Raw genomic sequence first — 245,082 nt, forward strand, 5'->3', positions numbered from 1 at the left:
TTCAGGTCTGAGCGTCCAGAGAGAGGGCAGCAGGTTAGGGACTGGACAACCAGGAGCTGAAAACCTGAGATTTGCTGCAGCCAGCCAGGATCTCTCATAGGCAGATGAGCCCAAACCCCACCTGAGGGATTACAGGTTCTGCAGGTCAGAGAGGCCTGGCTCAGGGACTCCCTGCTGGATGCATATCTGCAGGGGAAGAAAAAAAAGCTCTGAAAGGACCCTTTACCAGACACTATCAGCTATGCTGTTCCCTGGGCCCAGATCCACTAAAACCAACAGAGAAGAGAGATTAAAGACAGGTGCAAATAGCGGGGTTTAGGGTCCTACCCAGCCTCAGTGCCTAGACAGAGCTTCTGTCTGGGCCGAGTAGGAAAGATCTGCCCCTTTTACACAGATTGGCCTCTCACAGGAAACAGAGAGGTAATTCACCAGAAACCACACATTGCTGGGTTTTTTTCCTTGTTCAGATACATTTGTCTCCATTTTCCCCACACCACTTTATCCTACCCCACACACCCCCACCTCCCACCATCAGTCTTTCCCCATTTTGGCTTACCCTCTCATTTTTCCCCCCATACCCCTGTCCCACCTCCCCTCTTGTTACTGTCAGTTTGTTTTTTTATTTCAATGTGGCTGGTTATCTTTTCCTTGTTTCTTTGTTTTGTTGGTTAGGTTCCACTTATAGGTGAGATCATATGGTATTTGTCTTTTGCCCCCTAGCTTATTTTGCTTAGCGTAATGCTCTCCACTTCCATCCATGCTGTTGCGAAGGGTACTAGCTCTTTCTTTCTTTCTGCTGCATAGTATTCCATTGTGTAAATCTATCATAGTTTTTTGATCCACTTATTTATTGATGGTCACTTAGATTACTCCCAGCACCTGGCTATTGTAAATTTTGCTGCTATGAACATTGGGGTGTACTGGTTCTTTTGAATTGGTGTTTAGGGGTTCTAAGGGCATAATCCCAGCAGTGGAATTGTTGGGTCAAAAGGCAGTTCCATTTTTAGCTTTTTGAGGAAATTCTACAATGTTTTCCACAGTGGCTGCACCAGTCTTCATTCCCACCAACAGTGTACTGGGGTTCCTGTTTCTCCACAACCTTGCCAACACTTGTTGTTTATTGATTAGTTTATGATGGCCATTTTGACTGGTGTGAGTAGTATCTCATTGTGGTTTTAATTTGCATTTCTCTGATGTCTGGTGATGCTGAGCATCCTTTCATATGTGTCTGGGCCCTGAAGTATCTGTTCAGGTCCTTTGTCCATTTTTAATTGGGTTGTTTGTCTTCCTGGAGTGGAGTCATGCGAGTTCTTTATATATTTTGGAGATCAAACCCTTGTCTGAGGTTTCATTGGCAAAGATATTTGAAAATGGAATCTATACAGTTGGTTCCATTTTCATTTTGCTGCTGTTTTCTTTAGCCATGCAGAAGCTGCTTATTTTGATGAACATGACACCAGCACAGAAACAATCAAGAAGATCAATGAAATAAAATGAGCATTCTAGAAACAAATGTATATACCTGTCAAACAATATAATATATAATTAAATTGATATTTCAAATCAATGGGGAAAATAAGGTTTATTCAACAAAGTGCATGGATCACTATTATTTTAAATAAAATGAATATAGAGCCCTATTTCACACATTATACAAAAAATATTCAGGTGAGTTAAAAATAAATTGTAAAATTTAAGGAATTTCAGCAGAAAATACAAAATAATATTTTCCTTACCCTGAAGTAAAATATTCAAACCCAGAAGCTATAAAGTAAAATGTTGTCAATATGACTATATCAAACATTTAAGACTATACAGTAATATCCATATAAAAAAAGTTAAAACAAGTCATAAAATAGGAAAGTATTTGCAACACATCTAAAAAAGGGTTAATATATTTTTTTAGGGAAAAAAATTCTACAAACATTTAATCAAAAAATGGATAAACACCCCCAAAAAGTCATTCAAAGCTTTTAAAAAAAATTAATAGAAACAAGAAATATACAAAAACAAGTTTAGTTTCAACAAATAATAAAGTAACAAATAAAAGAGCACATCATTGTCACAATCAGATTAATAACTATTAAAAATATTGCTAATATCAATTATTGGTGACTGTGAAAGGAATTTGGTATTCATAGGCTCTTTTCCTTCATCTTCTTAAAGCAGTCCCTTTAGCATATTTTGCAGTGCTGGTTTGGTGGAGGTGTATTCTTTTAGCCTTCTTTGGCCTGCGAAACCCCTTATTTTGCCTTCCATTTTAATTGAGAGCCTTGCTGAGTAGAGCAGTCTTGGTTGCAGGCCTTTGCTTTTCATGACTTGGAATATTTCTTGCCATTCCCTTCTGGCTTGCAGTGTTTCTGTTGAGAAGTCAGATGCTAGCCTTATCGGGGCTCCCTTGTGTGTTACTACCTGTTTCCCCCTTGCTACCTTTAGGATTCTCTCTTTGTATTTGACATTTTAATTATGATGTGTCTTAGAGTGGGCCTCTTTGAGTTCCTCTTGACTGGGACCCTCTGTGCTATTTGGACTTGGGTGATTTTCTCTCCCCTCCAATTAGGGAAGTTTTCCATCATTACTTTTTCAAACAGGTTCTCTATCCCTTCCTCCTCTTCTTTTGCTTCTCGTAGCTCTATTAAATGGACATGATTACATTTCAGGTTGTCCTGCATGTCCTTAAACACCTCTTCATTCTTTTTGAGTCTTTTTTCATTTTCTTGCTCTTTCTGGGAGTTTTTTCCTACCTTGTCCTCCAGCTTGCTAATTTGATCCTCTGCTTCATCTAGCCTGCTTTTGATTCCTTCTACTGTGTTCGCTTCATTTCCTCTTGTCTCTCATTGATAGTTTCCATGTCCTTTTGCATGCTGATATAGTTTGAAGTAAGTTTCTTGTAGTTTCCCTTTAGTTTTTGGTCATTCTCTCTGAGCTCAGTGAGTTCATTGAGCTTCCTTAGAACCGTTGTTTGGACTCAGTATCTCATAGTTCACTTGCCTTTATTTCATTTAGTTCTATCACTGAGTATCCTTCCTTTCTCTTTGATTTGGGGGTGTTTCTTTTTCTTCCCATTATTTGTGAAACTCTTCTTTTTAGTTTCTGCTTCTTAAATTCATCTGTCTTGACTTCCTCACTCTGTGCTGTGAACTTCTGTGGTAAGAGACTGCTGCTTTTTCTTTCTGGATGTGCCTCTGATGATGTCAGATGTTGACCCTGTCTCATGCAAGGCAGTCTGTTCGAGACTTGAAGGAATCTACTGTCTGTGTCTCTCTCCTTCAACTAATTTAGTCATTCTGCACTCAGCAGTCAGGCTTTGGCACCACTTGGTAAGGCAGAGTCCCTCCTAGGGAGTGGTTATTGTGTTCTCTCATGCTGGTGCCACTCAGGGGAGTAATCTGCCTGAGCCAAATGGTTGCTGCCATATGGAGGATGAGTCAGTACTGGGATCCTTATGGCTACTCTCTCAGTTCTCTCCCCAAAGTCTCCTTCCCCAGGCATCTCCTCAGGTATCTCTAGCCCACTCTGCCTCTGTCTTTGCCAGAGACCAGTGTAAGCGACCACAAATAAAAATTTAAAGGGCCAATTAAATTTGGCCCTTTAAAAGACTTTGTGTCTCCAGCCACCTGTCTCTGGCAGAGAGCAACCCTGCCGCTTTTTGCAGCTGGTTGTTATCTGTGTACTTTTGGGGCTCTTGTTCTGTTGGCTGGAGATCCCTCCTTATGGTATATAACCAGCTCATCTCAGGGGTAGCCAACTGACCACTTAAATATCCTTCTAGTGCTGCCACCTGTTGGCCCCCTGCCCTACTTCTTGATTTTCTACCAAAGTCTTCATCAGTTAGGTTGTGCCAAAGCTGATTACTGTCTTTCTGAGGTTATAAGGCCCCTCTCTTGTTATTGTTTAGTTGTTTGTTCCAGGTGATTTCTCCACAATTTAGTTGTAATTCCAGATTGGTCCTGGGAGGAGGTCAGTGGGAGTTCCACGCACTCCTCCATCATCCTGAATCTCCCCAAAACTGTACATTGTTGGAAAAAATATGGGACAGACCAAGACATATGGCAAGGGTAGGGGGAAATACTCCCACCATTTCCCCTGAAGACTGAATAGTGCCCTTCAAGGGTAACCCAGAGTTCCCACCCTCCTGATCACACCACAGGCCTCCTCTGGAGGCAGGTGAAGATATTGGGAGCCTTCTTGGAACATTAAATGAACCACCCTTGGCCCTGGGCTGTTGGAAAACCAGCCAACTCTGGAGGATACAGCCACAGACTATGAAATGCTTGTAGTCTTGAACACACTGTGTAGGACCAGACTAGGACACCATCTGACATTATTAGGGGTAGATACTGAAAGAGAAGACAGTGATAAATGCTGGATTCTACAGAGACAAATTCTACTACAGTCTTCATAATTTACGTTATTTTTTCTTTTGTATAACTTTTTAGCATTCATTTCTTTTCCTTTAAGTTTGTGCCTATTATTTCACTAGTTTTTATATTTTAGTTTATTTAAAATTTCATATTTTGCTCCTCCCTTCTCTTATTCCATTTTTGCTTTAAATTTTATTTTTTTCCCTTGCTACAGCTTGTTTTTATTCCTCACTCTTACTTTTTCTCCCCCCTCAAGCCTCTCAAAACCAATTTTCTTGTCATTAGTCATTCCACATTCTTTTTCCCATTCTTAAGATGCCCTTATTCTCTCTCCACCTTTATCAATCTTTGCTCGTTGGTTATTGATATGGTGGTTATTGTTGCATTTCTTCAATTTTATTTCTAGATCTTCACTATTTTTGTATTTCAAATCTTAACTTCAGTGTTCCCCTGTCCTACTCCATTTTGCCTTCCTAATGTCCTTTCCTTTTTGCCTTTTAAATTTTTTACTTTTTCCTGTCTTAGACAGCTTTCATTCCTTATACTTAGCATTTCTTCTCCCTCTATCCTCTCAAAATCAATTTTCTTTCCCCTAGACATCCCATAAGCTTTTTTCCTTTCTTTTTTTCCTTCATATTCTCATTTCACCAATACTCATCTTTGCTCATTTGTTGTTGATACTGCTATGGTGGATCTTTTTCTCTAATTTGGTTCCTATTTTTTTCATTATTTAAAAAAATATTTTTGTTTAAACCTAATACTATATGCTACCCTTCTATTCCTCCATTCCACCTTCTTCTCTCCCTTTTTATTTATGATATAAATTTTATTCTCTTTATTTCTTCTCATTATTTCTGTTCCCTGCTCTTATTATATCTTCTCCCTCTATCCTCTTAAAATCATTTTTCTTTCAGTTAGTCATCTCATATTCATTTTTATTTCTTATAATAGTCTTCATTTCTTTACACCCTTATTAATATTTGCTCACTTGTTATTGGTAGTGTGGTTGTGGGTGGGGATTATTTTTTTCATGTGTGGCTTTGTTTCCTGGGTTGTTTAGTTTGTTCAGTAAGAACCTGTACAATACTATACAAGATGTGGTGGGCAGTGTGACTCTCGGTCAGCCAGCCAGAGGAAAGGATGAATAAAAGAACGACCCAACAACAGGCAAAACCCAGTTACAACTGGAGAGCTCACATAAATGGCATAAAGGGCATCCAAAGAGCATCATGCTCAGTAATCAAGGAGACTTCACCACTGAATCCCACTGGGCCCCTACCACAGAAAGCCATACCACAAAGACAGGGAATCAAAGCAGATCAATCTAATATGCAGAAACAAGCAAGAAGAATTACCTAAAATGGGGAGACAAAGATAATACACCAAACCAGAAGAATGGAGGAATTCCCAGAAAGAGTGTTAAATGAAATTGAGGCAAACAAACTAACAGACATTGAGTTAAAAATAATGGTTATAAGGATGCCCAAGGAACTCAGTGAGAACCCCAAGGAACTCCGTGGAAGCTACAAGGAACTTACTGTGAAATACAGCAGTATAAAAAAGGACATAGAACACACCAATAAGAGCCAGGAGGACATTAAGAATACAATATCTGAAATGAAGAATACATTAGAAAGAATTAAAAGCAGGTTAGATGCAGCAGAGGATTGAAACAGTGAGCTGGTAGATAAGATAGGAAAAAACCTCCCAGACAGAGCAACAAAACAAAAAATCCTCAAAATAAACAAAGAGGGTTTAAGAGAGCTTCAGGGCAACATGTAACATAGTAATTTTCATGTCATAGAAATACAAGAAGGAGAAAAAGAAGAGCAAGAGAGAAGATCTGTTTGAAAAAGTAATGACAGAAAACTTCCTGAACTTGGTGAGGGAAAATGTCATGCATTCCAGGAAGCACAGAGGGTCCCAATCAATATGAACCCACAGAGGCCCACACTAAGACACATCATAATTAAAATGACAAACTTTAAAGACAGAGAGAATCTCAAAGGCAGCAAGGGAGGAAAAGCTAGTAATATAGAAGTGCACTCCAATAAGTCTATCAGATGATTTCTCAACAAAAACCCTACAAACTGGAAGGGAATGGCAAAATGTATTCCAGGTAATTAAAAGTAAATGCCTGCAAACAAGACTATTCTACCCAGCAAAGCCCTCAATTAATAATGGAAGGCAAAATTAGGAGATTCCCAGACAGAAAAAAAAAAGGCTGAAAGAATGCATCATCCTCAAATCAGCATTAAAATAGATGCTAAAGGAATTGCTTTAAGAAGATGAAGAAAGAGAGAAGGGATGGGGAACACAGGTACAAAGGAGAAAATAAGCAATTAATAAGTACTTATTAATAATAATCTCAAATGTTAATGGATAAAATCCTCCAATCAAAAGACATAGGGTAGCTGAATAGGTAAGAAAACATGACCTGGTATATGCTGTCTATAAGTGACTCACCTCAGAACAAAAGATCTACGCAGACTGAACATGAAGGGATGGAAAAAAATATTCCAAGCAAATGGACCAGATAAAAAAGACCTTGGTAGAAATACATATATCAAACAAAATAAAATTCAAAACGAAGGCCATAAAAAGAGACACAAAGAAGGACACTACATAATACTTAGAGAGTAATCCATCAAGAAGAGATAATCCTTGTAAACATATATGGACCCAACACAGGACCACCTAAATATATAAGGAAAATCTTGGCAGATTTCAAGACAGATAGCAATAGCAACACACTCATTGTAGGGGATTTTAACACCTCATTGTCAATAAAGGATAGATCTTCCAAGCAAATAATCAACAAGAATATTGTGTTTTGAACAAAACTCTTGATTAACTGGACTTAATTGATATATACAGAAACATTCATCCTAAAGAAGCAAAAGATATTCTTTTCATACACACTTGGGACACTTTCAAAGATAGACCACATGGTAGGACACAAAACAAGCTTCAGCAAATTCAAGAAAATTAAAATCATATGTATTGTCTCAGAACACAGTGGCTTGACTAGAAACCAACCTCAAGGAAAAAAATTCAAAAACATTCAAATACATGAGGACTGAATAACATATTATTAAATAATGAATGGGTTAACAATGAGATCAAGGAAGAAATCAAACAGTATCTTGAAACTAATGAAAATGAACACACAACAGCCCAAAATCTATAGGATATTGTGAAGGTGATCATGAGGGGGAAGTTCATAGCAACACAGGCCTACATTAAAAAGATAGAAATATCTGAAATAAACAACCTAACACTACATCTCCATGAACTAGAGGGATAACAAAAAACAAAGCCCAGAGTGAGTATAAATAATGAAATAATCAAGATCAGGGCAGAATTGAATGTCACATAGACTAAAAAAGAAAAAAAAATGAAGCATTAATGAATCCAGGAGCTGCTTCTTTGAAAAATGATCAAAATTGACAAATTGTTTAACCAGAATCATCAAGAGAAAAAGAGAAAAGACCAAAATAAATAAAATTAGAAACAAAAGAGGAAAAGTTACAGCCAATACCACAGAAATACAAAGGATTGAAAGATATTACTATGAACAGCTATATGCCAGGACATTGGACAACCTGGGCAAAATGAACAATTTTCTAGAAACATATAATGTTCCAAAACTGAGTCAAGAAGAAACAGAAAGCCTGAATACACTGATAGTAACTATTGAAATTGAAGCAACAATAAAAAAACTCCTGGCACACCAAAGTCCTGGACCAGACAGCTTTGCAGGTGAATGTTACCAAACATTTATGAAGGAATTAACTCCTATCCTTCTCAAACTATTCCAATAGATCCAAGAAGAAGGAAGACTCCCAAATGCTTTTTATGAAGCCAGTATCATCCTATTACAAAACCAGGTAAAAACACAACAAGGAAAGAAAACTACAGATTAATATCCTGGATGAATATAGATGCTAATATCCTCAACAAATTACTGGCAATTGAGTGTCAGAACTACATTAAAAAGATCATACAACATGATCAAGTGGTATTCATTCCAGGGATTAAAGGATGGTACAATGTATGCAAATTAATAAATGTAATACACTGCATAAGCGATACAAAAGACAAAAAACACATGATAATATTAGTAGATGCTGAATAACATTTGATAAAGTACAGCACTCATTTATGTTAAAAACACTCAGCAAAGTGGAAATAGAGGGAGCATATATCAACATAATAAAGGCCATAGGTGAAAAACCTACCACCAACATCATACTCAGTGGGGAAAAACAAACACTTTCCCCTAAGATCAGGCAAAACACCAAGGTGTCCACTTTCAAAATTTCTAAACATCACAGTATTGGAAGTCCTAGGCACAGCAATCAGAAAAAATATGTTAAAGATATTCAAATGGGAAAGGAGGATATAAAACTGTCATTGTTTGCAGATGACATGATAGTGTACACAGAAAACCTTATAGACTCCACCAAAAAAACTACTCAACCTAATAAATGAATTTGGCAAAGCGGCAGAATACAAAGTCAACATTCAGAAATAGAAGGCTTTTTTTGTACATCAACAATGAAGTATCAGAAACAGAAAGGAGGAAAAAATCCCATTTACTATAGCAACAAGAAAAATAAAATACTTAGGAATAAACTTAACCAAGGTGGTGAAAGACCTGTACTCAGAAAACTACAAAACACTGAAGAAAGAAATTAATAAAGACACAAATAAATGGAACCATATAATGTGTTCATGGAAGGGAAGGGGAAAGTTAAGGAACATAAAACAAGGATTCATGAACAAAACCAAAGGGGAAGAGCTGAGGGAGGGAAGAAGGGAGGGGGCAAGGGAAAGTGGTGAGGGGTAGGCAGAGACAAATGTATTGGAAAAAATAAATTTAAAAAAAATTTTTAAAAAGTGTCCAGACTACCCAAAAGAATCAATAGATTCAACAAAATCCTTATCAAAATACCAATGACATATTTCACAGATATAGAACAAATATTTCAAAACTTTATATGGAATTACAAATGACCCCAAATAGCCTCAGCAATTATTAGAAAGAAGAACAAATAGGAGGGATCACAATACTTGATACCAAACTGCATTACAAAGCTTTTGTAATTAAAACAGCAAGGTGTTGGCATAAGAACAGACACATAGATCAATGGAACAGAATAGAGAGCCCAGAAATAAATCCATGGCGATATCATCAGTTAATATTTGAAAAAGGGGACAGAAACATAAAATGGACTAAAAATAGCCTCTTCAGTAAATGGTGTTGGAGATCTGGAGAAGTACATGCATAAAAATGAAACTTGACCACAAAATTACACCATACACAAAAATAACTCAAGATGGATAAAAGACTTAAATATAAGTCAGGACAAAATAAAGTCCTAGAGGAGAACATAGGTAGGAAAATTTCAGATATCCCATGCAGCTGTATTTTCACTGATACATACCCTAGGGCAAGGGAGATAAAGTATAGAATAAACAAATGGGACTACATCAAATTAAAAAGCTTCAGCATGGCTAAAGAAAGCATCAACAAAATGAAAAAAACAAACCATATGGGAAAACATACTTGCCAATGATATCTCACACAAGAGTTTGATCTCCAAAATATGTAAAGAACTCACACAACTGCACACCAGGAAGACAAACAACCCAATTTAAAAAATGGACGAAGGACTTGCCAGAACAGACACTTCTCCAAGGAGGACATACAGAAGGCCCAGAGACACATGAAAAACTGCACTAGCCATTAGACACATGCACACTAAAACCACAATGAGATACCACTTCACACTGATCAGAAATGGCCATCATAAACAAATCAACAAACAAGTTCTGGCAAGGTTATGGAGAAAAGGGAATCCCAGTACACTGTTGGTGGGAATGCAGACCAGTGCAGTCACTTTGGAAAAGAGTAAGGAATTTCCTCAAAAAACTAAAATGGAACTGCCTTTTTGACCAGGCACTTCCACTGCTGGGATTATATCATGAGAATCCTGAAACAGCTATTGAAAAGAACCTATACACCCCAATGTTCATAGCAGTGCAATTTACACTAGCCTAGTAGTGGAAACAGTCTAAGTGCTCACCATTAAATGAGTGGATCAAAAAACTGTGGTACTTTTACATAATGGATTCTACGCAGCAGAAAGAAAAGAGGAACTCCTACAGTTGGTGACAGCATGGATGGAACTGGAGAGCACTATGCTAAGTGAAATAAGTGAGGCAGTGAAAGGCAAATATCACATGATCTTACCAAAAATGGAAGCTAATCAACAAAACAAACAAGCAAGCAAAACAGAACGGGAGACACTGAAATAAAGAACAAGCTAACAGTAACCATGGGGGATGGCGGAGGGTGATAAAGGGGGAAAGAAAAGGAAGGGCCATCAAGGAATATGTATAAAGGACCTATGGATAAAGATGACATGGCGGGGCAGGGGGTCAGGAGGATTGAATGTGGGAGTGGGGATAAATAGTACAGGGGAAAGTAATGGGGGAAAATGAGAACAGTTGTAATTGAACAATAAAAAAGTAAAATAAAATAAAGAGATATTTAAATTAAGGGAGAAAAGCCTTGGCTGATGTGACTCAGTGGATTGAGTTCCAGCCTGCAAAGCAAAGGGCCACTGGTTCACTTCCCAGTCAGGGCACGTGTCTAGCTTTCAGGCCATGTTCCCCATAGGGAGCACACAAGAGGCAACCAGACATTGATGTTTCTCTCCCTCTCTCCTTTTCTTTCTTTCTCTCTCTCTAAAAATAAGTAAATAAAATCTTATAATAATATAAAAAATAAATTAATAAAAAAAGAGAACAAACTGACAGTGACAAGGGGGGAGGTGGGAGGGGAATAGTGTGGGTAAAAAAGGGGAAGGGGTCAGCTAAGGAACATGAATGGAAGACTCGTGGGCACGGACAATAGGAGAGGACTGACTGTGTAAGTATGGGGGCATGGGGCAGGGGAGAGCAATGGGGGAAAATGCAGGACAACTGTTCTTTTGCTGCTCTGCGTGTTTTTTCTACCTTGTCTTCCAAATTGCTGACTGATCCTCTGCATCATGCAACCCACTTTTTATTCCTTCCAATGTGTTCTTCATATCAGATGTTGTGTTCTTCATTTCTGACTGGTCCTTTTTAATGCTGTTGTAGTTCTCACTAAGTTCCCTGACCATCCTTATAACAGTTACTTTGAATTCTATTGCTGAAAAATTGCTTGCCTCCATTTTAGTTAGCTCTTTTTCTGAATAGTTCTCTTGTTCTTTCTTTGGCACCTGTTTCTTTGTCTCTTCATTTGGCTGCCTCTTTGTGTTTGTTTCTATGTATTCAAGAGATCTTCTATGACTCCCAGTCTTCATGGGGTGGATTTATGTACTAGATGTCCTGTGGGACCTATTGGTACATTTTCCTTGATCATCTGGGCTGTGTGCTCTAGGAATGTCCTTTGTGTTTGTTATGTGTACTTTCCAGTTGTAATTGAATCTTGGTTGCTATTGGCTCATTTGTGCATAGGATCAACCCTCAGGATCTCTGGCTGTGATGCTCAGCCTCAACCATGATGTGCAAGTTTCTGTGCAGGTGCTGATTATGTTAGGTGGAATTCATCTGAGCAGAGTTTAGTGCCTGCCAAGATTTACCTTTGGATATGCTTTCTGTGAAGTGTATTGGGTCTTGCTCTAATGTTGTCTGAAGCTGGCCACTGGGTGTATTAGTTCTGGGTCTTTTGGGAGAAACTCTGGTGCAGTCCAATATCAGATATTGTTTGTGCCTGGCCCTTAGCTACCTGTTTGGAGCTACAAGAAATCCAGTTTGTGGCTGCTTCTGTTGGGCTTAGGTACATGTGCAAAAGACCAAGCCATGCATCAAGGCTGGCTTTTTCCACACTGGGCCTGGGGGCAGGTCAGCCAAAGTCCCAAGGCACCCCAAAATCTATCTTAGCTTGCCTCTTTCTGCCAGCTTTTTGTTAGGCTCAGTCATTGAAAGTCCTGGTGGAGTCAGGAGGATGGGGCTAGTCCATATCCTGTGAGGGGGAGGTGCTGGTCAGGCTTCAGGAAAGTGGTAGGTATGGTCCCTGCTCCAAAACCACATGATTCAGTCTGTCCTGGATTTTCCCTGACCTCAGCAAGGCAGAGTCACTAGGAGTTGGGCAGGTGGGGCCTACAGAGTCCAGAGGTTGGGTCTGCTGGAAGCAGGTGCTGGGTTCATGAAAAAGTGGTAAAAAGGCCCCCAACCCAAAGCCAGCCAACTCAGTACTGACATCTCCCTGAATCTTCCCAGACCTCTACACCCTGACCAAAGCTGCTGACTCCTTAGCAAGGCCTAAGCTCTGTAGGGTAAAGTTAGAGGGAATCCAGAGTGTGGGGAATTCCCATAGGCTGATGCCTCACAGAGGGGAGTGCTTCACCCAAAAATGATAGTGTTTGCATATGGAAAAGTAACTTAGCCCAGGGATCCTGGTGGCTGCCCCCTATCTGCCTCCCCAGAGCCACAAACTCCAGATTCTCTTGAGCTGACTCTTGCTCTCTATGCCCTCCCTCTGCTGTAGTCCAAGGTGAGTGGCTGCAAAGAATATTTTGTGCATTGACCCTTTAAGAGGATGCCTGCATCTCCAGAGGACTCTTATCTCTCCCTGGTGAACAGAAACCCCACTGCTTTTCACAGTTGAATATAATGTGAACGCCTCTTCCCAGTTCTGGTGCTCTGGGTTTGGGAGCCTGGTTGAGGAATTAGGCTCCCCCACTTCTCCGGGGGAACTCCTCAACAGCTGAGATATCCTTTTGGAACCTCAGCCATTGCCTGTGGTAGTGGAACCAGCTCTTTTTACATATCCCCTCTTTTTGCCCATGTCAGTATGGCTTCTTTTGTAAATTGTTGGTTATAAGACTCTTCTTCATCTAGTCTTCAGTTGGTTTTTCAGGATGATTTTCTTTAATTTAGTTGTAATTCCAGTTTGGTCCTGGGAGGTGGTGAGTGTAGCTTTCATCTACTCCACTGCCATCTTGAAATAGCCCGCAAAGAAGGTCTTGTGGTCATGGAACAGTTCTTTATCTTGACTACAGTTGTTTTTACACAGATCTACTCATATGATAGAATTAGACACACATACCGTGCCAATATCAGTGTTCTGGCTTGATTTTGTACTAGAGTTATGTATGATACCACCAATGGGAGAAAATGGGTGAAGGGTACATGGTACCTCTCTACACTACATTTGCAACTTCCTGTGAATTTATAGTCATTTCAAAAGTTTTTAAAAATCAAGGGAATGATAACCACAAAATTTAGAGTTTACTTCTAGAAGTGAAGAAGGAAATAATCATATGGCAGATCCAAGAGAATAAAAAACACTCATTCTAATGCTGGTAATAGGTTAATGGGTGTTCATAGTATTATTATGTTTTCTTATGCTATATATTCTGTGTAGGTCTCAAAAGTTACATATTACAAATATAAACACCATTAAGTTTGAAAATTTTTAGTAAATTTGCTTTTACTGGAAGAAATTATATTGTTAGAGATGTTTGTGGTTTTGGGGGATTGTCCTAACTCCCAAACACAACCCTCATGAACTGTCATACATGATACAATGATGAGACTGGTTCTTCTTTAAAAGGATGTGCCTAAGGATACTTGAGGTTTTGAAGGATGTTCCATTCTAAAATCTCAGAATGAGATCTCAAAATTAACTCTACTACCTATGTGAAAAGCTGTCTCTGATCCCAGATTCCACCTGCATCAATTTGGGGATGGGGTGCTTTGTTTCAGAGTGATTCATATTCAAGTGAGACATCAAAATTTGTACTGCTCTGAACCAAAGTCTCCTGCAATCCCATGGTTTTTTCAGTCATTTTTAATATGTAAATTCAGAATCTGATCTTTATTTCAATTGAATTTTATATTCTATTTGACCAGTCTACTAACCTCCTGAGGTCTTTCTTAGATTTTGTTTGACTTAAATATTAATTATTTTTTCATAGTTCAATGTCATGTGGACATTTGGTCATGGTATCAGTTGTTTTATCCATATGTTTCATTAATGTAATGAGACATATTAGATATTGTCATGAGTGACATAACTGAGAGTCAAGTTCAGAATTTTGAGTATTCCCATTGTAGTTTGTAATTAGCCTATTAAAACCTTCCTCTGAGTTCAACCAAGAATTGTCACATCCTGTGTTTCTGTAATTTGTTCACAAATATATTATGAGTAATCAATGACATTAAATTATGATTTATGAATGTGAAGTATATTCTTTAAATAGCCTTAATGATAATCTCACCCAAATATGTGCAAAAAGGAACAAGAAAGATCCACCTAGATATCATAAAGGAGCCTACCTCCCCTCTAATCAACACTCACTGTTGTCACCATGATCATAGCAGGCCTGATACTCTCAAACTTGAACTTTCAGAAGAAGTATTTCTTCCATTTATTCAGAAACATTTATTTACTTACTCATTATTATAGAAAAATATTGAAGTGTGAATAAACCTGAAGAGTATAGAGTAAAGGCTCCTTGAATTCCCTACCCTATTTCCATAGCCAAAGGATAGCCACTAACACGTAATATTTTATTTTGCATCCATCCAAACCTTTCCTACAGAGTGAGCTGTATCAATACGATTCTTTCTGCTACAGGATGTTCAGATGAGCTCAAATATGAACAAAAAAACCCCCACTGTGTTGACTGAGGTAGACGAGAAGCCCAGAGGCAAGGCTTCTTTTGTGTGAAGCTATAGCTGAGAACTTACCACTTTCACAAAGACCTGCTTTCTTTCTCTCTTTCTGCTTGGCTTCCTATGGGGTTGTCTTCAACTGAAGGCTCATCTCACCTTGTTTAGCTGCTCCTGAAACAACATGGCTCTTTATTTATGTCCAGCAGGAAAAAGAGAGCATTTTTTTTTTTTTTTTTTGCCCAGCATTCCCAGGAGAAAACTGAGCTTCTCTTGGATCAGACTGGCTAAGGTCACACACTGCCACCCTCCAAAACCATTTTTATAAGTTTACTTGTACTTTGCAAATATTCACCCACTTGTTTTCTTATTTAATGTAGCTACAGTGTCTTCAGCCCATATAGCTCCAAAACAGTGAGCTTGGGAATATGAAGCCACAAAGAGAAAATGTCTGAGATAACAGTGTTAAGTTAAACAACATGGGCCAGTGGGTGTTTGCTAGACTGAGAGCTCCAGATTCTCATCTTGAGTTTGCTTATGAACAAGGAAACCTTGCTGTGTTTTGGTTTCCCAGGTGAAAAATGAAGGGGTTGCAGGACCTCATGATTCCAGCTCAAAGATACCATGAACAAGCTTATATCTTCAAGAAGACATTTGTCTCTTAGAAAAGATCATTTATTTGGGGCATAAGCTAAAGGGTGAATAATAAATAAGTTGACCCTGGGCTTCCAGCTTCCTGTGTTGATTTCAATCAGCATCGAAAGGAAGGAGGAATGTCTCTTTCAGAACATCTTTCCCCATAAGTCCACAACACATCTCCCCTTGTGCCTATAGATCTGGCTGTATCAGAGTGAGGGGAAAAGAAGAAGTTCACTGCACCACAACAGGGAAATGGCAGAAGAGGAGGGGACTGATCAGTTACATGGCCCTTTCTAACCTATTATGGCCAGGGAATGCCATACACTTATGGCTCAGGCAAAGGGGACAGCTGATGTCACCTCTAGGAGTCAGCCTCTCCTGTGGTTCATAGGCCAAATGTGGAGAGAAGGTTTCCAAACAAAAATCAGGTGCTGCAAGGCAAGGATGAGGAAGGTGTGCACTGAGCACACAGACTACTGCATCCTTCCCAACAGAGAATTCCACTGGAAATGAGATGTCTACAGAGAGAGGGCCTAGAATGCTCTCTATTTCAAGCCACTTAGTAAACAGGCAATATGTCTTTTTTGTCAATTGTAAAAATAAAAAATAAAAAAAACAAATCTTGAGAAGGTTTTAGAACTTATTTTCAATTAAATTCAATCATTATATGATAAAATCATTCATTATATCAAGTGTGGTTGTATTGGCCACAGCAAGGTGGTACCTGCTCTCCAGGAGCAAACAAACAAGTCATCAGGACCCTTGCTTCTATGGGACACTTGAAGAACAGTAACACTGTTTCTTGCATGGGCAGTCCTTCACTCTATCCCCTCTGTTTGTGGCAGGCTCTGAGCTACAGTGGCCACTACTCAGTTAGGATCAAGTTGCCTGGATAATAAGTTGCCTACCACTTACCAGCTCTGGGACTCTAGGTAATATGCACACACATGACAAGGGGCTCAAAAAAATCAAATTATCTTCTGGAAGGTGGGTCCCACGTAGTCCAGACTTCCCTGCTAAGTGAATATTCTAGGAAACCATCTGGATCAGTGTACCAGGTGGTAGTGTTATGAGAGGCTGCATTTGGCTTCAGTGAAATTTTTTTGAAGATTCCTTCAATGCATTTGCCCATTTCATGATGGGTGATTTACAGCACACCTGCCTACACCATGCTGAGTGTTCAGCAGTTTTTGACCCAAAGCATATGTTCTCCATGCCCCACCCTCCCTGTTCATCTGGTCTCATACCAAGCGACTTTTTTTGTTGCCCCGGATAAAAAAATTTCTCAAAAGTTTGCTGATATGGAAGAGGTGAAACAAAAGACAGAAGTACTAAAAAGCATCAAAATCAACTATTTCAAAAATTGTTTTGAGCAGTGGAAAAACATCTTGATAGGTGTATTACATCAAAAGGAGAGTACTTTGAAAGTGCTTGAACTTTAGAAATGTAAGAATAAATACACATTTTTTAAAAATCAGGATGGCAGAGGAGTGAGTGGAAGTCACACTGACTTCCTCCCAGGACCAACCTGGAATTACAACTAAATTGTGGAGAAATCACCTGAAATGAACAACTGAACAATAGCGAGACAGGAGCCTTTTAATCTTGGACAGACAGAAGAATCAGCCTTAGCACAACCTAACTGGTAAGGAGTGCGGTAGAGACTTGAGAAGGCAGGTGAGGCACCCATGGACGGCAGCACCAGAAAGATATTGAAACAGCCAATCGGATCCCCCTGAGAAGAGTGGGCCTAAACCATAAGCAGGTATCTCCAGCCTACAGTGCCAGAGCCCAAAAAGTACACAGAAAACAGCCAGCTGCGAAAAGTGGCATGGTTGCTCTCTGAGTGAGATGGGCAGCTGGAGACACAAAAGAGCTGTTTAAAGGGTCAACACATACATTTTTGTTTGCAGCCACATACCCTTGTCTCGAGCAAAGGCAGGGGCAGAGAGGGCTAGAGGTGCCTGAGGAGAGACTGGAGAAGGAGGCTTTAGGGAGAGAACTGAAAGAGTAGCTGGCAGGATCCCAGTGCTGACTTATCCCCCAGATGGCAGCAGTCATCTTGCTCAGGCAGACCACTCCTGAGTGGCAACATTGTGAGAGGACCCAATAACCCCACCCCCGGAGGTTTGGCCTAGTCCTGGTAGGGCTAAAACCTGATGGCTGAGAAGGGAGTGGCAGCCACAGATAGTAGATACCTGGCTAAAGGGAGCTAGTAGGAGTCTAGAGACACTGGAGGAAAGACTGGAGGTGGAGGCTTTGGGGAGAGAACAGAGAGTAGCAGGCGGGATCTTGGTGCTGACTCTGCCCCCATACAGCAGCAGCCATCTGGCTCAGGCAGGCAACTTCCTTGAGCGACAGCAGCATGAGAGGACCCAATAACCCCGCCACTAGGAGAGCCTTGGCCTTGCCCTGTAGTGTCTATAAGCTGGCCTTCTGAGTGCAGAGTGACTAGATTAACAGCTGAAGGAGACAGCCACAGACAGTAGAATTTACTAGAAGTCTCAAACAGACTGCCTAAGGTCAGACAGGGTCAACATCTGACATCATCAGAGGCACATCCAGAAAGTAAAAACAGTGGTCTCCAACCATAGAAGTTCACACCACAAAGTCAGGAAATCAAGACAGATCAATTTAAGAAGCAGAAGCAAAAAGAAGAGTCTCATAAATAACAGAAGACAAAGAAACACTCCCCCAGTTGAAGGGAAAGGTGGAATCCCCACGAAAGGAACTAAATGATAGAAGCAAGTAAACTATTCAGATACTGAGTTCCAAACAATGATTCTAAGGAAGCTCAATTAGCTCAGGAACTCGGAGAAAATTACCAAAAACTACAGGGACTTACTGCAAACTATATTACCATGAAAAGGGACATAAAAACTATTGATAAAAGACAAGGGGAAATGAAGAATACAATTTCTGAATTGAAAAACACAGTACAAGGAATCAAAAGCAGGCTAGATGAAGCTGAGGACCAAATAAGCAGGCTGGAGGAAAAGGTAAGAAAAAACTCCCAGAAAGTGCAAGAAAATGAAGAGTCAAAAAGAATGAAAGCTTGTTTATGGAAATGCAGGACAACCTGAAAAGTAATAATATCTGTATAATAGGGATACAGAAGGAGAAAGGAATGAGGAAGGGATAGGGAACCTGTTTGAAAAAGTAATGATGGAAGACTTCCCTAATTGGAGGAGAGAAAATGTCACACAAGTCCAGGAATCACAGAGGGTCCCATTCAAGAGGACACAATGAGGCCCACTCCAAGACATATCATGAAAATGGAAAATATCAGATACAAACAGAGAATCCTAAAGGAAGAAAGGGAGAAAGAGGCAGTAACATATAAGGGAGCCCTGATACAGCTAGCAGCTGATTTCGCAACAGAAACACTACAGGCCAGAAGGGAATGGCAAGAAACATTCCAAGTAATGAAAAGCAAAGGTCTGCAACCAAGACTGTGCGAACCCAGCAAGGCTCTCAATTAAAATGGAAGGTGAAATAAGGAGTTTCCCAGACAAAAGAAGACTAAAAGAATGCACCTTCACCAAACAAGCACTGTAAAATATGTTAAAGGGACTGCTTTGAGAAAATGAAGAAAAAGTCTATTTCCTTTTCTCCAGTTCCTTTCACAGTTGCCAATACTTGATATGACTAATATTTTTAATACTCCTTAATCTGATTGTGACAATGATGTGTTATTTTCATTGTTCCTTTATTATTTGATGAAACTAAACCTGTTTTGAATATTTCTTGCCTATTTCTATAGTTTTTAAAAAAATTTAAATGACTTTTTGGTATTTTTTATCCATTTATTGATTAAATGTTTATAGAATTCTTTCCCTAAAAAAAAAAACAAACCCAAAAACCATTAACCCTTTTTTTAGATGTGTTGCAAATACTTTCCTATTTTTTCAAATAAATTTGTCTCTGTCTCCCCCCCACCACTTTCCCTTGCCCCCTCCTTCCTTCCCTCCCTCAGCTCTTCCCCTTTAGTTTTGTCCATGAGTTCTTGTATATGTTCCTTGACTTTCCCCTTCCCTTCCTTTTCCCCGCCCCACCCCTTCCTCCTTCCCTCTTGTCTCTGTTGGTTTCTTTCCCTTTCAGTGTTGCTGGTCTTATTTTCCTTGCATCTCTGTATTGTTGGTTAGGTTCCGCTTATAGGTGAGATCATATAGTATTTGTCTTTCACCCCCTGGCTTATTTCACTTAGCATAATGCTGTCCAGTTCCATCCATGCTGTCGTGAAGTTCAGTAGTTCTCTTTTTCTTTCTGCTGCGTAGTATTCCATTGTGTAAATGTACCATAGTTTCTTGATCCAGTCATCTACTGATGCACATTTAGGTTGCTTCCAACACTTGGCTATTGTAAATTGAGCTGCTATGAATATTGGGGTGCGTAGGTTATTTTCAATTAGAATTTTGGTGTACTTAGGGTATAGTCCCAGCAGGGGAATCACTGGACCAAAAGGCAGTTCCATTTTCAGCTTTTTGAGGAAATTCCACCGTGCTTACCATAATGGCTGCATCAGTCTGCATTCTGACCAACAGTGTACTAGAGTTCCCTTTTCTCCACAGCCTCGCCAGCACCTATTGTTTGTTGATCTGTTTATGATGGACATTCTGACCAGTGTGAGGTGGTACCACATGGTGGTTTTGATCTTCATTTCTCTGATGGCTAGTGATGCTGAGCATCCTTTCAAATGCCTCTGGGCCCTCTGTATCTCCTCCTTGGAAAAGCATCTGCCCAGGTCCTTTACCCATTTCTCCATTGGATCGTTTGTCTTCTTGGAGTAGAGTCCAGTGAGTTCTTCATATATCTTGGAGTTCAAACCTCTATCTGATGTATCATTAGCGAATATATTTTCCCATACGGTGGGCTCCCTTTTCATTTTGCTGATGTTTTCTTTCTCCATGCAGAAGCTTCTTATTTTGATGAGGTCCCACTTGTTTATTCTTTCCTTTATGTCCCTTGCTTTAGGAGACATATCAGTGAAAAAATTGCTGCGTGGGATATCTGAGAGTTTCCTGCCAATGTTCTCCTCGAGGACTTTGATGGTGTTGCGACTTATATTTAAGTCTTTTATCCATCTTGAGTTTATATTTGTGTATGGTGTCAGCTGATGATCCAATTTCAATTTTTTGCATGTAGCGGTCCAACTCTCCCAACACCATTTGTACAAGAGGCTATTATTGCTCCATTTTATGCTTCTGCCCCCTTTGTCAAATATTAGATGCCCATAGAGACCTGGGCTTATTTCTGGGCTTTCTATTCTGCTCCACTGGTCTATGGGTCTGTTCTTGTGCCATTACCAGATTGTTTGAGTATAGTAGCTTTGTAGTAGAGTTTGATGCCCGGTATTGTGATCCCTCCCACTTTGTTTTTCTTTCTCAAAATTGCTGAGGCTATTCTGGGTCGTTTATGGTTCCATATAAATTTTTGAAATGACTGTACGATTTCTGTGAAATATCTCATTGGTATCTTAATAGGGATTGTGTTGAATCTATAAATTGCTTTGGGTAGTATGGACATTTTGATGATATTAATTCTTCCAATCCAGAGCACGGTATATGCTTCCATTTATTTGTGTCTTCCTTAATTTCTTTTTTCAATGTTGTATAGTTTTCTGCGTACAGGTCTTTTACATCTTTGGTTAAATTTATGGCTAGGTACTTTGTTTTTCTTCTTGCTATATAGAATGGTATTTTTTTCTGATTTCTCCTTCTTCTATTTCATTGCTGGTGTACAAAAATGCCTTTGATTTCTGAATGTTGACTTTGTATCCTGCTGCTTTGCCAAATTCACTTATTAGGTTGAGGAGTTTTTTGGTAGATACCTCAGGGTTCTAATGTACACTATCATGTCATCTGCAAACAATGATAGCTTTACTTCCTCCTTTCCTATTTGGATGTCTTTTATCTCTTTCTCTTGTCTGACCGCTGTGGCTAGGACTTCCAATATGATGTTGAAAAGAAGCAGTGAGAGCGGACATCCTTGTCGTGTTCCTGATCTTAGTGGGAAAGCTTTCAGTTTTTGCCCGTTGAGTATGATGTTGGCTGTAGGTTTTTCATATATGGCCTTTATTACGTTGAGGAATGCCCCATTTATTCCCATTTTGCTGAGTGTTTTGATCATAAATAGGTGCTGTACCTTATTGAATGCTTTTTCTGCATCTATCGAGATGATCCTGTGGTTTTTGTCTTGGCTTTTATTGATGTAATGTATTACAATGATTGACTTGCGTATATTCAACCATCCCTGCATGCCTGGGATGAATCCCACTTGATCGTGGTGGATAATCTTTTTAATGTATTGCTGGATGCGGTTTGCCAATATTTTGTTGAGGCTTTTAACATCTATGTTCATCAGCGAAATTGGCCTGTAGTTTTCTTTCTTTGTAGGGTCTTTATCTGGTTTTGGGATCAGGGTGATGCTGGCCTCATAGAAGGAGTCTGGGAGTCTTCCCTCCTCTTGGATTTTTTGGAATAGTCTGAGGACAGGGGTTAGCTCTTCCTTAAATGTTTTGTAAAATTCTCCTGGGAAACCGTCCGGCCCTGGGCTCTTTTGTGCTGGGACTTTCTTGATTACTGCTTCAATATCCCCAGCTGTTAACAGTCTGTTCAAGCTTTCTGTTTCTTCCTCCTGCAGTGTTGGAAGATTATACTTTTCTAAAAATCTGTCCATTCCATCAAGATTTTTAAATTTCTTGGCATATAATTGTTCATAGTAGTTTCTGACAATCCTTTGTATTTCTGTGGTATCAGTTGTTATTTCTCCTCTTTCATTTCTGATATTATTAATTTGGGTCCTCTCCCTTTTATTCTTGATGAGTCGGCTTAAAGGCTTGTCAATTTTATTTATCTTTTCAAAGAACCTGCTTCTGGATTGGTTGATCCTCTGAATTGTTCTTTTTGTCTCTATGTCATTCAGTTCTGCTCTACTCTTGACTATTTCCTTCCTTCTCCTTGCTCTGGGATTTATTTGTTGTTCTTTCTCCAATTCTTGAAGTTGTAGTGTTAGGTCTTTTATTTGAAATGTTTCTATCTTTTTTAGGTAAGCCTGTATTGCTATGAACTTCCCTCTCAGGACTGCCTTTGCTGTGTCCCACAGGTTTTGGACTGTTTGTTCATTTTCATTTGTTTCCAGAAATTTTTTGATTTCTTCTCTTATCTCATTATTGACCCATTCATTGTTTAATACTGTACTGTTCAGTCTGCATGAGTTTGCAAGTTTTTGAATTTTCTCTTTGAGGTTGATTTCCAGTTTCAAGCCCTTGTGGTCTGAGAACAAGTTTGGTATTATTTCAATTTTCCTGAATTTGCTCTGGCTTGCTTTGTGTCCTATCATGTGGTCTATCTTTGAAAACCTGCCATGAGCATTTGAAAAGAATGTGTATTTTTCTTCTTTGGGATGGAAGGTTCTATATATGTCAGTTAAGTCTCTTTGATTCAGTGAGTCATTCAGCGCCACAATATGTTTATTAATGTTTTGTTTGGAAGATCTGTCCTTTTTTGACAGTGGGGTGTTGAAATCCCCTACAATCAGTGTGTTGCTGTCTATATCTTTTTTGCAGTCATCTAACAATATCCTTAGAAACTTGGGGGCTCCTATATTGGGAGCATATAAGTTTACAATGTTGATGTCTTCTTGATAGATTCTTCCTTTAAGTATGACAAAGTGCCCCTCTGGGTCTCTCTTTATGGCCTTTGTTTTGAAATCTACTTTGTCTGATACAGGTATGGCAACCGTGGCCTTTTTCTCATGCCCATTTGCTGGAATATTTTTTTCCATCCCTTTATTTTCAATCTGTGTAGGTCTCTTGCTCTGAGGTGGGTCTCTTGTAGGCTGCATAGTAATTCTTTATTTAATGAAACTAAGGTCTCTGGTTTTAACACTGGTAGGAGAACTATCATGTAGAGAGGGGTGACTAAGCCAAGTGGTCTTGCTATGTCCCTGCTAGGGTTCATATTCTTGTTGTGTGAGGAGGTATATCTGTCTCTCCTTTTTTTTTGTGGTAAAGTATACATAACATAGCATTTTACCCTTTTAACCATTCCGAAGTGGACAGTTCAAGGGCTTAAGTACATAGATAGTGTTGTGCAACAATCACCATCATCCTTTCCAGAACTTTTCCAGTTTCCCAAAATGAAACTTTATCTCCACCAAATGCAAACTCCCCACTCCTTCTCCCCCAGCCCCTGGCAACCACTATTCTGCTTTCTGTCTCTATTAACTTACTTAGTCTTGGTACCCTGTATTAGCACAATCATGCAATACTTGTCATTTTGCTCTGGCTTATTTCATTTGGTGTGTTTTCAAGGTTCATCCATACTGTAGCATGTGTCAGAGTTTCATTCTGTTTTAAGGCTTAGAGAAGATAAACATATGTGTATGCATATACCTTTTAGTTACTGTGAATAATGCTGCTATGAACATTGTTATATGTTATCTGTTTGCATACATGATTTTCATTTTTTTAAAATTTTATTTTAATTTATTTTTTCAAATACATTTGTCTCTGCCTACCCCCCCCCCCACTTTTCATTATTTTGAGTGTATACCAACAAGTGGAATTGTTAGGTCATATGCTTAACTTTTAGAGAAACTTCCAAACTGTTTTACACAGTAGTTACACTATTTTCCCTTCCTTCCAGCAATGCACAAGTGTTTCAATATCTCCATGTTCCCTCCAACACTTGTTATTTTCTGTTTTTTTAAAAAAATAATATCCTTCCTAACCTTCCTAATGGGTATGAAGTAGTGTTTCTCTTTTTTTATTATGCTGCTACCACACTCCAGGCCTCAGACAATTATTGCTCATCTTTTTTTCAATATTACACTTTTCATTAAATATTAAAATTTTTTACATATGCTAATATTTTTGAAAGTTTATTTTACCTCATAAAAATGTAAAGTAGTTTAGAAAGTAATTCTTTTTCCCAGCTTTGAGATATAATTGACATACAACATTGTGTAAGTTTAAGGTGCACAATACGTTGATTTTTTTAGATTTATTTTTTCTTTTTTTCTTTCTTTCTTTCTTTATTTTTAAATACATTTGTCTTTGCCTCCCCCCCCACCACTTTCCCTTGCCCCCTCCCTCCTTCCCTCCCTCAGCTCTTCCCCTTTGGTTTTGTCCATGAGTTCTTGCTATATGTTCCTTGACTTTCCCCTTCCCTTCCCTTTCCATGCCTGGCCCTCCCTCCTTCCCTCTTGTCTCTGTTGATTTCTTTTCCTTTCAGTGTTGCTGGTCATATTTTCCTTGCATCTTTGCATTGTTGGTTAGGTTCCGCTTATAGGTGAGATCATATGGTATTTGTCTGTCACCCCCTGGCTTATTTCGCTTAGCATGATGCTCTCCAGTTCCATCCATGCTGTCGTGAAGTTTAGTAGTTCTTTTTTTCTTTCTGCTGCGTAGTATTCCATTGTGTATATGTACCATAATTTTTTGATCCAATCATCTACTGATGGGCGTTTAGGTTGCTTCCAACACTTGGCTATTGTAAATTGTGCTTCTATGAACATTGGGGTGCATAGGTTCTTTTGTATTGGCGTTTTGGTGTTCTTAGGGTATTTTTTTAAATTTATTTTTTATTGTTCAATATGTGTTGATTTGATACACTTATATTTTGCAAAGTAATTACCACCATAGCAGTTAGCAACACCTCCATCCCTTCATATAATTTCCATTTCTTTTTTTGTGGTAGAGCATTTATGATCTATTATCATAATAATAATTCAAGTATATAATACAGCATTTTTTAAAATTTTATTTAAATTTATTTTTTCAAATACATTTGTCTCTGTCTACTCCCCACCACTTTCCCTTGCCCCCTCCCTCCTTCCCTCCCTCAGCTCTTCCCCTTTGGTTTTATCCATGAGTCCTTGCTATATGTTCCTTGACTTTCCCCTTCCCTTCCTTGTCCCTGCCCCCCTCCCTCCTTCCCTCTTGTCTCTGTTGATATCTTTTCCTTTCAGTGTTGCTGGTCTTATTTTCCTTGCATCTTTGTATATAATACAGTATTGTTAACTATAGTCACCATGCTGTATATTAGATCTGCAGGACTTTTTAATGTTATAGCTGGAAGTATATACCCTTGACCAACATCTACCCATTTTCCTCATCTCCAGGCCCTCATAACCATCATTCTATTCTCTGGGTCTTTGAGTTCTGGGATTTTAGACTCCACATATAAGTGAGATTATACAACATTTGCCTTTCTTTATCTGACTTATTTTATATAGCATAATGCCTTCTAGTTTCATCCAAGTTGTTACAAATTCTGTCTCATGGCTGAATTACATTTCATTGTGTGTGTTTCTCTAGTATCTATCTATCTGTCATCTATCTATCTAATCACATCTTCTTTATCCATTCATTTGTTGATGGGCACTTAATGTTGTTTTCACATCTTGGCTATTGTGAATAATGCTGCAATGAACATGGGGTACAGATATGTCTTTAAGATTTATTACTTCTCTTTAAAAGCTATGGCCCAAGTGTGATTTCCCATAACAGTCAAAGAAGGATAAAGTTTTCTAAAGATCTTATTAAATATCAAGGAGAACAGGAGAGAAAACCATGAATATACAAGAATAAAAGAGTTCATCTTACAAAAGATCTTAGTTTAGTAATCTTACTTGAGATACAGGCCTTGTGCCAGTCTCTCTTTTCCTCCTGAGTTTCCAGGGGCTAGTACAACCAGATAGACTCTTGATATGAGTAATTATTCCCATGATCCTGGCCTATGTCCATGTGGGGGTTCATTAGCAGCCTCAGCCACACAAGCATGGTGAGCCACTTGTTGCCTGGCCAAGAGAAGGATCCCACTTTATCTGCCTCTGAGGCCTTCTCACCTGGCTCTTGTTTCTGGATTGATAGGCTCTTCTCAGTCCTCAGAGGACAGGCAAAACTTTAATAACTGACACATGAATTGTTTCCATTGTGAAGTAAGACAGTCTACAAGATATAAGTCCAACATAAAACAATGCTTACCCACAGGCTACCGACAGCATCCACACAACAGATATTATATGTATAAGACAATGGGGGAGTCCTACAAATATCTGATTAAATCATGAACCTGCTAGATTTATACTTCCTAGATGTTCTCTGTTATTCTATATGGTGCTTCAGTTACCTAAGTCTGAATAACAAACCACTCCAAAACAGTGGTCTAAGTGGAAACCATTTTTTGTTTATGAGTCTGGAGCTTGACTGGGTCAGCTGGGTAGTTCTTGCTTAGAGTCTTTTAGGAGGTTGTAAGCAGTTGATTCCTGGAGCTGGGTTTTCTTGAAAGCCTCGTAGGTTACATTTCTGGCACCTGGGCGGGGAAGATTGAACAGATGGGATCCCCAGGAATCTCTCTGTCTCTGTCTCTGATCTTTCCACAAGTGGGCCTCCTAGCATGACAGTCTCAGTATAGCCAGACTTCTTATATGGTCACTGAAGCTCTATTCACTGCCACCTTATGAATCTCTGCATTTCCTATTCAATATCACCACTTGGGGATGAAAATAAACTGTTAACATTTGGATAAAAAGTGTGTAACCAGGACCAGGGCAGTTTAAAATCTATATAATTAGGAAGAGTAATTTCAACAAGGACTCCAGTGTATAAGATGCAAACAGTCTTTGATTGTCCACCAGGTTTTTAATATTGATACTGTCCTTCCCAAGGAAAGAGCTGAGAACTCCCCTGGCAGGGTAAAAAGGATAAAAATCTGGGCCCCCTGAGTATTTGGGAGCTGGTGATGACTTCCATGGGAGGCTGGAGGGCAATGTGATGTGATTTGGAATCTGGATGCCTCAATTTAACTCTGGTTCAACTACATTTGCTGTGGGCACTCAAGCAAGTTTCTCAAATCCCTTCCAGCCTCCTTTTCCTCCTCTGAAAAATGAAAATGATGGTAGTACCTACCTCATGACTTTTGTGAGAAATAAATGAGATATCTTACCAAAAACATTTAAAATAATGTCTGTTATAGAGTAATGCTAAAAAACTAGTCTCTACTATTCACATTAATACCAGAGCTTAGAATTTTTGCCATGAGGCATAGGAGTTTTATTGACAGCATTCTGGCCTGATGTTCACAACTCTCAGAAAACAGTGATGCAAGTATACATGAGTAAGCATAAATAGAAAGAAGGATTAAAATGTTCAAATGGAAACAAAGACGATTCTCCTTTAGTAATTACAAAGCTATAAAAACAATGAGAGCAGCATTATTCTTCTCAATATATTTCCAAAACAACTTGTCTCCAGGATAAATTACAGTACAGACAAGTACTAAGTACCCTGGAAGCTCCTTTGCACAATCCGATGAAAGTTTTGAGGATGAATGTTTTTTTTTGTTTGTTTACTTGTTTGTCTTTTTTTGCAGCAAGAAAATTTGTCAAGCAGGAGTGTGAAAATTGGGATTGCCAAGACTGAAACAAAGAACAAGCACATTTCACCATTTTGAGGAGGCATCAAGGTTGAGCTTTGCAGCTGTTATCCTGTGTGAAATAAAATATAGGCTCCTAGCTGGAAAAAATGGAACATAATTATGTTATGATGAGCTGGGAGAAAATGGCAAAGAAAAATTGTCATGCAAAGCATGATGGATGATGTTTTTCAATTAAATCTGCTGAAATGCAACAGTAGAGCAAAATGGCATAATAACTTTTTTCCTTCCCTTCCAAATTGGCAAGCAGAAATGCAGCAGTATACCATATCTTTTTGTTTTATATTCTTTTCTTGACATAATTATGTCAGGTTTGTGGAATGGAATGTAGAGTCAGCAACAATGAAAATAAAGTGGATATACCACTTTCAGGCAGAAACCTATAATTCCATTGGATAGAAATTTTCGGTTGTTTTACTTATATTTTGAAAATTACACAGGGTCTTCTCATGGTCATTTACATGATGGCAAACTATCCATCTCTAAATATGTGACTTCCAGGCAGTGTGGATTTTATTTGCATTGAATCATTACTAATCACATTTTAAGTTATGATCTATGTCACAGTCAGGAAGACTCAACTCAGATCATTAATCAAGGAGACTCATTTGTGGTTTGTTCATCTGCAAAGGGTGCTGTCTAGCAGTTTGGTTTGGTGATAAGTTATGTTCTTTACAGGGACAGAATGTGTACTCTCTTGTTTTTTTAACACTTTGTTTATTTTTAGAGAGAGGGGAAGGGAGGAAGAAAGAGGGGAGAAAACATTGATGAGTTAGAGAAACATTAATTCGTTGCTTATCACATGCCCCCAACCACAGAACTGGCCCACAACCAAGGCATGTGTCCTGACCAGGAATCTAATCAGCCATCTTCGGTTTGCAGGACAATGACCAACCCTCTGAACCATACTGGTTAGTGTTGTGTATTCTGTTTTAATTCAGTATTTTAATTTTATGTTCTCAGATTAATAATTTTATAACTAAATAAGAATTATGAGTGATGATTCAAGTATTTTAACTTAACCAAATTATTCAAAGCATAGTTTTAATTTATTTAGTAGGAAATTGATAATTTCTAAGTTAACAATATAGTCAAGGATATATGGCCATGGATAAGAGGAGTATACTTGTTATGTGTTATTAAAGAAAAACAACTAATATATCTGAACCATTTTGTATAGCAGAAATAACAAACACATTAAATGTTTTTGGGGTCCAGCATATGGAAGTGAATTGGCAGCTGAAATTCTAGAAGCACAGAGATAAGTTAGGACATTATTTTAATGGCCCAGAATGGATGCAGCCATCCCTGACCCCAAGCAGTGGTGGTCAATTAGAAGCAAGGAAAGAGCCTTGGTGGACAAACAGGAGAGACTTCTGAGTGAAACAGATAGAAAGCATTGGAAAAAGTCATGGGAAGTAAAGTTACATAGGATGTTTTAGTCAAGACTGCAGTCAGACTAAAGTCTTGTCTCCAATATCAGTTTTCTTCATTAAGAGTTGTTAATGCACTTAAAAATGAAATAATTATTATTATAGTACTTAAAGATTCTGAGCATCTAGTACTTTTTATCAATATAGTGTTTACTGAGTGCTTTCCTTCCGCTGTGCTAGGTCATATATCAGTTTATTTAGAACTCCAGAATTTTTTAAAAATTTCATATTCATAATTTTGTGACTATTTGCATATATATCACACACATTTTATATGCATATAAATGTATTTTAATATGAAGCATTACTGGGAGAAATTATATATCTAAATAAATGGAGAAATATACCCTACTTACAAACTGGAAGAACTTGATTTAGTTAAAATGTAAAATCTCAAATTTGCCTATAGGTTTACTCTAATCCCAATAGAAAAAGCACAGCAGACTCTTGGCAAAAATTAATGAGTGAATTCTAAAACTCATATGAAGGGCAAGGAACATAGAGTAGCCAAAACAATCTTTAAGAAGTGCAGCAAAGCTTAAGCTCTCATTGTAATCTGATTTCAAGACTTACTCTAAAGTTAAAGTAGTCAAGAGACATCATGGTATTTGTGTCATAGTGGACAAATGGATCACTGGAATAAGGCCGAGACTACAGAAACAGACTCACACATAGTCACAATTGATTTTTCAGCAAATAGCACTAGAATCCACTTTTTAAAAATGGGCAAAATACTTAAACAGACACTTCATAGAGAAGAAATACAAATAGCCATAAACACATGTGAGGAGGTACTCACATCTTAGTCATCAGAGAAATGCAACTTGAAACCAAAACTAGGGCCAATTATATTCCCAACAGAATGGCTAGTACTAAATCAATTGACAATATCAAGTGTTAACAAGGATGTGGAGCAGATAGAACCCTCATAACTTACTTATGGGAGTATAATATGTTACAACTACTTTGGAAAATAGATATTTCCCAATAAAGTATACACCTGCACAAAAATTCCATTTCTAGGTTTTACATGAATGAAACAAAATATACATGTTCACAAGAAGACATACAGAAACAACATAAGAAATTGGAAACAATACAAACACAGCACCAGGAGAATAAACAATTTGCAGCATTTCTGTACAATGAAATGAATACTAAGCATTAATAAAAGAGAAACAGGAGAGAGGAGCCTTAAAAACCTCCGACAGACAGAGGAATTGGCTTTACACAACCGAACTGGTAAGGAGTATGGTAGAGGCTTGAGAAGGTGGAATAAGCATCCACGAGTGGCAGTGCCAGAGGGATATTGAAATGGCCAGTTGGATCTCCCTGAGAAGACCAGGGTCTAAACCATAAGTGGGGATCTCCAGCCTATGGCACCAGAGCCCAAAAAGCACAAAAACAACAGCCAGCTCTAAAAAAGTGTAGGGGTGCTGCCAGAGATGAGCAGCTGGAACACAAAGAGCCGTTTAAAGGGACAATGCATAAATTTGAAGAAGCAGTCACTTGGGGCTCCGGCAAAGGTGGGACAGAGTGGGCTTGAGCTGCCTGAGGAAAGACTGGGCTTTCGGGAAAGAACTGAGAAAGAACGGCAGGGTCCCAGTGCTGACTCACTTCCCATTCCACAGCCACCATCTTGCTCAGGCGTACCACTCCCCTGAGCAGCAGCAGTGTGAAAGGACACAATAGCTCTGCCACTGGGAGGGTCTACCCAGACCAGGCATTGCATAGGCCTGGGTGCAGAATACAGAGCAGCAGTAACAGATAGTAGATCCCTGGCTAAAGGGTGCACAGAGTGGTCTAGAGATGCTTGAGAAGAGACTGGAGACAGAGGAGCTTAGGAGAGAACCGAAGGAGTAGCTGGGGAGGTCCCAGTGCTGACTCTTCTACCATAGTACAGCAGCCATGATGCTCAGGCAAACCACTCCGCTGAGCAGCAGCAGTGTGAAAGGATACAATAACTCAGTCAAAGGAGGAACTCTGCCCACTCTATGCTGCCTAAGTCTGACTGCTGAGGGCAGAGTGACTAGATTACAAACTGGAGAAGATAAACACAGAGAGCAGATTCCTGTAAGCCTATTAAAGACAGGTTAAGGTCAGATGGGGTCAACAGCTGATATCATCATGGGCAGATCCAGAAAGAAAGAAAAAAAGGTCTCCTACCCTAGAAGTTCACACCACAAAGTCAGGAAGTCAAAACAGATCAATTTAAGAAGCAAAAACAAAAAAAGGAAAGTCTTACAAATAATGGGAAGAAAAAGAAAGAGTTGAAGAGAAAGGAGGAATCCCCACCAAGACAACTAAGTGAAATAGAGGCAAGTAAATGATCAGATATTGAATTCAAAACAACAGTTCTAAGGAAGCTCAATGAGCTCAGTGAGCTCAAAGAGAATTACCAAAAACTACAGAGACACTATGGGGAACTTATTGCACACTATATCAGCATGAAAAAGGACATAGAAACTATCAATAAGGCAAGAGGAAATGAAGAACACAATTTCTGAATTGAAGAACACAGTAGAAGGAATCAAAAGCAGACTAGATGAAGCAGAGGATCAAATGAGTGAGCTGGATGACAGGACATATAAAGGCTCCCGAAAAGAGCAAGAAAAAGAAAAATGTCTTCAAAAGAATGAAGAGATGTTTAGGGAAATGCAGGACAACCTGAAATGTATAAATATCCATATAATAGGGATACTAGAAGGAGAATAGGATCAGGGGATAAAGAACCTGTTTGAAAAAGTAATGATGGAACACCTCCCTAATTGGAGTAGAGAAAAAGTCACACAGGTAACAAGAAGTACCAAGGGTCCCATTAAGAGAAACCCAATGAGGCCAACTCCAAGACACATCATGATTAAAATGGCAAATATCAAAGACAAAGAGAAAATCCTAAAGGAAGCAAGGGAGAAACAGGTAAAACATCCAAGGGAGCCCTGATAGGGCTTGCAGCTGACTTCTCAACAGAAACACTACAAGCCAGAAGGAAATGGCAAGAAATATTCCAAGGAATGAAAAGCAAAGGCCTGCAACCAAGACTGCTCTATCCAGCAAGGGTCTCAATTAAAATGGAAGGTGAAATAAGGAGTTTCCCAGACAAAAGAAGGCTAAAAGAATACACCTCCACCAAACCAGTATTACAAGATACGCTGAAGGGACTGCTTTAAGAAGATGAAGAAAAAGAGTAAGACAGAGAGGATCACAGGTACAAAGGGAAAAAATGAATAAGTACCTATCAATAATAACTCAAAATTTAAATGGAGCCATAAAAAGGTACCCAGAAGGACACTTTATAATACTCAAAGGAAGAATCCATCAAGAAGACATAAACGTTGTAAACCTATATGCATCCAACATAGAAACCCCCAAATATATATGGAAACTCTTGGAGGACTTCAAAAAAAGATATAGACAGTAACACACAGATAATAGGGGACTTTAAAATCCCACTGTCGAAAGTGGATGGATCTTCCAAACAAAATTTCAACAAGGATATTTCATCAAAATTTCATCAAGATATTTTGGAACTGAATGATGCATTAGATCAAATGGCCTTAACTGATATATATATAGACCATTCATCTGAAAAGCAAAATACACATTATTTTCAAATGCACATGGAACATTTTCAAAGATAGGCAACATGATAGGACACAAAACAAACCTCAACAAATTCAGGAATATCGAAATCATAACAAGCATTTTCTCAGACTACAAGGGCTTGAAACTAGAAACGAACCTCAAGAAAAAAAACTCAAAAACATTCAAACTCATGGAGGATGAAGAGCATGCTATTAAACAATGAATGGGTCAATAATGAGATCAAAGAAGAAATCAAAATTTTCTGGAAACAAATGAAAATGAAGAGACAACTGTTCAAAACCTAAGGGATAGAATGAAGGCAGTCCTGAGAGGAAAGTTCATAGCAATACAGGCCTATCTAAAAAAGATAGAAATATTTGAAATAAACGACCAAACCCTCTAGTTTCAAGAACTGGAGAAACAACAACAAACAAAGCCCAGAAGGAGTAGAATAAAGGAAATCATCAAGATCAGAGCAGAAGTGAATGACATAGAAGCTAAAAGAATAATTCAAAGAATCAACCAATCCAGAAGCAGTTTCTTTGTTGATCATCTTAAAAGATGAACAAAATCAACAGGCGTTTAAGCAGACTCATCAAGAAAAAAAGGGAGAGGACACAAGTAAATAATATCAGAAATGAAAGAGGAGAAATAACAACTGATAAAGAAATACAAAGGATTTTAAAAAACTACTATGAACAATTATATTTCAAGATATTTAAAAACCTTGATGAAATGGACAAATTCCTAGAAAAGTATAACCTTCCAACACTGAATGAAGAAGGAGAAAACCTGAACAGACAAATAACAGTTGGTGAAATTGAAGGAGTAATCAAGAAACTCCAAATACAGATAAACCCTGGACCAAGAGTTTCACAGGATAATTTTACCAAACATTTAAGGAAGAGCTAATCCCTGTCCTTCTCAGACCATTCCAAAAAACCCAAGAAGAGGGAAGACTCCCAAACTTTATGAGGCCAGCATCATCCTAATCCCAAAACCAGATAAAGACACAACCAAGAAAAAAAACTACAGCCAAGATCACTGATAAACATAGATGCTAAAATCCTCCACAAAATATTGGCAAACTGCATCCAGCAATACATTAAAAAGATCATCCACCATGATCAAGTGGGATTCATCCTAGGGATGCAAGGATGGTTCAAGCTTCGCAAATCAATAAACGTGATACATCACATAAGCAAAAGGAAAGACAAAAACCACACGATCATATCAATAGGTATGGAAAAAGCATTTAATAAGGTACAGCACCCATTTATGATAAAAAAAAACACTCAGCAAAGTCGGAATAAAGGGGGCATACCTCAAAATAATAAGAGCCATATATGAAAAACCTACAGCCAACCTCATGCTCAATGGGCAAAAACTAAAAGCTTTCCCACTAAGATCTTGAACAAGACAAGGTTCTCTAGTTCCATCCATGCTGTTGCAAAATGCAGTAGTGCTTTTTTTCTTTCTGCTGCGTAGTATTCCATTGTGTAATTGTACCATAGTTTTCTGATCCACTCGTCTACTGATGGGCATTTAGGTTGCTTCCAACACTTGGCTATTGTAAATTGTGCTGCTATGAACACTGGGGTGCATAGGTTCTTAACCAACAAAACAAATAAGCAAGAAAAATATGACACAGCAACATTAAAAGAAAAAAGAAACCAACAGAGTCAAAAGGGAAGGAGGGAGGGGTGGGCAGGGAAAAGGAAAGGAAGGGTCAAGTCAAGGAACATATATCAAGGACTCATGGACAAAGCCAAAGTGGGGAAGGATTGAGGGAGGGAAGTAGGGGAGGGGGTCAGGGGGAAGTGGTGGTGGGAAGGCAGAGACAAATGTATTTGAACAAAAAAAAATATAATGAATGAATACAGTCTATAAAAAATAAAAAAAGACAAGGTTCTCTGTTTTCACTATTTCTATTCAAAATAGGTTTGGACATACCAGCCACAGAGATCAGACAAGAAAAAGAAATAAAAGGCATCTGAATTGGAAAGAAGGAAGTAAAACTATCATTATTTGCAGATGACATGATAGTGTACATGGAAAACCCCATAGCCTCCACCAAAAAACTACTTGACCTAAGTCAAGTGAATTTGGCAAAACAGCAAGATACAAAGTCAGTATTCACAATTCAAAGGCATTTTTCTATACCAAAAACGAAATATCAGAAGCTGAAACCAAGGGAAAAATCCCTTTGCTATAGCAACAAGAAAAACAAAGTTACTAGGAATAAACTAAACCAAATGTAAAAGACCTGTATGCAAAAACTATACAACACTGAAGAAATAAATTAAGGAAGACACAAATAAATGGAAGCACATACCGTGTTCATGGATTAGAAGAATTAACTTCATCAAAATGTTTATACTACCAAAAGCAATTTATAGATTCAATGTAATCCCTATTAAAATGCCAATGACATATTTCACAGACATAGAACAAACATTAAAAAATTTATATGGAACCATAAATGACCCCAAAGAGATGCAGCATTTTGAGAAAGAAGAACAAAGTAGGACGGTAGAATACCTGACAGTAAACTATACTACCAGGCCACTGTAATGAAAACAGTCTGGTACTGGAATAAGAACAGACACACATACCAGTGTAACAGAATAGAGCCCAGAAATAAACCCATATCTCTATGGTCAATTACTATTCAACAAAGGGTCAGAAACATAAAGTGGAGTAAAAAATAGCCTCTTCAACAAATGGTATTGGGAGATCTGGACATCTGCATTCAAAAAAAAAATGGTACTTAAACACCAACTTACTATACATAAAAATAAACTCAAGGAGAATAAAAGACTTAAATATAAGTCATGACATCATAATAGTCCTAGAAGTGAACATAGGCAGGAAACTATCAGATATTCCATGCAGCAATATTTTCACCATCTTATCCCCAAGAGGAAGAGACATAAAGGAAAGAATAAACAAATGGGACTTCATCAAAGTAAGAAGCTTATACACAGCTTAAAAAAAATCAGCAAGTTGAAAAGGAAACCAACCATATGGGAAAACATATATGCCAATGATACCTCAGACAAGGATTTGATCTCCAAAATATATAAAGAACTCACATGACTCCACTCCAGGAAGACAAACAACCCAATTAAAACATGGGCAAAGGACCTTAACAGACCCTTCTCCAAGGAGGATATATGGAGGGGCTAAAGATATATGAAAGGATGCTGAGCATCACTAACCATCAGAGAGATGCAATTTAAAACCACAGTGAGATACCACTTCAACCAGTCAGAATGGCCATCATAAACAAATCAACAAAGAACAAGTGCTGGTGAGGTTGTAGAGAATAGGGAACCCTAGTACACTGCTGGTGGGAATGCAGACTGGTGCAGCCACTGTGGAAAACAGTTTGGAATTTCCTCAGAAAAGTAAAAATGGAACTGCTTATTGACCTGACAATTCCACTACTAGGATCATACCCTAAGAATCCTAAAACACCAATTCAAAAGAACCTATGCACCCCAATGTTCGTAGCAACACAATTTACAGTAGCCAAGTGCTGAAAGCAACCTAAGTGCCTATCAGTAAATGAGTGGCTCAAAAAACTGGTACATTTACACAATGGAATATTATGCCACAGAAAGAAAGAAAGAGCTAGTACCTTCCGCAACAGCATGTATGGAAGTGGAGAGCATTATCCTAAGCAAAATAAGCTGGGCAGTGAAAGACATATACCATATGATCTCACCTAAGTGGAACCTAATCAGCAATGCAAGCAGGCCAGGAAAATTTAATCAGCAACATTGAAAGACATAAGAAACCAATGGGGACAGAAGAGAGGGAACAAGGATGGTAGTGAAGAGGGGAAGTGGCAGAAGGGTCAGATGAAGGAACAGGTGTGAAGGACACATGGATAAAGCCAAAGTGGGGAAGGATGAGGGGGGAGATGGAGGTGGGTGGGTCAGGGGAAAGTGATGGTGGGTAAATGGAGACAAATGTATGTGAAAATTTTTTTAAAAGAAGTAAATAAATTTGAAAAGATAGACTATGATACCCTTACAGAATGGAATACTATGCAGCTGGAAAGAAGGAGCACCTACCCTTTGTGAAAGCATGGATGGACTGGAGAGTATTATGTTAAGTGAAATAAGCCAGGTGGTTTAAGACAAATATGATATTGTCTCACCTATAAGTGGAGCCCAAACACCAAAACAAACAAGCAAGCAAAATAAAACAGAAACACTGAAATAAAGAACAAACTGATAGTAATGAGAGGGGAGTGCAGAGAGGAATAATTGGGGGAAAAGATGGGAAACATCGTCAAGGAACATGTATGAAAGGCACATGGACAAAGCCAAAAGGGGTAGGTTCGAAAGTGTGAGGCCAGGATAGGTGCGACTAGGGGTCGTCATGGTTGGCAGAATGGAGTCAATTATACTTGAACAACAATAAAAAAAGAAAACTATAAAAGAAACATCAGAGTTCTCATCTTAATAATTAACAAAAGACTTAAAAATAAGATTGTTGACATTAAAGTTTATAGAGAAGATTATAATTAGATTTTTTGGTTGATATAGCTATGGTACGAGAATGCAGTAAGATGTGAACTCAAGCATTATGCTAAGCGAAATAAGCCGGGGGGCGAAAGACAAATACCATATGATCTCACCTATAAGCGGAACCTAACCAACAATACAAAGATGCAAGGAAAATAAGACCAGCAACACTGAAAGGAAAAGAAATCCACAGAGACAAGAGGGAAGGAGGGATGGGGGGTGGGGAAAAGGAAGGGAAGGGGAAAGTCAAGGAACATATAGCAAGGAGTCATGGACAAAACCAAAGGGGAAGAGCTGAGGGAGGGGGCAAGGGAAAGTGGTGGGGGGTAGGCAGAGACAAATGTATTTGAAAAAATAAGTTAAAATAAAATAAAAAAAAAACACAAATCAACAAAAGGGAACTTTTGTAGGTGAGGTGGAAATGTTCTACATCTTGAATGTGGTGGTGGTTATGTGAATGTATAAATTTGTCAAAACTCATCAAAGTATACACCTAAAAAGGTGAATTTTAATGGATATACATTACATAATAAATCTGACTTTAAGGAAAATCATTTTTCTCTCAGGTAAAAGGTATCTGAAGGTAATATACCAGAGCTAGTATGATGGTTTTATGTTGTCACATGAATCCTGGTAGGTATCATTCTGTTTTATAATCTTTAGAATTGCGAGGGAATTCTAAAAGAGATGTAATCTTTAAGTTAGAACATAACCATACTGAATACATTTGGGGTTCTATTACTAAAAAGAGTATGATGAAATTTGGGACAGGCAAATAACAGTGGCTGTTGCAAACTCACAAAAATTGTAAATCTAAACTAACAGAATACTATGCAGCAGAAAGAAAGAGCTACTACCCTTTGCGACAGCATGGATGGAACTAGAGAGCATTATGCTAAGTGAAATAAGCCAGGGAGTGAAAGACAAATACCATATGATCTCATCTATAAGTGGAACCTAATCAACAAAACAAACAAGCAAGCAAAATAGAACCAGCCACATTGAAAGAAAGAAGAAACCGACAGGGATGGGAGGGAGGGAGGGAGTGGGGAGGGGAAAGGGAAGCATCATATCAAGGAACAGGTGTGAAGGACACATGGACAAAGCCAAGGTGGGGAAGGATTGAGGCGGGGAGGGGGGTGTGTGGGGCAGGGGAAAGTGGTGGCGGATAAATGGAGACAAATGTATTTGAAAAATTTTTAAAACATATTTTTTAAAAAGTTTTAAAAAAGTCAGTAACATGAAAAGGAAAACAACCATATGGGAAAATATATTTTCAATGAAACCTTGGACAAAAGGTATAATTTCCAAAATATATAAAAAACACACACAACTCCACACCAGGAAGACAAAGAATCCGATTGAAAAATGGACAAATGACCTGAACAGACACTTCTCCAAGGAGGGCATACACAGGGCCCAGAGACATATGAAGGCATCATTAGTAATCAGAGAGATGCAAATTAAAACCACAATGAGGTACCACTTCACACCAGTCAGAATGGCCATCATAAACAATTGAGCAAACAACAAGTGCTGGCAAAGTTGTTGAGAAAAGGGAACCCTAGTGCACTGTTGGTGGGAATGCAGACTGTGTAGCCACTGTGGGAAACAGTTAGGAATTTCCTCAAAAAGGTAAAAATGGAACTGTTTTTTGAATCAAGAATTCCACTGCTAGGATTATACCCTGAGTATCAAGAAACACCAATTCAAATGAACCTATGTACCCCAATTTTCATAGCAGCACAGTTTACAGTAGCCAAGCATTGGAATAACCTAAGTGCCCAATGGCAAATGAGTAGATAAAAAAGATATGGTATCTTTACACAATGGAATACTACACAGCAGAAAGAAAGAGCTACTACCCTTTGCAACAGCGTGAGTGGAACTGGAGAGTATTATGCTAAGTGAAATAAGCCGGGTGGTGAAAGATAAATACCATATGATCTCACCTATAAGTGGAATCTAATCAAAAAAACAAACAAGCAAGGACAATATAACCAGCAACATTGAAAGAAAAAACAAACCGACAATAACAAGAAAGGAGGAGGGAAGGGGTTAATGGGAAAAAGAAGGGTAAGGGCCACATCAAGGAACATGTATAAAGGATCCATGGATAAAGCCAAAGTGGGGAAGGATTGAGGGTGAGGGTTGTGGGGCAGGGGGAAAGTGGTGGTGAGAAAATGGAGACAACTGTTCTTGAACAACAATTAAAAAAAATTCAACATAAAATTATCTGTAAAAAAATATTGCACCTATTTAGGGTGTAAAATACAAAGCTAAATAGTAAAATTGTAGCAGATGCAAAGAATGAAGTCAGTCTGATAAAGGTAAGAAGAGCTAAACATTACTCATTATTTTGGCTACAAAACTCAATGTTCTTGTATTCCAGACACAACCCCTGCTGAATATAAATGAATAGATAATAATTTTTGTTATACTTGCAGATTCCTAGAATGCAAATGTTTCTATATGTAAACACATTTGGGTTTTTTTTCTCTAGTTGATAACACAACTGGATAAGGATTACAAACGTGTTAGTGACCACTTTAAAAAACAATCAAGAATAAAATCACAATACTGTAAATATAGACAGAAAAAATGACAGATTGAAACAGATGATTCAAAGGAATAATTCTAGGGCATTTTCCAGTCCTGGAGTGTGGCTATTTACTCTTGGTAATGAATGGTACATTAAAAATCTCTCTGATATCACTGAATTTAAAAAAAAAAAAATATATATATATGTATGCATGTACGTATGTATAAGCAATAAGCTTTGAGTTCTCATATTTTTATATTTCTTTCCTTATCTTCACATTTATTAAAGTGTACGTGGGTCTAGGATTCTGAGGTCCAAATTTTTCACCCCAGAACTTTGAAAAATAGCTTATCTGCCTAGTGTTGCCCATGAAAAAGTTTGGTGAAAAATTATAATCCCCTCATCTTCTAGAAACCTGCTCTTTCTCTTGAATTTTTTAGGATCTTTTATTTATCTTTTTTGTACAGAATTTCTACCAGGGTCTGTGTGTGAATTTCCATAAAAAAGTTGTGCTTGGCCCTCAGCATTTTTAGTGTGAAGATGCTTCTATTTAGAGTGCTGGCGAAAGGCAAGGTTGCGATGCTGCTACACCCTCTTGGCCAAAGATTAGTAAAGTTTTTCTAAGAAAGCGAGTATTTTTGGTAGTGAGTATTTTAGGCTTTGACAGACACATTGCTGGCCAGATGATCTCTGTTATAACTGCTCAACTCCACCCTTCTAGCACAAAAGCAGCCAGAGCAAAATTAAATGCAGGGCCATGGCTGTAGCCCAATAAATCTTCACTTGTGGGCACTAAAATATGAATTTCATATATTTTTCACATGTCACAATATATTATTTTGTGTTGTTTACAGTGATTGAAAAGCCATTCATACCTTGAAGGCTATACAGACACAGGCAGAGTTGGATTTGACCTGAAGACCTTTATCTGCACACCCTTGCTCTAAGCCAACAGAAAAATCACAATATGGCATTTTCCCCAATTGGAGAGGCTCTCTTCAGTGTTTTTATTTTGTTGATTTTGCACACCTTTTTCAGTCATTAACATTCTTTTTCCCAATCAAGAGACTTTCAATTTCCAGAAAACAAATTGTCTTTCATAAAATAAGCAAGCTTGAGATTACATATGGTTTATTTTCATAACTCCAAGAAAGGAACTTTATATAATGTGGACCCAACTGAGGTAGGCCCAGCTACTCTCATTTTACAGAGTTATGTGAACAATTATAACAAACAAAAAAATAAGATCTAACTGTATGCTGATACTAGTAATAAATTAATATATCAGAAACACATCTACACAGAATCTATATTGTAATGATGACACTGATTCAATTAGATCTCTCATTTCCAAACAGGTAACCAGGGGCTGAACCACATGCACAGTTATTATTTTGAAAATTATTTTCCCAATCATGGTTTCTTTCCCTGCTTTCTGGAATTCTCAATAGTTGACTATTGGACCTTGAATCTATCTTTTATGTCTCTTAATTTTTTCTCTCATATTTTTCATCTCAGTTTTTGTTTTTGTTCTACATCATAGGAGATTTATTTGATTTTATTTTCCAGATTATTAACTTGGGGATTCCCCCATGCCCATTAGGTTCTCTGTACCCACTGAATGTCTTATTTCAAAAACATATTCTAAGTTCTAAGAAATTTGGGTTTGTATTATTCTTTTTACACAGTAGTCAATAATGTTGAACACACTAATTAGCATAAATTAGGTCATAAGTGTGTCTGTATTGTGGTCTCCAAATACTATTTTCCACAAAAAGGAAACAAGTCTTATAGGAGGAAAGGCTGATTTGAGGTCCAGAGCAGGAAATATGCAAGATGAACCTGTAATATCTCTTCAACCAAACAATAAGGAAAGTCTCAGTGATGACTGAGTGTTGGTAACTGTCCCGCCGGGTTGCAGGGACTGTAGCCTCACAGACAGGCTAGAGGGCCCCAAGGCTGGAGCTGAGCAAGGAGGCTTTGTAAAAATAGGCCACTGAGGAGACGAAACCTGTGCCTCCCTCACATCACCCTGCTTGTCCCCGGAGGATGGCTGGTTAGTCAATGATGGGTAAGATTCCTCAAGGCCAGGGGCAATTTAAGACAGACACAGTCACTGAAGGGCCATCAGGGAAGGACTTGGGGGACACGGAGAAGGGGCAAAAGACCCTCACCCCTCAGCTTTGTCATGGCCAGAGTCCTCATTCTGTCTGAAACAAGTCTCCTCATCTCTTGGCTGCTCTGCTTCCCCAGCCTGACTCAGGCTTGAAACAATGCTAGAGGGAGGTACAGCCCTAAACTGGATCAGGCGGTTCTCGGGGACCATGAGGCCTAGAAAAGGAATGTATTAAATCCTATGAAACCTGCTTTGCTAAGAATGTCCTCAAGTTAATGAGTACTGGTGTTTGGGGTCCAAGCATAGGATGAGTTTATTTTCCCAGGTTTTAGGGCCAAATGGGTGTCACTCTGTCTACCAGACCCTGACACAGAAAGACTCTTATAATCCCTTTACTGTTATCCTTAAACCATATCTCCTTCCTTTAATCATTACTGTTTAACATTGATTGATGAGCTGTTGTACCTGCTATGTATCCCTATATGAGCTAAACTCAATAAAAGCCCAAGGAGAAAGGTGCTCAGGGCTCTTCTCCTCTGAGAGATTAGACAGCCTTTCCTCCCCAAACAGATCTTGCATTGGGCATTTCCATTTCATCTGTGATGCTGGGGGACACTGTGGGATGGAACTCCCTCTTCAACTGAGGATGTGTCAAAAGGCTCAGGAACCAACCTGGAGGGTCCCTGTTGGCCAAAGAAAGGTCAAGAAAGATAATAACTGCAATGAATGGAAACACAAAATACGATAAAAGAATTGAGTCCATAATGGTAAGAATGCAACACCCCCCTTTTGGAGTCCCTTAGGGAAACAATCATTATTTTTAAAAGTGACAGTAGAAGAAAAGAATCAAACAGTTCTCTTGCTTTTGTTTATATGAGAAGCAATCTCATATTTTAAAAAAAGAACTTCCTTTTCTTATTTGATGGAACTTGATTTTATAGAAGGATATTTCAATACTCCTAAATGAAATAAATAGCTCATGTTTTCAAAAATTCATAAACACCTGAGAACTTTCTCTCTGAACAGAGCTACACGATGTGATATGTGTATGACTGAATTATACCATAGACCTTTAGCTTTAACTATTTTGAATAATCATTTTTCCTCAAACATTTTTCTTACAAAAAGTTTTAAAATAATAGAAATGTTAACGTTTCTTATTAGTTTTTACTTATACCCTTCTCTCAAGAAATGCAAAATACTGTGGATTAAGAAATGAAATGTCAAGTGGGCTGCTGCACCACCTTAGGCAAGCTTCCACATCAGAACAGGGATTCTTCAGCTCCATTTTAACTATGGGCTTACTCTCCTATGACCAAAAAGCCATTAAACCAGTATATAATCCCATGATTATATATTTTACAATAATTTACTCAAGCAATTCAATGGGAGAACAGATATCTTTTAATTAAATAGTAGTAGATAAAGCAGTTACTGTGTATGGGTGGAGGAGAAAATTTGACTCCTACTTTATACCACACATAAAACGAATTTGAACTAGATTATCAACTTAAATGTGAAAGGTAAAACAATAAAGCTTCTACAAGAAAACAGAATATTTTTATGACCTCAAGTCAAGCAAATGTTTCTTAACAGTATACATAAAGCTCTATTCTAATACAATAAGTTGATAGTTTGTAGTTTATTAACATTAAAACTTACATTAATCAAGCCTTGAAGACATTACTACTGCCTTGGATCTTCTCACATGCAGCCATGGTCAACACCACAATGTTTTTCTACATCACTGCCAACGGCCAGTCCTTGGGCCGTGTCTCCTTCAAGATAATTGCAGACAAAGTTTCAAAGACAGCAGAAAAAATTGGCTCTGAGAACTGGAGAGAAAGGATTTGGTTATAAAGTTTCCTGCTTTCACAGAATTATTCCACTATCTTTGTGCCAGGGTAGTGACTTCACATGTCACAATGGCACAGGCAGCAAGTCCATCTATGGGAAGAACTTTGATGATGAGAATTTCATCCTGAAGCACACAGGTCCTGGCATCTTATCCATGGAAAATGCTGGACCCAACACAAACAGTTCCCAGTTTTTCATCTGCACTGCCAAGACTGAGTGGCTGGATGGCAAGCATGCAGTCTTTGGCCACATGAAAGATGGCATGGATGTTGTGACAGCCGTGGAGCACTGTGGGTCCAGGAATGGCAAGACCAGCAAGAAGATCACAATTACTGACTGTGGACAACTCTAATACATTTGACTTGCGTTTTATCTTAACCATAAAACTATTTCTTCTGTAGCTCAGGAGAGCACCCCTTCATCCTCATCTGCTTGGAATGTTCTATAATCTTCATGCTCTCACCACAATTCATTGAGTTCCATGCTTTCCTTACCCCTTCCAAGTCTAGCTGGATTGCAGAGTTAAGTTTATGATTATGAAATAAAAACTAAATAACAAAAAACTAAATCCTTATGTTAATCAAAGGCAGTATTTTTTAAAATTTTTTTATTTTTTTATTTATAAATCATGTTTATTCTATTACAGTTGTCTCTATTTTTCCCCCTTTAACCCCCTCCACCCACCCCACCCCCAACCCTCACTCCCACAGTCAATTCCCACTCTGTTGTCCATGTTCATGGGTCATTCATACATGTTCTTTGTCTAGTCCCTTCTCCTTTCCACCATTGCCCTCTTTCCCCATCCCCTCTGGTCACTTTCAGTCTGCTCCATGTTTCCATGCCTGTGGTTTATTTTGTTCGTTACACTATTTTGTTGAATAGAGTCAGCTTATAGGTGAGATCATATGGTATTTGTCTTTCATCAACTGCCTTATTTCACTTGGCTTAATATTCTCCAGTTTCATCCATGTTGTCACAAAAGGTGTCAGTTCCAACTCTCTCTCTTTCTTTCTTTCTTAAATGCAGATTGATTTTGTTTATTTTTTTAAAGGTCAAAGTTAATTATATTAAAAAAAGTTAAAAACCTTATAAAGTCTCAGCAATTAAATCAACATGACACCAGCATAGAAATAATCAAGTAGTTCAATGAAATATAATGAACATTCTAGAGACAAACGTATATATCTGTCTAACAATATATGATTAAGTTGATATTTCAAGTCAATGGGTAAAATAAGGCTTATTCAACAAATAAGGTGCATGGACCACTAGTACTTGAAATAAAACAAATATAGAGCCCTATTTTACACATTATACAGGAAATATTCAGGTGAGTTAAAAATCAATAGGTAGAATCTAAGGAGTTTTAGAAGAAAATAGAGCTAATATTTTTCATGACTTGAAGTAAAATATTCAAACCCAGAAGCTATAAAGTAAATATGGACAATATGACTATATTAAACATTTAACTATATAGTAATATACATATAAAAAAGTTAAAAGACAAGGAATAGAATAGAAAAATATTTGCAAGACATCTAAAACATGGTTAATAGGGTTTTTTTTTTTTCTTGTTCTCTTTTTTTTCTTTTTTCCGGAAAAAAGATCAACAAACCTTTAATCAATAAATGTGTAAAGAATACCAAAAAGTCATTTAAAGCTTCTTCTTACAAATAATAGAAATAGGCAAGAAATATACAAAAACAGGTTTAGTTTCAACAAATAATAAAGGAACAATTAAAATAACATCACTGTCACATTCAGATTAAGGAGTATTAAAAATATTGGTCATATCAAGTATTGGCAACTGTGAAAGGAACTGGGCATTCATTGAAACTTTTTCTTCATCTTAAAGAGTTCCTTTAGCATATTTTGCAGTGCTGGTTTGGTGGAGGTGTATTCCTTTAGTATTCTTTTGTCTAGGAAACTCCTTATTTCACCTTCCATTTTAATTGAGAGCCTTGCTGGGTAGAGCAGTCTTTGTTGCACGCCTTTGCTGTTCATTACTTGGAATATTTCTTGCCAGTCCCTTCGGGCTTGCAGTGTTTCTGTTGAGAAGTCAGCTGCTAACCGTACCAGGGCTCCCTTACATGTTACTACCTCTTTCTCCCTTGCTTGCTTTAGGATTCTCTGTTTGTCTTTGATATTTGCCATTTTAATTGTGATGTGTCTTGGAGTGGGCCTCATTGGGTTCCTCTTGAATGGGACCCTCTGTGCTTCCTAGACTTGTGTGACTTTTTCTCTCCTCCAATTGGGGAAGTTTTCCATCATTACTTTTTCAAACAGATTCTCTATCCCTTCCTCATCCTCTTCTCCTTCTGGTATCCCTATTATACGGATATTAGTATGTTTCAGGTTGTCCTGCATTTCCCTCAATGCCTCTTCATTCTTTCTGAGTCTTTTTTAATTTTCTTGCTCTTTCTGGGAGCTTTTTTTCTACCTTGCCCTCCAGCTCGCTGATTCGATCCTCAGCTTCATCTAGACTGCTTTTGATTCCTTGTACTGTGTTCTTCAATTCAGAAATTGTATTCTTCATTTCCTCTTGTCTCTTATTGAGAGTTTCTCTGTCCTTTTTCATGCAGATATAGTTTGCAGGAAGTTCCTCGGAGTTTCCCTGTAGTTTTTTGTAATTCTCTCTGAGCTCACTGAGCTCATTGAGCTTCCTTAGAACTGTTGTTTGGAACTCAATATCTGATAGTTTACTTGCCTCTATTTCATTTAGTTCTCTTTGTGGGGATTCCTCCTTTCCCTTTGAGTAGGGCGTATTTCTTTGTCTTCCCATTATTTGTGAGATTCTTCTCTTTTGCTTCTGTTTCTTAATTTGATCTGTCTTGATTTCCTGACTTTGTGGTGTGAACTTCTATGGTTGGAGACCACTGTTGTTACTTTCTGGATCTGCCTCTGATGATGTCAGATGTTGACCCTGTCTGACCTTAGGCAGTCTGTTGGAGACTTCCAGTAATCTACTGTTTGTGGCTGTCTCCTTCAGCTGTTACTCTATTCATTCTGCACTCAGCAGGCTGCCTTAGACAGCTCAGGCAGGGCGGAGTCCCTCCTGGGAGTGGGGTAATTGAGTCTTCTCCCGCAGCTGCCCTATGGGGGAAGAGTCGCACTGGGATCCACTGGCTACTCTCCCCGTCTCTCCCCAAAGCCTCCGTCCCCAGTCTCTCCTCTAGTGTCACCTGACCTCTCTATGCCCTCTTTAGCCAGCAATCTACTGTCTGTGGCTGCCACTCTGCACTCTGCAGGCAGCTTAGACAGCACAGGGTGGGGTGGAATCTCCCCTGGGGGTGGGGCTATTGGGTCCTTTGACTCCGGTGCTGCTCAGGGGGAGTGGCCTCTTCCTGAGCAAGATGGCTGCTGCCGCATGGGGGATGAGTCAGTACCGAGATCCCGCCGGCTATTGTCCCAGTTCTCTCCCCAAAGCCTTCTTCTCCAGTCTCTCCTCAGGCATCTCTAGCCCACTCTGTCCCTGCCTTTGCCAGAGACCAGGGTAAGTGGCTGCAAATAAAAATGTATGCGTTAGTCCTTTAAACAGTTCTTTGCGTCTCCAGCCGCCTGTCTCTGGCAGACAGCAACCCTGCTGCTTTTCGCAGCTGGCTGTTTTCTGTGTACTTTTTGGGCTCTGGTGCTGTGGGCTAGAGATCCCTGCTTTTGGTTTAGACCCTGCTCTTCTCAGGGGGCTCCAACAGGCCGTTTCAGTATCCTTCTGGTGCTGCAGCCTGTGGGCACCCTGCCTGCCTTCTCGAGTCTCTATTACTTTCCTTATGGGTTAGATTGCATTGAAGCCAATTCTTCTTTCTCTGAGGTTACAAGGCTCCTCTCTCGCTATTGTTCAGGTGTTTGTTCCAGGTGATTTCTCCACAATTTAGTTGTAATTCCAGGTTGGTCCTGAGAGGAGGTCAGTGTGACTTCCACTCACTCATTCGCTGGTTTAATTCTAACTCTTTTGGTATTCTTTATCCATTTATTGAGTGAGGATGTGTAGAACGTTTTTCCCTAAAATAAACAAAAACAAAAATACTACAAACACCTATTAATCATATTTTACATGTGTTGCAAACACTTTCCTATTCCATTCCTTGTCCTTTAACCTTTTAAAATATGTATATTAGTATATAGTCTTAAATGTTTATATAGTCATAGTGTCAGTATTTACTATATAACTTCTGGGGTTGAATATTTTACTTCAGGTCATGAAAAATATTAGTTCTATTTTCTTCTAAAACTCCTTAGATTCTACATATTGATTTTTAACTCACTGTAATATTTTTCTTATAATGTGTGAAATAGGGCTCTTTATTTGTTTTATTTCAAGTAATAGTGGTCCATGCAACTTATTTGTTGAATAAGTCTAATTTTCCCCATTGATTTTATATATCAATTTAATCATATTATATTGACATAGATATATACATTTGTCTCTAGCATGCTCATTATATTTCATTGATCTACTTGATTATTTCTGTGCTGTGTCATGTTGGTTTAATTGCTGAGACTTTATAAGGGTTTCAAATTTTTAAAATATTTTATAATTAACTTTGATATTTAAAAATAAATAAAATCAATCTGAATTTAAGAAAGAAAGAGAGATGGAACTGCTACCTTTTGAGTCAACCTGGATGAAACTGGAGAATATTAAGCCAAGTGAAATAAGGCAGTTGATGAAAGACAAATACCATATGATCTCACCTATAAGCTGACTCTATTCAACAAAATAGTGTAACGAACAAAATAAACCACAGGCATGGAAACATGGAGCAGACTGAAAGTGACCAGAGGGGATGGAGAAAGAGGACACTGGTGGAAAGAAGGGGAAGGGACTAGACAAAGAACATGTATGAATGACCCATGAACATGGACAACAGAGTGGGAATTGACTGTGGCAGCGGGGGGTGGGAATGGGATGTGTGGAGGGAGGTAAAGGGGTAAAAAATGAGACAACTGTAATAGATAAAAAATGATTTATAGATTTAAAAAAGTAAAAATAAAAATGTAAGAAAACCCAAAAAACTTTGGGGTTACCTGTCATTTTGGCAGAAGCACAAGAAGCCTGTGATACCTGTGTTGTCTGCTCATGGGAGCATCCATGAAAGCCGGTGGGAACTGCTGGGTAAGTAGTGCAAGGATGGGTACCATTGACCTGGTGGCAAGTGGATGTCATCGGGCCCCTGCCCAGTTTGAAGGATATACATATGATATTACAGGTGTGGACACAGCCATGGGACTCTTAGTTATCCCGCATGGCACCCAAATCAGAGAGCAGTAATAGCTGCCCTTGAGTGCTTATGTGCTACTTATGGGCACCTCTTTATCATTGAAAGTGATCAGAGGACACATTTTACTGCAGCCTTGGCACAACAATGGGCTCAAGACCTGAAGATTGACTGGAAGTTCCATGTGACCTATCATCCCCAAGCTCCTGGGATGATGAATGGTATAATGGTCTCTTAAAGCAGGGCCTGTGAGCTGCAGCTGCCACACAACGCTGAGGGACTGGACAAAGTGCTTATGGACTGTCCTCCATGCTCTAATGGAGAGGAGGTGGAGGGGGAGCCCTATTTTGGTGGAAGCAGTTTTCCACTGGACTGCAGCTCCTACCCAGCTACAGGTGCAGACTAAGGATGCCTTGCTGAAACCAGGCATGAGAAAACAGGGGAATATTCTCATGCCCACTCTGGAGGATCTAGAGTGAGGGCAAACAGCTACTTGGACCTGGCCTTGGGATATAAAAGCCCCCTACATGCATTGGGTGGCTCTTGTTGCCCCTTGGGGACAAGGGGTGGAGAAGGACTTGCAAATAGTACCCTGGGTAGTGGGAACCTGTCCCCCAACCATAAAAGTGACATGTCCAGGGCCAGCAGACTATGAAATGTTGCTCCGTGGCACCTTTATAGTTTCTCTCTGGCCTATCATGAGTTCTCCCCTATTGCTGCAAGTAGATGCTTAGCCCCTAGGTGAGGAACAGAAGGCATGGTATGCACGCCCAGGAAGACCTCCTCTGCCAGCCACCATTCTGTCGGCTGACCAGAAGCTTGCTTGTATATTACCTGAGGGTCATTACTTGCCCTTGCTGGTGCCTATAACTGCTCTGTCTTTCCACCCCTAGAGTGCAAAGTAATACATTCGTGGATTGGGTTCATACTTGTGCCTCAGTGGCAAATAATCGGCATGCTGGGTTTGCACAGGAATTCCACTGAGCACCTTGTCTGGGTTTCCATGGCGCATTGCTCCTGCTTCCATCACGAATTGGACATGGCTCTGGAACCAGTGGAACAGCAGACATCTGATGTTGGATGCCACTTGGCCTGACATCTATACTGGGGCAAAGCAGAAGCAGGACTGACCCTGGCCATTGGTTGGCTACTCTGTATGGGATGGCTCAGGGTGGCTCACAGCAGAAGCCACGGAACTAACCGGACCAGCTCCCCTTTGTTTTGAGAACCCCAAAGGACAAGCCCACGTGGGCTGGACTCCAACAAGTCTATGTCAGACTCTGGTCCTGAAGCATTTCTGGAAGGCATGGGGGGATTCATGGGCTGCAGTTCCTACTGAAGCCCTTTGGGTGTGTGGCTCACATGGGTGGCTTTAACTGCTCGGAAACTGGACTGGTCATTGTAATTGGCTGTGGCCCTATTTGCCTGCTCGAGTTAAGAAAACTCTTGCAAGCCAACTAACAAATTGGGAAGCATTTAAAGCATGACACCAGGTGAAGTGTACTCCCTGGTGTTATTCTCCAATAGCTGTTTTTTTCTCCTCAAGCCACCTCTATAGTTACTGAAACTGAGATAACTGCTTTGGCTTTGCACACTGCCTGTGCACTGAATGCAACATGTGATTCCTTAAGCCTGTTAAACGAGGAAGTATACTAGTAAATAAAAGTAACCTTGAAGAGTCATATGCCTTTAGATATGCTCACTGCATCCTAAGGTGATATGTGTGCCTACTAGGAGCAGAGTGCTCTATGTTCCTGATATTCACCACAATGTAAGCCAAGCTTTGCAGGCATTAACATCTGAAACCCGTGCCACTGAACACCTTACAGGCGATCCTCTGTAGGAATGGTGGATATTCCTAACCACTGAATGCGCTGGTCCTTGCTTTCTTGGGTAGCAGTGCTTGTGTGTTGCTTGCCTGTTGCTGTAGTTTATATTGCTGTTGTGGTTTATGGGTGTAGGGCTCTGCCCTCCTTGCCAAGGGAACTTGGCGGAAGATTTCTTCTTGTAGATTGTATGGTGAGGAACTTCGGTGGGGTGGATTGTATGGTGAGGAATCCCAATGGGGTAAGTGGAAGCAGTCTGGCTTCCTCACCCAGATGCTTGGGTAACTAGGGGGAGCAGCTTCTCACAACCTTGAAGGAGTCTGGTAAAGCAGTGTTCCCACAGTCTTGAGCCTGAGTCTCATGGCCTTGAGCCCGGGTGCAATAAATTACTGCTTAGCCTTGAGTAGGCTTGCATGTGCAGCTCATGCTAGGTTACCTCACTTTTTGGCTTGAAGCCAGCTTTTATTTTTAAAATTTTTTCTTTTGTTCAAAAACGTTTGTCTCTGCCTTCCCACCACCACTTTCCCCTTCCCCTTTCCCCCATCTCCCTGCCTCAGTCCTTCCCCACTTTGGCTTTGTCCATGAGCCCTTGATATATGTTCCTTGACTTGACCCTTCCCTTCCCTTTCCCTGCCCACCCCTCCCTCCTACCCTCTTGACTCTGTTGATTTCTTTTTTTCTTTCAATGTTGATGGTCATAATTTCCTTGCATCTTTGTTTTGTTGCTTAGGTTCCGCTTATAGGTGAAATCATATGGTATTTGTCTTTTACCCCCTGGATTATTTCGCTTAGCATAATGCTCTCTGTTTGTGCTAGTACTTAAGGGGTAGGAGCTTCAAACAAGGGAGGAAGTTGGACACCAACATAGACATGGGCTTGTGGCCTGGGTGACTCCCCTGATGAGGACCTGTGTGACTCTCCCAAATAAAAGCATATCAAGCATCCCTATGGCTCCATGCATCTTCTTCTATCTACCTGAGTCTGAAGTGGACCTGCTTAGCCTAGGGATGCTGCAACACAGGTACTGTGTGGGAGGAGGTGTTGGAGAGGGGACAACATCCACTGCCTGGCCTCTGGAGGCTTGCACAGTACTCACCCCATTTCCAGTCACTTCACCTACTTCGTCTCTGCTACTGGTGCCCTTCTAGATGCTGCCCTGGTGATGATTCCCAGACTGGGTGGGTTTGTGTATATTCTAGGACCATGCAGGCCCTTTAAAGAGACTCTCCTAGGAAACCAGCAGTTTCTTCTGCTGCCCCAACACCCACTAGTTTTTATAGCCAGTAGTTGTGAGACTTTATCTTCCCAGAGCTGGAACTCTGGACTGTGTGGTCTGGCCTGGCTAGGATTGCTTGCTCCCAAGGTGTCCCCCTGCCCCCCGGTTTTTATCCACCACACGTGAATGTGGGACTGCTTATCTGCCGCTGCCGCTGCCTTTCTACACCTCACTCTGTCCTCTCTGCCCTGGCTCCCTGGCTCTGCCCCTCCTACCCATCTGGGTGAATGAGGCTTCTTTAAATCTTTGGTTGTCAGATATCCATACAGTTTGATTTTCTGGAAGATCTGGGTGTTTTTGTTTTGAGGTTAGTTGTGATTCTTCTTGTGGTTGTGGAAGGAGGCAAAGCATGTCTTCCTCTGCCTCCATCTTGACCACAAGTCTCTCCATTTGGGGTTTCTAACCTCCAGAATTGTAAGATAGTAAACTTTTATAATCCACTAAATTTGTGGCTATTTTTATAGCAGGATGGGAAACTAATGCAAATGCCATTCTGTCAGTCTGATTGTTTTCTTTTTAATTTTTAAAATACGTTTATTGATTTTGGAGAGAGAAGAAGGAGGGAGAGAGGGAAACAGCAATGTGAGAGAGAAACATTGACCACTTGCCTCCCATTAGCACCCAGACCAGGTATCAAACCTGCAACTTAGGAATGTGTCCTGACCAAAAATCAAACCCCCCACATTTTGGTGGGTTTGGTGGGTATGGGACAACACTCCAACAAGCTGACCCACCAAGCTAGGAATGATACTAATCTTCTCAGTCTTTCTGTCTCTAGAAGCTTGTTGGATCTTTTCTGTCTCCAGCATCCTAAGGTTTCAGGATGGTTTGCCTCAGTGGACACCTGATGGGTCCTTATATTGTAGACACTCAACTTATGGGGAATTTCTTAGACCTTCCCCCTATTTGTCGCCACCCATCCTCTCTTTTTCCTATTCTCTTTTTTCGGAATGTCTATTATTTGAAATCTTAGTCTCTTGGACCAGTCCTTTGACTTTCTTAACTTTTCTCCTTTGTTTTTGAACTATGTCTTTTTTACTACTCTCTTTTCTTACTTTTATCTTCTAAACCTATTGAGCTTATTTCAGCTATCATGACTTTAATTTCCAAGAATTCTCTTTTGTTTTCTGAATGTTATTTTTATTACATCTTGCCTGTTTCATGGTTTCAGTATATTTTTTGTCTTTCTGAGAATATTAATGATTTTTTAAAGTATTCTTGAAGAAAATCTCTTTGCTGGAAACCAGGTTTTTAAATCCTTTCTTGGAGTGTAGTTTCTATCCACATGTTGTGCATATCATAGCTGACAGTCTATTTCCTGAATTATGAAGAAAGCAAACATTTGTTGAACTCCCTCTATGGCTCATGTACAGTATCTCAATAAATTCTGCTAACAAGAATCATCATTATCTGCACATTACAGATAAGGTAGTAGTTGAAGTCAAGAAATAGAAGTGATTTGTCAAGTAACACCCTAAGCAACATACTGGGATTCAGAAACAACACAGTGTAAAGTTGACATCTGCCTCATTTCTCAGCCCTTCCCTGCCTAGGAGTCTGTGCCTGTCTCCTTAGTCTGGGGCAGTAAAAATGTGCTTATGACTTGCCTCTCCAAATGTGGGCAATTGATGTAGGGCAGCTCTTAAAACTTCTGAAGGCCAGAAATGGTAGAAAGTGTCCTTTATGACAATGTCAGAATTTGTGCTTACAAAGCACATGTGATTAGGTCAGCACTCATTTGTTACTTTCTGGCAATTAACAAATCTCACATCCTGACAATTCTAGTTTTGAGAAATCAAAAAATCATTCTCAAGCCAGCAGGCCAGAACAAGAACTACATTTCTCAGGCTTCCTTGCATTTAGGTTCTCCAGTCAGTATACCATTTTAGTGATATACAAAATTACGAGTTGTACTCATAGAGGGAAGAGGCTTGTTCTCCCCTTCCCTCTTCCAGCCATAATACAGAATATGAATGCATAAAAGTAGTAGTAGAATATGAATGCGAAAATAGACAGTGCATTGTGACTAGCCATGGTGAGGGCAGAGAAATGGTAAAAGTAGAATTAGATGTGCAGGAGTGAGCCTTGTTTGACCATGTGGATAGGGGCCAAACTCCAGCATAGTGAGGCACCAAAATTGAAGGAGACTAGGTCTCTAACACTGAGAAGACTTCCTGCCAGCCTTCGATTGCTCATGTCCATACTGTTGTGTGAGGAAGAAATGAACATCTTTATTTTTAAAGTCACTTTTATTTGGGACTTCTGGTTTTGTTTTGTTTTGTTTTGTTTTTTTGAGCAGCTGAACCCATGTCTAAACTAACACCTGAGGCTGCAGAACTCAGGTGTTATCTTATCTTACCCCTACTTTATCTTACCCCTACTTTCCTTCCACCTTTCACACTGCAGTTCTCTAAGGAGACTCTGAACTTCCATACACGTGTGTTTGCTTATATGTTTTGTATATGCAGCTTCCTCTGCCTTAATATTTTCCTCCTACACACTTCTGCCTGGTGAACTCCTACTTGAGCTACAAAACTCTACTCAAATACCCTCTCCTTTAGATGCCTTCCCTGACTCTCCTCTCTCCCCAGTCAGGATTCACTATTTTTTCTTCACTGACTCCATAATAAAGTATCCAAACCTCTATTAGCACTGACCATGTGGTACAATAATTATTTGCTCACACATTGATCTCTCAAACTAAATTGTAGTTTTCTTAAAGTCAGGGGCCACATTTTATTCATTTTTGTATCTCCAATACTGAGTTTGTAAATGTTACAAGTAGATCTCTGGTGAATGGATAAACACAGATTATATCTTTACATGTATACCCATACAAATCCTCATTCTTAAAAAAGTGTTTCCTTTTTTACTAAGACACCACTTGTGAATAGTATACCCACTTCTCCTGCAGAAATTCAATGAGCATCAATTTACTAGTATATAATTTATAAACCAGGAGACTGATTACACATGGCCTGAAAACTTGCATTACAGATTTGTCAGTCTCCCAAGTGAAACAATCCTGTAAACAGGCCTCCCACCCTGGGACTGAGGGACCGCAGAATTCTAAATCAATACCTTGGCTCAGTTTGTTTCAGTCTCCTTTCATCTTAGAGCAGATGATCTAGGTTGCAGTATTAGCAGTTTCCAGAAAATGCTCAGGCATGCTAACAATGAAATGGGTGCATTGTCTTACCCTGAAACATTTTAGAGTTTAAGGGTTTTAAGGCTGGCACGTTCTGTTTCAGTGGGTGTCATGTTTTGCTTCTTTCACTCTGTGCCAATATCATACCAGCTCTAGCAACACCGCAGGTGTATGTTGTACTACCTTTGTACTTATGCTAATACCTCCATTAAAATTTTTTCCTATCTAGAAATATAATTTAAGCAGTTCCTAGGTTTTGACATGCAATGTGTGTGACAAGTCTTGAGGCTGTCCAATGGGATTAAATCTACACCCATTCTGAATACACCTTTAGATGGTGGACTCTGTGTTCTCATATCTAGCCTGGGTTTTATTTTTGTAAAAATTCATCTTAAATAGCCTTAATTTGTAAACTCCTAAAATTATTCTCCTAAAAAATTTCTACTGCCCAACTTCATCCACCAAGCTGTGGATTTTAAAAAATAATTGAGAGCCGGGATTCCCTTCTCTGAGCATGCAATATAAAGTACATAAAATACATAGGAGATATTTATGTGCTTTTGCACTCATATTTTGTCCGTTCCAGAAAGAACAAAAGCTCCAATAAGAGAGGCATTGTTTGTTTCATTCTCGCTGTTATCCCCAGCACCTGGCACATAAGAGGTGCTCAGTAAATCTGTGGAATGACTGAATGGTTGTGTCTCTTCTTTTATATTTGCTGCATAAGCCAGTTCTCTGATTAGAGCATGCCTGGAAAAATTAAAGAAGCAGAGATCTGTTCTCAATGCTCCCTGCCCCCACCTTTTCACTCCTTATCCTTTTTTTTGTCAAGCATGTATCACCCTCCTGACTGCAGGCCTTTGCTCTCTTTCAGCTGCCTTGCCATGATGTCTTCCCCATATAACGCATGTTTGTTTGTTTTTTTCTTTTGCATTCTTCATCCAGGTGTTCTCTCAGGTTAATTGGAATAGTTGTTTTGTCCATAAAATGGGTTATGCAAAATGCAATAATTATTTTGGAAAAAAATTAAGGTTATTTTAATTTAATTAAGGTTATTTCTATTTAAATTTATTATTTCAGAAAATAGTGTCTTAAGAACATGTTTTAAACTCTAACCTAGAAGGAGCTAAACCAGGACAGAATCTTCAGTAAACAAACAAGGAAGGCTGTCCATTTCTTATGTAACGATGATATCAGGGGCAAAGAATTGACAGAGGGAGAGGGAAAGAGGAAGAAGGACAAAGACACTGAGGGCAGAGGGAGAGGCTGCATAGAGCTAAGTTTTCAATGAACACAGAGTCCCATTCAACCAATGTTTACGAAGCCTGTGCTCTTCGAGATGCTGGGACAAGACAAAAATCTCTATTCTCATGGCATGTTCATCCTAGATCACCACTGTCCAATGGAAAAATTGCAAGCCACATATCGAATATAATATATTGGGTTAATCCATACTAGTATTGTTTCAATGTGTAAGCAATATAAAAATTATTTATTTATTCTTTTCTTCCTTTTTTATGTTGATTCTTCAAAATTCTGTGCATATTTATTTTACACTTACAGCACAGCTCAATTCAACTAGCCATATTCCAAGCACTCAATAGCAATTGTGGCTAGTGGCTACCATATTGGATGGTGTCATTCTAGACAATAAACAAATAAACAAAGATGTAATATATAAATAATATAATTTTAGTAGTGAGTATTATGACATATTATGAAGTACTAATAATAGGGTATTATGAAGAAAAATGAAATAGGACAAGTGATAATGGGTAAGGAGCTATTTGGCCTGGGTGGTCAGAGCAGGCCTCTGTGGAGTTAAAACTTGAGCAGAGACTGGAGGGAGTGAGGGAAAGAGCCACTCTATGGTTGGAGAAAGAGCTTTGTAAGTGGAGCACACACGAAAAACAAAGACCCTGAGTCAGGACCCAGAGTGGTGTCTCAAAAAGGTGAGAATGGGGGAGACTAATTCAGAGGCATCGGGGCTATGGCCATACCCAATGGAATCTTGCAGGCCAGGCATGGAGTTTGGCTAACCATGCCCATAAACTGTCTTTATGAGTCTATGCTCATGTTTCTTAAATGGTCTATTTTCTTCCATGCTGAAGAGTAAAAATCCTAAAAGTTTTTCCCTGATGTTGTCTTAGGACATTAACACTTTAAATGTAGTTGTTAGCATCTCCTCACTTTTGATGTTCCTAACAGTGTTTATATTATAGTGATTGCCATGAATCTATCATGCTCTGGACACATGGACAGTGCCTGGGGTTTGAAGGGCATCACATGCCAACACACCCACTTAAAGGCATTTTTCTCCCTGCAAGATGTCACATGTCACTAGCATGTCCTTTGAATATATTTGGCACATAACATAGTCCTGCTTAAAAAGAGTGTTTAGAAATGCATTATCAGCCTTTTTCCAAGATCAGACATTTGGGGAGATTTGTACTTTCCCTTAACCAGCTCTTCTTCATTCTGCCAATCAACTTAGGCCCCCATACTCTTTGAACACTCCCTGGGATTTGTAGTACTCCCCAAAGCAGCTATCAATAGAAGCTGCCCCCAAGCAGCTTCTAAGGCCGTGCATCAAGTGAGCATCATTGGGTACTTGTGGGCTGGAGCATGCATTCCTAAGAGGCTGATTTTCAGCAGACACTTCTTCCATTGTTTTCTATAGACCTCCCCAGTATGTTATTAATGCATTTCACTCACCCGTTCTCCCCTCTTCCCACTCCTTTCCCAACACCCTCTCAAAGTGCCCTTTGCTGTCAGCCTCATAAACACTGAGCTTGCTCCCTGGCCTTCTGAGGTGGGAGATCAGTGTGTATGGCCATCTCCCACCTCCTGATGCTGAGCAAGTTCTGATCTGTCCTCAAGTCATCAGCCAAGTCATGCTCATCACTCTCAAGAAAGAGAGAGTGTTTGGTGCTTAGAGATGATAGAAGCTTGATAAATGTTGATTAAATATGTATTTTATTTTGGTGGTTTAAGATGTTACTGGAGCATGTGCTCCCCTGATCTGAGGGGGTAGGGAACCAAATTACAAGTGTAGGGTCACTGGCTATGTGAAAACAACCCCTCTTAACCCCCCAAAAGAAATTCTAAATGTTGCTACCACCTATAATAGCTCTGCCTGATAGTGGCTCACTTTCTGCTATGGCTGCTACTTGTTTGTGATCTGATGTATCTATGCTACTACATTAAAGTACCATTTTTGGCACTACAATAATGCTCCTCCCACTGTTCTTGTTTAATTTCTAAATAAACAGAGGGCATTTTTAACTTAGAGATAAAACCACACATTATTTCCAACATTTCTAAACTTAGTCTTCATGATCTGCTTCAGGTGCCAGAATTGAAAGAGTTTTGTGTCTTCCAGCAGTTTGTTCTCCCTTATCACATGCCCTTCCTCTCATTTTATGTCTCCTAAGCACAGAGGGGCAATAAACCCTCTACTTCATATTTGTATATTCTTTTGTTGACATATCACATATATACAGAGGCAGGGAAAAAATAAAGATTTTAAAGTTCCCTGCTGGGATAGCAACAGTTCAAACACCGTATTAGAGCAAGTAACTCTACCTGCTGTTAGAGATATTTGCTTCACAGCCTGTTGCAGTTGTTGGGGTTTCTCTGCTCCATGCAGTGATGCAGAAACCTGGATGGCAATATTTTAGGAATTCTCCACTCTTCACCTGGCTGACAGATTGCAGGGTGGGGAGGAGACTGAGACAAAGAGAGAGGTTTCCTCCATATTCCATTGGCCAGAACTCTGCAGAATGAGACCTCTAAGCTACAAAGACGTCTGGGAAATATAGATTAGCAGTATGACCCTGAAGAGGAGAGCCAGCAATCCACACCCCCCCCCACCCTGCCACAAATATGGCATTACTCCATCATTTAAATCACAGTTTTGCCCTGTAGGTGAGCCAGGGATGTATTTGTTCTTAGGGGGACAATTTGCCTTAAGTTTCTTTACCAGAGAGTTTTTCTTTTTGAGACTGCCTTAGTTTTTATCATTTATTTATTTATTTATTGTTCTAGTCTATTACAGCTGTCCCAATTTTCCCCCATTGCTCACCTCTACCCCGCCCACCCCATCCCCCATCCCCACTCCCACAGTCAATCCTCACGCTGTTGTCCATATCCATGTGTCATTTATACCTGTTCCTTGACTAGACCCTTCCTCTTTGTTCCCTCCTTACCCCACTGCCCTCCCGCTCTCGTCACTGTCAGTCTGTTCCTTGTTTCCATGTCTCTGGTTCTATTTTGCTCATTTGTTTGGTTCATTAGGTTCCTGTTATAGGTGAGATCATATGGTGTTTGTTTTTTTAGTGCCCAGACCTGAGAGATGGGAAGGATAAGAGAGGTCCTTGTTATTGGTTTTCTAGTAGTTGCGTGGTTTCTTTTTTACATCTAGATCCCTGATCCGTTTTGAAATTGTTCTTGGGTAAGCTGTGAGGTGTGGATCTAGTGTTATCTTTTTAAACATTTAACCAGTTTTCCAGGGCTGTATGTTAAGAAGTTGAACTTTGCCCCAGTGATTTGAGGTGTCACCTTTATCAAATGGCATGCTCCTGTATGTGTCCTGGTCTATTTTTAGACTTTCTGTTCTTTTCCACTATCCATTGGTCTATTTATGTGCCAGTTACCACACTGTCTCAAAAGGTATGTTTTAATGTCTGGCAAGGCATTCTTACCTTGCAGACAACAAATGCTGTTCTTGCGTTGTAAAAATTATGAATTTTAACATCAATTGTCTACATCCACAAAGAAGCTTGTTGTTGCTTTTATTGGGATTGTTTAAACTTTATAAATTAATTTAAAGAAAGCTGATATCTTTATCACATTGTTATCCTATCCAAGAACAAGGAATATTTTTCCACTTGTTCACATCTTTTTATTTTTCTGTCTCTCAGAGCTGTTTAATAAGGGTTTAACATAATTCTTGTTAAGTTTATATTTTTATCTTGTTATTGTAAAAAAGATTTTCTTTACCTTTATATTTATACATATATAAGTAATTTATATATGTATATTTTAAAGGCTATTGATTCTATATGCTAATTTTAAATCCTGCTATCTCACAGATTTTTTTGGACATCAGTATGTCTCAGCCTGTGAAGCGTTTAAGAGCCAGCTAAGACATATCTTCAAATAAACATGCTGAGACTTACCCTGACCCGTGTGGCTCAGTTCGTTGGGCATTGTTCCACAAATCAAAAGGTCAAAGGTTCGATTCCTGGTCAGAGCACGTGCCCAGGTTTCAGGTTCAGTTCCCATTTGGGGCTCATACAATAGGCAACCAATCAATGTTCCTCTCCCTCTTTTTCTCCCTCCCTTCTCCTCTCTTTAAAATCAATGAGTATGTCCTTGGATGAGGATAAAAAAAATTAAGAAAAGATGCTGAGACCCCCGTCTTCCATCCAAGGTCATTAGAAAATGTCAGGGAAGGAAAAGAGATTTGGTGGCCCTCTGCTTCTGTCATCAAAATCAAAACTAAGAACTGGAATGTGAACAGCTCACATCCATGAGTTAGAAAGAGTAAGCCTGGGTGGAGCAATGGGCTGACCATCTGTGTGTAATTAAATTTTCCCATGGGACCCAGGGAAGCGCCACCTTTCAACATTGGAGGCAGGGAATGCATGTGCAAACTGCAGAAAGACAGAATTGAAAAGGATTGCCAGCCTTGGCCAACAGACCTGGAGACTGAGCAGAGCTGAGCACTAGGGCCAGATAGCTGGGCTCCTAAGCACTGGGAACATGAGAATTTATGGTGTGCCCCAAAAGGAACTGGGACAGTGACTGTAGACACCTGTAGTTACTTATTTCTCTATTTACATGTTTATTTTGTATTTCTGGTGCAGAAAGCTGAGCCTCCTCATTTCACATCACTTTATCATGGTTGGTTCTTCTATTTATTTTTCTTTCTTATTTATTTTTAATGCCTGCTACTTATTTATTACTTTATATTATTATTTCTCATTTACCATTTCTTATGTCTCCACTTCCTTCTCCCACTTCTCCTTCCAAGAAAAAACAACTCATACTCTTTAGAGTTCATGTTTTAAAATATGTTTTGTTTGGGGTGCCTATGTTTTAAAATACATATAAATGGAAGTGTGTTAGTTTTCATTCTGTTTTTTATTTACTAAGTGCTCTGCAAGATCATCCTATTACTTGTGTGCATCTGGTCATTTCTTTGAATTCAGCATGACTTTCCATGGCAGTCCATGGTATCACTGCCGCAGTGATGGGTTGCTCAGAATGAAAGAACACCCCTCCACAAAGGATTGTGTTGTCCCTCTGGACTTGAGTGAGAGTGGCATTGTGAGAAACTGGCCATGGGAGTGCACACAATTACACAAGAGGGGCTGTCACCTTCGACCAGTTAAGTAGGAACTTTCCTACAACCCTGTCCTTGCCATTGCTTCCAACTACTCAACTGTCCCTTGTGGCCAAGCTAATAATGTCAGTACAAAGTGAGGTATTGATGTTATTTAATTGTTCACTGCTTACATTACTAATCATTTTGGGTATCTCTTCAATGTGCTTAGTAGCTTTTTGAATTTCTGTTTCAATAAATTCCCTGGTTATAAGCTTTGAGCATTTTTTTTCATATTAGTACAGTTATCTTTTTCCTGTTGATTTCAAGAGTTCCTTTTTATAAATTAATCACTAATTTGTCTTTGGCAAATATATTCACCCTTTCTCTGTCTTCTCCTATTTGTCTTTGGTGTCTTTTGTTGAAACGAAATCTTTAATTTTAATGTAATCAAATCCTTTATTTTCTTTCCTTAGAGTTTGTGTTTTTAAAATTTAAGATGTTTTTCTCTTTACTTGAGTAACAAAAATATTCTTCTGCATTTTCTTCTATAAACTTTTTAATTTTCTCTTTCACTTTTGAGTCTATTGTCCATGTGGTGTTGGGTAGAGATTCAGCCTTGCTTTTCCAGTACCATTTACTAAAACCTCTGCCACCTCTGGCTCTTTTGTGGGGAGAAATTGGTAATTCAACTATATTCATATCTGGGTTGAAAATATTACAATTAATTGTATACATGTCCTTAAATTTAAGTCATCTCTTCTGTTTTGGGTTCTTCTTAATAAATCCATTTGTTTTAATAGTTTCAAGCTCTTTTAGATGTTGTGAAGTAGGACCAGCAGGCTGGGCTCTTGAATCTTAGTAGACTAGAGTTGCCAGATTTCAAAAATAAAAATACAGGGTGCCCAGTTTAGTTCAAATTTCAGGTAAACAATGAATTGATTTTTAGTATAAGCATGTCCCATGCAATATTTGGAACATAATTACGCTAAAAAGTTATTCATTGTTTTTCTGAAATTTAAAGGTAACTGGTAACCCTGAATCTTCTTGGGCATCTCTATGGTACATCCAGCCCATAGTAACTTGTCCTGAGCCTTCCTGCCATACCCCATCCCTCCGCCATTGTCCTCATAGTAACACAGACATTGGTTAGATACTATTCTTGACCGACATGGCTCAGTTCTTTACCTGAGTCCTTCCAAATAACTTATCCTTAAATGAATAGCTCAGAACTTCACCTGAGGGTTTAACTAGACTATTGTTTCTCAAGTGTTAATGTGCTTACAAATCACCTGGTCACCTGGGAGGCTTCTTAAAATGCACAATATGTTTCAGTGGGTCTGGAATGGGGTCTGTAATTGTGAATTTATAGTACAACAAGCTCCTAGAAGAGGTTGATGCTGCTGGTCCATGGACCAACTTCAGTAGTAAGGAAATAGGGGGTCATATGCATGTCCCTAGGAAAGCAGTGTGTCAAGCCATCAGGACTTTGGGAACCAGAGTGAAGCCCAGCTTGGCATATCCATGCTCCTTTCCTCCATGCTAAAGCCTGAAAGGGACAACTGAGTTAAAGGAAAGATAAGCTACAGATGACACACTAGGGACTCTCCTGGAGTCTGTGCATATCATCCTCTGACTATTGAAGATGGATGTTGCTGTCACATGATTTCTTGTAAGAACCACTACTTGATCTTTTGTAGCCTCGCCTACTCCCCACTTTCCTGGCTGTGATTATCTGCTTTCTTGCCCCTCTTTCTCACTGGACTGGAAATCATGTGAGGGGAAGAATGGTGGTGTTTAGCTCCATAGCCAGCATCCAGCACACTGGCTGGCATATAGCAACTGCTTAATAAATACAAGTTGAATGAATGAAAGAAACAACAAATGGAGACTGACTTGTAATTGTCAAAACTGTCCTTAAAACAATTTTTTGTTGCATTTTTAAGGGCTTCCTGTACAACACTTTTGCTGTAGCAGTTGGTGGACTTTACTGAGAGAGAAAATAGTCTCTGGAAGTTTTCCTCTCTCAGTTTCTTGTTTTTCTGTTTCCAAGTTTCTCTCTCTCTCTCTCTCTCTCTCTCTCTCTCTCTCTCTCTTTCACACACACACACACACTCACTTGAAGATTTAAATATGCCAACTTCTTGCTTTGACATAATTCATATTTCTCAGTCTTCCCAGTGAGCTTTCTCCAGGCTGATCTAAAGAGACTCCTTATTGTTACTCTACTCACAGCTCTTTCTTTCTCTTCCTCCAGACGTCTCTACTGCATGCCCCTCAATTCCCATTCCCCATGTTTCTAACCATCTTTCAATCTGCTAGGAATTTTCCCAATAGCTCTGGTAGGTTAGGTTAATAGAGTAAACTGTATCTGTCAAGATTCTTTGATTGCAAGCAATGAAAATCAAATCTAGCTGACTTAAGTCAAAGAGGACCTCATCTGAGGTCTGCTGGATTACTCACAGAATGCACTATACTATAGACCAGGTTTGGAAACAACAGCATAGGACTCAGGACATGCACCGGCCTCCCACAGCTCTAATATGTAGCCACCTTGCCAGGAGAGCAGGACTCTGAGTAAGAGTCTTCTGTGCCTTCCATCCTATGCGCTCTGCTCAAGAGTCAGCCAGGGAGAATCTAGTGTCCTTCCTTAGGCCCTGGGCCACCCCCTTAGCCCATTGTTAGAAAACAGAAGGTGTTGCCTGGTGGTCGAAAAAGAAACAAATCAGAGAAAAGAAATGTTCACAGAGACCTCTCAAGGATTTGAAAGAAGGAAATCTCACACAGGCCTGTAGCAGAGTATGGGTAAGAGATCCCAAACATTCCAATTCCTGGTTTTCAATTGGTTTTTATAACCTAAACACTCAGAATCCACTGGGAATGAAAGGAAATGATGAAGATAGTACTGGAGATACAAAGATAGAGGCTCAGACTCTTGTTCTAACTCAGAATTAATCACCCACAGCAAAGTTACTGTGTATCTGGTCTCAGTTGCTTCATCTACAAAATAATGGCTTTAGACAAGATGAAGTCTAGGATACCTTCCAATTGTGGAATTCCCCCCAAGGCTTGACAATTTTGCTTCATGTACAAAGAAATGTACATGGAAATGTACATTTAACATTGTATAAAGTAACATGATCTCATGAGACACAGGTTATCAGATGTGTGATATCGACAAAGACAATTTGGAGGGGAGAGTTTATGGCTGTTTTAAAGATAATCATAATAATATAACTTGCACATAAAGCTTTTGCTGTATGCCAAGGACTGTTCTAAGCACTTTAATGTGTTAATTCATATAGTTATCACCACAATACTATAACATAAATACTATCATTGCTTCCATTTTACTGATGAGGAAACTGAGGCACAGAGAGCCTAAATAATTTGCTCAAGGTCACAGAGCTTATAAGTCCAAGAGCTGATTCAGACCTCTGGGTCAGTGCCCTTATCAGGCACAACACATAATCTCTCTGACCCAAACCAGCCAAATAAAAGCAAACTAGAAAAAACACACTATTCATTAGAAAAACTGTGCTCTGTACTCTCAAACTTGCCTAGGTTATCCAGAATTGTCTATTCATATACAGCAGTTTCTGCATTGTTACTCAACCTTCATTGGACTTTCCCTAGCTAAACATAGCCACTTTTATTTGACTTCAAAAGTCAAACTTAGGTCAGTGCATCTATTTTAAGAGAAGTCAAAAAAATGTTTTTCAAAAAGTAAAATAGAAGAATACACATGTGTGACCCACCACTGTTACTTGCTAGCAGAGTCCATTTTATTTGTGCTTACATTTACCCCGATGGAATATTTTTTAGCATATATAACCTTTAACTGGTCCATTAACCAGGTTAGTGGAAGAATTTTTCCTTTACCAGTAAGTGATTGGGCCTAGTTACTAATGCTGACCTTCTGGATTTGCCAAAAGCATTTAAAGAAGGTGGTATGTGGGTGGGAACCTGTGTTTTCATCTTAGTAGATTTGATTGTACTTAATGGCCTTTCCCAATAGCCCTGGTCCTGGTGTGTGACTACATAGCAAAAATAGCCACCCACAGAGTAACTGTTTCTGAGAACTAGAAGGAACCTAGAGGACTATCTGGGCTAGTCCTTTTCCTGACCCACAGAAAGCTGAAACCTGGAAGGGAAGTATCAGCTAGGGTGGAAGGAGCCTGACCCAGGAAGTCTGGCCTCAGGGTGGGAGGGAGGGAAGGCATGCCCATGCTCACTTCTCCCACCAGCCAATACCATCTGCATGTCCCCAACCATGGTTATGGCCACCCCACTGACACTACGGCTTTGCCAGATCAATATCCCACATAATCTATTATTAATTTAATTTATTCCTTTAATTCAACCCATGTTTTAAACTTCATTTATTTTAAAAGGTTTCTTTATATAGAAAGTGAGCCCTGGCCAGGTGATTCAGTTGGTTGGAGCATCATCCAATACACCAAAAGGTTCAGGTTCGATTCAGGGTCAGGGCACATACCTAAGCTGCAGTTTCAATCCCAGGTCAGGGCAAGTACAGGAGGCAGCCAACTAATGTATCTCTTTCACATTGATGTTTCCCACTTTCTCTCTCTCCCCTCCTCCTTTCCTTCTCTCTCTAAAATCAATAGAAACATATTCTAAGGTGAGAATTTTTTTAAATGTCTTTTTTATTTCTATTTTTTTCATTATATTTTATTGAATTGGGAAAATTGTCCCAATTTTTCCCCCTTTGCCCCCTCCACCTAGCACTCTCCACTGCCTTGGGTTATTTCCCCACCATTGTTCATGTCCACAAGTCACACATATAAGTTCTTTAGCTACTCTATTTCCTATGCTGAACTTTACATCCCAATGGCTATTCTGTAACTACTTATTTGTACTTCTTAATACCCTCACTTCTTTGCCCCCACATCTAAAATCCTCTCAATATCCATGATTCTGTTTCTGTTCTTGTTTGCTTAGTTTGTTCTTTATTTCAATTGTTAATAGATATGTATTTATTGCCATTTCATTGTTCATAGTTTTGATCTTCTTTTTCTTAAATAAATCCCTTTAACATTTCACATAATAATGGTTTGGTGATGATGAACTCCTTTAATTTTTTCCTGTCTGAGAAGCTCTTTATCTGCCCTTCAATTCTAAATGATAGCTTTGTTGGGTAGAGTGATCTTGGCTGTAGGTTCCTGCTATTCACCACTTTGAAAATTTCTTGCCAATTTCTTCTAGCCAGCAAAGTTTCTTTTGAGAAATCAACTGACAGTCTTATGGGAACTCCCCTGTAAGCAACTAACTGCTTTTCTCTCGCTGCTTTTAAGATTCTCTTTACCTTTAAACTTTGGCATTTTAATTATGATGTGTCTTGAAGTGGGCCTCTTTGCATCCATCTTGTTTGGGACTCTGGGTGCTTCCTGGACTTGTATGCCTATTTCCTTCACCAAATTAAGGGTTTCCTTTAATTATTTTTTCAAATAGATTTCCAATGTCTTGCTCTTTCTCTTCTCCTTCTGGCACCCCTATGATGTGAATATTGGAACACTTGAAGTTGTCTCAGAAGTTGCTTACAATATCCTTGTTTTGTTTGGATTCTTTTTTTTTCTTGTTGTTCTGATTGCTTGTTTTTTACTTCCTTATGTTCCAAATAATTGATTTGATTATCAGCTTCATCCACTCTACTGTTATTTCCCTGTAAATTGTTCTTTATTTTAATTAGTGAAAACTTCATTTCTGACTAGATATTTTTTAATGCTCTTGAGGTCCTTACTAAGTTCCTTGAGCTTCCTTATAACCAGTGTTTTAAACTCTGCATCTGATAGATTGTTTATCTCCATTTTGTTTAGTTCTTTTTCTGGGGTTTTGATCTTTTTTTTTCATTTGGGCCATGTTTCTTTGTCTTCACATTTTGGCAGCCTTCCTGTGTTTGTTTATATGTAGTAGGTAGAGCTGCTATACCCCTCTGTCTTGGAGTGTGGCCTAATGCATTAGGTGTCCTATAAGGTCCAATGTCATAGCCTCCCCTGTCACCCAAGCTAGGTACTTGAGGTACACCCTTCATGTGGGTTGAGTACACCCTCTTCTTGTAGCTGAGCTTTGATTGCTGTTGGAAGGTCAATGGAAGGGATTTACACAGGTCAGTTGGCTGCAAGCACTGGCAGTGACCACTGACCACCAACCTCTTCCCTCCATGGAGGATTGGCTTGGCAGGGGCAGGGCAGTGGTGCTCCAATGAGGTCTGTAGCTCTCTAATGGATGTGCAGGCTCTGAGGTTTCCAGGTGGTGCAGGTCAAGGTCAGCTCCTACCTGTGTTCTTCCCAGGGCCACCCTGCATGAGCTATAAAGCAATCTGAGAAGGCTGCTACTATGCTGGGTTTGGAGATTCCCAGGAAAAGCCACACTGTGAATCCAGGCTGGCTGCTGCTAGTGCTGGGCCTGGGGCCACTTAAAAAGAGTTATAGGGGCTGGGAGCTTACTGAGGTCAGCTGTGGTTTGTTCTATAGGATTTAAGAAGTTATGAAGCATGAGCCAATACGAGACACTCATATGAAAAAGTCTCTGTTAACAGCTTGGTTTGGCCCAAAAGTTGGGTGGAATGGAGTCTCAGGAAATCTCCAAGAAAGGGCAAACAGTGTTAGCCAGGTTGATGGAATCTCAGATATGTCACCTGCCTGCCAGCTCTTGGCTCTGTGGCTCTGTTGGGGGAGGGTTCAGGAAATGGACAATGACCTCTGCTTGCCTTTCTGTCTGGGAGAAAGCTGTTCCTCAGCTTCTGACTTGATACCAGATACTTCAGCTCCCCTCTGCATGCCACTGGAGCCTCTTGAGCTGCTACCCTGGTGCTGGAGCTCACAAGGAGTGAGATTAAGTCCATGTGTGGGTCCTTTAAGAGGAACTGCTTGGAACTCCAGAAGTTTCTTCTACCAACTCAGTCCCTGCTGGTTTTTGCAGCCAGAAGTTATGGGGACTTATCCTCCTGGCACTGGAACCCTAGGCTGCAGGCTGGGGCCTGGTGTTGACTTGGAGTTTGTGCTCCTGAGATATCCCTTCAAAATTTTTATTCACCACACATGGATGTGGGAGCAGCCCATTCCACATCTGTGCCTCTCCTTCCAGTCTGGATGGATGTGATTTCTTTAATTTCATAGTTGTCAGGCTTCCATTCAATTTAATTTCTGATGGTTCTGAGTCATGGTTGTTCTATATTTTAGTTGTAATTTTGATGTGGTTGTGCAAAGTGGTGAGCTGTGTTTATCTAAGCTGCTATCTTGCCTGGAAGTACCCAATATTAGTTCTAAAAAAAAATGTCTTTTAAATAGAAAATGGACACTTGCCACAAATTTAATGTAACTCTACAAATAAATGAATGAGAACAAAGCTATTTGGTTTACATGTAGTGGCATATGGTCACATTTATTAAACAGGGAGATGAGCAAGTGGAGCATATTACAGATCCATAAACCTTAATGAAAGCTTTGCCTTTTACTCATCAGAAAGGTGAAAGAGAAGACTTCCTCACAGTGAAGCTGAGTGTGATTTAATTCCCTGGATGCTGGACACCTGCGTTATCTTCCCCAGCAACCTCAATCCACACATCAGTCTACAGAAAAGGAGAGAACATAGCAGGTAGACAGATGGGGCTCAATGGTGGGTTTTGCCACTTCCCCACATCTGGACTTGGGCAAGAAAGTGGACAGGTACTGTTTACTCAGCTGTAAAATTCCATGTTAGAGCCCACCCACAAAGTCCATTTATTATGATATCAGCACTTTCATCAGCACATATTAATTTACTTCCCTGTTTTGATTCTAATCGGTGTAACTTCTATGGGAACCACACTAACAGGATTCAAAATTCACTGCTTGTCTTTCCTACATGACTCTTAGAGGTCAAGGAAAGGCAGGAAGTTGCCCTTGACACCTGCTCACTTGGCACAATTGTTTCCAATGACTTTTACAACTGTGTCTTTATGGAAAAGTCAAGTGGAGAAATGAGTTAACGCTTGGTAACTTTTCTGCACCCATGGACATTTTAGAGCTTACACTTGAATTTAATACCCAGCCATTCTTTCTCAGCCATGAACATTAGTTGCTGGTCCCAAATCTTCTATGCAGGAAGAATCTACAAAGAAGAAACTCAAGACTCTATGGGAAAAATAAGGAAAAGGGACCAATGCAGAAATGATTTGGGGAGTTGGAATTATAAGAGTATTTCAATAAGACAAAACAACATACCCTATCATTAAGAATATTTGTGACCTTTTTAGTCACAACATTGAGTGCATTCTATTAATTTGTTTGTTCCCTTTGTCATTTGTAAGTTCCTTTTTGTAGATACTATATAGTACAAAGGCTTCCTTTTTCCTTTCTCTTCCTATCTAAATTATCAGTAATTTTTTTAAATGTTTAGATTTTGAACTTTGAATCCTTTCTGCCAGGTCCCACAATGATTATGGAGAAAGTATAACTTGAAGTTGTAAGATGGCAAATGTAATGGTGACAAGCTGCATCAGTTAAATATTGCTGCATAACAAGCTATCCCAAAACTGAATGGCTTAAAACAACAACCAGTTATTTAGCTCATGATGCTGTGGGTCAGCAGATCAGAGCTGGGCTTAACTGGGTGGTTCTTTCAGTCCCAGCTGGATACCTTCAGGCATCTACCAGCAACTTCAGGTCAGCTGAGTAGATGGAGGTTGGCTTCTTGTCTGCTGGGGAGCATCAGCTTCTTCCATCTGTCTCAACATCCACATGCCTCAGTCATTGCTCAATTGAGCTGGTCAGGCTGGTTCACATAGTAGAGAAAAGTGGGAGTAAGAGGAAGCATGTCAGGCCTTAGACGCCTGGGCATGGACTGGGCTTAGTGTCACTTCCACCACATTCTATTGGCCAGGGTAAGTTACCAGGCCAACCCAGATTCAAGAGAGGGGAAAGGAGACTCCACCTCTTTATGGAAATAGCTGCAAAAGCACAGTGCAAATGACACAGGGACAGAGAGACTGTTCACAAAGGCCATTGATAGAACAAACCTCAGAGAAACTCTGGAAGGCCACACAAGAACCTGCAGGGTTGGTTGCTTCTGTGGACAGGAACCATGGCACAGAATGGGAAGAAGGCTCACAATTCATTGTTAACTTTTTAGTTCTCATTGGAATATTGAACATATGTATATATTACTTTAATCTAATAATGGGGAGATTTTATTGCATCCTATCTACCAGGTGCCAGGCATTGTGCTAGGTAATTAACCTGCTCGGTAGAGTCATAAAGAGGGTATATCAACTGCTCAAGACTGTGGAGCTGCAGTTAACAGAGCCAGGATTGAAAGAAGGCTGTCTGGCTCTGAAATCCATAAACTTTGCGAACATTCTCTACTGCTTCCTGTTCATAGAAAACATCTTGAAGGGGTGTCAAATTGAGGTTGCCACTTATTTTCCACTCACTTTATAACTCACAGCAGGCTGTCTTCTGCCCTGATTAATCCATGAACTAGGTTCTCCCCAAGGTCACAAATAACTTCCTTGTTATTAAATCTATGGGATATATCTTAGACCTCTTTGACTTCTGGGCAGCATTAGCCTTTGTTAGTCCTTTTTCTTCCAAAATGCTGTGCCTTTGGATTACTGAAATCACACCTTCCAGGTCTCCTCCTTTGTCTCTATTACCTTTGACAACTCATCTCCTCCTTCTTTTCCTCCTTCCCCTTATCCTCACAAGGATCTCTTCTAGGCCCATTTCTTCCTCCAGTTTACATGTCATGGGCAATCTAACTCATTCTCATGATACCAATCACCTATTACTTCCCAATTTTCATCTCTATCCTTAGTCTCACACTGCACCTGTAATGACCACAATGCCTCTACCTGGATGTCCCAGAGAACTCAAAATGTCAGGATTTACATGTCATACCCTGCCCACCACCATCAAAACATATTCCTCCTCCTTCCTGTTCCAACCCAGTAAAGCAAACCAAAAACTCAAGGATTAGCATTTTGGAGGTGAGCACAGTAGAAAGGTAGGCAGATGAGCAGATGCAGATACCACCTGAAGAGGGCAGCCTCCACCCAGCCATTGTACAGACCAACGCCTGGCACAAAAGTGGCCCCTTGTTGCCAGGCCTTTGTCCTTTCAGAGGAAATCCAGAAACCAGGACTGTTACATGAAACATCCTGATTTTTAAATGTTGGCTATTGACTCAAATATTTTGAAAGCACTGTGTAGGCCAAGCTAAACCTCCTGCTGGCCGGATGCAGTATACAGATTGTCAAGCCACATCTACCTGCCTACTCTCCTGGGGTGAGGGCACCCTCTCCCACAGATGCAGAGACCATTTATGGGCCAACTACTATGCCTCCAGCCTGATTTTTTTCTTTGCTTACAGACCCACAAATCCATTCCCTTGTATAGACACCTCATGCTCAACATGGCTGACACCATGGCACTAAGTGACCATACCCCTCTGCAATTCAAGAAGTCTAGGAACCTGGATTTACATACAAAAGCACTAATTTTTAAAATTAACATTAAAAATTTATCAGGCAAAAAGTACTTTTCTCTTGGATCAGATTTGACATCACGGCCACCAAGCTGTTGACCTGGGGGGTTGTGCTGAGTGCCCCATAGATATGATCTTAACTGATCTTGGCCAAGGGCTGGAGGAGTAGCCATATTCTCTTGTGTTAGGCAAGGAGGGAGGTCAGCCAGGTAACTCTCTGAAAAATTATGCAGTTAGTCAGTGGAGCACTGAAATAGCTAGCCAAACTTCTGTATCTGCATAGGCAGAGGAGACGTGCTTGTCCCTATCACTCTAGCAAAGTACAACTAAAAGCCTTGGACATTGTATTAAAACAAACATAAGGAGGCTCTAAAAGGTAGAAAAAAAAAGGCAGATCAGTCTCGGAAGCTGAAACCCAACAAACAACATGGTGGTGAGGTCCCTGAATTTTACTTTGCCTCATATATTCCAGACTTGGAGCTGAACCCATAAATGCCATGGGGACATACCAGAGAGTACCCAACAAAAGCTTGCTCTTTCCAGCCAAAAGACCAGAAGAGGGAAAACTGGGCAAGACAGAAAACTTTCAGATATTAACCTTTCTACATCAGTCAAGTATCAGAGGGCCCATACCACATAGGTTGAATGGGAGATCTACGCTTTTATCTCTACCTGGAAAGAATGAGGCAGATCCCCACCCCCACCCAGTCCCCAAACTCCAGGCCTGGAGCAGAGGAGGCCAGATGAAACATGAGGTTTAAATGAGATCCAGAGTCTTATAACATTACCAAAAAAAGGTCCAGGTTTCAAAAGAAAAATCACACATCTTAATAAGAATCGGAGAGATCTAAAATTGAATTTTAAAAAAGTGAATAGACGCCAACAGAAAGAAGAGATTTTTAAAGCAGCTATGATAAAAATGCGTTAATGAGCAATTGTGAATGTGCCTGAAACTAAGAAAAAATGGGAAGTTCTCAGCAGAGGAAGAGAAAAGCTAAAGATGACCCAAATGGATATTTTGGTACTGAAAAACATAATAACTGAATTAAAAGTTCATTGGAGGGGTTCAAAAGCAGAATGGTGGGGACAGAGGAAAGAATCAGTAACCTGGAAGATAGAACAATAGAAATTATCTGTTGGGCAACAGAGAGAAAATAGATTGGGAAAAAAATGAATAGAGCCTCAGGGACCTATGGAGCTACAATGAAAGTTCTAACATACATATTATTAAAGTTCAAAAGGAGAAGAGACAAGATGGTAGGGCTGAAAAAGTACTTGAAGAAATAATGGCTGAAAATGTTCTAAGCTGCTTCTCAAAGGCTATTGTTTTATTTCTTAAATTAGATCTCAGACTCTAAGCCTGGGCCTCCCCACACAGTATGATATTGAGCCAGCAGTTTCTGGAGGACAACAGTTCTTTCCAACACTGTTATGGTGTAAAGTTTTTTGTGAAAGAAGGAAGGAAACAAAGGCCTGCTGAGGTCAGTGTGAGAAGAGGACGTGTGTCACGCACACTCCATGGGGACATAAGTAGTGTCATTCCTGAGTTGCAGGAAATGAGATTGAGGGTCACAGGGCAAATGTGAACCCAGGTAGTCTGGACTCTAAGTCCAATGCTCCATCTTGTACCCCTTCAAGCTACATCGCTTGTTGTCTTGGACAGCTTTCAGACTTTTTCCTGGCCAATGTAGATGCAGCAGAGATTTTGTTTGGGGACCTGACTCCTGGGGCATGGGAGGGTTGCTGGGGATGCGGAGGGAGGAAGAAGGCTTACACCAGCCTGCCTCTTTCCTGCTTCCTAGGGGTTTTTTGCACCCCCACACATACCAACTTTTTATTTGTATATCAGACTGTGTGTGACTGTGTGGATGTGAGTGTGCCTGTATGTGTGTGTGTGATACGAGTGTCTGCCCATATGTGTATGATGTATGTATGCCTGGGTATGTATATGTGTGTATCTGTGTGGGGTGTCTCTGAGTGTGTGTCTCTCTGCATACATGTTCCTCTCTGTGTATCTATGTGGGTCTGTGTGTCTCTGTGGATGGCATGTGTCTGTCTTTGTGTATGTGCTGTCTCTGTGTGTGGTGTGTGTGTCCCTATGTGTGTGGGTTTGCGTGCCTGCGTTGTGTGCGTGCATCCGTGAGGATGGGTGTGGTGTGCCCTCCAGCGCTGAGGCTCCAGAGAGTCTAGATCCATTCAGGGACCTGTGACAGTCCCCCAGTGGCTACCCTGGGGCGTGGAAGCCCACGAGGCAGGCGCGAGGAGAGTGTGACGGAGTTCACGGTCTGAGCTCCTGCTCCTCCCCGTGGGCCAGGCACACGTGGGCCCTGAGCGCCGCCTCCCCGCGCCGCCCGCCAGTCTCCCGTTTCCCCACCCACCGCGGGCCGCCCCCACCGCCAGCCTGGCCAGGGATAAAGTGGCGGCTCAGTCACCGCGCCCTGTGGCCACGGAGCCGGCGACACGCAGCTCAGCCCGACCCTGGCCCGCTGCAGACTGGAACCTGCGGCACTCCGGAACGCAACAGCGGCGCTCGTGGCTCCGGTAACTGCCTCCCGGTCCCCGCCCCAGCCTACAAGTGCCGTCACCAGAGGTGGGGAGCAGCTTCGGGGTCGCTGGCCCGCTGGGCGTGGGCTCCTACACCTCTTGTGCGCGCGCGTGTGTGCACGACTGCGCGCATGTGTGTCTGGGTGTGCGAGCGCGCCCTCCTCGCTCTCTTGCACCAGCCCCCAGACCAACTTGTCCACATCAACTCCACTGCCCAGTCCCCGGAGACCAGGGCGAAGTCGCCAGGTTTTTGCCGTGGCATTTCCAGTGACAACTGCTGGACTCCATTCCCTGCACTGTCGGATACAGGCAGGAAACAAAGTTTGTCAGGAGCCACGGGGGTGACTTTAGCTCGGGGACCCTCATTTGTGCGTGTGCGAGCTGCCCCAGGGTGCGCACTGCCTCGGTGTGCGCTGAGCGTTTCCCAGTTTCTCTGGCAGTGGATGCTGGGCTCCCGGCCCCTCCCTTTTCCGAGCCCCTTCGGCGATTTGCTTAGGCAAACTGATGACAGGAACTAGAGCTTGTCAGTGAGAGCTGGAAGCAGGCTGCAGGGCTCTGCAACCCTAAAGCCCAAAAAGCAGGATCTGAGGGCAGGACGCGGGGTAGGGGACTGGCTCTCCCACTGCTTGATGCCGCGCTGTGACCGCGGTGATGAGGGACCAGCCCTTAAGTGTTCGACTCTGATTCTCCAGGCTATCGTAGTTGTGGAATGCAAAAACCAGGACAAGATGGAAACAGGTTCGTTCACCCGGCATCTTTGGAATTTCAGGCAGGAGGAATTAATGGGAGCACCATCACCTCAATATCGTGCCCCTTGAAACTTCCTGGGAAATGTGAAGATGGCTGGGTTTTCTTGCAGCTGGGTCTTTATACCCACAGAGCTAACTATAATTTCCACTTGATTACAGCTAAAATAGCCTTTAAGATGAAGTTTCCTGAAATGATTTAAAATAAACACAGATGGGAAGGGGGGGGGGGAAGCTGTAATGAGGCATTTAAAAAAAATAAAGTGAGCATTTTCTTAAGAACAAATGAGACTTTTCAGTATTGGAGAGAGTTCAAGAAATATATATGTTTGTTTAATCTTTGAAATGGAGTTTTTAAAAACCTGCTTAAAAAAAAAAATGTTACTGACAAGGCTTTCCTCTGTTTTTGCCATGTTTCTGATTTGGAATATTTCCTCCTTTCTTCCAAGGACTTGGAGATCCTTTCAGAATGCCAGAGGAAAGTTCCCCCAGGCGAACTCCACAGAATGTTCTGTACCAGGACCTGCCTCATTTGGTCAATGCTGATGGACAGTACCTCTTCTGCAGGTACTGGAAACCCACCGGCACTCCCAAGTAAGTCTCTCCCAGTTGCTGGGGACCTTCACACCTGCCTCTGCTCTCTCTTCATGCAGCCCCTCCTGTGGGGCCGCTGTCTCCATGATCTGCTTCATACGCCACTTTGACATCAGGCTCAGCTATGCTAACAAAGTTGAGATTTATACTATATCTTCTTTTTAAGTTAAGAAACAGGAATTCTATTTTCATTATAATTAGGATAGGAATTCTACTGTGTGGCAGTTTTCAAAAATTCCACATGACTTTATTTTTTGTACTGGAGTTGATTTCCTGTTTTACAGGCATTTCTTTAAAATTAAACCCAACAATTACAGAAAACCACCTAATCAGATAAGAAAATCAAAATTATATTTATATATAGTATCCTTTGTTCTCTTTTCCTGTTTGATTATTAGCTTCAGAAGGTGTCATACATTAACTGGGAAGCAAGGGTCTGGGTATTTCCTTCTAATTTCTTGCCAGCTGAATTACTTTGTATATTTTCCATCCAGGGTTGTCTTGCTATTAGAAACAGATATTGGGACTATACACAATAAAACAGCTGGTCTCTGTCTGCTCTTCTCCTCTTGAGTGAAACAGGGACAACCCTGCTGGTCTGTGTTGTACAGGGAAAGAAATTATTTGTGGTAACCAATCGACCTAGTGATGAATGAACAGTTTCTGTTCCATGGACATTTTACTTGCTTCTTCCTAAGCCTCTTGTCTCCTAGGGGACACAGTGTGCTGAAATTATGCCTCCTTTTGTGTTTCAGTAATCACCTAACCTTAGCACAACTATAAAATGTCTCCCATATCTCCAACAAGGTGTAAAATTCAGGTAGCTGCACATTAAAAAAAACAGAGCTATGGACTTTTTAAAGATCTGGCTTAAACTCATAGCTGCAAGGCAGTTATACAAACTGGCTGTCATAACAGGCTGTTAATAGTTCCTAACAGTTTTAGAAATATTTTTCTTAAAGATTGCCTCTAGAGGAGAATGAGTATGCCCATATATGCATATGTGTCAGATGGAGGGAGGCTTGTCAAGCATTATCTTTATGCTCCATTCTGACTTATTCTCCACTCTGACCTAACTGGCTGTAGAACTATATGGTTTTGGTTTAATTTCTAAAAACTTAGTGGTAAGTGGTGAGTTATTTTTCAGTATAAAAGAGGACAAAGAATTGAAAGTAGTTTTTAATGTCCAAGTCTCAGACTTTGGGGGCATTCTTGGTTGAAGTGGGAGGTTTGTCCTAGTTCGAGATCAGTGAAAGAAAGAAGGCCCAGAGTCCTCAAATGGAGACGGAGTAGTGGGTGAGTGGATTGGGAAAGGCTGGCCAGCCGTGAGTGGTTTTCATAATCTCCAAGCTGATGCTGCATGTGGTGAGCGATCTGCTGCTTCACTTTTGTTCTTGTGAGAGACAGTAGTAACCCAATAGTATAAACAGAGCTGTCCCTTGGAAATCAGTGTTTGCATCGGGACAGATATTAATGGAAATATAGAATTGGGTGGACAGTTGAGGAAACTGGGCCTTGGGCTTTGGAAGAGAAATGTGGCTGGGGGATCAGATGACAGCCAAGGTCACAGAGGCTACATCTCTCACCCAGGTGGCCTGGCCTCAGCTCAAGAGCCCACCTGGACCCCTCCCCAATCCTGTAGGTACTCCACCTCTGTCTCCTGGAGACAATGAAGATCAATAAACCCCCTTTTGGGGTTGGGCGTTTCCCTCTGTCAGGGATCTTTAGACATTTCATAACTAGCCCAGACCAAAGAAAAAGTTCTGGAGGCCTCCTGCAGTGACATATGTTAACTCTGTACTTCCTGCATATTAGGGATGGCTAGGGGCTACTGGAGGAGAGATCATGGCAGCTAGAGTGACGGATAGGCAGTGGGGGCCTCAGGGCAGAGATTTATGACAACTGATACAAAACATTTCCTTATCTTAATAACAGACCAGCTGCTCTATTCCAGTTGCTGGGTAGGTTGCCCTCTTGCATGGTCCAGGATATCTCTGCTCTTGCATTTCAACATTTCTGCCTGCTGCTTTTAGGAATGGGGAGAAGACTGCAGGTCACCACTGGCTACAGCCTATCTCCTCCAGGGACTCTCTTCCAGAACCCCCCTACCCAGTTTGGTTCGGGGTCTCCCCTGCTCTACCATGCATGGGAGGAAAGCAGGCAAACATCACCTTGTCTCCACTTGTTCACTCTGTTCCTCATTGTTGTTTTTTTAATCTTTCTCACAAGGTCATTGGAACTTCAGAAGTCGTCCAGGGGCTGTCTTGCACAGAGAGGTCTGTGCCTTCCTCCATTAATTGGCACTGGTTTGGGTTAGTTTTCTGGTCAACAAGTTGCCTCCCCAGAATACCTACCTGCCAAAACATCATGCTCTCAGGGAACTTGCTGGGCTCCAAGATCAGGTGACTCAGAGCAACCCTTTGTCACAGGTATCAGCCATAGCTAGTAAACTGGCTTAACTTGCTTATGGAAACAAATTATGTCTTAGTGTCAGTCTCCTCATACCAGATCCTGAAAAAGAGGTGAATATTTCTTGAAATAGTCATTACAATGTATGCCTAAGCACAATGATGTTTTAAATACAGCAGGCTAGGATTTAGTCATTATGAATGAGAGACTTTAAACCTCTACCTGACAATACCAAGAACAAGTTATGCTCATCTAGTAGTATTTATTTATAAGCATAACAAATGTTAGACTTAAGGTATAGCAGAATTATTTCATATTAATTATCAAGTATTCTCTGAGGTCTGGACTAGACTGTATAGACGTGATCTTATTTTACTTTTACATCAACTGTGAGACAAATATCATTATTATTCCCATTTTGAAGATGAAACACAGAGGTCCAAGATTACCCAGCCAGCAGCTGTACAGATTTGTTTGGCTCCAAGTCAGTTGCTCTTCTTAATTGTTTCATAAGTAGTGCCTTCTTGATAAATTCTTACTTTTTTTGTGATTAAAGAGTAATAGAACAATTAATTCTCCCTAATCATTTGTTCATAATCTATTAAAAATGGGAAATAGACTGAATTTATGTATCCATTCTGAAACAAAAAATCTTAGGATGCCCTGGAGAACTGGCTGCCTTATAGAAATTCTTCAGTACTTTGGAATTTTGAAATACTGGTTCTTCAGGAAATTCCACTGATGGTATCAGAAGAGTAATGGAGACTGCTCCAGGTGGAGGTTGAATTGCTTTTGTGGGCTCTTGTGCCCTTGAGTAATATTTAGCACATTTGAATTCAATCTACCAAGTGACCCTCAGTCCACTTAAAGGGCAACTTTAAATTAATGTCTGAATATTACTTAGCTATTTTGGGGACAGTGATGGTGCTTCTTCCCCAAATGGCGAATGACTGACTGCATAACATTGTTGGGAGTATGCTAGGGGTGGTCTGAAATAATACACAAGTTGATGATTCGATTCCCCAAAACCCTTCTTTGATTCTGCCTGACCAGGAAGGCTGGAGATCACACTGTACATACAGCTGCAACTCCTAGCACAGTTAGTTCATCAGCGAGGCCTGACATTAAGTAAATACATGTTAAATAAATATTTTGGTGCTCTCCATTTTTGTAAAGCTGATACCTCTCTCATGCCATGTGCACTTTGAATCTTGGTAGCTCTTCAACTCTGAAGAGTTTATAAGCTTTCCTTTCTGTAGCTTCTTTTTGTGAAAACAACTTGTGTGCTGAGGGAGCTGTTTCAACATGCAGTTGTCCTGCCACTTGCAAGTGTCCTGATGCAAACCCCTAGGGAGGTAAGCCCTCCCACCCTTTCTGGAGAATCACAAATGACTCATCTTTGAAAGTTCTATTTAGCATTTTGTTCCAAGTTTCCCTACATTTTTGGAGATTTTCCAGAACGTAAGCCCCAGACTTTGCTGTCTCTGCCTTCATTTGTTTTCTTGCCTATGACTTCAGTAACCTAACTTTTCCCTCCAGTAACTTCATAGCTACACCCTCACTCTGGATGCCTCTTCTTATTTCCACAGCTTCACCAGTCTTACTTGCCCCCAACATAGTCTGCTGCTGGTGTTCTTTCCCAGATTTTCTTCTTGGGATATGGAGCTGGGGCTGGGAGTGGGGCACATGGCAGGAGGTAGACTATACAAGAGTAATGTGACATTGGTTCTGGTGACCATTGTTAGTGGATCAAGAATCAGTAAGCCCAGGATCCCTGCTCCACTGCTTCTCTCCTTATTCCTTATTTCCCCTGAGTGGGGCTCAGCTGACATCCCCTGCCACTGTGCTGCTCTTTCATAGGTCACATTGATCTCTTTCTCCATGAAGCCTTCCCAAGCTGTATTTGGAGTTTTGGACAGTGCCCTCTTAGGAAACTTCCTCCCACCTAGAGAAGTAATTCCCTGAAGCTGGAATATATTTAAATGCTAAAAAATATTGCCACCCTCATAATGTACTCCTCATATCAGCCGCCAGCCACTCTGGTGTACCACCTGTGGCTTCAGAAGATAAGGGCCCCTCCCAGCCAACTGGATCCAGAATGTATAGATACAGAGTCCTCACCATTTAGCTGGACATAATTTCTGTTCCCCCGCCTTCAGGAAATTTTTTTCTCATAGATGAGATGGGTGTTTCCCTATCCTCCCCTCCCTCTTAAGCTTTCTAATCAGGTTGTAAGTCTCTTATGTGGTGCCTTTCTTTCCCCCAGCCCAGGGTGTTGGCTCGGTGTTCTGAGCCAATGTGCCATGGGTTCTGCTTACATCCCTGAGTGTTTCTCCCTCCTGCACAGCCCCTGATAACTCCTCTGTGACTAGGCATTACTGCATCATTTACTTTTGGTTATTATATCCCAAGAGTCCACCAAATCATATCCCTATTTGTCCCTAAAAAGAGCCACTTTGAACTCCATTGTGTTGATCTCCATGGGTGTGAGGACAGCTGAGATTCCCCCAAACTCACCCCCTTGGCCCTCCTCCCTGACTGAGAAGAGCTAGATTAGCATTCGGGCTCCCCAGAGCACCTTAATAAGAAAAGCTTTCAGAGTTTATCTCTGCCAGTGTCCCTGCTCTTCCAACTCAGCTATAGTCACCCTCCCATTCAACAAGTCTACATACTCCAGGCATTGTGTTGGGCACCAGGGATAGAGTGTCGAAGACCATTTTATTTGACAAGGGCTGGGAGGGGGGATGAACACATGGACAATCAGCATATGATGCGACAAGTACCCAAAAACAGGACCACCACTTAGCCAGGCAGAGCTTTTGTGCAAATTAGAAAAGGGAGCCAGTCTGGGGAGACACAGCCCCTCAGGCGTGTGGTTTGGTGATCAGAGTGTTGGCTGGATTTCACGTTCTACTCATCCTTTCAGCCAGTGCCCTTGATTGGTATTTCACCTGTGTGGAGAGCATGGTAGAGCAAGAAGTTGGGGTGGAAAAGCAGGAGCCACAGTGCATGGCATTACTGGGCATACAGCACTGGCAGAAACTGAATGAATCTAGAGAAGTAGAAGGGGGCCAGGTCTGGGGGTTGCTGCAAGCCAAGCTGTAAGCTTGGGCTTGAACCTTCAGGGACTGGGAAGCGTATTAACAGATTTTAAGCCAGGAAGTGCTACTTGGACCTGTTACTTGGACAATCAGTTGATGGGAGATGTCTGCAGTAATCCAGAGGACAGGTAAAGAGGGCTGAGTCACAGTATAGTGGTCACACCTCATGGCAATAGTGGATGGGGAGATGAAAGATATAGTGATGGACAGTGGAGAGAGGGAAGGAAAGGTCTCAAGTGTCTTCCTGAGTAAAGGGCACACATGGGACATGGGCTTCTCCTTCCCAGAACACACCTTTAGATTATCCTCTGCGCCAAAGATGGCAGGGCTGCTCTCTGACAGTGGGTTCAGGTGGGGCCACGCAGAGGTGGGACACTTCATTGCAACAGGCCTGGACTACACCAGTAGGAGAAATGGAGGTGAGGGAGCATGACTAAGCCATTAAATTCCACTTCAAATGTCACTAGTATAATATAACTGACAAGGACAAGTTCATGTTAGTGAGGGGGAGAAAGGAATCATGTCTTACATTGTCACCCCACAATAAAGAATCAAAAATTAAGTGCCTTTGACTTATAAGCATTATTTCATGGAATTTACACTTAAACTCTGAGGAAATGGACCTTACTGTGCATCTTATAGCAATGTCACATTATTTTTAATAATATTACTGCCTTTTAATAGTGCCTCAATTTTCTTTTGCCTATCTTTTTTCTTTTGCCTATTTTAAGACTTTCTGAAAGTTTCTTTGTCTTGTATGAAGCTGTTATTTCTCCCTCTGATGCCTCTGCCTTTGTGGTAGCATAACAAACTGCCTTATTTTTAGATAGGGCATCTCTTCTGGGCTTCTTTTTAAAGATTCTTTGAATAGCAAAGATCTTTTAATCGCAATAGGAAAGGCCAGTTTCTATTCTTGCAGTTGATTTTTCCAGCAGCTTCATTAAGGGATAATTTCTTCCAGTTGCTATAAGAATGTTCTGAAAATACAAATCTGGCTTTGTTTTGCAGTGGAGTCTAAGAAAAAAAATAGCAAAATAAGCTGCTTCCTGAATAGCAACCATTGTCCACCAGTGTCTATTTATCAGCACCTTTTAAGTTTGGATCTTAATCCCAGATGCACTTTGTCTATAGATGCAAACCAAACTATTGATTATTGTATAAATGGAGGGAACGGCCTTTGGCAGTGTGAATTTTTACAGCTGAGATTACAAGATGACCCTTGTCCCATATTTTAGGGTCATCCAAGGTTCTTGTTGGCAGGAGATTCTTTTCATTTCACACAGTCTTGTTCATTAGGGGGGTGTGTGAGAATGCTGATGGCGTTCATTGAGTGGCACCAGGCACTCCTCTACGTTGTTCTCTATGTATTTGAAGGCCTGATTAGCTACAACAGGAGGTTGTGTATAGCTGGCAGGGCTGCAGGAGAAGCTGTGCACTGGGTTTCCCTCCATTTGCAGCTGCCCAAGTTTACAGTCATTGCCTTCTCTCCCAGGCTCTTCTGGCCATTTATTTCTTCTGGTGCACAAAAATTCCTCCTATGTGCAGTGACAAAAAGGGCTGCCTCACCTTTTACAAAAAGGTTCAAACACACTGATTCTCCTGGGGTCACAGCTCTATCAATGTTCTAGTGGAAAGGAAAGGAAGAAGGAGGGGAGGAAAGGAAGAAGGAGGGGAGGAAAGGATAGAGGTGCAGAAGAGGGAGAAGGAGGAAAAAGGAAGAGAAGGGAGAACAGAAGGAAATAAAGAGGATTTAGAAAATATATCCTCAGTTAATGTTAGAGATAGGGGAATTTGACCTTCCTTTCCTTGAACAAGTTTTCAAAAACATAAATATTTACAAGGTTCCACAGGGCAGAATTAATAGGTTCTCTTTGTGAAATAATCACACCTGTGCTACTTTTAAAGTACTTGTGCCTCTGTAATCTTATATTGCTACCTCCCGAAAGCAGGTGTTGGGGATGAATGACCCAGAGAAAGCCTTAGATTACAGAGATTGTGATGTGCTCCTCCCACCAAAATGCAGGTTCTCCAGTGTTTTGTTTCTCTGTGCACATGTTGTGCCCTTGGTCCAGAGCAGTGGCCAGCCTTCATAAATAAAGGAGCTTAATAAATGTGTTGAATGAATGGATCTGTTCCAGCAAGAAGAAAGGAGCATATGAGCATGTTATTAACAGAGCAAGATTTTTTTATTTCTGGTGGAGAAACTCAGACTTGGGCACTAACGTATCGTTAGAATTAACCAGCAACCCCTAACCCTGAAGTTGGTGGTGGAGAATTTTAGAGTTTGTGGACATTTTGGCATGGGTTTGCGGGTATATGCACTTTTCTGGAAAGGAAAATGGATCACAGACTCCATGAGCCTCTCAAAATAGGTGTGCTCCATGACCCCAGTGCTCTGTGCCAAACATTATTTTACAGATGAAAAGACTGAGGTTCAGAGGGTAAGCATGAGGTCAGCTAGGGCGCTGGCATAGGATTAAGGGTGATCTCCTGACAATGTGTTTCTTCTGCTCCATTATGTTTCTTAGGTGTTGTACCCACATCTTCTTCTTATGGGTTCAAACCACAATTTATCCCTTTCCAGCAGGGATTTGAAGAAATGCATTTCGGGGCAGGCATTGGAGAGGTCTTAATATGCCAGCTTCCTCTCCCTGCCAGTCATCTGACACAGTTTTTGGGAGTGGCTCTGTTTTCAGTGGTTAGAAGTATGTGGGCACCAGGTGGTGCATAAGGAGGCTGGGTGATAGGGGTGCATGGACCTCAGAAACACAGCAGAAGTTTACTTAGATGACCAAGAGGTAGGGTGGAAAGCCCACAAGGCCTCTAGGAAAATAAGAGAAGAGTGTAGTAGAGGAGATAAGATGTCCCCAAATAAAAAGGGGGCAAGGGGTGAAAAGAAAGTAAAGAGAAAACTGCAGATTTGGCCATAAATAGGCTCTATTTAACTTTTTGTCAAAGCAGGTTTGTTACTCCAGGATATTTACAGCTGCCCAGATTAGAGCTGAAAGGCCTTGGTTAAGAAATTGCTGCCTTTAGACATTTTAGAAGTTTTGCTCTGCTCATCCTGTTCAGTCAATATTGAAAAGGCATGTTTTAGATAAAACTATTCTCTTTGGGAAGCAAAGCAGAACGGTGCAGTGGAGAACAGCTTATGCTCAGGAGCCAGACCTCTGGGACCAGAGCAGGTCCACATGGATGAGGTATGAGGCTGTGAATACATTCCCTGACCAGTCTGGGCTTTGGTTTTATCATTTCAAAAATGGGGACTAATGGCACATTGCACATTTTTCCCCAGGGTGGTTGTGCAGTTTAGAGGTGTCAGGGTCAATGCCTGACACACAGTAAATGACATGTGTGTGTTGGCTCATTGTTTAGTTTGGCCTCTTTGGCTATTTCCATGGTCGACCTGGTGGACTCTGAAGATTCTGTGTTGGGCTTGTTTGTTACCTTCCATTATTTCTTACTTCCTGCTGCCTTCATTAGTCACAAAGACCTAGAGAAAAACAATAATGGTCTTCATAAACTCCCCTTTACCACTTTCCCTGTTGACAGCAGGCTGCATACTTTCTCCCAGTATTTAAGTTATTTCCTTTTTTCCCCCTTAACAGATAAAACTCAGTTCCATTTTAGTGAGATTTCAAATTCCCTGATAAACTTCTATAGATGTTGGGTGCTTTGCTGACAAGGTAAATGAAACAAGAAAGCCATGAGAAAGCCATTGGTGGTGAAATTATTTTTGAGATAACACAATTAGCATAATTGGATGCTTTACCTCACATTAAACCTCCATGACAATATTTGAGGTGTGACTCCTGACATTTAGGGGAACCAAACCGGCCTTAGCAAGCACAACTGGGAATCAATGCAAACAAACCTCTGTGAAAGCATCTGCTAGGTTTTCAGTGGTCTGTGTCTCTAGTCACTCCAGTGTTTGGCATGTCTTTCTCCTTCAGTCCTGGTTGTGTATCGGGGTGGTATGGAAATGTTTGTGTTGCAGGAATGAAATTGTTGCTGCAGATGCTGTCCTGCCATTTACCCCGTCAGAGTGAACAGAGCAGTCTGGGTTAATAATTTAGGTCACAATTCTGTGGGTTGACAATGTGGATTGGGCTCAGCTGGCAGGTTCTCCTGCTGGTCTTGGCTGAGCTCCCTCATGTGTCTGCAAGTCAGCTGCTGCCTCTGCAGGCACTGTCAGATAGGAAAGGAGCATACTGATCTCTGATGGATTTACTCATGTGTTTGGCAGGCTGTTGGTGGGAGCACTTCAGTTCTTCTTGCATGGTACCTCATTCTTTATCAGGCTAGTTCAAATTTTTCTTAGGGTAGCAATGTTTTCAGAGCAAGAAGAAAACAAACCCCAATGTGCCAGTGCTTTTCGAGTCTCTGTTTGTGTTAACTTTTACGAATGTTCCACTGTCAAAGCAAGTCAGCCATAGATGGTGTGTGAGGGCACAGACAAGGGGCAAGGATGGAGAGAGAGAATAGTTTATGGCCATTTTTGAAATCTACCACATGAGGAAGACATCTTTGTGTTGAGAGTTGAGAAACTAGGGTTGAAATTTTATTTCTGCTTCTACCTCTGAGTTACTTTAGACAGAACACCATCTCTTAGACCTTCCAGGAAGCTCCCAGAGGGCTTTGCATTTTATATAATTCTAGGATAGTTTGCATCTCATGGTGGTAGTACAATCTATGAGCTTCTCCAGGGCAGATTGCATGTTTTGTTTTACTCTGTCTTCTCTGGTGCTTGTCCCTTGTAGGGTTTCATGACTGGCACAAAATAAGGGATCTAAACATGTTTGCCCTGGCTAGTGTGGCTCAGTGGATGGAGTGTTGGCCTGTGAATGAAAGGGTCACCAGTTCGATTCCCAGTCAGGCACATTCCTGGGTTACAGGCCAGGTCCTCAGTAGGGGAGACATGAGAGGCAACCACGCATTGATGTTTTTCTTCCTCTTTCCCTCCTTTCCCACCTCTCTAAAAATAAATAAATAAAATCTAAAAAAAAAAAATAAACATGTTTGTCAAATGACTGGATTAACTTCCCATATATAGAGTGAGATAATTGGGCTAGATTCTGAAATGCCCTTTTGTCATAGTTCTATAGGAGAAGAGCAGAAGCATCTCCACTGAGTGTAGATCAGAAGGCCTAACATTTTGTGCAGGAAATGGAGCACCTAAACCCAGAAGTGTCGTTGAAGGAGTTAGTAACTTAGAAGGAGAATGGTCCCTGAAGGTAATCCCCTGAGATACTGAGTGTTTAAGCCAATTTAACTTTGAAGTAAAATTCTATATGTGAAAATGTATCTATGAATGGGAACTGCATGATAACAAAAAGTGTTTTCCATTTAATACAGAAGTCAAAATGGATGCCAGAACCTGGAAATGAGGTCTGCATCTTTTTTTGATGTAGGGGGATAATTCAGTCAGTATTAATTGAGCTTCAAAATGTAAACCCAACACTGTGAAAGACATCAATGAAGGATGCACAAACCAAATGGAGACTTGGGGCCCGTTTGAGAGCAGAACTTCAGGTACATGAGTTCTTTTTGAACACCTTATCGACACCATACCTAATCTAGTTTTGGAGATACAGAGTCAGGCAGCTCTGTCTCTGCCTTTGAAGACATCTCTGCACATTTAGTGGGAAGACAATTCCAAGCATTGTGGGAGTTTGCTTATGAAGGTAATGCATTCTTTGTTGGGGTTTTAGAGAAGAGTTTAGGTAACTTTAAGTTGGTTCCTAAAGGTGGCTCCATTTTAGGCTGGAGAATCCACGTTCACACAGGCATAGAGATATGTTCTGAAAATGACGGGAATTCTTTGGAAACTATGGTCTAAAGTACCTGGAAGAAAATGAGTTTGAAATGGCTGGTTCAGGAGACTGAATTTGAATGGCCATTGTATTAGTTTGCTCAGGCTGCCATAACAAAATACCATAGATTTGGTGTCCTAAACAGCAGAAATTTATTTTCTCAGTCCTGAATGCTGGAAACCCAAGATTGAGGTGCCGGCACAACTGGTTTCTGGTGAGAGTTCTCTTCCTGGTTTGTAGACACCACCTTCTTGGTTTTCCACTATGTGTACACATTTCTGGTATCTGTTCCTCTTCTTATAAGGACACCAGTCTTATTGGGTTGGGACTCCATTCTTATGCCCTCATTTAATCTTAATTACCTCCTTAAAGGCTGTGTCTCTAAATACAGACATTTTGTAGGTTAAAGCTTCAACATATAATTTGGGGGGGGCACAATTCTAATTGTAGCAGCTGTATTTGACATGCTAAAAATTTGAGCCTTATTGTGTAGGCTGTGTGGGATTATAGAGTCAGCAGTAAGGATGGGGTAGTTATTGTTTACAGTCCAGTACATTCAAAGCAACTGGGAAGTTTTCCATGTTGACCTTGTATGAGGGTCCTGCCTTTTCACATTTGTGCTTCTCTAGTTTCATGGTGGATACCCCAAGCAGTCTGAAGTTGCTGTGTCCTTTGCCTTGATATTTTAGTTCTAAGACCATTAGTCTCAGCAAACCCCAAGGGCCAGCTGACCAAAGGATAGCACCAGACACAAGAGTGGGAATGTGTCAGGGACAAACTCTGCCTTTTCAGGGACAGGACACTGTGCAACCTTGGTAGTTGCTTCTTTATAGTCATTTCCCCTTCTTTAATACTGATCTTTGTCCTCAGGGATATGACTCATGATTAGTTTTGATCAGATGTGGCTGTTTCATTCTCATTTCCCAGTGTCTTTTGCTGCCAGGGCTGGCTATTGGACCAGTCTCCACCTAAAGACACTAGAAAAAGAGTATCAAATTAAACCCAGAGAAAACAGAAAGAAGGAAATAATTCAGATTAGAGGCAAAACTAATGAAATAAGGATTATAAAAATAAATAAATCTAAAAGTTGGTTCTTTGAAAAGATCAACACAATTGACAAATCTTAAACTTTTGACTTCTGGTCAAGATGACAGAGCAGGTAAATGCTGTGCTCACCACTTCCCACAATCACATTGAAATTACCACTAAATTATAGAACATCCACTCTTGTATCTGAAAAGAACTCCTATAACTAAGGAAATAAAGAGGAAGCCAGGTCAAGGCTGGTAGGGTGGGTGGTGATTCACAATGGGTGGAGACTCACAATGGGCTGGTCCCATACCTACATGTAACAGTGAAAAGTGGGGAGGGATATTTTGGTTGCAGAGATCCCCCCAAGAAGCAAGGGGTCCTAGCCCCATGCTGAGCTCACCAGCTTGGATCGCCAGTGCTGGGAAGAGGAGTCCCCACAGCATCTGGTTGTGAAAATCAGTGGGTATTCTGTCCAGGTCGGATAAAAGGCTTCTGGAGGCCCAAGCATTTCTCTTAAAGGGGCCATGCAGGGACTTACTCACTGATGGACTCACTCAATCTGAGCTCCAGCTCTAGGGTGCCAGTTTGAATATCTCCAGGGGGATATGGGAAGGAACTGAATCATCCGACTTCAGGGTGAGGGTTGGAGGGTCAGCTCTCCCTGAGATTAAATTGCTGACAAGCACCAATGTTTCTTTGCTGATCCCTCCCCCAACCCAGCCTGTTGGGTCTCCATGAAAGTACAAATCTGGGTCTCTGTGAAATTTGCTGATTCCCTGAGAACCCACCCCACCCAACTCACTCACAGGCTAGAACCTCTTTCAGCAACTGTTATTCACAAGAGACTGGCCTTGGCCCAGACTATGGACTTCCCTAAAATCTCTTAAAGGTCCACAAACACCAAATAAGTAGTGCTGGCCTTAGAGAGCCCTGTAGCTATTGCTAAGCTGCTTCCAGCCCAGCACCAGTGGCAGATGGTCTCAGTTTGGAGCATACCTCTCCCAGGCACCTCCAATGCTAGAACAGGCAGCTACCAACCACAGATCACTTTGTGGCTCCTATGAGATGGCCCCAGGCAAGGCATAAGCAGGAGGTGATCTTGGCCTGCACCAGAATCCCTCCCAAGAGGCCTCAGAAACAACACTTCTGGTGACCAGCTTCAGAACCAAACCAAACAACTACTCAACAATACCCACAAACAACAAAACCAAAGGGTAGATAGCAGGCACCAGAGCTCTGTTACTGTGAATCCCACTCTCTGGAGTCAGCCTCCATGCACCAGCTCCTCCACTGTAGTCATGGCCAGTTTTTACAAACAGTTAGCCTGGGGGTCTGTCATACCCACCGATGTACCAAACACAGTCAAGGGTCAACTATAATAGGAGGATACACTAACCCACACAAAAGGTGACCAGGGAGACTGTGCCAAAGGGCCACACAAGACACCTACTATATAAGGCTACCCTGCCAAGACTGAAAAACATAGCAGATCTACCTAATATGTAGAAACAAACACAAGGCACAGCCACAGTAAGGAGAAAAAGAAACATGTTTCAAATGAAATAACAGGACAAAACTCCAGGAAAAAACCTAAATTAAATGGAGACAAGCAATCTACCTGAAGATTTCAAAATACTGATTATAAGGATGCTCAATGGACTTAGGGAAAGAGTGGATGAACTTAGTTAGAACTTCAACAAAGAAATAGGAAACATAGAAATAAATATATAAAACAAAAAGATAGAAATTAAAAAAAAACACATTTACTGAAATAAAGACTATGTTAGAGAAAATCGACAGTAGATTAAATGAAACAAAGTATTGAATCAGTGATTTGGAAGACAAGATAGTGGAAAACACATAATCAGTAAAGCAAAAAAAAAAAAATTAACAAACTAGTTAGAGAGGCCTCTGGGACAACATGAAGCATGCCAACATTCACATCACAGGGTACTAGAAAGAGGAGAGATAGAACAAGGGATTGAAAATCTACCCAAAGAAATAATGACTGAAACTCTCCCTAACCTGGTGAAGAAATAGACATACAAGTTCAGGAAATGCAGAGTCCCAAAAAAGAGGAACCCAAGGAGGCCCACACCAAGACAGGTTATGTAATAATTAAAGTACCAAAGGTTAAGAAAAGGAGAGAATCTTAAAAGCTGCAAGAGAGAAGCAGTTAGTTACCTACAAGGGAGCTCCCATAAGACTGTCAGCTGATTTCTCAACAGAAACTTTGCAGGCCAGAAGAGATTGGCATGAAATATTCAAAGTGATGAAAAGTAAGGACCCACAACCAAGACTACTCAGCAAATCTAACATTTAGAATTCAAGAGACATAAACAGCTTCACAGAAAAGAAAAAGTGAAAGGAGTTCATTACCACTAAAACCAGTATTATAATAAATCTTAAGTGGGCTTATTTAAAAAGATGATAAAACTTTGAATAATAAAATGGGAATAACTACATATCTATTAACAATCAAAAGACATAGGGTGACTGAACAGATAAGAAAATAGGACCTACATGTGATGCCTGAAAGAGAGCCACTTCAAACTGAAATACATGCACAAAGTAGGGAAGGAAAAAATATTTCATGCAAATGGAAACCAAAAAGACTGGAGTGACAATGCTGATATCAGACAAAATAGACTTTAAAACAAAAGCTATAACAAACACAGAAAGATATTACATAATTATAAAAGGATCAGTCCAGCAAGAGGATATAATCCTTAATTAAAACCCAACAGAGGAACACCTAAATATACAAACCAGATATTGATGGTCATAAAGGAAGAAACTGACAGAAATATAGAGTAGGGAACTTTAACAGTCCGTTGACATTAATGGATAGTTCAACCAGACAGAAAATTAACAAGGAATCAGCAGCCTCAGATAACATTTCAGAATAGGTGAATTTAAATGATATTTTTAGAACATTTTACCTCAAAACAGCAGAACATAGATAGTTTCAAGCACACATGGTACGTTTTACAGGGTAGAGCACATGTTAGGCCACTGACAAGTCTCAATAAATTTAAGAAGGTTAAAATCATACTAAACATCTTCTCCCATCACAATGGTATGAAATGACAAATCAGCTATAAGAAGAAAACTGAAAACCCCACAAACCCATGAGGCTAAATAACATGCTACTAAACAATGCATGGGCTAACAAGGTAATCAATGAAGAAATAAAAATACATTTTGAGACAAACAAAAATGAAACCACAATGACCCCAACCAGTTATAAGAGGGAAATTCATAGCCTACCCCAAGAAACAAGGGAAATTGCAACTAATCTAACCTCATATCTAAAGGAACTAGAAAAGGAAGATAAAAGTCCAAAATGAATAGAAGGAAGGAAATAATAAAGATCAGAGCAGTCTAAACAAAATAGAATCTAAAAAATACAAAAGATCAATGAAACTAAGAGCTGGTTTGTTGAAAAGATAGACAAAATTGATAAGCCCTTAATCAGATTCACCAAGAAAAAAAGAAACAGGACCCAAGTAAATAAAATTAGAAATGAAAGAGGAGAAATGACAACTGGCAAAACAGAAATACAAATGACTATAAGAAAATACTATGAAGAAACATATGCCAACAAATTGGACAACCTGAAAGGAATGGGTAAATTTCTAAAACCATACAGTCTTCTAAGACTGAGTCAAGAAGAAACAGAAAATGTGAACAGATTGATAAATACTAACAAAATTAAATCACTAATTAAAAAATTCCCAATACACAAAAGTCCTGTACCAGATGGATTCCCAGGTGAATTTTATAAAACATAGAAGAAGTATTAACAAACATTCCTGTCAAATTATTACAAAAAATTGAGGAGTAGAGAAGTATCCTATGCTTACTTAACAAGGCTAGCATTACTCTGATTGAAAAACTGGACAACACATTATATAAAAAAGAAAATTAAAGGCCAATAATCTTGATGAACACAGATGCAAAAGTCCTCAACAAAATATTAGCAAACCAAATTTAGCAATACATTAAAAAGATCATACATTATGATCTAGATTCTTGGGATGCAAGGTTTGTTCAACATCTGTAAATCATTTAATGTGATACATCACATAAACAAAATAAAGGATAAAATTAAATGGTCATGACAATAGATGCAGAAAAATCATCTAACCATATCCAGCACCTATTTATAATTTTTTAAAAATCTCAGCAAATTTGGTATAAAAGGTACATACTTCAACATAATAGAGGCTATATACAACAAACCCACATCTAACGTCATACTCAATGGTAGCTAAAAGCATTTTCTTTAAATTCAGGAACAAGACAAGGATGTGCACTTTCATCACTTCTATTCAACATAGTATTGCAAGTTCTAGCCACAAGAAAAAGAAATAAAAGGCATCCAAATTGGAAGAAAGAAATAAAACTGTCAGTCTTTGCAGAAACATATCACATATAGAGAACCCTGAGAGTCCATGAAAAAATATTATTACTGATAAATGTATTCAGTAAAATAGCATACAAAATTAATATTAATTGGTTACATTTTGTGTACCAATAATTAACTATCAATAAGAGAAATTAAGAAAATAATCCTATTTTACAATTGCATTGAAAATTAAAATGCCTAGGAATAAATTTAACCAAGGAGGTAAAAGACCTCTACTTAGCAAATAAGACATCAAAGAAAAAAATTGAAGATACAAGTAAATGGAAGCATATATCATGTTCATGGGTAAGAATGGCTAAAATTTTTATACTACCCAAAGCAATCTATAGATTCAGTGCAATCCTTATCAAAATATACATGGCATTTTTCACAGAACTAGAACAAACAATCCTAAAATTTATATGTAACCACAAAAGACCCCAAAGCCAAAGCAGTCTTTGGAAACAAGAACAAAGTTGGAAGTATCATGATACCTAATATTAAACTATACCATAAGGCTATTGTAATCAAAACAGCATGGTACCTGCATAAAAACAGACACATAAATCAATGGAACCAAATAGAGAGGCCAGAAAATAAACCCATACTTATATGGTCAATTAATCTATGACTAAGGAAGCATGAATATACAATGAGGTAGAGACAGTGTTTTCAATAAATGGTGTTGGAAACATGCAAAAAAAAGAAACTAGACCACTTGCATCATATATAAGAAGAAACTCAAAGTGGATTAAAGAGTTAAATGTGAGACCCACACCATGAAACTCCTAGAAGAAAACATAGGCAGTAAACTCTCTGACATTGTTCTTAGTATTATTTTTTTGGATATGTCTCCTCAGACAAGGGTAACAAAAGAAAAAATAAACAGGCAGGACCACAACAAACTAAAAAGGTTTTGCACAGCCAAGGAAACCATCAGTGAAAGGAAAAGAGAATGTACAAACTGGGAGAAGACATTCACCAATGATACATCCAATAAGGGGTTAATAGCCAATATTTCTAAAGAATTCATACAACTTAACACGAAAAAAAGACAAACAATTCAGTTTAAAAATGGAAAGAGGACCTGAATAGACATTTCTCCAAATAGGACATATAGATGGCTCATAGGCATATGAAATAAATGCTCAATGTCACTAATCAGAGAAATGCAAATTAAAACCACAATGAGATATCACTACACACCTATCAGAATGGCAGTCAGCATATCAACAAACAAGTATTGTTGAGGCTATAGAGAAAACGGAACCCTAGTACCTTGTTTATGGTATTGTACATGGGTGCAGTTACTATGGACAACAATTTGGAGGTTCCTCAAAAATTGAAAAATAGAACTAGTTTGTGACTTACTAATCCCACTTGTCTGTGTAGCTATCCAAGAAATCCAAAACACTAATTCAAAAAGATATGCATCCTTGTGTTCATTATAGCATTATTTATAATAGTCAAGATATGGAGGCAACCTAAGTGTCCATAAATAGACAGTTGGATAAAGATATTGTACATATATACAATGGAATATTACTATGCCATAAAAAGAATGAAATTCTACCATTTACAGCAATATGGATGGACATAGTGAATATTATGCTAACTTAAAAAGAGAGGAGACAAATACCATATGATTTCACTTATATGTGAAATCTAAAGAACAAAATAAATGAACAAACAAAACAGAAAAAGACAGAGAAAAAACTGAAGGTTGCCAATGGGAGAGGGAGTCAGAAGGTTGAGTGGAAAATGGTAAAAGGGTTATAATTTAAAAAATCAATTGTATATTCATTCAATAAATATAAATTGACAGTTACAAAATGGTCACTGGGATGTAAATTACAGCATAGGAATATAGTTGATAATATTAAAACAACTATGTATGGTTCCAGGGAGGTACTAGACATTGGCATACTGCTTGATAAGTTATATAAATGTCTAGCTACTATACTTTACACTTGAAACTAATATAATGTTGAATGTCAACTTTAATTGAAAAATTCTTTGAATGTAAAAAAGATCCTGACAAATCTTTAGATCAAGGAAAAAAAGGAAAACATCTCAAATTACTGGAATTAGAAATGAAAGAGGGAATTCTTACCATTCTTTTGTAAAGAAAATGGATTATAAAGCAACACTATAAATAACTTTTTCAATAAATTAGATAATTTAGATGAAATGGACAAATTTCTAGAAATATGAAAACCACCAAAACTGACCTGAGAAGAAATCGAAAATCTGAATAGACTTATAACAACCAAAGATATTGAATTAGGAAGCAAAGGAAAAAAAAACCCACACAAAAAAAACCAAGGCCCAGATGGCTATAAAGTTGAAATATACCGAACATATTCAGAAATTGAAGGCATTTTTGTACACCAAAAATGAGATATCAGAAGCAGAAATCAGGGGGGAAAAATCCCCTTTGCTATAGCAACAAGAAAAATAAAGTGCCTAGGAATAAACTTAACCAAGGAGGTAAAAGACCTGTATGCAGAAAACTATACAACACTGAAGAAAGAAATTAAGGAAGACACAAATAAATGGAAGCATATACCATGTTCATGGATTGGAAGAACTAACATCATTCTATGTAAATGTCCATACTACCGAAAGCAATTTATAGATTCAACACAATCCCTATTAAAATACCAATGATGTATTTCACAGACATAGAACAAAGACTTCAAAAATTTATATGGAACCATAAACAACCTCAAATAGCCACAGCAATTTTGAGAAAGAAAAACAAAATAGGAGGGATCACAAAACCTGACATCAAACTATATTACAAGGCTACTGTAATCAAAACAGTCTGGTACTGGCATAAGAACAGACACATAGATCAATGGAACAGAATAGGGAGCCCAGAAATAAATCCATGTCTCTGTGGTCAATTAATATTCAACAAAGGGGACAGAAGCATAAAATGGAGTAGAAATAGCCTCTTCAACAAATGGTGTTGGGAGAGCTGGACAGCTACATGCAAAAAATTGAAATTCGACCACCAACCTACACCATACACAAAAATAAACTCAAGATGAATAAAAGACTTAAATGTAAGTTGTGACATCATAAAAGTCCTAGAGGAGAACATAAACAGGAAACTCCAATACCCCATGCAGCAATATTTTTACTGATATGTCCCCTAAAGCAAGGGACATAAAGAAAAGAATAAACAATTGGGACTTTATCAAAATAAGCTTCTGCATGGCTAAAGGAAACAGCAGCAAAATTAAAAGAGAACCAACTGTATGAGAAAATATATTTGCCAATGATACCTCAGACAGGGGTTTGATCTCCAAAATATATAAAGAACTCACACAACTCCACACCAGGAAGACAAACAATGAAATTAAAAAATGGGCAAAGGACCTGAACAGACACTTCTCCAAGGAGGACATACAGAGGGCCCAGACACATATGAAAGGATGCTCAGCATCACTAGCTATCGGAGAGATTCAAATCAAAACCACAATGAAATACCACTTCAACCAGTGAGAATGGCCATCATAAATAAATCAACAAATGACAAGTGTTAGTGAGGTTTGGAGAAAAGGGAACCCTGGTACACTGTTGGTGGGAATGCAGACTGGTGCGGCCACTGTGCAAAACTGTGGAATTTCCTCAAAAAGCTAAAAATGAAACTGTATTTTGACCCAGTGATTCCATTGCTGGGATTATACCCTAAGAATCCCAAAAGAACCTATGCATCCCAATGTTCATAGCAGCACAATTTACAATAGCCAAGTGCTGGAAGCAACCTAAGTGCCCATCAGTAAATGAGTGGATCGAGAAACCATGGTCCATTTACACAGTGGAATACTATGAGGAAGGAAGGAAGGGAGGGAGGGAGGAAGAAAGAAAGAAAAGAAAAGAAAAGAAAGAGAGAGAAAGGAAGAAAGAGAGAAAGAAAAAGAGAGAAAGAGAAAGAAAGAAGAAAAAGGAAGGAAGGAAGGAAGGAGGGAGGGAGGGAGGGAAGGAAGGAAGGAAGGAAGGAAGGAAGGAAGGAAGGAAGGAAGGAAGGAAGGAAGGAAGGAAGGAAGGAAGGAAAGAGTTACTACCTTCGTGACAACATGGATGGAACTGGAGAGCATTATGCTAAGCAACATAAGCCAGGTGGTGAAAGACAAATACCATATGATCTCACCTATAAGTGGAACCTAGCCAGCAAAACAAGCAGGCAAGGAAAATAAGACTAGCAACATTGAAAGAAAGAAGAAACCAACAGGGATGAGAGGGAGTGAGGGAAGGGAGTGGTAGGGAGGGGAAGGGGAAGGATCAGATCAAGAAATATGTGTGAAGGACACATGGATGGAGCCAAGGTGGGGGAGGACTGAGGTGGGGAGGTGAGGGTGGGTGGAGCAGGGGAGAGTGGTGGTGGGTAAATGGAGACAAGTGTATTGGAACAATAATAAAAAAATGTGGAAATGAAGGCACAAGATTAAAGACCTTGGCAAAGATCACACAACAATTAAAAGTGGCACTTAGCTATTGTAGATTCTCCATAATTTTTGGTACATCTAAATGTTAGCATGGTAGAGACAGGAGACAGGTTATTGCAGCACATACTGGCTCTTGCCACCTTACCATTACTGAACTTGCAGTCTCTTCAATAAAGAATAGGCTATTTTCGCCAGGGAGGCCAGATGAGCACGGGAGGTTGCGAATAAGCCCCCTGGTCTGGGGCAAACACATGCGAGCCCAGGCAGGAGGGGGCCCTGCCGCGCTGGGAACGCACTCAAGCAGCTCTCGTGAGAGCGCAGAGAGATCCCAAAAAATAACCCAGCCCTGACCGAAGGGGTCACAGAGTTGCTCCAAGCAGGAGTCAGACACAGGCATTAGACTCCTGAAAGGCTCAAACAAACAACCCAAGGCCCTATATGGTCAACAACTGACATCATCAGAGGCAAGCCCAGAAAGAAAAGTAAAGGACAAAAATACTTAACAGACTCTCACAAAAATGGGAAGAAAAAGAAGTTCCCCCCAAATGAGTGGAAAAGGGGACTCCCCACAGAGAGAGCTCAATGAAATAGAGGCAAGGGAACTATCAGATATGGAATTTAAAACAATGGTTCTAAGGAAGCTCAATGAGCTCAGCCAGCTCAAAGATAACTATGAGAAATTGCAGAGAAACTATCAGGATCTTACAGCAAACTATATCAGCCTGGAAAAGGACATAGAAACTATCAAGAAGACACAAGAGGATATGAAGAATACCATTTCTGAATTGAAGAACACAGTAGAAGGAATCCAAAGCAGGCTGGATGAAGCTGAGGATCGAATCAGTGAGATGGAGGACAAGGTAGAAAAAAGCTCCCAGAAAGAACAAGAAATGGAAAAACGGCTCAAAAAGAATGAAGAAGCATTTAGGAAAATGCAGGACAACCTGAAACGCAATAATATCCGTATAATAGGGATACCAGAAGGAGAAGAAGAGGAGCAAGGAATAGAGAACCTCCTCGAAAAAGTAATGATGAAAATTTCCCTAATTTGAGGAGAGAAAGGCTCTCATGGATCCAGGAGGCACAGAGGACCGCACTCAAGAGGGACCCAAGGAGGTCCACTCCAAGACACATCATCATTAAAATGGCAAATGTCAAAGACAAAGAGAGAATCCTCAAGGCAGCAAGGGAGAAGGAGAAAGAAACATACAAGGGGGCCCCGATACGCCTAGGAGCTGACTTCTCAACAGAAACACTACAAGCCAGAAGGGAATGGCAACAAATATTCCAAGCCATGAAAAGCAAGGGCCTACAGCCAAGGCTGCTCTACCCAGCTAGGCTCTCCATTAAAATAGAAGGAGAAATGCGGAGTTTCCCAGACAAAAGAAAGCTTAAAGAATACATCTCTACCAAACCAGCACTCCAAGATATGCAAAAGAGAATGGTTTAAGAAGATGAAGGAAAAGAATGAGACAGAGAGGAACACAAGTACAAAGAGAAAAGATGAGTAAGTTTCTATCAGTAATATCTCTCAATGTGAATGGACTAAATGCCCCAATCAAAAGACACAGGGTAGCTGAATGGATAAGAAAACATGACCCACACATATGCTGCCTACAAGAGACCCACCTCAGAGCAAAAGACCTACACAGATTGAAAGTAAAGGGATGGAAAACAATATTCCAAGCAAATGGACATGAGAAAAAGGCTGGCGTTGCCATACTTGTATCAGACAAAGTAGATTTCAAAGCAAAGGCCATAAAGAGAGACCCAGAGGGGCACTTTATCATACTTAAAGGAAGAATCTATCAAGAAGACATCAACATTGTAAACTTATATGCTCCCAATATAGGAGCCCCCAAGTTTATAAGGAAATTGTTGGATGACTTCAAAAAAGATATAGATAGCAACACACTGATAGTAGGGGATTTCAACACCCCACTGTCAAAAATGGACAGATCTTCCAAACAAAACATCAATAAGGATATTGTGAGCTGAATGACGCACTGAATCTAATAGACTTAACTGACATATATAGAACCTTACATCCCAAAGAAGAAAAATACACATTCTTTTCAAATGCTCATGGCAGTTTTTCAAAGATAGACCACATGATAGGACACAAAGCAAGCCACAGCAAATTCAGGAAAATTGAAATAATACCAAACTTTTTTTCAGACAACAAGGCCTTGACTGGAAATCAACCTCAAAGAGAAACTTCAAACACTTCCAAACTCATGGAGACTGAACACTAGACTATTAAACAATGAATGGGTCAATAATGAGATAAGAGAAGAAATCAAAAAATTTCTGGAAACAAATGAAAATGAACAGACAACTGTCCAAAACCTATGGGACACAGCAAAGGCGGTCCTGAGAGGGAAGTTCATAGCAATAGAGGCTTACCTAAAAAAGATAGAAACATTTCAAATAAAAGACCTAACACTACAACTTCAAGAACTGGAGAAACAACAACAAATAAATCCCAGAGCAAGTAGAAGGAAGGATATAGTCAAGATTAGAGCAGAACTGAATGACATAGAGACAAAAAGAACAATTCAAAGGATCAACCAATCCAGAAGCTGGTTTTTTGAAAAGATAAATAAAGTTGACAAGCCTTTAAGCAGACTCATCACCAAAAAAAGGGAGAGGACCCAAAATAATAATATCAGAAACGAAAGAGGAGAAATAACAACTGACGCCACAGAAATACAAAGGATTGTCAGAAACTACTATGAACAATTATATGCCAAGAAATTGGAAAACCTCGATGAAATGGACAAATTTCTAGAAAAGTATAACCTTCCAACACTGAAGGAGGAAGAAACAGAAAGCTTGAACAGACCGATAACAGTTGGGGAAATTGAAGCAGTAATCAAGAAATTCCCAGCACACAAAAGCCCAGGGCCAGACGGTTTCCCAGGAGAATTTTACAAAACATTTAAGGAAGAGCTAACCCCTGTCCTTCTCAGACTATTCCAAAAAATCCAAGAGGAGGGAAGACTGCCAGACTCCTTCTATGAGGCCAGCATCACCCTGATCCCAAAACCAGATAAAGACCCTACAAAGAAAGAAAACTACAGGCCAATTTCGCTGATGAACATAGATGCTAAAATCCTCAACAAAATATTGGCAAACCGCATCCAGCAATACATTCAAAAGATTATCCATCACGATCAAGTGGGATTCATCCCAGGGATGCAGGGATGGTTCAATATACGCAAATCAGTAAACGTGATACACCACATAAATCAAAGAAAAGACAAAAACCACATGATCATCTCGATAGATGCAGAAAAAGCATTTGACAAGGTACAGCACCCATTTATGATCAAAACACTCAGCAAAATGGGAATAAATGGGGCATTCCTCAACGTAATAAAGGCCATATATGAAAAACCTACAGCCAATATTATACTCAACAGGCAAAAACTGAATGCTTTCCCACTGAGATCGGGAACACACCAAGGATGTCCGCTCTCACCGCTTCTTTTCAACATCGTATTGGAAGTCCTAGCCACAGCGGTCAGACAAGAGAAAGAGATAAAAGGCATCCAAATAGGAAAGGAGGAAGTAAAACTATCATTGTTTGCAGATGACATGATAGTGTACATAGAGAACCCTGTAGACTCTACCAAAAAACTCCTCAACCTAATAAGTGAATTTGGCAAAACAGCAGGATACAAAGTCAACATTCAGAAATCAAAGGCATTTTTGTACACCAGCAATGCAATAGAAGAAGAAGAAATCAGGAAAAATATACCATTCGATATAGCACAAAAAAAGATAAAGTACCTAGGGATAAATTTAACCAAAGACACAAAAGACCTGTATGCAGAAAACTATACAACATTGAAAAAAGAAATTAAGGAAGACACAAATAAATGGAAGCATATACCGTGCTCATGGATTGGAAGAATTAATATCCTTAAAATGTCCATACTACCAAAAGCAATTTATAGATTCAACGCAATCCCTATTATGATACCAATGACGTATTTCACAGAAATAGAACAGACATTTCAAAAATTTATATGGAACCATAAACAACCCCGAATAGCCTCAGCAATTTTGAGAAAGAAACACAAAGTAGGAGGGATCACAATACCGGACATAAAACTCTACTACAAAGCCACTATACTCAAAACAATCTGGTACTGGCACAAGAACAGACCCATAGACCAGTGGAACAGAATAGAAAGCCCAGAAATAAGCCCAGGTCTCTATGGACATCTAATATTCGACAAAGGGGGCAGAAGCATAAAATGGAGCAATAACAGCCTCTTCAACAAATGGTGTTGGGAGAGCTGGATGGCTACATGCAAAAAATTGAAATTGGATCATCAGCTGACACCATACACAAAAATAAACTCAAGGTGGATAAAAGACTTAAATATAAGTCGCAACACCATCAAAGTCCTAGAGGAGAACATTGGCAGGAAACTCTCAGATATCCCACACAGCAATTTTTTCACTGATATGTCTCCTAAAGCAAGGGACATAAAGGAAAGAAAAAACAAGTGGGACCTCATCAAAATAAGAAGCTTCTGCACGGCTAAAGAAAACATCAGCAAAATGAAAAGGGAGCCAACCATTTGGGAAAATATATTTGCTAATGATACATCAGATAGAGGTTTGATCTCCAAGATATACAAAGAACTCACTCGACTTTACTCCAAGAAGACAAACAATCCAATCCAAAAATGGGCAAAGGACCTGGGCAGATGCTTTTCTAAGGAGGAGATACAGAGGGCACAGAGGCATTTGAAAGGATGCTCTGCATCACTAGCCATCAGAGAAATGCAGATCAAAACCACCATGAGGTACCACCTCACACCGGTCAGAATGGCCATCATAAACAGATCCACAAACAACAGGTGCTAGCGAGGCTGTGGAGAAAAGGGAACTCTAGTCCACTGTTGGTGGGAATGCAGACTGGTGCAGCCACTATGGAAAGCAGTGTGGAATTTCCTCAGAAAGCTGAAAATGGAACTGCCTTTTGATCCAGCGATTCCCCTGCTGGGACTATACCCTGAGAACACCAAAACGCCAATACAAAAGAACCTATGCACCCCAATGTTCATAGCAGCACAATTTACAATAGCCAAGTGTTGGAAGCAACCTAAATGCTCATCAGTAGATGATTGGATCAAAAAATAATGGTACATATACACAATGGAATACTACGCAGCAGAAAGAAAAAAAGAAGTACTAAACTTTGCGACAGCATGGATTGAACTGGAGAGCATCATGCTAAGCGAAATAAGCCAGGGGGCGAAAGACAAATACCATATGATCTCACCTATAAGCGGAACCTAACCAACAATGCAAAGAAACAAGGAAAATATGACCAGCAACACTGAAAGGAAAAGAAATCAACAGAGACAAGAGGGAAGGGAGGGGGGCAGGGAAAGGGAAGGGAAGGGGAAAGTCAAGGAACATATAGCAAGGACTCATGGACAAAACCAAAGGGTAAGAGCTGAGGGAGGGAAGGTGGGAGGGGGCAAGGGAAAGAGGTGGGCGGAAGGCAGAGACAAATGTATTTAAACAGTAAATAAATTAATTAAAAAAAGAAAAAATAATTAATTTTAAAAAAAGAAAGTATTCTTATAAGAATCTAATGAGTATACATCATTGTTCAAATTATTTTACCCAAAGAATTCTACCTGAGGACATAATAAGTGTGCCAAGTTGTCAAAACCAATATATTTTAGATATTTAGCTAAAAAAACAAAAAAAAGAATAGGCTATTTTCTTCCCATCTCACAGGGAGGGCTGCTATGAGGGTCAAATGAGATATTAATATGAAAATGTAAATACCCCTTGACTAATTGTGCTTGGTCCTTGTGCTTGGTGTTCTACATTAAGATTGGTGTTCTACATTAAGATTGGTGTTCCTTTTGATGTGTAGGAAAGCCATCAACCCCAAATATGCCTCATTTGCTGACAAAAGGCCCTCCTCACTCCCATTTTCATAGTCAGTCATGATCACATCTGAAGAAACAAGGAAATGAACAACAAAGATTTCAGCCTGCTGACACCTAATTATAGAGCAGAGCCCTTTGTGCCATTTTTCCTTCATGAAAATTTGGGAAAAGAGGAAAAAGAAGAGCACGTGGGAAGAGAAGGAAATAGAAGTTGAAGGAAAGGTAGGAGGATCTGCCAGAACTCACCATTTCAGCACTTTCTTTTGCCCTCTTCCATTTACCTCAGCTGGGTGCTGTCAGAATCACAAAACACTGGCCACTGAATGGATTCCTAGTGTAAAACTTTTAAAAATAATATTAAAATACATCATATCAGAGCACTTTGAAATTATTTCTCCTTCCCTTAAAAATATACATGGAATATGTGGAGCTTTTTAAAATAAGGTTAAATTGTTCTACCTCATGTTACTTTAGACGTTTTATACCTATTCACTGTCCATGAATACATTACTTTAACAGGATCACATGACCATGCACTTAAGTTTGTTAGTCTATAAAGTCCCAAAATTATGTCCAAACAGATTTACAACTATAAATCAAACTACTAATCAGTACCTTCTACCAACATATTATATTAATTTCCATTTCATGAAAGCAATTATTCAGATGAGTAAGAGCCAGTGGCTTTAAAGAGTTTAGGTTAGGTGGAGACCTTAAAGAAATGAAACTGGTTATAGTTAAAATATAAAATACTGTAATTTTTTATATATTAAAAAATTCCTTTGTCATATATCTATTGACCATATAAACAATGGTCTATTTCTGGGCTCTCTGTTACATTCCGTATATCTGTATTTTTGCCAGTATCATACTGCTTTGATTACTGTAGGTTTTAAATATAGTTTTGTATCAGGGAGCATGATACCTCCCACTTTGTCTTTTTCTCAGCACTTATTTAGCTTTCGGAGTCTTTCTAGTTCCATATAAATTTTAGATTACTTGTTCTAATTCAGAGAAGGATGCCATTGATATTTTATAGGGATTGCACTGAATCTGTATATTGCTTTAGGTAGTAAAGACATTTTCATAATATTAAGCTTTCCAATTCATGAGCAAGATATATCCTTCCATTTATTTGTACGTTGTTCAATTTATTTCTTCAGTATCTTACAGTTTTCAGAGTACTGATCTTTCACATCTTTGGTTAACTTTATTCCTAGGTATTTAATACTTTTTTAATGTAATTGTCAATGAGATTGTTTTCTTAATTTCCTCTTCTGACCATTCTTTATTGGTGTATAGAAACACAACAGATTTCTGTATGATGATTCTGTGTCTTATAACTTTACTGAAGTCATGTATTAGTTTTAATAGTTTTTGGTGGAGTCTTTAAGGTGTTTTTAATATAGTATCATGCTATATACTTATGAGAGAATACTACTGTGTGTGTATTTAATGAGAGTTTTACTTCTTTCTTTTTTTAATTTATTTTTTATTGTTGTTCAGTTATAGTTGTCCCAATTTTTCCCCCCATTTCTTCCCCTGCCCCATCCAATCCCTGTTCCCAAAGACATTCCCTTCCCCACTGTCCTTGTCCATGGGTCCTTTGTACCTATCTCTCTTCTTTCCTCCATTACTTCTTTCTTTCCAATTTGGATGCCTTGTATTTCTTTTTCTTTTCTGATTGTCATGACTAGGACTTCCAATATCATGTTGAATAAAAGTGGTGACAGTGGATGTCCCTTTCTTGTTACTGATCTTAGAGGAAATTCTTTCAACTTTTCACCATTGAGTGTGGTATTAGCTGTAGCCTTTATATAGGACCTTTATTATATTGAGATATGGTCCTTTTATACCCACTCTGTTAAGAGTTTTTATCATAAAAGGGTGTTGAATTTTGTCACGTGCATTTTTTTGCATCTGTTGAGGTGATCATATGGCTTTTCTTCTTTATTTTGTTAATGTGCTACATCACATTAATTTACAGATGTTGAACCATCCTTGAATTCTACTTAGCCATGGTGTATAATCCTTTTAATGTATTGTTGAACCCAGTTTGCCAATATTTTGGTGAGACCTTTTGCATCTATGTTCATCAAGGATATAAGTATGTAATTTTTTTTTGTAATTCTTTATCTAGTTTTGGTATCAGGGTAATGGTGGCATCATAAAGTGAGCATGGCTGCATTCCTTCCTCTTCAATTTTTTCAAATAGTTTAATTCTTTAAGGATTAATTCTTAATTAATTAATTAAGAATCAGTATTAATTCTTTCAGTTTGGTAGAACTCACCTATGAAGCCATCAGTCCTGGCCTTTTATTTGTGGGGAATTTTTTTTATTACTACTTCAATTTCATTCCTTCTAATTGGTCTGTTTAGGTTTTTTGTTTCTTCCTGGCTCACTCTTGTAAGGTTATATATGTCTAGAATTATATCCATTTTTTTAGATTGTTGAATTTTTTGGTATAAAATTGTTCATAGTATTCAGTAATGATTCTTTGTGTTTCTGTGATTTCTGTCTCATTTGTGATTTTATTTGTATGGGCTCTCTTTTTTTTTCTTGATGAGTTTGGCTAAGGGTTTGTCTATTATATTTATCTTTTCAAAGAACCAGCTCTTAGTCTTATTGATCTTTTCTATTGTTTTTTAATTTCTATGTATTTATTTCAGCTGTGATCTTAACTGTTACCTGTTTTAAATATAGTTTCTTATTTTTCAAGTATAGTTGTCTCCATTTTCTCGCCACCACTTTCCCCCATCCCACCCACCCTAACCTCCCACCCTCTATCCTATTCCCCTTTGGCTTTGTCCATGGAACCATTATAATTTTTCCTTGACAACCCTTCCCCTTCTTTCCCCTATTATCCCCTGACCCCCTCCACTCTAGTTACTGTCAATTTCTTCTTCATTTCCATGTCTCTTCTTTATTTCTATTTTGCTCATTTTTTTGTTTTGTCAATTAGGTTCCTTTCTTCTGTTTACTTTGAGTTTTGTTTGTTCGTTTTCTAGTTCCTTTAGGTATAGAGTTAAGTTGTTTATTTGGGATTTTTCTTGTTTCTTAAGGGAGGCCTGTATAGCTATGAACTTCCCTCTTAGAATTGCTTTTGCTGTATCCCATAAATTTTGTAAAGCTGTGTTTTCATTTTCATTTGTTTCAAGATAGTTGTTGAGTTCCTGTTTGATTTCCTCTTTGATCCATTGATTATTTAGGAGCATGTTGTCTAGTTTCCACATGTTTGTGTCTTTTCCAGTCTTCTTTCTGTAGTTGACTTCTAGTTTCATGCAATTATAGACAGAAAAGATGCTTGGTATGATTTTAATATTCTTGGATTCATTGAGACTTGTTTTGTGGCTTACTGAGTGATATATCTTAGAGAATGTTTCATGTCCACTTGGAAAAAAATGTGAATTCTGCAGTTTTTGAATGAAACATTCTATAAATATCTATTAAGTTAACTTTCTCTAATGTGACATTTAAGGCCATTATTTTCTTATCAATTTTCTGTCTGAATGATCATCTATTGATGTGAGTGGGGTATTGAAATCTCCTATTATTGTATTACTGTGAATTTCTCCCTTTATGTCCATTAATAATTACTTTGTATATTTAGGTGTTCCTATGTTGAATACATAGATATTTACTAGTTGGTATATATAAGGTCTGTCCAGAAGGTATCCAGCCATGTAATATGAAAAATAGAGACACTTACTGAAGAAGGTACAAAATACAAGAAACATTCTACATAGGATAATGACACCTCGATCCCTTTCAGAGTAGGCATGTTGGGACCTCACACAGTTATCCCATCACTATCAGATGCCCCGTTGTATTTTCCTGAATCTCATTGACAGTCTGAAATCTCTTGCCTCTCAAAGGTGATTTTAGTTTTAGGAAAAGCCAGAAGTCACCAAATCTGAACTGTATGGGGGCTGAGTCACCTCGGTGATTTGATGTTTCACCAAAAAACTACATGAGACATGATGCATGAGAGGCGTGTTGCTGTGATGAAGTTGCCAGTCACCAGTTGCCCATAGATGTGGCCTTCTGAATCATCCAAATAGTTTCCTCAAAGGAATATTCAAGCTTAATGAAAAATTTGATGCATATTTGTTGCTCTACTCTCTCAGTCATTTGAATGCGATAGCCACAAGGTACACATGCTCACTCAACAGTGTCTACTGCCCCCACTGACTACTACAGTGATGTTGTCATTGTTCACACATGAGCATTCCAATATACAATCCTTGGCTGCCAGGTTACATCGATGTCATGCAAACTGTTCTCATTATTTTAGCAATGACTCAACTTTTTCTGGACAGATGTCATATATTTACATTGTTACAATGTAACAATGAATACATGTCTTTAAGCCTGTATCGTCTTTGGAAAGAGGAAGGAACTAATCTTCTGAAGGCTCAAGCCTGAGTCTGGAACACTCATAGATGCTTCTTGGCTTTCTCTCTCTGAATTTCATAGTGCCATAAGGTCGTTAGCATTATTTTTGCTATTTTATTGACATAGAAATTGAGTCTCAGAGAGTTACATGCTGTGCTAATAAATGGCAGAGTTAGGATTCGAACCAAAATATTTTTTGTCTTAAAGGCACTATTCTTTCTCCAATACCCAGCTCTACCTCATGAAATACTTAACAACTGCTTTTATAACCCAGCTGTGCACACATGTGTTATTAAATCCTCACAACAACCCGGGGAGGTAGGATGATAACCTCATTTACAGATGACAAGATAGGATCACAAAATTACAGTGACTCTGATGAAGTCCCAAAGTAAAATGGCAGGTCTGTAGTGTGCCCATGATCTGTAGTCTGTCCAACATCCACAGGTGTTCAACTTCAGCATCCACTCTGATTATGCTGGCCTGACTTCACTTGCCTATTCAGGTCATAATACAACTCAGAGCCCTCATTTTGGCCATAAAATTGTGACTGTATTCCTTAAACTCATCACTGTATGATTGTCTTACCTCTGCTGCATTTTAAAGAAGTTCCTGATTATTTATTACCATCCATTTGGCTTTTTACCATCCAGGAGAACTTAGAGCCATCTGCAGACTTGGAAAGTTCATGCTGTTCTCCTTTCAGATGGTGGGGGGATGTTGTTACATAATATGGAGCCTAGTACATTCTTATAGGAAGGTCGGGAAGCCACTTCTCTTACTAAAGAAAGTACCTGTTATCTCTGCCTATCATTTCCTGTTTTATACAGATCCAAAATAGCTGCATTGCAGCTCGTTTTTCTACATTTATTTTTGCAAAGCCTTTAAGAAGAATCTAAATGTCACCCCCATGTCCACATGGACTTGCTTGCCCTTCAAAGTCTTTGAGTTCTGTGAGGAGAGGTTTCCCCAGAGAACTCAAGCAGCCTTTCTACCAGCAGTCTGTGTGAGTCACTTTGTCCTCTGGGCAAGGATGGAGGTCTTCTCCCAGGGCTGAGGGTCCCCTGTGGGCACTCACTCACTTCCCCCAGCCCTTCTCTGGGGATTTTATACTGGCTCAACTGTTGTCATTTCTTCCATGGCTCTACAGGTAGGGAAACTGAGGCAGAAAGGACTTAGGCTCATTCATTCACTGGAGCCAGGGAGCCTGAGCTGAGTGAGCCAAGGACCTCCATCACCAGAAAGCCAAAAGTCAACAGGCAATCAATAAAACAGCTGAAGGATAGGTGGGCAGTGTGGGAATGTGGGACAGGTGACAAATGAGCTGAGGGGATAGGTTAACTCTGAGAAGGTGGCCTGGATGGCTTGAGCTAAAGGGACATCTGAGCTGGTTCCGGACATAAATCTGCTGGCCAGTGACAAAGGCAAGCCTGGAGCTTTGGGTCCACTAGCCATCCAAGCTCATCAACTTGACACTCGATCTGATGCTTCCCTCATTGGCAGCAGGGCTTTCTGCTTCCTCATCTGCTGCCTCCTAACCAGTCACCTCTCCTGCAGGTCATTTCTGTCCCAGACCTCATTCCTCCATCTCTACTTTCATGTGAGTCTTCAACTGTTTACCAGGGGCCACCAGCCTGGTAATGAGAGAGGAGACTACCAGTCAGAGTTTTCTTTACCCATCATAGGCGAAGACCCTGTGAGTCTGTTTTCCTCACACCTCTGTTGTTCATATGGCACTTGTGTGATTTTCACTGCAGCTATTTGAATTTAATATTATCTCTTCATAGTTTTCTTTGATTCAACTCACTTTTTCACTTCAAATCTATTTTCAGGGGAAACATTATTCTAACTGGAGAAATGGAAAACCAGTATCAGGTACCATTGCTAGAACATGAACACAGGAGAAGACAAAACCATTCCAGCTCTATGGTTTTGCCCCCAAACCCAGAGCCTGTGGCTTCTCTTTCTGTTCTGCAAATGGAGATTGACTGGTGTAGGAGAGGTGTTTAAGACAGATCAGCACCTAGCTGAGACCATCCCTTACATACCCAGAGATGAGAATGGGATGGACTAGAGATTAAATAACATTCTCCTGTGCACTTCAGTGTTATTTAATGTCGTGTCACAGAAACTGAATAATTCATCCTGAGCACCACTGTCATGGAAATATTACAGGTTGAGAACCTATAAGATGAGAATTCTGTTCCCCCAAGATTCATGTTAGTAAATGTTAAGGATTTGTACTATCACTCCAAGAATCTGATAATGTAGCTTTTTTTTTTTTTTTTGCCCTGGTGTATATGCATGTCTCCACTTAAAAGTTACCCTATAAATGAATATGCCATTCTCTTTGCCTGTGGAACATGTCAGCACAGCAAAAGCATTCAGATGGTGTGAGCTTGCATGCATCAGTGAGGTTGATGCAAGTCTGGTTGGCACCTGGGAGGGAGTGGGGAAGCAGCTGGAGGCCAGGGCACTTCCCTGTGCACCTTCAGAGGTGGGCACCCGACTGTTGGGGACAAGCACAAACACAGGCCCTTTACTGTACAGTAAAAGAGACTCGGGCTTGAAAGACAGAGCTCAGAGCCCTTTCACACAGAAGCTGAGTCAGCCACACCAATGTCTGGCCCCTTGGCTTTCCTTTTCTGGAATCTTGGGACAGCTGTGAAATGCTTCATTAATGGACCATCCTAAAAGTCATGCCATGTGTTTTCCACATACCATTAGTGATTTCCCAGAAGGCCAGTTCCAAATATTGATTTAGACAGTGGCCTCTGAGCAGCTCTTTGGAGTGAGAACCTTTCCAAAGCTGGCCAGGCTGTGGCTGCCAGAGGGGCCTCGGAAGAGATTATTAATGAGGGGTCTGACTCTCTTGGCTTCTTAAAATACAGAACACTCTAGCTCTGTGATTAAGCACAAATCATTCCTGGAGGTTGCGTCCCCCAAAGCATAAGAAGTTATGTTGAGACAGGACATCTTCAATGTTGGAAGAATAATAATTCCATATAAGTGTCTAACTTAGTTTGCGTAAGGCAGTTGTCTATTTCATTGCACTGAAATGCCCTAGGAGATCACAAAAGAAAGGAAAAATGTGGGAGAGGTTAATTAAGCCTAATTAGGCATCAGAGTTATCGCTTTTGCTTATTATTGCAGTTTCAACAATAGAACTACCAGGCTACTACATTTCTCAGTGGGCCCACCATATTTAGTTATATTTGCATGTTATTGGCAACAGTAAGATGTGCACTTAAGTTAGTGAATTCCTCTCTGATCAATTTAGTTTCAAGGTTGTTTTCCGGTTTTATAGAGATATAATTGACCTGCAGCACTGTATGAATTTAAGGGCACAGTATAATGATTTGTGAGATAATTACCAAAAGAAGTTTTAGGTACCACCTATCACCTCATATAGATATAGAAAAAAGAAAAAGAACAGAAATGTTTTCTCCTTGTGATGAGAACTCTTAAATATATTCTCTTTCCTATATACATATAGCAGGGTGAGCTACAGTCATCATACATAACATCCCTAGTAATTATTTATGTTATAAATGGAAGTTTGTACCTTTTGATGATTTTCTCCAAATTACCCCACCCTCTACACCTCGCCTCTGCTAACTACAAATCTGATCTCTGATCTTTTTTATTTTTTTAAAAAAATTTAATGTTGTTCAATTACAGATGTCCCCGTTTCCCCCTCATTGTTCTCCCCTGAACTCCCACACTCAATCCTCCACCCCACTGTCCTTGCCCATGGATCCTTTATACATGTTCCTTGATGACCCTTCCCATTCTTTCCCCTGTAATCCCATTCCCCTCCTCCGTTCTGGTTACTTTCAGTTTGTTCTTTATTTCCACGTCTCTGGATATATTTTCCTCTCTTGTTTGTTTTGTTGATTAGGTGCCACTTATAGGTAAGATCATATGATAATCGTTTTTCACTGCCTGGCTTATTTCACTTAGCATAATACTCTCCAGTTCCATCCATGCTGTTTTGAAGGGTAGGAGTTCCTTCTTTATTTCTACTGTGTAGTGTTCAATTGTTCAAATGTACCAGTTTTTTTGATCCACTCATTTACTGATGGGCACTTAGGTGGCATCCAACACTTAGCTACTATATTTTGTGCTGCTATGAACATTAGGGTACATAGCTTCTTTTGAAATGGTGTTTCAGGATTCTTAGGGTATAATTCCAGCAGTAGAATCACTGGGCCAAAAAGCAGTTCCATTTTTAATTTTTGGAAGAAATTCCATATTGTTTTCCACAGTGGCAGCACTAGTCTGCATTCCCACCAAAAGTGTACTAAGGTTTCCTTTTAGTGACAACCTTGCCAACACTTGTTGTTTATTGATTTATTAATAATTGACATTCTGATTGGTGTGACGTGATATCTCATTGTGCTTTTAATATGCATTTCTCTGACAGATAGTGATGTTGAGCATATTTTCATGTGTCTCTGGACCCTCTGTAGGTCCTCCTTACAGAATTGTCTGTTCAGGTACTTTGCCCATATTTTTAGTTGGATTGTTTGTCTTCCTAGTGTGGAGTCATGTGAGTTAGTCATATATTTTGGAGATCAGACCCTTGTCTGAGGTATCATTGGTGAGTACATTTTCCCATACACTTGGTTCCCTTTTCATTTTGCTGATGTTTTCTTTAGCCGTGCAGAAGCTTCTTATTTTGATGTAGTCCAATTTTTTTATTCTTTTCTTTATGTCCCTTGCTCTAGTGAACATATCGGTGAAAGTATTGCTGCTTGGAATATCTGAGATTTTCCTGCCTATGTTCTCCTCTAGGACTTTTATGGTGTTGCGACTTATATTTAAGTCTTTTATCCATCTCAAGTTTATTTTTGTGTATGGTGTAAGTTGGTGGTTGAATTGCATTTTTTTGCATATGGCTGTCCAGCTCTCCCAACACCATTTGTTGAAGAGGCTATTTTTACTCCATTTTATGCTTCTGCCCCCTTTGTCAAATATTAATTGACAACAGAGACATGGGTTTATTTCTGGGCTCTCTATTCTGTTCCATTGATCTATGTGTCTGTTCTTATGCCAGTACCAGACTGTTTTGATTATGGTAGCCTTGTAATATAGTTTGAGGTCAGATACTATGATCCTTCCTACTTTGTTTTTCTGTCTCAAAATTGCTGAAGCTATTCAGAGTCATTTATGGTTCCATATAAATTTTTAAATGTTCTATATCTGTGAAATATGTCACTGGTATTTTAATAGGGATTGCATTGAATCTGTAAATTGCTTTGGGTAGTATGGACATTTTGATGATGTTAATCCTTCCAATCCATGAACATAGTATATGCTTCCATTTATTTGTGTCTTCCTTAATTTCTTTCTTCAGTGTTGTATAGTTTTCTGCATAAAGGTCTTTTACCTCCTTCATTAAGTTTACTCTTAGACACTTTATTTTTTCTTGTTCCTATAGCAAATGGGTTTTTTTCTGATTTCTGATTCTGATATTTCATTGTTGGTGTGCAAAACGCCTTCAATTTCTGAATATTGACTTTGTATCCTGCTGTTTTGCCAAATTTGCTTATTAGATTGAGCAGTTTTATTGTGGAGTCTATGAAGTTTTCTATGTCTACCTACATGTCATATGCAAACAATAACACTTTTACTTCCTCCTTTCCAATTTGGATGCATTTTATTTCTCTTTATTGTCTGATTGCTGTGCCTAGGACTTCCAATAGGCTGTTGAATAGAAGTGCTGAAAAGGGACAACTTTGTCTTTTTCCTGATCTTAGTGGGAAAGCTTTTAGTTTTTGCCCATTGAGTATGATGTTGGTTGTAGGTTTTCCATATATGGCCTTTATTATGTTGCCGCATGCCCCTTTATGCCTATTTTGCTGAATGTTTTTATTATAAATGGATGTTGTATCTTATCAACTGCTTTTTCTGCATCTATTGATATGATCATGTGATTTTTGTCTTTCCTTTTGTTTATGTGATGTATTACGTTTATTGACTTGGGAATATTGTACCATCCTTGCAATCCTGGGATGAATCCCACTTGATCATGGTGGATGATCTTTTCAATGATTTGCTGGATGCAGTTTGCCAATATTTTGTTGAGGATTTTACGGTCTGTGTTCATCAGTGATATTCACCTGTAGTTTTCTTGCTTGGTTGTGTCTTTATCTGGGTTTGGGATTAGGATGATGCCAGCCTCATAAAAAGAGTTTGGGAATCTTCCTTCTTCTTGGATTTTTTGTACTAATCTGAGAAAGACAGGGGTTAGCTCTTCCTTGAATGTTTTGTAAAATTCACCTGTGAAACTGTACAGTCCAGGGCTTTTGTATGCCAGGAGTTTTCTTTTTTTTTTATTACTGCTTCAATTTCAATAGCTGTTATTGGCTTATTCAGGCTTTCTGCTTCTTCTTCATTCAGTCTTGAAAGGTTACATTTTTCTGGAAATTTGTTCATTTCACCCAGGTTGTCCAATTTTTGGCATGTAATTATTCCTAGTAATGTCTTACAATCCTTTGTATTTCTGTGGTATCAGTTGTAATTTCTCCTCTTTCATTTCTGATATTATTTATTTGGGTCCTGTCCTTTTTTTGTTGATGAGTCTGCTTAAAGGCTTGTCAATTTTGTTTATCTTTTCAAAGAACCAGCTCCTGGATTTATTGATCCTTGGGATTGTTCTTTTAGTCTCTATGTCATTCACTTCTGCTCTGATCTTGATTATTTCCTTCCTTCTGCTTGCTCTGGGCTTTCTTTGTTGTTGTTTCTCAAGTTCTTGAAGATGCAGGATTAGGTTGTTTATTTGAAATATTTATGTGTTATTTAGGTTGTCCTGTGTCACTATGAACTTCCCTGTGTTCCATAGGTTTTGGACTGTTGTGTGTTCATTTTCATTTGTTTCCAGAAATTTTTTGATTTCTTCTTTGATCTCATTATTGACCCATTCATTGTTTAATAGCATACTATTCAGTGTCCATTAGTTTGAATTTTTTTGAGGTTTTTCCTTGAGTTGGTTTCTAGTTTTAAGCCCTTCTGGTCTGGCCTGTTATGATTTCAATTTTCTTGAAGTTGTTGAGGCTTGTTTTGTGTCCTATCATGTGGTCTACCTTTGAAAATGTTCCATGTACTTTGAAAATGAATGTGTATTTGCATCTTTGGGATAAAAGGTTCTATATACGTCAGTTAAGTCCATTGATCTAATGCATCGTTCAGTTCCACAATGTCCTTGTTGATATTTTCTTTGGAAGATCTATCCATTGTTGACAATGGGGTGTTAAAATCCCCTACTATCAATGTGTTGCTCTCTATAACTGTCTTGAAGTCCTCCAAGATTTTCCTTATATATTTGGGTGCTCTTATGTTGAGTGTATGTAGGTCTACATGTGTATGTCTTCTTGATGGATTCTTCCTTTGAGTATTATGAAGTGTCCTTCTGTGTCTCTTTTTATGGCCTTTGTTTTGAAATCTATTTTGTCTGATATCAATTGCTACCCTTGTGTTTTTTTCATGTCCATTTGCTTGGAATATTATTTTTTTTCCATCCATTTATTTTCAGTCTGTGTAGGTCGTTTGTTCTGAGGTGGGTCTCTTGTAGGCAGCATACGTAAAGGTCACGTTTTCTAATCCATTCAGCCACCCTATGTCTTTTGATTAAAGTATTCAATCTATTTACATTTAAAGTTATTATTGATAGATACTTACTCATTTTTTCCTTTTGTACCTGTGTTCTCCTCTTTCTCACTCTTTTTCTTCATCTTCTTAAAGCAGTCCCGTTAGCATATCTTGCAGTGCTGGTTTGGTGGCGACGTATTCTTTTAACATTCTTCTGTCTGGGAAGCTCCTTGTTTTGCCTTCCAATTTAATTGACAGCTTTGCTCGGTAGAGCAGTCTTGATTGCTGGAATTTGCTTTTCATTACTTGGAATATTTCTTGCCATTCCCTTCTGTCAAGTAGTGTTTATAGTTGAGAGTCATCTAGTAGCCATATTGGGGCTCCCTTGTATGTTACTTCCTGTTTCTCCCTTGGTGCCTTTAAGATTTTTCTTTGTCTTTCATATTTGCAATTTTAATTATGATGTGTCTTGGAGTGGGCCACATTGGGTTCCTCTTGAATGGGACCCTCTGTGCTTCCTAGACTTGTGTGAATTTTTCTATATATGTCAGTTAAGTCCCTTTGATTTAATGTGTCATTCAGTTCCAGAATATCCTTGTTGATATTTTCTTAGGATGATCTATCCATTGTTGACAGTGGGGTGTTAAAATCCCCTACTATCATTGTGTTGTTTATCATTAAGGTAGTTTTTCATCATTACTTTTTCAGAGTTCTCTATCCCTTCCTCTTCCTCTTCTCCTTCTGGTATCCCTATTATATGGATATTATTATGTTTCAGATTTTTCTGCTTTTCCATAAATGCTTCTTCATTCTCTTTGAGTCTTTTTTCATTTTCTTGCCTTTCTGTGAGCTTTTTTCTACCATATCCTCCAGCTCACTGATTCAATCCTCTGCTTCATCTCACCTGCTTTTGATTCCTTCTACTGTGTTCTTCAATTCAGAAATTGTATTCTTCATTTCCTCTTGCCTCTTGTTGATAGTTTCTGTTTCCTTTTTCATGCTGACATAGTTTGCAGTAAGTTTTTTGTAGTTTCCCTGTAGTTTTTGTAATTCTCTCTGAGCTCACTGAGTTCATTGAGTTTACTTATAACCATTGATTTGAACTCAGTATCTGATAGCTTACTTTCCACTATTTCATTTAATTCTCTTTCTAGGGATTCCTCCTTTCCCTTTGATTGGGCAGGGGGTGTTTCTTGTCTTCCCATAATTTGTAAGACTCTTCTTTTCTCCTCCTCCTTCTTAAATTGATCTGTCTTGATTTCTTGACTTTGTGGTGTGAACTTCTATGGTAGGAGACCTGTGAGATTCAGTAGTGCAGTCTCCTAGATCTCCTGAACTTTGTGCTCTTTGGATGCCTTTTATGTCATTTATATTGGCTCTCTTGAAGTAATTGGGTTTTGATTATTATTTGGTTTTTGTTTTTTGGGTCCTACCCTCCAACTGATTGACTGAGGGTCTCTCTGCCCACCACGTCTTGTGTGTTTTTGTGCATGTGCTGCCAGAACAAAACTAAAGTCCAGGAAACAAACCCACCTCCACAAAAATACTTTCCCCTGTAATCCCACTATCACCAGCAAGAGAACCAGTATTAATAAGGCTGTACAGAGATTAGGACTATTATAAGAAAGCAGAGAAATAAACTATTAGTATGAAATGTAATTACTTAATATGCACAAACGTAATGGACTGAAAATGGGCATTAAAGAGCTATGTAGTAAAGAAAATATCACAGATCTTGGAGAACACCACAGTGGATTTTATCTTGGTAGCCTCTAGTGTTTACCACTGTTTTTTTCTTTCTGGATCTGCCTCTGCTGATGTCAGATGTTGACCCCATCTGAGCTTAGACAGTCTGTTTAGGACTTCCAGGAATCTACTGTTTGTGGCTGTCTCCCTCAGTTGTTAATCTAGTCACTCTGCACTCAGCAGTCAGGCTTAGGCACCACAGGGTGGGGCAGAATCCCTCATGGGGGCAGGGATAGTGTTTCCTCTCAGTGCACTGCAGGTCACCAGAGTGGTCTGCCTGAGCAAGATGGCTGCTGCCATATGTGATAAATGAACACTGGGATCCTGCCTGCTACTGTCTCAGTTCTCTCGCCAAAGCCTCTGTCCCCAATCTCTCCTCAGGTGTCTCTAGCCCACTCTGCTCCCGCTTTTGCTGGAGCCCAGGGTAAGTGACTGCAAATGAAAATTTATGTGTTGGCCCTTTAAGTGGCTCTTCACATCTCCAGCTGCCTGTCTTGGCAGAAAGCAACCCTGCTTCTTTTTGCAATGGGTTATTTTCTATATACTTTTTGGGTTACGGTGCTGTAGGCTGGGGGTTCCCGCTTGTGATTAGACCCTACTCTTCTCAGGGGGATCCAGCTGGCTGTTTAAATATCCCTCTGGCACTGATGCCCATGGGTGCCCATCCAGCCTTCTCAAGCCTCCACAGACTCCTTATCAGTGAGGTTGTGCTAAAGCTGATTCTTCTGTCTGTCCAAGGTAAAAGGGCTTCTCGCTATTGTTCAGTTGTTTGTTTTGGGTGATTATTCCACAATTATATGTAATTCCAGATATGTGACTTCCATTCATTCCTCCATCATCTTGAAACTCTGTGTTATATTTATAGATTTGGGAATATTGTACCATCCTTGCATTCCTGGGATGAATCCTACTTAATCATCATGGATGATCTTTTTAATGTGTTGCTGGATGGGGTATGCCAATATTTTGTTGAGGATTTTAGCGTTATGTTCATTAACAATATTGGCCTGTAGTTCTCTTTGTTGTGTCTTTATCTGGGTTTGGGATTAGGATGATGCCAGCCTCATAAAAAAAATTTGTGAGTCTTCCCTTGTCTTGGATTTTTTGGAATAGTTCGAGAAGGACAAGGGTTAGCTCTTCCTTGAATGTTTTGTAAAATTCACCTGTGAAACTGTCCAGTCCAGGACTTTTGTATGCCAGGAGTTTTTTGGTTTTTTTTTTTTACTGCTTCAATTTCAATAGCTGTTATTGGCTTATTCAGGCTTTCTGCTTCTTCTTCATTCAGTCTTGAAAGGTTACATTTTTCTGGAAATTTGTTCATTTCACCCAGGTTGTCCAATTTTTGGCATGTAATTATTCCTAGTAATGTCTTACAATCCTTTGTATTTCTGTGGTATCAGTTGTAATTTCTCCTCTTTCATTTCTGATATTATTTATTTGGGTCCTGTCCTTTTTTTGTTGATGAGTCTGTTTAAAGTCTTCTTGATTTTCTTTATTTTTTCAAGGAACAAGCTCCTAGATTTATTGATCCTTGGGATTGTTCTTTTAGTCTCTACATCATTCACTTCTGCTCTGATCTTAATTATTTCCTTCCTTCTACTCACTCTGGACTTTGTTTATTGTTGTTTCTCCAGTTCTTGAAGATGTAGGGTTAGGTTGTTTATTTGAAATGTTTCTGTCTTTTTAGGTGGACATGGATTGCCATGGGCTTCCCTCTCAGGACTGCCTTCACTATATCCCATAGGTTTTAGACAGTTATGTGCTCATTTTCATTTGTTTCCTGAAACTTCTTGATTTCTTCCTTGATGCCATTGTTAAACCATCCATTGTTTAATAACACTATTCAGTCTCCATGAATTTGAATGTTTCTGAAGTTTTTCCTTGAGGCTGGCTTCTAGTTTCAAGACCTTATGATCTGAGAAAATGCTTGTTATGATTTCAATTTTCTTGAATTTGTTGAGGCTTGTTTTGTGTCCTGGCATGTGGTCTACCTTTGAAAATGCTCTGTGTGCATTTGAAAAGAATGTGTATTTTAATTCTTTGGGATGAAAGGCTCTCTCTATATATGTCAATTAATTTAATTTGACCTAGTGTGTCATTCAGTGTCACAATATTCTTGCTGATTATTTTTGGAAGATTTGTCCATTATTGACAGTGGGGTGTTAAAATCCCCTAGTATGACCTTTCATTTGAAATCTATTTGTCTCATATAAGCATTGCTACCATGGCTTTTTTTTCCCCTGTCTGTTTGCTTGGAATTTTTCTTCCAGTCTTTCACTTTCAGTCTGTGTAGGTCCTTTGCTTTGAGGTGGGTCTCTTGTAGATGGCATATGTGCAGGTCATGTTTCTCATTCATTCAGCTACCCTGTGTCTTTTGATTGGAGCATTTAACCCATTTACATTTAAGGTTATTATTGATAGGTGCTTATTCATTCCCATTTTCCCCCTTTGTACCTATGTTCCTCTCTTTCTCACTCTTTTTCTTCATCTTCTTAAAGCAGACTTTTTAGCATGTCTGGCAATGCTAGTTTAGTGGAGATGTATTCTTCTCACATTTTTTGTGTGGGAAACTCATTATTTCACCTTCCATTTTAAATGTGAACCTTGCTGTGTAGAGTAATCATGGTTGCAGTCCTTTGCTTTTCATTGCTTGTAATATTTCTTGCCATTCCCTTCTGTCAAGTAGTGTTTCTGTTGGGAAATCAGGTGCTAGCCTTATCACAGCTCCCTTGTATATTACTTCCTATTTCTCTCTTGCTGCCTTTGAGATTCTTTGTGTTTGAATTTTGCCATTTTAATTATGATGTGTCTTGAAGTGGGCCTGTTTGGGTACATCTAGATCAGGGCCCTCTGTTCTTCCTGGATTTGTGTGACTTTTTCCGTCATCAAATAAGCAGAGTTTTCTGTCATTACTTTTTCAAACAGGATTCTCTTCCTTTCTCCTCTTCTTCTCTTTATGGTATCCCTATTGTATGGATATTAGTACATTTCATGTTATCCAGCAGCAACCTTATCCCTCTTCATTCTTTTTGAGTCTTTTTTCCTTTTCTTGCTCTTTCTGGGAATTTTTTCTACCTTGTCCTCCTGCCTTCTCATTTTATACTCTGCTTCATCTAGCCTGCTTTTAATTCCTTCTACTATGTTCTTTGTTTCATAAATTGTATTTCTCATTTCCTCTTGGCTCTTATTGACAGTTTCTATGTCCTTTTTCATACTGATGTAGTTTGCAGGATGTTCCTTGTAGCTTCCCTGTAGTTCTTTGTAATTCTCACTGAGCTCATTGAACTTCTTTATAACCACTGTTTGAATTCAATGTCTGATAGTTTACTTGCCTTTATTTCATTTAGCACCCTCTCTGGGGATTCTTTCTTTCCTTTTGATTTTGGGTTGTTTCTTTGTCTCCCCATTTTAGGGCAGACTCTTCTTGTTTGTGTCTGCTTCTTAAATTGATCTGCTTTGACTCTCTGTCTTTGTGGTATGAATTTCTATGGTAGGACACCTGTGTGATATAGTGGTGCAGTCTCCTTGATCTCCTGAACTTGATACTCCTGGGATGCCTTTTATGCCATTTATGTTGGCTCCCTGAATGTAATTGGGGTTTGATTGTTGTTGGGCCATTCTTTGGTGGGTCCTTCCCTCCAGTTGGCTGGCTGAAGATCATACTGCCCACTACATCTTGTATGCTGTTATGCAGGTGCTGCCAGAACAAAACCACACAGCCCAGGAAACACCCACACCTGCAATAACTTCCCCTCTTCCACAATCCCACTATGAACAGCAAATGAGCCAGTATTAATAAGGGTGTAAAGAGATTAAGACTGTTATAAGAAAGGAGAAGTGAATATGAGATGACTGAAGGAAAAATGATTTGGAGATGGTAGCAGGAGGAGCACCAATAAGAGTAAGAATCAGAGAAATGCAAAGAGAGAAGTAAAATCAACATTGTAAATAAAAAAGGAAATGAAGAAGGTGGAAGGGAGTAAGAGAAGGGAAGTGTATGCATTACGTTTAAACACAGATTTTTAAAAAATAGAGTAAGAGAAAGAAAAAGGAAAAAAAGTAAATATATAATTTAAAAAGTAGGAACCAAATTAGAGAAAAAGATCCAAGACAGCACTATCAACAACAAATGAGCTAAGATTAATATATGTGTGATGCGAATAAGAGGGGGAAAAGAAAGAAAGAAAAGCTTAAGAGATGTCTAGAGAAAAGAGAATGATTTTGATATGATAGAGGAAATGCTAAGAGTAAGGGATGAAAACCAGGCTAAGACAGGGAAAAGTTACAATTTAAGACAAAGAATGGTCAGGATGAAGGCAGAATGAGGCAGGAGAGGGGAATGGTAAAATTTGAGATTTGAATCAAAAGAATAGTGAAGATCTAGAGATAAAACTGAAAAAAAATGCAACAACAACTACCCTATCCACAACTAATGAGCAAATATTGCTAAAAGTGGAGAGAGAACACAGGTATTTTAAGAAAAGGAAAGAGAATGTGAGATGACCATTGACAAGAAAATTGGTTTCAGAGGCTAAATGGGGCAGAAATTTTAAGAGTGCAGAAAGGAAACAAGTTGTAGCAAGAGAGAAAATAAAATTTAAAATGAAAATAATAAGAGAATATAAGAAGGTAAAATTGGCTAAGAGAAGAGAGGAGAAAAATATGATAATTGAAATAAACTATAATATAAGATTTAGTGACAATATACAGAGACTCGAAGGATAAGAAATGAATATTAAAAACTATGCAGGGAAGAAAACATCACAAATTATAGAGAAGACCATGATGGATTTTGTCTCAGCAGCGTCTAGTATTTACCACTGTTTTGTTTTGTTTTTTCTGGTTCCACCTCTGGTGATGTCAGATGGTGTCCCAGTCTGTATTTAAGCAGCCTGTTTGAAACTACCAGAGATCTACCATCTATGTCTGACTCCTTCAGCTGTTAATCTAGTCACTCTGCACTCAGCAGTCATTCTTAGGCACCATGGGTGGGACAGAATAACTTCTGGGGGTGAGGCTATTGCTTCCCCTCAGACTTCTGCCACTCAGAGGGGAGTGGTCTGCCTGAGCAAGATGTTTTCTGCAGTATGGGGGATGACTCTGCACCAGGATCCTGACAACTGCTTTCTCAGTTCTCTCCCCAAAGCTACCATTCCCAGTCTCTCCTCAATCATCTCTAGTGCATTTTGCCCTCCCCTTTGAAGGAGCCCAGGGTAAGTGGCTGCATAAGAAAAATTTGTGCATTGACCCTTTAAATGCCTCTCTGTGTCTCTGGCAGAGAGAAACCTTGCCACTTTTCTCAGCTGGATGTTATGGGTACTTTTGGAGCTCTGGTATTGTAGTCTGTGGAGCCCAGCCTGGGGTTTATCCCCAACATTTCTCAGGGATATCCCCTTGGCTGCTGAAATATCCCTCCAGCACTTCAGCTGCTATGCATGGGAGCCCAGGCAGCTCTCTTGTGTGTCTCCTCTGCACTTCCTACCAGTCACGTTGTGTTGAAGTTTTTTCTTCTGTCTGTCCATGGTTGTAAGGCTTCTCTCTTGCTATTGTTCAGTTGTTTATTCAGGATGATTTCTCCACAATTTAGTTGTAATCCCAGATTAGTCCTAAGAAGAGGTTAGTGTAACTTTCACTCAATCCTCCACCATCTTGGATTGGTCTGATCTCTTTTTCTATGAGTTTTTGTTTCCTTTCTTTTCAAGACTTCACATATAAGTAGGATCATGCAGTATTTGTCTTTCTCTGTCTGACTTATTTCACTTAGCATAATGCCCTCAAGATTCATCCACAATGAGACAAATGGTAGGATATCCTTCCATTTTATGGCTGAATAATATTCAATTGTTTGTATATATATATCACAACTTATATGTCCCTTCATCCATCCAAGGAAACAGGTTGTTTCCTTGTCTTGGCTATTGTAAATAACACTGCTATGAACACAGAGGTATAGATATCTCTTTGACTTAGTTTTTTGTTTGTTTCCTTTAGATATATTCCCACATATAGAATTGCTGGATCATATGATAGTTTTATTTTTAATTTTTTGAGGAACAAAAAATTAAATTTTTTATACATATAAAAAAATTTAAAGGACCAGAAATAGAAAAGTATTTGCAACACATCTAAACCATGGTTAATAGGGTGTTTTTTTTTTTTTTAGGGAAAAAAGTTCTACAAACCTTTAATCAATAAATGGATAAAGAATACCAAAAAGTCATTTAAAGCTTTTTAAATAAAATAATAGAAATAGGAAAGAAATATACTAAAACAGTTTCAACAAATAATAAAGGAACAATTAAAATAACATCATTGTCACAATCAGATTAATCTGTATAAAAAATATTGGTAATATCCAGTATTGGCAACTCTGAAAGGAACTGGGTATTCATAGAAACTTTTTATTCATCTTAAAGCAGTCACTTTAGCATATTTCGCAGTGCTGGTTTGGTGCAGGTGTATTCTTTTAGCCTTCTTTTGTCTGGGAAGCTCCTTATTTCACCTTCCATTTTAATTGAGAGCCTTGCTGGGTAGAGCAGTCTTCGTTGCAGGCCTTTGCTGTTCATTACTTGGAATATTTCTTGCCAGTCCCTTCGGGCTTGCAGTGTTTCTGTTGAGAAGTCAGCTGCTAGCCGTACCGGGGCTCCCTTACATGTTACTACCTCTTTCTCCCTTGCTTGCTTTAGGATTCTCTGTTTGTCTTTGATATTTGCCATTTTAATTGTGATGTGTCTTGGAGTGGGCCTCATTGGGTTCCTCTTGAATGGGACCCTCTGTGCTTCCTAGACTTGTGTGACTTTTTCTCTCCTCCAATTGGGGAAGTTTTCGATCATTACTTTTTCAAACAGGTTCTCTATCCGTTCTTCATCCTCTTCTCCTTTTGGTATCCCTATTATATGGATATTATTACGTTTCAGGTTGTCCTGCATTTCCCTCAATGCTTCTTCATTCTTTTTGAGTCTTTTTTCATTTTCTTTGCTCTTTCTGGGAGCTTTTTTCTACCTTGCCCGCCAGCTCGCTGATTCGGTCCTCAGCTTCATCTAGCCTGCTTTTCATTCCTTGTACTGTGTTCTTCAATTCAGAAATTGTATTCTTCATTTCCTCTTGTCTCTTATTGAGAGTTTCTCTGTCCTTTTTCAAGTGGATATAGTTTGCAGTAAGTTCCTCAGAGTTTCCCTGTAGTTTTTTGTAATTCTCTCTGAGCTCACTGAGCTCATTGAGCTTCCTTAGAACTGATGTTTTGAACTCAGTATCTGAGAGTTTACTTGCCTCTATTTCATTTAGTTCTCTTTGTGGGGATTCCTCCTTTCCCTTTGAGTGGGGTGTGTATCTTGGTCTTCCCATTATTTGTGAGACTCTTCCCTTTTGCTTCTGTTCCTTAAATTGATCTGTCTTGATTTCCTGACTTTGTGATGTGAACTTCTATGGTTGGAGACCGCTGTTTTTACTTTCTGGATGTGCCTCTGATGATGTCAGATGTCGTCCCTGTCTGACCTCAGACAGTCTGTTCGAGACTTTCAGTAATCTACTGTTTGTGGCTTTCTCCTTCAGCTGTTAATCTATTCACTCTGCACTCAGCAGGCCACCTTACACAGCTCAGGGTGGGGCCGAGTCCCTCCTGGGGGCAGGGTTATTGGATCCTTTCACACTGCTGCTGTATGGGGGAGAAGTCCGCACTGGGATCCCACTGGTTATTCTCTCTGTTCTCTCCCCAAAGCCTCCATCCCCAGTCTCTCCTCAAGTGTCGCCAGACCTCTCTGAGCCCACTTTCACCAGAGATTTACTGTCAGTGGCTGCCACTCTGCACTCAGCAGGCAGCTTAGACAGCAAGGGACGGGGTGGAATCCCACCTGGGGGCGGGGATATTGGGTCCTTTGACACAGGTGCCACTCAGGAGGCGTGGTTTCTGCTTGAGCAAGATAGCTGATGCCTCATGGGGGATGAGTCAGCACCGAGATCCCAGCAGCTACTCTCTCAGTTCTCTCCCCAAAGCCTCCTTCCCCAGTCTCTCCTCAGGCGTCTCTAGCCCACCCTGCTCCCGCCTTTGCTGGGGACCAGGGTAAGTGGCTGCAAATAAAAATTTTGTGTTGGCCCTTTAAACGATTCTTTGGGTCCAGCCGCCTGTCTCTGGCAGAGAGCAACCCTGCCGTTTTTCGCAGCTGGCTGTTTTCTATGTACTTTTTGGGTTCTGGTGCTGTGGGCTAGAGATCCCCCCTTTTGGTTTTGACCTTGCTCTTCTCAGTGGGATCAAACTGACCGTTTCAATATCCTGGTACTGCTGCCTATGGGTGACCTGTCTGACTTCTCAGGTCTGTACCACACTCCTCACCAGTTAGATTGCTCTAAAGCCTATTCTCCTGTCTCCAAGGTTACAAGTCTCCTCTCTCGCTATTGTTCAGTTGTTTGTCCCAGGTGATTTCTCCACAATTTAGTTGTAATTCCAGGTTGGTCCTGGGAGGAGGTCAGCGTGACTTCCAGACACTCCTCCGCCATTTGATTCCCCTCTGTTTTGGGAGATATTTTAGGACCTTGCTCACATCTGATCTTTACTCTGCAGTTCTTATGGGCATACTTGTTAGGGATTTTGCATTAAAAATTGTGTGAGATGGAATCAGTTCTGTCAGGAAGATAATAGCCAACCACACAGGGAATCAATGTAAAAGCTACTTCCTCTGGCTCAGGATAACTGACACAAGGTAACCTGTCTGGGGCTCTACTGGCAGGAATACATTTTGACATGATGATGATAACAACAGCTAGCTTGTTGTGTATGTTTTATGTAATTTAATTCTCACTGCAGGTCCTGTTTTTATCCCCATTTCACAGATGGGGAAACAGAAGTTTAGCAACTTGCTCAAAGTCCCAGAGTTAGGAAGTAGCAGAGCTTAAATTTTTACCCAGGTTAGTTTGCTTCTTCTTAAGTGAGGTATTTTGTTAATGAAAGTCCACATTTGTTAAGTTATAGGCTGAGCACTGTAAAAAAGATATCCCCAAGTGTAATGGCTTATGTAAGATAGAAACCTAATTGGCAGGGCTACTCTGCTCCATGCAGTCATTCAGAGGCCCAGGATCCTTTTATCTTATTGCCCCAGCACCACTTACAGTATGGTCCATTGGCACTTTTATGTTACAGACTATTGCAAAGGAGAAAGAGAATAAGTGTAAGGCAAACAAATTTTTTTCAAGTAGGTGTTGTGGAAAGCACATAGTATACTACTTCTGCTCATATTTCATTAGCATAAATTAGTTATGTGACTATAACTAGCTACAAGGAAGTCTGGAAAATATGGTCTCTATCTGGGAAGCCATATGTCTAGGTAAAATTCTATGACTGTGGAAAAAAGGGAGGATAGACTTTGGGGCAGTCAACTTGCAGTCTGCCATGAAGACCATCTCTTCTTTCATGAATGTTAATGCTTATCTGTCATAAAGAAAGTGCTATATATGTTCATTATTATCATGCAGACCTGTAGTCATTTATTCGTTTAATAAAGATTAAGGCTTTCTTTGATGGGCAGCTCTGTGAAGAGCAGTTTGGGAGCTTCCAATAAGCCCAATTCACTGTATGCCTGTGTCATAGCTGGGAGATGAGACATTGGCCATGGAACAGGAACAAGTAAAGATGACTGATTCATGGTTTCATTTATTCATTCACTCTCATTTATTTACACATGACTCATTCTAAGAAAGGACTTGAGGTAGTGTAATTGTAGTAATATACAGTTGGTAAAGCACTATTTACACACATCATCTCTTACATTGTCTCTCCCACCCTGAAAGAGTCATGGTAGGTCAGAGAAGTAACATAAACAACAGAAATCATACATCTGGTAAGGACTGGAGCCAGGATTAGGAGCTAGATCTCTCATGTAGTGTAGTGTAATGGGCAAAACACAGATTTAAGGTCAGGTGTATCCAAATTCTAGTTCCAGCTCTTCTGCTAGTGAACAGCCCCCCTTCTTTGAGCCTCAGTTCCCTCTTCTGTAAAATTGGTGATAAGGTTATTTATGTCAAAGAGCTATCAGAAAGAATCTCTGGGAGAATGGATTAGTCTTTGGATATGTGGATACTCCCTACATGTATATTTCTTTCCCTCTGGCTTCTTTGGAGCTTTTGCTACTGCATGTTCAAAAATGTCTCAAGAATACACTGGGAGAACATTGAGGCCATAGACCTAGGGAAGCTGGGTAGATCGCCCTGTCTATTTCTTCAAATCTTCACTTCCTTTCTGGAATTCTGCTGCTTTCTCATCCTGACCCTTGTTATATATGACCCTCTTTGAGACTCTCCCACCCCTGCCTGCCCCACCCATGATTTGTCTTAGTGATTTCTGGCTTGGAAATGTCATCTGTTGCCTCAGCTCACTGTGGACACCCGGACCACCCATACCCACACCAGGACCCCAGTGGCTAGAGCATTCTGGGAAGGCTTGAGAGCAGAGACTCTTACAAAAGGAAACTTGGGCAGAGGTGAAAATGATGGGTAGAACATCTGAGGCAGGGGAAAGTGCCTGAGAATGAGTGAGAGACAAGAGCAGAGCCTTGGGTGACTCTGGCAGTCAGCACAATGAAAGCAATAGCTGTGTTGATACAGACTTAAGTGGTAGAAGCTGGAGGCAGGGTGTGGAGTAAGAGGCTGTTGTAATCATCCAGGTTTGGGTAATACAGACCAGGGTAGTAACAGGTGGAATGGAGAGAACAAATGCAAGCGAGATGAGGGCTGCTTAAAGACCTGTCTGAGGAGTTAGTGCTGGGACTCAGTGTCGAGTGGCCAGTGTCAGGAGAAGAAGACATGGTCACAGAGGTGAGGATGAGGCAGAGTCTAAAACCAGCACCAAGGAGCCAGAGGAGGCCCAGGACTTGGGGTGTAAAGCAAAACCAAAGAGGGAGACCCAAGACAGCATCCCAAGAATTTACCTGTGCACTAGTCTGATGTACAGAGAGTTGGTAAGGAGTTCACACCTGCCTTTTTATCTGAATCCAGATTTTTTTCCCACCTAAACCCAAACTGCTCTCTGATGGAATGAGTTTTTCTCTAAACGTGATGAAATGCATCAATAAACATAATGAGCAGCCACTCTGTTCCAAGTAATATTCCAAGCAATGGAATCAAGGGAAATAAGGGAGAGTGTGGTTTACTGGAAGAAATAACAAGGCAATAGGTTATGCCATCCCAGGTGATTAGGGACTGTAACACAGCCAAGTCCAGGGATGTGGGAGCCCAGAGGGATGCATGACTAATTCTGGCTGGGAGAACTGGAAGGACAATGTCACCTGGAGGATCCCATTGGAACTGGATGTTGCACAGTGGGCAGGAGCTCACCAAGCAGAGAGGAGAGAAAAGGTACTCAAGCACATACATTGTCATGGTGGTGTGAGACGGCACAGCCCAGAAGGCTCGTAAGGTAGCAGGAGGCCCTCAACCTCATCTTTAGGAACATGGGAATGAAAACCACAATGAGATTCCATTTCACACCCATTCAATTGGCAACTCTGAAGTTGGACATTACCAAGTGGTGTAGAGGATGTGGCAAAAGAATGCTTATCTGCTATAGGCAGGAATGTAAATAGGTCCAGTCTCTTTGGAGACAATCTGTATGCCCTATCCAGTGATTCTACTCTCCGATACATATAGGGTCCCTCTTGCTCATGAGCACTAGGAGACATACTCAAGAATGTCCATAGCAGCATGACTTGTAGTATATCAAAACTAGAGGCAATCCAAATTTTCATCCATAGGAGGATGGGTGAATATATCATAGAATGATCTTATAGTAGAATACAATACAGTAGCGAAAATGACACTACTGCTACACATGTCTCTGTGGATGAGTCCCCAACGCATATTGAATAAAAAAACAAAACAAAACACAGAAGAACCATTAGAATGAGTGTATTTACATAACAGCTCAAACACAGGCAAAACTGAACAGATCATTGTTTACATATATGAGTATACATATGTGGTTAAACTGTGAAGAAAACAGAAAGTTTTCTAAAACAGAGTTAGGGAAAGTGGTGCTTCTGGAAGAAGAAGGAGGCACATACATGCTTCTACAATACTGGTGGTGTTCTATACATGGGCATCCACTTTTTAGGATTATTTGACCTGCACAGATAAATTCACAATGAGAGATCACACTAGCCTCGCTGACCTGGCAACACTGACTGACCTTGGTGTAATTGGCATAGAGGCTGATGTGAGGCTGGAGACAAGGTTTGGGAACACACTGGGAAGGCTCTCCTATGCTACATAAAACTTGATTTCATGTTGTTTTTCTAATCTGGAATATTTTAGAATATTTGTAATATTCAGAATATATAAAATCTTTGCTACAGACAAGCATAATAAAAGGGTTGTACTATATCTTCATCTTTTTGCCCCAGGTTTCTGCTTTCAGAGGCCTTCCAGCTCAGAAAATAGGCTGCGTGCAGGGTAAAACTAGGTTGAGTCTTGAAAGGACAGGAGGAAATATTATTTAGGAGACATGGTACTCTTGTACATCTTGAAGACATTTTTCTTTGCCTGGAAAAAATGAGATTGTGAACTGGAGAGGAGCCTCAACCTTCCCCTGCTGTGTCCAGTCTTTTTGGGGACAACCAAATGGAATGGAGGAGTGAAAGGAGCCCAAAAAATAGAGGATGACAGAGGCCCAGGAAAGAATGTTCAAAAGCTGGGCAGAGAGCAGCCCTGGGACACATCCTCTGTAAAGAAATAAGGACAGTAGAGAGGTCGGGGTGGGCAGTGTTGACATGGTCGCTCAGCCCACAATGACAGGCATGTATGTGTGGCATGATGGGTACCTTGTACCTGATGGCAGTGTGGCATCTCATGCTTCTGTCCTTTCAACCTTGACTGCAGGCACATCAGTTGGCCACAGGCTCCCATGAGACCCCAAAGAGTGGGTAAGGCATCGCCTCTAGAACCCCTAGATATGGCAGACATCCAAGTGGTCCAAGGGAAATGCAATAAATGCCCATAATTAAGCAGTGTAATAAATTATGTGTTAAAATTTATGTGTGCCCTTTTGTTTCAAGCAGGTTAATCCTAGATTTGCTTTTGCATATTTATGTGGAAATATATTTTTGCTATTACTTATGCATTTTGTTTTGTTTTGTTTTGTTTTGCTATGTATGGCTTATTTATGTTGAATAACTTCAGGGCAGGCCCATTTTGGAATCTAATTGTTCTTACACTGGGCAGGCTTTACTGAAGCTAGCTGCTCAAAAAATGGGAAGACTCCAGATATCTTGTACTACTTTTCATGGGGCAACATCGGCTTCAGTATATTGCTGTTCTGAGAGTTATTTGATGAAGTTTTTTGATGGCCCAAGAATCAAGGTGGATAAGTCTTAAACTAAAGTCTGCCCTGTCACTATTGTACAGCAGGGAGGTCTCATTGACCAGATTCCTAACTAGAGGCTTTGAAGCCAGACCCTGATTTTGGCCACCTGAATGCATTATTACCTTCCACAGAGCTTTTTAGTGAAGGCCCAAGGTAAACATAAAATATTCAATTGTAGATTTACTGCATGCAAGGGGCTTGATGCTGCAAATAGTGGAGATACTGTCCTAGAAGGAAATTAGGAATCAAAGCTACTCTGAAGTAGCCTTTCCAAAATCAGAGTTCAGTGCCGGAATATATGTGGCTAATCTAGAATATGGTGCTGGAAAAGGCTCAGAGACCTCCTGGGGTTCAGCAGAACAGGGAGCTGTGAGTGATAAGTAATCTTTGCTTTGAGTTCAGGAGTGAGGATAGTGGTCCGAGTGCCATGTGTTTGTCATCTAACCATTTCCTAGATACGTCCCAGGTGCTGGGCCCTATGCAGACATTCTTTCCATTCACTATCACAGCAACTCTGGAATTAAGTGGCAGTGCTCTTCCCGTGGGAAATGTTCACAGAAAGATGTTAGGGAATTGAAAGCAGGATCCCCAAAACATATGGTATGATTACAATTATAATTACAATTTTAAGTTTTAATTATGAATTTATAACTAACTTAGAAATAATTACAAACAAATTTTAATGTATGTGGAACCTGGGAGGAAATATACCATAATGTTCATAATGGTGGTGGTGAGATTATGGATGGATTTTAGTTTTATTTATGCTCATCTGTATTTTTCCATTTTTCAAAATGACTCACATTCCTTTTTCAAACATAACATGTTATGTGTGTGGACATGGCAGTGCAAATTTTTAAAATGTTAAATATATACATATATTTAAAACATATATTTAAATACATACTGTGTGTGTGTGTGTGTGTGTGTGTGTGTGTGTGTTTATGGAGAGTTGGTGACATGCATTTTTCACTTTATAAATTCACCAGGAACATTTATTACTCCTCCTTAGTGTAATTCTTAGTAGCTCCTTAGAGTAGTGCTAAACCTTCTGCCTCATCTGGGCTAAAAGATTTGGGCAGGAGCCTTCATAGCCACCTCCCAATTTCCAGTACTGCACAAATCTTGACCTTTTTCTGAAAAGATGAGCAAAAGATGAAAAACTACTAGAAGTCTAAGAGACTTAGCATTCCCAAAGCAGGGCATTCTTCTGAGGAGTCATAGAAACATCTTCTGGGACTGTGTTGCTACAAGAAATTTAGAAACTTTCCAATAGCATCCAACACAGTCCAGAAAGACTAGGCTTCTATAAAATAAGAATGAGTGCATGTGAAGAGGGAAAACACTGACATCTTAAAAGATTCCATGGGGTCTAGAGCTTTTCCAATCAAGAGGATGAAATTGTGCATATAAAGTACTTAGCCCAGTACCTGGCACAGAGCCACTCAAAATATGTTGTTATAATTTTTAAAGTAAAAGTATATTTATGTTATAATCTACACACACACACACACACACACACACACACACGTATACACACACATAACCTATTTTTCCAATGCTTTAAAAAGCTTTGCTTTATTAGGAGTTATGCTAAGTGGGGTTTTGAAACCACCCAATTTGTGCAATTCTGCCAAACTTGGTTCTCTCTCTTTCTCCGTATACATGTGGGTTGCATACTGAGACCCAGCTATGGCACTGAGAGCTGCTGAACCAGCTGAGGTACAGGGTGGCTATCATCCTGCCTCACACTTGGTTCCACTCTGCTTGTACATTTCTCTGCTGGGAGCCACTGTAGCTACTTTCCATGTTGGAGCTGGGAAGAGTTCCATCTGGCTCAAAGCCAGGGGCAGTGGAGAATTCCTTCAGACTTAGGTAAGATGGCAGTCATCATCACTGCTCACAGTAAAAGTATTTCATGTCATGACCCTGGACGGGATCAGGTCCGTTTCATTTTTAGCACAGATGTGCCTGCTTTACATGGGTCAGATACATAAAAACTCAAATACACAGACCAGAAAACCAGAAAGTGACCTGCCACGTAACCAAATGGTTGTCTGGAGCAGTCTTTAAAGTGCAAGCATCTTTTGTGTGTTCCCACATGACTTACACAATCTTGACATGCACAGAAGGGTACAAGGTAGCTATGTATTACATGGCAGGTATGATACTGGACATCCTGAGAATGTCATTGTTTAATCTTTAAAAGACCTTTGCATGTTTGGGGTTAATTTCCCTTTTTTACATGTGGCTACCTGAGGCTGTGAGTGACTTTCTCAAATATTGAAGGTAGGGCTCAAACTGAGGCAGAACTGATTTTTATAGCTCGCCCTCTTTCCACTGCTCCAGGTTTTCTCTAACCCTTTTCATCAAATCCTATAGACACACATTTATGGACCATGGACATGTTTTTCTGCTGTATTGTTGGCCTATGAGATAAAAATAAAGTGAATGGGTTGATTTAACAGAAGTATCTTAAAGCCAGATAGATAACTCGATCTTCACAGAGAGAGACAGATATCAATAGATTATAGATTTGGACCTAATGAGTAGAGTCCAGGGGCTGGCATCATGCATGTGTGAAAGGAAAGGGGTCCATACTCCTTCTTTCCTTGTGGGCAGAACAAAAGCAAATAGTCATTTGCAGCATAAAGAATTTCCATAAAAATGAGTAGGAAACGCCTGCCTTCAAGAGTTCAGCATTGGGATCATTGGTCCACAGTGGCATTTAAGTGTACTGGTCCTGGTCCTGGTCCTGGTCCTCAGAAGGGTCTGGGGTGCAATAATCATTCAGGAGCACATTTAGTATCATGACATATGTCAAGTACCTAACTCAGCAGATGAGAATTTATCTCCTTTAGCTAAGAGATGCACAGAAATAAACACAAAACAAAATGCAACTGTATAGAATACTTAGGAGATGACATTTGAACTGTGGCTGAGCTGTAGTTTTCCTGAAGGCTGCAGATCCTTATGAGTACTTTAAAATAGGAGGGCTCACAGACAAAAAAAGAAACAAGAAGGGAAGGGAGGAAGAGTGGCATTCTGGTGCCTGGACAGGTGGGATGTACAGGATGAGCTTTTAGATTCTTCTAGAATTCTGATCTTTCAATGATCCAGAAGCAAGCTTATAATTTGTGTATGGGGGTGGGGCATGTGCTTCATCAAAAGGAACAGGGAAATGAGCCTCACCTGGTGCTGGCCTCCATACCCTAAGCCTGCACTTTGGGGACCCAGCAATGCTCTGTAGTGTGGAAGGGTGTTTCTGGTGGCATGGAGGATCAGGGCCTCCCCCTGTTGTGGCTGCATAAACTCTGGGTCACATCAGAGCAGAAGACAGTGTTCTCACTCCCACAGTTGGCCCTGGGAGTAAGTGGGGAATAGTGGAGCCCATAGGGGAACATGTATGGACCAGGCTCCTCGACCAGGGTCACATAGGAAGCAGGCAGGCAGATGAGGGACTGAATAGGGACACCAAACTAGGACAGGCATTCAGAGGGGTGGCAAGAGGCTGTGGGGAAGGTGGAGTAGGGAAGCAGTGCTATAGGTTATTCATAGGACCCTTTCATGATTTGATACAAAGGAAGTCTAGTAAATCATTAATTAATGAATGACTCAAGATATTTATTTAAGGACTGTAAAACAGAAGCAGACTTTCAATAGGTAATCTCCAGTCAATTTGGGAGTGACTACACACTTTGTGAAGAAGACCCATGCCCAAAAAGAAGCCATTCACCCCACCCTCTTGCACCTCCGTGGAACATAATGAGCTCCCCTCAGGTCCCTCTCCACAAGGGGCATTCAGTATACTGGCTAAGAGAGAGAGTCCTCCAATCAAATTTTCAAAGTTTGGAATGTGTGTGATTTGAGCTATTTAACATCTTTATGCCCATTTCCTAAATTTGTAAAATGACATGTAATAGTAAGTAAATACTAGCTAACATGGACTGAGCACTCACTGGCTCCTGGGCATCAATTTAGTGTTTCACAATATTGGCATAATCCCCACAACTCTAGGAGGTGATGTTGTCAGTGCCCCATATCACAGATTAGGAAACTGAGACCCTGAGATACTGAGCCACTTGTCTGAGGCTTACAGATAGTGAAGGGTGGACCCAGGATTCCAGTCCAGAGAGTGACTCTAGAGCCCCAACCCACAGGGTGCTGACTCTTAATACATATCATCCAGCACTATTACTATTAATCTGGGTGATTTTCAGTGTATCTGCTTTAAATTATCTTAACTGAATAGCTTAACTTGGCCTAGCCAACATTATCTGTTTTATAGTGTTCCTTATGATAATAAAAATATATATACCATTTGGGGATAAACAGCAGTGTTTAAGGTACAATATGATTGATGCAAAGCTGTTCTAGGTTTTGGCTTATGCACATTTTGAAAGTTATGTTAAAGGAAAGAATGCTAAGGAAGCTTTCCCTGTGTCCTTTTAAAAATTATTATATAGTTTTCTCATTAGAAAATGCTACTATTGAATATCCACCTTTTAACAAAAAACTAAGACTGGGTTGTGTTTCAGAGATAATTAGTCTAATTCCCATTGTGTTCCTGAATCTTAAATTTTCTTTCCAGCTATAGATGTGTCCCTCTGCCTTGTCATATCCTATCACAGAATCCTTCAGGTACCTCCAAAACCCTGGAAGACGTAATCAACCATTTTGTTGATGCATCCAGGGCCTCTTCCCCACTCAGCTGAGCTTTACTTCCTCACATGCCAAGACTTTTCCTGACCACCTTATGAGTCCACATGGCACCTCTCAAACCTCCTGGGTTTACTCCCTTGCCTTGACTATCCTTTTCAGGGGCTCCTCACCTGTCCTCATTCTTCTCTTCCTGTGGACCCAGTGGCCATCTCAACCTCTCAGTTGAAGCATCTGTATCAGTTCCAGACTATAGAAGCCTCTCTAGCCAGGCATAGTGAAAGAGGATTAAATAGGGGGAATCAGGTGCTTTCAAAATACTTGGAGAAACTGCAGGAGTGGTCTATAGGCCTCCAGGAATGCTTCCCTGACTGTTCTAGCCCATGGTTGTCTCTACCTTCTCTTAGCCACATTATTATTTCATTTAACATTCATGGAGCAAAGGTCATTCTAGCTACTAGGGACAGGGTACTAAGATGGATAAATAAAACACGGTTCTTGTCCCCAAAGAATTCAGGGTCTACTTATACTAGGTTATGATGAGTACTGGATGAAAGAGATGTAAACAAAGTGTTACAGGGCCCCAGGGAGGAGCAGCTAACTCAGCCTGGAAGCTGGGACTTCAGAGTTCATGGAAAGGGTGGGCTGGGGAAGGAGGCCAGAGGATAAACTAGTTGAAGTGTGGGGGCTGCAGAACCCCACCTAACCACTCACTGGGACATAATTACATGGTATCTTATCTTCCTCTTATTGTGTAATCACACAGTGGTAAGAATAAAGACTTGAGAGCCAGCCTAATTGGTTCAAATTCTGCTGGGTTCAAAACCTACAAGCTGTGTTACTGTGGGCAACCTGGTTAGCCTCTCTGGGCTTCACTTTCCTCATCTGTAAAATGGGGGAAATAAAAGTACCCACTCAGCAGGGTTGTTGTAAGGGTTAAATGAATTAGTGCATGACACACTTAAACCAGTATTTGGCCAAAGTAGATATCAGCTGCTAGCATGGGCCATTATGTAATGCTTGACTCTGCAGCAAGCATCCTGCTGAGTTCCTGTCCATAAATTCTTTTAATCAGTGCTCAAAAAGGGCCCAGGAAATCAGCATTATTGATCTGTTTTACAAATGAGAACTCTATTTCCAGTTCTGTCTATGAAATGTTAGATCCCTTTAAGAATTTTGTTCTATTTCCATCCCTGCCACAAGCTGCTTGTGCTGCAGGAGCCCTGCCAAAGAAGGAGGAACAAAGTCATATGGAACTCTGAAAGAGGAAGGGAAACAGTTAAATTTGGATTCCAACAGAGCCCATCATGCTCTCCAACTCAGCCTCAGGGTCCCACTCATATCTGATGATTTTTTATATTCAATTAACATTTTAATTAAGAATAATAAACTATAGTTAAACAGATGACATTTGAATTAACTTTCCCAACTGTAAATAGCCTGATGGAAATTATTGTTGAATATGATTTAAATATTTTTCCTTGAGAAAACCATGACCTCTAACTACCCATGGTCAGAAACATCTCCCTTATATGTATTTTTTTTTTTAAAGAAAACCCATCTGGCACCATACATAGTTACTACAATATTATTACCTGTATTCCTTATGCCATACTTTACATTCCTGTGACTATTCTGTAGCTACCAATTTGTACTTTTGAATCCCTTCATCTTTTTCACCCACCCCTCCAAAACACCCTCCCATCTGGCTACCATCAAATGTTCTCTTTATCTCTTAAGTCTCTGTTCTTATTGTTCATTTATTTTGCTTTTTAGATTCCACATGTAAGCAAAAGAACATGCCATTTGTCTTTCTCCGTCTGACATTTCACTCAGCACAATACCCTCTTGGTTCATTCATGTTGTTGCAGATGGCAAAATTTCATTCTTTTTCATGGCTAAGTCATATTCCATTGTGTATATGCACCACTTTTTTATGTGCTCATCTATTGATAACACTTAGGTTGCTTCCATAGCTTGGCTACTGTAAATAATGCTGCGGTGTACACAAAGATGCATATACCTTTTCAAATTAGTGTTTTGGATTCTTAGGATAAATACCCAGAAGCAGAATTGCTGGGTCCTTCTTTTTCTCTCCTTGTAGCCTTTGTTTTAAATTCTATTTTGTCCAGTAAAAGTATTGATACTCCAGCTTTTATTTTCATGAAGTATCCTTTTTCATCCCTTTACTTTCAGTATGTGTGTGTCTTTGTATCTGAAGGGAGTCTCTTATAAACATCATATATACGGGTCTTCTTATACATTCAGCCACCCTACATCTTTTTATTAGAGCATTTAATTCACTTGCATTTCAAGTAATTGTTGAGATATATATTTATTGCCTCTCTATTATGCATGTTTTTTATCTTCATCCCCTTCTTCTTCTTAAAGAAGACCCTTTAACATTCCCTGTAATGGTTTGGTAGTGATGAACTCCTTTAGCTTTTTCTTGTCTGGGAAGATCCTTATCTGTTCTTTCATTCTAAATGATAGCTTTGCTGGAAAGAGTAATATTGGTGGTAGGTCCTTGTTTTCATCACTTTGAATATTTCATGTCAATTCCTTCTGGCCTGACAAGTTTCTGTTGAAAAATCAGCTGATAGTCTCATGAGGGTTCCCTTGCAGGCAGCTAACTGCTTTTCTCTTGCTGCTTTTAAGATTCTCTGCTTGTTTTTAGCATTTGGCATTTTAATTATGACATGTCTTGGTGTGGGCCTCTTTGGGCTCATCTTGTTTTGGGACTCTCTGTGCTTTCTGGACTTGTATGTCTGTTTTCTTTGCCAGCTTAGGAAAGTTGTCCATTGTTATATTTTTAAGTGGGTTTCAATTCCTTGATCTCTCTCTTCTCCTTCTGGCAGTTCCATGATGCAGATGTTGTTACACTTCATGTTATTCCAGAGGCCCCTTAGACTATCCTCATTTTGAGGGGATTCTTCTTTCTTTTTGCTGTTTTGATTGGGTGTTTTCTGCTACCTTATCTTCCAAACTGCTGATTCAGTCCTCTTCTCCATCTAATCTACTGTTGATTTCCTCTAATATAGTCTTCATTTATGACTGGTTGTTTTTTATGTTTTATATCTTCACTTTTATGTTTCCTATTTCATTGTTAAAGTTCTCACTGAGTTCATCTACCCTGTGTTCATTGAGCATTCTTATAACTAGTCTTTTAAGCTCTACATCTGGTAGATTGCTTGTCTCCATTTTGTTTAGCTCTTTTTCTGGAGTTACGTTCTGTTCTTTTATCTGGTCCAAGATTCTTTGTCTTCCCCATTCTGGTTTCCTTCCTGTGTTGGTTTCTATGTATTAAGTAGAGCTGCTATGTCACCCAGTCTTAGCAGAGTGGCCTATAGTAACAGGTGTTTTGTAGGACCCAGTGGCTCAGCCCCCCAGTAACCAGAGCTGGGCACTCCAGAGGCACCCCCATGCAGGCTTTGTGCACTCTGCTATTGTAGTTGAGCCTTTATTTCTGTTGGCATGTCATTGGGAGGGATTGACCCCATGCCAGTCAGCTGCAAGGACTAGCCATGAGTAGAGTGGAGAAGCTGCTGTGCAGGGGCAGACATAATGAAGCAGGACTTGCTTCACTAGGTTGCTGGTGCCTGCCAAGTACACCCATTGAGTGTGCCATTGGTAGATATGGTTCGGTGGTGCTCTGGCATGGCCTGAAGCTGTCCACCAGGTGTACTGGCTTAAGGCCTCTCAAGCTGTGTAGGCCAAGATCAGCTGTCATCTGATCCCTGCCTGGGGCCACCTGGAATGGACTACAGAATAATTTACAGAAGGCTACTCTTTGTGCTGGGCTTGGAGGTACTTGTAAGCCCAAAGCTGCAAACCAAGGCTGGCTACACTAATGTCTGGCTTGAGCCACCTAGCAAGATGTATGGGGCATGCTGAGGCCAAATGCTGCTTGTTCGGGGTTTGTGAATCTTTGACAGATTTTAGGAAATTCTGAAGCATGAGCCAAGAAAGGCTGTTTGTAGGGAAAAGACACTGGAAGCAGTTTAGATGGGCCTGCAAGTTGGGTGGGAGCCAGATTTCAGGGAATCACCAGAGTGGGTGAATGGTATTAGACAGTTTGAAGGAGACTTAGATATGGTGCATGCCTGCACTGGCAGTGGGAGGACTGAGAAAAAGAACAATGGCTTCTTCCAGCATTTCTGTCTGGGAGAAAGCCACTCCTTCAGACTTCGCCCCAAAGCCAAACAATTCAGTTCCTTCTGTATGTCCCTGGTACCTTTCAAACTGTTGCCCCAGTGTTGGAGCTTGGAGGGAGTAAGTGCGAGTAAGTCCATGCACAGGTGCTTTAAGAGGAATGCCTGGGATTCCAGAAGCCTTCGTCTCACTCAGCCATAATCACTGCTGGTTTTCACAGCCTGAAATTATGGAGACTTCTTTTCCTGGCATTGGGGTAACTGGTGTATGACTGTGACCCTTTACTCCTCAGTGTAGACCTCCACAACTGAAACATCCTTCCTAATTTTAACCACCACACTTTGGTGTGGGACCAGCCCATTTAGCATTTTCAGCCCTGCTACCAATCTCAATGTGGCTTCTTCTGTATAATCTTAGATATAGGACTTCTGGTCAGCTAGATTTCAGTTAGATTACAGGAAATTCTTATGATTTCTGAGATCACAAAATCTGGCAGTAGGAGTTCAGTGGATGTGGATGATGAGGTGAACCATGCACTGCCTGAGTGGAGTGTTTTGGAAATAATCTAGAGACAACTGCATATACAACCCTCAGAGGAGGCAGGCAGACTCCCTTTCACGCCCTTCATTTAAGTACATTATAAAAATCAGTGTAACTGTCTGAGTCAGACACCCACACCTTGCCACCAGAGCTGCTGCCTATGGGTAGGGATGTCTACTCTGTCCCTCTTACCATTTGTTTCCTCCAACAAATCCTGTTTTCCAAACTTTTCCTAGTAAAATTAGTAGAATGTTTCTTCAGTTGGGCATCGTTCTCCCTTTAATGAAGCCTAGCATTGTCTAGAAAAGGGAAGACAGAAAGGAAGCTACTCAGTGCCAAGCTATGCTAAGTGCTTTAGTTCTGACAGCCTTGTGGGGGAGACGTTGTGATCCCCACTCTACAGATGTGCAGATAGAGGGGGGCGTAGGTCCCAGCCAAGTCCAAAGTCCTGCGGGAAACATGGGACCCCTTTCATCAAGGTGAACTCTTTTCCTCCCAGCACTGGTCTCTGTCTTTCAAGGTACTGGTACGGCTGCTAGACTGTTACCTGCCTACCCTTCTAGGGGTCCCTGTACTTTGTGAGTCTATGAATGGGCCTCACCATTCAAGGGGTTAGCAAGGTAGAGCAGATGACTGGGAAGACAGAGGCCTCAACCTTGACCAACAGAGCCCTTTATCATATTTCTACATATGTTCCCTCATTTCATCCCAAAACCCCAGTGAGGTGGTGCCAGGTGGAAAAATTGAGGCCCATGGAAACCCAGGAACCAGTTCTTGGAAAACCTGGAGTTAAACCCAGGCCTTCAAACTGCAAGTGGACCATCTGTGTAATCAGAGAAAAGTGCTTCAGTGCAAGTTGCAGTGCTTTCTCTATGCCAGGTAAGGCCCTTAGCATTCCATACACATCTCATTTACTCCATATTTCCTCATTTCCTCTGTGATTTGTGTTGTTCGGATTATCACCATCTTGTTTGTGAGCACACTGATACCCTGAAAGGTTCGTCACTTCAACAATGAATAAACAATAGAATAAAGGGAAAATTAATTTTTTCAAAATTAACTACATTTATTAGTTTTTTACTGTTCAAATACATTTGTCTCCATTTACCCACCACCACTTTTCCCTGCCCCACACATCCCCACCTCCCATCCTCAATCCTTCCCCACTTTGGCTTTGTCCATGGGTCCTTTATACATATTCCTTGATTTGACCCTTCCCCTTCTTTTCCCTGTTACCTCCGTCCTTCCTCCCCTCTCATTACTGTCGATTTGTTTTTTCTTTAAATGTCGCTGGTTATATTTTTCTTGCTTGTTTGTTTTGTTGATTAGTTTCCAATTATAGGTGAGATCATGTGGTATTTGTCTTTCATCTCCTGGCTTATTTCGCTTAGCATAATGCTCTCCAGTTCTAGCCATGCTGACACAAAGGGTACTAGCTCTTTCTTTTTCTTTCTTTTTCTTTCTTTCCTTTCTTTCCTTCTTTCTTTCTTTCTTTCTTTCTTTCTTTCTTTCTTTCTTTCTTTCTTTCTTTCTTTCTTTCTTTCCTTTCTTTCCTTCTTTCTTTCTTTCTTTCTTTCCTTTCTTTATTTCTTTCTTTCTCTTTCTCTCTTTCTTTCTCTTTCTCTCTTTCTTTCTCTCTCTCCTTCCTTCCTTCCTTCCTTCCTTCCTTCCTTCCTTCCTTCCTTCCTTCCTTCCTTCCTTCCTTCCTTCCTTCCTTCCTTCTTTTTTGTTGTGTCGTATTCCATTGTGAAAATGTACCACAGTTTTTTGATCCACTCATTTATTGATGGGCACTTAGGTTGCTTCTAGCACCTGGCTATTATGAATTGTGCTGCTGTGAACATTGGGGTGCATAGGTTCTTTTGAATTGGTATTTTGGGATTCTTAAGGTATAATCCCAACAGTGAAATCGCTGGGTCAAAAGGCAGTTCCACTTTTAGCTTTTTGAGGAAATTCCAAACTGTTTTGCACAGTGGCTTCACCAGTCTGCATTCCCACCAACAGTGTACTACGCTTCCCTTTTTTCCACAACCTTGCCAGCACTGGTTTGTTGATCTGTTTATGGTGGCCATTCTGACTGGTGTGAAGTGGTATCTCATTGTGGTTTTAATTTGCATCTTACTGATGGCTAGTGATGCTGAGTATCCTTTTATATGTGTCTGGGCCCTCTGTATGTCCTCCTTGGAGAAGTGTCTGTTCAGGTCCTTTGCTCATTTTTTTACTTGGATTGTTTGTCTTCCTGGAGTGGAGTCATGTGAGTTCTTTATATATTTTGGAGATCAAACCCTTGTCTGAGGTATCATTGGCAAATATATTTTCCCATACGGTTTGGTTCTCTTTTCATTTTGCTGCTGTTTTCTTTAGCCATGCAGAAGCTTCTTATTTTGATGAAGTCCCATTTGTTTACTGGGGGACATTAAATTTTTGATTGAAGGGAAATTCCCCTTTGTCACACCTGTGCTTGAGTAAGCAGGTCCTGGCTTATAAACTCTGAGGAATTCTACATGTTCATCTCAAGGTCTGCATATGCCTTATTGGGAGCTGTCCTCCTTCCCGGGGCTGGATGCCAGGCGGGCCATCTGCTCCTGGGGCCAGGCCTCCCCCTCTAATAGTCACTGCCTTCTCCCAGAACAACCGGCTCCTAACAGGCTGCAGCCATTAAAGGTGGTCCTGGGAAGAGATTTTTGCTAGCTTCTTATGCAACCTAATTTCTACCACTGTGGGTATTGCTGTGTCTGCATAAATGCCCTGTTAATTTTCTGCTGCTGTTGTTGATTTAGGTTGCAGAAGACCAGGGGAGGAAGGATAGAAGGGCCTGGCCGTGCAGGTTTCCTGCTCCTCTGTCCACAGAGCCAGACATGCTTCAAAAAATCAGATTAGGTCACTCCCCTGCTCCATACCACCTTCTGTATTGAGGAACCACCATTGCCCCCACCCCCCAAGCTCCTTTCTGCCTCCAGGGCCCCTGCAAGCTCTGGCTGCCTCACCTCTCAGAGCTCATCACAGGCACCTTCTCCTCCCAGTGGCTTTCTGGAAACCATGCCCTTCATTCTGTGCCAGGGATAAGTGTACCTGTGTTATCCTGGGCATGACCCTAAACCCTGACAACTCTCATTTCCGCCTGTAACTGTCCTTTTTTTCAGCCTTAGATCTCAGCTTGAACACTTGAAGGCCTTCCCTGTCTATTGTGTTCAGCCCCAGTAATGTCCCCTGTGGTACCTTCTCTTTGTGTTCATGGCACTTCTCACAGTACATACTTGTACATGTATTCTTTGCTCAGGATGTCTTTCTTGTGAGACTTTCAGCTATGTGAGGATAGGGACAATGCTGTTTTTCCATTTCTGTGTCCCCAGGATCCGGCATGTGATAAGCTTTGAGTCAGTATTTCTGCACAGTCTGTCAAAGGGCCATTGTCACTGCCATCTTGTGACTGAGTAGCCAGGTGACCTGCCCAGGGCCCTATGTGGTGGTTCTGGGAATCAAAATGCCCCTCCTGGTCTGTATTCTCTGTCCATGGCCTCCTGGCATGTGTGGTGTTATTTACTTGACATCTAAGTTTCTTAGTACTGTGTGTTTTCAGAGCATAAATATAATCATAATGACTGTGAAACCCTGAGTGGTGGTCAGGATCCAGTGTGAATGTGGAAGTTCCACAGAAAACCTTGATGGGATATTTCACTTTTGCCAAAGAGACAAGACATAAAGACATAGAGCTCAGAATGTAACTGGACGTGTCCATGGCAACAAGAAGTGGAGCTCAAAGGGGCTGGGACCTAGGATGGGCCTGGGCAAATGCTGGTCAGTTTTAGACACAAGATGGGGCCATAAACAGATGGTGGCTCCACCTGCAGCAAGTGTGAGGGGAGCAAGCCAGAGATATATGACAAGGGGAGGGAGCATCCTTGCAAGTGGGTGGAGCAAAGAAATGGAAAATCCTGGTGCCAGCTTGCTTCTCAAGGCCCCTGCCCCAGGGTAAAATCTCCAACCTGGAAAACTGCTGTGGGCAGAGGGATCCAAGCCCAAGGGGTCATCCATACAGTCAACAAATCTTTACTAAGCTCCTATTCTGCACCAGAATTTTTCCCAGCTGAGAATATAGTAGTAAATGAGATCAACAAGACCTCTGCCATCACAGAACACAGTCTAGTTAGGGGAGACAAACAAAACAAACAAAACAAAAGAAAACCCCAAACATAGCACTAGATAAGTGTGTTTAGATAGTGACAAGTACTAAAGAGACTACTTCAACTGAAATGGTCAGAAGAGGCCTGAGATTCAAATAATGATCAAAGCCAGCATGCAAAGATGGGGATGAGAGAGGTGATCCCCAGCAGAAGCCCTTACAGGTAGGAAAGGGCCCACTAACCTAGGCTGGAGCAGACTTGGACAGGCTTTCATTAGTCAATGGTGCACACCTCTTCTCAACTCTGAATTCAGTGACGGCATGCTAATGGCTTGAAATAAGCCATGGTGAAAGCATTTACACCATGGAAATTGGAAAAGCTACAAATGAAGATCATTACCTTCCTGGGTCATCAGCAAGGAGCCCAAGACAGGGGGAGGAGGTTATTACCACAAAAGCAGCAGGTTTTGTTCTGTGGTAGGGGACAGAAAGTCTCTGAGGGGTTTTAAGCAGAGAAGTAACATGATTTATTTAAGTTTTTCTTTGCCAAACAGATCCTACAAAACGAAGACTCATTTCCAAAGAACAGTAAGTGTGGGTAGAAGGAAGGGAGATTGGTTTATCAGAATTGGGGGCCAGGCAAGAGCTGAATCCAGTAACACAGGGAAATCTCCTCTCCCCTTCCCTTGCAGCAGCAACATAAGACCAGAATGAGGCCTGTTGTTACAGTGTGTGTGTGCCTAACCTGGATCTTGAGGAGAAAGGGGGCTAAGGCTGCAGGTGCTGCTCTGCCTATGCAGAGAAGGGTGGCTGAAGCCTTGGCCACCTGCAGCGTGATGGCCATGTCTGTCTAATTAATTTTCAAAGGGATGGCAGCAGCAAGCTACAGAAACCTCTGCATCTCTACAGCTGGAACTCTTGGTTTACCTAGCATGTCCCTCAGGGAGATAAGTGGTTCCAAAATAGCTATAAGTCTCCAAACCAAAACGACTGCATTCTTGCCATTGGCAAGTTCCATGTGACATCTGAGCAGCATTGTTATCCAAGCTGCACACAGAGAATAAAGCAGGTGTTTCTCCACGTTGGGTTGCACATGAGAACTGCTAGGGAGCTTTCCCAGACCAGGCCAATTAAACCCAGAGGTTCTTCTGGTGGTGGGACCCAACCTCAGCATTTTTTAAAGCTTTCTGGGTAATTTCAAGGTGTGGCTCAAGTTGAGAACCGCTGGATTAGAAGAATTTCTGTAGAGTAAGCGGCCAAGTATTTTTCCACATGTTGCCTTGGGAGTGGGTTCTATTGACAGGCAATTCCAGGCATGTTGACAGTGCCTTGTGCCACTCCTTTGGACACTAAGTGAAACCCCTAAGTTCTCCACTGAGTTGGAGCAAAATGCAGTGAGAGGCTGACTATTGCATGACTGGCTTAATCACCTGTCCTTCTGCATTAACTGTGGACTGATTTAATACAGCAGTTGCCACAAAAAATTCCCAAAGAATTTTAAAGGGCTGAGCCTCCCCTTCTGGAGATCCAGTCCCTTTTGCAGATGGGAGATGATGAGTAGGTTCCAGCTGTGCTCCTCAGTAGCTGAGAGGAGTCCCATCAGTGGACCCCAGAAGTTTTAGGTGGATAGGTATAATCAGGTGTCTGGGCATTACATAAAACAATAAAGAAGATATGAAATGTTCCTCTTATATTTTTAAATAAAGAGCAGGAAGGACAGATGTCAAAGGAAAATGAGGTTATTGCTGGTACCTTGTGTTCCGTTCAAAGAATAAAGCATGTAGCAAAACGAACTGGTGCTGTTCTGCCTCTACACAGCCTGGCAGAGAGGAGTTATAGAAAGAACACAGGCTTTTGAAAAAAGGGCTTATTCACTTAACACATATCCTCTGGTCCCTGCTCAGTGCCGCTAGGCTGGAGTACTAGTCTGGTGTTTTGCCATCCTGGCCTCTTGAGCTGACTTCAAAGGAGAGGAGCGAGCCAAGAAGCACACAAGCAAATGTCAAATTGTAATGTGCAGTGAGGGTCCAGTGCAGGTCAGAAAGGCCCAAGAGAGAGAGGCCCCCCCAGGCGGGATGGAGGAGAGGCCTTTCTGAGGTGATATCTTTCCTAAAACCCAAGCATGAGGAACAGCCACAGGAGATCTGGCAGAGAACACTCTAGGAAGAGGGGGATGTCAAGGCCAAAGTGGGAAGAGCTGGGTGCTGCTGAAGAAGTGAGTGGAAGCCCCTTGTGAGGACAGGGAGGTGAGCTAGGAAGGTAGCCAGAGAGAGTGGCGAGGCAGGCAAGGGACAAGATGACTTGTATTCTGAGCCTACTGGTAGCCCATTGGAGATCTGAAAGCCAGGTGCTGACATGCTCTGATCTACCTTTTACCAACTTGCTTTGTGACTTGGGCAATTAACTTCTCTGATTTTCATTCTCAGCTGTAAGAAGATAAAGAATGATGTGATTTTGAGGATTATCACTCTTTTATGTGGAGTTTATAGAGGAACTGACACATAGTAAATGCTCAATAAAATGACAGCCACTGTTCTCCTCCTTCCCTCCCCCCCACATCATTAGCAGAAATTGAATGTGTGTGTATCACAGCAGTCACTCCTTGCTTGAAAGGACTCTAACCCCTCATGGGTCTTATGCTAAGAATATGAGTCTTGACAATTGTATATTTAAGAATCTAAATCTCCTCTCATAACGCCACTACTGCTGGGCTGACACCAGCCAGTGTAGAAGCTAAGGTGAGCTGTGTACCATAGGCGCTATTGTTTATATCCCAGAGTGCTCATGCCTCATTGAAGGTTTTCCTGGGTGACTGAGATCCCAGTCAAACTCTTCTTCTAGCTCCTGAGGCTGCTTCTGCATGGATCTTAAGTGCAAAATATAACGGTTTGTTTTAAAACCTCACAACCTTTGTCATTCATCCATTCATTCAAACAGTATTTGCAGAGTGCCCTCCAAGAGCTCAAAACTATGTTAGCCATTAAAGAAAAATGAGGGCAAAGTCTGCATGTGCTCAAGAAGATTGTAACTGGTAGTGGAGGTAGGTAGAAAGCAGCTGTCACACATCCTATAACAGAGGGATTACCGAGGCCCAGAACAGAGAAGAGACTTAATACAGCCTTCCAGAGGCTATAAAGTCTTTTTCAGAGAGGAACCTTAAGGATTGGTCTTGAAACAAAGGAAGGAGTTTGCCATATGGAAAAATGGGAGGATAATAAAAGTCACACACACAATGCAAATGCCAACAGCCTGTGGCAGAATGAATGTGAAAGTACAATTATTCTACACAAAAATAGGGTTGTATGTCAGTTAGGATTCTTCTCATCACAAGTGATGGAAAATCCAGTGACCTCAACAAAAGCAAAAGACAAGATGAGGGAGAATGCTGGCTTCAGGTCCAGCTGGATTCAGAGCTCAAATACAATTAGGACTTGGTGGCCCTCCTTTACATGGTTCTCCTCTGCTGGGTCAACTCATATTTCATTTTGGGCCAGGCAGCTGGGGCCATTCTAAGCCTGCAGCCTCCAAGGCTACAGTCTAGTGTGAAAATGAAAATACTTTCTCCTGACTCTCTAGGACAAAGCTCTAGGATCAGCTCTGACTAGACCAAGTCAGCTTGGCTTGAGTCACATACCTGTACCTGAGCCAGTTACTGTGGCCTGATCACAGAGTGCTCTGATTGGCTTAGGGCTGATCCATGAGGGAGGAAACCAGCACCAGTGGAGGGCCTGCCATGGGTCAGTGTTCTGTCTGGTGTGTTGGTATAAATTAGCACCTGTGACCTTCATCACAGCTTTCCAGAGGAAGAAACTGTTATTACTGTTTTGTAGGTGAAGAAATGAAGCTGCAGGGATGAGTACTGTGCCTGTAAGCTCGCAGTAGAACCAAAATTTGGATTCCATTCTGTGGAACCCTGAAGCTCAGCATTCTAAAAGCAATCCGCTCTCACTTACTGATGCATTTAGTCTGTAATCTGGTCTTTGATTCATTGCTGATGTCATGAAAGCTCCAGACTACTCAGTGATCTGCTACCTTCCTGACCTGACTCCTCTCTTATCCCTGCAGAGCCCTTGTCTTTGTGTCCCATGGAGCTGGGGAGCACTGTGGCCGCTATGATGAGCTGGCTCAGATGCTGGTCGGCCTGGAGCTGTTGGTTTTTGCCCATGACCATGGTGAGTACGCCCAGGGCCACAGTGGGTGGGGCCCATGATTCTGGCCAGTGCCTGGCAGTTTGGGTGTCTAGAAAGGTCTAGTCCATCTTACCTTCATCATTCTTCTTCCTCAGTTATACTCTTCTGATTCCTGCAGTGAAACAGGGAAAACATATTCTCCATGGGATGTTTCTAAGTTAAAAAATACATAATTATGTAAACAAAAGGCATGTCTGACCAGCAGTTTGTGTTGCATTTGGGACCTCCACTGAAAAACCAAAGTGGGAATATGTTTATATAAGAATTTGCCCCAAGCCAAATAATGCTCTCTTACATTTATAGTGTGCTTTATGTACAAAATAGGGCCTGATTTTCTCCCAAGGGTCTCCAAAAGGATGTGGTGCAGTCAGTGCAAGGACAGTTTAAATTCTGTTTTAACAACAAAAGGTTTATAAAGAATTTCAAACCAGGAAAATAGTAAAAGTCTCAAAAGACCATATTGGTCACAAGAACACCCAAACACACATGACCACTTGCGTGCACACACATATATATCCATACACTTATGCATACATGTATGGCCCTCGGCTGAGTCTTTGATTCTTTGTCATGTAACAAAATCTGCAAAATGTACCATAAAAATGTAATATTCATTGACTTAAGTCAGTATGTAGTTCCTTAATCATTTCTGTGACATTCTCTATGGTTGAGAAGGGTCCCAATATAGATCTTTCTTTGCCTAACAGTCTTTAAAATGAAGAGTTTTCTGTGACTGAACATTGTCATCCTGTACTCCTGTGTGTTGTCAGCAGCACATTGTTGGAAGCTTTACTCCAGAGAGGACAAACACACTGGGGTCCAAGTCCCCACTGTACTGTGCTATCTTGGAGACCTGTTTAATCATTGCAAGCCTTTATTTTCTCATCCACCGAATGGGCAAGACAGATCTATAACATAATAAGGATTGTCATGTGATAATGCATGTAGAGGGCCCAGCAGGATGAGGCACCTTCTTCCCCTTTACTCTGTCTGCTCTGAGATACCCTCCACCCCACAACGCAGACTAGCTTGTGTGCTGTCTGCCCAAATGAGGGACTCCAAGTCTCTGAGAAGGACCCGCTAAACCAAGGCTGGGAGTCAGGGGCTCTGGCTTTTTGTCTTAGTGTTGCTACCCAGAGCCTGGTCATCTTTCAGTCCTGCAGAGGCTGCTGTGAAGCTAAAATGAAATGGTAGATACAAAAATGTTTTACAAAGTAAACAGAGTTACTAATAGTGGTTTTGTTGCTGCTTTCTATAACACAATTTGTAGAAACACAGGTTTCTGTAAATCTGATGCTAACTGAGTTTTAAGTTAAATCTTGTTGTTCAATTATATTACAGATTTTATTGTTTAGGCAGAAATCTCAAGACATTGTGATTGCGTCAGTCTGGCTGTGTTTCTCAATATGCCTGGCAGACTGGCATGCACAGAGAAAGCACCCAGTATTTCATTTAACTTGTTTTCCATTTTCACCTTAGAATTGTACGAGTTGACCTCATGGACATGAACAGCTTGCCAGAAATAAGAATTACTATTCCTGACATTTATTGAGTGTCAACTGCACACCAGGCTCTGTTCTAGGCATTTTTGTACATTACCTGTAATTTCTCATAACAATGAATATTACAACCTCATTTTAGAGGTAATGATGCTGAGGTTGTATAACAAGGGAGGCCCATTGTCATTGCACCAAAGTACATAACAGTCTGCTGCAGTTTGACTGTATGGCAACAGAAATCTGATGGTAGTAACTTAATAAGTTTATTTTTTTTCTCATGCTACAGAGAGTCTGAAGCAGGTGTGAGAATGCCACAATGCCATCAATGCCCAAGGCTCCATCTGCAATTTTGCTCAGTTGCTCTTAGCTTGTGTCTCTCATGCCCAAGGATGCAACTCCTCTTCATGTTCTAAGCAGGAAGGAGACACACAAGCAATACAGAGGAAAGGATTAGGCTCATATCAGGAAAGGAAATTTTTCTTGGAGGTCCCTGACGTATTCCAGCTACATTTCATTTGCCAGCACTGCATAACATGGCTACCCCTAACTGCAAGGGAGGCAGGAAAATATAATTTGTTAACTGCATATTTGCTGATCCAAACAAAAAAAGGTGCTGTAAGAGAGATGTAAAGAATGCACATTGCTAGTAGCCATCTTGTCCTCTGCCATACCACACTCCAAGTTTATTATTTAAGAGCATTTCTCAACCATTTCTTCTTGATATGTTTTCTATATTATCTATCCCTATGTTCTTTCATAAGGTTTTGATGCAAAGGTTATTATTAGCATCAACAGTAAGAAGTGGTTAAAGTTCCTAATTAGCCCTGGGTTAGGTGTTACACAAGGAGAAATGCAAGGACATGGTAACTGATGTGCTCATGGTAGAGTGACCTGTCTTTACCAGAAAAATTAAGCAGCCTCTATTTAGTGCTCAGCTTTGTTAGAGTATTATCCTGAGTGGTAACTATCCCCTCATGGTGGAGGCAGCAAGCTCCTGGCAGACAGACTGTCTTATTGTGAGAGCTTCTCTCTCTACCTCCAAAACCTTCTAATCTGCTATGTGCATCCCAGGACTGCACGGAGTAGAGGCTTCATCAGTGGTAATTGAATGAATGAATGAATGAATGGGTGAGTTAATGATCCAAAATAGGTCAGACCAGAAATGTTTAAAATAGGAATGGTAAAAAAAGTACCCACATTAACAGGGCACTATTGAATCTTATCCTTATGAAGAGGATCCAGCAGAGTGGCCACTGGAACTCTGAGTCTGGTGGCCAATGTTGGGGTGGAGGTAACAATCAAGTAGAGCAAACATATAATGTGGATGGAGGCTGAGACAGAGGCAGGATACAGAACCTCAGAGGCACAGGGCTTTCTCAATGCCTGGAGAGGTGAAAAGGTGGCTGGGTCTTTTTTCGTGAGAAGGAGCTTGCCAGAAGAAGAAAGGATGTGGAAAGAGGCAACAATTATTGAGAGCTGTGGTTCCCATATTTGCTGCCCACTTAAAAATACTGAGAAGTCTTAAAAATACTGAAGCCTGGGTCCCCTCTCTCCACAGAGACTGATTTCTTGGGATTTTTGATGTGGCTGGAGCATCAAGATTTTTAAAATCACCCAAAGCTGAAAACTACCCTTCTAGGCAGAAGAGATCATAGGGGAGAAAAAACAAAACAAAACAAAACACCAGATATACCAGATCACATGCTTATGAAAAAACAAAACAAAACAAAACACCGGATATACCAGATCACATGCTTATGTCCTGATCAGGTAGAAATCCCAGCTGGCACAAGGATTTCTCTAGACCCTCAGGTTTAGAAATAGAAATGACAGGGGAGCCTCTGCTAGGAAGCTCAAGGCTCTGTAATAAGTCCTTTTGGACACTTGGAGCTTGTGAAAGAATTTAAGCCAGGAAAGATAAGATGTCTCTTGGATACAGCAAGGGCCACCAAGAGTCTTTTGGAACCATGAGGAGACAGGGGCCAGGACAGGGCCCAGTGATGAATAGGCCTGGGTCAGCAGAAGTGGCGTTGCTGCGGGGATATCTGAACAGGTGGAAACCACAGAGGCTGGGATTTTCTGTGCTGTTCTAAATATAGCACAGAGAGAACCAGGGCTCTCTCACCAGCCAGTCCCTCAGTCACCAGCTGCTCTTGGTGACTCACTGGAAACCCCTCAGCCTTCCTGGCAACCAGAGCCGCAGTGCAACCAGGAGAGAGGGGTGAAGAAGGCAATGTATATGCAGGAAGACAGGACAATGAAGCCTTGTAATCCCTGAAATGAGCAAATTGAACGTGTTGTTCAGACCACAGGTGACAAGGCCATTGGCCAGGTCACCCTTCCCAATAAACAACCTCCTAATTCTGTGCAGTGGCCCACTTAAAATGACTTTTGCTGGGGCTGGAGATGCTCTCTATTTACAAAGTATAGAAGAATCATTCTATGATTCAACAATGAATTAATTATTTGCAAATCGTTGAGGGAATGTGTTAAAGGAAGTTTATTTTGTTTTTGTTTTGGGGTTTTTTTTATGGCTTAGGTGCATTTTATGGGTTTTCTTTTAGAGTTTTTTTTTTTTAAACTATGTTGGAGCATCTGGGAAGAGGAAGTTCTGAGGGAATGTTTGTGGGTGGCAGTTATGCCTGAACTTGGGAGTGGGGCTACCCTGTCCAGAGAACAGTATTTACAAAATTCTGGGGAGAAAGATGATACATGTATATTTTCCGTACAGGGAGACAGGTTTGAGTCAAGGTACCTTGCTTGATCTATTCTAAAATAGACTTCCACCAGTTACAGTAATATATTTTTGTTTGAATTGTTTTAAAATTATGTTAACAATTTTTCTTAACTTAGTAAATATCAGAGTTAAAATAGTAGAGTGAGTGGTGTTTTGATGCTTCACAAGGCCCAACCCTGGGTTAGGGTTAGTGAACTCTCTGCAAGCGCCTCAGGCATGGAGGGCTCAGTTGTACCTCCTCCCTCTTCGAGGTCTCTGCAGTTCCCTTCCTCGCCACCTCCCTTCCCGCTTTATTCATATTTAGGCATACCCAAACCTTCAATCTTGGATATAAACTTCTGACATGAGTTTATTTGGTCACTTGCTTCTTTTGTTAATAAAGCAGAGGCTTCCATGAGCCTCAGTTTGCTCATCTATAAAATGAGGATAATAATAATAAAAGTTGCATCATGAATGTGGAATAAAATGGGAGAAAGAAGAGTTCTCACTGTCTCTGGAAGGCTTGTGGAAACCCAGATGGCTGAGCTCCAGATAGCTGGCTTCTCAGACTGTTGGATTCTATTGGGCAAATTCCAGAAAGAAGGGAGCCAGGGTCATCACAGGTGTTTGTGTGTGTGTGTGTGTGTGTGTGTGTGTGTGTGTGTGTAGAATTTAAATAATGTGCAGTGTAGGTATAGTCAAAATTGGAAATACAGTATTTGCAATAAGCAGATTCAGCATTTCCTACAGCAGATATTATATGAGAACCTACTATGTGGGGGGTTTGCACTGGATGTGAGAATTGGGAAATGATGCAGACCTAGGTACAGCTTCCAATAACCCAGTACAGGGAAGGAGACAGACATGCTTTAAAAGAACAGTGAGCAAAGGAGCTTATTATAACACCCTGGTGGGAGTGTGCAGGGGGTAAAAGAGAGGAGGAGAGAGGCTGAGTCTCCCTTGGAGAGTGATCATCCAAAAAATCTTCACAGGACATGATACTTGTGACCTTGGACAAATCACTGTTCCTCACTGAGCCTCAGTTTCCCCACCTTAGTCATAGTATCTACCTGTTGAGGAGTATACGAATGTGGTAGCTGCTGGGCACATATATGTTCAATAAATACCTATGCTCTACTCCCCTCAAACAGACCCACTTCTTTCTTCACTGTGCATTAGGCACGACCTTTGAGATGAGAACTTTCTTTGTCATTTTCCTCAGTTTCTATTTTTTCTGCAGCAAGCTGCTCACACTTCCCATTTTATTTAATCCGAAAACAGTCCAGCCCACCATGGGTCTGCTCTTTCCTTGTGTCAATGTCACAGAAGCAGCCTCTTTGTCAGCATCTGGGAGTTCCCCTCCAATGATGTCTGGAGTAGTCCCTCTGGCTTTCTACCCACTGTTGAGGTCATTTTTACAAATATTTAGAAAGTGATTGCTGTGAAGATACACCGAGAGTGCTGAATGATTCACATGTGAATCAGGCACATGATTTACAGGCAAGTTCGTAGTCTGAATCCTGTATGATGAGTTAATGTAGGGGCTTTGAAAGCTAAATGGGTGTATGTTTCTGGAAAACCAGTGCCATCTTTTCTCATTTCAGTGCTGGAGCTGCCTGATAATTTGCCATCTGGTTATCTTTCAAAAGGAATTTACCCCAAGAGTATATGTTCCTTCAAAATTATTCATATAGCCCCTGAGATGGAAATATTTAAGGTTTTCTGGTAAGGAGAAAACAGACATCACTTTATGTCTCTTGAATAAGCAGTTTCTGAAGTGTTTATACAGTTACTTTTTGGAGAAGAAAATAAAGTCAAATTACCTACCTGCAAAGCTGTATTAAGAAGAAGACCTGAATGAATAACCCTGGGGAAGGAAATTCTTAGAAGAGGGTGCTGTTTGTCATGGTTCAGGAACTTGGTAAAGAGATACCTAATTATAATGTAGGCATAGGTTATATTTTTAAGCAGAGAAAAACACAGACCTTAGCATCCGAAAGTCCTGGTTAGAGTCAGTTCAACCACCTTCTTTCTGTGTGACACTAGGCAAGTTACCTTCCTCTCTGAACCTCAGTTTTCTCATCTACATCAAGAGAAGAGTTAAAGTCTCTACCTGGCCCATAGGGCCATTGGGGAGATTAAGTGAAATAAGCCACATGGAGTGCCTGGTTCAGCATGAGTACTCCATAAATATTGGCTATGGTGAAGTGACTACTTACTGTTCTTAGAAACACACCTGAGTTTGACACTAGTTCTAGTTCATACTACCTAGTATGTGTTTCAGATTTGAAAAGTAGATGTAATATTACCTGTCTCATAGGGTATTTATAAGGGTTCTCATATGGAGAAATATTTCTATTTAATTAATATTTATTGTACCCCTGAATGTCCATGCAAAAGCTTTTTGGATATTGCTTTGTTTGACCCTCCTGACAACCTTCAAGCAGATGCAGTTATTGTTACAGGTGAGGAGAGCTCATGAACACACCAGAATGTGTCTTCTTACCCACAGCACAGGACTAATTGTGGGGCAAGATTCTCATGACATTTCCCATTCTTTATCTCATTTATTCTACATACAGACCTATAGTGTAGACCAGTGATTTTCAACATTTTTCATCTCATGGCACACATAACTAGTTACTAATTCTGCAGCACACCAAAAAATATGTTTTTTGCCAATCTGACAAAGAAATAGGTATGATTTTGATTCATTTACACTGGACTGCTATTGTTGTGTTGGCTGTTACTATTTTTTTTTTTTGACAATTTAAAGAAAAAGAAGTCAATACCTTTGATTAAATAGTCATGTATAGCATGTTTTAAAATTTTTTGTGGCACATCAGTTGAAAATCGCTGGTCGAGATGTTTGCATGCCCATTTTCCAGACTGGAAAACAAAGAAGACACACAGATGAGGCAAGGCAAGCTTGGGTTCATTGCATTTTAGCTCTGCAGCCTCAGAGCCCCTGTTCTCTACCTCCCTGCAAAGGTGACAGAGATGTTCTTCCTCCTGACATTTCCTGGAGGCCAGGGAGTCTGCTGCATGGCCAGATGTACCTAAAGGAAAGTGTATTCTCCACTCCTTCCTCTATCCTGTCAGGGGCAATTCTTGCTTCTAGGAGAAGAGAAGAAGACAACTGGCCTGTGGGTGGTGGTTAGTCACCTCAACAAACAAGCTTGGATGCGGCCCAGGAGGGCCTGTGCTGGAATTGGAGATGGAGGTCATCAGCATAGGGCTGGTTAATGCCACAAAGTCCAGGAGAAACTGGGGGAGCCTACAAGATGACCAGGAGGGAGGAAAATTTCAGGAGTGAGAGGAGAAGGCACTATGTGAGCTAAAACTTGAACTGTAACTCAGATATGCCAGGCAGAGTGGGGTGGAAGAAAGGGCATCATGGTCCCCAGGAGCATCTAGGCAAAGGTTCAAAGGCAAGGGGAGGACACAGGCTGAGCTTCCCCATCATGGGCCAGACACCGTGATCCACAGGTGTGTCTTCTACTTTAAAGGTGAGCATACAGTAGTCCCTTCTTATCTGTGATTTTACTTTCCAGGGTTTCAATTAACTGGAGTCAACTGTGGTCTGAAAATATTAAATAGAAAAAATCAGAAATAAACAATTCATAAGTTTTAAATTGTGCACCATTTAAATGAAATCTTACACCATCCTCACCATCCCACCCACTACATGAATCATCCCTTTTTTCAGTTTCTCCACACTGTATACACTCCCTGCCCATTGGACACTTAGTAGCCATCTCATAATCAGATCAACTGCTGCAGTATCACAATGTTCCTGTTCAAGTCACCCTTATTTTACTTCATAATGGCCCCAAAACACAAGAGTAGTGATGCTGGTAATTTGTATATGCCAGAGAAACTGTAAATGCTTCCTTTAAGTGAAAAGGTGAGCACAGTATAATAAGATCTGTTCAGAGAGAGGGAGAAAAAGACCACATTCACATAACTTTTTCACAGTGTACGTAATTGTATAATTACAGTGTTATAATTATTCTATTTTATTATTAGTTATTGATGCTAATACTTCACTGTGCCTAATTTATAAATTAAATTTTATTTATATATATATATATATATATATATATATATATATATATATATATATATATATATATATCTCACATAGTACAGGTATATATGGGGTTCAGTACTATCCATGCCTTCAGGAATCTGCTGGGGGTCTTGGAATGCATCCCCCACAGATAAGAGGGGACTGCTCTACTGAGCTTTGGAGAAGCATAAGACCAGGTCACATGGTAGGAAGGGCACACTGGATTTCCTGCACTATCCAAGATGGCTATGGTTAGGAAGATACCTTCAGGTTGAGTGGCCAAATCCTGGAGCTTGTTTACCAAGTGTGAGCAAGAGTTTGGGGATGACTGTTGAACCATTTGGGGAGGAGGGGCAACATGCTGCTGCCAGAAGCTTCACAGAGAGCCCAGACCAGGGCTCCAAGGCAGGGGTTAGCTGCTGTGACGTCATTCAACTCCTGGATTCCTGTTACCATCTTTATATTGCACACAGTGGCTGAGGATATCATGAGGCCCTGGAGTGTCAGTTCCCTCTCAAAACACAGCTTTATGCAGATATTGGACCACCTCTGATGCTAGCTGCTGGTTTGCCCAGGTCCCAAGCACAGGTACCTTGCCAGTGCCCACCCAGCCCAACTAGCAGCCCCAGCTCCCACTCCAGGCAGATTTTCTCACCCTCATACCCCTCATGCTCCTGTCACACCTTTTAATTACTTGTGGATAGTGATTCTTCCACTGAGTCCTTTTAGTTACCTGTTTGTGTGTTTGCTTCCCTACCTAGATTCTTAGGTCCTCCAGTGTCAGAACCAAGTATTATTTTTCCCCGGTGTCCTTAGCACAATTGAGATCCTGGTCACTGACTGAGGGGAGGCAGAATGACTGTGAAATAAGTAAGTTTAGTAGCTCCCTGAGAACAATATGCATCTTTACCTCTCCAGTAGGGGTTTTATCTCTGAGTTTTAGGATAGGGGAATGATAGTAGGGAGAGAAGGGGTAGGGAGAAGGAAGGAAGGAAACTTGAAGAGACTCCTCAGAGGCCAGGGTCATGGTGACAGAGCTTAGAACAGAGGAAGGAATTGATACCAGCCAGGGTCTGGACTGGGTCAGCAGCAGGACATGTCCAGGTAGGCCTTCTGGCTGAACAGGGTTCCCCACCTGGGTTGGCATGGTCCATGATCAAGCAGCCTTGGCTGCAACAGGCCTCTGGGAAGCAGAGGGGCTGGGTATGACTGTAGGCCTGGATGAGTCAGAGCTAGCTTTGAGCTTGAGTTGCCTGTGCCACCATAATGACTGGATGCTGGCCAGGCATTGTTAGTTTCAGTGTGGCTTCATGGTATCAGAAGCGTTGATGCTTTTAGTGGTCATTTCATAACATTCTGTCAGTGCTCCAGCAGATGTCCTCACTAGTGTCTTACAGACTCGCTTTGGCAATCATTTGCCCTCTCGAGCCTTTTCTTGTCAGGCACACCTGTTCCTGGACACTGGGCTCACTTCTGGCAAGTCTAGCAGACCCTGAGGGTGTACCAGCATGTGCCCTGCATCACATTCTGTGAAGCTGTCTCCCATGCCACTCATCAGGCACCTTCTAAATTTAAGCAGTATGCACCTGGCTTAGGTAACAATTACTCTGGATTATTATTTTCCACCTGCAAATAGTGACTATTTTCCTAAAGACATTCAAGTCGGGTGGATTAGGTGTCTGTCTCCAGTTGGAATTAGTGACACACAGAGTTTTCCAGTACATGTTGAGACAAAGGGAAGGAGAATAACATAACACAGCTGCCCAGGGTGAGAGGCAGATTTGGGAGCAACTGCCCTGCCTGGGTTTAAATACCAGCTCCTCCATTCACCAGGTATAGGGCAGGACAAGACCCTGACCCTGGAACTTCTGTTTCCTCTCTGTGAGGTGGAGATGGTGGCTATATACGATACCTGGATGTTACCATCTGCAAAGCCCTTAACACAGGAGCTGGCCCAAAGAAACATGTCAGCATATGGTGCCTATTCTAATACTCATACCCCTAACTGAAGGTAAGGTATGAGCATAATTATGATCACATATTAGTCACCCACAAGCAGGAAGCCACAGTGAACCTGCAAGGAAGGCCTATCTTCTCACTCTAGGGTGTGGGGACAGGTGTTACATTCTAGGTCCCACCAACCATGGCAGGTTTGGGCCAGGACTCCAGCTTCCCAGGACTGCCTACATATGTGGTCCCCAGGCTTGGAAATTGCTGCTGTCCTTTGGTAAATTAACATTTAAAATAACTCTGGCCCTGGCTGGGTGTTCAGTTGATTGGAGCATCACCCCATACATCAAAAGGTTGCTGGTTCAGTTCCTGGTTGGGAGGCAACAAACTGATGTTTCTCTCTCACACCAATGTTTCTCCCTTTCTCTCTCTCTCTTTCTCTCTCTATCTCAAATCAATAAAAAAAAAATCATCAGGTGAGGATTTTTAAAAAATAAAATAACTCTGCAGGTGGACCAGGAAAAGGAGCTACTCCAATTCTTAAACAAGTAGACCCAAGCTGGCTGCATTAAAACATGTCCCCTGGAGAGGCCGCGTGACTCTGTGAGGCCCACATGGAATGCTAAGGCTTGCAGTGGGGGAAGGCTGACTGAGGGAGGAGCGCACTCTATTTGTGAGCTGGAGCCTTTTTGAAGTTAGAGCTGAAACAGCATGTGACCAGGAAATGTCTGACCCACGGAGAACTAAAAATAAGTGACTGTGATGCTGCAAACTGTCAGGGCAGCAGGAGAACGTGGGAGCAGGGAGTAAGCTAATGAGGCCCTCCTCAAACTGGAAAAAGGAACCTCTTGATGGCAGACAAACTGCTTCAGAAACCTCTGGTGAATTTTAAAATGCACATGATACCACTTGGCAATCATAAATCACCAGCTACACTTGCATGACACCCATCCTTCCCAAGTGTTTCCATAGCCTTTATTAATTTCATTTTTTAGGGTCACTTCCTACGCAGGTAGAGCAACCATTGCCTTTGTTTCATAGATGGGAACAGCCAAGAGTGGAGGGCCAAGATCAGAATCTTAATTTACAGCCCAGTGAAACTGCTTTCCTAGTGCCTTGATTTCTCATTAATTAGTGGTAAAAGAAAAGATTAAAAGGCCACCCAAGGAACCGATACCCAAGCAGTGAGGTCTTGCTGGCAAGGCCCTGGGATGCTGCACATATCCAGTGTTTGCCTAAACATTTGAGAATGAAGAGCTCTGCATTTGAAGGCTGGGCAAGTCCAAGCTGGGCTGCCAGATGCCAAATCAGTGAAATGAGTGGACTGGACATGCAGGGACCAGATCAGTCTGAGTGGCTATGCACTGTACCTCTCTGGGCCTCTGTTTCCTCATCTGCAAAAGACGAGACAAACAATACCTCTGTCATGGACTGTTATAGTGAGCAACTTATTGTAACACATGGACACATGTAGAAAGCACCCGGAATGGTCTATGAAGGCCATGTGCAATCTGCTCCAGGCCCGCCCACATGGGTGTGGTTGCAGAAGTAGCCTCTTCTGGAGCACTGTGAAGTCCTGCCCTGATCCTGTAAGCAGAGGCTGGGCAGTAGGTAACAATGCCTACTGGAGATGGAGTAGGAGCCCTGGAGAAACACCTCTTCCCTCTCAGCATCTCACCCCCATCCTGAACCAAGCTAGCAGCCCCAGCATAGTGGCTCTAACAAGACAGCACCATGGAAGAAGCCAATGTGCATGGTGAGCTCCAGAAAGCAGGGCTGTCTGGTCTTCAGCCTCCCCATGAACTCCCTCCCACACCTCAGATCTCTCTCACAGCACAGCCGGCCACAAAACACCCCCTAACTATTAGCACCCTCAGAACAGTGCCCAAGGCTTACTGATCTCTGCATCCTGCCTGCTACCCAGACATTGTAGCTACTCAATGGATGTCTGATGAACTATAAGGCATTTGATTAAAAACAATGGTTTCCCTGAGTTTTCCCAAGTTCAGCCTCCTGAATCATGTTTATGTGTATATGCATTTGAACTGGAGGATGGGCCCCGTTGAAGAAAATCAAATAATGCTTTCCCACCTGGGAAAATCCATCATTTCTGTGCTAGGAATTATTCCCATTGGATCACCCCGTGTAATCTTTTCAGCAATGTGATGAGGCAGGGGGTGTGCCCACCGAGGAAGCAAGCTCAGAGAGGCAGACTGACTTTCCTTAGGCTACACAGCCATTGGGATGGCAAAGCTCTATTCAAATCCCCACATACACCTCACTAGCATTTTAATTTTTGGAAAACTGCTTTGGGATAGGGTGCTGTAGGCTCCATCTGACCAGCAATGCCCCTCTTGGTGTGTGCCTCGGAACAGCTGGCTTGGAGTGCAGTTCCCTGGCAAGTGGTCCTAGGTTTCTGCATCATCCAACAGAAGTGCCAGAACAGCTCTAGCAATTGCTTGGGACATCAGTCTGTTGGGGGCACATGCCAGCTCCCAACCACACCTTCTGCCAAGGCTCTGCTCAGAGATGTTATGACTCCCAAAGGTGGCACCCAAGCCCAGCCAAGGGACAGACACAGTGCCAGGGCAGATTCCAGGAGTGGGAACATGGTCCTTCACCCAATTAATTCCTCACTTTCCCCACTGACAGACATACTGTGCACCCCATGCTGACTGCACCCTGTGAGCCTCACAGGGGTCAGATCCCTGTTTTTAGCCCAAGTTCAGCCCAGGATATTCTCTTAGGTGACTCTCCTGGGCAGAGGAAGAGGGGCTTGGGCTCTGGGCCTGCTCCACTTTTTCTGGCTGTGTGTCCGGGACTAGTCATTTCATTCTTCTGAGCCTCAGTTTGCTCATCTGTCTGATGGGCCTGAGGCTTTCCCCAGAAACTTTAAATCACAGAACCCAGTAAACTCAGCATGCAATAAAAGTAGGCTCCAGGGCTCACATAATTCTTTCCTTTCCCTCTGCTCTGCTCTGCTTTTGTTTGAAAGGCTACACTCACATCAGCCAGCCTTCTCCACCAGAAAACCATGCCCGCTAGGCAGGGCCTGCCAGAAAAGACTGAATATGAGAGGCAGGGGCCAGGTCTCTCTTTCCCCGGGGTTGTGGAGAAATGCCAGATCATTTAGTCACCATACTAGCAGTTCTTTCTTTCCCTTATTATTGTGCCAATGTCACCCAATCATAAAACCTCTGAGAGGGTTTATTTAGCAGAAACTCTCTTTTACCAAAAAAGGAGAGGAAGCACACAGTACTTCATCTAAAGGCCAAGGGACAGATTCCAAAGCTGCTGGAGAGAACCAAGGAGGAGGCCCTGGGCTGATCTGAGGCAGGTCAGGTCCCTCCTTCCTCCCAGCTGACCCACAAACCAAGAAACCCTAAAGTTACCAGGCTCCCTGGACTACATGTATCTCAATAAAATAGCACCATTTCTATGAACTAAAGCCTCTCCAACAGGAGACGGTGCAAAGAAATGTGATAACACGCCCATGGCTAAGATTTCTAAATGAACACAGTAAACACAAACGTCCCCCTTGAGCACATGACCCAGAAAGGAGGTGAACCTGACCTTCACTGAACACCTACTGGGTGCCAGATACAATGTGTGAGCTTTGTCACACATTCATGTGTGTTACAGGGCCCAAGGGACGGGTAAAGACAGGTCCAGAGAGGTTCAAGATATTGGCCAATCACCTGGCTGCAGAGCCACAGGTTTTGTCCTCCCTGACCCCATGTGTTTCAGTTATTGCAGTCACAAATAAGGGAACTGTTTGAACTAGCTGTCAGGAACCTCCTAGATCGTCCTCACCTGCAAGTATAACATTTGCAACTTACAGTTAGTACCGTTCTGCACATTTTCAGGAACGATAGTTCCCCTTTGGCAGTAGCTTGTCATTGACATGATAAATGTGCTGGTTTTTCCATAAACTATATCTGAATTTTAAAGGCCTTTTTAAAGAGCATGAAAGAAAAGAAAATTATTAGTAACTTCCTCAATTCTCCTTGCTTCACACAACAGAATTGTTACAAAAAGAGACTGACACTTTGTCTTTGAGAGTTAACAAGGGAGTACAAAGGAAGAGAAGTGTGACTGTGGGTTTAATTATACAAGGCAGCATGGGTTGTGTATGGGACCCAGCAGACAGGAGCCTCAGAATGCTCAGAAAACTTTTTGCAAGTTTGGTTACATCTCTGAGCCTCACTCATTTATTTGTTCATTTGCTTGCTCTATAATTTATTGAATACTTGAATTTATTGAGGCCTGATCGTAAGCACAGGCAATATAGCTGTGAAAGAGAGAGAAGAGTAATTGTCAGACCCTATACTGTCAGAAATGAGTGACTTTAAAGTGTACAACTCAAAGATAAGTATCATGGAGAAAAAAAAACCAAAAAGGGATAAGGCAGTGGGGGCAGGGTGCCATTCTAAGTAGGCTGGCCTTACTGAGAAAGTGGCAGTGGAGCAAAGACCTGGAAGAGGTGAGGGGTAACCATGCAGTATTTGGGGGAAGAGGGAACAGCCAACGCAAAAGTCCTGGAGCAGAAGAATGTCTCACTCATGAGAGGAACAGTCAGAAGATGGGGTACGGAGAGAGAAGAGAGTGGTAGATGAGACAGAGGTGACAGAAACAGGCAATGTGGGGCTCAATGAACCTCAATTTTTCATCTGTAAAATAGGAATAAAGACCCCACAGGTTACATCTGTGTAACTGTCACACAGATGTGCTGAGGTAATGACATCTATACGTATAGCAGGCATTAAACAAATATAACGAAATGTGAACATTCTTTTCCTAAGACATCCGAATGCAATTAGTCAGCTCTCCATTTGCAAGGTGTCAAGGACACATGGCTAAATGCAGCTGAGGCAGGGTGAGCCTGAGTTGGTTCAGATTTTCCCTGATTAGAGTCAAGGAGTACTCTCTCATTAGCAGGTCCACCCAACTTCACAACACTGTCACAGCTTTGTTAGTTGCACTAACTCATGCATGTGTGTGTTGTACATGTGTGGTGTGTGTGTGTGTGTGTGTGTGTGTGTGTGTGTGTGTAGAGAGAAGTACTGGGATATGGCTAGGACAGTTTCTAACAAACACCTGAGAAACCAAGAAATATTTGTACATTGCTACTTTCCTGACTGAATCAGTCAACAATTGCACCATAAAAATGCATAATGAGGTCCCCCAAAATCTTCACACAGGACTGACATGGAATGCCAAGATATCTCAGTGACAAATGCCCAGAGAAGACAAGCCTGCCTCTGAATGCACACTGGTTAGGAGTACATTAGTGCAGCACATGATAAGGACAGCCCACTAGCCGGCACCAGGACTCAGTGCAGCCAGAACTGGTAGATTTGAACGGACATGTGTCACTGCTACTCTGAACCCAGAATGAGCGGACCCACTGTGGGCCCCAGTGAGTGCATCAAACCTGCTGTGGCCCAAACCTCTTTTATACGAGTTACAGGGCACCACCTTTACAATTTTGTCCTGGCCACACACCATATGTACCTAATATATTTTTTATTACAAAGACTCACTTTTTTCCTATCAATGTAATTATTAAAGACACTGTCGAGCCCTGGCTGGATGGCTCATTTGGTTGGATCATCACCCTGTATATCAAAAGGTAGGTTGGATTCCGAGTCAGGGCACATACCTAGGTTGCGGACAACCAATCAATGTTCCTCTTTCATCTCTCTCTCTCCCCACCCCCATTCTTCTCTCTCTAAAATCAATAAACATATCCTTGGATGAGGATTTGAAATAAAGACATTTTGTATCACTACCGTTAATGGAAAACCAGAGTCACTTTCAATAGGGAGTAACTGGTAGAGACTGCTATTTGCCTACCCAATATTCATTCTTTCCCTTCTTTTTAGTTATTTAAACCTGATTTTATCCAGATTGGCAATGTACCCAAAGCACTCTATCTTCCATCTTCCCTAATAATCAGGTGTGCTCAGGTGATTAAGTTCTAGTCATTAAAATATAAGAAGTTGATAGATGGAACTTCCAAAAAATCTTCACGAGAATGTAGGCATTATTTCTGATATCTGAAATATAATTGTGATGTAATGGCAGGAACTCCAGCGGCCATCTTGGACCAAGAGGGGAACTTGAGGTTGGATGCTCTAAAGGTGGCAAAGCACCCTTCCCCCCGTTCACAAACAACAGAATTTTAACTTTGTCTTTTCCTTGTTCCAGGTCATAGCAGCTCATGAGAAGTGGAATTGTTGGAGTTAAGATTTATCTTTTGCTTTTCTCTGATGTTGAGCAGTATTTGGGGTGCCTTCCTATGCAAATAGGATTTTGTAGGCTGTGAAAGCACCCTGTTGCTGACAACCCTTTCTTTAGCACAGTTCCTCCCAGAATACACAGCTAGGTAACAGCTCAAACTGGGTGCTACTGCCCAAAGGTCTGAGGATGCCAAAAACATGTATAAAAACAAACAAAAATGTTGTGTTTCTCCTATACAATACCCTCACTTGGGCTCAAGGTGAAGTTTCAAAACAGAATGCACAAACAGTTGAGGATATGTTACCATCCAAATAGTGTGGGATATGTGAATATGAGTATGCATATTTAAAATTACATCTTACAAGATGTCTAGATGTCTACCGCCCCAAAAAAACCTTTCATTTTGACATTCTCCTTTTTCTCCCCACAACTGATTCCCTCAGCTGCTGAGTGGGAGGAAGTGTAGGGAGACCGGCTGGGAGCCTCCCGAGGACAGGCTGGGGGACAAGTCATATGCCTTCCCTGCATCCTAGGCCAAGGCCAACCTGTACTCGAGCCCTCACAGGATGCAGGCAGCCTCCCACCTCCCAGGCCAGAGCTCCAGGATCCTTGCTCCCCTGGCCTGTAGGGGAACCTGCTGAGCATCTGCTGGGACTAACGGCCTAAGGTTGTCAGAGCAAAGCCAGCCAGCTATGGATTTCAGCTGTGCTGGTCATGTCACCCTTTCCATGCCTCAATTTCTACTTCGATAAAATGGAGATCAGTAATGCTGTCTACCTAGAAGGGTTGTTGTAAGAATTAATCTAGTTAGTATATGTAAAAAGTTTGAGACACTAAATGGTTATACAATATTCTAAGTCTCCCAATAGCCATTAGCAGGTTTAGGAATTTTCATCTCATGGTTGAGGAAACTGGAGAAGAAGTGAAGTATTTCTTGCAATCTTGGAATGTATTGGCATGGAGCCATATATATATAAAGTTTTCTTTCTTATCTTGCATCTTATTGTGAAGGTGACAGCAGGAGTGCCAGCAGGACTGCTTCCCTAAAAGGGAGAGATTTTCTTCCTTATTCTAGGCATCTCCTTTGAAGGGGATGTGAGGAGCTCAGAGGAAACTTGGTGAGAGTGTGGGCAGGCAAGCCTGGCAGGTCACAGGGATCAGAGGTCACCATGGGGGCCTCTCGCAGGCTATGGGCTGAGCTCATAGAAGGAAGTACTATCAGGAAGCTCAGAGAAGCAGTGTGAAACCAGGGTCTGGGAAGGCGAGAGAGTATGGCCTGTGAGGAATAGAGCTTGCTGAGACAAGGGAAATAGCTGAGTGCCAGGGCCCAGATCCCCAACGGCTATGATGTGGCTGGTGGCAGGAAGTGCTATCCTAGGGAAGACAGGGCTCATGCGGTACCAGCCAGCCCAGGCTGGTCCAGGCCAGTCCACTTAGTGTGCCAGGTCAGAGGCAGAGATGCAGAAAGGCAGAAAAGGATGTCAAGGAAAGGGTGTCAGGGGCCATGCTGGGGGCGATGAGACCTGCATGTCCTGTGGACCAGGAGTTTTTGCCATTTTAGCCATGTGACTTTGATCAGGTCATTGGATGGTTTCTGAACTTCATCTTACTTGCAGAAGGGACTCTTCCTCCCCATGGACTCCATGCTGACCTTGTTATTGCTACCATTTTCAATAAGGAAAGTAAAGGTCAGAGAGGTTACAGCATTATACATGGCTCCCCAATGGCAGAGCCAAACACAGGCTCAGGAATATCTGATAGTGATTGAGTAAAGCAGTGCAGGAAATGCTCCCAGCTCAGCAGCTGCCCCATGTTCTGTTCTGTTCTCAGCAATTGATGGAATGTGGATGTGGGAACAAAGAGCCATTTCACCTTGGCTCTGGGCTATTTTGTGCAGGGCAAACAGCCTCACACCTAACTGCAGAGAATGTCTCTGGGTTCTCAGAATCACTAGGGAAATGGTCCATTGTAGGCCTCAGGTACAGGACAGGCTCCTGATACAGGGTGAGCATGCTCCATGCTTCTTGACTGTTCTATTACTTCTTTTTTTCTTTTTGGGCCTCTTTTGTACTTATTCCTGTGAATATTGTCTCCCATTTTTGTGGTGATTCCTTTTATAGTCTTCTTCCCCTAAGAAACTGGCAGTTATTTTATAATGCAACACTAGGAAGATCTTTTTATTTTTTTTCCCATGGAAGACCATTAACTCAGGAAAAAAAAATCAATCAAGGGCACACAGCAGTTGAATAAGGGACAGTTTTTCCCCTTCTTAGAAAATATAATGACGTCAGTACACATGCTTTTCAGATTAAGAGAGGAAACATAAACTCTATCTGATAGGTCCTGTGCTGTGCACACCAAAAGCTGTGGGAGGAGAAGAAAAAGGGGGGCCCAAGAGAGGATGGAGGTAAAAGAACCAGGAAGAGAACCAACAGGCTAAGTTCCACTGGTTTTGTAGGAATTATCAGTTCATTGGTCTGTGGGTTTTGGAAAGTCTCCCTCTGCCATGGTCTTCCCTTTAAAATGCTCACTTAACCAATGATTCCGCATTTCTGTTTCCACCCCAGAGGGACCTGGCATGTGTGTACCTTGTTCCAGTAAAACAACCTGCATGCCCACAACAGAGGAGCTGTTTGACAGCTGAGGCACACTCACAACTTGCTAGTTAAAAAGAAGGAGAAACAGCCATGATCTGGGCTATGGGAAGTTTTTCAAAACATATTATCACAGGGAAACAAAGAGTACAGAACTGTTTATGGAAAAAAAAAGAAGACCACAACACAAATTATGTAGACCATAACACAAAATTATACAGAGGTAGAGACATATGCGTGTGAGTGTGTAGAAAAAGGTCCAGAAGAATGCACGCTATTTGATAGGCTTGGTAAATTTGAGGAAATAATGAGACTGTATTCATGTATTTTGTAATGTAAAATAGGTAAATCAACGGATAAAATGTTTATTGACCAAGTTATTTGTGGCTTTTCACCTGTCACAGTGCTTGAATCTGAAGGGCCCCACTGTGGAAAGGGAAACTCCAGATATCATCACAGGCAAAGAGTTTTCTCCACCAGAGCTTCACGGTCTAAAACAAAATTCTCTGAGGGCCAGTTTAAATTGAGCCAAAGTTTTCTTGCCCAGGGACATTGTGACAGTACCCAGTTAATTAGTTGGTCATTGTGTAACAAACGATGCAAAATTGAGAGGCTTATGGCAACCATTTATCTAGCTCAGGATCCTGTGAGTCAGTGAATTTAGTCTTGTCTCAGCTGCTGGTCAGCAAAGCCCCTCTGATCTGGGGATTGTCTGGCTGTTGGCTGAGGCAGCAGAGGTGTGGAGGTGCCTAGGCTGGTCTCTGTCATTCAGCACGTTAGCAGGGTTTCCAGAAGCTGGGAGACCTGGACTCAGACCTGGCGAAACATCAGCTTTGCTACACTGCATCAATCAAAGCAAGCCTGAGCCCCCATTCAGCCCTGGCTGAGAGGAACTTCAGAGGCACCCTGCAGAGGGAGAAGAATTGCAGCCATTTTTGCAGTCAGCCTACCAGGTGACCAAGATAAGTGTCCAGGAGTGTTTCCAAGAAGGCAAAGATTGGCAGAATAGAGTGAAAAGCATTTCTTAGGGCTCTTTTGGAAAATTATTTTTCCTATCCTGGGATATCTCCATTGTGGTTAAGGGAATTGTCTTGTGGCTCTGATGCAGGACAGCAGAAGCCTCATTGCTCTGTTAAAGGGCTCTTCAGATGGACTGTCATTATTTCCTTCCCCTGTCCCACTCAACTCATATATTTTTATGTCCTGAACACCTAGCCAGGTCCCTGGCTTGTTAGCATACGGCATGAATGTGCTAACTCCAATTTCAATCATTTTTCAGGAGCAGTTATGATTGTAGGCTGATTGCAGAGCTGGGAGATTTTGTTTCATGCTTTATGTATCTGTACATATGTACAAATGTGATATTTTAAAATAGAATATTTTCCCCCATTACAAAATGCCAGTTCACTGTAGAAATTTTGGAAAATACAATTAAGGACAAAATAATTTAAATAACCCTAATCTGATTACTCAGAGATGGTCATTACCCTATTTTATGGTATATCCTTTCAGCTGCATGTGCATGTGTATGTGTATGTATGTACATGTGTGTATATTTTTGTGTGTATGTGTTTTTTGTGTGTTATATATGTGCATGTGGGGGGTGTTTATGTGTTGTGTATGTGTATATGTGTTTGTGTGTAGGTGTGTGTGTGGTATATATTTGGGAGTATGTGTATAGGTATATGTGTGGTGTGTGTATGGTATGTGTGTGCAAATGACTGAGACCAGTGGTTTTGACAACATAATAGACAGACATTCTCTGTGTCCCTTGGGGTCTAACCCACATCTGCTGTTTCGGGCATTCTCTGTTTCCTTCATCATGGTATGCTCTCTTATTTTTGCACTTCCTTGTGGTTTTTTGAAAGTTCCTTTTGAAAATGAAAAATAGGAGCGCAGCATTTTGAAGCATGATGGGAACACATTTGGAGACCGTCTCCTTAACCGCACAGATGAAGAAACAAAGGCCCAGGCATTCTCAAGGCCACCCAGCAGGTTGGGTACAGAATGAGAGCTCTTGGCCACCAGTGTCCAGGCCGCCACATGTGGCCTTCTCATCATTCAGTGCCTTTTCTACAGCAAACCCAAATGAGGCCCTGAACTTCACCAGGAAGCAAACTGTACAGGTGGTGGCTTTTCATCAGAAAGCCTGGGCCTGGGCCCCACCCTTGCCTCAGAGTCTCTTCCTCTCAGGAATGCCTTTCTGGGAAAGCCACTTTCTTCCTTCGTGATCTGGCCCTGCCCCTCTCTGTTCCCTGGCTTCTTTTTCTCTGCTCCCCACCTACCCACCCCCATCAGAGCCTCCACACTTGCTGTTCTACAGACATCTGTCACCTCCTCCTCATCTTTACGGAAACATCATCTCAGAAGGCCTTCTCTGAAACTATATCCTACACATACACGCACACATGCACATGCACACCTGCTCTCCCTACTCACTCCCTTGCTCTGTTTTTCCCAGATCACGAATCAGCACACCTGTTCTGCATTTTCTGTATTTCTTGTCTGATTCCACTGAAATGACGAAACAAAACAAATGTTTGGGGGTGATGTGGGATGGGGTCTCTTCTTTGATGTTGTCCACTGTGGACTGCTGAGCCCCTCCTCCCTGAACATGGCAAGTGCTCAGGAAACTTCTGATTGAACAAAAGAAATTTGAAATGAAGGAGGCTAGATATAAAGGAACAGAGGAGGGCATCATGCATTTTTCCTCTTAAAAGGGACTTGATCTGAATTTATACATTCTCAAGTTATTCTAGCAGGAGGCTCTGTGAAAACTTTGCTTTGGTCCTGTTCAGTTAGAAAATCATTGTGACCCCTGTGTCAGGGCTCAGATTCTGCACAAGCTTACAGGTATCTCAACAAATTTCCATACCCAGGTTGCAAAATGTAATCAGGGCTATAGACACAGATGAGGAAGCAGCTCCTTGTGGAAGGGCAGAGAGTGAGGCCAGATGTGAGGAGAAGGTGCCTGTTCAGGGAGTTTGACAGATGAGTAGAAGTTTGTGAAGTGGGCAGAGCAGGGTGACATTACAAACAAAGAGACTGACATTTGCAAAAGAACAGTCCCATAGCAGTGAGATGTGTGGAGGGAACTGCACACCACTTGTTGGGGATTGGTGCCATGCTCAGTAGAGAGCAGCTCAGGCTACCATAACGAATAACACAGACTGGGTGGCTTAAACCCATAAATATATTGTCTCACAGTCCTGGAGGCTGGAGGTCCAAGATTATGGTGTTGGCAGGGCTGGTTTCCTATTAAGACCTCTCTCCTAGGTATGTCCTCTTTTCTCCCTGTGTCCTCTCATGGTGCTCCCTCTTGTGTGTGTCTGCATTCTGATCTCATCTTGTAAGCACATTGTTTGGATTTGGGCCCAACCACATAACCTCAGTTTACCTTAATTACCTCTGAAAAGCCCTATCTGCAAATACAGCCACATCTGAGATACCGAGGATTAGGATGTCAGCATATGAATTTGGGGGAACACAACTCAGCCCCTAGCACCATAATAGGAAATGAGTTGGGACTAGTGAAGAAGGCTCTGAGACCTAGCTTTGTCCTGAAAGGTATCAAGGAAGGAACAACGTCAACAGATTGAGATTTACAACCCTGAATCGAGAAGAACTTGGATTTAACACATGATCCTGTGAATGCCAGAGGCCTCGCTGGTATCTCTATAACTACAGGGAAAACCAATCTGAAGCCACAGAGGACAGGTACATTTTTTTATGGGAAAAAAAAAACCCTGAAATTGCCCTCCTCATATGGTACTAGTGAGACCCACAAAGTACGGTCTCAAACTTGTTTGATATCTGCTTATAATGACTTTTAATGGTTGTCATTTTGAATAATACTTTTGAATCTTCTTGCTAATTACTTTTCATTCTGCATGATGCCTTTGACACAGTGACCACCACCCTCATGAAATCCCACATGAACTCAGGGAAGAGAGAGCATCTGGTCCCTCCTGTCCTGTTTTTGACATCAGGCCCCAGAGTGGCAGGGCTGATGCAAACTCCACTCCTGTAGGGAGAGGCTCCCTTCCTGTAAGATGACTAAGTCATCTGTTTGTGCAGGCCTGGAAGTCTGTAAGCCAGTCCCAAGGACCACAAGTGTAAAGTAAACTCCAGCCTCAATCAGGGTATCTCTCTTTCCTTTGGGACAATTGCTCAAGAGATGGCTGTTACAGTAGAAGCTGTGTACCACAACCTAATATAAACTGTGACTCTCCCCATTTGGGGCTGGCCTGGACTTGAGACCCTGTAGCCAAATTCTCAGTGAGCCTGTTCGTTGACCTGAAATGAATGTCTCATTTGTGACCCAATGAACCGCAACATTTGGTTCTCATTAGTTCTCTTATTTTTAACAATCTGCTATGAGCCTGGAACTTTCTAGATGCTGGAGATACAAAGATAAATCACCCTTTCTTCCCTCCCCCAGAAGCACACAGTCTCTGGGAGGGTGGTTCCACAATGGAGCTGGACTTATAAACTATTGTGTGCCAGCACTAGAGTTAGGAACTCTGAGCACACAGGAAAAAGTCAGGGGAAAAGACTTAGGGGAAAGATGAGGTGAATGGAGTTCCACAAGGTTGAGAGGGGGAACATTCAAAATTGAGCAAGAGCATGTGCAAGGTCTAGGGATGTGCAAGAGAGAGAGCTCTCTAACCTCTCTAACACACCATGAGTCCCTCTCACTCACGCAGCCTAGGACCAATCAGATCTACAGTATCCCCCCCTCCCTGGGGAAATGGGGAAGAGGAGGGAGGGGTTAACCTGTGGCCCACAGACCTGATGAGCTTTGTGGAGTCCCTGGGATGGAGAAGGAGTGGGGTTTGGAGAGTAGGGAATAGGATAGGGGTAAGGAAAAAGGACTGGCAGAGTGTGAACTAGTGGGAAGGAGGGAAGTTAGGGGGTAGGCACCCCCCTCAAGTGAGTTGGGAAAGGGAGGGGTAAACAATGATCCTGTGATTTCATCACCAGCAAAGATGAGGAGTGTAGCCTCATGAGGACCAGGGTGGGAGGAGACCTGAAGAGACTCATTTTAAAAAGGTGGGAAACATGGGTATGGAACCTGGGAGTGGAATGAGACAGGAAAGCAGCCCAGAGCATCACCCCATGGCATCACCCTGTGACACTTAAGTGCTTGATGTGGATGGGGACCCTGGGGCTGGAGTGGGGAGAAAGCAGGAGCAGGATAAAGGAGTGGAGGGGGTCAGGAGGGGATGACAATGGGGGCATATGAGATCAGAGGCTGGGCAGACCCATAATCTAAGGGACAAGAGAGTTTCACAGGCAGGAGAGTGGCCACTGCCTGCACGGGGATGATGAGCGGCTCAGAGAGACTTGGAGAAACATAGAACAGGCCATGTGTGGAGCCACCTTATCAGAAAACTTGATAGAGTGGTTGCATGTTTTTGTTTAATTTTCTTTTCCCTGAAGGCGAGTCAAGAAGACTTGCTCATTTCAGCTGGACTCTGCTCCGTTTCAGCAATCTGGAGAGAGAGCCTTAGCATCTCATTTGACCGGTCGGCCTGCTGATGCCATTGCCCTCAGTCTTCTCTCACTTCCATTCCTACCAGTGTGTCTCCCCCGAAGACTCCCCTCTCTCAAGCTCCTGACATCTGCATCTCCCATTCTATTCAAACTCTGTTCTTTGCCTTCCTTTCAGAAAAGTCATAATCACTTTTGTTGTTACAGTGGGCAAAAGTTGGACATTTCACAGCCAGTCTCATATGAGGGTGGAGCCCATTCAGCTTGCTCCTTCCATCCCCTCAGCTGCATTCACAGGGACAGCTCATGACAACAGTCACCCAAGGGGGACTGTGCTCAGGGCACAGCCACTGTAAGACCTTGTTTGGCCTCAGGTGGAAGAGCTGTACAGTGGAGGACAGACACATGTGATGCTACAAACTCATGGTCCTGGTTCTAAAGCAGGCTTTTTTTTTTCTTTATAAAGATTTTATTTCTGTTTAGAGAGAGGGGAAGGGAAAGAGAAAGAGGGAGAGAAACATCAGTGTGTGGTTACATCTCACACTCCCCCCACTGGGGGACCTGGACCGCAACCCAGGCGTGTGCCCCGACTGGATATTGAACCAGTGACCCTTTGGTTCGCAGGCCAGCACTCAATCCACTAAGCCATACCAGCCAGAGCCTAAAGCAGGCTTTCTTACTCCTGGAATCACAAAGAGAAAAGGAAGACTAATATTTTCTGGGTATCAACTGTCACCTGCTTTCTCATGTAGACCTTTCTGCCACCTGCCAGCTAAATACAGTTGCCCCTGATGTTGATTTTAACTGTTGGGAAGATCAGGGTCATAGTGGTGAAGTAGTTTGCCAAAGCTCACACAGCCAAAAAGCAGCAGCAGAATTTGAATCTAGATGTGATGCCAAAGCCTGTGCTCTTTCTGGGGTCTTCCAGAAACTCTGCCAGCCCATGGATTTATGGTGTAGAGGCAAATATATTAGTCAAAACATAGTCTCTATAACCTATTTTCTAACAAAAATGAAGATGATCTTGAGGACACAGAGAAAGTCATTTACAAATGAAGTGTTCTATAAAATCCAGATCAGATCAGAAATTTGTTTAATTTGGCATACTGTCCCTTTGACGTTTTCTCTTTTGTCTTGTTCTAAATGCAGGAAGATTTTTTTTATATCAAGCCTTTTCCTGAAGTTTCAAACCCTTACAATAGCTGATCCTTTGGTGTTCTATAATTTGCCTCAAGCATTATTTATGGAATTTGCAGAACATCCTGTTATTTTGTTACAGATTTTTTTATTCCTTGATCACATTGCATCCTGGAAGTCTCTGATAGTAAATGCCTCTCCCCACCCACCAGCTGCTGCCTGTTTATAAACTAAGGGCACTTTCTGTATATTCATCAGGAATATCTGGGTGAAAGGTCTGGCATTTCTGGATGATTCTGCCTAGCCCAGAACTGGCCCGAGCACCAGCAAGTCATGAGACAGAAAATCAGTGGGGGAAATGCCCCCACAGGCATGACACATGGGAAGGTGACAGCTTATCAGACAGCAAGACCCAGCCTCCCTCAGTTCTCTGAAACCAAATCATCAGTCTACAGCATGATACTAAGAGAAGATCATTTTGTTAGATGCCAAGAACCATAGTTATGACACTTTTTGTCATGCTGTTTCCTTTTATTTACACAGTGGAGAGTAGGATGTTTTCAAATAAACCCTCTAAATACGAGATCCTGAGAATTTATTATTTCTAAAATGCCACACCGTTAACAGCCTTTTAGCTGGTTACATTATAAAGCATATTGTAACAGCTTAAAGGAAAAATCTGAGCCGAAATGTTTTTCTATATCCCATATGTTGAATTCTGGCATCTTTATACCTTTTTCAAGCTGTTGTCAATTGGTAAAGAGATTAAGTTCTGTCTTTATGTCCTTTGTAAGATCAAGTGTATGCTTGGATGCTGCAGTGAGCTACAAAGGGAGATGTTTTTCTCGGGTGGAAGGTGACTGAGAGCAGCAGTCGTTAGGGAGATGAAGATGTGTTGTTTCAAGTGTCTGCAATGGACACCTGAGCCATCAACAAACAGAAAGGGGGAATGACTTTTGTTGTGGGAAACAAACCATTTTCCAGGCCAACGAGCTGTGGTATTGGACTTTTTGCCATATGCACGCTTTTCAAAAAGAGAAAGGGAGAAACAAGCAGAACCTCCTGATCATACACTATTCCTTGCCCTGGCAAGGGAACGGACACCTGAGCCTGGTAACATGCAGTTCTTGTCTAACCTGGATCAAATCACCTCTGCAGTCCCTTTGCCCTATGATTTTGAATTTCTCTTTATTCCCACACTCTCTGCTCTTGGAACCTAAAAAAGACATTTTTAGCATTAGTGGAATGTATCAGCTGATGACCCAACATAACTTTTGTGTTGGCAGCAAATAGACATATAGCCTTTTTGCTTAAGAATGCATTTCTATCACTTTTAACTTGTTATTGGTCTTATTTCCTTACATTTTGGTATACAATGCCATTGCTAATGAGATTTCTGATATTGGATGTCACAAAGGCACAGAAAACCTTCATTAGAAAATGGGTTTGAAAGCCATGATATCTAAATTTTAAACAGCATAATTACATTGCATTTTTAACTTAACATATATAATACACAAATATTTCTTCCACGTATTTAGATATATGTGTTTAAATATATATAAAATATGTAAACTAAACATGTATATATAATTATTTTATGCTATATAAATTATATAAATGTTATATAATTTTAATATATAATTGTAATGTTATATAATATATACTTATAATATTACATAAATATACAATTAATAATTTTATTATCATATAAATACATAATTATATATACTTATATATATAAAATATATATGTTAAGTTAAAAATCAGCCTAAAGTAGGGAGGAAGTATGGGGATGCTGGCATCCTTGTTCCAGTCATGAGGACATCTGCTGGGACTGGAAAACCATGGCTTGATGAGTAAAGGCCACTGAGCAGGTTTTCTGTCACATCACTGTTGGTACATTTGATGTGGTTCAAGCAGTCACACAGATTCTGCCTGATTTCCAAGTAAGTCAGCCCAAAGCCTGGACAATTTTATGACCCATTGCTTGAGTGACATATACTATGGCTCTCTCCCTACCAATGGTAGAGAAATAGGTTGCCCTAAATAAAGGGGAGAGAGAGAGAGGAAAACATGACTAGAACTACATGTTCATCAAAACAAAACAATAGCTTTCTGTAGGGTTTTTACCTGGAATCCAAGCACCACAGTAGGAAGAAAGTGGGTTTGTCACCTCCTGTGTAGTAAACAAAAACATAACTCTCTCTGCTCAAATTTCCATACTTTGCTAGGCGCAGTGAAATTTATCTAGTTGAAAAGCATTTTTGGTTCTATGAATGAAGACTCCTCAAAATATTAATATATTTTGATTTAGAAATCTCATTTTGTCAAGTTTATCCTAACAATTTTATGTATGCCTGTAAAAAAAGAAGTTCATCTCAGTATTATTTGTTACAGCAAAAGATTGAAGACAATCTCAATGTCCCACCATAAATAGTAGTTGAATGAGTCTTGATTTTAACCCCTGACAGATTATATGCAGTCACTATAAACCACAAATACAAATTAAGTAACAGTGTGGAGGAAATATTTATGCATTGTATATGTTAAGTTAAAAATCAACTCTAGGCCCCAGTACCTTGCCAAGACCTGACACATAAGTGGTATTTAGTGCATGTCTGTTCAGTTGCAAAGAGCTTTTATCATCTTCCTGGAGCAGGCCTGATAGAGAAAGGCCTTGTCTAATTGGAGGACTTACATTTTCCCCCACCCCATGCCCAAACTTACGTTCCTCCCCTCAGAACCATGAGATAATAGAGTGTCAAATGAACAAGAAGTCAAATGACACTCCCTGGGTGTTTTTGCTGGAAGGCATATCCATGGCCACCTCCATCTATATCTTCCGCCCTGTTGTAGCACACATGTCAAGGGTGTCCTAACATGAGCCTTGGGACTGAAAAGGGGCAGAGTAGTGCATACAGGGTGGCTCTGTCCTGTCTGGGAGAAGCTGGGCTGGCTGGGAAGAGTCTGAGAAGGCCATACCAGCTTGCTCTGGTCATGCTATAGCGTTCAGAGCCATATGCGAGACAGATGGCTTCCCAGGACCATAGGAAATAGTATGGTTTTGTGGGTTTATTAAAAATGTAAGTGGTGAGCCAAATAAGCACTATGTCACAGTTTGAGTTTTTTCTTTCAACAATTTGCCTTAGAGATTTTGCTGGGTCAGTTCATATAGTTCACGTTGGCAGGCCATTGGAAAAAAAAACACACTTTAATAATACGTGTTTCCTCTGCTATGAGAAAGTAGAGCATCCTATGAAATCTTTTGTAAGCCAAAATAATATAATGCATAGATACAGTTACCATTAATTTATAAGGAAAAATTTTTGAGCATTCCCAGACCCAAATTTCAACACATGCACAATGTCTTTATTTTGTTCACCACAATTTAAATGGTTAATCATGTCTCGTTTTATGCTAATGTAATGTAAGAACACCCTTATGAGTGTTCTTAGGTTTTTCTGGTACATTAGGACACACCCTGCTAATGGATGCATAGAATAAATGGCATTGAAGGGCAGATGCTCACATGGTTCCAGGAAGAAGCTTGGTTTGGGCCATTCTCACTGTTCAGGGTGCCACTGCCTATATAATGGCTGCTGCAAAACAAACCCTGAACACTGTTATTATTTTTCACCTTTTTCATAAAAGCAAAAATCCTCTTTGGATTTCTTTTGATTAGTGAAAACAGGTATTAACTTAGGTATTTTATAAAAGTGAAATGGAATAATCATGAACTTTCAAAAAGCAAGGATACCTATACTTATTTCTGGTTGATGAGGGAAGAACGGTTTGTTACGTCTTTTTTTTTTTTTTAATCCTCACATGAGGATATGTTCATTGATTTTTTTAGAGAAAGAGGAAGGCAGAGAGAGAAAGAAACATTGATCAGTTTCTTCTCATATGCGTCCCAATCTGGGATTGAACCCCACAACCTAGGTATGTGCCTTGACCTGCAACCTTTTGGCTTACAGGATGATGCTCCAACCAACTGACCTACCCTGCCAGGGATTACCTTTTCTTTAAGTTTTCATTTCTACAACTCTTATTTACCAACCACTTCCTCTGTGTCTAGCCCTGCTCTGAGCACTTCACACAGATTTTCTCAGTTAATATCATAAACAATTTAGGGGAGGAAGATCATTCCCACTTTGCAGATGAGGAGACTGAGGTGCAAAGAATTTGAAAACCCTGTGTGAGGCCTACCCACAGTGAAGCCAGATTTGATCCAAGACAGCCTAAAAACCAGAGTCATTGCATTTAACCTCACACTTGGTGGTTGCCTCTATGCTATTCTAGTTTTCTTCTTTTACCTACCTTGAACATGTATTACTCCTATAACCAGAGAAAGGATCAGGGCATATTATTTCAAATGCAAGCAAATTGATACAGGTGTTTTCCTTCATGCTACACAGTACCTCCTGAACAGAAAATATTTTCAGCTCTGCCTGACAGGATTTTCTGTGTGGTAGGTGTGTTCTGCACAAGCCCTGTCCAACATGGCAGCCACTAGTCACTTACATGTGGTTGCTGAACACTTAAAATGTGGCAGATGAGACTAAGTAACTGAGTTTTTAATAGTTTTCATTTTAATTAATTTAAATTTAAATTTAACTGACACATAGACTGGTGGTTAGCTACCATACTGGACAGTGCAACTGGTGTGGCACATTTCTCAGTGACACTGCCTGATGGCCTAGAGGGGCAGGGGTGTCCAACCCATGGCCTGTGGCCCACATTTGGCCCAGCATGGCTATGAATGAGGCCCAACACAGAATCATAAGTTTACTTAAAACCTTTCTGTTGCTCATCAGTTTTCATTAGTGTTTGTGTATTTAATGTGTGGCCCAAGACAACTCTTCTTCCAGTGTGGCCCAGAGACACCAAAAGTTTGGACACCCTTAGAGAACAACTCAGCACCCTGCTGGCAGAAGTCAGGCCACCACCCCATCTGTTTGGTCTCTTCTGCTGTGTATACTCCCACAAGGTTTCAGCTGGTGGCCACAGGCCCATACTGGGAGATGAGCAGCATGCCCAGGTGGTGGGCAGAGAGCGCCTGACTGCTGTCTCTAACCTGTTCTTGGGCAGGGCTGGGAGGGATTGGGTCCCTGCTAACAGGACACCTTTAGCCCCTCTGCCCCGTGTTTCTTATTCTTACAAGACTGAGTGGGTGGTGAAAACCTGAGGTCTGATTCCAGCCCCCAGCTTCCACCCTCCACCATTATCATTTGGGACTCCCCCCTGGCTCCTTAAGAAAAGATTCAGGAAACAATCATTCATCTGTGCTTCCTAGGGTATGATTTGCTTCTGCATGTAATTGAGGACTCCACAGGAAAGACCTAGATCATCACTTCTAAACTTCCAGTAATCACAAACACTTCGGACATTCTCAGGTACTAGCATAATATTACCATGTGTCATATGTTAATACGCAACTAATATCTGTTTTAATGAGCAGTAGATGATTTCACTGTATCCTGGAGGTAGTCAGTGATGTCCTGGCACTGGAAATGACATAAAAGATGTTCCAGTGCAAAGAACATAGGCATGCTTTTGGTCCCAACCCCCATCTTCATCAAAATCTAATAGTGGCAGCGAACAGGTACTGAACACTTACTGTGTACCACACACAGTGCTAACCACCTTATCCTCACACCCTCCTGTAATCCTTGCAGCACAGTATGGTGTGCTTCCTACTACAGGTGGGGAAGCTGCACCTTCGGGAGGTTAAGGTCACCTGCCTGGGTCACACCAACCTGCCTTCACCCTTAACCCCAGTCCTCTACTCCCTTCATTCTCTGACTTTTGTCCCCTCTCTTTAAAGTGGATGATGACTCCTTCTTGCAGGTTTGGCTATTATCAAAAAAGAGAACCACACACAGGTCCAGGGATCTGGCATAGGGTCAAACGTGTAATATGGGCTTAACAAATTAGTCTCTTTTCATGTTCATGGTAAACTAATGAGCAAAATAGAACCAGAAGCATAGAAACATGGAACAGACTGACAGCTAAGAGGGGAGTGGAGAGGTGGGGAGAGAATGGGAAGGGACCAGTCAAAGAACATGTGTGAATGACCCGTGAACATGGACAACAGAGTGGGAATTGACTGCGTCGGTGGGAGTGGCGGTGAGGGCAGACTGGGTGGAGGGAATAAGGGGAAAAAATTGGGACAGCTGTAACAGCATAAACAATAAAATATTTAAATAAAAAAGTTCTTTTTTTTCATATTTCCATAGCTTTTATTTTTTTTTAAATTTATTTACTTTTTAAATACATTTGTCTCTGCCTCCCCCACCACCACTTTCCCTTGCCCCCTCCCTCATTCCCTCCCTCAGCTCTTCCCCTTTGGTTTTGTCCATGAGTCCTTGCTATATGTTCCTTGACTTTCCCCTTCCCTTCCCTTTCCCTGCCCCCCCTTCCCTCTTGTCTCTGTTGATTTCTTTTCCTTTCAGTGTTGCTGGTCTTATTTTCTTTGGATCTTTGCATTCTTGGTTAGGTTCCGCTTATAGGTGAGATCATGTGGTATTTGTCTTTCGCCCCCTGGCTTATTTCGCTTAGCATGATGCTCTCCAGTTCCATCCATGCTGTCGCGAAGTTTAGTAGTTCTTTTTTTCTTTCTGCTGCATAGTATTCCATTGTGTATATGTACCATGATTTTTTGATCCAATCATCTACTAATGGGCATTTAGGTTGCTTCCAACACTTGGCTATTGTCAATTGTGCTGCTATGAACATTGGGGTGCATTGGTTCTTTTGTATTGGCGTTTTGGTGTTCTTAGGGTACAGTCCCAGCAGGGGAATCCCTGGATCAAAAGGCAGTTCCATTTTCAGCTTTCTGAGGAAATTCCACACTGCTTTCCATAGTGGCTGCACCAGTCTGCATTCCCACCAACAGTGGACTAGGGTTCCCTTTTCTCCACAGCCTCACCAGCACCTGTTGTTTGTTGATCTCTTTCTGATGGCCATTCTGACTGGTGTGAGGTGGTACCTCATGGTGGTTTTGATCTGCATTTCTCTGATGGCTAGTGATGCTGAGCATCCTTTCAAATGCCTCTGGGCCCTCTGTATCTCCTTTTGGAAAAGTGTCTGCCCAGGTCCTTTGCCCATTTTTGGATTGGATCGTTTGTTGTCTTGGAGTGGAGTCGAGTGAGTTCTTTATATATGTTGGAGATATATATATCCAACCTCTATCTGATGTATCATTAGTGAATATATTTTCCCAAATGGTTGGCTCCCTTTTCATTTTGCTGATGTTTTCTTTAGCCATGCAGAAGCTTCTTATTTTGATGAGGTCCCACTTGTTTATTCTTTCCTTTATGTCCCTTGCTTTAGGAGACATATCAGTGAAAAAATTGCTGCGTGGGATAACTGAGAGTTTCCTGCCAATGTTCTCCTCTAGGACTTTGATGGTATTGCGACTTATATTTAAGTCTTTTATCCATCTTCAGTTTATTTTTGTGTATGGTGTCAGCTGCTGACCCAATTGCAACTTTTTGCATGTAGCCATCCAGCTCTCCCAACACCATTTGTTGAAGAGGCTATTATTGCTCCATTTTATGCTTCTGCCCCCTTTGTCGAATATTAGATGTCCATAGAGACCTGGGCTTATTTCTGGGCTTTCTATTCTTTTCCACTGGTCTATGGGTCTGTTCTTGTGCCAGTACCAGATTGTTTTGAGTATAGTGGCTTTGTAGTAGAGTTTGATGTCCGGTATAGTGATCCTCCTACTTTGTGTTTCTTTCTCAAAATTGCTGAGGCTGTTCGAGGTCGATTATGGTTCCATATAAATTTTTGAAATGTCTGTTCTATTTCTGTGAAATATGACATTGGTATCATAATAGGGATTGCGTTGAATCTATAAATTGCTTTGGGTAGTATGGACATTTTGATGATATTAATTCTTCCAATCCATGAGCACAATATATGCTTCCATTTATTTGTGTCTTCCTTAATTTCTTTTTTCAGTGTTGTATAGTTTTCTGCGTACAGGTCTTTTACCTCTTTGGTTAAATTTATTCCTAGGTACTTTATTTTTCTTCTTGCTATATTGAATGGTATTTTTTTTTCTGATTTCTTCTTCTTCTATTTCATTGCTAGTGTACAAAAATGCCTTTGATTTCTGAATGTTGACTTTGTATCCTGCTGTTTTGCCAAATTCACTTATTAGGTTCAGGAGTTTTTTGGTAGAGTCTACAGGGTTCTCTATGTACACTATCATGTCATCTGCAAACAATGATAGCTTTACTTCCTCCTTTCCTATTTGGATGCCTTTTATCTCTTTCTCTTGTCTGACCGCTGTGGCTAGGACTTCCAATACGATGTTGAAAAGAAGTGGTGAAAGTGGACATACTTGTCGTGTTCCCAATCTTAGTTGCACAGCTTTTAGTTTTTGCCTGTTTAGTATGATGTTGGCTGTAGGATTTCATATATGGCCTTTATTACGTTGTGGAATGCCCCATTTCTTACCATTTTGCTGAGTGTTTTGATCATAAATGGGTGCTGTACCTTATTGAAAGCTTTTTCTGCATCTATTGAGATGATCATGTGATTTTTGTCTTTTCTTTTATTTATGTGATGTATTACGTTTATTAACTTGCGTATATTGAACCATCCCTGCATGCCTGGGATGAATCCCACTTGATCGTGGTGGGTAATCTTTTTAATGTATTGCTGGATGTGGTTTGCCAATATTTTGTTGAGGATTTTAGCATCTATAGAAGTAATATTTTTCATGACCTGAAGTAAAATATTCAATCCCAGAATTTATAAGTATTGACAATATGACTATACTAAACATATACTAACCATATAGTAATATACATATAAAAAAATTTAAAGAACCAAGAATAGAAAAGTATTTGCAACACATCTAAAACATGGTTAATAGGTTGGGTTATTTTAGGGAAAAAAGTTCTACAAACCTTTAATCAATAAATGGATAAAGAATACCAAAAAGTCATTTAAAGCTTTTTTTTTAATAATAGAAATAGGCAAGAAATATACTAAAACAGGTTTAGTTTCAACAAATAATAAAGGAACAATTAAAATAACATCATTGTCACAATCAGATTAGGAAGTATTAAAAATATTGGTCATATCCAGTATTGGCAACTCTGAAAGGATCTGGGTATTCATGGAAACTTGTTCTTCATCTTAAAGCAGTCCCTTTAGCATATTTTGCAGTGCTAGTTTGGTGGAGGTGTATTCTTTTAGCCTTCTTTTGTCTGGGAAACTCCATATTTTGCCTTCAGTTTTAACTGAGAGCCTTGCTGGGTAGAGCAGTCTCGGTTGAAGGCCTTTGCTTTTCATGACTTGTAATATTTCTTGCCAGTTCCTTCTGGCATACCGGGTTTCTGTTGAGAAGTCAGCTGCTAGCCATATTGGGGCTCCCTTATATGTTACTAACTCTTTCTCCCTTGCTTGCTTTAGGATTCTCTGTCTTTGATATTTGCCATTTTAATGATGATGTGTCTTGGAGTGGGCCTCATTGGGTTCCTCTTGAATTGAGGGCCCTCCAAGCTTTCTGGACTTGTGTGACATTTTCTCTCTTCTAATTAGGGAAGTTTTCCATCATTACTTTTTCAAACAGGTTCTCTATCCCTCCTTCATCCTCTTCTCCTTCTGGTATCCCTATTATATGGATATTATTACGTTTCAGGTTGTCCTGCATTTCCCTCAATGCCTCTTCATTCTTTTTGAGTCTTTTTAATTTTTTTTGTTCTTTCTGGGAACTTTTTTCTACCTTGCCCGCCAGCTCGCTGATTTGGTCCTCAGCTTCATCTAGCCTGCTTTTCATTCCTTCTACTGTGCTCTTCAATTCAGAAATTGTACTCTTCATTTCCTCTTTTCTCTTTTTGATAGTTTCTATGTCCTTTTTCATGTTGATATAGTTTGCAGTTAGTTCCTCAGAGTTTCCCTGTAGTTTTTTGTAATTCTCTCTGAGCTCACTGAGCTCATTGAGCTTCCTTAGAACTGTTGTTTGGAACTCAGTATCTGAGAGTTTACTTGCCTCTATTTCATTTAGTTCTCTTTGTGGGGATTCCTCCTTTCCCTTTCAGTAGGGCGTATTTCTTTGTCTTACCATTATTTGTGAGACTCTTCTCTTTTGCTTCTGTTTCTTAATTTGATCTGTCTTCATTTCCTGACTTTGTGATGTGAACTTCTATGGTTGGAGACCGCTGTTTTTACTTTCTGAATGTGCCTCTGATGATGTCAGATGTTGACCCTGTCAGACCTTAGACAGTCTGTTGAAGACTTCCCGTAATCTACTGTTTGTGGCTGTCTCCTTCAACTGTTAATCTATTCACTCTGCACTCAGCAGGCAGCCTTTGACAGCTCAAGGTGGGGAGGAATCCCTCCTGGGGTCGGAGTTATTGGGTCCTCTCACACTGCTGCTGTATGGAGGTGGATTCCGCACTGGGATTCTGCCAGCTACTCTCTCCATTCTCTCCCGAAATCCTCCCTCCCCAATCTCTCCTCACGTGTCGCCAGATGTCTCTGCGCCTTTAGCCAGGGATCTACTGTCTGTGGCTGCCACTCTACACTGGGCAGGCAGCTTAGACAGCGCAGGGCTGGATGGAATCCCACCTGCAGGTGGGGCTGTTGGGTCCTTTGACGCTGGTGCCACTCAGGGGGAGTGGTCTCTGCCTGACCAAGATGGCTGCTGCCACATGGGGGATGAGTCAGCACCGAGATCCCACCGGCTACTCTCTCAGTTCTCTCCCCAAAGCCCCCTTCCCCAGTCTCTCCTCAGGTGTCTCTAGCCCACCCTGCCCCCACCTTTGCCGGAGACCATGGTAAGTAGCTGCAAATAAAAATTTATGCGTTGGCCCTTTAAACAGTTCTTTGGGTCTCCAGCCCCCTGTCTCTGGCAGAGAGCAACCCTGCCGCTTTTCGCAGCTGGCTGTTTTCTGTGTATCTTTTGGGCTCTGGTGCTGTGGGCTAGAGATCTCCACTTTTGGTTTAGACCCCACTCTTCTCAGGGGGATCCAACTGGCCATTTTAATATCCTTCTGGTGCTGCTGCCTGTGGGTGCTCCGCCCACCTTCTCAGGTCTCTACTGCACTCTTTACCAGTTAGATTGCTCTAAAGCCAATTCTTCTGTCTCCGAGGTTACAAGGCTCCTCTCTCGCTCTTGTTCAGTTATTTGTTCCAGGTGATTTCTCCACAACTGAGTTGTAATTCCAGGTTGGTCCTGGGAGGAGGTCAGTGTGACTTCCACTCACTCCTCCACTATCTTGATTCTCCTGAGTTTGCCTATTTTATGATGGGTTTTTTACAAGCACACCTGCCCACACCACACTGAGTGTTCAACAGTTTTTGACCAAAAACAGCATGACTCCCATGCCCTTCTCTCCCTATGCACCTGATCTTGTCCCAAATAACTTTTCTTTTTGTTTTCTTGGATGGTAAAAAGTCCCTGAAGGGAAACATTTTGCAGATGTGGATGAGTTAAAACAAAAAAACGCAGAAGCTCTAAAAGGCATCAAAATTGAGGAGTTCAAAAACTGTTTTGAGCAGTGTAAAACATTCTCAGTAGATGAATTGCAACAAATGGAGAATAATTTGAAGGTGACCAAAGTTTAAACATGTAAGAATAAATACACAATTTTTTATAAATAAATTCCATTTTGGGGGGGTTCCTCCCTCATTTGCAGAACTTCTGCTTAGTAGATCAGCTTACATGGTAGAAAAGAAATGCAACACATCAGCTATCACTGGAGGAATGGAGCTGAATCTTTTTGGTGAGTGGCCATTATGAAACAACTCCCTACAATTCATTTCAACAGGCATTTATCAAGTCTCTGCTCGGCCTGTGCAATCAGCCCTGAGGAATATGCAGATGAATAAAACATGATCCCTTCTCTCAAGGACAATCCTGGCAAATATGAGGCATGTATGTGCTGAACCTCCTCCACTAATTCATCTCATGCATTGCTAATCACATGGCAGAAATCACTAATCACACACAGCGCTCTTTTCTGCCCAGTCCAGTCAGACTTGCCTTAGAATCCTCCACAGCACAGTACAGTTTGGTGCCTCCACTCTGTAATTAGAGCTTTTTGTCACTCTGGCTCTTTGGACCCTCAGTCCACAAGAGAGAGGTAGTGCAAGAAGGGAGTAAGGGGAAACTCCAATCAACTCACAATTAATAGAGACAAGAAGTGCTTTAGAGTATGGAAGGAAAAAACTTACACCGGTGTTGAGGGAATTGACTCCATAGAAGTGATAGGATTTGGGATGGGTCTTAAAGGACCTTGCTTCTGACCTGGTGCAGGGGTGAGGGCACCATGGCAGAGGGCTATTCAATGAGAGATACAGGGCAGGAAGGTATGGATGTGCTTTGAGAAACACTGGGCAGGTGTGTGTGAATGTGGCTCAGACTGTGCCTTCTAGCAAGGCAAAGAGACAAGTAGGAGCCTTTTATGGAGGCCCCAAATGCTGGACTGGAATGTGTGGGCTGAGTTCTGAAACAGACAGTCTGACCCCTGCAAGATCAGAGCAGCTTCAAGAAGAGGAAGCCAGGCAGTGCAGAGTGGGTTAGAGCGTGGAGAACTAGACCGGAATCTGATTAGAAAGCTATTACCAGTTAAAAGGCAACAAATGTCTCAAGCCCTGCCAGTTACATGAGAGCACAAAGAAGGAGACTGCTTCAGGAGGCTGTGCATCTAGAAATCCAAAAGAATTTTGGGACCAGCTGGACATAGGGATAGAATTGAATCAAAGACGACAGCCCTATTTTGAGACAGAATGATTTAGGAGGATGATGAGGGTTGTTAACCATGATATGGAACCCAAGAGGAGAGCCTTTCAGTTGCTGCTTGAGGAACCAGGGGACAGCCAGGGGAATCTCTCTGACTGGGGTTGGCAATGTGGATTTCCAGAGCCAGAGACAGTAAAACTGGGAGACATCTACCTTAGGATGAGAGTCAAAGCATGGGAGATGTGGACATGAACAGGAGAGAGCGTGTAGAGTGGCCAGGAGTCTCCTGACATAATTCGTAGACAGGATAGTTAGACACTACAATGCCTTAATAAATAAGGGCTGACTCATGAATAAGCAGACCAGTGGAACTTGAGCAGAAATCCAGAAATCGACTAGAGTGAGACGGATGATAAGGATGATGTCACAATTCAGTGAAGTGGTGAAGGACTTTTTAATAAATTCTGTTAAGACAATTAAGACCCTTCTGCATTTTGGAACTTGATAGAATTGGTGGTCAAACAACATTATGGATATACTAAATGGCACTCACTTGGTATGCATTACAATGGTTATTTTTTAAAATTTTGCTCATTTATTTTTAAGACTATATTTATTGATTTTTAGAGAAATGGGAAGGGAGGGAGAAAGAGAAGGGAGAGAAACATTGATGTGAGAGAAAAACATCAATTGATTGCCTCTTTCACGTGCCTCAACTGGTGACCAAACCCACAACCCAGGCATGTGCCCTGAACAGGAATCCAACCAGCAACCTTTCACTTTGCAGGACAACACTCAACCAACTGAGCTGCACCAGTCTGGGCTATAATGGTTAATTTTATGTTATGTGAATTTCAGCTCAATTTTTTGGAAAAAAAAAAGAATCATAGGGATAGAGATCCCGGTCTCATATCATATACCAAGATAAACTCCAAATGGATCAATGATTAACGTGTGAAAAAAGAAACTGTATCTAGAGATAGATGGTAGTGATGGTTGCACAACAATGTGAATGTACTTAGTGCCTCTGAACTGGACACTTAAAAATGGTTCATGTAAATTGTATTATGTGTGTTATGACAAAAAAAAAAAAAGAAATGAAATCATAAAAGAACTCACAGAAAATAAAGCTCAATTCTTTTATAACCCTGAAATGGACAAGGCCTTTATTAACAAAAATCAAAATTCAAAACCCATAACAAGAAAAGATCGATAATTTGACTTTTTAAAAATAACAAACTTCCCCCTGGCAGGTATGGCTCAGTTGGTTGGAGTGTCATCCTGTACACTGAAAGGTTGCAGGTTTGATTCCTGGTCAGGGAACATGTCAGGGTTGCGGGTTCGATCCCTGCTTGGGGGGTACAGAAAGCTACCAATCAATGTTTTTCTCTCACGTTGATGTGTGTCTCTCACTCTCCCCCATCTTCTCTCTCTAAAAGCAAGAAAAAAATATCTTCAGGTAAGGATGAAAAAAATTTAAAAATAACAGTCTTCTGCATCCACAACATAAAAAAAGACAAAAGGCAAATGACTAGTCTACAAGGAGCTTTTAAATATCAAGAAGAAAATCAAAACCCTGATAGAATAAGCAAAGATATGGATTCTCAGTTTACCAAAAAAAAAAAATACAAATGAATCTTAAAATATGAGAAGATACTTGACCGACTCTTTCTCTTGTATTGTATAAGCAAAAATCCAAACAAGAAACAAGAGGTTTCTTTTGTAAGGCTGAGAGAAACAGGCCCTCCCTCTTGTACCTCGTGGACAGAGTGAGACAGCAATCCCATCTGAAGGGGAATTTGGCAATATCTACGAAAATGTCATATGCATATATCTTTCAACTAAGCAGCCCTGTATCTAAGCATATACCCTGAAGCTACTCCTTCACAAAAATGAAAGAAAACATTCCAAGGTTATTTATTACAATTAAATGTTTAATAAACAAGAGATTGGATATAATGCAAATATTTGTCAGTAAGAGATTGCTTGAACTATATAGTTTACCCACACAAAACAGTACTACGCAACAGTATAACAGATTGAATAAGAGCTCTGGGGCCTGTTTGTGATATAAAGTAATCTCCAGAATATGATAAAGTGATAAAAAAAAACAACCTGACATAGAGGAAATAACCATGTGGCATACTACTTTTAAACAAGAGGAAAAATAAGGATAGGTGATAGATAGATAAATAGATAATTTTCTTTTTCTAAAGATTTTTTAAATTTATTTTAAGAGAGAGGGGGAAAGGAAGGAGAAAGAGAGGGAGAGAAATATCAATGTGTGGCTGCCTCTCACACGCCCCCTCCAGGGGACCTGGCCTGCAACCCAGGCCTGTGCCCTGATTGGGAATCGAACCAGTGACCCTTTGGTTCACAGGCAGGCACTCAGTCCACTGAGCCACACCAGCCAGGGCAACAGATAATTTTCTTATCTTTGCAAAAAGAAATGTTTTGAGGAAAAAACAGAAAACAATTAAAGTGATTAACTAGAGGGAATAAGAGGGGAAAGTTGGAAGAGATAGGGGTAGGAGCAAGACTTCACTGGATGAATCTTTTATGAAAAGATTCTGACTGTTGTACCAGGTAAAGTTTTCCTATTCAGAAAAGAAAATTAAATTAAAAAGCAAAAGAGCAAAACCTACAATTGAAGGCCAATTTAATTTGAAATTAATTAACCTAATTGTATATCAAATTAATAGCATGAACACAGAAAAAATAATTATGGCATATGTGTTATAATTTGAACTCTAAACACAATACTCTGGCCATATCAGATTGAACTACATTCTAAGGACAAAATTAACTGCAAAGAAATGTTTGGTCTCCCTCAGCTAGCTTATTGTTTTGGTAATATTGATATTGTGACTTCGAAACTATGCTATATATTGTTAATACCACAGCTGAGAAAATATGTTAATACTATTAGCAACCAACATTTTCAGTGTCAGAGAAAAAGACATAAAATATAAAATCAGAGAAGTTAAGAAAACCTTTGAGCACTGATTTTTAACTAAAAATACCAGTATGAACTTGGGATTTTGAAAAAATTCAGTTTTCTAGATCTACCCATGGAGAGGGCACCGACACTATGATCGGCTCTGATGGTTCTGAGCACCCCAGCATTTAAATATTCATATTAAAAACACCATTTTACACTAAAATAAATAAAGAAGCACTGTTCCACACTAAAAAGAAATAGGGTTCCTTGGAGAAATGCTTAATTCTAGATCTGGAGCAGAGAAATTTAGGAAAGTCAGAATGCTCATGGCAGAAAGTAAGAAAGTATTTGACCAATAATAGGAATACAGGAACACCATGAGAGGAAACCAATTATATCCAGAATGTAGGACATTTTAGTGGCCTTCTCTCTTTAAAATTAAAGTGAAGAGAATGTTCTAGATTAAGACAGACTAAAGAAACACAACAATCAAATACAATGTACAAACTTTTTATCTGGGTTTTTAAAAAACAACTAAGATACCTGGAAACAATTGGGAAGTTTGAATTTGGTTTGAATATGAGCTGATATGAGGGAGATACTGTGAATTTATGCAGGAGGGAAGGTAACACTGTAGTTATGAGAGGAATGTGTGTTTTAGGAGAAACACACTCAAGTGTCTAGGGATGGAGTGTCATGATAGCTATGACTTACTTTTATAAAATTGTTTCTAGAAATAACTTCAGTTTACTGAAAGTTTGCAAGAATCATGCAAAGAACCTCTATATATCCTATACTCAGATTTGCCAATATCTACAACTTACTTTAAATGATTCAGCCTTATTATATTTACAAATAGGAATGTGTAAAGCAAGTAAAATGTTACAACTGTTGAATAAAGATAGTAGGCATACTGCTGTTTATTGTCATATTCTTCCCATGTCCTTGTGTGTTTGAAAAATTTTGTATTGAAAAGTTGGAGGAAAAAACTGGGGGGAAATTCTATTTGAAATGTTGAAAGATCTTCAGGATATATTGTCAGGTAAACAAAGCAAGATGCAGATCAGGATATAGTATGTTTCTTAATGTTTATAAAAGGGGCAAAATCAGTATATGTATTTGTATTTGCTTATAAAGAGGCACGTGAAGGAGACATGAGATGCTTGAAGAAGAGTATAGGGGAAGAAGAACGAATCCAGTGGCAAGGAGAATGTTCAGTGTACACCTTTTTATACCACTTAGATTTTTAAACCATGTGAATGAGTTCTCTTTTAAAATACAATTTTTGAAATCAAAAAAGGAATAAATGAAGGTGGTATACAAGTTATTAATGAAAGGAGAACAAAAAAAAAAGCAGTGAAGTGGAGGAAAACAAAGTAAGTCCATTTCCATGGGAGCCCTGTGATAGCGTCCACCAAGTCAGTATGGAGGGGGTGCAGTGTGTAATAAAAGTGGAAGAATGAAGACAAAGACAAGGTCATTGCATGTGGCCACAGAGGTCTCTAGCAACTCCTGACATCAGGGAAGAACCTCAGCAGGTTATACAGAGGATGGGCTAGGAAAGGGCAATGAGTATAATTCACTCTTTAAAGACTGAAAGGGAAGAGAGAAAGAAGATGGTGGTTGCCTGGCCTGGAAGGTAAAGCAGGGAGCAAGAGAGAGAGAGAGAGGATAAGGGATGGCAGAGGGAAAGGAGAAGGAGAAGGAGAGGGAGAGGAGAGAGGAAGGAGAGAGGAGAGAAAAGAGAGAAGAGACCTAGGCCAGTGATGACTAGGATCAGGGAGATTCTACTTTGGTAAAGAAAGAAAACTTCACAAGGGAGAAGGGTGAGGAGGGCCATGTTGAATGGTCCCATATTTTCAAAAAGGAGTGATGTATCTGCTCAGAGTTCAGGAGGTAGATTATAGTCTTTAGGATAATGGAGACATTTGGGGGAGATGCTGAGGCAAATTTGTTTGGCAACCAAGTATGTATAGAGGCAATAGGTTTGGTGTTGCCTAGCTCACAAACTCATGTTCATCCAGACCTCACAGAATAGAGTGAAAGTGCTCCAGCTCAGAACGCAGAAGGGCCACTCCTGAAAAAACTAAACAAATTACCATATGACCCAGCAATCCCACTTCTGGGTCTATGCCCAAAAGAGTTGAAAGCAATAGTTCAAACAGAAAGTTGTACACCCATGTTCATAGAAGCATTTCCCCCAATAGCCAAGAGGTAGAACCATCCTACATGTTAACTGACAGTTGACTGCATAAACAAAATGTGGTAGGTATATGCATACAATGGATGATTATTCAGCCTTTAAAAAAAAGAAGGAAATTCTGACACATGCTATAACAAGGATGTACATTGAAGACATTATGCTAAATAAAATAAGCTGTTCACAAAAAGACAAAACTATATGATTCCACTTATAGGAGATTTTTAGAGTAGTCAAATTCATAAAGATAGAAAGTGGAAGGGTAGGTGCCAAGGGCTGCAGGGAGGGGAACCAGGAGTAAATGTTTAATGGAGGTATTAGCTCAGGCTGCCATAACAAAGTATCACAGACTGGGTGGCTTACGCAACACTTATTTCCTCACAGTTCTAGAAGCTGGAAGTCAGACATCAAGGCATTGGCAGGTCTCTGAGGTCTCTCTCCTTCATGTGCAGATGGCCATCTTCTTCCTGTGTCCTCACATGGTCTTCCCTCTGTGTGTCTGTGTCCTAACCTCTTCTTATAAAAACACTAGTCCTATTGGATTAGGGCCCACCCTAGTGACGTCATTTTAACTTAAGTACCTCTTTAAGGGCCCTGTCTCCAAATAATCACTAGGGGTTAGGACTTCAACATATGGATTGCAGGAAGGGGTGGTGCAAATAATTCAGCCCATAACAATGAGTGTAGATTAAGTTTGGAAATATGAAAAAGTTCAGATGATGGATGATGGCGATGGTTAATTGTGAATGTACTTAATACCACTGAACTATACATGAAAACAAATGGTTAAGATGGTATAAATGTTGTGTTCTGTATATTTTACAATAATACAAAAGTAAATTTAATTAAATTTTAAAAGGGAAAAAATCCTCAGAGAAGCAGGGGAACAGAAGGTGCCGCTGAAAGAGTAACAGAACGGGTGGACCCTGGGCTTCATACAATGGTCAGAGAGGCAGGTGGGGCTGGGCAGCGGGAGGCAGACAGGAGAACAGAAAACAAGAGTATGGTCTGACCACACTGAGTTTCTGAGTCTGAGGTCTGGGCAGCCAGTCAGGTTCAAGTGATGATGAGTCTTCTCCCTTCTCATCTGTGAAGTGAGTATTACTATAATTATTACTATAATATCTTCCCCAAAGAAGCAGCAGGTAAGTTCTGGGCAGATACTCTTCACTGTGTGGTCCCCTTTCTCTCAGAGCTCACTCTTTTTTGCGATTTTCAAACAATCACATCAGCTGCTTTCAGCCTGAATGTGGAAGCTACAGTAAGTGTGTTGCTTCTGTAGTGACTTATGTCCTTCTGAGGGGCCAAAAGTGGAGAGATCCTAAGAAAAGTACATGGGAAATGAATAGTCCAGATGTGTGATAGCTAATTTTGCATTGGCCAAAAAGTTCATTCGGCTTTTTCTGTACAATGTCTCTAGTAGTCCTTAATTGTCTTTAAATTCATTTGAAACAATTTTGTTAGGTTGTATTGTGACAGCTGTAATATCATCATGCATTTAAAAAAACTTACCATTTTGGTGAATTTTTGTGTAGCTATTTTAATATTGAAGATGGAAGAAAATACATAACATTTTCAGCATATTGTGCTTTATTATTTCAAGAAAGGTAAAAATGCAACTGAAACACACACACACACACACACACACACACACAAGAAGATTTTTGCAGTGTCTGGAAAAGGTGCTGTGACTGATGGAACATGTCAGAGGTGGTTGGTGCCCCAGCTGATGTGGCTCAGTGGATTGTGAATCGAAGGTTCGCCGGTTCAATTCCCAGTCAGGGCACATGCCTGGGTTGCAGGCCAGATCCTCAGTAGGGGACCCATGAGAGGAAACCACACAATAATGTTTCTCTCCCTCTCTTTCTTCCTTCCTTCCCCTCTGTCTGAAAATAATTAATTAATTAATTAATTAACTGGTTTGCAAAGTTTTGTGCTGGAGATTTCTCACTGGGTGATGCTCCTTGGTTGGGTAGACCAGTTGAAGTTGATAGCAATCAAATTCAGACATTGAGAGAGGAGAGAAGATGGTGGAGGAGTGAATGGGAGTCACACTGACCTCCTCCCAGGACCAAACTGGAATTGCAACTAAATAGTGGAGTAATCACCTGGAAAACAATGGAACTATAGTGGGAGAGGAGACTTGGTGATGCGGACAGACAGTGGATTTGACTCTCACACATCCCAATGGGTGAGAAGTGCGGCGGAGGCTCGAGAGGGTGGGCTGGGTGCACACGGGCACTAGCACCAGAGGGACATTAAAACGGCCAGTTAGCTTCCCCCGAGAAGAACGGGGTCTGAATCATAAACAGGGACCCCTAAACTACAGCATCTAAAACCAAGAAAATATAGACAAAACGCAACCCTGAAAAGCTTAGGGGCGCTGTCTGCCAGAGACGGGGGGTGGGGGGGTGCTGGGGATGCAAAGAGACATTTAAAGGGCCAACGCAAAAATTGCAGTGGCAGCCACCCTCCTTAATCTCTGGGTAGAGGCGGCAGCAGGGTGGGCTGGTGCCTGGGAAAAGACTGGTGAGGAAAACTTTGTGAAGAGAACAGACAAGGCGGCTGGTGGAACCCCGGTGATGGCACGCCTCCCACTCTGCAGCTACCATCTCGCTCAGGCATAAGGGAATCAATTAACCTGCCTTTTGTGCGCTCTGCACACAGCTTGTACACGTGTGAGCTGCAGGGCTGAGTGCAGACTGGCTGGGAGAGCCTTGAGGAGAGACTGGAGAAGGAGACATTGGGGAAAGAACGGGAGGAGGAAACAGGGAGTCCTGACCCCTTCTCCTTTCCCTAGTCTCCATTGTGCGGGAAGAGGACACACCCCCAAAGAGCCAAAAGCTGAAAAGCACACATAGACACCCCAAAAACACCCAGTGCAGGCACGCACAACAGCGCCGAGTGACCGGCGAGGGTTGGCAAGCGTGTGTGTGACCTGCGCGGGCTGGCGAACGCTTGCACCGGCCAGCAACGCGACCCACAGATTGGCACCAGTATGCCTGCGAGGGAGTGCACAGAGCGGCAAGGGCAGGCGTAAATTGATCCGCCTGCCCGCGATTGCGGAGCAGCCCACAAAATTAGTAGACCAGCCCAGAGTCCCTGGAGGAGAGACCAGAGACAGAATTAACCTGAGAGTCCTGGAGCTGACTTCCTCCCTTTTCCGTAGTCCCCATTTGGCGAGGGCAAGCAACGCACTCAAAGAGCCAAAAGGGGGGGAAACACACAATAGAAGACCCTAAACTGACCAGTGCCAGGGAGCTCGCTGGCCAGCGGGGGCAGACGAGTAGGCGAGGTCGCGAATAAGCCCCCTGGTCTGGGGCAAGCACATGGGAGCCCAGGCAGGCGGGGGACCCTGCCAGGCCGGGAGCCCGCTCAAGGAGCCCATGTGAGAGTGCAGAGAGATCCCAAAAAATAGCCCAGCCCTGACCAAAGGGGTCACAGAGCTGCTCCAAGCAGGAGTCAGACACAGGCATTAGACTCCTGGAAGGCCCAAACAAACAACCCAAGGTCCTATAGGGTCAACAACTGACATCATCAGAGGCAAGCCAAGAAAGAAAAGTAAAGGACAAAAATACTTAACAGACTCTCACAAAAATGGGAAGAAAAAGAAGTTCCCCCCAAATGAGTGGAAAAGGGGACTCCCCACATAGAGACCTAAATGAAATAGAGGCAAGGGAACTATCAGATACTGAATTCAAAACAATGGTTCGAAGGAAGCTCAATGAATTCAGCCAGCTCAAAGATAACTATGAGAAACTGCAGAGAAACTATCAGGATCTTACAGCAAACTATATCAGCCTGGAAAACTACACAGAAACTATCAAGAAGACACAAGAGGATATGAAGAATACCATTTCTGAATTGAAGAACACAATAGAAGGAATCCAAAGCAGGCTGGATGAAGCCGAGGATCAAATCAGTGAGATGGAGGATAAGGTAGAAAAAAGCTCCCAGAAGGAACAAGAAATGGAAAAAAGACTGAAAAAGAATGAAGAGGCATTGAGGGAAATGCAGGAAAACCTGAAATGCAATAATATCCGTATAATAGGGATTCCAGAAGGAGAAGAAGAGGAGCAAGGGATAGAGAACCTCCTTGAAAAAGTAATGATGGAAAATTTCCCTAATTTGAGGAGAGAAAGGCTCTCATGGATCCAGGAGGCACAGAGGACCGCACTCAAGAGGGACCCAAGGAGGTCCACTCCAAGACACATCATCATTAAAATGGCAAATGTCAAAGACAAAGAGAGAATACTCAGGGCAGCAAGGGAGAAGGAGAAAGTAACATACAACGGGGCCCCAATACACCTAGGAGCTGACTTCTCAACAGAAACACTACAAGCCAGAAGGGAATGGCAACAAATATTCCAAGTCATGAAAAGCAAGGGCCTACAGCCAAGGCTGCTCTATCCAGCTAGGCTCTCCATTAAAATAAAAGGGGAAATACGGAGTTTCCCAGACAAGAGAAGACTAAAAGAATATATCTCTACCAAACCAGCACTCCAAGATATGTTAAGGGGACTGATTTAAGCAGATGAAGGAAATGAATGAGAGAGAGAGGAACACAGGTACAAAGAGAAAAGATGAGTAAGTTTTTATCAATAGTATCTCTCAATGTGAATAGACTAAATGCCCCAATCAAAAAACACATGGTAGCTGAATGGATAAGAAAACATGACCCATACATATGCTGCCTACAAGAGACCCACCTCAGAGCAAGAGACCTACACAGATTGAAAGTAAAGGGATGGAAAAAAATATTCCAAGCAAATGGGCATGAGAAAAAGGCCATGGTTGCTATACTTCTATCTGACAAGGTAGATTTCAAAACAAAGGTAAAGAGAGACCCAGAGGGGCACTTTATAATACGTAAAGGAAGAATCTATTAAGAAGACATCAACATTGTAAACTTACATGCTCCCAATATAGGACCCCCAAGTTTATAAAAAAATTCTCGGATGACTTCCAAAAAGATATAGACAGCAACACACTGATAGTAGGGGATTTCAACACCCCACTCTCAAAAATGGACAGATCTTCCAAACAAAACATTAATAAACATATTGTGGTGCTGAATGACTCACTGAATCAAAGAGACTTAACTGACATATATAGAACCTTACATCCCAAAGAAGAAAAATACACATTCTTTTCAAATGTTCATGGCAGTTTTTCAAAGATAGACCACATGATAGGACACAAAGCAAACCTCAGCAAATTCAGGAAAATTGAAATAATACCAAACCTTTTCTCAGACCACAAGGCCTTGAAACTCGAAATCAACCTCCAAGAGAAACTTCAAAAACTTGCAAACTCATGCAGACTGAACACTAGACTATTAAACAATGAATGGGTCAATAATGAGATAAGAGAAGATATCAAAAAAAATTCTGGAAACAAATGAAAATTAACAGACAACAGTCCAAAACCTATGGGACACAGCAAAGGCAGTCCTGAGAGGGAAGTTGATAGCAATACAGGCTTACCTAAAAAAGATAGAAACATTTCAAATAAAAGACCTAACACTACAACTTGAAGAACTGGAGAAACAACAACAAATAAATCCCAGAGCAAGTAGAAGGAAGGAAATAGTCAAGATTAGAGCAGAACCGAATGACATAGAGACAAAAAGAACAATTCAGAGGATCAGCCAATACAGAAGCTGGTGCTTTGAAAAGATAAATAAAATTGACAAGCCTTTAAGCAGACTCATCAAGAATAAAAGGGAGAGGACCCAAATTAATAATATCAGAAATGAAAGAGGAGCAATAACAACTGATACCACAGAAATACAAAGGATCGTCAGAAACTACTATGGACAGTTATATGCCAAGAAATTTGAAAATCTTGATAAAATGGACAAATTTTTAGAAAAGTATAATCTTCCAACACTGAAGGAGGAAGAAACAGAAAGCTTGAAGAGACCGATAACAGCTGTGGAAATTGAAACAGTAATCAACAAACTCCCGGCACACAAAAACCCAGGGCCGGACGGTTTCACAGAATTTTACAAAACATTTAAGGAAGAGCTAACCCCTGTCCTTCTCAGACTATTCCAAAAAATCCAAGAGGAGGGAAGACTCCCAGACTCTTTCTATGAGGCCAGTATCACCCTGATCCCAAAACCAGATAAAGACCCTACAAAGAAAGAAAACTACAGGACAATTTTGCTGATGAACTTAGATGCTAAAAGCCTCAACAAAATATTGGCAAAGTGTATTCCAGCAATACATTCAAAAGATTATCGACCACGATCAAGTGGGATTCATCCCAGGGATGCAGGGATGGTTCAATATATGCAAATTAGTAAACGTGATACATCACATAAATAAAAGAAAAGACAAACACCACATGATCATCTTGATAGATGCAGAAAAAGCTTTCAATAAGGTATAGCACCCATTTATGATCAAAACACTCAGCAAAATGGGAATAAATGGGGCCTTCCTCAATGTAATAAAGGCCATATATGAAAAACCTACAGCCAATATCATACTCAATGGGCAAAAACTGAAAGCTTTCCCACTAAGATCAGCAACAAGACAAGGATGTCCGCTCTCACTGCTTCCTTTCAACATTGTATTGGAAGTCCTAGCCATAGCTAACAGGCAAGAGAAAGAGATAAAAGGCATCCAAATAGGAAAGGAGGAAGTAAAGCTATCATTGTTTGCAGATGACATGATAGTGTACATAGAGAACCCTGTAGACTCTACCAAAAAACTCCTGAACCTAATAAGTGAATTTGGCAAAACAGCAGGATACAAAGTCAACATTCAGAAATCAAAGGCATTTTTGTACACTAGCAATGAAATAGAAGAAGAAGAAATGAGAGAAAAAATACCATTCGATATAGCAAGAAGAAATAAAGTACCTAGGCATAAATTTCACCAAAGATGTAAAAGACCTGTATGCAATAAACTATACAACATTGAAGAAAGAAATTAAGGAAGACACAAATAAATGGAAGCATATACCGTGCTCATGGATTGGAAGAATTAATATCATCAAAATGTCCATACTACCCAAAGCAATTTATAGATTCAACGCAATCCCTAGTAAGATACCAATGACGTATTTCACAGAAATAGAACAGACATTTCATAAATTTATATGGAACCATAAACGACCTCGAACAGCCGCAGCAATTTTGAGAAAGAAACTCAAAGTAGGAGGGATCACTATACCGGACATCAAACTCTACTACAAAGCCACTATACTCAAAACAGTCTGATACTGGCACAAGAACAGACCCATAGACCAGTGGAACAGAATAGAAAGCCCAGAAATAAGCCCAGGTCTCTATGGGCATCTAATATTCGACAAAGGGGGCAGAAGCATAAAATGGAGCAATAATAGCCTCTTCAACAAATGGTGCTGGGAGAGCTGGACGGCTACGTGCAAAAAATTGCAATTGGATCATCAGCTGACACCATACACAAAAACAAACTCAAGATGGATAAAAGACTTAAATATAAGTCTCAACACCATCAAATTCCTAGAGGAGAACATGGGCAGGAAACTCTCAGATATCCCACGCAGCAATTTTTTCACTGATATGTCTCCTAAAGCAAGGGACATAAAGGAAAGAATAAACAAGTGGGACCTCATCAAAATAAGAAGCTTCTGCATGGCAAAAGAAAACATCAGCAAAATGAAAAGGGAGCCAACCATATGGGAAAATATATCTGCTAATGATATATCAGATAGAGGTTTGATCTCCAAGATATGTAAAGAACTCACTCGACTCCACTCCAAGAAGACAAACGATCCAATCAAAAAACGGGCAAAGGACCTGGGCAGACGCTTTTCTAAGGAGGAGATACAGAGGGCCCAGAGGCATTTGAAAGGATGCTCAGCATCACTAGCCATCAGAGGAATGCAGGTCAAAACCACCATGAGGTACCACCTCACACCAGTCAGAATGGCCATCAGAAAGAGATCAACAAACAACAGGTGCTAGCGAGGCTGTGGAGAAAAGGGAACCCTAGTACACTCGTGGTGGGAATGCAGACTGGTGCAGCCACTATGGAAAGCAGTGTGGAATTTCCTCAGAAAGCTGAAAATGGAACTGACTTTTGATCCAGGGATTCCCCTGCTGGGACAATACCCTAAGAACACCAAAACGCCAATACAAAAGAACCTATGCACCCCAATATTCATAGCAGCACAATTGACAATAGCCACGTGTTGGAAGCAACCTAAATGCCCATCAGTAGATGACTGGATTAAAAAACTATGGTACATTTACACAATGGAATACTGCGCAGCAGAAAGAAAAAAAGATCTACTGAACTTCACCACAGCGTGGATGGAACTGGAGAGCATTAATCTAAGTGAAATGAGCCAGCGGGTAAAAGACAAATACCATATGATCTCACCTATAAGCGGAACCTAATCAACAATACAAAGATGCAAGGAAAATAAGACCAGCAACACTGAAAGGAAAAGAAACCAACAGAGACAAGAGGGAAGGAGGGAGGGGGTGGGGGAAAAGGAAGGGCAGGGGAAAGTCAAGGAACATATAGCAAGGACTCATGGACAAAATCAAAGGGGAAGAGCTGAGGGAGGGAATGAGGGAGGGGGCAAGGGAAAGTGGTGGGGGGTAGGCAGAGACAAATGTATTTGAAAAAATAAATTCAAATTAAATTACAAAAAAATTGAGACAATGAGAACCATCAGCGTTATACCATGCAGGAGATAGCGGCCATACTTATCTATGCTTATCATACTTATCATACTCAAAATATCTAAATCAATAAAGTTATTGGTGAAAATGAAAAATTTGTCTTTTATTTCAGGGAAAACCCATATGAACTTTTGGCCAATCCAATGAATAAAATCCCAGAGAAATAGAACCTGACCTGGTTTTATTGCTGCTTTGTTGAGAAGATTTCTAGCAAGCACACTTGACTATTTTTATGTTTGTCATATCTTCTGTAAAATGAGGTGACGATTTTTCTGGTGAAAAGGTAACAGAACACAGTTGTGAGGGTCAATGAACTAGGAGAAGCCAGCAAAATTTTGAGCCTCATGTCTTACTCCTGACCACTTTGCAGAAAATCAGTTTTGATGAACCTCTCCTTGTACCTGCCTTGCTTTCTTCCTTGGAAACGGCCAGAGGGATGACATCCTGGCTTTGTGGACAAGGTGTGAAGTATGGTTCACTTTCTGACTGTGTGCTCTTAGGCAAGTTCCTAACCATCCTGTGCCTGAACGTCCTAATCTGCACAATTGGGAGAGACTTATTCCCATGTTCAATAATGATTGGAAAGGGTTCAATGAGATGATCCATTCAGGTTCTCAGTAAAGAGTGGCTGGCAATTCTGGTGAAGAAACTGCTGAGCTTAGGCAAGAGTCTACCTCCCAGTTATTGTAATTCTCTCATCTCCCATTCCCTTCTAGTTGGCCATGGACAGAGTGAAGGGGAGAGGATGGTAGTGTCTGACTTCCACATTTTCATCAGGGATGTGTTACAGCATGTGGATATCATGCAGAAAGACTACCCAGGGCTTCCAGTCTTCCTTCTGGGCCACTCCATGGTAAGTAGACCACAAAAGACCCAGACCAAATCAGTCCTGTTGTGAGTAGGCAGTGTGAGAGCCCTATGACGAAGAAGAGGTGGCCCTGCCTCCCTGCCTCATCTGCTATCCCCATCTGGCTGCCATACTCCCCTCTGTGGGCCCTGCAGTTGGAATTCCTGGCTATTTAGTGCTTAGGAAACAGATGAGGTTCAGAGTCCTGGAGACAGCCCCAGAAAGAGCTCAAAGAAACACATTACTTCTCACCAGAGCCCAAGGCATCAAGAGGTTGCCCACCAGTCCTTAATGAGGAGCTCAGGTGTGGGGCATCTTGGGGAACTGATCTTTTTTTTTTAACCCCGTTTCCACCTCAGTGCTATTTCATAGAGAGGCTCTCAGGGGTACTTCTGCTCCCTGCAGAGCTACTTCTCAGAGTGGGGATGGTGCTTCAGTCCTGCCTGCTTGCTTCAGATCCGTATAGTACAAATGGGAACTAGGGACAAAGGCTCCCCATAGACCCAATTCCTTAATGGTCATTCAAAATCGTTTTCATCTTTTAAATTTTTAAAAACTTATAAGAATTAACCAAGTATAATCTTTAAATTGGGAGCTCTCAAACTGGCAGTGCCTGGGGCAAGTCTTCCTCTGACATCCTTACGTGTTGGCTGACAGAGAATTTGAACTGCCTGATTTTGAATTTGGGGAAACTTTTCATTCTGGGGCAGAGCTTCTGCCCCTTTATCATAGCCTGGCTCTGTACCTGCATTTCTCTTACCTGTAAGTATTTGCCATTTCAACCCTTGGTTCAAATTACCTGCAGCTTCAGCAAACAACCAAGGTCTCAGACCGCCAGCACCATCCATGTTCACTATATGTTTTTCTTGAACTATTACTGAACTGGAAATTGGGGAGAGTGTAGCAACCTCTTATTATCATCAGATTTTTTTAAATGCTTTTATTAAGCCTGACAGAATGGATTAATTGAATGTCTGCCAGCTTTTGGTTTGAAGCAAAGTAGGAATGTGTTATTGTTTAACTTACAGCCCATAAGTAGGAACCTTATTTGTATCTCTCTGAGATGTTTGCTCTTGGGGAAAAAAAAAAAGTATAATAAAATAATTGCAGGCTCAGTGTATCCAGCATTAGATGGTGTCTATTCCAAGGTACACTTCCTCTGGGTTCTTTGGCCAGGCTTAGGAGGATCTCATCCGTGGAACTCATTAGAAAGCATGTGCTGGTGGAAGCCAGCACACATCAACTCTGCCTGTTTTGCATTGCAGGGAGGTGCCATTGCCATCCTTACTGCTGCAGAGAAGCCAGGCTACTTCTCTGGCATGGTTCTCATTTCACCTTTGGTTCTGGCCCATCCTGAGTCTGCAACAACTTTCAAGGTAAATGGACTTCTGAGTCTGTGAAACTTCTGCAGCTTCCCTAGGACCTCGATTTATAGCTTGAATCTGGGGAAAGAGGCCAAAGTCCATTCTTGGACTTAATACACTATTGTGTTAAGTATTGGACAAATTTTGAACATTATTGCCACCGAGGTTCTGTAATTTCTAAATCAGGTGATTTTACCCCCAAAGACATAGGAAAAATAACTTCCTGTTTGTGCATGTTTTATTGGTTACATGTGTTAGGATTCCAGGAAAGTAACCTTTGTTAACAAGTTACATGCAAGGCTCAAGCTGATTTTCATTGAATATTTGCCAGCTTCAGTCAAAAGTACACAGTAAGTGGAATTGCAGGCTATTTGTAATTGCAACATAGCGTCTTGCTCACTGTCACTCACTTCCATCATAGAGCACTTTCCCCTCTGATTCCAACCCAGCCATCATTTTGTTTTCCTGGTTGTAATGTTACATAATGGCACATGTGTTTGCCTCTTGGTTCTGGGGCTTTCAGCTATTTTTAACAAGGCAAACAAAACAATAATACTACCAGAAGCAGAGCAGGTGCCTTCTTCCCCTGAGAAAGAGGAAACCAGTCCTCAGCAGGGCTGCTTAATTGTGAATGTGGGTTGTTGATATTTGATGAACCTGTCTTTGAGGAGCCTGAAGTTTTGAGAGTTAATACCTAATGAGAGTAGAGAATCCCCACCCTGTATATCTCCAAGGAATGCTCTAGTTCACCTGAGTGCTGGGTGAACTTCTGCCTCCTAAGCCAGTTCTGGGAACTCTCAGAGGAGCACGAAGGGTGAGGTGGTGGGTAACAGGGCCAGGGGGAACTGGACGGCCATCAAATGACAGCAGCGTCATTTAAATCAGTGGTACCCAACCTCCTTGGCACAAGGGACCGGTTTCATGGAAGACAGTTTTTCCATGGACCAGGGGGAAAGAGGGGAGATGGCCTTATAGCCTGGCACCAGATGCAGCTTAATTGTCACTTGCCACTCACTGATAGGGTTTCAATAGGAGTCTGCAAGCAATTGATATATTATGGTCTCTGTACACTCAAACATCTCTGCTAACGATAATCTGTATTTGCAGCTGCTCCCCAGCCCTAGCATCACCGCCTCAGCTCTACCTCAGATCACCAGGCATTAGATTCTCATAAAGAGCGCACAACCCAGACCCCTCACATGCACAGTTCACAGAAGGGTTTGTGCTTCCTATGAGAATCTAATGCTGCTGCTGATCTTACAGGAGGTGGAGCTCAGGCAGTAATTCAAGCAATGGGGAGCGGCTGTAAAAATACAGAAGAAGCTTTGCTCACTCACCTGCTGCTCTCCTCCTGCTGTGCGAGCCTGGTTCCTAATAGGCCGCTGACTGGTACCAGTCTGTGGCCTGAGGGTCAGGGACCCCTGATTTAAATCATTGCCTTAGCTCTGATGCCTTTGGTATTCTCCTAAGTACCCAGACAGGGTAGCACAGGACAGGAAATGAAACCTTATCAAAATGTCCTCAAATGTTTTGTTTTGTTTTGTTTTGTTTTTTCCTGCCACAGACTCTCTTGCCGCAGCCACAGACTTAATCCCTAGAGATGGACTGGCAGGTCCTGTGTATGAGCATTCAGTTAGATAGCTAAATTTTTACCAATTTCAAATGAGAGAAGGTTGAGCAAAAGAGAAATTTGGAACCATCTGATAGTTTAACCAGAGAACAATTTACTTAATTTGAGGAAGAAGAGAGATGGCTAGCTTTTTTTTAATTTTACTCAATTTTAAAGAAATCACCACCACCTTATTAAAACTATCATTAGTAAATTTCAGTGCAGTGTGGGACAGCAGTGGAGGTGGGAGCCACTGTGAGTCTGCCATGGAAAGAAACAGTCATCCACAGAGTCAGGTGGCTACTTCTTGGCCATTTAAATGTGCAAGAGGAGACATGACCTCTTAGACAGCTCCCATAGTGACTATAATTGCATAATGTGAACCAAATCAGTCAAGGGCTCTTGTCCAAGTAGAATAAACAAGACCAGGGTCACGGGGAGAGGGGAGTTCCCTCTGCCATTCACGTGCCTCAAGTCATGAAAATTTACTCAGCTCAGTCAGTGTCAAACATGCTCTGTGCTTATACTTGCATTATCTCATTTACCTCCCATCATCAACCTAGGGAGAGGTCACAACCTGCATTTTGTGGATGGAAGGAGGCTTAGATCAGATGAGTGACTTGGCAGGATCATACAATTTCTGTGATGGATTTGAATCCAAGGCTGTACACTCCTCACCTAGAGTGTTTCTCCATAGGAAAAAGTGGATGTATTCAACACTAGACACTTTCCCTTAGAGAAAAGCCACAGATGGTGGGCTTTTCAGATGATGTGCACAAGTTTCATGGCAGCTGAGCCGTGAGGTGGAGCCAGCAAGGTTTCCTCTCAGAGTCACTGGTGGAGATGGAATTTCTGGACAAGGCCACACCAACATACTCTTTCAGAGCCATGTGCTAATAGATCACCTGTTCAGATCTAGAGCCAGCTGGCACTGAGGGGATGTAGGTCTCTTCTTATTGACCAAGATGAATTAGATTTCCTGTTGCCCCCAAACCTGAGGGCATGTCCTCCCCACCATGGATTCTATTGCTACCCCTGGCTTTTGGGCAGTTTTGACAGAGTCTATGATTCATTTGTCTACCCAGCTCAGGTGACTTGATGACACTGTACACATCTTGTCCTGTGTGACAACCTTCCAGAGAAAGTCTCACTGAATCTTTTTTTTTAATTTAATTTTTTTAATGGTAATGTAATATATTTACACAGGTGAAGACTTCTTTCCCAAATGAAGGTGGACAGCCAGAATTACAGAGGAAGTGGGTACATCTTCTGCAGACACACATACACCCTCCATTTGCTCTTGTGTTTTACACAAATGGAACATGCTCCCTGCACTTCTTGTTTCATTGTTTACTTTTGGTTGGCTAATTTGTTTTTGTGAGTTTTAGGTTAAATTTGGTCACTTACAGAGCAGTTCCTCTTACTGCTCCTTTCCATCAGAAAAACAAAAGATCAATTATAGGATGAGCTCTGAATTAGTCAATAACTTACTATAAATGGTCTATAGGTTAGAAAAGGTATGACCAGAGAATGGGCTCTGACTGAGGTGAGGCCCTTGTACAAGATAGGCCCTGGATTAGGTGAGGTCCTGCTGTAGGATGAGCCCTGGATTATTTGAGGCCCCACTGTGGAATGGCCTCTGGATTAAATGATGTTGCACAGTGATGTGGAGTTTGGATTAGGTAAGGTCTTGCTGTGGGATGGGATCTGGATTAAGCAATGCCTCACTGACTGATCTTCAAGTCATTTATTTGCAGGGGATTGCTGTTATGGTCCCAAAGGTGGACAGATTCCTACAGGCCACCTCTTGCTGAGAAGGCTGAGGCTCAGGAGGGACCACTCCCTGGGTCAGTGGCATTGTCAGGGAGCCACAGAATGCATAGCCTCATGAGTCCTCTGACTCATGACTCCTCACGCAGAGCTCAGCTCAGAACTTTTCAAAGGTTTATTTCATGACCAGGTGTTCCTGCTGTGGAGATTCTTGAAATCATTGAAGCAGACAGTGTGAGATCTCAAGCTTTTTCATACAGAAGGTCATGTAGAAGGTGGCATAAGACTGTTGAAACAAGAAATGTCCAAACCTGACGAGAATTTTTATCAGTTTAGTGGAGCCAAACTGACAACACATGCCAGGGAAAAACATGTCAAATGCTCCAAAGAATAACAGTCTTGCCATTCCTTTTATGCATTTGAGATTAAGGAAGGAATTTAAGGAAGATTATATGGCAATAGAAGAAAACAAAGCTGGGTTCAGATTACAGGATAGTTAAGATTATTTGCATTCTTGATGGTTTTACCTGAGAAGGAAGGGTGTGAAAGGGGTGTCCTCAAAGGTGTAATTGACCTAGATGCACAGAAACAATGGATAGGGCTTGCTTAAAGCAAAGCCCTTTAGTAAAGAAGACATATGCCTAGGGTGTGACTACCCACCATGACTGCCCAGTTAGGAATTTATGATCAGATCACCCTGTGAGGTTACTTTCCATAGAACCCCTCTTTTTGTCCTCATCCCCTACCCTGAAATGGGAGAATGCCAGATCTCCCTCCCCTGCCCCTACCACCAATCCTGCACACATCTGGTTTTTACCTGGATTCTCTGTTTTCAACAAGCTGAGTTGAGCAGAGGCTTCTGGCCTTCAAACACTGTGCTAAGAATGCATTTTACACAAGGGAAATGAGAGCAGAAGGAATTTAGAAACAAAGATCTAATGCATCAGACCAAGTCTTGGCTGTTTATGAGGACATTTCATGGAGATTATGCTCTGGGGAAGGCAGGGCTGGAGTAATAACAGGGACAGAGGGGAAACGCATGGCTGCCCAAGTAGGAAGATGTCAAACTCTGAGCTTAACTGGGGTCTCCTCATCTGCCCAGGAGGACAACCAGGAATATGTAGAAAGCTGCAGAGTTCCTCCTTTTGCTGAGAGTCCCCAGGATCAGGATCAGAATACTCCTCGGCAGAGCCTGGGGTCAAGATGGGGCTCAGCCTGCTGGAAGACTAGTCTTCTAAATGACCTTCCTGCCTATTGCCTGGAGGTCATTTCCTGGGGTCCAGGGTCAGATGCAGGAGCCAACCCTTCCAGTGCTTACAGGTGCTTCCATCCTCCGCCAACAAGGGCACCTGGCCAAGTAGGGAGAAGTGAGTGGCCTTTATGAATGTAGCACTCTTGGCTGACATCTTCTCCATCACCATCCTATACAGAGGGAAAATTATTTCCAATTTATAGACAAGGAAATGAGGCCAATTGTCTCATTCAAGGTCATTTTGAGCCCCAGCTCTGCTAGCAAGTGTGGCAGGATGCTACCTTTCACCACAAAACTCACCCAAATCAGGTTACCTTTACTTTAGCCCAGTTCCCAACTGAATATCTCTCATCTGTTTTTAGTGACTAGCATCCAGAAGTCCCTTGGAGCACTGGGGTGGGGGTGGAGGGAAACTGGGCGAGGGCGTGGGGGATTGCCACACTTTCAAACTTCAAGAACATTTAGACCCAAGAGTTAGGGACTTAGCTGTGCTCATGAATTTGGCAGCAGCAATGCACCATGAGGCATTACTGCCTCTGTCCTGCGGGCATCTGCTCTCTAATAGCTGGGGGTTCAGGCGTCTGAACACTTAGGACTCAAGGAAGGAGTTACCACCTCAACACATCTTTGAGGGGCCCCTGCAGCCAGCAAGTTTTTGGTCCTTTCCCAGGACTTACCAGGAAGAGCACTCAGTGCTTTCTATTTTATGTCTGCTTGAGGGTGCACTTTCCCTCCTGAGATAGTCCAGGCTATTCTCTGACCCTTGCACTGATGTCTCCCGCACAGAGGGCATGGAGCCCTAGCCTCCTTTTGCACAGATGAACCTGCTAGAGCCACTTTAAAGGATAGCAATTGTAATTACCTCTCTTATGTCAAGTCTTTCATGGGAAGAAGCTTTAAAATGATCTTAGGGGGCCATTGAAACATTTTGTAAAATTACAAGCATTTGTGCAAGTCAGTAGTATTTAAAGTGATGGGCCTGCATAATCCAGGAATGCCACAAGGACACACCAAGGACATAGGACACATTCTGGTCTCTTGCTACTCATGATGTGGACCTTGTTTCTGGGGAATTGTCCTCTTTTGTAAGTTTTTTAAAAATAATTTTCAGTTTTAGCTGTGATATGACATTTGTTGCAAAGCTGCAGGTCACTTACTTTTTCTAAAGTCTCCACTCTGAATAACACCGACCTGTGCTCATTCCTTCATCACCCAACACCTCCTCATTGAGATTCTCCTGGGGCCAGAAGCCTGAAGGGCAGTTAGGGGCTAGCACTGTGGGAATCAGGTATTACTCAGTTAACCTTCCCAGCAACCCTTAAAGGTTTATTTCCCCCTTTTTACAGATGAAGAAACTGAGGATAAGAGACTTTCTTGGGAATGCAGAATCAGAGGTCTGATGCAAATTTGCCTGACTCCCAGTCTCTGAGTCTGATGGCTCTACTTCATCACCTCCCTTTTCTGGGGCTGGTAGTCAATGACTGTATGTCCATTCGTTGTGAGTCTCAGCCACAAATTACCTTCAGGCAATGAGATCTGGGGTCCCTGTTGAGTCAGTGTCACTGAGATCTCTGTGGTTGCACAGACCTGACTTAACTTGTTGGGGTCATGATCATGGTGAGAGTCTCTCACTTTCAAGGGCGACCCATTCAGGGTCATCCCTCTCCTGAGCTGGAACTGAGGCTTTCTCAGGATTATTCAAAGAGTTTGGTAGAAATGACATCAAGAATGGTAATACCTTGGACTTCATCATCTTCATGGTGAGCTACTCCACCTCCCCCTCACCTGTGTCATGGCTTCCTTTGTTTTCCCTTGGAAACAGGTACAGGGCTCTCATGGCTGACAATGGAGGCTGAAGGAGTTTATGACAGGAAGCAACAGCAGCCACTTGGGGCAACCAGGACAAAACCAATCCTTCTGTGTGTGGAGTCTGCCAGGTTCTTTCTGTTCCCCACTGCTTTCTTATTACTGGACCTCAAGACCCCCTTCTCAGCCCTTCTGTCTTCCTTCATTGCCACAGTCAACACTGCTTTTGCTTAGTTCTTTCTGCCCCCAGCTCACCCTTTTCTCCTCCATCAGACATTAGGGTAATGAAATAATTAAACCTGAAAAGGACAGCAGGGAGATGGGTGGTTCTCTTTTGCAACTATTCAAAGCATCCTTGCCCCTTCATCCTTCTTGGATCTTTTTTGGGGAAGAAGCTAAGCACCAAGATTTTTTTAACTATGACATTAATTGCCACTCCCCAATTAAGTCCTGTTAGAAATATGATTTGGAATTTACTGTTCAGGTTTAGAAAAAGAGCTGAGGGTCAGGGCCATCCAAACATCTCTTCTGAGGCATCCATGCCCCTCCCCTCCAACCTGTGTGGGTCAGGAACACTCTCTACTTTTGTTCCACATTGGAATCACCTAGGGAGCCTAAAAAAAACCTCTCATGCCAGGGTCCCAACTCAATCAGAATCTGTCTGTGGGATCTGGGAAGAGGCATTTGTGACGCTTCTCTGAGACACTGCACCTGCCAGTCCCTCAAACTTTAGAGCACACAGTAATGCCTCAAGTGTTCCTGTGAAAATACATATCCTGGTCTGATAGGCCCAGCATCTCCAGGAGCTGATGGTGCTGCTTGTCTGAGGGCCACTGTTAGAGCAGGGAAGCCATAGAGTATCAGGAAAGGGCAGGCTGCCAGGTGGGTGTGCTGTGCCCCCTACCAATAAACTAACCAAATAGAAAAAACAGAATGCTCAAAACAGAGGGCTATCTTACTGGGAAGACAGGAAGCCATAAGTCACTTTAAGAGAATCCCTGACTCAAAACACCTTCTTCATTATTTTTCCTCCTGGTGCCCCTCCTGTGAGGAGTGTATCCACTTCAGGCCTCTGCACACATTCTCCCAAGTGTTAATTCACACTCAGGTTTTGGTAATCATCTAGGCTGAGACTTTTCTGTTCTTGGGGGTGACATCCTGCAGGATTTAGTGACAGGACCCAACCATGCAGAATGGAGAACAAAGAGTAATATCTTCACACTGACCCGTCATTTATATTTGTAACTGAACAACCAGTTCTCATTGCTAGGAACCAGTATCTTCCATTACATTCAGCTACTGGAGTAGTGTCATAATGAGCTGGTCCTTTTAGGGGCATTCATCCATCCTGAATCCACATGCATCACCTCCCCTAGAGAATCGAGAACAGCTGCCGCACCCCACCCCACCCTACCCTGCCCCCAGAGTCTTTGTGGTTGGAAGCATATAGCTACACACATCTACTGGGCCAGCCACCTGCCACCTCCAGTCCTAAGCATGATGTGTCCTTGTCATATCTCCTCCTGTTAGTGCTTTTAGCAGTAAGTCATTGGCAGTTGCAGGAGTCCTCACCAGGAGTTGGCTTCTCGTACTTGGAAGGGGAAGGTAAGGTGGTCAATCAATTGATCTGCCATTGTTGCACTTCCTCTAAGGACTAAACCCTTGCACTGTTCACTTTGTGCAAAGCAGATACTTTTCCAGAAATGCTCCTTTTTTTCATATGAAACTATTTTCCTAAAAGAGTCATTTAGCTACAGAAAGTTCCCCTGTTAAGGGGAAGAAAATACCACTGGTTCTGGAAAAGGACAGAACAAGTTTTTTTCCTATAATTTTCTCCTGGAGGCAGAGGCCTTCCTGGTTTTCTAGTCTCCCTCACCACCCCCTGTGAAACCAGAGAAAGGATGTTTCCAGCTATAACATGGCCTTTTCTGATTCTTGTCCAGCATAAACTGTCAGAATCTTCTCCTGGAAATAGAGGCCTTGACACTTTGGGGTATAAATATTTTGGTTTAATAAGTGCCAGGACACAGATTCAAAGATGAAGATAAACCTGCCTCTTCACAAATGGCCAGCACCAGCATGCCCAGATCCATGCAGAATCAGGTGATGAGCAACAAAACATAAATTGTTGGCAAATGAGAAATCTGCTAGTGGGCTTCAAGGAAGTGGAATGGGCACTGTGTGGTCTCTCTCCTTGGTTCTATTGCAGGGTTAGTACCAGGGTACTATGTCCCTGGGACTTTTCCTGGCGGTCATCTATCTCAGCTGGAAATGAGTTGAAAGTTGGTTTGCAGAAAAATAGCCATGTCCTTGAGAAAGCCATGCCAAGCCGACAGGCCAAATGAGGCAGCAGGGTCTGGAGACTGATGTTTGAAGCAGGCCCTATCAAACACAATTGCCCCTCGATTCCTGGGAGTGGCAAGGTCACATGTGGAGTCAACCATCAGCCCTTATGTCTACTAAGGGAGCTATGGGCATGAGTTATCAAAAACAGCAGAAGGGCAAAAAGTCAGTTCTACAAACTTTGGGCCACATTAAGTTTTTTCCTAATAGTGTTGCCCTTGGTAAAAGAGATAATCCCTAAAAGTCCACCCTCCTTACACAATGGGAGCCCACTGAAGGCTGCAAGGCTGGTGCCCACTGCCTCTCTATGAAACTGCAGTGCATTTCTTATCTGCTGTGTTTTCTCTTTATTAAAAATTTTCAGCCTTTGAAAGCGTAGATACCAATTTATGAATTTAGGTTCCCAGAAGAGCCCCCAGTTCCTGGAGGTCAGATTTGACTTGTGTTTGGAAACACCCACGTCCTTTCCTTTTGCAGTGCTCCCAGAGCCATTCTATGAGGCTTCAGATTGCGTGGACCAGCTCAAGTACTAACCTAGTGCTCAAGGTGGATTTCCTTATATTTCTGTGCTAGACTATCATCAGAGCCTGGCACTAGTCCCTGGCACATTGATAGCAGCAAGTCAACATGCATGGGGTTTACTTGCTCGGACACCAGACTTGAGATGCAATGACCTACAATTGTCTTAGAGGCAGGAGGCTGCCATCTTTGCACTGAAAAATGGAGAGTTGGCCATGTGAACTTCAGCTTAGGCACATGCATGCGTGTTCTTTTAGAAGCAAAGCCCTGCCTGATCCTTGGCAGCATGAGGGTGTACATCACACTTGTGCAGCCTGAAGAATAGGACGTTTTATAGCTTTGAGTTTAAAGGGAAGTTGGGCAGTACAACAATTGTGTCACCATGTAGAGTATCAGTGCCAATTGCTCTTGACCATCACAGTTGCATTTACCAATATACTGGAGGAGAGAAAGAATAATGAAGGCTGGTGGCACAAAGGGAAAGAGTAGTCTCACTCAGACCCTTGCCCCCTTTCCAGCTGGCCACATGGAATGGTGCTGAGCCTCTGTTCTCTTGTCTGTTAAATCAGGATAAATCCTCACTTCACAGCATTTGTGCCAAGATTAAATGACTGGGCACCTACGACTGTGCCAATGCATCAAAAAATTGTTACTCAGTCGATGTTAGTGCCCTGCTTCCACACCAAGGGTCCTGAGGGGACATCACTTAGCTCCATGACATTCGCCCTCAACATGCACTGAGAATTCACTGTTTGCCACCTTCTATGTGATTCTAATTTCAGCATTTCCCAGCTCACTTTTGGAATAGCATCTCTCATCCCTGAGCATCTGTGCACAGTGCAGAAATGAGAACAGTCTCCCTCTACAGGCAGAAGTGTGAGATCCAAGTTCATGCTTTTCCTGGGTAAACAGCACACCAGATCTGGCCAGAGAAATGAGTAGGGTCGGGGCAGGAAGGCCTGTACTGGAATCAGGTTCAAGCTCAAGGAGCATATATTAAGCACCTACTGTGTGTCTGGTGCTTTTGTACACAGTGGTGCCCCTTGGCAGCTAAAGAAACAGAGGCTTAGTTGCGATCAGCTCTCAAGTCGACATGTGTAAGGCATCACAGCCAGGAATCAAGTCAGGCCTCGTTCCCTCTGCTACACATCTCCTAATCAGGCTTGGCAACTGTTTTTATTCCCCTCCAGGAGAAACCAAACCAATCAACAGATTCTTTCGATCAGAGCAGGTTCCTTTCGCGCCTTCTAAGCTGTCTGGTTTCACTCTCAGGTGACTTAGGTGACTCTGCTCCTGTGGTGTTTTTTTTAGACTCCCCTGAGGAGTGGCTCATGCAGAAGAGCTCAGCCAGGCAGCTCCTGAAAATAATTCAAAATCATGACTGACGAGTGTGGGGAGAGCTACCACACAGGCTCCAGAGCAGGAGAAAAATAGACATGGCATTCCCTCTATCAGCCCTGGCGGCTGCCTCTCACCCACTCCCCACAGGGATCTATGCCAGACTAACTCAAGGCTGTCTGAGTAACAGCAGGGAGAGTCCTGGGGCACTCAGCTTTGGGAAACAAACCTGGCTGATGTTCAGCTTGAGTGTCACTTTTCTTAATTTACTGTAAACTGTCCCGTGGGCAAAGCTGGGCACAGATCCCACTGCACTCACATCCTTGTTTTCCCTCCCTGGCTAGGTCCTTGCAGCAAAAGTTCTCAACCTTGTCCTGCCAAACATGTCCCTGGGCCCGATCGATGCCAGCATGCTCTCTCGGAATAAGACAGAGGTGAGAGTCTCTCTGAAATGGCGGGTGGGGGGCTGGTTAGCAGAAGCTGGTGAGGGAGTGAAAGTAGCAGCCCAGTGGGACATCCAAGTTTTAGCTCTATCTGTGGCATTTTGCTGCCCTTATGCTGAGGTCCTGCATGAAGTTATGGGGACATGAAGATGCATGAGATGGTGTCTGGGGGTAGGATAGGGAGGGAAGGGATGTGTGGTCATGATGCCTGAGCTGTGCCCTAAACATGCAATGGTGTTAACAAGATAAAGTTGTGTGTACATCAGCCAAGTTTCTTTTGGTTGTAAGTGACAGAAACTTAAAACAATTTAAGCAAATTTAAAAGTGAGATTTATTGGTGAATAAACTAAAGGCCTACGGCAGGAGTGGATCCAGGGGCTTAAAAATCTTGTTCACCATTCGTTCTCCTCAGGTCTCATATCCCCTGGTTCGGCTTCATTCCCAACCAAACTTCGCCCAAGTCGGGGCAGAGATGGCCACTGGCAGCTTTACATGAGCAACCCCAGTGGGAAAACAACACTTATTTCCAAGAAAAGTCCCAGGGCTGATTCTTATTAGCTGATTGTCCAAGCCTGAGTTATTTGTCCAGGAAGGGGATCAGTGTCAACCCCACCCAACTTCACAGACCAAGAATGCAGGAAGAGGGGCACAACTGGGATAGTTTAGCAGACAGCAGAATGGATTTAGGCCAGGCCAAATGTCCTATGGGTTGTGGCAGTGGTGCTGGCCTGAAGGGGGATCAGAAGAAATGGGTTTGGGTGGAAGAAACTCCATGATCCTCGGCATGGAGAGAGGACAGCTCATTTGCAGAACACCAGTAGTCTGGTTCGACCACATATTGAGCAGCAAGTAAGTGTTGAGGGCTAACCTGAGGTTAGATCACTGGGTAACCCATGAACCCTATCTCCTAGGAGCCACTGCTCTGCCAGGAGTATCTTGCAGACCCCCCGAGCAGAGTGGTACTGCCTTCTATAAGAGAAAAACCAGAAACTTAGAAGAGGCAAGGTGGCTTTGGGGGAGATAAGCCGGGAGTTTGTGCCATTGGTCAATGCCATTGCCTATGGGACCAGGCACAAAGGTCAGCATCAACAAAAGGTCAAGGTCAATAGTGTACCTGGGACACTGGGTCTGAGCAGACTCCACAACCCCAGAAATTGGGATTCATCTATTAAGATGCTGCTCAGTGAATCAACCTATATCCTATTTATCAAAAGGCCAGCACCTATCTCTGCCTTTATGCTCTGTACCAGGTGGGTGCTGTGTGATTACCCAAACAAGACAGTCCCAGACTAATAGACTGAGGTTCTGCAAGATGAGAGGACTTGTCTGGATCACCCACTAGTGGGACTAACCTGAGAGCTTAGGTGGGTGTGGTCCCTAGCCCTGCCTGTGGAGGCAACAACCCCCTGTAGACTTACAGCCAGTGGACAGGAAGCAACCCTGGGTATCTGGAAGACACTGGATTATCTTCAGGGTTAAGCAAATCATTTTGCCACTCATCTCCCTCAGTTTCCTGTCTTACCTTAGAAATTTGAAGTCATGAAAGCAGTGGCTTCCTAAGGACCATGTACAATGGAATGAGGCGCTCTAGCTTTCCCAGGTTTCCTTGGGACCTGAGCAGCTGGACTCTAGATTTATTATGAAATTTGTCCTTCTATGCCCTGGTTGGATGGCTCTGTTGGTGGGGGTGTCATCTGTATGTGCCAGGGTAGTGGGTTGAATCCCTGGTCCTGGCTTATAAGGAGTCAACCAGTAGGTGTATGGATAGGTGGAGCTACAGGTCTGTCTGTCTGTCTGTCTGTCTGTCTCTCTCTCTCTCAGAAAAAAAAAAAAATCAGTAAATAAATTTTAAAAACAATTTGACCTCCTGGCACTCTGAGTCAGAGAAAAGGCAACTAAATGCAAACCATCCCTAATGTATAGGAAAGAGACATTTTTTTATCAGGGATTAAAACTCCCAGGCTTCCAGGGTCAGCAGCTCCTTATGAATCAGTCTGGTAAGAGGCTCTAGCGAGTGGTGGGGTCTGTGGGGAGCCAAAGGGTATCAGATCCACCCATGTCATCTCCATTCAATTTTAATCTAGTTTTAGAAACTAGATCTAATACCCCCAGTGCCTCCCAAACACACATCATGGTGCCATATGTGATCCACCAGGGTCAAAGAATATTTGAGTAAAGATAAAAAATTGTACAACTTTAAGACCCAGAAAAACCAAAGGCAAAACACATGCTGTTTAGTTTAAGCCTGACATGAATGAAACCAACATTAATCCCATTCCACAGATTAGGAAACTGAGGCTTAGAGGTTAAAAAAAGCCCATGGTGGCAGAATCAGTCAAGGACATACCTGGGATTTAAATACATTTGATTCAAAGTCTATGGTTGGGTGCCTGCTTCCAGCTAGTATTTATGATCATTAAGCTACTTTTCTTGTTTTATAATTACTAGTCCATGCAGCCTGTGGCTGGGGGCCATTGCTCTGCATGCAGGTTTCACTTAGTGATGGGAGTCAGTGTGGGACAGGGGCTTCTCCAACTGCTAGTATCCCCCCATAATGGCTCTGGCTCAAATGTGCAATCTCTAGTAAAAACAATTATTTTTGCAGCAGCTGTGCCAAGACAACAATGGGTTAAAAGAGAGAGGGACCTCGCATTGAGATCTTTGAGAGGAAACATCCAGGTGCAAATCTGAGTCATTTATCTCACCATCTGAAGGTACTTGGGCAAAAAAAGAAATTAAAAAAAAAAAAAAGAGAGAGAGAATAAAATATGCCAAGCCCTCTTTATTTAAAAGTAGCAACTCTCAGAGTTTTTAATCTCATTTTTGAAATAATGGAAAATTCCACTGAAGGCTTTAAACACACGTAAGAGCCTGGTATGAATATACAGCACACAGGCTCTCCTGGGATCCTGGGTTGCATGCCCTCATGTATCAGGTTTTTGACTGGTCAGGTAAATGGAGTGATTCTTTAGAAACACAAATTCATGTCCTTGCTAGGAAGACTTTGACAAGGGAGGTGGTTGGTGGCTGGTCAACGCGAAGGCTTAATTCCCATTGGAATGAATAGGAGCAAGTGTTTCCATCCCTCAGCAGAGAGTATTCACCCCTCACTTGTCCAGCTCTGAGTCTCCCTTTGAACCTTGTGCTGAGCTTTAAAAATACCAATGTCCAAAGGGAAATGTGCTCAGAAAAGACACCTCCCCAGATCTAACATCTGGGTGTCTTAAGGCACATCTTTAGCAAAGATATTTCCCATGGAACCCTGCAACTATAAAAGCTTCAAAAGAAAAAAAAAGTTTGCCTAACAAGCTTACTAAAAGCAGGCCCTTGGATGAAGGGAGCAGGCTGAAGGGATGGAGGGTGGCAGACTCTTTGGAGTGCCATCTCTGGGGAAACAAGCTGGTTCTGCAGTTCCAATGTCAAAGCAGGATATTTGTTCGGGGTTTTCTGTGGCAAGTGCTCTCACAACCCACCCAAGACTGTTAGCATGACACCCTTCACCAACAGCATTTCACAGCTGCCAGCCCTCCAATGCACATTCTCCTGGCCTGTGAGGCCTCCAAGAGTAATTGTCTCAGCACAATCCAATGCGCAATGGTTGCACCCTTCTTCTGTGTCAGACTGGCCCTTTTGTCTCCCACAACTCCAGGAAGGCAGTACTATTACCAGTACTTGCTTTTGTGGAAGCTTGGGCCCAGACAAGGCAGGTCTCTTACCTGAGGTCACACAGCTACTAAGTAAGGATTTGAGCCCGGACTTCTCTGCTCTGAGCCAAGTGCTTTTGGCTCTAAAATCCTGGGAACAAAGAAGTTGCTACTCAAGCATTTTTTGTCTGTCTACACATTTAGAGTCTCTGGTCAGAACACTGGATACTGACATATTAATCATTCCATCCTCGGAATATAATGAACCCCTGACACTCTGAAAAGCCTTGAACGGTCTTAGTTGTCCAGCCAAGGATGCAGGTAGTAGTGGGAGTTGGCAGATAAAGAGGGGAGTTGCTCAGAGTCTCCACTTGCCCTTACGCCACATCCTTGCTAACAACAGTTATTCATGAAAGAATGCATTGCTTTCTTTCTGACCTCCATCCTTTGGCCTGTGAGCTGGGAGGAAGAGATGCTGTGATTCTGAGCACCCCTTTCGCAGGGGACAATGCACTGTTTGTATATTGAGGTACTTTGCCTTCTGGAACCAAGTCTCCATTTTCCGTAAATACTTTGGGATGCCCACCAGGAGTATCCTAGCTTATTTATATCATGCTGGCAGGCCATATGGTGAGAGCTTTGAGGAGTGGCCAACCCCACTTTATTTCATTTCTATAAGTGGGTGCCACTCCAGGCACCACACAGTGTTTGAGAGGTGACAGCATCAAGGATTAGGCCCCCTGCTCCCCAGTTCTCTACAGGTCTCCCACCCACATACCAGTAGGCCACCTCTGCCCATGACCCTTGAATGCTCCTGCCAACTCTTCAGACACACTGAGGCTTTTCAATAATTATAACCACAGCTAAAGAGAGGCTCCAGCTTCTCCTTTGTCCCCAAGACATAGCCTCCCACAGCAGTCCTCTCCAAGAACTGGTTATTAACTTTCCAGTTCCTGGTTTGGTTAGCCAGTTTTATTTTGTTACTCTCCATCAATCATATTGTTACAAAATCACCTCCTAAAATTCAGGTTTGTGTACCTGATGCACTAGTAAGCCAAAACATTGAAACACCAGTTGTTGGAGATAAAGATTCATTCAATTTGGCCAGACAGAGGACAAGAGATCAAGATCTTTCAAATGAGTCTACCTAAAAAAGCTAAAGTAGAGAGTTTTATGCATTTAGGGGGTGGGGAATAGAGATTTTCAGGGAACTGAGAGAGAAGTCTGTGTTTCTTTAGTCACAGATAACAATTTGTGCAGCCAGACTTCTGGGCGGCGGCAGCTGGTCACAGCTACCTTGGAGACATTCTTTCCTTCTGCAAAACAAACTCATAAATTCTCCTTGTGGCCCTGGAGTTATCTCCCCCTGCTGACAAAGAAACACTACATCAGCAACACAAAATTATATTGTGAGAACAAAGGGTGCTGGGTTGAAGAACCAAGATTCTGCAAAATATCTCATAATTGTGCATCAGTGACATCTCTAAAGCAAAAAGCAGAAACTAGACATCTCGTGACTATCACTATTGTTTAAGCTATCATTGTTTTGTGCTTAACTAAGTATATTTTTCTATTATCTCAAGCAAAGTATACTTTTGAACACTTCTGGAACTTGCTTTAGGCAGCCCTTCAGAACAAGGCTAACATACTTTCTTAATGTTTGACTATAAGCTATGTGATGACCAAAGCAATTAAAACATTTAGTTAAAGCTTATACCTATACCTCAAGATTCTATGATCTAATACCTAAACATATTTACTGTTGACGGTTGGTTTCAGTATTTCATACTCCCCACATGGAATTTGTCTGTTTGAGGCAGCTGTAATTTACCAATGACTTAAAAAGAATTACAAGTCATTAGAACGTTTTTTGGAGTGTGTAGCTCCATATGGGACAATGGGTGGATGGGTCTGCCTTAGTCTTGGGACTTGCAAAGTGGGGTCTGTTGATCTTCCTGCCCGCTTCCTCCAGATGTTTCCTGCTCCTAGTCATCCTCCTCCTGACTATGGGAGAAGCAGCTCTGAGCAAATGAGAGGCAGGTCCCTGAAGTCAGTGACTTTAAATAGCAGAAAAACTAATGACTCTGTAGAGAGACTGTTAGGGGTAATCCCAGCTGCCAGCCTGACCTGAGACAGAATGAGGCATTCTCCCTGCCCCTTAGGCAGAGCTAAGCTTTTCATCCAAGTACCTTCACATGGTTAAAGAAGAAAAAGGCTACACAGTTGGCTATATTCACATGGGAACACAACCTGCGCAAAGCTCTCTTAAAGGTGTCATTGAATTAAACCCCCATTTACATGAGGATCCAATGCAACTGACTTGCCAAGGCTTGAATAAGTGGCTGAGCCAGACACAAGCCCCAAAAAGGCCTCTGACCACAGAGTCTCCCTGCCACAAGCCTGCCCAAGGGATGTATGGCTCCTCCTGGTAAAGCAAATCAAAATAAAGAATGAGAGAACTGAGATTGTGAGGAAAGGAAAGGTCAAAGTCAGTCACCAGCTTTTTCTTCCAATTTTATTAGGGAAATTATCAAATCTTTAGAAAAGTTGACATGGTAGTACAATGCACACTCATATACTCTTCTCAAGATTGATCAATTGGAAATTCTCTGCCATACTTTCTTTATCAATGTTTAAAAATGAAAATATCAGTAGGGATGTAGATTTCAAATCTTTTAAAATTTATTGTGGTAAGATATATAAAATTTGTCACCTTAATCATTTTTAGGTGTACACTTTAGTGGCATTAAGTATATTCACATTGTGCAACCTTCACCACCATCCATCTCCAGAACTTTTTCATCTTCCCACACTGCAACTCTGTGCCCATTAAATATGGTCTCCCCATCTCCTCTCCCCTAGCTTCTAGCAACCTCCATTTTGCTTTCTGTCTCTATGAATTTGACTGTTCTAGGCACATTATATAAGTATAATCATTTGGTATCTGTTCTTTTTTTTTTCTTAATCTTTTAAGCATAACATCCTCCAGGGTCATCCATGTTGTAGCGTGTGTCAGAATTTCCTTCCTTTTCAAGGCTAAATAATAGTGCATTGTATGACTAGAGCACATTTTGTTTATTCATCCTTGCACACCTAGGGGTGCTTCACCTCTTGGCAATTGTGAATAATGATTCTATGAACATGGGTATACAATATCTCTTCAAGACCCTGCTTTCAATTCCTTTGAATTTATACACAGAAGTAGGATTGCCTGATCATTTTGATTTGCATTTTCCTAATGATTACTGATATTGAGCATCTTTTTACATTCTTATTGGTCATTGGCCATTGATATATATTCATTGGAGAAATGTCTATTAAGTACTTTGTCTATTTTTTAATCAGGTTGTTTGATTTTTGTTGTTAAATTGTGGAAGTTTTTTATATATTCTGGACATAAACTCCTTATGAGATAAATGATTTGCAAATATTTTTCCCATTATGTGGGTTGCTTTTTCACTCTGATAGTGTTCTTTGATGTGCAAAATGTTTTCATTGTGATGTGATCCAATGTATCTCATTTTTTTCTTTTATTGCCTAATTGAATGTCATTAAGTGGATACATTATTTTGGCTGAATCTTTTTTAAAAGATTTTTTTTATCTTCTTTTTTTAGAGAGAGGGCAGGGAGGGAGAAAAAAAGGGAGAGAAACATAGATGTGCAAGAGAAACTTCGATTGTTTGCCTCTTGCATGCCCTCAGCTGGGAACCTGGCCCGAAATCCAGGCATGTGTCCTGACAGGGAATCCAATTGGCGACCCTTTGGTGCTCAAACTGGTGCTCAATCCACTGAGCCACACCAACCTGGACAGAACCTTTTGAAAGTAAGTTACATACACCATGATTCTTAACTCAGCCTGTGCTGCCCAAGAGAAGAATCCAGAAATAATAAGGACTTTCACACATATGACCCAATACCATTATCACATTCTGAAAAGTAGAAATAATTCCCTATCATTTTCTATCTAGTCCATATTTCTTATTTCCTTAGTTGTCAACAACTTTTAAGACTTGGGACCATACAATCTTGCTGTTTGTGACCAGCAGTTATGAAAGTGGTTTTGCAAGATCTCAGTAATTCTTTTCTTTTATTTATTTAAGTGTATTTTATTGATGGTGCTATTACAGTTGTCCCATTTTTTCTCTCCTTTATCCCCCTCTGCCCTGCAACCCCCTGCCAGCATTCCCCCACCATAGTTCATGCCCATGGGTCATACATATAAGTTCTTTGGCTCCTCCATTTCCTATACTATTCTTAACCTCCCCCTACCTATTTTGTATCAACAAATTATGCTTCTTATTCCCTGTACCTTTTCCCCCATTCTCCCCCTGTCCCCTCCCCACTGATAATACTCCACGTGATCTCCATTCCTGTGATTCTGTTCCTGTTCTAGTTGTTTGCTTAGTTTGTTTTTGTTCTTTAGGTTCAGTTGTTGATAGTTGTGAGTTGGTTGTCAGTTTACTGTTCATAGTTTCGATCTTCTTCTTTTTCTTAGATAAGTCCCTTTACCATTTCATATAATAAGGGCTTGGTGATGAGGAACTCCTTTAACTTGACCTTATCTGGAAAACACTTTATCTGCCCTTCCATTCTAAATGATAGCTTTGCTGGGTAGCGTAATCTTGGATGTAGGTCCTTGCGTTTCATGACTTTGAATACTTCTTTCCAGCCCCTTCTTGCCTGCAAATTTTCTTTTGAGAAATCAGCTGATAGTCTTATGGGAACTCTTTGGTAGGTAGCTGTCTCCTTTTCTCTTGCTGCTTTTAAGATTCTCTCATTATCTTTAACCTTGGATAACTTAATTATGATGTGCCTTGGTGCGTGCTTCCTTGGGTCCAACTTCTTTGGGACTCTCTGAGGTTACTGGATCTCCTGGAAATCTATTTCCTTGGCCAGATTGGGGAAGTTCTCCTTCGTTATTTTTTCAAATAAATTTTCAGTTTCTTGCTCTTGCTTTTCTCCTTTTGGCACCCCTATGATTCGGATGTTGGAATGTTTAAAGTTGTCCCAGAGGTTCTTAAGCCTCTTCTCATTTTTTTGAATTCTTGTCCCTTCATTCTGTTCCAGTCGAATGTTTGTTTCTTCCCTCTGTCCCAAATCTTTGATTTGAGTCCTGGTTTCCTTCCCTTTACTGTTGATTTCCTGTATATTTTGCTTTATTGCACATGTATAGCCTTCACTTCTTCCTTTATTTTGCATCTGTACTCAATCATTTCCATGAGCATCCTGATTACCAGTGTTTTGAACTCTGCCTCTGATTGGTTGGTTATATCTTCATTGCTTAGTTCTTTTTCTGGAGTTTTGATCTCTTCTTTCATTTGGGCCACATTTCTTTGTCTCAGCACACCTGTTACATTGTAAGGGGCCAAGCCTTAGGTATTTGCCAGGACAGGGCAACCCAGGTCACAGGGTTGTAGCGCTGTATATTGGGAAGGGGTGTGAGAGGAAACAATGCCATTTGCTTGGCTCTCAGCCAGCTTTTAGTCACTTTACCCCACTACCCACAAGTGAATTGGGCCCTTCTGGTGCTGATTCCCAGGTGGATGGGCTTGTGTACGTTCTAGGATCCTGTGGGCCTCTCCAATGGACTCTCCTGTGAGGCTGGGACTTTCTCCTGCCACTGAAGCCCCCACTGGTGTTTACAGCCAGAGGTTTGGAAGCTTTATTTCCCCCATGCTGGAACCCTGGGTTGTGTGATCTGTCTTGTTCTTCAGTTATTCCTCCCTGTTTATCTGCACATGAATGTGGAACCTACTGGTCCACCAGCCACAGCCTTGCTACACATCCTTTCCTCCCTGGTTGCACATCTCCACCCCTCCTACCAGTCTAGATGAATGTTTCTTCTTTAACCCCTTGGTTGTCAGACTTCCATACAGTTCTATTTTCTGGTAGTTTTAGTCAATTTTTGTTTTTAGATTGGTTGTTATCCTTCTTTTGGTTTTGCAAGGAAGTGAAGCCTATCTACCTGACATCTTGGCCAGAAGATCCAGTAACTCTTTCTTGTATCTCTTATTATTTATTCAATCACTGGACCTGTCAAAAGGTAGCTGTGGCTGGTGTGATTGGGTAGGGAACATGATGGTCGCTTTCCTCTTCCCACAGTGACCACTCAGGGGCTCTGTCTAGATTGAGGGTTGCACTTCAGGAGCCTCCATCCCAAAAAGGCAAGCGAGGTTCACTTTCTGCCTCACTTCTGGTTGTGAAGCCCCTCAGCCCAGAAAGAGGCCCCAGCGCCTTCTGGTGGGTGTGCACAAACCACCTGTGCCCACGTGTCCAGAGCTATGACCTACCAGGATATCCAGGAGTTCAAGCCTTAAGAGCAAAAAGTAATTCTTGAGAAAAAATGTTCAGTAAATCACATGCCCTTAAAGTAATTCTTGGGGGGTAAAAAAAAAAAAAGTTCAGTAAATAGAAAGCCCTTGATTAAGTAGCAATTCAATATTTGAATCCTCTTTATATCCAAAATGGAATTTCATCATCGTTACTTCTGATGGTTCTTGTCTGGCTTGGGAATTTCTGCCATCTAAGTTGGGTTCCTGCTCCAGCAATCATAGCAGGAACTTCAGTCTCCTGGTAAATGGCCAAGCAGACTTTCTGCCAAGTCAGGCAGGGCCTTATCTCCCCTTTGCCATCCTGTAGGCATCATGTCGAGTGAACAAATGTGTGGAGCTCCCACTTTGGGTAAGGTGCCGAGATGGAAGCAAGGACACCCAATAAATTGCCCTATCTTCTGAGGTCATAGTTAGAGGGAGAAAATGGCACATCAACAATTCTGTTACAGAGGACAAAGAGACAGAGGGCCTTGTGGGAGAAGCAAAAAAGCCTGAGTCTAAACCCAGCTCTCCAGCTCTGTCTCTTTGTGCTACAGTGTAACCGTGAAAACCACATTCAGTGTCACTAAACCTTAGATCCCTTGGGGGCCTAGGGTAGAGCCTGGCACAGCATCAACCCTAGGTAGATGAGAGCCGTTGTTATCACAGCTGTTTTTAAAGATGTGTCCACGAAGCTACGGGAGCCCTGGGGAGACAGGCACCAGTTTCACTACTAGTGTCCGAGCACCTGTCATGGGAGGAAACACTTGAACTGGGCCTTGAAAGGAGACAGATATTTGCTGGCAGACAGAAGTTAGGGCATGGGAAAAGTGCATTCTGGAAACTAGAAATGTCAGGGGGCAGCCCCCAGCCTGTAAGTACAGAAGCTGAGCCTGTGAAAGGAGTGGGAGCACTGAAATGTCCCTGGGGAAGGCAGGGGGCTTCCCAGAGGAAAGAGCAACTGAGCTAAATGTCATAAGAGAGAAGAAAGTCTACAGGCAGCCAGGGCTGAGGGGATAGACATGTAAGGGTGAGGAGTGTTGAGGAAGGAAGCAGAGGGGAGCCCTATGAGGACTTGCAAGCCACAGGAGAGTTTGGATTTGGCCCTGCAGTGTGTGGGAAGCATGGCCCGGGTATCCAGGGAGAATCTGAGCACAATGTGCAAGCAGAGGCCAGTTGCAAGGAGCATTGCTCAGACACAAGAAGAAGGATCACATGAAAAGAGGAGCATGCACTGGCCACAGACAAGGCTGTTTCCAGTGTTCAGTATGTTTCATATTCAGGCCAGTTTCTACGCTAAATTATTATTTGCATTTAGAATATTTCACAAACCCAATATTCATGATAGTACAGGCCAGTGAGCCACAGGGAAACAATACAAAGCAACTCCAAAGAGCTTACTCTTGGGGAGTTTTTCTCCTTCAAACCTGATTATTCTTTGTTGAATGAACTGATAAGAGACCTTTTCTTCTAAGGCCTATGGGTATTATTCCAATGTGAATACCATATTTTGCCATGTATAATGCACACATTTTTGCCCAAATTTTTGAGGGAAAAATAAGGACATGCATTATACATGGGTAGTACTAATTCTCTATCTCTATAAATGTTTTTAATTCTTTTATTTATGCTAAGCATTAAAAGTGCAACTCTAGAAAGCAAGAATGATATCCATATGCAAATTTGTTACTGGCACAGAAAATTTCTTGTACCTTGTATCTGTTCTTGTGTTTTGTAATTATTTGTTATCTAAAATTTTTTGTACCACAATATGTTCAAAAATAAATGCTAAAATTCCTTTATAATACAAAAAACAAGTATCTAAATATAAATAAATAAATAATTGAGCCCTGGCTGGTGTGGCTCCGTGGATTGAGTGCTGGCCTGTGGGATTGATTCCCAGCCAGGGCACATGCCTGAGTTGCGGGCCAGGTCCCCAGTAGGGGGAGTGCAAGAGGCTACCACATAGTGACGATTCGCTCCCTGTCTTCCTCCTCCCCTTCCCCCTCTCTAAAATAAATAAATAAAATCTTTTAAAACTGAATTTAAAAATTAAAACTAAAATTTTTTTTCCTGAAAATTTGGGCCAAAAATGTGGACACATATTATGCAGAGCAATATACAGTAACCCCTTTGCCAGCTGTTGGCCAGTGAGCCTGGTTCATAGGTTCCCAGCTGCTCTCTGATCTGTGCTGGACTCCTAATACCCAGAGATGCTGCTTTTTGGTCTGAGTTAGAGAAAGGTTGGCTCACTCACTCATTTGGCCAGTATTTACTGAGAGCCTCCTATGCCAGAACACAGCACAAGCAAGACAGACAGAGCCCTGCCCCAGGGTCGGACACTTCAGTGGAGAATCAAGTGCAAAAATACCTGGTTGAAGAGTGAGTGCAGTACTAGAGAAGGGCTGTTAGCTACAAGAGCCTGGGGAGTCAAGAAGGCCTCCCTAAAGTGGTGAGGTCTGAGCCGAAGGCCAAAAGAAGTGTGGATGCTGATAAGTTTAAGAGCAAAGGGCTGGAAAAGCCACTTATGATGGGTAATGGAAGCCACTGTATATAGGAAAGGGTTTTCTATCATCCAAGTCTTTCCACAACAAATTTCCATTAAAAACAAAGATAGGAAATAGAGATTGTCTCTGCAGAGATAAGTCCATTTACTGTAGGGCTCCCATGGCTTTCTAGATTTCACAGAGATCATGTGAGTAGAATCACTTGTGTATTCTCTCCAGTATGTCAGAGAAGGCTATCTGATTTCCCTGTGATAAAAATAGATGAATTAAGAAATATCTAAACAATGGAGAAGGAGATGGGGATCCTGGGATGGGCTCCAAAGCACAGGTGGAAGAGTGAGGCTTCCATAGGAAAAAGGAGGGGATTGGAGGGAAGGAGGGTCAGAAAAACCCAGTTATAGACATATGTAGGTATCTGAAAGGAAACTGCAGGAGATTAGACTTGCTAGGATATATTTCTCTGTGAAGTGGTAAACAATGTCATGTGAGGAAGGCACATGCCTTCCTGTGTCCAGAAGGGCACCCCATCCACTTTTGTGAAGGGTGGCAACCTGTGGGAACCACTAAGTCATTTCACAGTCTGTCAAGCCTAGATATTTATGGTCCTCACCAGGGACCCATCCCTTTCTTTTCTGAGGGGTGCCACCTCCATGGCTCCTGGCTGTCCTATGAGTCCCAGGACTCACCTTTACTTTCTCTTCTCTAGACAGGTAGCATGGCATAATGAGTGATTAAACATGCTGATTGTGGAGCCCAACTGCCTAGGTTCTTATCCTAGCTCCGCCCCTTACTGTGTAACCTTGGGTGGATGACCTAGCCTCTCTGAGCCTTTCTTCTAATGTATAAAATGGTGATAATAACAGTAGTACCTACACTGGATTCCCATGAAGATTCAATGAGTACAAGTTAAAAAAAAAAAAAAGTACATGTAAAAGTAAAAGTACAAGTAAAGTGCTTAACACAGCCCCTGGTACAAAATTAAGGGCTCAATGTTTCATTATTTTAAATTTTATTTTAATTAAAAATGTAATTTTGCACTCCATCACAGAACAGACTTTTTAAAAATAGGTCAAGGGATGTGACTGTAGGGTTGGTGCCTAGATTTTGCTCAACCAAGTTAAGAAAACGCCCAGCTGTAGATTGTAGCTATATTCACTGTGCTTTAGGGCAGAGTTTCTCTACCACAGACAGTGTTCAAAATCAGAAGCCCCAGCTACCATGTTCCTGACTGGCAAGTTCAATGTTTCTGGGAGCTCTCAGAGCTCTAGAAGACAGTGAAGGTACTAGAGGATCACTAAAGTACACACAGGCCAGGAAATTACTCGCAACCTGTAAAACTTAAAACCCAAGAGGAACCTTCAAAGTCTCAGAATGAATAAGGCTTCACCTAAAATCATGTGGCTCAAGATCTCTGAAGCAGAGAGGCCTCCCATGTGGAGTTGCTCTCCTCCTCTTGTTCTCAGTGTCAGGTTCAGATGTACCCCACACATCATCAACCTCACCATGGGGCCAGACCCTGGACTTGACACTGTGTCTCTCTCATCTCACTGAATCTCCCTGGATTCCTCTGAAGCATTTCCACTATCACCCCCATTTCACAACTGAGTCTAGGAAAGAGCCATGCCCAGATGGGAAATATCAGGGTTCCATGCTCTTTGCTTTTCTGGTCTTCTTCATATTGTCAGTTTACCTCCCCCAAAGAAAAAAAGACTTGAAATCTCAGCCAGTAGAGGCACCCCCAAGAGGTCAGACTTCTGAAGCAAAGATGTGGCCGCTTGGACCTGGACCCACAGCCTAAAACTGACAAGTACCCAGCTGACACATTCTTAGCTGGCAGGAACAATTGTAATGAAAAAAAAAATAGGGGGAAGGGAGTGTGAGAGATACTGTCAAAGACTGGGTCTTTGTTATATGTTTTTAAATTAAACTTTTTGTTTTGATGTAAAAGTGATTCACATGTACTTTTGAGAAAAATAGAGAGGAGTTCCATAGACTGTTTACCCAGTTCCGCTTAATGCTACCATCTTACAAAACTGTAGGACAACATCACAACCAGGAAATTGACATCAGACAGTCAAACCACAGAATGTCCTATCACCACAAAGACCCCTCATGTTGCCCTTGCACAGCACACCCACTTCCCCCTGCCTCACCCCTGACAACCACATTCCTATTCTTCATGTCTCTCATTTTGTCACCTTTAGCTTCAAGTAAGCAAAGGCTACCATGATGACAGCCAGAATGGTTGCTTGAGGGGAAAGTTTGGGCCCTCTAAATCTGTTTCCCCTTGAGATAAGGCCCTACTTTTTGCTCCAAATCCAACTTTCCCTCTGTCCCTTGCCTTTTGCCCCAGCTGTGGCTCGCCCCAGGGGCCTGCCCTTTCTCTGACATATCTGGCAACTCCTTCCCCAGGCCCAGAATCAGCCACTGTGTAAACAGAAACTACATGATCAAGACATGGAAAATGAAGCCAAAAGCAGGAAGCCAATTGGGCCGGCAGAAGAATTGAAACAGACTCCCCATGGGCCTCATGTGGCCAGAATGTCTTGGGTCAGCAGGACAAGTTGGCAGGCCATTTCAGGAAGGTGATTGTCTAATGGACTCTGGCCCTGTGCATGCATAAGGACACATTCCCTGCAACCAGGGCTCAGAAGCATAGAATGGAGAGCTGTTAGAAGGGCTGCCAGCCTAAAGAGACCCAGACCCTAATAGTCGGGACTTAAACAGGAGAGAAGCTTATTCCTCAGTGTCACCAGCCCCACATGCTCTAACACATTTTGTTGCTCGCTGTTTCTGGGGTGCAGCTCTTGTCCCTGTGGCCTCAACTGCATCCCTACTCTGCTTGTGTCCTGGTAGGTGGGAGGAGGGAAATAAATAGGGCAAGCATTTGACAAAAGGGAGCACAGAGCACTGCTGCTCACTTCCCATTGGCCAGGATGTGAGCACATGACCACACCTACCTGCAAGGGAGCCTGGGAAATGTAGTATTTACTCTGGATGCTTGTGTTCCAAATGAAACATTCAAGGTTCTATAGGGGAGAACAGGAACTGGGTAATGAATAATAAGCAGGTTCCTCCTTTGCAAAACAGGGATAATGAGAGTCATTCCTCAGACAGGTTAATCAGGTTAAACACTTAATGCATGCACATAGGAAGAAGGAGCTCAGGAATATTAGCTATTTTTATTTCTTTTCACTAAATGAGATCTTGCATATGATGCCCTGACACTGTGCTGGGTACAGAGTATGTGTCTGGTCAGTGGTGCTGCAGTTACCAATTGCTCTCATTGTTAGCCTCAGTTCTCGACAGACCCCAAGCCCAGACTCTCCTTCCAAAGAGGGCTCCTTGCAAACCCTGGACAAGCAACTGCTATGGCCATGCACTGCCTATGCACTACCCCAGCCAGTCTCTTGTCCCCTCATCCCCCAAATAAATGGCCTGGCCCTGCAGGATTCACACCAGCTCAACTGCAGGAAGCGGCTAAACCATCTCATGTGGCTTTCCACAAAGGTCTTGTTTGCCTGCTCTGTCTCCAAGCATCAGAGGAATTAGGGATGGCAGTGATAACCCAAAATAGCTTGTTCCATTTTGGCATGAATCTGGATTCTAGGCAAGTCCTAAAGGGGTGGTAACATAAGAGCGGTGTAGCCCCCACCCTTGCAGACCCAGATTAGAACACAGTGGACACTCTGTCATCCTCACACAGGGCAGCTGGAAGCACATTTTCTTCTAGCTATCCCTGTGTTCCTTGTCCCCATGGCCCCTCTGCTCCCTTACCCAGTATTAAAACCATGCAGCACTTGTCCAACCAGCTGAGAATCCACTGGCAAGGATAAGGGAAATGAGATAAGGGATGGTTGTGGCCTCACACCCACCCATATGGGTCTGAGAGACTTCTCACCCAAATTTTGTGGGGGCAATGCCTCATCTGGGGCCACAGTGAACAGATAACTCACTGTTCTCTTAGAGGCAAGATGAGTGAAGCCAGGGAGAACAAGGACAAGGTATCAGGGTATCCCCATTAAGGGAGAGATTGGCGCCTGAGCCATAAGCAGGGAGAGTGTCAGAGTTAGGTCCTGGACAATTTGATGACTAAGAGGGAGGACCCAACCTCTGGGCATATCCCCTAAAGAAGTAGCAGCTATCCCTGTCAGAATGACAGGCAGCCTTCTGCAGCCCAGAGAACATGGAGACTAGAGCCCACCACGGCCCAGACCTGCCCTGGACTTTGCTCCTCTGAAAGCCCGTGGGGTGGTTCCCTGCCAAAATGCCTTGGGAGCTCCTCAAACCAGTCCACCTTCCACCATGGACCCTACTGCCCCTGCATTTTGTGTGTGCCCCTCACCCACTTCTACCAGATGGACACTAAGTAAGGGGAGACAGAATTAGAGAAAGCAAAATCCAGATGACTAACACCAAAATATCATCACAGCTATTCCTTAGTGAAATGATCTGTAAATAATACAATGCTGCCTATATAAAAATATAGATATTAATACTTGAAACAGTCTATAGGCACATGTATGAATGTGAAATTCATACCTGCACTATTTTTGATGACTCTCTTTACAGGCATAGAACAGCCTGTAAAGAGAGTCATCAAAAATAGTGCAGGTATGGGTCAGGGAAGGACTGGCCATACTGCTGGCTCTTGAGACCTGTGCCCCAAACAGTCTGACTGAATGGAATCAGCTCTTCAGGCCAAAGCACAAGAAAGAGCTAACAGCCCTGGCCAGATGGCCCAGTTGGTTAGAGCGTCATCCCATACACCAAAAAAAAAAAAAAAAAAAAAAAAGATTGTGGGTTCAATTCCCAGGCATAGCACATACCTGGGTTGTGGGTTCAATCCCTTGTCAGAGCATACATCTGTTTGCAGTTTCGATCCCCTGTTGGGGCGTATACAGGAGGCAACACGATCAATGTTTTTCTCTCACATCTAGGTCTCTCTCTCTCTCTCTCTCTCTCTCTCTCTCTCAGCAATAAATGTATCCTTGGGTGAGGATTAAAAAAAGAAGGAGGAGCTAACAGAAAACAGAAAAGCCCCTCACCCATGAACTGACAGAACCCTCTCTCTTTTTTTCCTTCAGGTCGACCTTTATAACACGGACCCCCTCATTTGCCGAGCAGGACTGAAAGTGTGCTTTGGCATCCAGCTGCTCAATGCTGTCTCGAGGGTGGAGCGGGCCCTCCCCAAGCTGACCTTGCCCTTCCTGCTGCTCCAGGGCTCTGCTGACCGCCTGTGTGACAGCAAAGGGGCCTACTTGCTCATGGAGTCTGCCAAGAGCCAGGACAAGACACTCAAGGTGAGCACCTAACCCCCTCGCTTCCCCAAGTTTGGGAAGGTGGCATCTCTTTGGGCACATCTGCCCAGAACCCACAAAGCCACTCCCAGGAGAGGCATCTTGAAATGGGGCCAGCCTGGCCCCACTGGGAAATAACTACCAAGGAATACAAGGCAGTTGTTAATTCTAAGCAAGAACACAAGCCATTAGCCAATTGTTCACATGAACAAGCTAGAAAGGGAAAAAGAAAGAATACGCAGAAGGTGTCCTGGTGAAGGAAAAAAGCCTGCAACAGGGCACTGGGCAAAGAAAGGTCTCCAAGAGCGTGTCCCCCACTTTTCCATGTCCAATGTCCAAAAGCCTGCGGCCGCCCAGCTTCCCTGCAGGTTGATTTGCTGTAGCAGCTTGGAACCAATCACCACTGCCAAGGGCTATAGGACATGACAAGGCCTGGTCTGCATTAGTGAATCTGCAATAGGGGATGGGACCTGTGGCTTAGCCACACGGCCTATCAGACATACAGACTGCAATGGACTAATTAGAAGGCCTTTAGAGCCAGAAAATATGGTTTTAGGGTCCAAGTGCTCCTGTTTTTATTTGTCTGATTGATCTGGGAAGAGCTCCAGCTGGGGGAATGGGAGGAGGAGACACACCTACTGTGTACCTATCAAGTATCAGTTGACCCTGAAGGCGGCTGTCTGCAGTCAATTGGGCAGACCACAGCTCCATTGTAAGAGTGAATGAGTGTGTCCCCAAACCATGCCAATGGCACTTACGCAGTGGACACATGGAAGCCCTGAGTCCAGAGCTATTTCCTGCTAAGTTATAAAGAGAGTAAGCAACTCATTACAGATCCCACACTTGCTGAGCGGTAGGATCAGGATTCAAACCACACCCTCTGCCCTGGGCACACTGACCCTCTCCATTCCATACTGTACTGACAGAGACTCACATGTCTTTGCAAACTGTCAAGTGCTCTCCTCACACCATTATGCATTGCAGACCCCAGCCCATACCAACTATCAGATATAGAATGCTAGATGAGCAGAAAGAAGGAGAAAAGGGAAGACTGGCTCTTATAATGCTAGAAATTATAAATATCATGAGCACTTTGCAGTTTGGGTGAAGGCACCTCACAGATCATTCCCTTTGCTGGAATGGAACCTTGGTGACCCTACAAAAGGAAGCCATACAGAGCGTTCATTTGTTCATTCACTATCCATTCATCCATTTCTTTATTTGATCCAAGTGTTCAGTGGACATTGACTTTGTGCCAGGCCCAGAGAACAAGACAGGCACAGTCTCAACATCCCCAAGCATGATGTCCTAGCAGATGAGCAACAAATGACCAAACAGGATGATGATGACAAAGAGGGTCAGTGTCCTGAAGGAAATTAAGCAGGAGCAGGACCAGACATGAGGTGAAGCACCTACTTCAGATGTGCAGGCAGACCTAAGAACTGACAGTGACTACAGCAGTGGAAAAACATTCCAGACAAAGGGCCACTGCAAAGACCTGAGTTTCAAAAATATTAGTGTATGCAAGCAACCAGGAGACCAGCGTGGTGGAAGTGTGCTGAACAGGGTGAGGGTGGTATGTGGCAGAGGGACCTGGCAGCAGAGGAAGAATCTGGAATTTTTCTCTTAGTGCAATGAAAAAGCCACCAGAGCATTCTGAGCTGGAGAGCAATGTGCTCCAACTCCAGTTCTCAAAGCTTCCCTCCGCTGCCACGTGGAGGTAAGAATGGAGGACACCAGGCAGGAAGATGGTGGTATCACCCAGGCCAAGGGGATGGGCTTGGCCCTGAGGTGGTGACAGTGAAGGCAGGGGGCCGCCTGGCCAGAACTAGAGAGAGAGGGACTGTAGTGGTGAAGTGATTAGGATGAATCCTGGGCTTGGGCCTGCACCAGTGAGGAGACTGTGACCCCTATACCAAGATAGGTGACCCAGAGGGTTGCATTTTGAGATACCTGTTAGAGAGTCCATTGGAATTTTGGGAAAAGAATTGAAAGAAACCACAAAAGGAAAGTATTTTTAGGTCAAAAGCTTTCGAATGATGTTGGGAAGACAAATAATATGAGAGCAAGTGTTCCCTGGCTACGGTGACTGAATGTCATTGGAGCCCCTGCTAAGAACAGTTGCTGTGGGTTGGTGGGAGTGAAAATGGACTGGGATCAGCTGAGGTGCAAGTGGAAGGCAAGTCAGTGAAGACAGGGAATGGAAATCACGGTTTTGAGATGGAGGCACAGACGAGGTCCATAGCTGGAGAGAGCAGCAGAGTAAATGGAAGGTATGTGTTGATTTAAAACAGGAAGTACTAGAACATGTTGGGAAATTTTAATTTTTTTGAACCATCATCTGATCAAAAAGCATTCGTACCATAAAGACAGGAGTCCTGGGGACAGGGGGAGAAAATGGGGGAATTCTGGCTGCCACCCTCCCCGTACCTGTAGCTTCCTATAGCCCTGATTTCCTCTCTCTCCTAATTCCAGATTTACGAAGGTGCCTACCACGTTCTCCACAAAGAGCTTCCTGAAGTAACCAACTCCGTCTTCCGTGAAATAAACACATGGGTCTCTCAAAGGACAGCGGCAGCGAGAACAGGCTCCCTACCCTGAGCACACTGTCCAGCCAGGCAATCCCACTGTTGGGAAAATGGGCAGAGGAAAGGCAGAAGCTGACCTCTCAGATGTGGCTTGCAAAAAAAAAAAAAAAAAAAAAATCACAAATTGGAGGAACCCCTAACATAATTTACTAAAGAAAAAAAGACATTCTTGTCATACATTCGGTTGTCCATCCCTGGACCTACGTTAAGGGGTTGACACTATGCAAAAACAGAGAAGGGTCACAGGCAGTTTTCCAGAGACAGAATGTGCTGGAATGTCCTTAAAACACAGTAGAGCCTCTGCTCTGCCTCTCCTAGCTCCTGCAAGGTTCCCAGGAATTCCTGGTGTTCTGGGACACCTGACTGCAATAATTGGAGTCCCCGTCCTGCCCACCCCTCCAATCCCCCCAAGCCCTCCACCCCTAACTCATCTTGGTTTGGCCTTTCTCTGGCTGTGGTGTGATGAGTTGACTAGTGTCAGCTTCCCAGGGAAGACTCACATGCCCTCTGAGCCTCAAAAAATGTCTGGAACTTCCTCATAATGCATAGGCCCCCCACCCCGTGACCCCTGTCAACTCCTTGTCAGTGTGAACTGGGCTTTGGGGTGGCATGAAACTTAGCCCAGAGAAAGAGAAGTTGGAAGGAGACCCTACTCTCCCTTCCTTCCCTTCAGGGAGCCTGAGGCTGCCCATTGAGAGCTCTGTATCCAGGGGCTGCCTTTCCTTCTGTGACTCATTTTACTTGACACTATGAGAGGACAATTGTATTGAAGAGAGAATGTCTAATATATAACGTATATTCCAAAGCAGAGACTATTTAGGTAGGTGGGTGAGTGGGTGGGTGGGACCAAGGGGACTTGGAGGCACAAGAGTCTGATCCCTCTGCACAGGAGTGGGAAAAGCTTGCCTGGGGACTCTGCTAAAGGCGTCAACGCACAGCCCACAGAGGCAGGGCTCTTAGCACCAGCAGTGGCAGTGACAAGCTTCTTCCTGGTCCCCATCTGTCTGGGCCCATAGCTGTCCTGGGAGCTCAGTGCTGGCAGCACAGCTACCTCTAGTGACAGGAGAAGGGAGTCCCCACTCATTGGCCCTACAGCCGGGTGGGCAGGTGAGGCTAGCTGATAGGGTCAATCTTTCCTAGACCTTTTCTAGCCGAGGCCCCGCAGTGCCTGACCAGCCTTTCTCAGGTGCCAACGCCCACCCATGGCCCTCATTTAGCGCCAGCAATAAACAAGGATCACTGCCCACTTCGGGAATACCTTCACTCTCAGACTCGCTGTGACCTCATGAGGCTCCTTAGTATAACTATGACCATGTGGTGGGGGGCAGCCACAGGGGAGCCATTGCTCAGTATTGACTCCCATGAAAGGTGCAGGCAGGAGCAGCCGATTCCCTGCCAGGGCCTTTGACTCTAGGAGTTCAGTCTCCCACCCCTCTTCCTCTAGCAGAATAATTGCTGCCCCTCACCCACATCCTGGTCTTCTAGGGCTTTTTCTAGTCCTCAAAGAGGGGACCCACCTCTGTTCTCCCTCCAGAGACTTGCGCACACCATGGCAGAGCTAGAACTGGTCCCCTTCCAATGGGCAGTCCAATCATGCTTGCCCAGGGCCCAGGGCCCAGGTTTGTGTTCTCATCCCTGCCCCTCATGATGGACAAAGTGCCCAAGCACCTACCCCCTGGGGGCAGGGCCCCAGTTCCCCCACAGGGAGTGTCTTCCCTTGCCCCGTCTTATTTCTCAGGCTTCTCTTTGAGGGAGAAAAATATAAGAAATGCACTGAGAGACAAGATGGGTGCCTGTTCAGCTGGGCAGCCATGTGAATGTTTGTGCTGTTTCTCAGCTAAGGAAAAGCAGAAACTGTACTGGAAACTCCCAAACCCACAAGACCCCCCTGAGCCCAGACCTGGAATTCTCACCAGAGCTGTGACAGCTCATGTCACACAAAGTCCCCACACCTCCCACCCACCCCATCCCCACCCTACTTCTCCCATAACCGGGTGACTACAATACCATTTCCCAAATTAAATATCAGGCACATGGTTTCACCAGGGATCTTTCAGATGCATGAATTTATTTATGTGAAAGCTCTTACAGAGATGAATTCAATAGCATTTACACATCTGGTTAAAGAATTGCCTATGTAAAAAAGAAAAAATATATTTGAAATGAATGAGGAATGAGCACAGGAGTGAACACTAGCTGTGTCTGGAGTCTTACCTGAGGTACCCCAGGAAAACTGTGCAGGTCCCCAGTTGAGTTCATTCTCAAAGTTGACAGCTCTGCACTGACAACCAGAGCTTCAAAGTGGTGCCATGGCAGTGGGCAGAGGAGCTGGGTTTGGAAGGGACACTAGGTCTCACAAACAGTCTGCCCTTGAAAGAGGTGAGAGGAGGGCCTAGGCCGGCCAGGAAGGAGACCCTGGAAATGCAGCTGATCCACACCTATCTGGAGGATGAACACATCAGGATACTATACCCCAGAACTGATGTGAACACACCTCTTCTTGTAACCCAGAGGTCATGCTGGCCCATACAGAAATAGATTTCATGCCTGAAAATCTTTCTAGGCAAAGATGTCACTTGCAGCCAGTGTGGGATGTCCCAATCCCAAAGGACCCCATTCTTTTGCAGGGAATGGGCACCCAGCTCCCCCCTCAGTTTTGGGGTGGGGCACAGGGGCTCATGGCAAGAGCACAAAAAGGTTCTCTGGACACCCACCTGGCTCTGCCCAGGACACTGTGGCAAGACTCCAAGCTACTTTTTCTTTCTCTCACCACGGCTAACATAAACCCATTAGGATCACAAACATTTTCTAAGCAATTCACCTGTTTGCTATTGTCACTGCAGCTCAACACACACCTACATATATGCTGTTAGTGGGGAAATGTGTATCAGTTTAGAACTATTAAAGGAACCAATAATGCCACAGCTAATCCTAATAAACCAGATGTATTTTGAATGGTGTTATCTGTCTTACCTGCCTGATCCAAGACTACGACAGTCCCTACAGAGAGAGTAGTGCTGAGAGCCTGTGCTGAGCCAGTCATTTGATACAAACCCATCTGTGTGGACTTGACTTTCTGTCCTACAGCTCGGAGACTTCTGCCACAGCAGCAGATCGTGCATGCATTCTGTTACATTGTAGACTTGGCCACCCTGCATACCCGAGGGGCAGAGCCACCCCCAGCTCTGGACCAACTGCTTCCTCTGCAGTGCCACATGGATACCTGAACATTTCCAGAAATAAGCTCTGATCTTCACTACCATGCTGACTCAATCTGAGCCTCATTCATCTCAGCACAAGGTACCCCAGCTCTCCTGCTACTCAGGCCAAAAATTTGGACAGCATACTCCACTTGTCTTGGTCCCACACTTGCAGTTGGCCCTGCAGAAAATCCTGTCACCTCCGCTTTCATTTCCCTCGGTCCCCATAGCTGATCACCCTGCCTTTGCCCTTTCTCCCATGTCTTTTGCCACATTACTCATGAAGCCTTTCCCAACCACCCTGTCTAAAGTCACTCCACCACCCCAGACCGTACCGTGCCTTCTCCTCCTCCAGCAAACTGATTGCCACCTGTTCTGCTTGTCAACTCAGTAGCTCTCTGTCTTCACCACCAGAATGAACTGCAGGAGTGTGTGTCCTTCAATTAGCTCTCTGATTTCCAGGGGATCCCTAATAAAATACCTGTCCAGTGAGGATGAGAGGGAAGGTGGAAGGGAGAGAGAGAGTGTGAATGAGTGAATAAGAGAGGGGGTATGGGGAGGGAGAGAGGGAAGAAGAAAGGGACAAATGCTGTCTCTGGGACCAGCACTGAGCTTGGCACTGGGGACAACTTCATGCATATGCAACTGTGCAATCAGTTGCTCAGGGGCCCACACTTAGGCCCCCATGTTTTGTTTATTGCTGCAATGTTGCTGTGTTGAAATTCTCAATCATTTCTAGACAAGTTCTCCACATATTTGTTCTCCACTGGGCTCTACATACATGGAGTGGGTCCTGTGGGCATGGCTGGAGCTGCCCTGCCCTCTCTACAGAGGCCCCTCCAATGCCTGTAGACCTGAAAGACAGGGTCCACTACCCACCTCCCCAGACCCCCCTTTCTACTTACACCAAACCAAATTCTACGCTGAGCCTGAGCCAAACCTGGCCTTGCCTGCCTCATATGAGTGCTTGGTATTCTCAGAAGCTCCCCATTGAGCACCCGTGATGTGCCTGCCAGGCACCATGCCTGGGTCTGGAGTTGTTCCACAGAATGAAGACAGAGTGACACAAACCAGTCACTCCAGCACCTAACAGGGGAGGGTCAAGAAATGAGACAGAGCACACAATGGGGCCAGCCCAGAAGGCTCGCATGCTCTCCAGAGGCAGCCCTGTGGGAAAGCAAGGAAATAAGTGGGAGTGGGGGGCTCAAGGGGGCTCAAGGCAAGACTTGAGAATGGAGGTTGGTCCCAGAACTGGGACTTTCAGGATGGGTGGAGGAAACCTAGGGTACCCTCAGCAGCACCCAAACAAGGACAGTGTGGTGAAGGAAACCCACAGGGTAGGTGTGTTACTGGAGGCTCAGTTATTCTCACCAATGCAGGAAAGAATTACAGATCAGCAAGATGAAAGTAGTTAAGTAAGAGTTTTATTAATACATTTTCTCTTGGGCCTGTGGAGGGTGGCGAGAAGGGCATACTTAGCATAGAAGTAACAAGAGAGCCTAGGCTGGGTTGCCTTAGATCCCTGTGAAATCAGAGAAAAGGGGCCTTGGGGAGAGGTTCAGGGGATAAGCCTGGGACAAGCTGCCAGCTGCTCATTGTCTTGTGAAGAAAGTTGGCGTGGTGGCGGGGTGGGGGGAGCAGGTGAGGAGAAGAAAGGGAAAAGTATGGCTCCAGCTGCTAACCACAGGGAGAGCATATGCTCTCATGCTGAGTCCTTTGTCTTGAGGCTTTTGTTTCTTCCTCACAGGGCAGGTGCAGGAGGGAATCTTAGGGGAGGGTTTCAGTAAAATACTCATCAGTTTTCCAGGTGTACCCTGTCAGGGTCATGGTCTCCTCTGTTTGGTCAGTGGCAGGGGTTCTTTAATCGTCATTGCAGTTGCTTCTGGTGTAGCCCACCTCCTTTTGCTGCTTTTCTGGGCCTGGAGCTGAAACACAACTGAGACCTAGATGTTATCTCTAGGGAGGTGACCTTTTGTGTCTGGCTGCTAATTGCTCAACCATTGTGTTCAGCTCTCTGTCTCAGTTTCCCTATTCCACTTGGAATTTTCTTAGCTTCTTACTAATCTTTCTCAGGTCACAGGGGGAGCCACGGCTGGAGGCCATGACACTCCACAGAGAGCACGTCCCTGTGAGAGGGGCAGCACTTGTCAGGCTGGGGCTTCAGATAGAGAACACAGCCATGACCAAGATGGAGGCTGGCAGGGAGGAGGCAGCCCACTTCTTTCTCTTCCCTTGTTTCACTCTCCTGAACCTGCAGTCTGGAGTATGAGGCTTCCAATCCATCGTTCAAGCTACAGCTCCTGCCACTGCCTACTTGTTCCAGCCAACCAGGGGGAAAGAAAGGAAAGGGGCAGGCATGAGTGTGCCTTTCAAGGAATAGAGCACAGGTCACATTTAGCACTTCAGCTCATATCTAGAGCCTGGTGCAAAAAAATAGTCTGGTAAATAAGCCAGGTGTCCGCAAAAAAGGGCTCAGGTATCAAAGACAGCCATCAGGCTATGACCAGCAATGAAGAGTTCACACTGAGGCTTTGAAGGAGGAGAGGCGGAGGCTCAGTATCTGCCTGGAAGATGCCAACAAGGCAGTGAACATGGACTACCGGTGAGGCAGAGTCGTGTGGCAGTGGGGACAGGAAAGGGGAGACTAAGCTGCAGCTCCTAAAGAGGTAAAATTGGCAAGGTTTGGTGATCAACTAAGTTTGAAGGTCAAGGAATTGGGAGAGGACATAAAGAATACACATTTAGCTTTAAAAAGCTCCAAAAGTAACTGTCAATGAAAAAAATCCCAACCTGTAGAGAATTTTTATGAGAATGGATCAAACTGAAGACCTATGCCAGGGAACTAGATCTCAAATGCTCTTAAGAATAATAGTTTTATTTTGCAGCTTCTTTTATACATTTGAAATTAGAAGAGAAAATATGGTAGATTACTTGGAGGTGGGAGATTACTTGGGTATTGGATTACAAAATAGTTAACAAGATTATGTGCTTTGCTAAAGGTGGTTATGCCTTCAGGCATCTCAAATGTTTGTTAGCCCAGATGCACAAGGAAGGCTGGCTTAAGATTCTTTCTCTAAAGAAGTTATATTCCTGGGGAGTGACTACCCACCATGACATGCAGTTAGCAATTTATGATCAGATCACCCTGCAAGGTTATCTTCCATAGAATCTCCTTTTTTCTCCACATAAGGAAAGGTTACAAAATCTGCCCACATTGCTTGTGTTATATTTTCTAGAGAATGAATATTCACACTGAGATTCACATTGCTCGTTTAGCCCCTACTATGGTTGGAGCTTTTTCATGACCCTCTTTAATTTTCACACTAGCTTTGGATGGTTGGTACTGTTGCTTCCATTTAGACTAAGTAAACTGAGGCTCCAAGGAATTATGTGATTTGTTCAAAGCCAAATGCTAAATCCCAGCCCAAGGTGCCAGATTGAGGTGCAGAGCACTTGTTGCCTCCCAAAGAAAGAAGGTAGGTGACAAAGCCCCAGGAGCAGAGTGCCACAATGCAACTCTGTACCTAAAATCCACACCACACCACACCACCCCACCCCAACCCCTCCCTGCACAGACTGTATTGCCTGAGGGCAGCTTCCTCGCTCAGAGCAGTAAATCCCTGAGGCCTAAGGGCCCCAGAGCCTCTTCTTTCAGAACTCGCTGCCTCTGAGGCCTTTGGTACAGACTTTTCCCAAAGTGAGAAAAGTTTCTGCCTTCAAAATGTTTGCTCCAGGGACTTAGGCTGCCCCAAGACCTGGCAAGAGCACTCTTGACTTTGTGATGCCAGTAGCCAGAGAGCAGCCTCACCCTGCCTTCCTTTCCTCAGTCCGCTGCTATGAGAGGGGGCATTGAAGGCTATGTAGGAGTTTTCCAGGTAGAGGAGAGAACATATGATGCAAAGTTTTCATTCAGCAACACCCCCCCCCCCCCACCCGCACCCAGGTAGGGATGATATTAGAGAATGGGTGAAAAAAATATTTTATATTTTTTACTACAGAATTACTTCATGTAACGACTGTTTGGATCAGGGCCAGAACTACAGTGAGGCCAATGAGGGACTCACTTTGGCACAGAATGTAAGGGGGCACCAAAAATCTTAGTAATCAAGATTACTTTTTAAATCAAAATTAATGCAAAAAATTATGATGAATGAAATAACATTTTAAATAAAGATAGGAGCTGGCTTTTCCTTTTGCTCCCAATTTTAGTTTGACCCAGCAGAGCACTGCCACTGATCTTGTCTCTGCCCTGCCTCATCATCACTCCCTTCCTCTTTTTGGAAGTGCAATAAGCAGTCCCTACATAACATTATGTGTGTAAGCTGTGCTTCTTCCTTTTCCATTGTTATTTTGTTAGTGTTTGGTTGATCTATTTTTACTTCTGTGAAAATTATGTGGATATCTTGAGTTGGGAGAGAATGCATGTATTACCCCCAAAAATTTATGGAAATTTATGTTTTTCATTCAGCAGTTTTGGACTTAGAGTGAGAAATTAATTATAAAGTGAGGGATAGATGTGTTTTTTCTAAAACTAGTGCAGCCACACTATGAAAACTACACGCAAGTCTCAATCAGCACTCCTCCTCCATTCCTTTTTGGGACCATGCCCATGTTTAGGAGCTGGGGATTGTGGTGTACACCCAAGGCGGCCTGAATGAGCCCCCACAGACAGGGGGTGCCTACTCAAGACCCACAGACCGAGGGCAATCCCTAACCCTTGAGGGACCCCTGCTGGGCACCCAACCCTCTCCTTGAGGGGCCCCAACTCCAGAAACTGTCACCTCACTCTGCCCCAACTCCACCCCCTTCCAGGAGCTAAGACTCCCACAGTGAATTCAAGCTTTACTGCCACCAGACTCTCCTGCTCGCTGTTGGCCATCTCTGTGCCTGTGAGAATGAAACTGTAAAAGTCAGTGTTTGTGCTGCCTGCCACTACCAGAACCAATAAGTAGAGACAAGGATTGAATCTTTATGGGCACTTCATTCAGATGGCCAGCGACCTGAGAAAATGGCAGGTTATATACTCCACAGACCATCTTAACATCTTATTTTAAGCCGACCTTTTTATAAAAAAGGGTAGGTAAGGGGTTTGGAAAAAAGGTTAACTGGATAAGAGTACTTTTGGTACTTCTTTATCTGTTGATCAACAATTCTTTATCTGCATCCCTCTCTGGAACACAATGGCTTGCAGACCCCCTGAGGAGAAAAGGTTGAATTGCCTGTGGACCTCCTGGACCTCCTGGAGTCATGTAGTCATGCATTCCAGTTTCTGGAATAACAGCTTTCCACATACATTAATTACTTAAACCTATCAACTAAGGTTAAAATCTTTAACTCTTGAGTTCCTCTGTCATACCCTTTGTTGGTTTTTAATTATCTTATTTCTATTAGATTAGTTTACAAACTAAAACAACATAAAAGCAGATAAGATTATTTAAAAATCATTTTGGTGTTGAATAAACAGTCCTTCCACACATTAAAAACCATCCTGCAGGCAACTTGACGTTATTAAAAGCACAAGAAACATTACTGGTGGTATTGCAGTTCATCTAAAACAGTTTTTAGTACAGTTGACAGAAGTTGCACATTTTCCACCTGGGGCTACATTAGTGTTTTTAAAGAAAACATTTCCCTGTCCTTTAGAGTTACAATAAGTCCCCAATTATCTTTCCATGGGAGTACAAACATCTAATGTAGCCCCAGGTATGCAAGGCATGAAATGAAAGTTTGTTTGACATAGGTTCCAGTCCACTTTTCTTCTAGTTGGCTTTCTGGGGATCCTATCTTCAATGTCTTAAGTAGCACCTTATCTCCAGGCTCAGAAGAATGTAGCAAACCTGTGAAAGAGATATCTCTAATACAGACAATATCATTAATCACAGCTGAGGTCTGACTTAAAGGTTGTACATAGTTCACAACTTCATAAGGACTCAGCTGAATCCCATTTTGAGGAGCTGCCCTTATCCTGAGCAGAATACGTAAAACATGATCCCAGTGAAGGTGAGTTTCTTGACAGTTTGGCGACATTTTTCTTCAAGGTGTAATTCATCCTCTCTACTTTCCCAGAAGCCTGAGGACTCCATGCCTTGTGGAGTTTCTACTTGACTTCTAAAAATTCACAAACTGTGTAATTTCTGAAACAAAAGCAGCTCCATTATCGCGCTGGATGCTGCGTGGGTAGGCCAAAGCAAGGAATTATTTCCTTCAGTAGGGCTTTCACTGCCTCTGAGGATTTCTCAGTTCTAGTAGGGTAAGTCTCCTGAAAAGGTAGCAACAAAGACTAACAAATACTGTATTTCCACCCTTGGACTCTCTACATCTGGGTAAAGTCTATTTGCCAGTCCTCAAATGGGCACTGTCCTTGGTATTGTTTCCTTATTTCTTCTGATGGAGATCTGTCTTGGGGTTCTTCTGGCACAAAACACATCTAGTTATTGTTTTCCATATGGCTTTAGAAATTTTAGGACCTTGAGTCAGTATACACTTCATTCTCTTTTCAATGCAATCGGTTCAGGTTTCTGAACAGAAGTTCCTGAAAGTAAGGCCTTGGCCTCTACTGTTCCTTCAGGAGTCACAATGACATACACAGCCTTTCCGTTTCCTTTGTCCATATAACTACTTCCATATGCATATAGAGTTCAGTCTGCCTCTTCTAGAGGATAGTCCTGTAAATCAATTAGTTTTGAGGAAGATGTTGGAATTGTCAGGACGAATTTCTTGGTACCTGCCCATTCTTCCAGCAGTGAACCACAAATTTCCTTTTTGCTCTAGCAGGCTTAACACTTGGTGAGGTACATAAATGGTAAGAGGATGTACCCAGGAAAACTTTTCACTTTCCTGTAAAAGCTCACAAGTGGCTGTTACAGCTCTCAAGCATGCTAGCCACCCCTGGCCAGTGGAATCTTATTTGTTTGACAAGCCCAAAAAGACTCCTTCTGCTGGGTTCATGCAGGAACCCAAGGAACCTTACTGCTTGTTGGCAAATCTGGGCCATCTGTGCTGATACTTTATAGCCACAAGATGCCAAATGGTTCAATATACCTACAGTATTAGTTAAATGACACATCTACATATTGTAACAGAGTTCCTCACTCTAGTTTTAGATCTTTTCAGTCCTGGCTCAGGGTCTCCCCAAAACTTGTCGAGGAGTTCTTGAACCCTTGTGGTAAGACTACCCAGCAGTACTGAGTCTTGCCCCAAGATTCCAGGTCCTGACATTCAAAAGCAAACAACATTTGATATTCTTGGTCGAATAGAATGCAAAAGAAAGCATCTTTTAAGGCTAATACTGAATGCGAGAAACTGTCCAGGTATGCTGTTCTGTATGTCATTTATGGCCCTTAAACCTGTGTTGTACAGGGAGTGGCAGGGCCAGTTCTGTAAACCAGAAGCCACCTTAATTTACCCAGGACTACAATCCCAAACCAGAAAGCACAGTGATTGAGTTGAAAGTAAAGGTGACAGGGAGTGCTGAAAATCAGAGGCGAGTCCCTAAGTGAAATCACTTGGCAGCTGATAGGGAGTCTCCAAATTTGTACCCCAGGGCCCCTCAGTCCAGGCAGCCAATGGGACTCCCTGCCAAATACCTGCTTACTGGAGACTCCTGAGGGTGTACCATCTGGGTTGCCTGAATATGAAACTGGAAAAGTCAGTGGTCATGATGCCTGTTGCTACCAGAGCCAATAAGTAGAGACAAGGATTGAATCTTCACAGGTGCTTTTTTCAGATGGCTGGCAATCTGAGAAGACAGAGGGTTATG

General features: G+C 41.7%; 1 protein-coding gene and 1 pseudogene across 5 annotated transcripts; both read left to right on the top strand.

Annotated features, from left to right (window-relative positions):
- Positions 1 to 44,047: 44,047 nt before the first annotated feature.
- Positions 44,048 to 44,540, top strand: LOC129081752 (peptidyl-prolyl cis-trans isomerase A-like; annotated as a pseudogene).
- A 3,038-nt stretch (positions 44,541 to 47,578) lies between these two features.
- MGLL (monoglyceride lipase) lies at positions 47,579 to 237,818 on the top strand. 5 transcript variants are annotated; one of them, XM_054587495.1, is made up of 8 exons: positions 47,579 to 47,681; positions 76,207 to 76,351; positions 148,121 to 148,227; positions 201,199 to 201,335; positions 202,595 to 202,705; positions 213,675 to 213,764; positions 231,323 to 231,538; positions 234,011 to 237,817. In XM_054587495.1, the coding sequence occupies exons 2-8, from the start codon at positions 76,227 to 76,229 to the stop codon at positions 234,134 to 234,136; spliced, it is 912 nt and encodes a 303-aa protein (XP_054443470.1). In that variant the 5' UTR covers positions 47,579 to 47,681; positions 76,207 to 76,226; the 3' UTR covers positions 234,137 to 237,817. The 5 variants fall into 5 exon arrangements, with proteins under 5 accessions (XP_054443470.1, XP_054443472.1, XP_054443471.1 ...); XM_054587497.1 differs by lacking the exon at positions 47,579 to 47,681 and adding an exon at positions 74,866 to 75,008 and having other exon boundaries at positions 234,011 to 237,816; XM_054587496.1 differs by lacking the exon at positions 47,579 to 47,681 and adding an exon at positions 74,900 to 75,057 and having other exon boundaries at positions 234,011 to 237,816.
- Positions 237,819 to 245,082: the final 7,264 nt, after the last annotated feature.

The sequence above is a fragment of the Pteronotus mesoamericanus genome, unplaced genomic scaffold, assembly GCF_021234165.1.
Source record: "Pteronotus mesoamericanus isolate MK-2021 breed Mesoamerican mustached bat unplaced genomic scaffold, CSHL_Meso_final scaffold_118, whole genome shotgun sequence".
Taxonomy (NCBI): domain Eukaryota; kingdom Metazoa; phylum Chordata; class Mammalia; order Chiroptera; family Mormoopidae; genus Pteronotus; species Pteronotus mesoamericanus.

Coding starts and splice junctions, on each gene's coding strand:
- MGLL (XM_054587493.1), top strand. CDS start 75,641: ATGCCGCGCTGTGACCGCGGTGATGAGGGACCAGCCCTTAAGTGTTCG. Junction 213,765..231,322: donor TCTCTCGGAATAAGACAGAG/GTGAGAGTCTCT, acceptor TTTTTCCTTCAG/GTCGACCTTTATAACACGGA. Junction 231,539..234,010: donor GCCAGGACAAGACACTCAAG/GTGAGCACCTAA, acceptor TCCTAATTCCAG/ATTTACGAAGGTGCCTACCA.